General features: G+C 44.4%; 2 protein-coding genes, 3 long non-coding RNA genes and 1 pseudogene across 8 annotated transcripts in view; 4 read left to right on the top strand and 2 right to left on the bottom strand.

Moving 5' to 3' along the window:
• Window positions 1-21,452, top strand: part of LOC106972671 (uncharacterized) — a 25,362-nt gene extending 3,910 nt beyond the window's left edge. For all 3 annotated transcript variants that reach the window (XR_008295293.1, XR_008295294.1, XR_008295292.1), the window contains 3 exons: window positions 508-683; window positions 7,271-7,449; window positions 18,267-21,452. This is a non-coding gene — a long non-coding RNA (uncharacterized LOC106972671). The remainder of the gene's footprint in view (window positions 1-507; window positions 684-7,270; window positions 7,450-18,266) is intronic.
• CA1H13orf42 (chromosome A1 C13orf42 homolog) lies at window positions 17,915-42,935 on the bottom strand. Its single transcript, XM_027064776.2, has 4 exons — window positions 42,519-42,935; window positions 23,487-23,634; window positions 20,998-21,238; window positions 17,915-19,838 (listed from the first exon to the last, which is right to left on the bottom strand). The coding sequence occupies exons 1-4, from the start codon at window positions 42,933-42,935 to the stop codon at window positions 19,664-19,666; spliced, it is 981 nt and encodes a 326-aa protein (XP_026920577.1). The 3' UTR covers window positions 17,915-19,663.
• A 22,119-nt stretch (window positions 42,936-65,054) lies between these two features.
• LOC128314010 (uncharacterized) lies at window positions 65,055-103,302 on the top strand. Its single transcript, XR_008295291.1, has 5 exons — window positions 65,055-65,308; window positions 67,159-67,292; window positions 70,292-70,421; window positions 72,254-72,345; window positions 102,854-103,302. It is a non-coding gene; the product is annotated as an uncharacterized LOC128314010 (long non-coding RNA).
• LOC113601177 (uncharacterized) lies at window positions 76,863-76,943 on the top strand (annotated as a pseudogene).
• Window positions 103,303-113,418: 10,116 nt separating the features above from the next.
• On the top strand, window positions 113,419-210,477 carry FAM124A (family with sequence similarity 124 member A). 2 transcript variants are annotated; one of them, XM_027064774.2, is made up of 4 exons: window positions 113,419-113,695; window positions 122,949-122,980; window positions 141,961-142,694; window positions 209,661-210,477. In XM_027064774.2, the coding sequence occupies exons 1-4, from the start codon at window positions 113,631-113,633 to the stop codon at window positions 210,456-210,458; spliced, it is 1,629 nt and encodes a 542-aa protein (XP_026920575.2). In that variant the 5' UTR covers window positions 113,419-113,630; the 3' UTR covers window positions 210,459-210,477. The 2 variants fall into 2 exon arrangements, with proteins under 2 accessions (XP_026920575.2, XP_026920576.2); XM_027064775.2 differs by lacking the exon at window positions 122,949-122,980 and having other exon boundaries at window positions 113,420-113,695.
• LOC106972668 (uncharacterized) lies at window positions 198,886-219,940 on the bottom strand. Its single transcript, XR_003422090.2, has 5 exons — window positions 219,293-219,940; window positions 217,344-217,648; window positions 215,750-215,856; window positions 209,346-212,389; window positions 198,886-208,525 (listed from the first exon to the last, which is right to left on the bottom strand). It is a non-coding gene; the product is annotated as an uncharacterized LOC106972668 (long non-coding RNA).
• Window positions 219,941-220,665: the final 725 nt, after the last annotated feature.

The following is a 220,665-nucleotide window of genomic DNA, read 5'->3' as shown; positions in this document are numbered from 1 at the left end:
AAAATTTTACAGATTGCTTCATAATCTTTGCAAGCGTCACATATAATGATGCATATTTCTTGCCATTCCATTTGTCTGTTGGTTGTTTTTTTAATGCTAAAGATAATTTTTTCTTTTATTATTTATAAATATAGGGCTATGTTACACCTGTGTGTGTGTGTGTGTGTGTGTGTGTGTGTGTGTGTGTGTGTGGATATGTTTGTTTCTAAGGGACTAGATTCCCAAGAATAAATTCTCAAGAATTAAATTACTGCTTTAAAGGATTTTATCATTTTCCCAGCTTCTGGTACATATTGTCAAATTGTTTTCCTAAAGGGCTGCACTGACTCACATTGCCATCAGCAATTACCCATTTTGCTGCATCTTAACCAGAATTGCTTATTATCGCTTCAATGTTTTGTAGATTTAATAGACAAAGCAGCACCAAATTGTTTCGATTTGCATGCCATTGATTAATCAAGGATGCCAATCATTTTTCCATATTTTTTTACTCTTCTCTCTTGAAAGAACCAGGAGACCTAGGAGACCCTTTAGCCCAGTCCTCTAACACTTAGAGGCTGGGAGCCTCCAAGAAGCAGAAGGACAGTACAAGGTTACAGGAATCAGACAGGAGACCACAAGGAGATGTAATTAACCGCGTTCAGCCTTTGCTGGGTGGCAGCCGAGAGGAAAAACCGTAACAGGTAACTAAAGAATACGTATACAGGGATTCTGGCTAAACTCAAAAGGGTTACCCATCTTCTGTGGGATCTCAACAGCTCCATTTATGTGCGATGGAAATAATGTAGTTGCTTTCTCTTCCGTGATCAAAAGGAGGAAATAAGAATTCATTCATGAAATTAAAGGTAGAATAATCATTCACATAGGGACCCTGTTTTAAAGCTGCTTAGTAATTAAGACGGATACCTTCCTTAATGACAGATATGGGAGAGCAGATTTTTCCTGTATCTAGTTGGTATGTTTAAGGTACTTAAATTGATGTCCCTAGTAATAGCCGTCTTCATCAAAAGGTTAGTAAAAACCCATGACCTTCAAAACACTGGAGGCTTGTCCCCAGGGATTCTCCATCTTTCCTTTAATATACTTACTTCAGTTTTTCCCAGGTCTCTTCACCAAATTTCTCTATCACAAGAGACTGAAGACAGGTGTTGATAAATCCATACTAGAACACAAAACGAGAGGGAAAATAGGGATAATGAAGCATGAAATCCCCAGTCGTAGACATCTGAATGGTGTCTTTTAGAAGAATTGCAAAGTCATCTTCTGGAAGAAATGAATTACACCTTTTCCCTGTTTCTCCTGAGTTTACTTCGTTGATAGTTATGCTTTTTCTCCCAACTTAAAGGGAAGCCATTTCCATAGAGAAAACCTAAGGAGCTAAATTTGAAATCAGACTAGAATTAGAAGAGGTTCCTTGTAGATGTTAACTAACTTGGGTTTAAATTAAAAAAAAAAAAAAGAGGTTCTATGTAATCGTCTCCAAAAAAGGAAATCCTCTGGTTAGAACAAAGAGTTCAAAAACACAACAGGTGCATGGGGTTGGGGGTTAGAGCTGGGGATGAGGAAGGGCACTCGTGTCATATCATGTCACAAAGGCAGTGAAAGGACAATTTTCTTTATAAAAGTAAGTCAGGGATGGGCATGTTTGTGGAAGAAGGTATAAAATGTGCAGGAAAATAAAGAGAGGATAAAAACAATAATAAAGAACAATGGGCTTAACAGTTTTCTACCTGGTGTGCCCCTTAATCTGTTATCTTCCTTTTTCCCTTCTTCAGATAAAAAAAAACTTTTTAAATAAAAAAAGGGCTTATAAATACCTCTGCCTGGTGAAAGGCAGTGCAGCCCATGTAGGCCACCCGTCTCCACAGCATGGGGACACCTAAACTAAGGGCTGTGGTGACTGGATTATATTTGAAAACATCAAGGGAATTCCATTTTTTAAAAAATCTTCATAAAATAAAGAATCCTCTCACAAATATTTGTGAGAATCTCTCTCACAAATATCAGGCCCAAGACTTATAAGTTTGGAGGTTTATATATGGGGGTTTCTTAAAGGAAAAGAGGCCAGTGCCAACAGGAAGGAGAGGGGTCTGAGCTCTAACAGTTCTTTCCGGAAACGGAATGGACGCCATGCTTGGCTGTGTGTTCAGTTCCACAGAAAACTGTAGTCTTTTCCCTTCACTCCACCTCTTCTTGGCTCTACCTGTCCACCCCATGTGTGTGACTCATTTACAAGACCACTCTGTAGTCTGCCATTCAAAGCACTCTCTAGAAGCCTCTGAATTCATGTTTCCATTATCCCTACCACTGCTGCCTTAGGCTTACCCAAAATGCCTTTCTCTTCTCCCCAAAGACGGAGGGCACTTCTCTGATGGTGTTTCCTGCCCTTTTGCTCAGTCACTCTGTGGCAAGCCTTGGCTCGGTTGTTGCCTTGTCTCTAGAACCCATCCCTGTTCCTCTGTCAGATACTGGCTGGCGTTCCCTGTGTCCCAGATTCACCGCTGGACTCTCCTTGTCGTCATCACCATAGGGTTATTATATTATGTTATGGATGTTATATTATGTCATATCGCATGTGCACATACATATTTCCTATTTATCTACCTACGTATCTATCAACCCCCCCACACACACACGCACATCATTTTTACATATATTTTCCCCTCTCCTTTGCTAAATTATAAGTTCCTCGGGGTGTAGGTGTAATTGATCTGTATTTCAACTAAAGTACCAAGATGGTACCTGACACTGAGTAGATATTTGATACATTCTTATAGAAAAAATAAGTACTGAACGAAAGCCTCGAGTTTGAAAGCCATGAAAGTTTTTAAATACCTCCAGGCGTTTAAAATCAATTCAATGTTAACAAAGATAGCAACTGTTTATCCTAGCAATGTTTGCAGAAGAGTGCGGAGGCCAATGAAAATATCTTGCCTGCTGCCTAAGCCTCTTAGTGTATGACAAAGAAAACCAAGGCACAAGGGAACCCAGAGGTCTGCTGGTGGGTTATAACCGTGTGGGATAATGGATCTCAAAATTCAATGAATTTAGGGTCAGTGGGACATGCACTTCAGCACTTGGTCTTAGGCGTTCAATGGTCTCTGAAGCCAGTGGCATAGATAAGCATTTGGGGGCTCTGAGCATTTAGGTCTGAGAGCAGCCCTCTCACCCTCTGCTAGTTATAAATATGCCTTTCCCTTAAATGCTACCATCGGAGGACTGTCTCTGCCCCTGGAGAGCCCAAAAAGAGACAAACAACAGGCTGGTCCTGCCCTGCACATGTCAGAGGTCTTTTGTATTTGCTTCTCACACACCAGCTCACAGATAGTCTCGCTAAGACATACTCTTTATACTTTGGAGGGCCCAATTCGAATGGGGGAGAATGACAAATAGCACCCAAATTCTCTAACACTCAGGAACTACCACCATTAAACTAGTTAGATCGTCAAGCAGGTCGGGACGCTCATTGGCTGGCGGCATCCGAATCTTTTGAGGGCCGCTTGGATAGTAGCTATGGTACCTTTAAGAAACATCAGTGTTCAAAAGAAGTAATCGTTTCCTTTTTTAAAAAAGTCAGAAAATGTTAAGTTTAGCTAAGTGTTTCTCCTGTAAAGATCTCTGCATGTTCCATATCCAATCCAGCTCCCCGGGCCTGCCATCTGTTGGCTGGGGGAGGGAGCCCCATCATGTAATACAGCCTCAGCCCAGAGAGGGGGTGCGGCTTAGAGGAAATAGCTTGCACTCTGGAGCCAGATGGCTTTCAGTCTCTGGGCCTTACAGCTTCGTGGCTTTGGGTAAATTACCTAACCTCTCTGAGCCCTGTCTGCTTAAGAGCTAAAGTGAAATAATAGTGCTTACTCTCTTGTAGCACTGTTCTTAGGATTATAGAGTGATGATTCCAGCTACCCAGGTGGATAGCCACCCCCACATTTTAGCAGCTGCTTGACCCTGGACCTTCAGCAAATCTCATTCATCCGCAGTTGTTTCCTCTGGAAAATGGCGTAACAGTGGCCCCTTCCTCAATGGGTTGTAGCAAGGATTCAATGAGAGCATGGGGTGAGGCACTTAACACGTAGCGAATGCTCAGGAAATGATAGCCGTTTTTCTTAGATAACAATCGGTGTTCAACAAATGGAAGCCGAGGGGAAGTGAGGACAGAGGGTGCTGAGAGGGCCTTACCATGTTGCTGCAGCAGCTGCCTTCAGGCAAAAGCAGTCGTGGGCGAGCACCAAGCTCCTGACTGTCAGGCAGCCCCCAGTCATTCACAAGAACCCCTGGCAACCCCAGAAGCCTGTCTTGTAGCGTCTGGGCATCCACAGGGAAATCAGGAGCTGTTCACTGGCCTTCAGGCAAGGAGCTAACTGTTGAGTTCGTAGTCACCAAGGGAGCAAAAAGTAAGGCTGCCCCCGCCAGCTGCTGCATGGGACCCGCAGCCAGGTTCCCCACGGGGTGCATAACCCCATTACTAATTCCTTGGGGATTCGGCCTGAAACTTGAACTTCTCCCAGAGAGAGGTACCAACACAAAACAGCACCATGCTGGCAGCAGAGCCCCGCAGGGCCCCCGGGGGAGGTGACAGCCCTCACCGGTCTGCCCCCCTCATGTGGGAGAAGGCTCCGAGGATGAGCACATCCTCGTCATGCTGGGCTCTGGGACTAATTTTTGCTTCCCACCTCATCTTGCTGCAAACTCAAAACCTTACTTGGCTCCCTCTCCCACTCGAAGTTGGCATCTAATTCTCTCTGACGCATCCTTTCCTAGCTTGGCCTAAGTGGGAGGCCAGGATTCCGGAAGCCCAGGAGGCTATTGCTAAGTCATTCATCCTTTCAGGTGACAGATCACAGTCATCTATCTGTGTGGTGTCACCACGGTGAGCACCTCCGGAGTACAGAGCCTGAGATGGGGATGTGTTCTCAGGTGGCCGGTCAGGGGGCCCTATGACCCCAGACCACTCTTAGAACCCTGAACCCGACTTTCAGGATGCCCCTGGGATCCTGCTGGAAGACTGCCTTGCAGATGGCATTACCTTTTGAGAGTTCTTTTTAGTTCTTCTTTAATTAAACCCCCTTGGACCTGGTCCAAAAATGGCCCTGCCTTGACCAGAACTTGACTCTATAATATAACATGAGATTCCCTGGTGTCTTAGAGCCTTACTTGCCTCCCCATCCCCACTCCGTTCAGGCTCTGGTAACCTATTTCCTAGGGCATCTATTTCCTCAGGGTTGTGATCAGAGGTGAGAAACACAGTCACCAACCACGTCCAGGGTGAACTGCCTACGGCAGTGCCCACAGACACGCCAGCTTTGGTGTAAAAACAAGAGTAGAAATAAATACAACAGGATCAAGGGGTTGGGTAAGCCCTTGAGGTTGCACTGCTCCGCTGTACGGAGGGTGTAGGACAGCCACATGGATGTGACACATGTCATGGCAGCATCTCATGAGCCTACCATGCCAGGCGCAGAGGCGTTCCTCTGAAACGAATGCCCAGACATCTGGCATGCCCTCCTTAAAGCACAAGGCATCTTTATCTTTGTATCCCCAACACCCAACACATACAGTCAAATTCCAAACGATGTTGAAAGATCTCTCCCCTCTCAGCAGGCTCTCCTTCCCCACCCCCACTCAGCTCCATCTCCCGTCTTGCCTCCCCCTCTTTCTGCAGGCCCCTTAGAAAGCTCTCCTTGCCTCCCCACCCAGTAGGCCTTTCGGGCTCCCTTGTCTGTCACCCTCCTCCTGTCTTGCTCACACTATCCCCTCCATGGAAAGACCTAATAGACAGACGGGTACTTATTTAAGACCCTTCTTCTTCCTTTCTGCAATGGAGACTGCTTGTTCTCAAAAGCTGCCCTTTCTCTGTGCTATTCCTGTGTGGAAGGAACATGTGCTCAGGAGGAGAAAAAAAGGCTCTGGAAGAGGTGATTTCCATAATTATGCTTCCCAAGCCTCTGCCACCATTCAGCTGACAGTCTTCTTTCTCCCCTGCCAAGTGGGCTTGCTCTGGCTCTCTCTTTTGCACCCCCAGCCCTCAACCCTCCTTTTTCAAACACGCCAGCACTCTTACATTTCACAATAAGTAAATGGTTAAAAAAAAAAAATCTCCATTTTCTTTCTCACGCAGCAGATGGCAGGTCTCAGGAACTTGGTGGAAATTAGGCTTTCTGATTTTCTAATAAATTTCAGTATCTCACACAAAAAGCACAAGCTCATTCCGATTCTGATGTTAAGTGCCATATGGCATATCATTCGTGGGCTGTGGCAGCTTCGTCCTCAAGGGTAACAAGGAAGGGGCGATCTTTCCTAGAACAACGAGATTGAGCTCGTATGGACCAATTGGATTCCTTGGCGAATACCATTTGATAATAATATTGTATATGGCAGAGAAGCGATTATCTCTCTTGTATGGTATGTGTTAATTTTCACTGCCAGTTTTCCTAATTACAACCGCCACCCAAAGGACTACTTTTTGTAAATACTCTGTAAACATTTGAAAAGACATAGGCAGTGTATGCGTGGAGAAAAACGTCCCTGGATGTTGAAACTGCCTGGAAAGTTGGCTGACGTTTTATATGTTTTTCAATTGCATCGACAGCCCAGTGAGGGACTTCCCTCCTCTCTTCCATGACAAAAGCGGCTCCTACCCTGTCATTGTTGTTCGGGGGCCACTTCTCACTGCTATTTCTTTTGGTCTTCAGGGTGCAGTTCTGTGAGCTTTGGCAAGTGTCTACACCTGTGTAGTTCACAGAATCCCACCGACATAAAAAGACAAACCTTCTCCAGCATCACATACCTCATACCTTCCCAATCAGCCCCACCACCTGCAATTACTGTTCTGATGATCCTCATAGATTAGTTTTGCTGGCTCTTGAACTTCAGAACTTCATATAAATTAACTCATGCAGCATGTTCTCTTCTGCATCTGGCTTCTTAACTTTTAGCCCATTTGGTGCATTGAAGAAACTCATTCCCCAAGTTAGACGTCCGTCTGTAAATGCATGCTTCTTTACACATCTTCTGTGATACACAATGAGGCCCTGTAAGACACTCTCATCTCTTGTGGTCTACAGTCTGTGACTTATGTGTAATGAGAAGCACAAGTTTTCATTTTGCACATGACAAGGGGGAAGGTGAGATACCATAGGGAGTTTACTAGACCAATCTGTACAGTTTGAGGAAAGAGCTGCAAGAAGCAAAGGAAAGAGGATGTGGGAGGACGATTTTCTCTGATAAAATATCACCATTATCTGGTTTGTGTTTGTTTTTGCATTTCTAGGGGTGTAGCTGCCTTACTTTTGGTGAGCCCAAGAGGGAGAAACTGGCATTAGCTAGTATTCACCCGGCTTGCTAAGAGGCACTGGAACATAGAAGAGATAAACTTTGATGTGAGTGCATCAGAGAGACCGAGGAGGAATTTCAGTATCAGCCCAAGGTACAGGGTGCTCTCTCGGAGGGGTGAGTTCTGCATCGCTTTCCTTTACTCACACCATGGGTGCCGCGACGTTGGCCTTGATTTCCTCCCAGTGGGACTAATATCTCATTGACAGCCTGAGGTAGAGATTACTTGGCTACAGGTAGGGCTGTGAAACAGAGCCAGATTTCTTTCAGGCATATTTTCATAGTTGGAATTTTAGCATACGGCAGCTGAATAGGGTACTTAGCAATAAGAATCTTCAGGAAAATATTTCCAGAAGACAGGGTGATGGCTTTTTTTTTTTTTGGCAGTTTTATTGAGGAATAATTGGCATACATCACAAGAGAAGTTTAAGGTATACAGCGTGATGGGATGATTTATATATCATCTGAAATGATCACCACAACAGGGTCAGCTAACAGCCACTTCTCATAGAGATACAATAAAAAGAAGAAAATAAAACAGGAAAACAATTTTCTTCTTGTGATGATAACTCACAGGATATACTCCTTGAACAATTTTCCTATATGCTGTCTAGCAGTGTTAGTTACCATCATCATGTTGTAACTTACACCCCTAGTGCTTATTTATCTTATAGCTGAAATTTGTACCTTTGGACCACCTTCTTCTTCCAGTTTCGCCTCCCTCCATCCTCCACTTTTGGTAATCATTAAGTCTGATCTCTTTTTCTAGGAGGTTTTGTTGTTGTTGTTGTTGTTGTTGTTGTTGTTGTTAAGATTTTACATATATGTGAGATCATACAGTATTTGTCTTTCTTTGTCTGGCTTATTTCACATAGCTTAATGTCATATTAGGACGATCCATGTTTTTGCAAATGTTAGGATTTCCTTGTTTTTAATGTTTGAGTAATATTCCAGGGTGTGTGTGTGTGTGTGTGTATACACACCACAACTTCTTTACCCACTCATCCATTGATGGACACTTAGGTTGTTTCCATGAGTTGGCCATTGTAAATAATGCTGCTATGAACAGCAGGGTTCAGTTATCTTTTCAAGTTATTGTTTTCATATCCATTGGATATATTCCCAGAAATGGAATTGCTGGATGATTTGGTAGTACCATTTTTAATTTTTTGAGGATTCTCCATACTGTTTTCCACTGCAGCTGTACAGGTTCCCATTAGCCTCATCCTCACCAGCATTTATCACCCCCTGTCTTTTTGATAATAGCCATTCTAACAGACATGAGGTGCTACCTCACTGTGGTTTTAATTTGCATTTCCCTGCTGCTTAGTGGTGTTCAGCATCTTTCCAGGTACCTGTTGGCCTTTTATACATCTTCTTTGGCAAAGTGTCTCTTCAGATCCTTTGCCCATTTTTTAACTGGATTGTTTGGGTTTTTTCCTATTGAGTTGTATGAATTCTTTATATATTTTGGATATTAACCCTTTATCAGATGTATAGTTTGCAAATATTTTTTCCCATGCTGCAGGCTGTCTTTTCACTTGGTTGATGACTTCTTTTGCTGTGCTTTTTAGTTTGATGTAGTTTCTCTTGTTCATTTTTTATTTTGTTGTTTGTGTTTAAGGGTTTTAAATGTCACATCTAAAAACATTATCACCAAGACCCATGTCAAGGTGCTTTGTTCCTATGTTTTCTTCTAGGAGTTTCACGATTTCAGGTCTTACATAGAAGTCTTCAATCCATTTGAGTAAATTTTGTGGGTGGTGTGGAATGTAGATCCATTTTCATCCCTGTACATGTGAATATCCAGTTATCCCAGCACCATTTATAGAAAAGACTGTCTTTTCTCCATTAAGTACTCTTGGCTCCCTTGTCAAATATCAGTTGACTATACATGCTTGGGTTTATTTCTGGGCTCTTGATTCTGTTTCACAGGCTTATTTGTCTGTTTTTATGCCAATACCATACTGTTTTGATGAGTATAGCTTTATAGTAGAGCTTGAAGTCAGGAAATGGGATGCCTCCTGTTCTGCTCATCTTTCTTGGGATTTCTTTAGCAATTTGGGGTTTTTGGTGGTTCCATGTAAGTTTTAGGAGTGTTTTTCTCCTTTTGTAAAAAATGCCATTGGAATCTTGACAAGGATTTCATTGAATCTATAGATGGGTTTTGGTAGTATTCATATTTTAACAGTATTATTTCTTCAAATCCATGAACATAGTCAATCTTTCCATTTATTTGTGTTTTTTTTTATTTCATTAGTGTCTTGTAGTTTTCAAAGTAGAGATCTTTCATTTCTTTCAATTTATTCCTATATATTTTATTATTTTTGGTGCTATTGTAAATGAAATGAATTTATTTCTTTTTCAGAAAATTTATTGTTAGCATATAGAAATGCTACTGATTTTTGTATGCTAGTTTTATATCCTACAACTTTACTGAATTCATTGATTAAGTCTAATAGATTTTTAGTTGAGTCTTTCAAATTTTCTCTATATAAAATATCATCTGCAAATAGACACAATTTTACTTCTGCCTTTTCAGTTTGAGTCCCTTTTATTTCCTTTTATTCTTTATAATTTCCCAAGTGTTATTATTATTATTATTATTATTATTATTATTTTATTTACATATTTTTACCTGTCATTTCTTTTTCTTGCCTGGTTGCTATGGCTAGGACTTTCAGTACTATGTTGAAGAAGAGTGTTGAGAGTGGATAGCCTTGTCCTGTTCCTGATATTAAAAGAAGTTTTTAGCCTTTAACCATTGGACATGATGTTAGCTGTGGTCTTTCATATATGCCTTTATTATGTTGAAATATATTCCTTCTGTCCTAATTTGTTAAGAGATTTTATCATGAATGAATGTTGAATTTTTCAAATGCTTCTTCTGTGTCTCTTGAGATGATTATATAATTCTTTTGTTTCAATCTGTTAATTTGATGTGTCATATTGATTTGCATATTTTGAACCATACTTGCATGCCAGGAATCAATCCCTCTTAATCATGGTGTATGATCCTTTTAATGTGCTGCTAAATTCAATTTGCCAATATTTTATTGATAATTTTTACATCTATATATATCAAGGATATTGACCTGTAGTATGTGTGTATGTATGTATGTATGTATGTATGTATTTTTTCTGATAGTGTCCTTCTCTGGTTTGGGTATCAGGATGGTGCTGGCCTCATAAAATGAGTTTGAATGTGTTCCCTCCTCTTCAATATGTTAGGAGAGTTTGAAAAATGTTGTTGTTAATTTTTATTTAAATGTTTGGTAGAATTAACCAGTGAAGCCATTGGGCCCTGGGCTTTTCTCCATTAGGAGAATTTTTATTACTGATTTAATCTCCTTACTAGTAATTGGTCTATTCAGATTTTCTATTTCTTCATTTCTTTCTATTCTATTCCTTTCTTTCTTCAGTCTCAGTTAAGTTGTATATTTCTAAGAATTTGTCCATTTCTTCTAGGTTGTCTAGTTTGTTAGTATACAGTTATTTGTGTCATCTCTTATGACCCTTTGAATTTCTGTGGTATTGATTGCAATGTCTCTTGTTTCATTTAGAATTTTGTTGATTTGAGCCCTTTCGTTTTTCCCCCTTGGTTAGTCTAGTTAAGGCTTTGTCAATTTTGTTTATCTTTTCAAAGAACCAATTTACAGTTTGGTTAATCTTTCTATTTTGTTTTCCATTTTCTATTTCATTTATTTCTGCTCTAATCTTTATTATTTCCTTTTTTCTGCTAACTTTCAGCTCAGTTGTTCTTCTTTTTCTAGATCCTTAAGTCATAGAGTTATGTTGTTTACTGGGGATCTTTCTTGCCTCTTGATGTAGGTATTTATTGCTATGAACTTCCCTCTTAGTACTGCTTTTGCTGCATCCCACAAGAACTTGTATGCTATGCTTCCATTTTCATTTGTCATGGTTTATTTCTAAATGTTCACAATAAGTGCTTGTTGACTTCTTGTCATGCAAGCTGTGATAGTAATAGCTCACTCTACCAAGCCTCACTATGTGCCCAAGCATGAACTACATGAAATTGCTGTTCCTGTGGGCCAAAGACTTGAATACTGGCAATCTCATTTGATTCCACTTAATATTATTTCATTCTTACCACAATCGTATAAAGTAGGTCCTATTATCATGAACTCCCTTAAAAGTGACAACAATGAGGTACAGAGAAAGTTAAGTAGCTTCCTTGAGGCTCCAAAACTAGTTAATGTCAGAGCTGGTATTCAAACTCAGGCCCAAGTCTCTATAACCTCCAAGAAAATCATTAAAATAGTGGGTAATAATCCCTTTCGGTTTTTATTTATTTATTTTATTTATTATTATTTTTTTTTAGATCCTTAAGTCATAGAATTGAAATGGTCGTAATAATCCCATTCCTTTTTTCAGCAGCTGAGGGCTGTCTTGAAGTCAGGTGGTATCTTCAGAAAAATCTTTTTCCAAGAAAGTCAAACTCTGGCCCATGGGGGCCCCCTTTCTTTCATCTGCTACACTGGTAGATGACATTTTACTTTGGACCTGGAATTGGTGCAGTGTTGTGGGGGCAAAAAACGAAAACAAAATCAAAACAACCTGGAAAATGGGCTCTTGCGTGTAGAACTCTTGGTCTTTCCATTTGGGACCAGAGCCTTCCCCTTAGAACTGAGGAAAACCGCAAAAGCTGAGCCTTTTCCTCAGTGAACCCTGTGCTTTCTGGCAATGGTGCCTGTGCCATTCTAAGAGGGCATGCTTCTTTCTCTTTCTGTTTGAATTTCAAACCTTCAGGGATAGGGAAAGAGGACCAGCAGAATTACTAGGCGTGAAGTGCCACCATGTGGCCAAATGATCACATACCAACAGCCTGCTGTATCCTTGTTCTGCTGTAGGGAGGCCATGGTATGTGGCTTTGAATGGCCACAAATCCAGATCAAGTGGAGGAACACAGCTCCGAAGACTGGACTCAGCTCTCAGTCCTCCCTCTGGGACTGGTTCCCAAGGCATGGATTAATCATGAAAATGTCGTTTGTCTTCCCCAAACATCAGTTCCCCTCAATGTAATACGGAGCTGTGATTTTCAGGGGGTGGAACTCCAGGAACTGCAAAGTGAAGACAAGTTTACCTTTACAAATCACACACAGAAGCCAGGCAAGCCTGGAGATGAGGAGTCAAACCAAACGATAGCTCTGACCCTCCTTTGAAGGCTCCTTTAAGACCAAATTCAGCAGACTTCAAATGTAACCTGATCTATGCTTCCATTTAATCTGGGGGAAAGCTGCAAATAAATGGGATGATCTGGAGGCCATATGTAAAGGGAGCATGACAATAAAGGATTGTCACATGGTAATAACTTATATATGGATATTTTCCAAGGGCCCATAGTAATTTTTTCTAGCGTTTCTTTGTTTTTGAGAGAGAAAGAGCACAAGTGGGGAGAGGCAGGGAGAGGTGGAGACAGAGGATCTGAAGCAGGCTCTGTGCTGACGGCAGAGAGAAAGCCGGACGCAGGGCTCAAACTCATGAACCGCGAGATCACGACCGAAGCCCAAGTTGCATGTTTAACTGACTGAGCTGCACAGGCACCCCTTAACTGCAGTATTTATGGTGTGCTTGCTGTGTGCGGGACACTGTGCGGAGTACTCTATGTGCATTGTCGTATTAGGTGCTCATATACCCCGTGAGGGAGTCACGCGTGCTGTGATACTTTACAACCAGGACACTGAGGCGGAAAGCAGTCAAGCGTCACGTCCAAGGCCAACCATCTGCTGGGTGGGGGAGCTGAGAGTCCGGCTAGACCTCTGACTCAAGAGCACATTTCCATCCTCATGTTGATTCAGTGCTGCCTTCTTCCAAAAGGTTATCTCAGGAGGCTAGACGACCTCTAATCCAGTCTTCAAAATTTTTAGAATTTCTCTTTTATAGCTATTTTCAGGGTGTGTGGCAGAATTTTTGACTCTGCGAAGGGATGGCAAATCATCACCCTTTAATATGCCCGTAGTTAACAATTGCTGTCTGGCAGGCCCTTTAACCCTCATCACGACACTGCAAGTTACGAGCTAGTATTATCATGCCCAGTTCACGTTTGAGAAAAATGAGGCCCAGGGAGCCCAAGTCGCTGGCCTGCTTTTCCAACCCTGGTCTGCATGGTCTGCAGAGGGCCACGGGGTGAGAGCGGGTCTTGCTCGTTGGAGGAGGAGGTGTGAGGGCCTGATGCCACCCCCGCCCACTCACCCATCACCACCACCCACCCACCCCCGCCCCCGACACTGGCTGCCGGCGAGATCCTTGAAGCTCTAGTCTGTTACCCTCCACTGCCTCTCAGGACCACTGGAGTTTTAGAAAGAGCCAGAAAGAATCTGGAGCTGGGCTTTACGAGTAGGGTCAGTGAGCTCTCTGGATGTAGACGGTACCATTTTGAATCAAGGTCAAGACTATTCTTCTCACCTGGCTTTGGCGCATGCCCTGCTGGCCCTGCACCACCCCCCTCCGCTGTCTATGCTCCGTCCCCCCAAACGTGGAGCATTTTCTTCACCTCATGAGCTTGCTTTCCCTCACACCACACGGGCTCCTTCTCTTCTGGGCCTCTAAATATTGGGGTCTCCAGCGGATCCTTCACCTCACCTCCTTTCAGATCTCCACGGGGTATCTTGGTGACTGCAGCTCCTCGTGGCTTCAGATTCTGTCTCTATGGCACCACTTCCCAGTTTTGCACCCCTAGATCCAGCCGCTCCCCTGAGCTCCACCCAAAGTGTCTGATTCCCCAGCTGGAAGTGCACAGAAGGCTCTAAGATAATACATCCAAGAGATGACTTTTGGTTACTGCCCCCCAAAACCCCCCTGCTAACCAGCCCCTCTGTCAATCAGCTTAATAAAGGGTATCTGTGGTCACTTGCACCTCAAGAGAGAGCCCCGTGTCTCTATATCCGGTTCGAGGCAAGCCTAAATACCCACCTGTCCTGCTTCAGAGTCTCTCTAACCCAGTCCTCTGTAGCAGCCCACTCCCCCCATCCAGGCAGCCAGCGACGTCTCTTGTCCGGCCCACTGCAGAGTGACCCGGCTGCTGTCCCAAGTTGTCCCTCTGAGCCCTTAAGGAAGATCCCCACCCAACAGCCACAATCCTCTTTTAAAAACGAAATCAGAAGTTGCTACTCTCCCGTTCAGAACTACCCAGTACATTTCTTCCTGCCTCCTCAAGATCCCCTCCCTGATGCCATCCTGCCCCTGGGCCTTTGTGCGGACTCCCTCCTTGGCCTGACCAGTCCTTCCCCTGGTCTCACTTAATCCGTCTCTCATTCAGGGCCCTGTTCAAGCATCACCACCCACCACCTCTGAGAGGCTTTCTCTGACTAAAAACCCCCCACCTTCTGCTCATCTACTCTCTAGCCCATTCTCTATTCTACTTCATATCATTTATCATTACCTGACACGTTATTACATTTGAATATATGCATATAATGTATGCTGGCTTATTGCCTGCACACCTCTCCCACCAAATTTCTAAGCTCTGAAGGTAGGGATCTAGTCTTAGTGTTCTACTCTCAGGGTCTGGGAGAGTTGTGAGCATATATGGGTACTCAGTATAACTTGTGAATAAATCAGTGATGTCTTTGAACTCCCTCCAGTGCCATACTCCCTCCAGCACAGATCCTTTGCCCATGACATTCCCTCAGCCTGAATCCCTCTCTACAGCCCCCAACCCTTTATATTCTGATGCCTCCTATCCCCCTAAAGATCTCAACTCACTTCATTTCAATTCATTTATGCAGTCTGTCAATCAGTCACTCAGTCAACAAACAGTTGTTGGTGTAGGCACTCTTCTTGACGCAGGGGACAGAGCATGAACAGAATAGACTATGCTACTGCCCTCATGGAGCTCACAATTTAATGGGGGCAAGCGTGCGTATGTGAATGTATATGAGTGAGTATGTGTGAGTGTGTATATGTGTGCGTGTGTGTATAATCACGTGTTAGATCATAGTAAACACAGCGCAGCCAGCTGATCCATGGTAGAGATTAAGAGCAGTGATAGTTGAGGGGCACCTGCATGGCCCAGTCAGTTAAACATCCAACTTTGGCTCCAGTTCATGGGTTTGAGTCCCATGTCAGGCTCCACGCTAACAGTGCAGAGCCTGCTTGGGATTCTCTCTCCCTCCCTCCCTCCCTCCCTCCCCCTCCTCTCTCCTGCTTTCTCTCTCTCTCAAAATAAATAAATAAGCTTTAAATTTTTTTAAAAAAATAGCAGCGATAGTTGAGATAGGGTGGTCAAGAAGACCTCTCTGAGGAGGTGACATTTGAGTATTTGAGTAGGACAAGTGAAGCCATATGGGATCTAGAAAGCCCTCCCCAAGCCACTCAGATGCCCCAACCAGCTCACACGCCCCCCCTTACAAGTTCCCTGTGACACCACGGGCCTCCCCCCTGGCCCTTACCACAATTCTGATCCATGGTACTGCTGTAATCCTTTGATTAAGGTCTGTCTCTCCCACCAAACTGAAAGCTCCGTGAGACACTGTTTATGTTCTGTCCCCAGACATAGGGTGGGACATAGTACATGCTCAACATTCTTTGTCAAATGACAAATAAATGGATACATGAACATGGGAATTCCCCCGAGAGAATGGCCGGCAGGCTTTGACATCCTCCATGGCCTGGGAGGTCAACCAAAATGGCTTCATACATTTATTTACACCCTGTGTCTGCCCAAACCCTCCCCTCACCACCACCATGCTCCTCCTGCCCCTTTCAAGGAGAGCTGCCCTGACCCAGGGTGTTGATGAGGAACAGGGGGGTCTAGGGCACCCTGTGTTTGATTGGGGGGTGGGTGCCTACCACAGCTGGAAACAGATACCACCTGAGAACGCATGTGAACCGCACAGGGACCGTGGGCAAGATCTACCACAGAAGTCAGATCTGGGGCCTGAGATCCTCTCTTCCTGAAGCTATGGGAAGTTTGGATTGGTTTAATCCCACAGCCTTTCAGGGGCCATTCTCAAGGCTCACCACCACCCCCACCCCCATAACTGTATTGCATCATCTGAGGCTTCTGCTCTCTATGCTTCAGCTCAAGACAAGGTAACACTCAATTCTTTACCCCCACCTGATCAATTCTACTTGACATCTATCAATGTAGCCTTCCATGGATGCTCAGTAAAAACCTTGCCCTTCAGTCAAGGGCATCCCCTTGCCACTACCATGTCTGTGACTTTCCTAATACCTGTCCTTTTGCATCAAATGACAGCCTTTAGCAATCTTCTGCCAGAGACTAAAGCTGTCTTTCAAGAGAACCTCTCCTGTGAAGTTCTCCCTGACGTCTTGAGCTAAATGGGCTTCTGCTTTTGCAGAGCTATTCTTATGGGGGCGCAGAGGTGCTCCATGAAGCAGTAAGTGCTCAGCACCATTTTATCCGTGTTTGTCCTAACTTCCCCCGTTGAGTTGCCGATTACCAAAGGAGAGAAAGTGTGTCTTATACTATTTTGCTCAATATACAGCTTAATAAGGACTTGATAGATTCATCTAGCCTTGAAGGACTAGAATACGCTGTGGTTCCATGTGTGGTGGACTGAATGATGGCCTCCCCATGATGGCTGCATCCTAACCCCCAGAAACTGTGAATGTTACCTTATATGGCAAGAGGGACTGTGTAGATTTGATTCAATTAAGGTTTTTGAGACGGGGAGACGATCCTGGGTCATCCAGGTGGGACTGATGTAATCACAAAGGTCCTTAAGAGGGACAAGCAAGAGATCAGAGTGAGTAGCTGGAGATGTGAAGACAGAAGCAGAAGGTGCAGGTGATGTCAAGCAGGGCCCACAAGCCAGGGTATGTGGGCATCCTCTGGAAGCCGGAAAGGCAAGGGGACGGATGATCCCCTCAAAGCCTCCAGAAGGAATCAACTCTGCTCACACCTTGATTTATCCCAGTCGGCCTGATTATAGTTCTCCAGACTCTAAGAGAATAAAGCCCCTGCATTTGTGGTCATTGTTACGACAGCAGGAGGAAATGAATTCACCATGAAAGGGCCATCCGTGATGACACGAATGTGCCTCCTGTTAGAACCACCTGGAAGCCATGTTCTCTGTGGCAGAGCTACCCTTCAGAGTTGGGTATACACCATTCAAACTAAACTCCCATGTATCTTCCTGCATGAAGAAGACATTTTGTGGTGGGAGCTAGAAAACAAAGCCTGAAGTATAAGTCCATTGCCAGGAGGTCACATCCTCTTTTTTGGACAGAGGTCTAGAGATAGGTAGATTTCCATAAATCAAAACTGAGACAATCCTGGAAAAGCTGTAGCCACTACCATTGTTTCTCAAGGAGCAGCTGATTGAATAACTGCTCAATTCGTGGGGGAAGAGAATCAATCACATCAGCTGATTTTACTGAATTGACTTTTATTGCCATGAATTTTATTTCTCTTAAGACCTCAGTAGACACTATCTCAGGATTCCCTAGACAAAGCCCAGATCCTGCAGTTTATCGCCAATTTCAAATACCTAAAATCATCCCAAAGACACGCCAGCCTTCTGTTTCTGAATCATGGCATTTTTCAGGCAGTCTGTGTATAGTCTCATTAAAGACAAAAATATACAAAATGGGAAGCAAGAGAGGAAAGCATGGCTTCGTGTCCCATAAGCAATAAATGCTAAAAGAAAAAAAAAATCAAGACTCCAAACATCCTTTCTGTCCTGTTTACTTTTTTTCTTATCTGTAAAAGCAAAATGTACACAAAGTCTTCACCACATAATGTCAGGGTCGAATCTATGACAAACTGTAGTTTGATAAGAGGCAGGGTAAAGAGACCTTCATTCTGAACTTATCCTTAGCAGTGAACTTTTATTTGTGGGGCTTCAAAACAAGGCCACATTTGGGGGAAAGGAAGATACGTGGCAATATTAACTTGGTGTGCTTTAATGCAGTTTATAAAACAAATCTCCCAAACATTTATTTTTCAGCCAAGCTTCTGGCTAGAGTGGGCTTAGGATAAGCAACAAAATGAAAGAGATCTCCCAAACATTGACCTTGGCACTCAAAAGGAAAATAATAATAAAGACAAGTATTAAACCATTTCCAGTGTATTTTCATCCGAAACGTGTTGATATAAAATGGCTAAGAATGCCACATAATTTTTAGTTTTTTTTTTTCTCATAGGAGTTTTAAATACTTAGATTCAGATAGTCAAGTTCACATAAATAAAACATTCTTTATAAAAAACTGAACAATACAACCATCATTACATGGGCCTGGCAGAAAGAAAGCTCTATTCAGTTCTCAGAGTGACCTTAGCCTAGAGCGTCTTGGGCTTAATTTAGATTATTGGTTTGTCCTAGTCTGTCTCCCTCCTTTACCCCCAAGAGCACTCTGGCATTTCATGAGCATGTACCAACTGGACGATTTCTTTCTTTGTAAGAAAACACCAGAAGAAGTAATAGGAATGAACAGAATGCAATGTGTTCTCCAGACCAGTGGTTCTCAAACCCGAGCAGGAAAAAGTATGTGAGAAGTGCAAAGAATATATTTAAGATGCAATTCTAATTCAGATAGTTACTAAAATCACAAATCCTTCCTAGTCCAAAAGAACTCAGGGATGCTGATTTTCCTCTTAAGTGGGGAGGGGAGAGGCACAGCCGGCCATAAGCTGGTCATATGGGTGTCTATCAGGATATTCTGGATGATAATTAGAAGAAAGCCCACCACCTGTGGGAAGGAGAGCTGGGTTTCAGGGCTGGAGAGATAGTGTGGTCCCAAGGCAGGGCCCTGGCACACTCTTTCCCAATGCCAGGGCACTGGCCCCATCTTCCGTGTAATCCAGCAGATGTTTCTAGAAATGTCTAGAACCATGAAAGTGTTCGTGCAGAAGGAGGTGCTTCCTGGACCGTGTTCTGCACAAAGGAAGGCAACCTCTGTGATCAGGGTATTCCTGAGCCCCGCAGAGACAGGAGCCGCCTTTCTGAAAACTTTGGCCAGAGATCCAGGGGTGGGCTCATTTCCTGTCCTGAGCACAGTGTTAGAAGCCACTCGGACAGATGCACAGAGAACTGAAACAGGCCAGGGGAGACCAGGGAGTGAGCCTGGATACTCCCACTCCCTGCTGGGAGACCCGCCGAGCTGTAACTACCTGCCAACCTGCCATGCCGGGAAAGCCCGGCTCCAGAGTCTCCTAGGGCAGGTCCTCTGGGAGACCGCGCGTGTGTTTGGCACTAACCGGGCACCGGCGGGCAGTGCTGATGGGCTCGTGGGCTTGACTTTGTTCCGACTTCCATTTTTGATTCTGCCAAATACCTGTGCTGCCCTGAAAGTAGCCACCTTCTCAGGGACCCAGCCTGAGCCAAGCTGAATGGCCGGAAGGGCCTCAGGGCACTGTCCGCTCCCACAGCTTCTCTCGAAGCAGCCACTGCCCTTTGGGGTTCTCTGTCTCGTGGTAGTCCTCCCCCGGAGACACCAGGGACTCCAGGCCAAAGAGCTCCGCATCCCATTCCGTGTCTTCTCCTGAGAAGTTGAGGAGGATCTGTCTGGGGCTCCCCAGGCTGGAAGGGAGGAATGAGGCAGAGGGTTTAAGTCTGGCTTGGCCGGCTGCACAGAGAAGGCATGCTCTGATCCACTATTCCAACGGAGACCATCAGACGCCCCCCAGGGCTGGGCCTTGTGGCGGACAAAGCGGTATCATCATGGGGGCTGGACCCCAGACTGGCCTTGAAGGGGAAGGACGGATGATTGGATGATGAGCCCTGGTTTCAGTACGTCCGTTACATAGTCCATTGTTATGGGCAGAAAGTGCTATTTAGAAAAGCTCTGAATCCATCAGAGTTGAATGGCTCTTGTACAAACCCGAACCCAGATAGACCCCCTTCTGCTGTGAAAGGTGAGGTCCCTGCAGCATGGGCGGCAGTGGCCAGAGCAAGAGAGCACTGACCGCTCCAAATGAGTAGGTCACAGGAATTTGGAGGCTAAACATGGGAACTCGTCTCGGGAGAGTTGGATCTGGAGGGAAAGAGGCCGAGAGATGGTGGCGAAGCAGCCAGGGGGAGCCGGCCTGCAAGAAGTTCTCCAGCTAAGTCAGGTCAATGCCTTTCCAAGGCAGGGGCGTCCGGTTAGTCTGGTGTTGGTTCCCTCTTGGCGCTTTGCCCTTCTCAACCCCAAACTCCCATAAAAAATTCGTAGCACACAGGGTGTCCATGGCCCTGGGGGGCGACAGTGAAAGAGGGTGGCACAAAGCATGGGCCAGGTAGGCCAGAGGCAAGGCCGGCAGATCCAGAGCTGAAGTCACAGGGAGGAGACAGCAGTGAACCAGGCTGGAGTTTACGTATAGACTAGGGGAAAATATCTTTTAATACTCTTAACGTTTATTTATTTTTGAGTGAGAGAGAGCGCACGAGTGGAGAAAGGGTAGAGAGAGAAGGGGACAGAGAACACGAAGCGGGCTCTATGCTGACAACATAATGCGGGGCTCGAACTCACGAACCGTGAGATCATGACCCGAGCTGAAGTTGGACGCTCAACCGACTGAGCCACCCAGGCAGCCCTAGCGGGGAAAAAAAAGATCTTTAGCCAAGATCTCCTTCCCCCAAAATCTGTAAGAATAATTTTTGGTATATAGGACAGGGACTCAAGGCACCTGAAGCACCACCCCAGGAGTCTGGAGGACATGAAAACGTCTTAGTTATACCATTTGGTCCAAGCACTTACTCTTTTTTGCAGGCTTTGGGCTTAAATTTCAAGGTGTTGAATGCCCCTTCCACAGCCTTGGGCAAGTAAATGGGGTGCCTCTCGAGCCTCCTCTGAGTGCCGAAGGTCCTGCGCTCCACGCTCCTTCGAAACTGGCTATCTGTCACGTGCACGGTGTGCCCAGCAATGTCCTCAGAGTGCCGGCGTGGCGCCCGCAGGATCCAGTTGGAATGCAAGCTGTGCTCCCGGGAGCTGGTGGCCACTGGAAGAGACAAGCAGGGGCCCGGGAAGGAGCAAGAGAGGGTGAACCAGGCTGAGAACCCACAACAAATGCCTATATTACAACAGCAGATTCTTAGAAAGGCTGGGAAAGGCAAGTGAGAGGGGGATGATCTGACCCTGTAATGATAGGGTAGGGATATGGTGGGATATTTATGTGTCCATTAAAAATAAAGACATACATCTATGTTTACTGACATGGAAAGACAACCCCTGATGTATTATAAATGGTTAAGTGAAAAGAACAGATGACAAAATGGCAGAGGTCCTATCGTTTTTAATTAAGTGAGCGTGTGTGTGTGTGTGTGTGCGTGTGTGCATGTTTAAAACCTTTTGGAAAGGAAAGACATAGACCGAAGTTTAACAGTGGTTATTATCTCTGGGTGGTAGTATTACAGACCATATTCTTTACTTTCTTTGTATTTTGGTGTATCATTTGATTCATTAGATTAACAATGAACGTATAGGGCTATTGTTATGAGAGAAAACCATAATGTCCTTTTCATTCAAAAATCGTGGAAGGTAACACTTGCATCCTCAGTGGATTTTGCTGTTCTTTCGCCAGCGTCCTGGGTTTCCAGGTCCAACTCCCAAGAGGAGGGCTGGCCTCCGTCAGGGACCGAGGGGCTGCAGTCCAGGAGGAGGGCGGGCAGATTAGCCTGCAGGGCACAGTGAGCCTGCGGGGGAGGTGGGGGTAACCTTCTGTGAAATCCCACCAAACCCAATGAGAACCTGAATTTCACAGATATAGGTCTTTTGGGCCCGGAGCAATGGCAAACCACAAGAATACGGTCTTTTGAGCATTAGATAAAAAGCTCAAGCATTGCTTAGTATGGGCACCAAAAGCTAGCACCTCAGTAACGGGGGCCAGGAACCCCTGAAAAAAATTGCCATCAGTTATACTAGGGAGAGCAAGTCAAAGATTAAAGAAGCTGACAGGGCGCCTGGGTGGCTCAGTTGATTAAGCGTCTGACTCTTGGTTCCAGCTCAGGTCATGATCTCGCGGTTCATGAGCTGGAGCCCTGCATCAGGCTCCGCACCATCAGTGCAGATTCTCTCTCCCTCTCTCTCTGCCCCTCCTCTGCGTGTGCTATCTCTCAAAATACAATAAACTTAAAAAGAAACGGACCGTTAAGTAATGGAATTTAAAAGCGGGCTGAACTCATGAATGTGATTGAATCGTTTGCTTTCCACCAGGAGACAGCCAGTGAGTGACACACGTTGGCAAGGAGAGAAGCATCACCCCCGGCCCTCACCTCACTCTCTCTCCAAAGACCCAGGCTGGCCTAGGCGGGCTCCCTGGCCCTGTCCTGCCCTGCGCGTCCTCAGAGTGCTGACCCCGAGGGCGTCAGAGGGGGTGCTGGGCGAAGCGGGGACAAACCAGATGAAGGATCAGTCAGCCCAGTGTGGACACTGCCAAACTCGCTCAGGCAGAGTCGACAGTTTTTTAAACAGTTTCTCCGTTTCTTTTTCTTCTCTTAAAACAAAAACTGTAGTGAAATACACATAACATAAAATTTGCCATCTGAGCCGTCTTTCAGCGTGCAGTGCAGGGACGTGGAATATACTCATTTTTGAGGGACAGCTGCCCAGTCCTTCTTCGCCTTACAACGCTGAAACTCTGTCTTCACACCCATATAACACCAGCTCCCCCTCCAATCCCCTTCCTTTAAAGATTTTACTTTTTATGTTTAAAAAAAAATTTTTTTTTAATGTTTATTCACTTTTGAGAGAGAGAGAGGGAGACAGAGTGCTGGTGGGGGAGGGGCGGAGAGAGAGGGAGACACAGAATCCGAAGCAGGCTCCAGGCTCTGAGCTGTCGGCACAGAGCCCCACGCGGAGCTCGAACCCACAAACCGCGAGATCATGACCTGAGCCGAAGTCGGGCACTTAACTGACTGAGCCACCCAGGCGCCCCTCCAATCCCTTTCTTGACTCATTTGTCGCAGTTGGGGCCAGTGGACTGCCAGGGGTTTTTGTCCAAATATGGCTGCGAATGTTGTAGGGGTAGGCTGGGTGCTGGCCGCTGGCACAACTAAAGCAAAGGGCCCCGAGGAGAAGACCGAGCCCCAGGCTGGGCTACAGAGTGCAGGTGCGAGTTTCCCTCTAGTGGGAGGTGAGATTCCTGGTAGCTCATCTTCTAGCCACACCAGAGACCCACCCCCCCGTCACACCCCCCCAGTCCATCCTCCCCCCCTCACCTCCCCCCCCCACCCCCGGCCAGCACTCACCGTCAACGTCCACATCCTCGTTGGGAGGGTCCGCCTCGGCAGCCCGCGGCCACTTCTCTGTATCCAGCTCTGCAATGATGGAATCAAAGAAGGCCATGGCCTCCGCCACATCCGCGCTGAACTGGGAGTATTTCTTTGCGGTCGCTTTCTGCTAGAGGTGAAGGGCAGGAGAGAGCAGCCTGAGCCAGCCTCTGAGCACCCACACGCAAGCAAACCACAACCGCTGAAAAGAATTCCGTGCTGCTGAAACTAAATGTATGTGAAGTTATGAATTTGCAGAACTTAAAAGGTAAATTTGAGTAAGTGCGCTGTGAGGGGAAGGTGGATGTCCCTGCTCCACGATTGCCGTAGGTCAGTGGATGTCCAGTTACCTCAACGAGAGACAAATAATAAGATCTACCTCTTTCTTGCTCAGGGACTGTTACTGACCTGGAGGCAAAATACTTAGTCTTCCTTTGGCCTTTTCCCCTGCTGATAAACAGGGGATCGTGAAGCTCCTTCGGAAGGCGATGAGACATTCGCAGTAGGAAAGAAAAGGCGAGATGTACTGGAAATGCTCTAAAAGAGTTGTCAGTACCTAAGCTGGCCAAATTTGGACTCAAGTCATGGAATAAATTGAAAGAAATTAGCATGATTCTTTGGAAAGTATATGGAATAGAGGTGCCTGGGGGGCTCAGTCGATTAAGCCTCCAACTTCGGCTCAGGTCATGATCTCACAGTTCCTGAGTTTGAGCCCTGCATGGGGCTCTTGTGCTGACAGCTCAGAGCCTGGAGCCTGCTTCAGATTCTGTCTGTCTGTCTGTCTGTCTCTCTCTCTCTGCCCCTCCCCCACTTATGCTCTCCCTCTCTTTAAAAAATAAACAGTAAAAAAAAGTGTAAGACATAATAAAATACAGAGTTTAAAAGAAGTCTACTGAGGGGCGCCTGGATGGCTCAGTCAGTTAAGTGTCTGACTTTGACTCAGGTCATGATCTCGTGGTTCGTGGGTTCACGCCCCACATGGGGTTCTGTGACGACAGCTCAGAGCCTGGAATCTGCTCTGACCCTAACCTTGACCCTAACCCTAACCCTAACCCTGCTCTGTGTCTCCCTCTCTCTCTGCCTCTCCCCCACTTGTGTTATGTCTCTCTCTCTCTCTCTCTCTCCTAAAAATAAATAAAATGTAAAAAATATTTTAAAAAAAGAAAAGAAGTCTACTGAATGCCCCACTGGGTTCCAGGCTCTGTCCTGATTTGTTCTTCTTCGTGATCTGGTTCATCACCATCATCTTCACAACCTCCAAGGACCAACATGGAAATTCAAGCACCATGGCGGACCTCCATGGAGAACTCACAATGAAAGGCACAGAATCAGCATGTGAACTAATAAGCTGTCTGAGGAATTTAGGAAATAAGAAAACTCAGAGAGGGGGACAAAAGGGACAATGTGTGTTAACCTGAGCTGTTTTCACCATGTGTAGAGTTATTTTAGGTGAACGTTTTTATTTATTTTTGTTTTATTTGAGTATAGTCAACACACAATGTTACATTAGTTTCAGGTGTACAACATAGTGATTTGACAAGTTTATACATTATGTTATGCTCACACAAGTGTACCTACCATCTGTCCCCCCTACGTCACTATTACACTATTATCATTGACTGTGTTCCTGTGCTGTGCCTTTTATTGCCATGACTTACTCATTCCAGAACTGGAAGCCTGTGTCCCCCCACTCTCTTTCATCCGTTTTGCCCACCAGCCCCATCCTTTTCCTCTGCCAACCTTCAGTTTTTTTCTCTGTATTTCTAGGTCTCAGTCTGCTTTTTGTTTGGTCATTTGTTTTCTTTTTTTTTTTTTTAATTCTACATATTAGTGGAATCGTATAGTATCTGTCTCTTTCAGTCTGACTTATTCACTTAGCATAATACCCTCTCGGTCCATCCATGTTGTCTCAAGTGACACAATCTCATCTTTTTATGGCCATTTAATATTCCAGTGTGTGTGTGTGCGTGTGTGTGCATGCACGTGAGCGTGTGCACACACATACCACATCTTCCTTATCCATTCATCTATTGATGGATACTTGGATTGCTTCCATAATTTGTCTATTGTAAATAACGCTGCAATAAACACCAGGGTGCATATATCTTTTCAAATTAGTGTTTTCATTTTCTTTGGGTAAATACCCAGTGGCGGAATTGTTGGGCCGTATAGTACTTCTATTTTTAATTTTTTAAGGAACCTCCATACTGTTTTCCATATTGGCTATTCTAATTTACCTTTCTAGCAGCAGGGTCCAAGAGTTTCTTTTTCTTTACATCGTGGCCAACCCTTGTTGTTTCTTGTCCTTTTGATTCTAGCCATTCTGACAAGTGTAAGGTGGTATCTCATTGTAGTTTTGATTTGCATTTCCCTGATGATGAGTGATGCTGGACATCTTTTCATGTGTCTGTTGACCATCTGGATGTCTTCTTTGGTAAAATATCTATTTGTGTCCTCTGCCCATTTTTTAATTGGATTGTTTGGGGGGTTTTTTTGGTATTGAGTTGTATAATTTCTTTGTACATTTTGAATATTAACAATTTATTAGTCATATCACTTGCAAATACCTTCTCCCATTCAGTAGGTTGTCTTTTTGTTTTGTTGATGGTTTCCTTTGCTGTGCAAAGGTTTTTTTTTTCTTTTTTTAAATGTTTATTTATGTTGAGGGAGAGAGAGAGAGAGCAGGAACAGGCAGGGGAGGGGCAGAGAGAGAGAGGGAGACACAGAATCCCAAGCAGGCTCCAGGCTCCAAGCTGTTAGCACAGAGCCCAATGCGGGGCTTGAACCCACGAACCCTGAGATCGTGATCTGAGCCAAAGTTGGATGCTTAACCCTTGAGCCAGCCAGGTGCCCCCAGACTAGTCTTTCTTTAAATTCATGACTGCAAAAAGTTTTTATCTTAAAGTTGATTTTTGCTTTTGTTTCCATTGCCTTAGGACATATATCTAGAAAAATGTTGTTACAGCCAATGTCAGAGAAATTACTATCTGTGCTCTCTTCTAGGGTTTTTGTGCTTTCAGGTCTCACATTTTGGTCTTTAATCCATTTTGAGCTCATTTTTGTGTACAGTGTTAGAAAGTGGTCCAGTTTTGTCCTTTTCATGTTGCTGTCCAGTTTTCCCAGCACCATTTATTGAAGAGACTGTCTTTTCTCCATTGTGTGGTCTTGCCTCCTTCATCGTAGATTAATTGACCATATGACCATTGGTTTATTTTTGGAGTCTCTATTCTGTGCCATTGATATATGCATCTGTTATTGTGCTATACGTGGGCATTTTTAAAGAGGGGATGGTATTAAAAGTGAATAGGATTAAATTACAGACTGGAATGTTGGGAACTAAAATGATGACACCTGTATGTACAAATACAAGATGTTGGTAAAATGTATGCATTTTGTAGTACTAGAAAACATTTTTAAATAGCAGGAGTTTTTCCTTTTATATTTGTAAGGTGCTTTCTTTGGGAAAATTTTGAAGAAGCACAACATAGAGCTGAATCTTCTCTGTTAAAAGTGGACAACTATCCACATGTCCTTATTCCTCCCCCTTCAACAAGCCCACTGAAGTGAAAGAAGGGAGAGCGGGAAGAAGAAACCCCTAATGACAGAAGAAGAGAGGGGCCATCGGGGAAAGAGAGATTTCCAAAAGCTTCTGGCAGTTGCTAAGCAACTGAAGGGGAGAGCTGATGTAAAAGAGCAAAGGGACCAGCCCCCCAAAACATCTTGGGTCAGGCAAGCACCTAAAAAGGGTACAATTTGACCCTTGGGAATGGGAAATGCACCAGACTTGGCAACACCAGGTTCACCAAGGCTTGGGGGTGGAGCGCAGGACTAAAATTTGACGGGCTGGTTGGCAGTCTGTATGAGCCCAGCAGGTCACATCACTGTTCACCCTTCCTGCAGGCCGGTGATAGGAGGGCTCATCTCTGATGGCAAGTCAATATTCTTGTCCTGTCTGTGTTTCTTCTTACTGGTCTCTCGTCCTTGAATATTTCACCGAGCTGGTTCCTATTCATCCATCAGGACTGGCCGGGTCAGCTCATTCTCCAGGTAGACCGCCCCTCTCCTGGATGGTTCTCTCCTCTAGGCTCTATGGTCCTCATCCCGAACCTAATTCTTCTACGACACATATCATTTTAGAGATTTTTTTTGTGAACTGAAAGAGTGAGAAACGATGAATGGAGAAAGCCACACAATCTGAACCAAACCCCAAAAGGAAGGATAAATAGTATTTAATAGGAGTGCAAGGTCTGTAGGTCTTTGTATCTCAGAACCCACGGAGAGGGCGCCTCTGAATCTCTGGCAGCAACTTCCATCAGTGTTTGGCTTAATGCAAGTGTCTCAGCCTTACATGTGAACATTGCATTCTTTTTTCGTGGGGGGTCACCCTGCAATATGATCTAAACTCTTCATTCCGCAGTGTCTCCAGGAAGTAGACTTTGGCCAGCAGCTCAGAGCCACCTGGATCAGCTGCTTTCATTTACTAAAGAGTTTAGAAAAGAGTCAGCTTTGGTGTCTTAACTAACAAGGGCTCAGCAACCAATGAGATCACCACCGTTAGTTACGTTGATATGTGTCCTTGACTGTGGCCTCTTGGACATCCCCAGAATCTTGTCACGTACTGTCCTTCGAGGATCACATTTACAAATTAAGAAATAAATCACTACTCTATGTATTACCACCTTAGCCACCGTGCTTTCTGTCCATCAAAACTAGTGGACGGGGGCCCTTTTACCTCCACACGTGTGGTTCATTCCCAATATTCAACTCTATTGCCTGTTTCCAAAGCCTCAAGCTTTAGGATTTGAGACTGAGGTCTCCTTCCCATGCCTTGCCCTTTCTACCAGGCTGAGGAGTGATTGCCTTCCGGGGGCAAATATGCCTAGCAAATATGCCTAACAAATACACTCTTCGGCCAGCCCTGGAGGGTCTGCTCTTTCAGGTCCCCCTTCTGGGGTCTCTGCTGGGCCATCCAATGCGCTGCCGGTATAAAACTTGCTTCTGTTCAAAGAGTTTCTGGATCCTGCAGTGTCCGGAGAATGAGACATTGGTGACATTATCTGTGGCTGACGCGTACAGACCTGTGTGACCAAGTCTCATGCTAAAGGACAGCTTTTCCCACTTGCCCCAACTGCCTTCAGCAGTTACCCCCAAACCCTTCATGGAATAAAGTAGGAGCATAAAATAAAGACAAATGAATAAATAATTGATTTCCTTCCTTCCTTCCTTAGCCCTGTCTTCCGTCCCTGCAAGTGAGAGCAGCATCCCTGGAATGGGTCTGAGAGACTGGCCTGGGAGATGGTGATGGTACACTTCTCCCTCACCCCTGTCGTGGTGGTTCCATAACAGGTGAGCCCAATTCCAGTTGGACATTGGAATCTCCTGGGTGCTCTTAAAGAATGCCTATACCTGGCCCTTTCCCAGACCAGTTAGTTCAGACAATCAAGTGATTCTAATACACAGCAGTTGAGACCCACCACTCGATGGCAGTCCCGGCATCAGGGACGGAACAAGAGTACCCATGAATCCCCACCCCAGGGTCTTATTTAGGATAGAAATCTTACGTGCCAGTCTTGCACCCTGGCTCTGCAAGAGCCGGCAGGAATGTCTCTATCGAGACAAGGACACGAGGGACAGGACTCCAAGGGATAGAGCACAGGTCATCGAAGAAAGAGGACAGAAGCCCTGGATTTCAGGGCCCAGGTTCATCTGTGTCCTCCGCACACAGAGGGCCAAGTAGAGGAACTCCATCCGCCCTCTGCTCCCGTGCCAACAGGGAGTATACAGCATCCCCCACAGGGGTCTACCCAACATCAACCTTTCCCCCCCAGTCCCCAAACTTGACCTAAAATCACCTCCTGGGGAGGCATTCCCTCTCCTTGTAGTCATGCAACTTTGTTTGCTTCCTGGGTTTAATGTTTGCCATTCACCCTCCGCTACACTTCATGTTGCATCTTTGCCAAGTTTCTTGTTTCTCCCTCCATTGTTTCTGAAAATGTGAATTTATACTTGTGTTTACCCACTTTTTTCAAAAAAACAAAAGGTAGCCCACACCATACCTCTGTAAACATCGCTTTCTTCACTCACCGTGTCCTGAGGATGCCTTCCCAGCAGTAGACAGAGACCCTCCTCATCCCTGGTAGACTACCTAGGGCTCCAGTGTGCAGACCCACCATCAAAAGAAACCACGGTCTCCTGTTGTCAGATCCTTGGCTTCTTCGTAATCTTTTGCTGTTCAAGGTAGCGCCATATGCATACGTCATTTTGCGTTTTGCCAATAATACCCCAGCTTGGGGTAGGCTTCTAACTGCAAGCACTCAGCTCTCTGTGTCTGTGCCTTCTGGAGAGCATGGTAAGCAGCAAGTGACCTGGCAAGCCAGTTACACAGGATTTGGTCCACAGAGTTCCTGGTGTACCTTGGAAAGTACACTTGTACATGTCTCCAAATGAATGCTGCCGTGAGTTTTCTGAGTACCAAGGCTAAGCTCCAAGTCTGGACTCCCTGGGCCTTTTCAAGTCCTGGTTTAAGCCCAGACCAATTCTGGCTGTTCGTTTTTGCCTTCCCACAGCTTCCATGGGCCTCTACTAGAGGCCTCTAAAGAGGCCTCTTTCTACCTCTACTATCACATTCTCTGTGATAGCACAAGAATGGCAACAACTGAGGTGCAGGGTTCAAGCTGCAGACTAATATTGCAGCAAAATCTACTTTACGAGGAGGTAGTTGTACAAAATGGGCCATGAATCGTCAGCACCCCTGGGTGAGATGCAATACAGTTACTGTTCCCTCTCTGTACTTGAAAGGCCAGGTACAAAAGGATTGCTTCGCTCCCAGTCTTGACTTTTTTTCTAGCCCAGTATTTTTTTTAATGTTTATCTATTTTTGAGAGAGAAAGAGAGACACAGAGTGGGAGTGGGGGAGGGGCAGAGACAGAGGGAGACACAGAATCCAAAGAAGGCTCCAGGCCCCGAGCTGTCAGCACACAGCCCGACGCGGGGCTCACACCCATGAACGGTGAGATCAGACCTGAGCCAAAGTCAGACACTCAACCGACTGAACCACCCAGGCACCCCTCTAGCCCAGAATTTCTTAACTACCTCTTTGGAACGGTTTCCTATTGCACCTGCTTAGGCCCCAGTTCGCAGGGCTCATGTTCCTTCGCTCTCGGCCCCACAGCAGCCCCAGGGAGAAGGAACCCGGTGTGAAAGCATCCGGATTGCATTGCCGACTCCATTCCCATTTGCCTTTCACCTTCCACCTCCGGCGGCCTTGGGGTTATCATTTTCCAAGCCTCCCTGAACCACGGCCCCCTCACACCAGGCCTGGGTCTCAGATAACTTTTCCCAGATAGAGCCCTTGGCATTTTCCCAAACGAAACTCCACGGCAGGTCTCGTTTAACTTCTGAGTCCCCCAGTGCAGTTTATGATATTTTTTCTGCATTTCATATCAGCTGCCACCCTGCCTGGATTCATCTGCCATCTGGGTACCTGGGTTTCTCCGATTTGTTATTTTTCTTCTGGGACCTCTCAGTTCTTGTCTACAAGAGGTCTGGATTCTACTAATTGACCTTCCAGTTGTAAACAGCAATCGTTTGTCAGGGTTAGAGTCGGGGGACATTCTAAACCCACCCAAAGCCAAGAGGGCCTCCACTAAACATCTACCTTCCTCTCACTTGTTTGCGTGTCCCCCTCACATCCTCAGGAGGGCCAGCTCCCTTTGGCAGACGGACCTAGGCATAGCCTGTCTATGCACATGTCCCGTCTGGAGTGGATAGTCCACTGCAGCACGTTGGGTTATGTCCTCGGTAGCACGCTAGGCCAGTGATCTTTAACCTCTTCTTTGGCAATGCTTTGGCAATTAACACTCACAGATAAGACTCTTGGGACAGATGCTCTCCACCAGCCACTGCCCACATGAGATAGGTTGCGGGATATACACAACTCCCACCACTCCGACTGAAATTCTACCTGTTTCTCTGCCAAGGAACGTCAACACACCAGTGTGGTTCAGACAATGATGGTGAGGACCGCAGCCTGAGACCCTGGGCTGTGTCCGGGCAGACAGACTGCCTTTTCACCTGTGAATGCTGAGTACGTATTTCAGTGCTTGGCACAGGGTAGTAATTATTCACTGAGTGAACGAATATATGCTGCCACATACATGCCATTACCTAATGTTTGCATTCTTGAATCAGTTTGCATGTTACTAATGTGTCCTTTAGGATTCAACTGGCAAATTTTAAGAACTCCGTACTCCTTATTTTTGTGGAGTACTGATAATACTCTCTTGAGCATATAATACCTGGGAATACGGATGTCAGTATATCACAGTGAAATTTCCAGGATCAAATGGGGAACTAGTCTGGATTGGAGAGATCATTTTTCCTCGGGCCATTCAGCTGGGTGAAATTAAATACAAAACAGCTCAAGTTTATCCACAAACAACTTAACATTACCAATAATAATAATAATAATAATAATAAGCTTTTGATGCCAAACCCTAAAATCTCTTACACATCTTCTCTGCCTTCTGTAATCCTTGGAATGGATATTTAAGACCAAGTCCAAAGTGATACTTACCTTATCCCTTTTATATTCCACCAACACCTAAGGAAGTGTGTACCCATAATCGAGGCAGGTTGTAAAGAAAGAATGGGTGTTTATGATACATAACTGAAGCTTTGAGAAGCAAAGAAAAAGCAACATGAAAAAGTATAATCATTGAAATGTAATTACATACATACATATACCCACATACCTGTTTTCAACAGATAAGCTAAATGGCACACTTGCCTGAGCTGGAGAAAAAAAAATGGCAAAGCAGACAAGAGAGCTGAGAAAGTCAGCACAAAGGGATAAAAAGCAGGAAAAAGTTCGTCACCAAGTCTAGTGTAACTCAGCTTTGGCATTACCTGTCATAACCACACATTGCAATCGTTTTGGAAGCGTAGCCTCACATCTTCTGCCTTTGACATTGGAGATTGTAGACTCACGAGCTCATAGGCTTAGTCTTTTTCCTCACTGCTTTTTCATCTTTAGACCATTGTTTCTTTTGCCAATACCTGGTAGCCGCTCACCTTACGTGTCATCTAAGTGACCATTCCACTTGAACAAAACACGGAGCGAAAAAATTGGCTCACAATTATAAAACAGTTAGACGCCTGATTAAACTGAACTAATAACCTTGATGCATAGTACAAAGCATACACGTGCAGCCAGTGAGCCATTACAATCCAGTGGGAGAAGGGATGGACTTGTCAATAGACGGTGTTGGGCAACTTTGCCATTTGGGGAAAATTCAGGGTGGATTCTCGCTTCCCCCTTCATGGCAAAATACATTGCTGATTGACAGAAGGGTTGGGTTTTTAAAAATGGAACTACCAGGGCGCCTGGGTGGCTCAGTCGGTTAAGCATCTGACTCTTGGTTCCGGTTCAGGTCATGATCTCTCGTCTTCGTGGGTTCAAGCCCCGCCTTGGGCTCTGTGCTGACAGCACAGAGCCTGCTTGGGATCCTCTCTCCTTCTCTCTCGGCCCCTCCCCCACTCATGCTGTCTCTGTCTCTCTCAAATAAATGAAATAATCAGAAACGCTCAATGAGAGGGAAAGAATCCACAAAATGCAATGTTAACTAAAAGGAGATTATTAAGAAGTATATGGCATAATCAAATTTAGTACATTCATACATACACATACATTAGGGTTGTCACATTTAGCAAATAAAAATATAGAGCAGCAGGGCAGCCTGGGTGGCCAAGTCAGTTAAGTGGTCAACTCTTGGTTGCGGCTCAGTTCATGATCTCACAGTTTGTGGGTTCGAGCCCCACATCAGGCTCCTCACTGACAGCATGGAGCCTGCTTGGGATTCTCTCTCTCTCCCTCTTCCTCTCTGCCCGTCTCCCACTCACACTCTTGCTCTCTCTCAAAAAAACAAAAACAAAAACAAAACAAAACTATAGGACAGCAATTAAATTTCAATTTCACTTATAAATAATGAATAATTTTTTAGTATAAATACGTACCAAATATTGCATGGACATAATTATACTAAAAAAAAACTCCATCACTTATCTTAAATTCAAATTTAAATAAGCATCCTTTGTTTTAGCAGACAGCCCTAATATACATATGGGCAAATATACAGGAAATAAATGATTGGGAGAAAATCTACCTAAACATTGTATAGTGACTAACTCTAAATAAGATTCCAAGTTGTTTTTATTTTATTTCTTACACTCTTCTGCATTTTATAAATTTCATCTAATGAGCAAATATAATCTTATCATCCAAACATTTTTTTTTTAAGTTTGCCCAAAGTGTCCTTTTGATGGTGAACTCTGACCCATTACACACTGGATGTTTTCGTTATTAGGATGTGATTCCACATGAATATGTTCAAACTATATTCTACGCCTCTAAAAATAAGAGATACATTTGCACTCGGCGAAAGCAACAGAACTACTACTTTTCTAGATCCGCCACCGAATTTTGTAACAACTTTCTTCTTAAACCTTCTTAAACTACAGTCAGAGTTTCTCAGGTTGTTGCTTTATTGAATGTCTGCTACGTGCTTCGAGCCGTGCAGGAGGTTGGAGATAAAAAGGTAAACAAGACACAGTGGCCCCACTCAGTGAGCTCATGGCCAGTAGCAGAAGTAGCCAATGAACAGACAATTACAGTGCTGGGTACTGAGTGCTGAGTGCTGGGGGCTGAGTGCTATGTGTTGACATGCGGGTCAGACACAGGAGGAGGGGAAATGCACTGTCTTAGATGATGGATGTGAGAAATGGCTTCCTGGGGATGTGCTTTCTCTGCTGTTGAAAGACAAGAAGGTAGCCAGGTGTACAGGGTGTGGTTGGAGAGGAAAAAAGGAGGAGGAAGTTATTATTTCTGGGCTGAGCAAACAGCACGTGCCTGGAAAATAGATTGGGGAATGTAATTACCCGTCTTGTGGCCTGACTGAGAGGGGCTACAGGAATTATATGCTTTGTTATCAATCATTATTATACTGTTTGTCATCTTGTGGAGAGCTCTGCCAAGCAAAATAGAATATTCTTTGCAGCTCATATCGAATTAATAGTGCCTTTCAAATCTGCAAACCAGACTTAGGCCAAGTGATAGAGACTTTCCCAGTAACTGATGCTCACAGAAAACCTGCGTTTTAATATCACCGTTTGCGTAAAGTCTTCCCCACAGATCTGAAAAATAATCCCTAGAGGTGTGAGAACCGATCTAGAACCTGCTTTCTATCCCATATGAAATTATACAGACATATTATACACGGGTGACTTGGAGTCTTTTTAGATGAATTGGATTCAGCTCCTCCTGCCATAGAGGAGAAAAAAATCTTCTATTTGACGTGGTCAAAAGTTGACATGGTCTTATTCGATGAGGCAGGATTGTATGGCCTCAATAGAAAATTGATTCTGAAAACAAACTATTGCCAGAATAAAACTACTTTAAATAAACATCAATCACTTTGGGCAGTCGTTCTCTAGAATTCCATTGGCTCTTTTCAAACCATTGTAGCAGACGAATTTTTTTGGCTGGGGTGAGGTAGGGAGGGTGAGGTAGGGTGCAGGGACGGGTGTGCATTTGCAGCCAGTTCGTCGAGGCAGACACATCAGGAATCCAAGCTGCTCAGAACTAAATGATCCACAGGAGAATTAGTAACATTTCTTCTGGCCGTGGTGGGGGACTGACATTCCTGGCCTCAGAAAATGTCCAGCCCAAATCATCTGGGCAGTGTTCCATGGGGCACTGCAACCTACCCCCAATGGCCTCCTTGGGCCAGCCTAGAGTGTGTGGCCAGCCTCCCTGAGCTCTTCTCTGTGCTCCACCTAGACTGGGACCCATTTACATGGCCCAATTCTCATACAGGGAAGGATGCCTGCTGTTTCCCTGTTTATCTGGCCCTAATGGTGTGGGGAGCTGTCCTCAGTGAGGACCCCAAATGCTAACAAGCACTCTGGTCAGAGTTAGCCTACTCTCAAACTGTCCCTCTTCACCACCCATCAAAACCCAGGCTCCTCCACTGTCCAAAAGGAAGGCAGTTCTGACACATGCAGCAACATGGATGAAACTTGGAAACATGCTGAACGACAGAAGCCGGGCACAGGAGGACAGATACTGTATGATTCCGTTTATACGGGATGTTTAGAGTAGGAGTAGCCAGAGAGACAGAAAGTAGAATAGGGCTTACCAGGAGTGGGAGTAGCAGAAAAATGGAGAGTTATCATTTCTTGGGTAGAGACTTTCTGTTTGGATGACAGAAAAGTTCTGGAGATAGATAGTTGTGGGCTACACAACACTGTGAATGTGCTTCATTGCCAGTGAATTCTACACTGAAAACATGGCTAATGTGGTAAAGCTTTCTAAAGTTTATTCTACGAGAAAAGGCTTTTATCTTTTAAGAAATAAAGAAATAATTGTCAGACCTTGTATAAAAGCATTCTCCTGATTCCTAAATGAAGTCTTTTTAGAGCCTCCCTGACCTCTTAATGGATTCATTTTCTGGTGTACTACTGATATATTTCATAAAGTGTTCTAAGAAATATATTAACTCAGGCTTAATAGTCTTCTGGGTGAATTATTATGGGCTTATATAAACAATCATTTGGAGAAATTCATGAAAAACTAGTGTGAAGAACTCTGGTTATTGTCTGACAATTAGCAATTTGAAAGGTGCCCACATTTCTCTTTAAAAGAAATTTACATAAAATCATCCAAAGAGAAACAGTCAATTTCTTAAGAATTCATTAATTGCAATACACTTCGTTACTCATAATCAGGACACTAAAAAGCACTCACTTAAGGTGCCAAGAAGTGCCATGTTGAAAATGGTAAATATTATGTTTATTTTGCCGCCCACACACACAAAAAGCCGGAATGAGTGATGAAATGTTCTAGAATTAGTGGCGATGGGTTGCACAACTCCGAATGTACTAACAGCCACTCAGTAGTGCACTTTAAAGGGTGAGTTTCATGGTATGTAAATTAAGGCTATTATTTCAAAAAATAAATCCAAGCTGAGAGAAGTGGTTTTTATGAGGAGTGGAAAGAGAGAAGTCAAATAACCCAGAGCCCCTCCCAGCAGCTGGAAGAAATTTCCTAGAGAACCAGGGAAGGGGAGAAACACAGAGGCAGAGGCCAGTCATGTCCCAGGCAAGACCCCAAAACAGAGTGCGAGGGGAGCAACTCACTTTCAGGGATGCGGATATGAGAGGGAAAAATAGCAAGAAACACAACAGGACAGCTTTTTACTTTTTGCAAACCTTCTTCTCTTGTGAGTGTTCCACGTCTTCAGAGGATTTGGACAAAGATCTTTGGGAGGGCGTGGGGTTCACCCACACCTCTGGCATCTGAATTCTCTGCTGGGTCCAAAAGGGACGGGCAGAACTTAGGTACCCAGGCGCCATTCTCTGGACCCTCACTAAGATGCAGCACAGGGCTGTCACAGCAGGGGCTCCGAGGAGTCACCACCAGAAACAGGTGCACTGGTTTAGTGCCTTAGCTTTCCCACAAGAGTGACCACCCATGAGGACAGGGACTTTGACTTGCTCGCCTGTATTTACAACAGTTCCTGGCACACACCCTGTTCCTGACAACAATATGTATTGATGGAGAATGGAAGGAAGGAAGGAAGGAAGGAAGGAAGGAAGGAAGGAAGGAAGGAAGGAAGGAAGGAAGGAAGGAGAGAGAGAGAAGGAAGGAAGGAAGGAAGGAAGGAAGGAAGGAAGGAAGGAAGGAAAAGAGAAAAGGGAGGAAGGAGGAAAGAAGGAAGGAAGGAAGGAAGGACGGACACGTCTGTTGATGAGTTGTTACGTAAATATGATTGAGGGTATTACAAACCACATCACACATGGTTTTCTCATCAGGTCCCATATGAGCAATTTGGGGACTTAAAGCTGGGGAAAATCTCCTTTCCACTAACCAAAGGGTACAATTGTTCCTCTCAGAATTGTTCAGTGAGTCCAGCTCTCTTTTCTTTGTAGCGTCCAAGAGGTGCAGAGCCAGATCTAAAGCTCATCTGTAGTCGCTGAGTTAGCTGTACGATCTGCGTAGTCTTTGCGTTTTTATGTTGATTTTCTGTTGGTGTTTTAGTCTCTCCCAACTTGTCAGTTTCTGCTGCTACTCTTTCTGCTGGTATGGGGCTCACCTGAGATACTTTGTAGAATGAGTTAGAAAGAATGAAAATCTATTTCTATTGAAATGATTTGAGGGCACATCCGTCCCATCGTGAAGTTCCCATTGTAGCTGTGCTCACGCTGTTTCCCCAGCCTTCTTCCTCGTACGAGAGTAGGCACTACAAACTCAGGATTTCAATGCTACAGAGGCCAAGAATAAAAATGGACTCAGAAGTAGCCATGTGTAGGGAAGGGGAAGGGAGATGGAGAGGAATTTGACTCATGGATTGTGGGGAGGAGAGAACTTGATACATGCCTTCTGGGCGTGCTTCTGGCCGAGGTTTCTCCTGGACAAGGGAATACTAAACCATCCAGCTCCCATGAGAGAGCTTTACCCTAGCACAAAATCCAGGCTGAGTAGGATGCGGGTTCCTCTCTGATGACTCCCCTTGACCCAGGTGTGCAGGATAGAGAAACCTGCTTACCTCATCCTGAGGTGCACACTCCCCCATCGATGTATATTATACAAGCTCAAAATACGTTTTCTGATTGAGAGGCGCTGTGGCTACATTGACCAGAGTGTGAGCTCAGACACACACACACTGGGTCTAAATCCTGGCTCTCTCTTCATCAGGTGCACGACCTCACATAAATCGCTTACTGTCTCTGAGCCCATTTTCTCACCTGTAGAATGGGCTAATACTCCACATATTGGGTTTAGAGGATGATTAGAAGTCAGGAATAGTTGCAGATTGTTCCTAATGGTGCCTGGGCTGTGGCAGAGGAGCAGCAGTGGTGGGAGAGGAGGGCAGTGTGAGGAGGAGATCGGCACTACTCGTCTTCACTGGCAGGAACCCCCAAGGTGCCCAGGGCAGGGGGTTGAGTGACTTTACCTTACTGGTTCAGAAACTCTATGTTCCAGGACAGGACCCATTTCAAATAGGCTCTCCTTCTGCCACATGAATTTTGCACTGTGTTGGAAATTCTTCTTTTTTTAATGTTATATTTATTTTTGAGAGAGAGAGAGAAAGAGAACGTGAGTGGGGGTGGAGCAGAGAGGGAGGGAGACACAGAATCCAAAGCAGGGTCCAGGCTCTGAGCTGTCAGCACAGAGCCCAAAGCAGGACTTGAACTCATGAGCTGTGAGATCATGACCTGAGCCGAAGTTGGACACTCAACCAACTGAGCCACCCAGGTGCCCCAGGAAGAACATCTATTTTCTTTTTTTTTTTTTTTTTAATGTTTATTTATTTTTGAGAGAGACAGAGACAGAATGTGAGTGGGTTAGGGGCAGAGAGAGAGGGAGTCACAGAATCGGAAGCAGGCTCCAGGCTCTGAGCCATCAGCACAGAGCCCGTTGTGGGGCTCGAACTCACAAACCATGAGATCATGACCTGAGCTGAAGCTGGACGCTCAACCAGCTGAGCCACCCAGGTGCCCATGTGTCAGAAATTCTAACACTTGGACATTTACACAGTGAGTCTCAAACTATAGCTCATACCCAAGACTGACACAAAAGCCCTCAGATGTGGGGTTTTTGTTCTGATTTCAAAATGTTGCAAAATGTGTGTTTTGCTCACTTTTGTAATCCTCTATTCTGAGGGAGGAGCAGATTGTCACAGAGCCTGGCCACGACCTCCCCCATGCAGGGACCCAGGAGGGGCTTCCACACCCACCCCAGGCGCGCCTCACTTCTGGCCTGTGCTCACTTCCTCCTCCCATCTATCTACGTGGGTACATCCAGTCTCTCTTATCTCCAAGGCGCTGGGACCACAGACCATTTGGCACCCTGCTGCCTCACGCCTTAGAGACTGTTGACATTTCCACAGGCCCTCCTGGAATGCCTTGACTCTGGGGTGTCCGAAACTGTGGGTCTTGACCCTGTAGTAGCCTGAGAAATAAAGTGACTGTGTCATGACCAATGTCAAAAACAGACAAGAAGACTATGGAAGGTTTTGAAAAAAATCAGAGGACCAAACAGAGAACAGGAATGCGTACGTTTCATGAAATGTTTGTTTTGGTTGTTATTGAGTCAACTGGGTCAATACCTAAACGATATTTCTTGCTGGGAGTTTTAAATGGAACAGCCTAAAAGCCGTTATCTTTCCGGAAAAGAGAGACAGACAGGGGACCTTAAGTTCTGTGGCCAAGGCCAGGGGCTGGTGTCTGTGGGGAGGGAGAGGAGTCTGCGTGGTGCCGTGATGCCCAGAGAGCACTGCCCGCTCCCTACGTGGGGGCCAGCCCCTCCAGGATCTACGCACGGAAGACCAGACTTAAAGTTTACAAAGCATCCCTAAGTGACCAAGAAGCATTCCTTGTTGCGCCCTGCGGACAGAAAAACGACGAAGAACCCGTGTCTGCTTCCTCAAGCTCCCCAAGGTCGCCGCCGTCCCCCAGAGGAGACGCACATGCTAACCCGCCACAGAAGGAGGGGATAAATGCCAGAACACAGATGTGTTTAGACTAATGGAGAAGAAGAGAAACGGCTAGTTCTATGGAGGGCTGGCCTCTTTTCCTAGGGCTGTCAGAACAAAGTACCACTAGCTGGGCAGCTTAGAGCGACAGAAACTTACTGTCTCAGTCCAGAGGCCAGAAGTCTGAGGCCACGATCTTGTCAGCGCAAGGCTCTCTTTGAAAGCACTCCCAGGTCCCACCCAGCTTCTGGGGGGTCCTCGGCTTGTGGCAGCCAACTCCAGACCTCGCCTGGGGGTCTCCGTGTGCACGTGTGGGTCCCAACTTCCCCTTCTTATAGGGACCCCAGTGGTGTCACATTAGGGGCCCACCCTAATGCCTGCAATCAATCTAACTAACTAATTACATCTGTAACCAGCCTATTTCGAAATAAGTTTACTTTCTGAGGTCCAGGGCGGGGGGGGGGGGGGTCAGGACTTCAACACACGATTTTGGGGAGACACAAGTCCACCCACAGCAGGGAGTCAGGGAAGCGAACGGTGTTCGCCCTGAATCTGAGCATCGGCAGGCGTTTTCTACCGACGCAGGAGGTCCTATCAGATGAAGTTCTCGAAGAAAGGAGCTCTCTGGGCCCCTGCCCCTGCCACGCACAGAGCCAGGCAGCCACGGGCCACACTTGCTAGCCACGGAGATGGCACCATTATTCCCCCGGCGCACCCAGCATATAGCTCTTTCTTGAGGAGCCACAAAGGAGACCACTTGTCTGCAGGTGGCTCAAAAGCCCCCCACACCTTGCATTTCAGAGTTGGTAAACACTGGACCACCTACGTCTGTCACAGGCAGGCTCTTGCTTTTTCCCCACAAGGTATATTCTCATTTCCATTTGTACGCTGCAGAAACCGAGGCCCAGAGGGGCCAACTGAGCTTGACCCAGGCCCACAGCCGGTACATTCAGAACTAACGTTCAGTTTTAGCTGACTGCCTTCAGAGCCAGTTTAAGACTTGTTTTTTTTTTTTTTTCTGGTTCCACCATGGCAAGAGGTACCTCCAGAGGAAGTCCACGCTTCGTGTCATTCCCTTGACAGCCGTTCCCGTTCGGCCAGAGCTGGTTGCTCTGCCCCTCAGCCCTTCTTGTATCTTCAGACAGCTGAACTAGAAGAGGAGTGCGTGGACGTAGGGAACGAGGCTTTATGAAGACAGAACCCCATCCCTTCAGGAAAATGCAGTGCTTGGAGGGAATCTAACCAGGGCCTAGACCCCTCAGGGTATCGAAGCTGGAAGGGAGTCCAGAACGCGCTGCAGCCCTTTCTGTCATGGGAGGTGACCCGGAAGGAGGGGTGTCTGGCTCCCAAATCTGCAGCTGGCTGGCCACAGGGTCAGTCCTGGAACGGAAGGCTAGGTTCTGGGACACTGACCTACTTTGGGAGTTGAAGTGATTATTTCAACTGCCCACCCCGGGGGCAAAATACAGACAGTTGAAACCAGTCGGGTGAGGCCAAGCCCTAGGGATTTGGAAGCAGGCCGATCAGTCATTCAGCGTTAATGAGGCTTGCTCAGCTCACAGGACCCACTGGGGGGAAACCGGACATGGGAAAGACAGGTCCGCTCTGAGCACCTTAGAGTGCAGTCGTCAGGGAAGCGATTGATGGGAACGTAAAACAGCCTGAAACCTCAGGCATTTGAAAAAAAAAAAAAAGAAAAAAATTGAGGAACGAAGGAATGAGTCCCCTAATGAATTGGAGGCCCTATCAGAGCAGGTCACCGAGTCTCAGCTTGCTCTGCTGTGACATGGGAGTTTCTCCCACCTGACCTTCCAGAATTACTAGATGGCTCCAAGAAAGATGATGTGTACAAAGACCACAATAGGTACGAACAAGATAACTGCCAGTTACTTCTTGCACTAATTTCCCGCATGGGGTGCCCGGGCCTGAAGCCTCCAGGGCCCAGCAAGGCAGTCTCCTGGATGTCACGGGCCCTCGAGGCTGTGCCTGAGTCCCCAGCACACCCGGGGCCCAAGGTGGAGGTGGAACAAGTCCCCCAGTTGCTTGGCTCCCCTGCAGCCAAACGCCTGGTTATTGGAAACCATCTAGGTCTCATGAAGATGTCACTTTTCCCCAGGGATTTTTGGAGGCCACGCGAGCGCTCTCTCGTCCATAAAGCGGGCGGTAAATGACAGAGGTACGATGCAAACGCGGGACCCCCTGGCACCGAGGCCCAAGCCCTCCCCGCAGGCTGCTCTGTCCATACCGCTAACTGCTCCTCCCCTTCACCTCCTCCCGGAAAAGAATCAGCTTGGGACCAGCCACCCTTCCCCAGTTGGGGGAGGTGGCGGCAAAGCCTCTCAGGATGACTGAGGCACTGCTCCGAATGTGCAGACTCGTTAGGCTGTGTGTGGATGGGGGCGGAGAGACCAGGTTCCAACTCACGTCCGAGGCTCTTGGATGAATTCTCATCCAGAGTGTACATCTCAACAGCACTTACCTTTCTTTCTTGGGAGGTGGACTGGCCAGGGGCCTTTTCCCCCCTCTTGGAAGACTTGGAGGAGGTAGAGGAGACGCCCTGGGCGCCGTGCGGCTTCAGGTCCTGGAGGCTGCAGAGGTACTTCTTCCGCAAGGCCAGCAACTCCTGCAGGTACTGCAAACAGTCCTGGGTGCGGGAGTACATCCACGCCCGGTCCCCTTCCTGCTGCAGGTAGTACAGGCTGGTGTCCATGCTGCCGGTGCTTTTGTATTTCTTTAAGGACTCGCTGAACGTCTCCCCGTGGTCCCCCACCACGTACACGGAGCTGCTGAGGGTCAGCCTCACCGCGGGGCCGGCTCGGTCGTAGAAGGCACTCTCGGCCACCTCCGCCTTCCTCTGCGGGCCGGGGTTAAAGAGGGAGTGCAGCTTTCTGAGCATGGTGCTCGATTTCCCCCTGCGGGTGCCTTCCAGCCGCCTGCGCCCTGCCACTCGATCTAGCTGGGGGCAGGGGTGCCAACGCACGGGCCTCCCGCCATCCGCCTTCCAGGAGGCTTCGGGTCTCTGCAATCCCGGAGAGTGTGGGCTCGGTCAGGTGGGCAGCCGGGGCATCTCTCGTGGGGGGGACGTTTACATCCAATGACCAAGATGCCATCAACCACCCGGGAATACGAGGACGTGCCCTGGGAGTTTAAAAGCAAGGGCCCCGGCTGCCTTCAAGCACCACCGGATGCAAATACCTTCCGTGCTCTTCCATCGAAGGCTCCAGCTGGATGCGGAAAGCGTGGCAAGGTTGCTTCTGCTCAGCTGTTTTCCTTCCTGTTCGTTTTCCACTTCTGGACGCGGTCTTACTCCGTTCGATTTGATCTTGGCGCGGACCTTCACATCTCCACCTTGACCGAGCTGGCTCTGGTCCCGAACGCCTCGCATCCAAAATGAAATCCTCCTTTGCAGAAACACCACGAAGCCAAAAATCGTGTGTTGCTTGAGGTAAAATCCAGTCCCCTGAGAGAGGCCAGGGTGGACGCGGCCAGGGCCGTTGGCAGGAGGCTCTCAGATCTTCGATAAGCTGGGCCCTGAGCAGGCATGCGGGCGTCCTGGAGGCGCCTCGCCCTGCCGTAACGAGACCTCGCCACGGTTACCGGATAGCAGCCCATTGTGGAGACAGGAGGATTCAGATATCGGGACAACTTTCTGCACAAAAGCCTTAGTGAGCCGAGGGTGGCCGTGTACACGGGGCAGTCCCCCGTCCTTCAGCTTGAACACATTTTCATTTCAATAGACTAGTCATGATCAGGCATCAACTGCTTTTCCAAGAGCATCATTTGAATACATTAGAATCTCAGGGATGTCCCCGCTAGGATCTTTCTCCGGCAAATGGCAAACGTCATTATTACGTTCGTTTCTCCATAGTCTATTTCTCTCCCTTCTTTACTCAGAGGACTGACGCCTCTAAATCTCTAGCACAGGCATTTGCTGAAGCTGGGACAGTTCTTAGAGGAAGATGATGAGACCCCAGACACCGAATGGGAAGTGTTCCTGGATGTGTGTATCAGCACGATTTATTTTTGCCGGACTTTTGTTCTGTTTGTTGGTTGGTTTGAGAGAGAGACAGAAAGCGTCAGGCATTTTGTCAGACACTTGGAGAGGTCTGTGACACAAAAAAAAAACTAAAATAATGTTTATATCCTGCTTCAGAGCGATGACTATGCTTTTTGAAATGCAGCTAGCAGAAGACATCGTAAGTATCTTCGTACTGAGCACGGGTTCCGTGCGTGGCATTCCAGACACGATGTTGACCCTGTGACCCCATGCCCCTGAACGTGCAGGAGCACTTAACGTTGTACAGTAGCAGAGGGCATCAGGGCTGATCAAGTGCCTCCACACACATTAATTTATCGAACTGTCATGGCTTCCTTGGGACAGAAGTGTCCTTTCCATTGTCATTATTCGTCCTCAATTCACAGGCGAAGAAAGTGAGCCTGGAGCAGTTGGGAGACTTACCTAAGATCTAAATCGGTGAGTGAGAAACTTGTCCTCAGACCCAACCCTCCTTCTTCAAGCCCCACTGCCCCCTCGGTGCCATGGACTCATGACGTCACACGCTCTGAGGTCTCTGTCCTGCCCATTTCTCTGGCTCCGCACAAGCACAATATCGAAGCACTGAGGATAGACAAGAACTGACAGAACTTTTCCTAGAGGAATCCAGGGACTGTGACCTTTCTCAGTCGCTTCTGTGCCAGTGGGCTTACGATGAGATTAATTCAACATAAATTTAGAAAAGGTTTAAATAGATAAAAAATGAAGTGTAGGGGTGACTTGGTGGCTCAGTCAGTTAAGCATCCGACTTCAGCTCAGGTCATGATCTCAGGGTTCGTGAGTTCAAGCCCCACGTCGGGCTCTGTGCTGACATCTTGGGGCCTGGAGCCTGCTTCAGATTCGTGTCTCCCTCTCTCTCTGCCCCTCATCTGCTCATGCTCTGTCTCTCTCTGTCTCTCAAAAATAAATAAATGTTAAAAAAATTTTTTTAAATGCAGTCTAATCTATATCACATCCGGAACGTCCCAAGAACCTAACCTCTTGAGCCCAAAGAGAATGAAAGTATCTTCTATATTTTTCTCCTCTCTGCTCCTACTTCCTGGCTAGATTCTTCCTAAGGACCAACCTTATGAAAAAAAATTGATGGACAATTCTAGTGACATCACTTGCAGAGCATCTCGTGAATACAAAAGAACAGGACATTGGCAGTAGGCAGTGCCCAGCTAGCTGACTCTCACCTCCTTACCAAAGCAGCCTCGAAGCCACCCCTCTCTCCAGAGCTCCTGCTCAGGCAGTTGAAGGGAGAGAATACTTTCTCTCTACAAAAATATTTTTTGTCTCTGTTCAAGAAAGTTCATCTCAAGTAGCAACTGCCTTTATACCTCATTTAGATTTTCTCATGGCCTCACCAGAAGATATGGGTGTGAAATCACCTTGTGGTCTTAAAAAGTATATTTCTAGGACCCTACAAATGCCCATCAAATCCCAAATCAGGCCAGGTCTGGCTCTTCCCTTGCATCACGGAGAATGCCGGGCAAGCACATAGGTGGGGAGGGCCCTTCGACTGCATCCTCGCCCCCAGCCCAGCCCCTCCACGCCAGCCAGCCCTGCTGTGCACAAGAAAGAGCCAGCTGGTCCTGGAGCTGTGTTCCTCACTCAGCACAGAGCACACCTGTTCTTTGTATAGATATCAAGAGACTTGAGGCTTGACTAGAGCCCCCAGAGAATTGGCATAAGGTGACTCAGTGTATCCAACCTTGCTTTATTCCAGAATTTCTCAAACTGCAAGGGCAGAATCCCAAGGCAGCAGCAGAATGGTCCTGAGGGACCCAGGGGGTTTGTTCCACGGCAATGCCAATGCCAGGTGGTGGTGGCCACGGGTGGGAGGTGCGGACGAGGGTGTTGGAGCTCCTGTCTGCTCCCACACCAGCCTAGTCCGTGCCTCCATGCTCGCGGCCCAGGGGGCAGGGCCGTTGGCAGGAGAGAATGCCAGCATGAGCCTCCCTCGAATCAGGTCTGGGTCCCAGGTCTGCCACCTCCCAGCATAGGAACGCTTTTTCAACTCTGAGTTTTGGTGTTCTCGCCTGCAAAAGCCACTATTACCCATTTCATCGAGTTGTTATAATGATTACAGAAGGCAATAGAGAGGGAACACTTAACATGTCCTATCCGCTCAGTCAAAAGCGTCAATTAACTCATACAATAATATCAAGATACTATTACTGCTTGTACTACTTTTGCGGCTTCCAGCACAAGGCTGCCAAACCATCGTTGCAGGCAAATACTCTGCACCCAGGCCCCTCAACCTTCAGCATTCGCAGCTGTCACAGGCTGAGGCCCGCCTTAGGAAAGGTGGGCACGGAAATCTCTAGTTGAGCCCGCTGCCCTGGACAGTGCTGTGTTTCCCCGGGGACGCTGACTGTCCTGAGCAGCCCACTGCTTCGAGGGCACGTGGCCAGGCACTCCTTCCCTTCCAGCACAAAGCCAGTGAGCACCTGACCCCTTCAGAGTTGGGAATGTTGACCATGACTGCGCTGTTACCTGGGTAGTCCTGGCGGGGGGCACGCATCCTGAGGGAGCTGCTTCTCCCCTCCCACCAGGCTGCAGCCACTCTTCCTACAGGGTCCTGGGTCAAAGCAGATGGTCTGTCCGCTTGCCCTGGGTCTAGACACCCCCTTGGCTGTGCCCCTGACACGAAAGAGACCCTGAGTCAGCACTTCCCAGAAGGCAGGTAAATAGAGAGGAGGAATGAAGGGGGGAACGCAGAGGAAGAGGGGGGGAGCTGAGAAAAGGAAGAGATCAAATCATCCACGCTGAATATTTAATGAAGGGTAAGATTACAAAGTTTGACAACGCGTATCCCGTGTCGCTCTGGTCCACTTGCACGGCGTATTGGAACATTTCGCCTTCGGGCTGTGCTATGAATTGAAAGGAAAAGAATTTCCCCTGGAGACAGGCTCCCGTGGCTCAGACACAGGACCCTGTGCCTTTGGACCTCTGTCCAATGAAGCACCGCCCTTCTGGAAGCAGAGAAACTCAGCCCCACAGCGCCCCACCCCCACCCCCGTGCTTGGCCCTCTGCGTGTAGAGTCTGAAAATGGAATAACGTGTGTTTTCACAGTGCCTTTGTGCTTTAACAGGCTTGGAAATCTCTTAAGATGTGCCTGGAAGCAAACATCAGGTCCTCTGAGGTTCACAAGACCAAAACTGTCCAGGCACCTGAGTGCACAGAGCGCCAGGGGCTGCACTTGTAGACGCCCCTAGAAGGCACAACCCCAGTTTGGGAACTGCCACCAACTGGAAGGCAGGATGGGAGGTAGGCTAACTCGGCTGGGCCAAGATTCAGGAGCAGAGTGAGAGGGAAAGTTAGAGGGGTGAGCAAAGGTGGCATTAGGCAGTGAAAGGAAGCTCAGGGGCCAGATCGACAACTTTGAATTTGATTCAGCTGAATACCATTTGTCAGAGCTCTGGGAGTCGGTAAGACATATTCATGCAATTTAGAAAAAGTGCCCTCTTGAGGTAAGGGCCAGGCACGCAGTCCCCATTGGCTCTCTTGGTGGGGTACCCTGGTGCAGTGCACAACCCATATAACTGTACATGACAAGACTGACCGGTTAAGAACTTAGAGCAGAAGATGGTGTGGCAAATGGGATTGTGAGAAAATTCCATGTAGAAACCTTAAGTGGGAGCCCCATAGGATTTAAGAAAAGTTAGTGCTTCGTTGATCTATTATCACGTACAAACCAACCCAAAACTCAATGGCTTCAAACAACAATCATTTTATTTGCTCACAGTTCTATAATTTAGCGGGGCTTTGGTGGGGGTGTCAGTGGCACCCCTGTGCCCGCACTCAAGGTAGGCTGGGGCTGGGGTCAGCTGGGGACCTGGGACAGTGGGCCTCTCTTCTCCACAGAGACCTTCCAGCAGGGTAGCCAAAATTCTCGCCTGGCTGCTCAGGGCTTCCAACAGTGCAAAGGTAGAATCTGTCAGTCTTAAGGCCTAAGCTGCGAATGAACTTCATGTTCTTCCGCTGCCTTCTGTGAAGAAGCCAGATCACAGGACTAGCTCAGAGGAGGGGGCTGGGGGGCGGGGGGGGACGACCCAAGGATGTGAGTACTAGAAGACAGGCTCACTGGGGCTACCAGGGCAGTCTCCTGCCACTGTCTGTTAGGGAGTTGTGGTGGCCAGCCGGGGAGGGGTGAGGACCTCACTGGAGGGCAGCCTATTTAAGGATGATCTCCTATCTTCCTTTTTAAGGATAATCTCTGAATTATTTATGCTTGACTTGAGGTGTACTATATACCCCAATCAGTTTATCTTTCTAAGCACATTCAGCTAAGATTAATGGCAAAATAGTTTACATTATCCAAAATCAAGTGTCAAAGGTACTATAGGAATAGTCCTCAGGACACCTGGGTGGCTCAAGTCGGTAAAACGTCTGATTCTTGATTTTGGCTCAGGTTCATGAGATCGAGCCCCACATCAGGCTCTGGGCGGACAGTGCAGCGCCTCTTTTGGATTCTCTCTCTCTTTCTCTCTCTGCCCCTCCCCTGCATGCGCACCCTCTCCCTCTCTCTCAAATTAAACTTTAAAAGCAAGGAATAGGTCTCATTCTTACATATTTGTATGAAGAATACACATATATCAGAAATATGCATATATGTATGGCCAGAATATATGATCAGAAAATGAAAGCACTTACAAACTTAAAAAAAATGTCTTAACTGTTATCATCTTGTCATAAAGTGCCAGTTCTGCGTTTTGTGCTTTAGTTAATTCGCGCCCACTACAAATGGGCTTTACTGATACGCTAAGCCCCCCGAATAATCTGTGATGCATCTCGCTTGAATGTACATCCTTGGGACCCTGCGGGTCTCTATTCTTATCACTTCTTTTTTTCACTTCTGCTCTTGTTCCTGATCCTTATTTTAAAATAATCTTTTAAAGCACTCTCTTTCTCATTGGATCCTCACCAGTCTTGTATGGATCAATTCGCTGTCATCGGAAGTCAGAGCAGCGGGAGGGGGCCGTGCGGCTGAGGACAGCGGGAGAGAGGAGGGTTGTTCTGAACCTGTCTTGTTCACTGCTCTACCCCCTTCAGTAATCGGCTCTCTTTGGTCTTCTCAGAGAGAGAGCCAAATCAAAGCCACATGTGGTGAATGATCAATCAGCATATTGATCCAGAAGCAACCAACCCTCCGTCTATCCCAGCCACCCTCACAATATATCATGCTCACTCTGTGTTATGTGTCGGTAGCATGGGCGAGTTTTGCTGTGGTCATAAATAACCCCCCAAACTCTTATTGGCTTGTTACACAGACTTGCCTCTTAGTCACGTTCCACGTCCTTTGAGGTTGGCTGGGGGCTCTGTTCTTAGTTTCTCAGGAGCCTCAGGCTGACAGAAACTCCATCCAGAAGAGTTTACCATGGCAGGTGGAAGATGGCATGGTGGAGGGTGTGTTATTCCTAGACCTTCCAGTGCAAGTTACACATTCTCTTCCTCCCACACTCCGTTGACAAAAGCAAGTCACACGCCCTCTCCCAGCTTCCAAGCAAGTGGGGAAAGGCAATCCTAGCATGTGCCTGGGCGACAGCCGGACTATTTGTGAACAGCCTTAATAACTTCTGTGCGTTCTAATGCTTTGTTTGTAGCTTCAGTCTTCCCTCTTAGTGTGATGTGAGCTGGTGCAGGGCGAGACTCAATTCTACAGAGTTAATCTGCCTCCACCACCTAGCCCGGTGCCTGGCACCCAGAAAGTACTTAAGGTTTATTGAATCAATTAATTAATAACTTGTCTCACATGATGAGGAAGTCAACATAAGAACGTAGGGGCTTGGGGCTTGTGTTGTGTCGTCAGCGGTCAACTTTGCTGGACTACCATCCACTTGTTAGCGGACCTTCCTTTCCCGCAATCCCTTCCTTGGAACATTGGAGCTCACTCTTTCAAGGAGAGGAACTTGCCCGAGCTTTGGAAGGTGGAAATGAAGAGAGGTGATTATCCTCAGGAGGTCACAGGGGTCAGGCCAGACACAAGGCTCTCGGGCTTCCTGGCGAGCACCAGATTTGGCAGATCTCCCAGGGATTCTTAAGAGTTGTAGCAGTTTCTCACCAAACTTTAGAGAAGCACCCACCTTGGTGTTTGAGGCTGTTCTCCCTGCTGTCTCTGTGACCTTCCAGCTGCTCTCACCCCCTCAGCTCTTCTCACTTCAGGTAAGCCCTAATTCCTATATTAAATCTCTATTCCCATAACATGTAGAATCATCCTTCATTTTTCCTAAGAGTTAAGTAAGACATTTTTTTTTTTGGTCACACCCCCAAAGAAACATGTTACCATGACCCTGGAGGAAAACCCTCTCTGTGAGATTTGCTATTCTTCTCCTCCCCCAGTCTGAGCTGAAAAGGGGGCCTGAAGAATTGTTTCAGACTCTGTCAGAGGACCTGCCAGCACCCTGCCTCGTCTCTCCACGCAGTGACAGCCTCTGTCCTGGGCAGAGGCGCCACTCTTATTTGTGACAAGTAAATTAGGAACAGGTGCAGCTAGAAGCACTGAATCTCCCAAGGTTTGCAAGCAGATGGGCAAACGTGCCAGAGACCTGTCCATCCTGACCTATAATTGCATTGTCTTCTGACTAAATTCTCAGCCCCCTGGCTTGCCCCTTCCGGCAAAGCATGTTATTTCCTCCTTCTTGGAATCAGAGGGAAACTGCTCCTGTACCCTGCATATTGATGCCCGGGTGAATTGCGGTTTCCGGGGCAGAGATCGCACTGTTCAAGAATGCATATTTTCTCTCTAAAGCCTTTCCTTCCTTTCGAGGGGAAAATGGGCAGCTACCTCTATGCCGTAGCTCCAAGAGCTGATGGAGAGAAGCCTCACACCTCTGCAGCAATGGCAGGTGGATTAAGCAACTCCTGGAAGTGAATATTGACAAATTTCAAAGAAACGCGGCACAATTCTCAGTGCTTGTGCAGGATTAGGTCACCTGGGTTGCTGCCATCAAAGCCCAGCCCCGTCTATGAATCAGAATCTACAGCCCCCAGGCTTAGCCTTTTATTTATTTATTTATTTATTTATTATTATCTTAATGTTTATTTATTTTTGAGAGAGAGAGTGTGAGACAGGGAGGGGCAGAAAGAGAGGGAGACACAGAATCCGAAGCAGGTTCCAGGTTCGGAGCTGTCAGCACAGAGCCAGACGCGGGGCTCAAACCCACGAACCGTGAGATCATGACCTGGGCAGAAGTCGGAAGTTTAAATGACTGAGCCACCTAGGCGCCCACCCCCCAGCCCCAGGCTTAGCTTTTTAATCTAGCAACAAATATTTCCTGGAGGTCACTCTGTGCTCGTCCCTGTCCCAGGCTCTTCTGGGGGTTTTCCTGTGGCTGCTCTTTCTCTGTCTTCTTCGACTTTCCCCTTCCCCTTCCTCTGTCAGTCATCAAATAAACACAACCACAACGTGATCCACTAATATTTACTGGGCTCTTACGGTGGTGACTGCCATTTCTCTCATTTGGCTAAACATGCAAGTCGTCTAACTTCCACCAGAGGACAGCACCTTCACACAAATAGCCCAGCTCTGGTCCACGCAGAGAGTAAAGCAAGAACCATCCACGCCTCTGGTCTAAAGGTGAACGGGAACTGGGATGAGAGGAACCTGCCCAGATCTGTGTGTCCAAATTTCCCGTGTGTGCCTGCGTGAGTACGTGTATGAATGGACGGAGCTAAACATGTATAGTCACGGCTTGGAGGTTTGCAGAAAGGTCGAGGTACTATTGAGCAACAACCACATACCAGAAATTGTGCTTCTTATTTTTTTTTTTACTAAAAAAATGTTTTTTCAACATTTATTTATTTTTGAGAGACCGAGACAGAGCTCAACCGGGGGGGAGGGACAGAGAGAGAGGGAGACACAGAATCCCAAGCAGGTTCCAGGCTCTGAGCTGTCAGCACAGAGCCCGACCTGGAGCTCCCAACTCACAAACCGTGGGATCATGACCCGAGCCGAAGTCGAACACTTAACCGACTGAGCCACCCAGGCGCCCCTAATTGTTCTTTTAACAAGGGATTATTTGTAACCAGTGCCATGAAGACTGGTGCCAATGAAATGCATTTGTCTTAATGCTTAAACAAAATAGGCATTTCACTCTAATTTTGTTGGCCCCATTTAGTTGGCTGATAAAGCATCTTTTTGTTAATAGTAATATAAAAAGAAAAAATAGAGGAACTGCATCCAGGCAAATTCTATTTTAATGGTCTGATGATGAGGAAGGGATGTAGGGGAGAATATTCAAATTATTTTCTTGCAGTTAAGACATTCTGGAATTGAGCTGCAAATTTAAAAAGCATTAGCTTCTGATCCGTTTGTTAAATTGCCCACATGCACCCCGGGGTTCTGGGACACTTTATTTGCAAACAGTAACAGATTCGAAAATAGGAGGTATTGTGCAAAAAAGGGAGCCCTTCATGTGGTCCAAAATAGAGATGTGTGAGAGTGTTGACTTCACTTTCCTAGCCTGGGACGTGGCCTCCCAGGGGACAGACGGCCAGGGAGACAGACGGCCAGAGACGAGAGGACTGGATTGCCAAGGAGGTTCTGGCACAAGATCAGGGTTGCTACTTTCTCCCTTTTTTTTTTTTTTTTTTTTTTTGACGGACAAAGACCAAGACCAGACCTGACTGCTGTGACAAATGAGGAATTCAGTAGGGGTCAAGTGCTAGGTGTGTGAGGAATTTTAAAAGATGAGAGGGGAGGCAAAGGAAAGGCACTGCAGGGAAATTGTAGATGCATCGTGAAGGAATACGAACCAACAGTTACGAATTCTACCAAGTTCCAGGCATCAGTCTAGGCAATTTATTGACTCATTCAATGCTGACAGTAGTGGTGAGGTACATAGGGGTTCGAGGGCTCCACATCTGCCTCCACCTGTTTTCCTGTCTCCCACAGGAAGTCACCAGGCCTTCCCTCTCTCCCGCCCCCCAGGGCAGTGAGAGCGAGGGCAGAAATGGGGAGCGGGTAGGTGGGGAGCAGACATTGGCCACGTGTCCCATGCCGGCCACTGCTCCACAGCAGACCACAATAAAGCGTGTCCCTACGGGCCACCGAGGGAGGAAGGGTGAATGCGAGGTTAGCGCCTCCCATGGTCACAGTGGGCCCCACGCGACCCCCTGGCACCCCTGGGCAGCCGGGCCTCAGTGCTGTGCCCACACAGCGTCTGGGAGGGAAGAGGTGTGGGGACAGAGGCCACCCTGCGAGGGGCCACTCGGCCTGGGGATGGCGTGGGCGGGACACGGTTGGAGGAGGGCAGCCAGGGACCAGGAGAGGAGGCCCTGAGACCCATCCCATCCTCCCTCAGCGGCCTCAGCATCCGCCCCGTGTGCAAACCCCCAAGGCCGCCTCCTTCTGAGACTCCTGCCCACCCCTCTGCTTGGCAGGCCTGGGGAGTCTGCCCACACCTCCCTGCCACTCGGAAAGAAGAGGCAAGGTGAAACCCGGATGGATTTGGATCTAAAACCCAAGCTGGCCGTGTCCTCCAGAGAACCCCAGCTGCTCCTCCCCCTCCTCTGTACTCCCCGACCCAGAACCGGAGTCTCCGTACCTAGTCATTGAGTCCAATCCTGAGCCGTTGAGCGCTGGGAACGAAGAGTTCGGTCAGTTTTCTTCCTGACGGCTGTCAAAGGAAGGGCCACCGTAAAATGCCACCTCCCAGAAAGGCCACTTGCCACAGACGTGCCTGATCGCAGGGTGGGTTCCAGGGCTTCAGCCTCGGTGTCCAAAGGAGCTCCCCAAATGATGCGCAGGCGTTCCAGAGTTGGTACCCACTAGGCAAGAGCACCATCCAGGGGATGAGGGCATACAGACACAGACCTCTTCACCAGCCCTGGGGGAAGGATGGTGATGCCAGGAGGGTAACCTGCCCAAGGCCAGGCCCCTAGAGGCCAAGAGCGAGCCAGAAGTGCTGAGAATGCGTTCATGTCGTCATTCGTTCACCCAGAAAACACGCACCAAGCACCCAATGTGCTAGGTGCTGGGAAGACCATGGTGAGAGAGACCATGTGGCCCTGGCCTGTGTCAGTTCCTGGCTGCCTCTGCTCCTCAGGGACACGGTGAGGTAGCTGGAGGGAGGGGGAAGGGAGGGAGGAGGGTGAGAGCAGCAAAAGTCAGGCACCTGGCCCCATAAGAGAGGAGAGCTGTGTGTGTGTGTGTGTGTGTGTGTGTGTGTGTCTATCTGTGTGTGTGTGTGTGTGTGTGTGTGTGTGTGTGTGTGTCTGTGGGTGTAGTATAGCCACATCCATGTGCAGCTTTTGGTTATCCTAAAAACCAAAGAGAGTGCATGTGGCAATTAAACAAACCCATTATGCAATTTATTTGTGTTGATAAACAGTGTATGTGTTTGTACCGACTAATTAACCAAAATTATGCCCTGTGCTAAACTTCTAAGCAATGCTCCATAACTAATAACTGAGGTTTTAGGTACTCGACAACGGAATCAAAGCCTGAACGGCCCTCTGGGATGTGCAGCCGAGCAGCCCTCGGCACACAGCAGGTCTCTGGCAGGCTGCAGGCTGAGTCTGTGGGTTCCAGGATCCTGCCTGCCTGAACGGGGCTGTGACTGGTACCACCTAGCAACCCAGACCAAGTCTGTGCCTCCCCTCACTAGGGGGAGGGAACGAGGGACAGGACAATCCTGAGGACTATATGTACCCTCTGTCCCCTAAGCTGGCATCTCTGTCCTTTCCTGTCTCCCCCTTCTTGTAGCCCCTGGACAGAGGGATAGTCAACCAATGAAGCACAAAAGGAGGGATGGGCTCCTTCCCTCCCTTCCTTCCTCCCTCTCTTCCCTCTTCCTTCCTTCCTTCTTCCTTCTTCTTCCTTTCTTTCATATTAGTATTTTCAAACAACATATATATGTTTTATCTGACTACAAAAGCAATATTCATGAGTATTCCATAATATTCTTTATGGAAACCAGAAATTTGGGAAAAGCACAACAAAGAAACTAGAAGTCTCACATCATTTCATGATGGCTACACTATCAGCCTCCATTTCCAAGCTCTGGCATGTAAGCCTCCCACAGCCCACACCGTGCATATAGTTTGGAAGCTTGCTTTTTTACTTAACAGTATTTCACGGACTGTATGTTTCCTCAGGTCATTGAATATTTCTCTTCAATTTCACTTCTACTGGTTGCCCAGCGTTCTATGGTACAGAAGTATCAACATCTGTGTGATCACCAGTGTCCAGACCCCCTCACACCCCAGCTCCCTTTCTCCTTTCCTACTTTCTGTCCTCCATTCTTGTGAAACATAAGTAAGCTGGGGCAGGCTCTGGAGAGGAGGGGCGGGGGCACTTTGACTCAAGCTTCACATTCACAAAGGGTCTCAAATAAAGACAGTTGATGGGATTCCCAAATGCTATGCTTCGGATTGAATTGCGCCCTGCCCCCCCAATTCGTATGTTGAAGCCCTAGTCCCCATTGTTGAAGGTGGGGCCTTTGGAAGGTGACTAGGTCGTGAGGGCGGGGCCCCCGTGATACGAATAGCGTCCTTATAAGAAGAGACACCAGATCTCTCTCTTTCTCTCTCTCCTGTGTGAAGACAGAGCAAAATGGCTCCCATCTGTAACCCAGGAAGAGGGCTTTCACCAGGAACCAAGTCAGTCAGCACCTTGATCTGAGATTTGTAGCCTTCAAAACTGTAAGAAATAAATGTCTGTTGCTTAAGCCGCTTGGTCTGTGCTCTGTCGTTAGAGTAGCCCGCACTAAGACAGCCAGCCATGCAGCTACACCCGCAAAACAAAAATTCTCACTACTGGACCTTAAACTTGCTGCCTGTTTTCAGACCACACCCCTAACGTGTATTATGATTCCAAACTTTTATAAACCCTATTATTATCTTGTAAGCAGTACAATTATTTTGCATTGCACACTTGGGATTCAGTTAGAGGCACTTCTTTGTTAAACATAAACATACAAAACGCACCCTGATTTGTCCATACGTTTCGGAGTTTCTACATTGTTTGTGTAGTAGGTATTTCAACAAATAGAAGTGGCCTGTTCCTCCTTTGACTCTCCAGAGCTTCTAATAAGTGTCTGCAGAATCAGGACCTTTCAGAACCCTGCCACAGGCTGAGATAACACCGGACACTGACTTGAGCACCAGAGGATTCCTCGCCCTTTGTCTATCCACGAGCTATGTTCTACCTGGAACAACACAGGTCTCCTGTGCCCCTCAAATGTAAACCAAGTTGCTCTTTGCCAAGAGCTCTGGTTTCTCCTCAATCTCAGTGTGTGTTTCCGGCCTCTACCTGTCATCTGGCCAGATTTCTCAGCCTGACGCGGCCCACGTGGATGGTCCGCCCACTGTGAAATCTCACACGCGGCCTTTGCCCGGCTTACATCAACCTCAGGATGCCCTTCCTGGAAGCAGGAAACAGCGGCAACGGGCGGGGGCGCTCGGGAGCTTTGGCAACACTCCCAGGGGCCGGGAGGGGGCTCCGTCCCAAGAAGTTCCAGGTGAGGACCACCTGCCCCACCCCGGGGGGCTCTGCCCAGAGCTGCTCTCCGACCTTGGGCTAGACGTGGTGGGGACACCGTTCTTCACCTAAATGCAAGGGACCGGCCTCTCAGATGAGTCCTGTGTGGAACAAATCGCACTGGGGTGTCTGTGGCGGCTCCCTTCCCGGGCACGGTGAGAGGGGGACGGGCTGGGAGGCAGGTGCCCTGGGAAATGTTTCCACTGTCATCCTCCTTGTCTCTGCTTACCCGTCTGTAAGCACAGGGTGGTTCCCGTCAGGGCTGTGTGCCGTGGGTGCACATTAGAATCACCTTGGAGAGCTGTTTCACGCCTGTGTCTGCACCTCCTCGCAGGCCAATTAAATCAGAACCTCTGGGGTGCAGCCCGCGGCTGCAAATTGCTCATGCCGACAGGCTTGGGGAGCCCTGGATGGGGGATCTCCGAGGGCCCCCCTATGTCTGACGTTCGCCATCCCTGTATGGCCCTGGGTGACGGTGGGCCCTCCCCCACCTCACGCCTCGTCTCCCCTAATAAAGGGATCTGGGAAAGCAGATGCATTTACAGTAAATGGAACCGAGCAAATGGAAATGAAACAGCACTTGATAACACTTTGCATCTGCAGAGCACTTTGGACCCGTGTGATTTCCTTAACAACCCATGGTAAATTGTGCCGCTATTATTACTCCTAGTAGAGAGGCCGGAAACACCCGGGGCTGGCAGAGAGGGGGTCTTGGGGGGCCTTTTCCACCACCCTGCCTCCCAGCCCTTGGGCTGCCGTCTCTCCATCCCTTCAGACAAACACTGGAGCACCTAACTCCACGGCAGGCACTGCACCAGACATGGTCCCCGCCCTGGTGGGGAGACAGCGACAGACATTGAAACCTACTCAACACAGCAGGTTGTGATAAGCACCGCATTGGAAACCCACAGGGTGCCGTGCAGAGAGCACTGGTTGTTGACAGTGGGAGGTGTAAGTCCCTGGAGTCACAGCAGAAGTGCCCACGGGGAGGTGGCATTTAAGTGGAGAGCCATAAACTAAAAGGGAGGAGGCGCTGGGAGGAGCCAGGAGACTCACAAGTGGACAGCAGCCTGCACGGGCCCACCAGGGGCCCCACGAGGGTGTGAGATGGCCCCCTAGGGATCAGATCTGTGGCGTGGAGAAGGAAGGAGACAACTTCCCTCCACCACAAGGCGGGGCTTCCAGCTGATGGACAGGCATCTACTACCACCGGTAAGACCTGCCTTAGGAAAGAGAAGAGTAAAACCCCTTCACCTGCAGAGGGTGCAAATTCCCTTGGGCCTCAGGCACCAGGACCCAGGAAGTATGCTCCTCCCCCTGGGTTCTAGCCAGACCGGCCCTGACTGACCCTGGCTGGTCCCGCCTCAGCGCTGAGGCTGCCTGGGGTTCCAGAATCTTCCAGTGGCCCAGACTTCTCTGCAGGCTGACGGCTCCTGACTCCAGATCAGGCTTCCCTTTACTCTGGAGAGGGGCACAGGGAGCATCTCCCTGCAACATAAAGGAAGCCTCTTTTCCTTCCCTTGCCAAAGCATTGCCTGGACTGCCCACTGCTGCCCTACTCGCTTTTAGAGAAAGGCTGGTCTCTTTAAGATTTGGAACTGAAGCTTCTACAGGGGCCTCCTTGGGCTCCACAGGAAGAGCTGGCCAGCAATTTCCAGGGTCCTGCTAATTTCACTCCATAACTGCAGTAGCAGCTTCATATTTTCCCACTAGATGGGGTCCTTCATCTGTGCAGCTCACAGTTCCAATCATTTAATTTGGTTCTGAAGGCTGCTCAGAAATTTTTTTCCAAAGCAGAGAGAGATCTTCTTCTACAGGAAGTGGCCATAGGCTGAAATCAGAGAAGCCCTTGGAAATCTGGCTTCATCTATACCTTCCTTGATTAGCAAATGTGATAGGGTGAAGATGTTTGCAAAACAAACATGGCAGGTCTGAACTACGGGTGCAAATGTAGTCCACTAGAAAATGATCCCTTATGGAGGGGGAAAAAAAAAAAAAAAGAGGTTAGAGTGGGAGAGAGCCAAAGCATAAGAGACTTAAAAACTGAGAACAAACTGAGGGTTGATGGGGGGTGGGAGGGAGGGGAGGGTGGGTGATGGGTATGGAGGAGGGCACCTTTTGGGATGAGCACTGGGTGTTGAATGGAAACCAATTTGACGATAAATTTCATATATTGAAAAAAAAAAGAAAAAAAAAAAGAAAATGATCCCTTACATAAAGAGCCATTTGGAAAAGTCTCCAACTGGCTCTGCCTCTTAAAACAGGCCAGAGGCATTAACTCTGGACAATCAGGCTGAAAAAAATCCTTCAGCCTGGTCATTGTCATCGTTCTGCTTGATCAACAGCAGCCTGGTTCCAGTGGATCAGCCCCAGACCCCAGACGCACAAACCAGGAGGACTGGGTAAGAATGAGAGTACGTGACGACACCTTCTTTGACGTGTGGGAGCAGAGCTGAGACAGTGCAGGTGTAACCAGAACAGAAAGACACCAACTCTCTTCAGAGTCCACATTTAGCCCAAGGAAGAGACCTCTCCAGAAAACAGACACAAGATACACGTTTTCACATCTTTGCATGTATATAAACTTTGCATGTATAAACAGAATCTCTGACAAGCAAACTCCAACTTTGGAAGCGTGAGGTTTTCATAGACACGAAACCAGTTTAAAGGACCTTCCCTGTCTGAAATAAGGTCATAGGACTCTACAAAAGGTGTCATCAGCATGCTTCAAAGATGCTCGTGAGGCAAAACACAGGATAAACTTTTACTGTTCACATCGTTACTTACAGGAAACCTGTTTCGAGGAACCCCCACATTTGCCCAGAATCAGGGATGTTTTTAACAGGTAGTCTTTGGGGATTTGGTCATCGTCGTGCAGACAAACATGTTTGGGTACTTGGTTACTGTACTTCGTAATTTTCATTCAAATTTACAGCCTCAGGCATCACCTACTGAGAAAGTTGAGGGGCATAGCTATTGGGGTTTTTTGTTTGGGTTATTTTTTTAAGATTTTATTTTTAAGTAATCTCTGCACCCAGTGTAGGACTCAATCTTATATAACCCCTGGATCAAGAGTTGCATGTTCCACCGACTGAGCCAGCCAGACACCCCTGGGCTTTGTTTTCATAACGTGCTGGGAACGAGTTCAGGATGGTCCCATAGAAGGTAAAGTTAGAAAGTCATTCACTTGGAAAGGTGGCCTTTAAGAAATGGGCTTCCCTGAGAGTTCTGGAGATTGGTTGAAAATATGAATGTACTTAACACTACTGAACTATATATTTTAAAATGATTAAGACAGTAAATTTTATATGTATGTATTTTACCACAACTAAACATTTTAAAATTGAATCAAAAAAAATTTTTTTTTAATTTTTTTAAGTGCTTCCCTTAATACACTTCTCTGTCCTGGTCACCAGCTAAAACATGTATCGGGTCAACGTTGGCATAAGTTCTGTGTAAATTGCATACACTCTCAGCAGTACTATAAACATCTTCAAAGACTATCTAATGGAAACTCTGGTTCTCCAGATAGCTGGTTTGGCTACCCTAATAAACGAAATGGACTGACCCAGATGAACCCAGTGATTGCCTAGAGATCGCTCCTAGTGACACCAGAAAGATAGTCACAGTGAGTCCCGTGACAGTAATCATCTTTCCATCCCTAGTTTTTGGCCCAGAATGGAAACCAAAACTCAATCCTTGCTGAAGTGAACTGAATTCTTTGTGTTGACCTTGTCTCTAGGTATATGCCTAGAGTCAAGGGGCTACCAATGTCTTCTGAGATGTCAGGAGTCAGACATAACTCTGGCTGAATAAAAAATACCAAAAATCCCATAAAAGGGGCCACAGAAAGTCTAGAGCTGTCAAATCCTCAGCTTTCCAGAACCCCTCGGCTCTGAGCTGATCCCAAAGAGTCATGCATTGTGGTAGATGGGATAATGACACCCCTACCCACCACCAGAAAAAAGCATCCATGTCCTAATCTCCAGGTCCTAGAGATGGATGGATTTAAGATTGCTAATCAGTATGAGTTGGGGAAATTATCTTGAATCATCTCGATGGACGCTGTAATGACAGGCATTCTTAAAAGTGGAAGAAGGGTCAAGAGAAGAGGTCAGAGTGATGTGATGTGAGATGGGGAAAAGGACCACAAGCCAAGGAAGGTGGGCAGACGCTAGAAGCTGGAAAAGGAAACGGATTCTCGGATCCATATTAGCCTTCCAACCTACAGAAATCTAAGGAATAAATTTGTATGGATTTAAGCCACTAAATTTGTGGGAATTTATTGCAGCAGCAACAGATAGCCAACACTTCTATGAGCCAGGCACTGAGCCAGCTATGATAGGGATGCAAAGATGTCCCAGTATTCCAGGGACACATAGCCCAAGAAGGACAGAAAAATGCATACATGTAGTCAGACAACACACTATGCACTGAAGTCCTGCACCAAGCTCCGAGGGAGCAGTGAACAGAACATGCTCTCTCCTTTGCGTGGGTGAGTCAAGGAAGGCTTCCTGGAGGAGGAGAGGCATTTCAGCTGAGCCCAGAAAGCCAATTGGAGAAGTCTATAAAGCTCTAGGTCCATATGGTCCCAGAGCCTTTCAGTCACCCGCCTGTGGACATATGCATATTGAACTGGGAAACATTTTATTGCCCAGACTGGGCGAGACCCTTGATCCTCAGAGTGTGGTCTAGGGACCCGGACATCACCACTAATGCAGAGTCTCGGGCACAGCCCAGCCTTACTGAGTGAGAATCTTTATTCTAATGAGATTCCTCAGATGGTTCGAATGTGCACTGCACTTTGAGAATCACTGCCCTTGCTCACCACACAGTGGAGGCAACAGAGACAAGGTTCCAGAAATCGCTCACACGTATAGACTTGATGCAAGGGACTGCATGTAGGGGTGCTTGGAGTGGTGCAGCCCCACCCCGTGTGGTTCTCTGCACTCACATAGACACCACGTTCACAGTGGGATCACATGCCTCCCGCGGGCACACTGGGCAGGCTTCGTTTCACAAAAGCTTGGTTACAAACGTCACCCTTTTGTTTCCCAGAAAATGTGACTTCAGTTGTAACGGAGCAAATTTTTCTCCTGCTCACCGACCTCCATCCCGTAATAATCACTCTCATAGCTAAGTCTTCAGATTAACTGAGTTTCCATTTATTTCTCCCGCCATTAGTGAAAACAGGTCAGGGTGGCTCTGGCAAACCCGAGGACTGATGATCAGGGCCCGGGTTCCCGGAAATCCACGGCTGGGCCTTCCAGGCTCCGAGGCTTGCGTGGTCGAGCCACGTCCATGGTTGGCCATGGTTCTGACACACGCGAGAGCTGCATTGTGTCCCCCGGGCGCCCTGGAGACACTTCTGCTGCAGGAGAGAGGGTTGAAGGAAAGCTAACTCAAGGGTCCGCTCCCCACGGGTTTGCCAGTGCCCGGTGTTTAGAGTGGTCTCTCCCCTGGGTGTGCCGCCACGTTTTGTCCGGTTGCTTTAGGTAAGGGCAATACATGCTGTCAACACTGCCCCGTAAGCCGTGTATCCTGTGGGTCAGTCCTAGTCTGAGAGCTGTGTCTCTCCTCCACGGTTACCAAGCTGGGGTCCCCTCTATTTGTAACTGCTGGGGGTCCTTCCCATCCTTACCCCACGCGGGCACGATGCCGATATTGGGTTTCCATACTGCAGAGGTTTTGTTATGTTCCTGCAGTATGAGGAGGGCTGGCTTCCTGGGGGTGAATGCAGTGTTCCCGACTGGGGTCCACACCCAGAAGGGGTTGACAGTTAATGTTCTCTGGCTGCAATCTTAAAATCCTTAATGATCTTGGCGCACCTGGACGGCTTGGTCGGTTAAGCATCCGACTCTTGATTTCAGCTCAGGTCATGACCTCAACGGTTCGTGAGTTTGAGCCCCGCGTCGGGCTCTACCCTGATACTGCTTGGGATTCCCTCTCTCCTCTCTACTCCCCGCCCCCCCCCACACACACATATGTGCACTCTCTCTGTCTCTAAAATAAATAAATAAACTTAAAATTTTTCTTTAAAAAATCCTTAATGATCTCGTCTTTGACTGGATGTTTTATAAGTGAAGACGGGTGGGTAATAAAACAGGTGCGGTGAACTTGGTTTCTGCACTCACACAGCCCCCCTCCTAGCACCTCCCCAGCACCAGTTCTCTGACACCCACCCCTGGCCCTGCCCAGCGACCATTGCTACCTTCTGCACCCCCCTAGGCATCTGGGCATGGGCTCAGGAGGCATCGGGGTCAGACACACATTTCCTGCACACTGGGTTGCAGGATATGATTCTGGGCACCCATCACAATCCACCACCTATCCATGCATCTTCGTGGCCGAGGGAGGGCAACATTAAATACCAAATAGAAAATCATGACAGGCCGAGAAAGAGACCACAAAGGAAAGGAGGAAGCTTTTCTCCTGCCTTTTTAAAAAAAATTGTGATAGAATACACATAACATAAAATTTACCACTTTAACCTTTTTAAGTGCACAGTTCCACAGTGTTACGTACGTTCACATGATTGGTAACCATCCATCACCGCCATCCATCTCCAGAACTCATTTCGTCCTGCGGAACTGCAACTCTCCCCATGAAATGGTCTGTCCCTCATTTCCCCTCCCCCAGCCCCTGACAACCACCGTTCTACTTGCTGTCTCCTTGAATTTGACGACTTTAGGTACCATATGTAAGTGGAATCATACTATATCTGTCCTTTAGTGATTGCCTTATTTTACCTAGCATAATCTTGTCCTCAAGATCATCCATATTGTGGCATGTGTGACAATTCCCTTCCTCCGTAAGGCTATTCCATCATACTGATATGCCACATTTTATTTATCCAGTTATCCACCAATGAACACTTGGGTTGTTTCCACCTCTTGGCTATTGTGAATAATCCCTCTTTGAACACGGGCATGCAAATATCTCTCCTGAGACCCTGCTTTCAATTCCTTTGGATATATGCCCAGCGGTGGGATTGCTGGATTATACAGTTTCCTGCTTTTTGAACAAACATTTTCATTTCAAACTGGGCTGTGAAAACCATGTAGATGCTCTGTGCGCAACCAGCCAGGATGTGAATCGTCAGCATCAGAGAACTGCCTCCAATCTGCCATCAAAACTGAAGACTGAAGCTTGTAAATTGGGGACCTGCTTGTGTGACCATCCACGTAGAGCAGGGGAGAAAAGCAAGGCACTGAATGGGGGTGTTTTCCCCCAAGTGTCACCACCAGTCAAGAGCAGCATGTATTGGCGTCTGTGGCTGCAGAACATTCCAGTGGTTTTCACTTATCAATGTATGCTTTCATTTAATACATCTATATTAAACATCAGCCCGGAGCCAGACCTACTTGAGGATACTGAGGACAGAGCCGTAAATGATGCAGACAAGGGTCCTACAGGCAGTAACCTAACTGTACATATGACAGTTTATTATGCCAAGTTTTGTAACAGAGAAACGTAGAGCCCTAGGGCCAGGGGTGGGCGGGTTGATCATGCATGTGTCATCATCCCTGCCTTCAATGGGCTTAGAGGCTAGGTCGGAAATTTCCAAGGTGGTGCACGAGATGATTTCAGGCAATCCATAAATACCTCTTATTTTAAATAGGTGCAAATTCACTTTAACGTATGTTTAAAAACGTCTATCTAATACATTAAACCTTTGATTTTAAATATTTCTTAGGATGACGCTCAGTTAAAAAAAAGCCATGTAAACATAAATAAATATAAACCAAATCCAAAATTTTTTTTAAAAAGCCATGTAAACATAAATAAATATAAGCTCAATCTAAATTAAATATAAGCAAATAATGCAAAAACTACATGGATGAGACAAAAATCTAGACATTGCAAATCTAATATGACTCTGGGAAACTCTTTAAGGATTTTACAGACAAATGCATTTTTAAGGCAGGCGGTTTAAACTTTAAAAGGGCTGTGGCTAGGGCTAACCCAAGCTAAACCTGTGGTGTCAGGAAAGTGTCAGGTATTGGGGGGGGGGGCGTGGAGTCAGGAAAGCCTTCCTAGAAAAACTCACAGAGCGAATTTCATTCCTCTTAATTATTCTCCCAGGTGTATTTGTTTGGATTCCTCAGCTACCGATGGTAGAGCTTCCGGGCGGCTTGGGAAGGAGGGTAATTTACAGAGGAACACGCACCGTGGTCTCAGGTCTCAGGGCTCAGAGTGACAAGTCTTTCTCCGTGTCTGTGCCTTGTCTCTGCTCTCATCTGAGCATCTGCCCCACCTCTCCCTCGTGCTGCACGTTGCCTTTCTCAGTATAGTTTCAAGAAGACAAGGTGGGAAGTGGCTGCCTACACTTTTCAGCTCCAATCGCTTCCATTAAGAAAAACCCAGCTAGGTTGACATTAACATTGCTTCGAAATCTTGACTTCTGGGAGAGTGGCTCTAATTAGGCCAGTAACAAGTGACCTTGCCAGTCACCACGGATCTGGGAGGGGGCAATCTGGGAGGGGACAATTCCCAGAATCAGGGTGGGAACAGGGTTAGAGGTCCGGGCAGACAACCTGATGACACACACTGGAGAAGCCCTTGTGCCATCAGCTTCTTGACTCCTTTGTGTCCAACAGGACATAGGGACTACCCACAAGCCTGGAACATTTTCTCTTAGGTCACCTTGAGGATAATCACAGTGTAATCAGAAAGCTGAAGCGACAAGAGACCTCAACCGCACTACCTGGCCGATAACACAGGAGCTGTCTCAGGAAGAAAGAGGTAAGCAGATGAGCCCAGCAGGCACTTCGGATTTTTTGCTACTGAACCTATAGGAGGGGAGACAGAGGGCAAACATGGTTTAGGTGACCTGAACATTTTACTTTATATCTCAGACCACCACTGGATCTGGCCCTTCCACTTTTGGGAGATTGCATCACGAAACAGAATAACTGCTGGTGCATTTCCAGCTCTCACGGTCTGCCAAGTGCATACTACATTCTAAGTCTTTGCCTACATTAACTCATAGATAACCCTGTGATACACAGCTGCCATTATTTCCCCCCTTTCTGCAGATGAGGAAATGCAGGCACAGAGAGGTCAAGGAACTCGCCCAAGGTTACACAGCTAGGGAATGCAGAGCTTGGACTCAAAACCCCGGCACTCTGCTCCGGAGCCTGTGCTCCGAACCAAAAGGCAGACAGACCAGGGTTAAAGTCTTGCTTCACTACTTACTTATGATAAGGTCTCTCTAAACTATAAATTCAGTTGTGAAATGGAACAGAAGACACCTTACCTTATAAGGTGGTTGTAAAGACTAGAGAAGAAATCTATGTATCTGTACTTGGCTCAAAATAGGTACTGGACGGGAGGTAGTTTTTATTGTTGTTAGCACTGGTGACATCTAGTGACATTTGACTCCCCAGCGTGGCTGCTGCTAGGGTGTGTCCCATTTTCCACAGTGTAATTACTGCCTAGACCCCCATTAATTGGGCTGGCCCTCTCCATTGTAAGGGAGCAATCAGTCCAACTGCTACCCCCTGCCATAGGTCCATGAGTACAATTTGGTCATCACATTCGGCTTACTAACAGCACAGGTGGGGCTTTTTGCACAGTTACGTTGTAAATTCTCCTCAATTGAGGAAGAGCGCACACACACACACACACACACACACACACAGCAAAGGACACAATCCCAAGTGAAAACTGAAATGTGATGCACACATATGTATATCTAGGTCCAGCTATAGAACATTTCCATCACCCCCAAAGGCCCCCCTGCCTCTTCCCCACCAACCCCCACCCCCAACCCCAGAGGTAGTCACAGGGCTGACATCTACTGCCTTAGGTTAGTTTGGCCTGTTGTTGACAGGGATTTGGGGATTTTTACTGCCAGCATTTTCATGGCACTCCTTGCTTTCCCCCAGGCAGGTGACGGAGCAGCCAACTGGCATTTTTAAAATGTTGAAGGAATAAAGCAGGCTTAGTAGAAGCTTCAGTGAGTCATGGGCTAATCAATGCTCACTCAAATTCGGAGATAGGCAATTAAATATTGACACCTGTGTTATGCCTCCCGAAGCCCTTGCCGAGGATTTGCAGGTGGCAAGGATGAGGAAAGAGGAAGGCTTGTAGCCATAAGAGGAACTCAAGACAACCTCATGTCACTACCTTTATTGATATTACTAAGAATAATGGCTAAGAAAAAAAAAGCTTTTCCACATCTATAATGACCCAGTCCCTATACGACGGACTTTATATACATACTTTCAACAAACAGGTATTATACCCATTTTGCAGATGGGAAAAACTGAAATTCAGAAAAGTTAAGTACATTGCCCAAGGTCCCACAGCAAGGAGTGCCAGGATTTGAACCCGTGTCCGTCGGCTATCAGAACCTATGTTCTTGGGCACTATGCTATGCAAAGACGCAGGTGGTATCCTGAAAAGAACTTTGGCTTTCGCCCTGGGCAGAGGTGGGTTCAAATCGTGCCTCTGCCTCTCACTGCTGGCTAACCAAGTCAATGTCTTCTCTAAAATCTTCAAGCAAGAAAAGAGCAGGGAGAGATGATAATCCCCACTCGGCTGCTTTATTAAAGGTAAGTAATAATGTTTGTAACGCGTCTCTTTCCCAGAAGGCACGCAGCAAGTGGTGACGGTTAAGAGGATCCGCCACAGTGCTCGCTACAGGCAAGCTGCCCACGATGATGACGGCGGCTACACAGAGCAGCAAGGTCATTCCCAGCCAAGGAAACACCCATTGGCCACGGTGAGCCCGTTGCTCTGTCCCCTGGCACTTTCCACGCCTTCCAGCAGCGTCTGCCATGGCCTGAAGTTCCCCTAGGACTCTTTGCAGACATGGCAGCAGCTGAACACACAAGCCAACAGATGGATCTGAACAACTTGAAGTAACCCATCAATTCAATGAAACAACTGTTATTGATTTCTGGGGGTTTTCCTCCCCCTGGTTGTTTAACGGAATTGATGGGTACTCTCTGGAATTGATTGCACCAGCCAGTTCTTCTCTTGTGATAGAGACGAAATGATAGTGTTCCCCAGAAAATGAATAAATCTGCTCGTTAAAGAGAATATTCGGGCAAATAATTTTTTCCTGTGACAGTGGCTTTCCTGCTCAGTTCCCTCTGCACAGGGAACTGGGAAATACTTAAGGGGGCTTTCATTGCAAGTCAATATGCTGATAAGCTGGCTCCCTTTTCATTTTCTTACTGTTCTCAGGGACTGATTAGATGCCAAAATGAATCCACCAATCTCTCTCTCCCCGCACACAGACTTTTGCCAGTTCTGAGTCACTGAAGCCATTGTGTCTTATATATCTACCCTCCCCACCACCAATCACACACACAAAAGCTGATTTTCGGCATTAAATGACAATGCAGTCTCTGGGGCAGGTCGACGGTATGCTAACTCTCCGGGAAGATGATTTATCCACCTATGATTTATATTTTCTTCCCTGGAGGTTGCTTTTCATGGGTTTCAGACAGCACCACACTTGTTTTCACTGACAGTGATGAAAAAAACAGATGTCAGGACAAGGACTGAAAGGGTAGGGGAAGTAGGGGTGGCCGTGTAGAATGACAAGAAATGAAAGGGAGCGGAGTCCAGAGAATTCTGAAACCCTGCTTTGACTTGCTGAGCTCTTAAGCTTCCTCCAGCCACAGGGAGTGGCTGGTTTGCTAACCCCCTTTCAGGAAACAGATTACAGTTGAATTTTTATTGGCTTTCAAAAAAAAAACTCAATCTCTCTCTCTCTCTCTCTCTCTCTCTCTCTCCCTGAGCCTCTGCTGCTGTCATTGTTATCCCATTGTTGTGCTGAGATCTCAAGGCTATGGTAATTAGCAATGCAACACATTCACACATACAATAAAAGAGTAAAGATCCTAAAGACAGAGGGTCTCACTCACCACGCAGCTCCATAAGCCAGCTGACTTGTAACATGCGATGTATATTCCACATTTTTATGCATTTTGTTCAGCATGAATGTCTCATTCCTGGCAGCTCATCCTCAAAGCAGTGTGACCTTAAGACTAGGTTGACACAATGCCAATATTTAAAACTTTGATTTGCTCCTCCATATTGACATACTTTACGGGGCCCCAAAGATAAAGTGGGAAATGAGCCTCCTTCATTGAAAACTAATGAAAAATTGTTTGTTTTCCAGTGCCTCACAAATTCACAATCTCTTAATGGGATTAGAAGAATATTACTCAAGATGGCAGGTGTAAAATGAGTGAGAACATATATTAATAATAATGATGACGATAATAATAATAATAATAACTCTTGGCAAACCAGAAATAGGAAATTCCTTAACTTGATTTTTTTTAAGTATTTACCAAAAGCCCACAGAGTGCCATTCTTAATGGTAATCACTAGAGGCATTCTCTCTGAAGTACGAAATAGGGCAAGGAAGCCTATGGCCAGCACTTCTAGGCAACGTTGTATTAGAGACCCTGTCAGCATAGTAAGAAAAATAAATAAAATCTGCAAGGATTTGGAACAACAAAACAAAACGTCCTTTTTCACGGTCACACAAAGAAAACTCAAGGGATAATTCATAAATACGTAGAATTAATAAGTGGGTTCCACCCTGCTGTTCAGTATCATAATCAATGTGCCAGTATGAGTTGGCTTGCTGTATCTAATTCATTTGGCCAATAGGCATTTATTTAGCCCTTGCTATGTGCCACAGTTCTAGGTGCTTCTAGTATTTCCATGAATAAAATGGGAAAGAGCCCCGCCTTCTTGAGCTTACTAGCCAGAGTCCGTTAAAGAATGTAATTGATACTATATGTTAACTAACTTGGATTTAAATAAAATTTAAAAATTAATAAAAAAAGTAATTGAAATGAGTGGGAACAGGAAAACTAGATGATCAGCAAAGGGTTGGAGCCTCGTAAACATTAGGGCTCTGATCCTGGTAGTTGGTGGCATTATATTATCTATCAAAACGTGTACCTGCTCTTATATCATCAAAGACAAGTGGGGTGGAAAGAACCCAGACAAGCACAAGAGTCAAGGTTGGCCTGTGTTTAGCAGACAAAAAGGTTTTGGTTTTTTTTTAAGAAATCACACCCCTAAAATTTAATATTGTTTCAATATCAACTATTAGGCAATCTATATTCAAATTTCACTAATTACCTTAAGGAAAGTCTTTAGAGCTGACTTTTAAAAATCCAGGATCCTGGGCATCTGAGTGGCTTAGTTGGTTAAACTTCCGACTTTGGCTCAGGTCAAGATCTCACACTTTGTGAGTTCGAGTCCCGTGTCGGGCTCTGTGCTGACACCTCAGAGCCTGGAGCCCACTTCAGATTGTATGTTTCCCTCTCTCTCTCTCTCTCTTTCTCTCTGCCTCTACCCACCTCCCCCACCAAAATAAATAAACATTAGAATTTTTTTTTAAATCCAGGATCTCATTAGTGCTCACATATTCCATTCATTCGATTGTATGTGCTATTGTCTTAGTCTCCTTTAATCTAGAGCAATCCTTCTACCTGTTCCCCTACCCATGCCCCACCTGTCCCCCCAACATGTATCAAAGGCCATAGCTCCTATCAGTCAGCCCGCTTATTCAGCTGCCCTTTCTAGATTCTGGTAACTGCTCCTGCCTCTAGCCCCTCAGGTTCCCCACTGTTTCTAACTCCAGAAGAGTGGATTTTTAATCACTGATGTTCCTAAACTGTGTTCACATCTTCATCAAAATTCCCAACAGTAAGATCTCCTGAAATGACCTAGATTTTTCCTGTCCAGGCCTTGACCAACGCAGGGAAGGAATATAGAGAGCCTTGGATCCCAAACACTGGTTCCTGGGACAGTCAATGTAATAGGTGGGGAAGGACAGGAACAAGCAAAGAACACCAAGAAGGAGCAACCCAAGGAGGTAGGAGAAAACTCACGAAAGTGGGGTATCCAGAACACCAGGTGAAGAAAGCATTTGGGGAAGGATGCTTTCAATGGTGTTGATAAGTCATGGAGGGTAAGGACTGACTGAGAATGTGCCCTTGGTTTGGCAACATGGAAGTCATTGCTTTGACAAGAGCAGTTTCATTGATAATGCTGATGGAATGCGTCCATGTATAGTGGTCACAGATACAGAGTGAGGGCAGATTCTGCTGATACCTTCCTGGTGGCAATAAGTAATCACAGTTTCTGAAAAGTGAGATATAAAACTGCATTTAAGCTATGTTTTTAATCAACACAGCGTTATACTCCCAAATAATAATGGCAGTCATCATTAAGCACTAACTAAGCCATACTCAGGACCAGGTGCTTTGGGTACATACATTTTTTAACCTTAATAATAATCCCATGAGACAGAATGATTATTTCCGTTTATTACTATCAGGGTACGTCACTAGTCAAAAGAGGGATACTTTAATGTGTACTTTCATTCTGCTGGCAGGGTTTGAATGCAGGACTGTGACACAGAGAAGCATTTGGACATCATTTGTCCAAGTTTAGAAAGCTAGAAAGTAGAGGAGCTGGAATGTAAATAAAACACTGTTCTTTCCAGCCTTATTTGACTTCAGAATAGCAAACAAATGAATTTACATTTAAAAAGGTTGTTCAAAAAAATCAAGCATGACTTTATCTGTATGATAAAGCCAGACCAGGAGTTTGCTTCATTCGAACTCCGAAGGCATTGCAAACACACACACACACACACACACACACACACACACACTCACACACACATACACACACGTGTTCACATACACTTCTCTGGGAGGGCCGGGGAGGGTGACCTGGGCATTGTGTGTCTTTGGGCAAGTCAAAGAAAGGAGTGGATTTCTAGAAGAAATATACAACAGCACCTTCTAAAGCTGAAAAGCCCTGTTTTGATATGTGTCTAGAGGCAATAGTTATAAAACCCATGACTCTAGGATTTCCCCAATCCCTCCTTGAAACAAAGCCTAAGGAGTGAGCCACTGAAGATGCAGGTAAGAGGATGGCCCATCTGCTGCACAGGGTGGAGGCATTGGCTTGCTCATGGGGACTACAAAATAACAGGGAAATGACAAATGACCTTTAAATTCCATTTTCATGGTGTAGAAAGTCTCAATGCTCCCTTTATTTATTTTTAATCTTCTGGGTAGATATCTCTGTTGTATAGGCATTAATGCCTGATTGAGCCTCAACTAATCAACTCTAGGGGTTTCTGATTCCAACCCAGTATGTTAGAAGAAACATACTTTTCTAGCTCGATTACCAGCCTTTGGATATACTATACATCCTGCTGCCTTATGGCTTTTACTTTTAATCTCTGAGCTCTGTATGCTCAGAGAGAAGCTTTCAAAATCATTTATTGTAAGCTTTCCAGCTGCTGCCTCTCAGTGTGTATGTCCAGCCAGAAGATGAAATTCCCATGAATAAATCTGGGTTCTAAGCCTTCAGCTAGCTGTACAATACAGTGTCCTCATAGAATTTTGAGAGTTATGTACTTCGTCGAAAGGGGAGAAGAAAGAGACCCTTCATTGTTGACCGCTTCTATGTACCAGATGCTGTAACAGACATCTCATAAATACTAATCACCATTTATTTCCTGGACAAGGAAACACACCTATGGGAGGTGCAGTTAGAAGAATCAAAGATACGATTTGTTTAGAATATCAGTTACTTAAATCAGATATTTTCCCATTATCTGATGGTCTTATAAGCCAGAGATTGCTAGTTTTACCCTAGTAACCATTCTCTCTTTCCTCTCGATTTTAGCTGAACGAATGGCTTCCCAAAATCAAGGTCACATTTTCCAGCGTTCATGACAACCTGGTGTACTCATGTAACAAAGTTCTGATGACTGGGAGGTAAGTGGAACTGGCGTGAGCTTCTTCTAGCTGACTCCATTAACAGAAAATGGCTTTCCATTGGTCGATATGTCCATATTCATGACAGTACCACACTATATTGATGACTATAGCTTCATAATATACTTTGAAATCAGGAGTGTGATGTCTCCAGCTTTGTTCTTCTTTCATCCCTAAGAAAGAAGGCTATTTGCGGTCTTTTGTGGTTCCATATAAATCATAAAATTGTTTTTCTATTTCTGTAAAAGATGTCTTTGAATTTTGATAGGGATTGCATTGAATCTGTGGATAGCTTTGGGTGGTAAGGACACATTAACAGTACTAACTGTTCCAGTCCATGAACACAAGATGGTTTTCCATTTGTCTCTCCCTCATTTAATTTCTTTCATCAGTAATTTCTACTCTTTAGTATGTAAATATTTCCCCTTCTTAGTTAACATTATTCCTATGCAACAGAATAGAGAGCCCAGAAATAAACCCATACATATGGTCAAGTAATTTTCAACAATGGTGCCAAAAATACGCAATGGGGAAGAATTCTCTCTTCAACAAACAAAGGTGTTGGAAAAACAGAAGGAAGTTGGACCTGTATCTTACACCATGCACAAAAGTCAACTCAAATGGATTAAAGACTTCAACATGAAATCTGAAACTATAAAACTCTTGAAAGAAAACATGGGGGAAAGCTTCATGACATTGGTCTTGGCAGTGATTTCATGAATATGGCACCAAAGGTACAGGCAACAAAAAAATAAACAAATGGGACTACATCAAACTAAGAAGCTTCTGCACAGCAAAGGAAGCAACCAACAAAGTGAAAAGATAACCTACAGAATGGGAAAATAGTTGCAAACCATATATCTGATAAGGGATTAATTTCCAAATTATAAAAAGAGCTTATCAACTGTAGCAAAAAACAAGAAATCCTATTTTTAAATTATGCCCATCACTCATTAGCCCATCCCTCTCTTCTGCTCTTATCCTGAACTTTGACCAGGCTCCGTATACCCTGTGGCACCCTCAAAATTCCAGAATGCCCACAAAATGGCACCCATTTGCCTGGACTTCTTAGTTAACTTCCAGGTGATGAGCTAAGTTAACAGTGATTTCTCCCAGTGCACGGCTTGCTATCTTCCTGAACAGCAAACAATGGAAAGGTAGGCATAAGGATCAGAGTTCTTTCAGTGCTTGTTGGAAAAGAGGTCATACATTTAGGAAAATGTCTTCCTTTCACAAAGTTGCTTCTGCTCTGAAGGATCTATTTTACCCTCCCTTTATCCTGACCGTTTCTCTGTGGTGTAATCAGAATGCCACAAGTTATTCCCAGACAGAAATAACTGTCTTTGGGAGAGAAGTCGGGCTTCTGATGCAGACAGAGTGCCCACACCTGGTCAAGCAGCAAACCCAAAGACCACCCTACAATTTCACTGAAATGCAATGAGCTCATATCAGGAATACAGGACACGATACAGGATTTCAACATCTTGAAATCACACAGCTACCTGATGTTTCTGAAAGTCAGTTGACTTCTCCATCACTCCTCCAAATGTTCACAAACTGTGAAATTTTGCTCCTAGAATTGACTTCCCATGCCTTGAATGATGCTGGGCTTTCAAAATTCCCTGCACTCTCTGACTCCACAAGGCCAACCATCTGTCTTGGCTGATAAATTCTGCACTCACAAGGGATACATTAAGCCCAAGTCTTTCTATTTCCAAGGACATATGCTACACTTTTTTCTTTCTTTCCTTCTTTTTTTTTTTGTATAAATTTTCCTAGATAAATAAAGTTGACATTTAATTCCAGCTCCATCTGGAAGATCAGGGAAATGCTGCCCTCACTCAGCACGCTTCTCTTCATACCCAGGAAAGTTCTTGGCCCCAGAAGTCAGTGTGGCTTGGTGGGAAATGTATGACTCTGAGAGCCTACAGACCTGGGGTTGAATTCAAATCCTCCAAATTACTAGCTGTGTGACTTTGGGCAAACGATTAATCCTTTCTGAGCCTTTATTTCACCATCTGTAAAGTGGGGATCTAGCTAATTCTACTTTGCGCAATCAGCAATGCTCATATGTGAGGTAATTGATATTAATTCAGCAAGTAGAGGCCAGTATTTTTTTAAGGACCTGAGCAGTTAAGAACGTGAGTTTTCATGCCAGAAACACTTGGCTTAGCATCCCCATCAGCACTCTGATTTTGGAAAATTTGTTTAACCTCCTGAGTTTGTTTCTGTGTCTAGAAAGTATTAATGAAAACTAATGTACTTCTTGTTGGGAGTATTAGAGATGGTTTCTGTAAAGCACCCAGCACCTGGAATGTGCTTAATAAATGGTAACTTAGTATCCTTGATGTTGCTATTATTATTTTTGGACATCTTCCCAAACACTGGCTCAGAATGACTATTCTCTCAGCAAAATTATCTACTGATTCATTTTTGGAGACCACGCCATACTTGGGGGTCCGTGGGTTTTTGTTTGTTGTTGTTGTTGTTGTTGTTGTTGTTGTTGTTTTGGCCCAGCCTGCGGCTAAATCCTGGGTATGAGGACAAGAAAGGGTTCTCACTTCCTGATTCTTTTACTTCATCGAAGACCTCTGTGGCCTTTCTGAAAAATGTTTTGGGTACCACACCCAGTCTTTCAGAGTAACCAAAAATGTGTGAGCCATGATGGAGATTTCGGATTTCCTCTTCACAGGGGAGAGAATGACTCGGGAGAACTATGTGCCTGAGGTTATGGAGACTTATAGGGCTGAAAGCCCAGTATAATTCAGTGCTATCTGCTTGTAAGGGAACCAATAAAAACTATTACTATTACTCAGGCATTGAGGTCTCTGCCATACAGGGCCGGCTTCTTTCAAAGCCTCTCTAAATTTTCATTTATGATCTTTATTTTAAGCCCAAATAATGTTCCGATTATTGTGTAAAGATTGTATCAAACCCATCCATCTAAGTCCTTGTTATTGAACTATTCATCTTCTTGCCCAAAGGCAGTCAACTCCTCAATCAGTCCCTCTGTCATTCTTACCGAAACAATAGTTGATGGGGTTTGAATGCTTAAGACGTAAGCACAATGAGGAGGGGAAGAGTTACCCATGAAAGCACATCCAATCGACTGGCTTTACTTCACTTGAACTATGGGAGATTCTAAAAGGCATCTTTTATGAATAAGAGATTGGAAAAGGGCTATACTCCTTTACGTTTCCATGACCACTCATGGCAAAAGCCAACCCTATGTCCAGCTGAAATGAGTATAACTAAGGAAAAACTACACCAAAAGGACTGAAAATTAAATTAGTGTGTAGAAAGCATGCATCTTGCATTGCAAGAGGATTTTGTGACTGTGCTATATTTGTCCATTATAAATACAATTTTATTTTATCCTATTTCTTAAATTTTATTTTATCTTGGGGCACCTGGGTGGCTCAGTTGGTTGAGCGTCTGACTTCGGCCCAGATCATGATCTCACAGTTTGTGAGTTCAAGCCCCGCGTCAGGCTCTGTGCTGACAGCTGGGAGCCTGGAGCCTGCTTCAGATTCTGTGACTCCCTCTCTCTCTGCTCCTCCCTTGCTCGACTGTGTCTCTCTCAAAGCTAAATAAACATTAAAAAAAATTGTTTTTTCAATAAAATAAATAAATTTTATTTTATCTTAAATTCCAGCATAGTTAACATGCGGTGTTGCATTAGTTTAAGGTGTACAATATAGTGATTCAACAGTTCCCATCACCTATTTTACCCCTCCCCACCCACCTCCCCTTTGGTGAACAACAGTTTGTTCTTTGTCAGCACAATTTTAAATGTTATCTGTAACCATGTCTCGAGAACCTTCTGTGTTGGGGTTTCCACAGCAGAGTACTCATATAAGAAAGAGATAGAAACATGGGGTGCCTGGGTGGCTCAGACGGTTAAACGTCTGACTATGGCTCAGGTCATGATCTTGCGGTCTGTGGGTTCGAGGCCCACGTCAGGCTCTACTGACAGCTCAGAGCCTGGAGCCTGCTTTAGATTCTGTGTCTCCCTCTCTCTGCCCCTCCCCTGCTCATTCTCTGTCTTTCTCTGTCTCTCAACAATAAACACATGTTAAAAAAAATTTAATAAAGAGATAGAAACAAAAATAAACAAGAGGATGGCTCCCTCGCATGGCCGTCTATATGGTAATAATAAGGAAGGGGAACCTTCCAAAAGGTGTCCAGAGCTCGAGGGTGATTGAGGGTGATTGTAAGACTGTGTCTGTGATAACTAGTTCACAACATCTGTATTTGGGCATGATGACTAACCAGAATAATATGACGATCATATATACATATACACAATAATCCAGATTGCAAAACACACATATATACTTATAACACATATTATGTAATTTACATATATACATAATAATCATATCTGCATATCTATATCTGTATCTGCATCTGTAGCTGGCTGTCACGTGCAATAGTAAGTCCAAGGCAAATCTTTCTTGGCACTGACACCCTTGGCAACCTAATCAATAATCAGTATTTTATTAGGCAGTTGTGTGATCGCTTCTCGGCCTTTTGGCTAAGATCAAGTGTAGTATTAGGCAGTTGTGATTTCACAGGCAGCATTTATTTCACTCCCCAAACCTGAACATCCATTAAAGTACATTGAAAAGAAAGCCAATACTGGGAACATTTGTTATCAATTTTTAATTTAACACACAATACACTGAATTTATCTGTCTATATGTAGAGAGAGAGATCTATATAATATATCTATTATATATCTCCTTCTTTTTCAATTGTCTTATTTGAACCATTAACCTTTGCTTGCTTTAATTACCAGAGAGCGGGGGCGCCTGGGTGGCTCGGTCGGTTAAGCGTCTGACTTCGGCTCAGGTCATGATCTCACAGTCTGTGAGTTCGAGCCCCGCGTCGGGCTCTGTGCTGACAGCTCAGAGCCTGGAGCCTGTTTCAGATTCTGTGTCTCCCTCTCTCTCTGCCCCTCCCCTGTTCACGCTCTGTCTCTCTCTGTCTCAAAAATAAATAAACGTTAAAAAAAAAAAATTAAAAAAAAAAAATTACCAGAGAGCGAATGTGGTATCCAACAATCTCTCTAACTCCGGCCTCCCATCCCTAGCCACCCCACCCCTCTCCCAGCAGCCAAGACAAATCTACTCTGGAACTTGTTTCCAGGATTCTCAATCAGGCTTCATGGAAAAAAATCAATCTGACCAAATAATCCTGTAATGGCAGTTGTTAAACATGCTTACAACAAATTAACAGAAGAATCTTGAGAAATAAATTATCACTCCAAATATCTCTAGAGTACACAGGAAACATTTTTGAAAATTGATCATATATCGCAGGCCACATAGCAAATCACAAGAATCTCCTCAGTGTTTTCTGGTGGAATTGAGTTCCAGTTTCCCATGGGGTGAGCAAGAAGAAGAGACATCCTTACATTGCATTTCCCTCTTTCACATCATCAGGGCCACCCTCCTGGTCCCTGGATCCCAGCCTAAATAAGCCATCTGCTCACAAGCCCTTATTCCAGGCTTTGTTTTCAGGGGGAACCAGATCTAGAATAAGCTCTTTCTTTGGCACTGATTGTTCCCATCCTGCTCGGTTTAGATTTTGCTCCTAGTGGTTTCTCCTCGGTCCATAACTTTGTTCTGCAAGGGAGTGTGGTTTGTTAGTTTTGAGGGTTCCCAGGGTCCCGTCCACTTTAGCACTCACCTGTAAACTGAAGGTTACAAAATGCTGTCCAAGTTTTTCTGTTCTCAGACCAGTCAGTTACACTTTCCTGTGAAAATGTGTTGGGAATTTTGAGGGGTTTGGCTCCCAGGTCTGCCAGAAATCCCTTTGCTTTCCCTCCATTTCCATGTAGTTGCTGATCTCGAGAAGGTTTGGTGACTCTGTGTAATTCGTGCCAACCCACTTGTATGTGGGCATTCATGTCCATACTTTCTCACCTGACCTTCTCTCTAGATGGTGTCTGTTCTTTGGTTTTGCTCTCCTAAATGGCATTCCGTGTCGTTCCTTTCAATGCCACAGTCACACAGTCTGGGGAGGATGTATTTAGTAAATGGCCTGCAAAAACAGGTGATTGCAAACAAATAATGGCCAAAACTTTACAAGGCACACCAAAATGAGTTGTAGACGAAACAGGATAAATGTTAAAATGTGAAAATAATGACAAGAAAGGGTAGGTAAATATGTATCCTATTTGTAAAGAGGAAATTTTTTTTTCTAAGCTTAAAACCCTGTGATACAAAGAAAAAAAAATGATGGATTCATCGTATAAAAATTTCAAAACCTGATGTAAACGAATGACAAATTAAACAATAATCAACAAGGAAGAAAAATACTGGCAGTTAATATGGCGGGCAAAGGATTAATATTATTAATATACAAATGCTATGAAATAAATCAGCACGGGTTATACTAAAGCCTATACAGAAAGACAGGCATAAAGCATAAACATGTAATTTGCAGTAAAGAAAATAAAAATGGCTATAAACACAGGAGTAATTTTCAAAATTACTGTTTAGCAAAAACAAATGCAAATTAAAATAATAGGGTATCTTTTCTCCCCAAATTGCCAATATCTTAAAACCAGGTAATAATGTCTTCTTAGCAAGGATGCTTGCTAAGAACTGTCATTTTCAAGGACTGTTATTGAGAATTAAATTGATACAATATTTCTGGAAGGCAATTTGGAAATATGCAATAAAGAGTTAAAAAATATTAATGTCCTTTGGCCAAGTACTTAAGCTTTTATTAAGTATTAAGTAAACAACCTCAAAAGCAGACAAATATTTGTGGCACGAATGCTCATTATCAATGTCATTTACAATGACAGATTGTTGAAATTATCTAAATATCCAAAAGAGAATATTTTGCAGTCACTAACATATATTATCTGAAGGATAATTTTATATGTATATGCAAATATCATTAAGTATATTATCCAAACACTCAAAAGTAATATATTACCATTTTATTTGGGTTATGTGCTACATGGTGTTTTGTTTTCTTTTCCCTATACTTTTTCCTATTTTTCAAGTTCTCTAGCATGAGAAAATGTTGCCTTTTTTTTTTTTTAAGTATTTACTTATTTATTTATTTTTGAAGGAGGCAGGACAAAGAGAGCCCCTGTCAGTGCAGAGCCTGATGCAGGGCTCAAACTCATGAACCCGTGAGATTGTGACCTGAGCCAAAGTGAAGATTTGGATGCTTAACTGACTGAGCTACCCAGGTGCCCCAATGTTGCTTTAATTATAAAAAAGTAAATTAAACCGTTAGAATATTACTTGGTAGGGGCACCTGGGTGGCGCAGTCGGTTAAGCGTCCGACTTCAGTCAGGTCACGATCTCGCAGTCCGTGAGTTGGAGCCCCGCGTCAGGCTCTGGGCTGATGGCTCGGAGCCTGGAGCCTGTTTCCGATTCTGTGTCTCCCTCTCTCTCTGCCCCTCCCCCGTTCATGCTCTGTCTCTCTCTGTCCCCAAAATAAATAAAAAACGTTGAAAAAAAAACTTAAAAAAGGAATATTACTTGGTAAACGTAGAATACAAGCAAAAGTGTGTAGTATATGAAAGTATATGATAGTTGCAAATTATCGGTGCCCAATACATCATCCTTCTCATCACAGGGATGATCCTGCCTTCACAGAATAGATCCGTCCACTTATCATGATTTCCTTCCTCTACCCAGGAAAAATATTAGAAAACACTTACTCTTCAATTTACCTGTTTCTAAAGTTTGAGCACCATAGCCCTTCTCTGTGTTCTTGTCAGACCACTCTTTTTTATTTAAATCTATTTTTTGAATTTTGGTAAAAGGCATCGCCGTCTACTTGGTCAATGTAGCTGGATCCTAGGGTATCCTTAACTTCTTCCTGTATCTGGTTTTTACTCCCTGCCAAGCCAACCTTGGAATGCTGACTCAGATATAACATCAGGAAACCTGAATCGGCCTCAGATAGGGGACTCACTTGTGGTGGGGATAGCAAGAGGTGGTCCAAGAAATAGTAAACCAAATGTCTGGGCAGACTCCAAAGGAGAGATCATGTGCAAAGGCTAGAGCAGTGGCTCTCATGCCATCTGTGAAATGTGTTAAACTCTAGATGCTGGAGTCTCCCCACAAGACAGGTTCATTCAACCAAAGCTGCCAGTGATCTTACTGCTAAATATAGTGGACACTTTTTCATTCTCATCTTGACTGAACTCAGCAGAATTTGACACTCACCGGGAAAATTCTCTCCACCGGGCTTCTATGGTGCTCTGCTCTCCTCTTCCCTCCTCTCAGGCTAAGACTTTTAGTCTTCTTTGTCAGTTCCTCCTACACTGCTCCTTTTCAAAGTGTTGATGTCTTTGAAGCTCGCATCCCTTCTCTTATTGATCTAGAAACTCTCTCTGAACACTGTTATATCTTCAATTACTTTGTACATGCCAGGGACCTCATAGATATATTTTCAGGATTAGTACTCTCTCCCGAGCCGTTGGCACACAGTAGGTGGCTAATAAATGCCCATTGAATTAATGAATGAATAAAGGACAAACATTTCTGAAGTGTGTAATTACGTTTGTTTTGATTTCATTTTAAATGGGTAGCTTCTTGGTGACATGGAAGTAATCTTCAGCTCATAATCACCATCTCCAGTTCATCCTTTATATATTCAGTGAATCCAACAGAGGTTGGAAATTGATATAAACTTTAACAGAAAGGAGTTCTCTTGGATGATCTGTCTTCATTTTGACTTGTAAGTTGGTTATCTCGTGCATCATAGTTTATCCCACAGTACCTAGATTACGGTCGTAAGAAAGAACCTAGAATTTGTTGGGGGGAAATGGCTGATTCTAGGTCTAGGGTAGGGAATGAAAACAAGATGCACCTAGAATACCAGATAGCAAGGAAGCTATCAAAGACCACAAGGGCCATGTCAAAAATACTTAGAGACCAACCTGAAGAGGCTCTTGCCAGCCAAAGAGAAACAGTTTGAGTTTTAAATGGATCACTGCAATTGATTAAGTCCATTAAACCAACAGGCTCATAATGATATTTTAAAAATCTAATTGTTTACCTTCAAAGAATGATAGGAAACCAATTTATCATCTTCAAAGCCAATAGACGAAAGGAAATAAAAAACATTCATCCTTTCTACATGAATTATCACTCAATAAGCAAATAGTAAATGAGCAAAATGTCCCTTTATGAAGAGTTCTACAATAAATAATTTGCAAAGAGTGATAGAAAGAACACTGTCTCCAAATCCCAGTAAATTAATGGATCTGTGCATTGGGCATCATCAACTCGTACCATCCCAAAAAAGAAATGACTGCACATAATATGCCTCCTCATGATAGAACACAATAACACAATGCCACCCAAAGACTGCAGTTATAATATGAAAATTTTCTTGGGATCTTTTGTAGAGGATAATTATTACAGTTAATGCAACCTATAATATACTTAAAAGTTGCTACCAAAGTAGATCTTAAGTATTCTCACCACACACACACACACACACACACACACACGCAAATAGTAATTATGGGACACGAAGCAGGTATTAGTTAAAGCTATGGTGATAATTATTTTGCAACTTATAAGTGTATCCAAGTAACACATTGTGCACCTTATGACAGATGGTAGCTACACTTAAGGTGAGCACAGCATAACGTACAGAGAAGTCGAATCACTATGTTGTACACCGAAAACTAATATAACATTTTGTGTCAATTATACTCAAATAAAAAATGTTTTTAATTTATGGGGAAAAACGTATTGTACACCTGACACTTATACAATGTTATGTGTCAATTATATCTCAAGCTGGAAGGAAAAACAAACACACCACAACTTATGGTCTTGCCAGAAGGATTAAACATGAGCCTGATCAAGACTTTAGATCTAACCACCAACTGGCAGGAAATACAAAGGGCAAAGGAGCACGTTAAATTGTACCATGATCGTGCTGTAAAAAATTCCACACTGTAGGTGACTCTTCAGGTCAAATGCAACAGGTAACTTTTAAGAGAAGTAAAGAGATGCGGGTTGGAGGTGGGAGAACTAGAGATTAAGAGAGACTTAGTCATAACTTCTTTAAATGGGAAAACAATAGTGTCTACTGATGTATCTGTATATTGAAAATATTTATATTTTTTTATTTTTTTTAACGTTTTATTTATTTTTGAGACAGAGAGAGACAGAGCATGAACGGGGGAGGGGCAGAGAGAGAGGGAGACACAGAATCGGAAGCAGGCTCCAGGCTCTGAGCCGTCAGCCCAGAGCCTGACGCGGGGCTCGAACTCACAGACCGCGAGATCGTGACCCGAGCTGAAGTGGCCGCTTAACCAACTGAGCCACCCAGGCGCCCCTATTGAAAATATTTAAATGACACAAAAAATTACGAGATTCATTTGTATTACCATATTTATATAGTCATATCTGATTAGGGGAGACAGGTGTTGAGACTTGAATCAGCCGCATTAGAGGGGCTTCTGGCGTGACTGGCAAAGTTCTACTTTTTGACCTGATTGTTTCCCTTATAACTCATTGAGCAAACATTTGCTTTGCAGCTTCTTTTGCATCAGGTTTATTTTAAAATATATAGATTTTTTTTTAAAGAATCTATGTGTTAGCCATTATTCTTTACTGCTTGTTTACTGTGCTGTTAAGACAGAGGGATCATATTATAAATGTCAAATTGAGAAATATATTAGGTTGCATTTTTTGCACTAAAAAATTGAGTCCCAAAGCAACTGAACAAGTAGAAATAAAGGAGATGTAAACTTTGCATGAAACAACTTGGAAGTTTTCTCGCAAGTTCAATGTGTGTTAACAGGGTGATAGAACAATTCCTAAGAGGGACCTTGGTCTTTGGCTACATTAATAGAACTACCAAACCTAAAACAAGAGAGATAGGGGCTGTTCTCTATGCTGTTTGAATGGTTGTAGGCACTATAACGGTTCTATAGGAACCCCAGGCAGGCAAGGTTGCTCAGAGGAGATGGGCAGAGAGAAGGCTCTCAAAACCATATCATACAAGGATGATGAAGTGATGAAGGATGTTTGCTCTGGAAAGACTAGTCTGGAAGATAGGTGACCATTATCTCCAAACATCTGAAGAATAGCCTGTTGAAAAAGAGAACATAGTTGGTCCACAGGATCCCAAGATCAGTGGGTGAAGAGCCAGACAAATTTGTCTCATAAAGAATTTTCTGGCCATCAAAGTCTGAGGAAATGTTATGATTTACCTTAAAAATACAAGATTCTTGGGGCACCTGGTTAGCTCAGTTAAGCATCTGACTCTTGACTTTGGCTCAAGTCATGATCTCACGGTTCATGGGATCAAGCCCCATGTGGGGCTCTGTGCTGTGAGCAGAGAGCCTGCTTGGGACTCTCTCTCTCCTCTCTCTCTGCCCCTCCCCTTGATTGTACATGCTGGTGCTCTCTAAATAGACAAATAAACATCTTTTTAAAGTACAAGATTCTTGTCACTGGAATGTAATCATAGGCAGGATGACCACTTGGGGATGAATAATGGATAAGTATCAAAAGTTAGTGTAAAATGAAATCTATAGGTCCTTTTAATCCTGCAGGTCTTTGAATTCTTGTTATTCTGTGGAGCACAAACCCCCCCCTGGGACCAGGAGCTATAGAAATAACAATGCCCCATTTATTGTCAATTCCTACTTTATTTCCCTACCATGATAAGAATGAGCCACGGGAAAAAATACATCTTTTATGTTGTGTCATCTTATGTTAAAATGCTACCAAAACTCTACCCTTGATATGAGCTAATAGAAACAGATTTGAGGAGTTGGGCTCCTGGCTAAACACCTATATGTGACTGGGGCTCCTGGGTGGCTCAGTAGGTGAAGCATCCAACTCTTGATTTCAGCTCCGGTCATGATTTCAGCTCAGGTTGGTGACATTGAGCCCCTTGTCAGGCTCCATGCTGACACTGCAGAGCCTGTTTGGGATACTCTCTCTTTCCCCACTCTCTCTCTCTGCCCCTCCCCTGCTTGTGCATGCGCGTGCGCGTGCACACACACACACACACACACACACTTTTTTTTTCAATATATGAAATTTATTGTCAAATTGGTTTCCATACAACACCCAGTGCTCATCCCAAAAGGTGCGCTCCTCAATGCCATCACCCACCCTCCCCTCCCTCCCACCCCCCATCAACCCTCAGTTTGTTCTCAGTTTTTAACAGTCTCCTATGCTTTGGCTCTCTCCCACTCTAACCGCTTTTTTTTTTTCCTTCCCCTCCCCCATGGGTTTCTGTTAAGTTTCTCAGGATCCACATAAGAGTGAAAACATATGGTATCTGTCTTTCTCTGTATGGCTTATTTCACTTAGCATCACGCTCTCCAGTTCCATCCACGTTGCTACAAAGGGCCATATTTCATCCCTTCTCATTGCTACGTAGTACTCCATTGACACACACGCTCTTCAAACAAACAAACTTTAAAAAAAGTTTAAAAGCTTTGTGTGATTTTTCAGGCCCAGCCACAAGCAGTTACAAAGGCTTTACCTGGCAGGCCTCTTGGAAGGAAGTGCCTCGCCCACACAGCGCATTGCCAGCTGTCCTGAAAGCTACAGTTAAGGCTGACCACACTCTTTAACAAACCTATATTCCTAGCCCTGGCACCTTGATTTGGAGGTCTCCTTATTGGAAACCTTGAAGACATCTTTCCACTTCTAGCCCTCCCTCCTTCCCTCCTTCCAGCCCCTAGATTAAACATGAGACAGGTCACGTAAAACCATAGGAGCCATTAAACTGCAAGAGCCTTGCACGTCATGATCTCGAAGTTTGTGAGTTCAAGCCCCGCGTCGGGCTCTGTGCTGACAGCTCGGAGCCTGGAGCCTGCTCCAGATTCTGCGTCTCCCTCTCTCTCTCTCTGCCCCTCTCCTGTTCGTGCTGTGTCTCTCTCTCTCTCTGTCAAAAATAAATAAACATTAAAAAAAAATTTTTTTTTCACTGCAAGAGCCTGTGTTCCCTCCCTCAACAGTGAGACGATCCCCATGTCTGCTCGATCCACTTGAACCTTGCCAGGAGCATCACTCCATGGGAAAGCGGAACAAAGGGAGCTGGAGTTTTCCTGAGTTAGGCCTCTTGCTCACGCTGTCACAATAAGCGATTAAAGGCTTCCCTGTTGCTTTTGTGTTCGTGGCTTTAGTCGGCTACTCTGACACCCTTCAGCTCAGCTGAGCTCCGGACAAAACACACAATCATGATAATATGCTTTAAAGATATCAGAGGTTAGTTTTAGATCTCATAACACACATCATTGTGAACTATTCCTGCATTCACTGATACATGCTTTTAGGGGCGCCTGGGTGGCTCAGTTCGTTAAGCATCTGACTCTTGATTTTGGTTCTAGTCATGATCTCACGGTTCATGAGATCGAGCCCTCCTCTGCAGGGGGGCCTGCTTAGGATTCTCTCTCTCCCTCTCTCTCTGCCCCTCCTCAACTCTCTCTCTCTCCCTGTAAATAAGTAAACAAAGATTTAAAAAAATAATAATACATGCTTTTATGCTTATTAGGTCTCCTAAGAAGGCCCACTGTAGCCAGACAACCTTTTTCTTCTATTACGGTCATTACAGCCTTGATAGCTTTTCCGAAGTCTGCTGTCAATACACAGAAATCTTACTATGACTAATAGTTAATTTGAGACTCCTCTGTTATTTCTATGTCTTGTCCTTTAACCTTCCCTGAGCCCTTTCCAGGTACTTGTCTTCCTGTTCTTGGCAGCCCCCGCATGAGTCTCAGCTTACCTACCGTTCAAGCAAGGCTTATAATGGTGTAGAAATACATCATCAACCTGCCTATCACTCCTTCCTTCAGGAGAAACGTTCTCCTTACAATCAAAGTTGTCAAGGTGGGGACCATGCTGACCACACTTTAGTGCCAGGGATGGGCATATGACTCAAGCGAGGACAATCAGAAGGCTCGGCTCTATGGCCATCATGATGGTCTCAGAGACAAGACGTGTAAGCCAGGCTGAAGCACAGTCTTCCCAAGATTTTTCTGCTGCGGATATGGAAAAAGTTTCTTTTTCTTGTTCTGGGAACTTGAGTCCTAAAATCTATAAATTCAAGCTGCTTTGAGACAGCTTCCTTGATTGGAAAAAGCTGTCTGCTATGGGAAGAATAAGGCCAACACTGAAAGGAAACGGAAGAAGAAGACAGAGAAAAAAGATTGAATAATCAACTCTTTGGGTCCAAATGTCCCTCAAGTGCACTTCAGTTCTACAGTTACATGAACCAATACATTCATTTTCCTTTGATCTGAATCAGTATGAGTTGAGTTTGTCGCTTGCAAACCAAGAATTCTGATTAATATATACAGTACATCACAGTTGTGTGTTCGTTTGACATAATGCTCTCCTAGATAATTGTGTTAATGAGACAAGATCTGAAATTAAAACTCTAAAGTGAAGATAATAGCATTCAATTAATTCTGTCACATATTCATTTATTCAATTGTCATCATGAAGGGTAAGATTTGGGAAAGAGGATAAGACATCATTTATAGCTAAAGCCCTGATGTCTCCATTGCAAAATTCTAATCTCTATAAGATGACTAGAATATAGCTATTTCTGCTTGAGAAATGAGTGGTTTCTGCCTAATTTTGAATTTTTGCCTTATTGTGTGTTCTGAATTAGTACTTCTATGAATGGAAAATATTAATTCTCATCAGAACCCATTTGAATTCTGACAATAGTTGTGATTTATATTTGCATCTAATTACATTTTACTAAAAGGAACAAAATGGGAGGTAACAGAGACTGAATCCCATTCAGTCCTGAAGAGGAAAGGGAGTCTACAGAAATTATAAGAGTCTGGTAAAGTTGGACGAGAGTAGATGTGTGAAGAGCATTATATTTTCAACACCTGAATGTAACACGAGGCATAGCACTCATGCAGGATGTCAGTATTTCTTGGCTCTGGGTTCCCAGTGAAAGTAGGGCTTCTCTGACTAAATGCGCACACACACACACACACACACACACACACACACACACACTTTCACTACATGCATGCTCATACACACATCAGCTCCGATACTCTCTCTCTCTCCTTCTCTGTCTCCATTCCTGGCTCTTTAAACACAAGGAGTTACCGGCCACGTTTATTATCCAAAAGATTAAAAGTATAATTAAAGACTTTCAAAAGTGTAAACGTGTCTACAGATTCACTCATTCCATCTCTCCTTTTTTATCCACTCCAGGCCTTTAACATCTTCCAAACAGACACTGTATGGTTTACTAAAAACATACCAGCCCCTCTCCAAATTTCTGATGGCTGCCTTAGATATTTTATACAATCACCTACAATATTTTTTCTATATGCTGCTAGGGAAAAAATAATAATTTTCTTTGAAGAGGCTTTATGATTCTCCTTCCTGATTCCTCCTGTTCCTGTATTAATTAATCTCCAAGGTTTTCAATCGGTTTAGTTCCAAACTCCCGCTGCATATCAGTACTACCTGGAGAGCTTTCTTTGGAATCCAGGTGTGCAAGCCTCTACTCTACAGCCTGTCACTCACAGTGTGGTCCAGGGACAAGCTGCACTAGCATCACCGGAGAGCTTTTTAGAAATGTAGAATCTCTGGCTCCACGACAGCCATGCTGAATCAGAATCTGCAACAAAAATCCCCATGTGATTCTTTGCACATCAGTGTCAAATAGCGTCTACAGATCATGGTCAACAGAACTGCTCCCTCACCGCTCCACTCCTATTATCAAAAATTCTGACTTCTACTTAATTAAGAATATTATGTAGTGCCCTTCAATTTGATTTATTCTTCATCTGTACCTGGCTCCAACAAAATTTAAATCCGATCTTAGACCACAGGAAGAATAGGCTTTAAACTTTGTAAAGGTCCTCTTTAATGTCTCATTCCATCTATTCTCAGAAGTATATTCCCTGTAGGCCTGGACCACGAAAGCGTCCCGAGCTTTATCTTCTTGTATTTCTTGACCTTTGCTTCCCATGTAGGTTTTACTTCCAAGGCTGTTTTATCTTCTTCGTGACATTGTCTTTCATCTTCTGCTACTAAATTTTCAAAATCGTTCCTTTGACAGACTTCCCAGGCTCTTGCCTTTCATCTTACTGACCAACTTTAATTTTGGGTAATATGGAGACCCCATTTTCTGTAGGCTCTCAGGCTAGATGCAACGACCTATTCCAAGTACTCAATTTCATCTCTAGGAAATTGTCAATATCCATTTTCTGGCTGTTCCTACTTGACTTCAAAATGTCTGGATAAAGGTGATTCATCAATCACTGTGACATTTTATCTTCCCACTGCTGCATGCTTGGTGTTACTCAAACCACCTTCTGAGTGGTCCTCAACTTTTCACTTTTCATCTGGATATTTTGATGTCATATAGAGGAAGTAGATTGAAAACATACACCCAAAAGTGATTGGCTCGTTATAATGAAAGCCATATGGAGTAAGCAATGATAATCAAAATATGAGGGTTGTTATGAATGAATTCTGCCTCTGTGTCTTTGCTTCCTCACTTCCAGAAACTTCTGCCACACCCTTTCAATAACCTCTCCCATGACTAGACCCTGGACGAGGCCATCAACAGGCATTGTCCACCTCTGACACCCTGAAGGCCAACTTCCCACTTTCTTATCAAAAATCGTTTACCGGTCAGACTTGTATTGCTTCGTCCATGCCTATTGACCCTGAATCAGGTGAAATCAGTCAGAACATGAACTCAGCCTTACTGCGGTTTCCATAGGAAATCGAATGACCTAAGAATGTCAGGATTTCTGAGGTCATTGCTAAAGATTTTGTGAAATCACGCAGAAAGGTCACATCCCATATGGTATAATAATTACTGTTCTCCCAAGTCCAGACCTTCCCAAAGAGGCCTCCACCCTCCTCACCCAACGAAAATAGTATGTAAATCAGAAAGGGTGTGAATGTACTTAAAGTATTCCAATGTCCTTATATTAGCCAAAAGGAGACGAAAAGTATTTAACATTAGACCTTGGTAAGGTAACAATGCATGCTGTAATTTCTAGTGTAACCACTAAAAGAAAACAGGTATAATATGGTTGACCCTTGAGCAACATGGATTTGAACTGTGTGAGCCCACTTACACACAGATTTTTTTTCCAATAAATACAGCACAGCATTGTAAATGTATTTTTGCCTCATGATTTTCTTAGTAAAAAGAAAATTATCTTTTCTCTATCTCACTTTATTGTAAGAATACAGCATATAATACATATAACATACAAAATATGTATTAATCTACTGTTTATGTTATCTGTAAGGCTGATAGTAAAAAACTCATTTGTGTGTGTGTGTTTGATTATATCTTTATTGAGACTCCTACTTTATGGGTATTTTAGCTAGATACAGACATCTAGACTTTCTTAATTCATTGAGGAAGTAAGTTCACTGCTTTCTGACTTCTTTTATTGCTCACGAAAAGTATTGCCATCAATTCTTTAAAAGCAATATGTCTTTATTCTTTAATCGCTTTTAAGATAGCCTCTTCGTCTTTAGTTTTCTGTCAGTATTTCTTGGCTCTGGGTCCCCAGTGAAAGAGGGCTGTATTAGGTGTGGCATCCTTTTAACTTTCCTTCTTGGGAGTCATACAATCCTTAAATATGTGATTGGCGTCCTTCCATAGAAAATAGTCACTGTCTCAAGAAGTAGAGCTTCTTCCTCATTCTCTCCACTCTTTTTTGGTCTGATTTAATGTAGGTTGAGATTTTATTACTGTATACTTCTTCTGCTACTTTCTAAAGTTTTCTCTTTTTTTTCTGGGTAACGACTATATTTTAGGTTAACATAACCAGCCCCTGGGTACAGTAGTCAGAACCCTAAAGACTATTTCACTCCAAAAATATCATTTAAATACCAAACCAAAACACTGTGGGTTTTAATGGTGGTTTATAGGAGAACAGGTATTTTATACAAATTAATAACATGCCTTTAAAACCATGTAAGTGAAGGAGGGTCCGCAGGAAAGTACAGATCTCAGCTTGCCCTGCTGCGTGTGACCCATAGAGGGCACTGTTGTGCTCACTGCTGCTTCACAAGTCTGTCCTAACAGGCGGGAATAAAGGTTTACCATGCAACCCTTCGTAGGGCAATAATGGACCAGCCCAAGGGGGAACAGGTGGATAAACTTCAACTCCATTACGGATTCAGGATTTTGGTGGTAGAAACTAACCATCGTGTTTAACATGGTTTATACAGGAAATTCCTTTCTGGGTTCTGGACACGTGAAATTTGTAAATTTCTCTATGCACTCATTTTTTTAATTAACATAGTTATGATTATGCTTTCTAAGAGTATCTGGAGCTGTTAACTAAAAGCCAAGTAAAGCATACTCTTTAAAAACAGGAAGAAAAAACAATAATTTTAAGAAAGTATAGTAGATGTTATCAGGAGGTTAGGATAAATTGGTTACTGTGGTTGAGAACAAGAGTCACTGCCAAAGACTCCTGGGAGGTCTGTATGGTGAAGAAACATCTCCTAGCATGTCCCCACTGGGCATGACCCGAGGACTGGCTGGGCGGAGAGATTGCTGCTGAGGAGCCCAGGACATCAGCAGATTCTTTAACATCTCTGGGACTGTGTTCTCCTCTGTAAAAGTAGTGGGATTGACAAGGTTAACTTCAGGTCATTTTTAGATCTACAATGCTGTGATTCATCCTTGACTCACAGATCGGTATTTTTAACTGCCCCAGTTCATCCAGAGAAGCAATTTATTTTTCCTCGTATTGATTTGTAGAGGAAATTTGTCACAAAGTTCTTTATATAAGGCACATTGACTAACTTAACTGATAATGTGCTTACTATCGTTTTGCAAAGGATAAAGAAATGCACATTTAGCGAATTAGAGAGAGACAAATATCATCTGACTTCACTCATATGAGGACTTTAAGATACAAAACAGGGGCGCCTGGGTGGCTCAGTTGGTTAAGCATCCGACTTCAGCTCAGGTCATGATCTCACGGTCCAGGAGTTCGAACCCCGCGTCGGGCTCTGTGCTGACCGCTCAGAGCCTGGAGCCTGTTTCAGATTCTGTGTCTCCCTCTCTCTCTGACCCTCCCCCGTTCATGCTCTGTCTCTCTCTGTCTCAAAAATAAATAAACGTTAAAAAAAAAAGATATAAGACAGATGAACCTAAGGGAAGGGAAGCAAAAATAATATAAAAACAGGGAGGGGGACAAAACATAAGAGACTCCTATATACAGAGAATAAACAGAGGATTGCTGGAGGGGTTGTGGGAGGGGGGAATGGGCTAAATGGGTAAGGGGCTTAAGGAATCTACTCCTGAAATCATTGTTGCACTATATGCTAACCAACTTGGATATAAATTAAAACAAACGAACAAACATGGTTAAAATTTTAAAAAGTAAGAAAAAAAGAAAATAGTAAAAAAAAAAAAAAAAAGAAATGCACGTTTAGTAAGCTTTTCTCATGACCTCCTCGCATAAAACTTGAGGACAAAAAGTAAAAGTCAACTCAGTATTTCCTAAAGCTTGTTCCATTAGTCTTGGTTGCAAAATACAATTAAGGTTAAAATTTTAAATAAAAAAAGAAAGAAAGAAATGTTAATTAAAATGTAATTACAATTCTTGAAAAGAGAAATTAAAAGATTTTAAAGATAAAGAAAGCTTTCTGTGATCAAACAAGGAGGAAAAGTCATAATGCACATTAGCTTGCCAAGGCTCTATAAGGATAGGTCGTAAAGACTTGTTTTTAGAGCTACGTTTCTCAACACTTTTCGTTTGCGGGGCACCTGGGTGGCTCAGTCAGTTAAGCATCAGGTCACGACCTCCCGGTTATGGGATGGAGCCCCACATCAGGCTCTGTGCTGACAGCGCAGAGAGCCCTCTTCCGGGTTGCAGACTGCCATCTTCTCACGGTATTCCCATGTGGTGGGGAAAGTGGGAAAGAGCTCTCTAGGGTCCCTTGTAGGAGGGTACCAATCTCACTCATGAGGGCTCCACCCTTCTGACCTCATCATCCCTCAACGATCCCGCCTCCCACTACCATCACAGTGGGGGTTAGGATTTCAACATGTGAATTTGGGGGGACACATTTAGTAATAATTGGTTTCATGTAAATGTAAAGCTTTAAAAAATGTTTATTTTGAGAGAGGGTGCGTGCGCACACTAGTGGGGGAGGGGCGGAGAGCGAGGGATTCAGCAGATGGCGGCTCTCGCATTCTGGAAGCATTCCCTTCGGTAGCATTTGTGTCGTTGTGGTTTCTAGTTCCCCTCTTCCATCACTGCCCTCTCCCTCCCTCTTCTTTCCCCTTCATACTTCCAAACAGGGTGTTCCTCTGTGCACCAGGTCTCCCCATCCCTGCCACCCGTCCGCTCTCTCTGGGTCACCTTTTACTTCCCCCACAGTGTCAATGTCATCTTTGGGTTGATGGCTTCACAGTGTTATCTCCACCCAACCCCTTGGTCATATCTGACTCCCCCTTTCTCACTGTGCCTCTGAAACACACTTCCCTCCTTCCTACCTCGGGGACTTTAGACTTGCGTTATCCAGCATAAGCAAGGGCCCTGCCAGTCATTCTCAATCACATACCCTATTTATTGTCCTTGTAGTATTTGCTGCAAGTTATCAACATTTTGCGTATTTATTTGTTACTTTGTTGTTTGCCTCCTTCAGTAGGAGGCAATCACCTGGAGTGCAGGACCATATCTTCCGTTCTCCCAAGTATCCAGCATGGTGCCAGGCACATAGCAGGTGCCACTACATTTTTGTTGGATAGATGAATATGATTCTTTTGGCTTCTTAAGCTAAGAGTCCCCTCACACTCTTCTCTGGTGATTGAGTCTAGAGCATAGAGTCTGGAATACCTCAAAAAAATGGATAGTTAACAGAGCTTTTGATGTCTCCCTGAAGGATCAAAGCTTCAAGGGAATTTGGGAGAACTGGGTGGGAGTAATTCCCAGTCTACTTCTCTGAAGAGTTCCCTAAATGCCAATTCTGACCCATTGTATTTTTCCAAAAATAGCCATTAAAACACCTCCCATTCCACATACTCTTCTTGAAATGTGGCTTTGATACTCCTCCTATTGAGAGGTAGCATCTCTATTCCCTCCCCTTGAACCCTGATGGGCTTATAATTTTAGCAATGACATTGTGTCTTAAAAACTCCCTTGAAGAAATAAGCAAATATGAAACAAGGCTACATCATAAAAGGCACTACAGCTTTGGGGCAGCTGGGTGGCTGAGTCAGTTAAGCGCCCAACTCTTGATATTGGCTCAGGTCATGATCTCAAAGTTTTGTGAGTTCAAGCCCTGCATCACACTCTGCACTGGCAGCATGAAGCCTGCTTGGGATTCTCTCTCTCTCTCTCTCTCTCTCTCTCTCTCTCTGCCCCTCCCCCACTTGAGCTGCCTCTCAAAATAAATAAACTTTTTTTTTTAGTCTTTTCATGCTTATTTATTTTTGAGAGAGAGACAGAGGGCAAGTAGGGGGGGAGCAGAGAGAGAGGGAGACACAGAATTTGAAGCAGGCTCCAGGCTCCAGGGTCAGAGTTGTTAGCACAGAGCCTGTTGTGGGGCTTGCACTCACGAACTGAGAGATCATACCCTGAGCTGAAGTCAGCTGTTCAAACGACTGAGCCACCCAGGTGCCCCTAAATAAACTTTAAAAAAAAAAAAAGCAATACATCTTTCATCTAGTTCTCTGGGAATGCTTGCTCTTAAAACGTAGCTGCCAATCTACAAGAATGCTCAAGCAGCCACATGGAGAGGCCGTTAATAGATGCTCTGGCCAACAGCCTCAGATGCAGTAGCAGAGGAAAGCCAATGTCGGCCACCAGATGTGTGAGGAAGCCTGACAGATGATCCCATTCCCCCAGTTATCATACCCAGCCTTGGAGTCTTCCTAATTGAGGTCCCAATAATATAACAGAGGTAAGCCATCCCCAAATCTCCCCTGTCCAAATTCCTGATCTACAAAAATCTGTGAGCATTATAAAACAGGTATTTTTGTTTGTTTGTTTCTTTGTTTGTTTATTATTTAAGTCCACGTTAGTTGACATATATTGCAATAATGGTTTCAGGAGTAGAACCCAGTGATTCATCACTTACATACAACACCCAGTGCTCATCACAAAAAGTGCCCTCCTTAATGCCCTTCCCATCTAGCCCATCCCCCCACTCAACACCCCACCAGCAACCCTCAGTTTGTTCTCTGTATGTCTCTTACGGTTTGCCTTTGTCTCTGTTTTTATCTTATTTTTCCTTCCCTTCACCTGTGTTCGTCTGTTTTGTTTCTTAAATTCCACATATGAGCGAAATCATATGATGTTTGTCTTTCTCTGACTGACTTATTTCGCTTAGCATAATACACTCTAGTTCCATCCACGTTGTTGCAAATGGGCGAAATTTCCTTCTTTTTGATTGCCGAGTACTATTGCATTGTATAAATATACCACATTTGCTTTATCCGTGTGTCAGTCAATGGACATTTGGGCTCTTTCCATACTTTGGCTACTGTTGATAGTGCTGCTATAAATATGGGGGGGGGGCAGTGTGCCCCTTCAAATCAGCATTCCTGTATCCTCTGGATAAATACCTAGTAGTGCCATTGCTGGTCGTAGGGTAGTTCTATTTTTAATTTTTTGAGGAACCTCCAATCTGTTTTCCAGAGTTTCTGCACCAGTTTGCATTCCCAGCAACAATGCAAAAGGGTTCCTCTTTCTCCACGTCCTGACCAGTATCTGTTGGTTCCTGAGTTGTTACTTTTAGCCATTCTGACAGGTGGGAGGTGGTGTCTCATTGTGGCTTTGATTTGTATTTCCCTGATGATGAGTGATGTCGAGCATCCTTTCGTGTGTCTGGATGTATTCTTTGAAAAATTGTTTGTTCATGTCTTTTGCCTATTTCTTCACCTGATTTGTTTTTTGGAGGTTAAGTTTGGTAAGTTCTTTATAGCTTTTGGATACTAACCCTTTATTTTTATTCATATGAAATTTACTGTCCAGTTGGTTTCCATACAACACCCAGTGCTCATCCCAACAGGTGCCCTCCTCAATACCCATCACCCACCCTCCCCTCCCTCCCACCCCCCATCAACCCTCAGTTTATTCTCAGTTTTTAAGAGTCTATTATGGTTTGGCTCCCTCCCTCTCTGACCATTTTTTTTCCTTCCCCTCCCCCATGGTCTTCTGGTAAGTTTCTTAGGATCCACATAAGAGTGAAACCATGTGGTATCTGTCTTTATCCGGCATGTATTTGCAAATCTCTTCTCCCATTCCTTGAGTTGCCTTTTAGTCTTGTTGACTGAATAAAACAGTTTTTGGACTTTATTTCTTTTTCAATGTTTATTTACTTTTGAGAGAGAGAGAGACAGAGTACAAGTCGGGGAGGGGCAGAGAGAGGCACAGAATCTGAAGCGCCTCCAGGCTCTGAGCTGTCAGCACCAAGCCCAACGCAGGGCTCCAACTCACCAACTGCGAGATCATGACCTGAGCCAAAGTCGGCCGCTTAACCGACTGAGCCACCCAGGAGCCCCTGAATGAAACAGGTTTTCGAGGCCATTATGTTTTAGGGTTTTGTTAGCAGCGATGGCCACTGGAACACTGATATTCTTTGTTGTTAGTTATAAAATGATCCCTAACCTCTGTCAATTGGACAAGTGGCAATATTGATACAGTTGTGAAAATCTGCACACAAGGGTTCTTTCTGTCTGGCGACGTGAACCGTTCTTTCACTTCCGTGTAAAGGCAATGTGCTGTGGTGTGCCAGGGGCAGTTCATACTGGCTTATGAGCCTGTGCTACCTTCCAGACTGGCCACAGTGGAAATGCTTACGCCATAGGAATTGGCAAGCACTACAAATTAGGGCTTTTTGCTCCCCCTCCGGAGCAATGGCTTAGCAGCACACCATTAGAAATGTGCTGCTGCATTTTTTTTTTGATAATAATATTTCCACCTGATTGCAAGAAATAATAATAATAATAATAAGTTTGACTTCATCGGCACTTTTTCTCCCAAGGCTGCTCTTATAAGCCTGTGATGTTCTAAGAGCTGCTCGTGAGACTGAAACTTGTAGTTCGGCTCCCCGACTCTAATATTCTCTGCAAGGACTTCCACAAGGGCTGTTCCATCCCTACGGTGTACCTGACACGTGGTTACAGACAGAGGCGGAGCGAGCCCAGAGGTTCTGGGAGGGGCTGGATGCCCCGTGATGCCCTAGGACGCAGGGGTTTTCCTCCGCCCACTCAATGTGTTCATAGAAAGCTCTCCTGCTAACCACAGCCAAGCCACTCAAAGCGTGGCCACTGCTGCAGGTTCAGATGGTAAGGCACAACAGGGGCCTTCCATCCCACCTCTGTGGTGGCTAAGGACCACACACGGGACCGAGACGCGCACAAAAGGATGAATCAGGCCCGTGAATTGAGCCTTTGATAAAGGCTTGTGGAATTGCATTATTAAGTCAAATCTCCCAGTGCGTAAGTGGTACTTTCTGGTGCCACTTTAATAAATTACATCTCTGATATGTTATTTGCATAGCTGTTAACTATCTTCGTCATCAGGATAGGAAACTGGGCCGGAGGAATGAAGCGTCAATCCCTGCGTATGACTAACACAGTGGGAATGTTAGAAGTAAAACCAAGTTTTAATTCATTCAAACAAGAGTTTGAGAAGGAAAAACTTTCAACTCTTGTGTCGTGTGCCCTTCTACACTCATATCGGCAATTCTGTTTCTTATAGCTGACCCTACAGGTATATTTATACCGGACAAAATAACAAAGAGGTGCTCATCGAGGTATTGTTTGGGCTCATCAATAGGTTACTCCTTTAAAATGTGGCAACCCATGTAATGCTCTATTGAAAGAAAAGCTTTTCTAGAAGTAGGTATGCCTGTATGTATTTATATAGGAGCATCTCTAAAATACCTTCAGTGACAAAAATCAAGGCAGTGCAGTCTGTAATAATGTTGCAAATTACCTAAAAAATATATTCTTGTATGTGAGCATGTGCATGAAAAATGTCCGAAAGGAAGCAGAAAAACTGGTGGAGGGAGTTAGGTCAAAAGGACAAGATGTTTGGGGTGGAAAAAACCCGACTTTGCATTTATATGGTTTTGTTCTATTTGAATTTTTTTTTTTTTTACCATATGCATCTATCCTAAAGCTTAAGAAATCACATCAATGTCTCAGTAATAGCTTAATATAACTTAATAAAATCATGTAAGATGCTTGAAGTCCTTCTAGACAATTTTGTCCTGTTCATTTTTATTGTGCCTTCAGTTAGTATCCGTTACTCAGCTGTGCCTGTTTAGATTCACTCCAACCCCAAGCAGTAAACCAGAACCATTCTTCCAAAAAGGGCAAGTCTGTTTTGCCTGCTTATCATGGTATCTCACAGCACTTAGAACAGTACCTCGTGCACAGCGAAGGCAAATAAATAATGAAAATATATAGTATGGCAGACGGTGGCTAGTGCTGTGAAGAAAATTGAGCGGAGGTTGGGAGGAATAAAGTATAAGTTTTTAAAAGGTGATTGGAGGAAGTTTTATCGATAAGTTGATATTTGAGTAAAGACAGTGGATTGAGTAAAGCAAGGCATGAGACTATTGGAAGTAAGAGATTTCTAAACAGAAGAGTGGCAAGTGCAAGGGTCTGAGGTAGGAGAGGTTGATCAAATAATATGCTGAACTTCTTTCAAATTTTACATTCATGTGTACGAGATGACTTTAAAACTTAATGAATGAATATGAATACAATAGATTTTATGTATTTCATCATTTCTTTAATTCTCAGAGTTAAACACACTAACCAAGTAAATAGTTTTGTTATTTCAAGCACATGGAGATTACTGTTCTCAGGGGATTAGAGCTGAGGTTACTATCTCAAGAGAATTGGGGTGACTCGAGAAATCCTGGGTGATTCCTGAGAACCAAAGCTGCCTATTAACAAGTTGCAGCTATGCAGGGCAGTTTTGCAAACGACCCTGAGCCACAAGATTTGAGCACCCTTTTATGGACATTATCCCAGTAAGGACACCCGGTCCACACTGGTGTAATGGAGTAATCTCTTAGCTCCTACCTGGATTCAGGTTCACATTGCCTAATTCTCAAGTCTGATTTGGGTCTGCAGCCCCATGGACTGGGATCAGTAAACTGTATTTCACCTTCCATAAGATGGTTTCCCAACTCATCTAGATCTTTGTGAGTCTCCTCCTTCTTGTGCTCCTCGCTTCAACAGTGATGTTCCCGGCGTCTCTTGGACTCTTTTCCTTCTCTCCCTGGCAACGGCTCTCGATTAAATGCTCATAGCATTCTTCCTATATTAATCCACTGGGAGAAGTGAGACAATTTCCACCCCATCCCCACCACCACTGTCAACATAACTCATGAGTAATGTCACCTGCTCAGCGTTAAACAGAAAAGTCAGTAACGCAGAGAATAATATTAACCATATATAGAAGAAAATAGAGAGATGGCGCATAAATACAAAACTAAAGCTGTTTGTGTCTGTCCAAGCCCAATCAACTGGCTTGGGAGTACCTTCCCCTCCCAAAAGCACAACTGGAGATTTTTAACTAAGAAAGCCAAAATCTGAACTATCGCACTTTGTTCTTGCTGAAGAACGACTTGAATAGAAGGGTGTGGCTAGCAGGTGGCCTAAAGAAAGAGTAACAAGACAATGCCAATCTGTCCACGTGTCCAACACACAGACCAGAGGAGAGGGAACCCTTGTGGCCAGATCTGAGAGCTCTCTGCTGTGGTTCATACCCTGTTTTCCCACCCCCTTATCCCATAATCTGCCTGGAGTAAGCAGCCCAGAGCCCAGGTACTTAAGAAAAGAATCTCATCTTTTGCTATGTGGGCAAGAAAGAAAAAAATCGAAAAGGCACCAATGTCCCAGCCCCTACCTCAGCGCCTTCCTTATCTTGGCCCTCCAGTGGAACCCCTCCATGGGTGCAGGCATATGTCCCCTCAAACTGATCGTGGCTTCCTGCAAGCAGATGTAACGGGCTCTTCCAGGACCATAAATCATCAACTTGAGATTCTGTCACTTCCAAGGAGAGCAAAAGGAAGAGGCTGGGATCTCGAGACTGTTAACTCAAGAATCAAACCTCCTACGCTCAAATCCCAGCTCATCCACTGACTGGTTATATGCCTTCAGCAAATTACCTGCCTCACGGTACCTCATTTTTCTGGTCTGTCAACTGGGGATAAGTAGAGCATCTAACTCACAGGGTTTTAAGCATCCAATGAGTTAATATATTTGAAGCGTGTCGAACAGTGCCTGGCTCGGAGTTAAAGTCTCACTATCCTCCTAATGGGCAGGGAGGAGCAGGAGAAATACTACAAATCTCAGCAGTCCTGGGCTCAGAACATTCATTGTGCCTCTCCTAATTTCTGCTCATTAGAGCAGAGCTTGCCTCCTCACTGATTCTTTTCCCCCCACGGCAATTACATCAGAAGCATGGTGCTTCTCTCTCTGGTTATTTTTTTCTAAGACCCAAGCAGAAGAAAGGAATCAAAGAACGACTCGCTCAACTGCTTTATCTTCCTCAGGGTAAAAAGTTTAATAAATTAGAACATTCTTCCAGCTGGTTCCTGTGGAGAGTACAAAGTTACCTTTTGAATGATGATCTATTTTGAGCTAAATATTTCTATCTAAATGCTGAACATTTCTGCAGCCTGGTGTCTTCTAGGTTGGTTGTTTGCTATTTCGTTTTTATAAGGGAGCAAAAACCATCTGTAGAAAATAATTCTCATGTATAGACAGAAACTGCTTCATTATTTTCACCCCAACCTCAAGTTTAGCTAAAAGCACAAACAACACTTTAAGACACAGCCTCAAACAGTGCCTAGAAACTTGTATGTGATTGTTCTGGACCAACAGTTCAAAAAGAATCATTAACCTCACTTCTCTGTCATGGGTTTTATACTCACCAAACAGCCCTCTGATTATAATGTGTCTTACACTGATTTGTCCTCAGACAGAGAACATACTGAGCAGTGAACTTAAGTCTTTGGGAGAACTTAGTGGTCCTATTTCTCACTCTAAATTAATGAACTGACGTGTTGGTCATACATCAATCACTTGTGAGTTAGATGTATACAAAACAGCCCCTAAAACACCGGTTAGTTCTGCGGGGCCCGGCAAAGTAGAGTTCTTCATCCTCTGAAGCTTCTAGAATGCCATGGCCACGTTCAATTTTGATTGTCATTTTGTAAGCCCTAATGGAGATCCACCTGGTTTACCTTTATAACATCTCCATTTGGTTCTTAGTTCCTGTAGCGACTACCATAGCTACATCTCCTGCTGTGGCCTCTATCTGCCAGGGAACCCTAACTGAATCCCACAGACATGTCAAGGCTCAACATTCTTAAGATATAGTATGTAGTCTTGTCCTGCAATCCCACTCTTCCTTCTGCCCCTAAGGGTGCTGGGAGATTATGGAAGGGCTTTAAGCAGAGAAGTAGCATGATTTGGTTTGCATTTCTATAAAATTTCTTTACCTGGTGTAGAGAATATATTGTTAGAGGGCAGGAGTGGGTACAGGGATGCCAGTTGAGAGCCATTTCTATCATCTAATTAGCAACAATGTTGACTGAGTTCTTTCCATCGGAGATGAAGAAAAGGGGACAATTCAAGAAACATTTACAAGGTGTACTTATGATGATTGGATGTGAAAGGTGGGACAGATGGAAGTACCAGAGATGACTCCCTGGTTTCTGGTGGATGGTGGGATTGTATACTAAGAAAAGCAGCAGGTCTGTGGAGAAGGATCATAATTTCTGTTTTGGACATGTTGCATTTGACATATCTCTGAGGTATCTGAAGGAAAAATACCAGGTAGGGAATTGAACTTCAGGTTGGAGCTCAGCTGGGAGAAATGGGTCAAAGATGCAAATTTAGGGGGCACCTGGGTGGCTCAATCTGTTGAGTGTCAGACTCTTGATTTTGGCTCAGGTCATGATCTCACAGTTCCTGAGTTTGAGCCCCACATCGGGCTCCAAGCCGACAGGGCGGAGCCTGCTTAAGAGTTTCTCTCTCCCTCTCCCTCTGCTGCTCCCCTGCTCTCTCTCTCAAAATAAGTCAACAAACTTTCTTTTTAAAGATGCATATTTAGAAGTCATCAGCATATTGATAGTGCTCGTATTTGTGAGCTTGCATAGGGTCACCAAGGTAATGAGTGGAGAATGAGAAGAGAGAGAGAGAGAGAGAAATTAGGACGGATTCTAATACAAGAAGTCAGATTGATCTGTAGGATTTGGCAGAGGAATCTGAGAAGCAATTTTCAGAGATGTGGGAAGAGAACCAACAGGGGACGATATCAAGTAAAGGGAGTGCTCCAGGGAGGAGGGTGTGGCTGCCTGTGTGGGCTGCTGCTGAGAGGTCAAAAAGTTTCTATAGTCTTTCTGTTGGGAAAAGTTCTATGATAGGATTGGAAAACACTTATTAAAAGAAACAACAACAATAACAAAAACCTCTCTGGACAGCCCTAGGTTATGTTTTGAAATGCAATGTAAATCCTAGTTACATATAATAAAGCAACTTTTCAAAAATGATTTCTGCAGCACCAAAATAAGGAATTGAAAAAAACAAAAAACAAAAAAAACAACCCTCACATAATTGTTCATCCAGAAAGTTGGTCACTGCGATGTCACACATTTCAATGTTTCCAAATATCTCAGTGTTTGGCATCATATAAACGAAATGGGCAGATGTTTGACAGTCTTTTTTTTTTTTTCCATGAAACATCCCGATATTTAGCATCATGTGCAAAACAACCCAAAACTTTCCACAGCACGCTGACCCACATTCCCTTCCTTTTAGCATAAAACCAGAGGGTTGCGCCTTGATCTTTTGGGTTAACGCACTGTTGGTTTCTTAAATCACTTAGAACACCATTTGTCAATGTTCCCAGACTCACAGATGAACCATCACATGTGTTTCCTCCCACCGTGAAGCCAAATCCAGATCAATTTTGAGTCAGCCACACACGCCCTCTGAGGTCGCCATATCAGGCCTCGCTTGTTTCCAAGGTGATGAAGCTGTGCAGTTAGTTACTATTCCAAAGCACACGGCTAGATTCCCATCACTATGATATATTCCATTTTCTATTCAATTTCATCCCCAGGAGAAAACTCAAGGGTTATATGGAATTGCACACTTAGACTTGCCCTTCTGTCAAACATTAATAGGATCATGGAATCATAATGCAGAGGGAGGCCTGGGGAACTCACAGGGTCAATACACTCCCCTTCAGCGGGAGAACATCTCACCTGACCCTGAGGAACTAAGGAATCCTTGTATTTAACGTTTATTTTTGAGACAGAGAGAGACAGAGCATGAACGGGGGAGGGTCAGAGAGAGGGAGACACAGAATCTGAAACAGGCTCCAGGCTCTGAGCTGTCAGCACAGAGCCCGACGCGGGGCTTGAACTCACGGACCGCGAGATCATGACCTGAGCTGAAGTCGGCCGCTTAACCGACGGAGCCACCCAGGCGCCCCCGGAATCCTTGTATTTAAAAGAGCTGTTTTCCCTTTCAGAAGAGAAGATTCTACAACCTCTGGCAAACAGTTCTCTGTGCTTAGCAACCTCTACCCTGTGAGAATCCTAGGTGCCATGTCAAAGCGACCATTGCAGTTGAAGACTGCTAACCAAAGATAGAATGGGAAGAAAATGACCTAATTTACCTCGAGATGACTCCGTATAATACTTTGAATTCTGGAAAACATCATGGAACAGTGAAGGCATCAAAGCACAGCCAGTTCACCATGTAATGTTTTCCACATTATATTACTCACGCCTGGAAGAGTCCAGAGGTCACTTGGGTCAACTCTTGAGAGGCTGTGGGAATTAACCACTGTCACTCATGGTACCCTTTTTCCAGACTTCTTCCAGTAAGTAAATCTCCCAGTGGGATGAAACTTAATTATTTGGACCATGTCTGCTCTGTTACGTATTCTGCCTTGCCCATGATGAATGCTTTAATAAAACTGTAAGTCTCTTTTTTTAAAACAAGGTGAACATCTTTGAGAATTTTCTGGTTTCCTCCAAGGGCTTAGAACACTCACAGCCCCTGTGTTCGGTCACCCTTTCAGCAACATTTGCTGAATGCCTGCTGTGTGCCAGACTCAGTATCCAATGCTAGGCACAGAAGTATCTGTTGTAGTAACGCTCACCACATGTGAAGCCCTGTTTTAGACCGTGAAGGTTCAGGGGTGAGCAGAATAGCCTAGCCTTCGTGGAGCTCGTAATTTACAGGTGGAAAAAGGGAATGATCAAGGAACCACCAAACCAAATGCAAAATCACCTCTTCATTAAGACCCTCTGAAGGCATAAATAGGGAGATCCATCTAGTCAGGAAGGAAATAATTATTGACAGGTGATATGATGATGACCAAGTAGGTAAAGATGGGCCAGGAAGAGTATTCCAGATAGAGAAACCAGCATATGCAAATGCTCTAGGCTGGGAGAGGAAGCACAGTTGGTCATCTGAGGAGGTAACGAAGGCCGGTGCGGTTGGAGCACAGAGAGTGGAGAGAGAATGGGGTAGGGGTGGCTGTGATGACACGTGACTGGAGGTTTGGTACCATTCTGGTCTCTGTCCTAAGAGCAACAGGAAGCTATTACAATCCTTTAGGCTGTGGAGGCGGTGACACCACCAGGCTTGTCCTTCAGGAAGAGTACGGTGACTCGATGGGACAGAGGGAAATGGATGTGCAGAGCCATTTGGAGGCTAGCCTAGAGAGGAGGAAGAAAGGACTGACGTGATGGCAGTGGAGTTGGAGACAAGTCGAAGATTTCAGGGCACCTCTAACAAGCAGAAACGACAGGACTTGGTGAGGCATTGATAAGCAGTTAAGGGAGAGAGAGTTTTCAAGGAGGACCCCTAGATCTCTGGGTGGCGAGTAGGATACATGCTGGTACTCTTCACCGGGATGAGGGATGGGAGCATCATGGCAGGGGTGAGGGTGGGGGAGGTGATCATGAGCTAAGTTTTGTATACCTTTAATTGGAAGTGCTTTTGAAACATTCAAAGAAAGATGCCAAAGAGATAGTAAGGTGGTCAGGCGTGAGGCACGGAGGAGGTGTCAGAGCTGGAGATTCATGTTAGAAGTCCCAGCTGAAACCATAGGCCAAGGGAGAGAATGCAACGGAAGAGGAGAAGGGGGCCTAGGGACACAGCTGAGACCTTCGGTGAAGACCGAGGGGGAAGCCCGCGTGGGAGACAAAGCAGATGTGATTAGAGGGATGGGAAGAAAATTAGGGAGTGTGATACCAAGGGAAGAGCCTGTCCAAGAAGACATGACAAGTTAACAGTGTCTAGGGAAACGAAAACCTACCCAGAGTAGAAAGGAAACAGAGGTTGTAAACAGAGATAATGCTTTCCGAAAATGTGCTGTGTGAGGAGTGGCAGTTGATAAGAGAAAACATGGCGGTAAACAGGCTAAACAGGATGGGGATTTTCTCTTTCCTTTTCTTTCTTTCTTTCTTTCTTTCTTTCTTTCTTTCTTTCTTTCTTTCTTTCTTTTCCTTCCTTCCTTCCTTCCTTCCTTCCTTCCTTCCTTCCTTCCTTCCTTCCTTCCTTCCTTCCTTTTTTTAAGTAGGCTTCACACCCAGGATGGGACCCAACATAAGCTTTAACTCATAACCCTAAGATCAAGACCTGAGCTGAGATTGAGTCAGCCACATAGCTGCCTGAGCCACCCAGGTGCCCTGGTCTTTCTCTTTTTCAACATGAGAGAGATGAGTGTATTTCAATGTCAGTGGAGAGACCCATGAGAGGTTGAAGAGACCACAGATAGAAGGAGCAAGCAATAGAGAACAATTTCTGAGACGGCTAGAGGGGATAGAAGCCTTAAGTGGAAAGACTATATTTTGAAGGTAGTCATTGTGGGTGTTGACAAGGTCAGGTTCTTAGACTATAAAAAAAACAATGACCACATTACCAGAGCAAGTAGCATTGTTGCCAGCGTCAGGGAATCCCAAAGATACTGTCAGTTGATCTTGTCCTTGCCATGCTGAGGACAGCCGGTCTGGTCAGGGCATTGTCTACTGGTCTACCCAGGACGGTGGTTGCCTGAGCCTGAGCTTTGCTCAACAACCCCAGGCAGCCCAAAAAATAGAGCAATCTTCTCATTCTGTGGTTCATGATACTTGTAAACATATCTCACAGAAGTCTCCAGGGATCCAGACATAGTTCTGGAAAAAAAAATAATAAATAAAATAAAATAAAATAAAATAAGGGAACAAGGTAAGTACACCAATAGGTGTTACATAAAAGGTCTGGGAGGTCAAAGAGGTAAGGAGAACTCCCTCAGCCTGGCTTTGGATTTGAGAAAGGTTATCGCATGGTTTCCAAACTGTCTAGTTCCTTTTTAATTCTTGGATACGGCTGGTAGCTGCTTAAAGGCATGGGTTGTGCCCCATGTGTGTGTTCACAATGCCCAGTGCTGTACCTGATACAGAGCAGTTGATGGACCAGGACAGATTCATCACAGGGAGTAGAAAGAAGGTAGAGACAGAAATGAGGCTGGAAAGACAAGTGTCACGTCGACGTGTTTGCCTGTATTCCATGAGTCAGGCGGTAGTGATGAAAGTTAAGTGCCGTGCTGTCGGGCGATAGCAGCAGATCTATCCAGACCCATTTCAGGGTGGTTTCACTTAAAGATGTGCAAATAGAAGTCTTTGTGAGGCTAAGGAACAGACCAGGAGACAGAAACGAGAGTGGGAAGGTTGGAACTGGCAGTCATAGATTTGCATCTGGGAATTGCCGATTGCATTTGGAGCAGGTGGAAAATGAAGGCAGGGTTGGGGTAGAAAGGATGAATGTGGGCAAATACTAGGGTCCTTGTTGGACCAGGGGAGGAGCCAAGATGTCTGTAATGTCCACTCCTCAGAAGTGGGGTCCAGGGAGTGGGAAGGGAGCCTCCGAGAAGCAAGGTTTCTGCCCTTCCCCTGTCTGTCTGTGAACTCTATTCCTTCCTTCAATCTCAACAAATGTCTTTTTCTTTTTGTTTTTTTACGGAAGAAAGTTTATTCTATTTTAAAGTTTTTATTTTAATTCCAGTTAGTTAATAAATTAATCATCAACATTAATATATATAAACTAATAAACAGTGTTATATTAGTTTCAGGGGTACAATATAGTGATTCACACTTCCATACATCACCTGGTGCTGATCACAACAAGAGCACTCCTGAACCCACACCATCTACTTAATCAACCTACATCTTCTAGTCTGTGAACCCTTTCCCTGTCACTTCACCCTCCTTCCCCCGCCCCTCCCACGCTGCTCAGGTTGTATTGTTCACTCACGTCCACTGGCTCTAACAGCATTTTGTACTGCAAACAGCATTTGTTTCTAGACCGAACCGCACACACGTCTGTCATAACGTTCATTACATCGTGTTGAGGATTAGGGTTTACTTGCCTGGGTCTCCCACTAATGACTGTCAGGATTCAAAGGCAGGATCTCTCTCTCTCTTATGTGGACCAGATCCCACAGGATCCCCAAGTCAGTATCATTTTGAGGAGTGAGTGAGTGCATGGCATTTGCGTGGAGAGAGTCAAGAGCATTTGGACGGTCATACATGGAACCCAAGAGAGCTCACAAAGAGAGATATGGACTTGGAAGCTGACTGCAGAGCAAGATGATAACGCCCAACGCTTCTCACACACCAGGCACAAGCTCTGCAAGGTAGCTTCTCCATCCTCCCAAAGCCCGAAGTATGCCCGAGATACAAGCAAGGGATCTGTCCCTTAGAGAGTTTACTTGCCCCAGATCACAAACCTAGAAAGTGATGGAGGGACAGTTTAAACTTGGGCAGTCTGGCCAGCATCAGTCTTACCCATTATACAGACTATCCTGCGTCCTACATGAGACTCCTTCAAAGGCAGTGTGATGGGCTCAATTGTGTGCCTTCTAATCCATAGACCGAAGCCTAACCCCCAGCACCCCAGAATGTGACTATATTTAGAGATAAGGTCTTTAGAGAAATAATTCAGTTAAAATGAGGCCATTAGGGTAGACCTTAATCCAATCAGACAGGTGTCCTTATAAAAAGAGGAAATTTGGACACAGAAAGAGACACCAGGAATGTGCGTGCACAGAATGACCATGTGAGGGCACAGAGAGAAGGTGGCCATGTGCAAGCCAACGAGAGAGACCTCTGGAAAAACCAAACTCAACACCACTGTGATCCGGGTCTTGTAGCCTCCAGAACTGTAAGAAATTCCTGTTCTTTAAGCCACTTGGTCTGTGGTACATTATTATAACAGTTCTAGCAGATTTTTTTAATGTTTTTATTTCTTTTTGAGAGAGAGTGTGTGAGCAGGGGAGGGGCAGAGAGAGAGGGGGACAGAGGATCCGAATCGGGCTCTGTGCTGACTGCAGAGAGGCTGATGTGGGGCTTTAACTCATGAACCGTGAGATCATGACCTGAGCCAAAGTCAGACGCTCAACAGAATGAGCCACTCAGGTGACCCTGACAAGTCTAGCATATTAATGCAGGCGGTCAGAGCTGTGGAAGATTGGGTCACTGAAGGAAAGTGTCAAAATGTGAAGAGGACAGACAGCCAGCCTTTCCAAGTCTAGATCATTAGTATGATGACGAATGGGTGACCTGGCCATAATTCCTAGGAGGTGTGGCTATCCTCAGTGTCCTGAGTCCCGGGTTTCATTGTACTTTTGAATTTCCACAGCACTTTTCCAGAGGTCTTTCCCCACCCTGTCTCACTTTTCGGCCACCCCTGGCGATTGGAGGGGTAACCGTGGGTATACCGTGGGGTGTCTGATCTTAAACTCCAGAGCTCACACCGGGAACTGTAGGCTCAGAGTCTTAAGAAGCCTCCCAGGCCAGACCACTGTCTCTGCTGTCCCTTATCCAAGCCGATGTCGTTTATACTTTAATGAGATTATTTTCCAACTCAACCGTTTATCTTTAGTTTCCTTTATCTCTTGGCCATCTGGTCCCCTTATGCTTGCTCGTAAGGCTAGTGGCTTTCTTTGTCCAAGTAGATTTGTCAATAGTTGATAATTTTTCTTGTCATGATCATAATATTTATTTTTCATATCAGACAAACTCTTCTGGAGACTTGGAAGGAAGAGATTTCCACCCCACCCCATATCTCTCTTTAACCTGAAATTTTTGCTTCTGGAACACGTGGTTTATAAATAAGGTATTAAATAAAAGTGAATAGGGTGCCTGCGTGGTTCAGTCAGTTGAGCATCTGACTCTTGACCTTGACTCAGGTCGTGATGCCAGGGTCGTGGGATTGAGCTCCACTTCAGTCTCCATGCTGATCATGGATCCTGCTTGAGATTCTCTCTCTCTCTCCCTCAGCCCCTTTCACTTTCTTTCTCTTTAAATAACTCACTCTTTCTCTTTTACTAAATAACTAAATAAATAAATAAGAATGAGCAAAACTTCCCAGACCAACATATCTTCCCATTCTATTTGCTTCTGGATAACCTAAACTAGTATTTCATTTCAAGAGCTTATCTTAGATCTGGGCTGGCCTCACAGCAAAAGGTCCAGAAGGTTTACACTCACAGAAAGTGTGGCCCAGCTTCCCTCCAAACTGAAACTCAAACCCAGGCAAATCCCATGCCCGGGAGATTTAAATGTTTGTCTTTCTCAATCTGTATTGCTTCAAGTTCTTATTCTTAAAGCTACTTATCTTCTGGTTGTTCCAAACCCTCAGCCCCTCCCAATTACTTGTGACCTTGTTAATTACTAATCTGTGTCTTCCATCAGTAAAATTGATGCTCTTACTTACCATCAGATTAGTTTGAGGTCCCCCCCCCCCCCCCCCGGTTAAGGGCTTTGATATTCCTGTCCCACTCTAGTGACAACAGCACCGTGCACCTGTCGGGAGCACTGTGGGGCTCTGAGGGGCCCTCTAAAGGAGGCTAGGCTTGGTAGGAAACCAGCTCTGCCCTGGGGGCCCGGAACCTGATAAACTGCCCTCTCCTGACCTCGAAAGCTTCATTAGGCCAGGCCCCGCCTCTGGCTCGTTCTCCATCCTGTCCCTGGCATCCAGCCACTGCCTGGCACACCGTGAGTGCCCAATAAATAAATGGATCAGTGGCCTTATTTTCTAACACACCGACACAGGCAACAATATCAACAGCGACTGAAATGGGCATTATAGGTGAAATACAACATGAGAATGCTGTTCAATTCGTCTGAGAGAGAGAGATTAAAAAATCAGGGATATCTTGTGTTGGTATGCTTTGCAATTTCTAGAGGGCTTCAAGTCTCCTGCGAGATTGACACCAACAGACGAAGGAAGCCTCGCGAGAATTTTGTGAGGATTAAAGAGATCGTGTATGTAAAGCCCCCTGGCACAATGCCCGGGACGCCGGAAGAGCTTTTAAAAGAGTTGCGAGGCACCCTCTCTTCTAGTGACATGACGTTCAGGTCCAGAACCCAGGGTTTACATTTCCTGGCTTATGACACCATCCTCAGACAGACTTGATGTCTTTGGGGCAGCAGGAGCACCACCTTCAGAAGACCACGGATACTCCCCTGCCCCCATCTTACAGGGGGGAGGGAGGAGGGCGTTGCGCCCCAGGACCAAAGCCATCGATGCTCAGTGACTGGAAGTGGAGCCCGGGAACCAGGTACAGGTGACGGGCAAGACACCCCCTGTGTGGTTGCCACAAGGTCCTCATGCTGATTACCTGCTGGCGACTCTTGTACCAAATAAACCAAATGAGGCTCCTAAGACCCGAGGACTGACGTGGGAGCCCTCCTGTAACGGAGACACGGCTGCTCAGAGGGACCACGATTACCGTTCAAACCTCTCTTCCCGATAACAAACGCATCACTGAGTTACCATGAGCCCTTGTGCCAATGATAAGCAGCACTTGCGGCCCCCGTGGTTGAGGGGGCCTGAATCAGTGCATCATGTTGAGGTGCAGCCCGGGTTTTTGGCCTGCTCTGACCTTTTTCGAGATATCGGAGGAAAACGGAAGTAATTCAAGGAGCACCCATTTTCCATGGCCTTCCTTCTTGGGGCCATACTTAGTTCACCCTTTCTCCTCCGAGCTTGTCTCCTGCCATCCTTCGAGGCCGTGCCTGGCCCACCGGTCGGCCTTCCAGTTAGGTGATGTAGGTTCCGTCCACATTAAATGCGCACCCTGCTCCTCTGGTACCCACGGGTGGCCTGGGGCAAGGCGCCTGGGCTTGCTGAGGCTTAGTTTCCTCGACTGTAGGATGAAAAACTGAACGTACCTCACCGACCTTTACTGACGACTAAATGAGGTGGCATATGGGGACAAAAATGAATCGTCCCCACACAGAACTGACCAAGTAGGTTTCCTCACAGCTCTAAGGATAATAACATGGTAGAATGTCTGTTACTTACACATTCCGTCCGTTTTATCAATTTTTTAGATCTGGTTGCGTTGACACAATTTGTCCTTCTACTTTGCACATAGGCTATAATGGTCTGTTGACCTCCCGGAGATGTCGCGTTTACGTTGAAATGCCTCCCTGCCTTTGCCATTTGGTGTTCTTCTCATCACCCAGCTTTCCTCCACTCTAACTGAATGCTTAGCGCCCCCTCCTGCCTCACACCCCCGGGTCTCTCTACCTGGAAAGCTCTCCTCACTCCTGTCTCCACCCTGGGGCTGTTTCCCTTTCATTCACTGACACATATTCATTGCTCCAGATATTGGGGATGTGGCAGTGAACTAAACAGAGTCCCTGCTCTCATGGAGCTGGCATTCAGGGGGTAGGGGAGGGAAGAGCAGCTAATTAGTAAATAAATCTCTCATACGCCCATGGCTGGTAGAGCTTTAAGAAAGACTAGCAGGATAAGGGGATACTGTGATTCAGGTTTAGCTAGGAAGTGTTCTCCAAGGAAAGGGCCATCTGAACATAGTCCTGAAGGACACGTGGCAGGAATCTTGCAGAAAATCTGGGAAAAAGTATTCCAGGGAGAAGGAACAGCAAGTGCAAAGGGCCTGAGGCAGAGGAGGGCTAAAATATCCCTTCCTGAGAGAGCTTTCCTTGACACCCCAACTTAAATTGTCTCTCTCTCAGGACACACCATTTTCCTTGGAGTGTTTTTCTCCATTTGTGTGTTTTATATTAACATATGGAATTTAATTAGTCTCCCCCTCTGGATTATAAACCCCGTGATGGCAGGTGTCCTATCTGTTCCCATTTTCTTTTATTTGTGTATCCAGAATTCACCCTCTTGTCTGATATTTAAATAGTTTTTGAATGAATTGATACATTGAAAATGGTTATTAATGGCATTGGGCAGATCACTTACACAGTGTAATTTTTTTAAGTTTATTTATTTTGCGAGAGAGAGAGAGAGAGAGAGAGAGAGAGAGAGAACAAGTGGAGGAGGGGCAGAGAGAGGGAGAGAGAGGATCCCAAGCAGGCTCCATGCTGGCGGCACAGAGCCCAACGCAGCGCTCAGTCTCACGAACCAAGAGATCCTGACCTGGGCTGAAAACTGAGCCACTCAGGTACTCCTCACACAATGTAATTTTGCCTGGTGTGAGAATTTTCTTTTAGAAGTCAGTACATAGGGTGGGGTGAGGGGAGTTTCCCCTAAAGTACTGGCACTCTTCTTTCTTCCAGCTAATGAGCACAAATTGAGTATAATACACCCATTTCTGTTTTCCATGCAAGGAATTTTATGTTCAGTAAAGATAATTCAGTTCAGATTTGGCGTTGGCATATTTACCTGTGCTCGTTTTCTTGATGAGGTTGCACTTGTATTCTTTTATTAATTGGATTTCTCTTTTGTGTAATTTAATTAAGATACAAATTAAAAAGAGTGATATTTAGGTAGGGAAGGAAGGAAGAACAGAAGAGAGGGGAGAAGGAGAGAGGAAAGAAAGTATATTCCTCTTCAAGATATAGCTTGTCACTGCTTTGCAAGTTAGGATTGGAAATGTAGCTAGCTCATGCTTTCCATGTAACAATAGCTGCCGGTGAGTAGTACTTGACATTATCAGGATGGATGCTAAGTATTTTTACATGCATGTTCTCATTAAACTCACAACAGGCTCTAAAATAGATATCAATAGCCCCATCTTTTAGATGAGTAAATTAAGGCTCAGAGAAGTTAAATAACTTGGCCTTAACACAGAAGAAAGTAGAAATGAGCGCCTTCCAAAGGCTTGGAGAGGGCTGTCAGAATGAAATCCGAATTGTTTTCATCCCCGCCTCCCCTCGAGTTTCCTTTCAGCCTCACACTACCTACTAGGGAGAGGTGTGCCCCTCCAAGAGTGATCATTACCTCCCCCAAGGCGCTGAGGGGGGTCCTTTACAAACATCCATTATCATACCCTTACTGCAACAACCCCTGCAGGTACATCCAATGGTCTTTATTTTTAAAGGCATTTTTTAAAAATAGCAAAAGAATGCATGACACAGATTGTAAGTGTCGTGGGGTGGCGGGAAGCCACTCAGACCTGCGCTACGAAAGGCGATAATGAATTCAGTGTTGGCAATTCTCAGGAAACTATACGAAAACACCTAGGTGTTCCAATTGGTCCCAGTAGTGAACCAGATCCCCCTCCTTGCTTTCACGGTGCGGTCGGGGTCGGGTTATTCCTCGGTGCTGCTCCCAGCTACGGGGCTCAGGCACCTTCGGGCAACCCCGGGGACGCAGAATTCTGGGGCTGTGGGCCCCAGCGAGAGGGGCGGCTCCTACGCGCGCGCACACACACACACACACACACACTCACACACCACCCGCGGTCGCAAGCGCGCACCGACAAACATCTACCTCGCCCAACCACCCACATCATACAACAAGGGGCACGCGACTTCACACGCCTCGCCCGCTCCTGCACTGAAACCACACACGGAAGCGCAAAACACGAGCTGGCACAGGCTCGCGCACACGCTCACACCCCGGGCACACACCCTCTCGCGCGCGCGCGTCCACCCCCTCGCTCGCCGGCACGCGCGCGCGCACACGCGCACACGCCCCGTGCACCCACCCTCTTGCGCGCGCACGTGCCCTCGCTCACCCGCACACACGCGGGCGCACCCCCGCGCGCACATGCACACGCTCACACGGCCGAGCGACGAGGGGCGGGGCCGGGCGGGGAGCGGCAACCAGTGCGCGGCCGGGCGCCGCCAGGAGAGGGCGCGGCGCGGCGCTGCGGAGCGCGGCTGGCGCCCGAGTTGTTTCCCGGAGCCCGGAGCCGCGAGACGCTCGCAGTGAGCCCAGCCAGCTCGGGCCGGGCTGGGCTAGGCGGGGCCGGGCGGGGCGGCCCACAGGGAGCTCGCCCCGGGTCACGCCGGCGCCCGCCAGCCGAGCGCGGCGGGGAGCGCGCCATGGACCCCAAAACGGGCGGTGGCGAGGAGGATGACTGCGTGGACTCGGGCGCCGAGACCGGAGGGTGAGCCGGGCCGGGCCGTGGGCGGGGGACGCTCTCCGAGTTGCGCTGCGGCTGCTCCCTGCCCGGGACCTTCCCGGACCCCGCGGCAGAACCGGAGCCGCTGGGGCCGGACGGGGCCGCGCGGGCTGCCCCTCCTGCCGGACCCCCGGTGGAAGGCAGACGGGCTGTGGCGGGCCGGCTTCCTCCTGGGCGGTCCCCGAGGGCAGCGCAGCGTGGTCCGTAGCTGCCCCCGGGCAGGGCGGGCCCCACCCCCCGGGGGAGGAAAGTGGAAGGACTCAAGGTTCAGAGTAACCCCCCCCCCCACCCCCCGCACACCACCACATCCCGCTCCTCCTTGCCCCCCCGTTATCGCGGAGATGATGTCGAGTACCCGGCAAATGCGGTGCCCCCTTGAGATCATCGTTAGGAGATGCGCTTGCACTTGTCTCCACCTTCTGCGAGGACTTTATTCTAGCCCCGCAGCTCTCTGGAGTCCGGGCTGGGGGCTGGGAACGGGAAGAGGATAGGACACCCGGCACCTAAAATTCTTTCAGAATCCTATAAGAGGGTGACATTTTTCATTCCCGGCTTTATTGTGCTTGCTGAGACCCGCTGCTCGACTCCTATTTCTCCGCCGAACTTCTCTCTGCGCACCTGTCCCAGCCTTGGGGACAGGTGGGATGAAAATGGTGCTATGATCCAGCCCTGCTTAAAGAAACAGCTCCATCGGACTCAAACATGTAGCCCAGACCTTTATCTCTGGGGACTAATTAGCCTTCTCCCAACGACACGGTTTTCCTGAGTGGGACAAAAGACCGAGTATCTTTAAGGAGATGAATGTCATTGTAAATGCTTCCACCCAGCTCCTATCGCCAGAGGATTTCCCTGTGCAGAGTCAGCAAACATCCAGGATGCGAATTCTGACCCAGGAGGAAAGGATGTCCTTTCCTCTCTGGAGTAACCCTGGGGGTGGGCTGGAGCTGCCCAGATTACAGAAAGCCTCATTCCTGGAAAGTTGAGGACATTTAGACTATAATCTCGGGGCTTGGCAGCCCTGTGAGGACAGGAAGAGAGTCCAGTCCCAGAATGGGCACAAGGGGTTAGGCTTCCTAGGCAGTCACTCCTGCGGACCCAGCCCCAGCCTTCCCTGCAGGCTCCACCCATTCCTAGCCCAAATCTGGGACCTTACACCCTACAGCAATGGGCTTTCCCTGTCATCCCAACTTGCAATCATTTATGGCTCACTGTGGAGCCCAGTTACATTCTGGTGAAGTAACCTGATTCCAAACACTGCACTCCCTTGTTTTTGACCCCCACACGTAGTGTATACGGCATTTATCAACTTTAATTGAAGATCCTTGGCTTTTTTTTTTTTTCTTCTGCCCCTAGTTAGCTAGGCCATGAATAGAAGAAGAAAACAAAGCAAAACAAACTAGCTCGTTTTCAGCTGGGTTAAATAAGGCACTAACAGGTTCATCCATTTTCAGTTTGCAGAGCTCACCTAAGACAGGTGTTTTCCCCAAAGATTCTGTCCCGGAAAAGTGGAGGGGAGGCCCTGACCCATCCTGGGATCCCCGCAAACAACATGACAGCTGCCAGGGTTCCTGGGAGGGGCTTGCTGAACATACGGACACCAGAACTTCTGTTCACTGCTTCTGTCACTGAAGTGTGTAGTTGTAACAGAATAGAATTGTTTACTTATGGCCTTAGTAGCATCCTTAAGCGAAAGATCAGAGTAAAATGGCATGCACTGAAATAAAAGAGTTTTGATGTAGAGTTAATAATCTTGCATTGGCCACATAGTCCTATATTTCCTGAAATTTGGTTTGGTTACGAAAAAGCCGCTCGCAGTTTCCTGGCTTTTGCAGAGTTTGCCCCCTCTAGCCCTCTCTCGCTTTCCTAAAGCTACCTGTCGAGACTATCTACCAAGCATGTAGAAAGCACTTAATACGTGTTTGCTATCATGACTATTTTTAAAATACAAACCTGATTCTCTCCCTCTCCCTTCCAAACTTTTAGCGGCTCTGGCATCTATAACAAAGAGCTTGGACTGGCCTATGAGTCCCCCTGGGGTTACGGGGTCCTCCTCTGTCTCTCTGGCCTTATTTTTCGGCAGGACCGCCCTCGTACCCAGCATCAAGCCACATGAGCAAGGTGTTTCTGATTCCTTGCCTTTGTCGGGCCGCTTTCGCCAGCTATGCCCTTCTTCACCTGGCATGCCTGTCCACCGGGTGAAACTCTACCTTCATTCCAGACTCAGCTCAAGTGACACAGATGCTCGGGCAGGGATCGTTAATTTGAGGTCCATGAATTGTTTGAAGTTTTATGCAAAATGATGTTCTTTGTGGCTTTTTGTGAGAAGAGACTGGTTTTTCATCAGATGCTCGAAGTAGCCTGTGATCCCCTCCAAAGGAAGTTGGGTAGCGTAGGAGAAGTTTCATTTTCAACGTGTTGTGTCTGAGGTATTGGGAGACGTCTGAAAGGTGATGAGCCAGCCGTTGAGTGTATCTGTCTTAGAGAGGAGGTCAGCCTGATGACACTGCATCGGGGAACCGTCGGCCTAAAAATGGCAGTTGCAGTCCTGGGAGCAGATTTAAATCAACTAAAGGCAGTAAATAGCAAACCCTTACGAGCATTTACTCCATGCTGGGTACTGCGCTGAGCCTTTTATGTCATCCTTCAACAACGCTGTGAAGCAGGAACTATGTAAGACCAGCCTTGAGAAGTGGGTGAAGGAGGAGGAGCTCAAAAAGGGGCCTAAGGAAAAGTAGGCATGGGGAAGAAAAGGAGGAATGTGGTTTCCTAGAGGCCAAGGGGAAGAAGGGAAAGGCGTCAGCTGTGCCACTGAGAAGTGCATTAAGATGCAGGAACGCAAGGGGCTCTTTTTCTCAAACGGAGGTAATGAAGGAAGGGTGGAGTAGAGGAGTGGTGGAGGCAGAAGCCGTGTCCTCTCCTCCTGACTCCAGGAGGGAGCAGAACGTGCTGCAGAGGAGGTCGCTAGAGTGCTGTGTCCGAGAAAGGGAGGGGTGAGGAGAGGCCGTAGCAGGAGGAGGGTAAAGGCGGTGCAGGAAGGATTCCCGAAACGTAGGCAGTAATCGGTCTCCCCTAAATACGTGTTTATAGAAAAGACTCTGTGAAAGGGAAAGAATAGAGATACAGAAAAACCGATGGTTTGTGACGTCCACTTTCTGAAAAGGTGGAGATATGTTGGACTTCAGACCCCTCGGTTAGATGGGCCTTGCATAGAAGGGGAGGCCCGTCTCTTCTTACAACCTGGCGGGGAAGATGGCTTTCCGTTCCAGGCAGGGGCGGCCCCCTCCCTCAGGAAAATGGAGGTTTGAAATAGTTTGGGCACCGCTGAGTGAGAACCCATCTGGGATCACTGGGATCAGTGATTGTGACTGGATGAAGGGACCGCCCCACCTTGCTATTTACTTTCCTGAAGCAGTGCTCAGCTCCTTAGGGACAGGCAGTAAGGGAGACGGTGAGTGGTTGAGATCATCAAGGTTTGGGGGGAGAAGGCCTATTGCCAGGCCAGTGTGAACAAAACATAGGAGCAAGGGATTTGGAGGTATCGACGGAGCTATCAATCCTTTCGGCAGCACGATCAAAGAGAAGGCTCTAAGACTTTTTGTGCGTCCCAACTGCCGGTGGGCACACTGTGCTGCTCACTTTGACATTGACAATCGGGTCCCTGCGTGGCTCAGTCAGTTAAGCTTCCAGCGTCAGTTCAGGTCATGATCCCACAGCTCATGAGTTCAGGCTCTGCATCGGGCTCTCTGATCCTCTGTCCCCTTCTCTCTCTCTCTCTGCCCCTCCCTGACTCACAGGCTCTCTCTCACTCACTCAAAAACAAATAAAAATATTTTTAAAAAGTGACAGTCAAAAAGTCGGGTTACGGGGGTTCAACTCTGTGCCTTTAGTTTTCTCTGCTGTAAAACGGGGATGACAATAAAAGTACCCACCTGACAGGGTGCTTGTGAGAATTAGCCTCTACATTTAAAGCCCCTAGAACAGTGCTTGGTGTAAGTGAACCCTCAGTACGTTATTTCTCATCATGCTATTACTGCTGTTACGAACAACACACCAAATGACAAACTTACAGTTGTATTTAATAAAAATGTATATTTCCAGGTGCCCTCAAGATCATATGTTCTTTATACTCATCGCAGTGGATGCTCTGATGTTTTTCAATGCCCCAAGAAATTTGATCATCGTTCAGAACATCTGCGAGAGGATAGGACAAATGTTATGATTTTACAGAGGAGGAAATGGAGGTTCAGAGGGTGCACGACTAGTTAGTGGCCTAAAATGGAAGCCTGGGTCTCCAGCATGCTTCCCACCTCGTGCCTCTCAAAGAGCCATCGATCTGCAGTTAATTCTCGTTTCCTGCTCAGGCATTGTCTTTTGCTCGAAATGCTATCTCTGCTGTCTGACCCACCTAGTACAGGCCAAGATTAAAGGCAAACTAGTATTCTTCTGTGGCAATTGATGTCATTTTGAAGCTCTCCTTTTCCAAATGCACGTGAAAGCAAGCTTTGTGCTTCTGTGTACTTTTCGTTAGAAAAAAAAACTGGCAAGCCAGTTACTATCTTAAGAAACTATCTTAAGAAACAGAATCCCTTAACAGAGGGATAGGCAGTGTTGTTGTAAACCAAAATAAAAGACACAGAGTGAGACGAATGCTTTACAACAGGTGTTTCATTAGTGGTGTCTCCCAGATTTGGCTTCTGAGACACTCTTTCAAATATGACCGTTATCTGATGAATTATGTTTTTAATACTGTATAAACGTTTGTGTACTTATTTTGAGAGAGAGAGAGAGAGAGAGAGGTGAGCGGGGGCGGGGCAGAGAGAGAGAGAGAGGATTCGAAGCAGGCTCTGCACTGTCAGCACAGAGCCCGACATGGGGCTCAAACTCATGAGCCATGAGATCATGACCTAGGGTGAAGTTGGATGCTTAACCAACTGAGCCACCCAGGCGCCCTGGATTATTTTCATTCAGAAGGTTGATCTGGCACTAATGAACCTCCACTTCCATGTCACCTGTCACTGAGCTTCTGAAAACATAGGGTCATACCATACCCTTTGGGTGACCTCCACCTGACATTTCAGTGTGATTTAAGAGATAGCAAACAATTCACAGGTCTACTGTTTATAAAGCAGGTGAATGGGAAAGGTTAGGGGGAATAAATTTGAAGATGGGACAGGTTTAGAGAACAGTAAAAGGTGAAATCTTGCAGAGAAGACAGGATGATCTATTAGGCACTCTATTATCTTTGTGTTCAAGGTGGGGCTCGTTAGCTCTAAATTACCATGGCATCTAATTCAATGGACTGAGAGCTAACAGATGAGATCCATAATGCAGTGAGCTGATGTTTTAGAGAAACGTCAAGATCAATATTACTAAAATGCCAAGATCAATTCTTCTGCCAAGATTTTCCTGGAAAAGAGAATTTAAGAAGGTATATGTGGCTGCTGACAGTGATAACCTGTCTTAAGTGCAGGCCCTTTTATATATAACCCCTATATGTAGAATTGTAAGTAAACTACAGTGAAGGAACTGCATCTAACTTTCTGGTTATTATTGGCACAGGTACCAAATAAATGTAATATTTGCAAATGTGTCTCCTATATGTGTCAGATGTGTGAAGATCTACAATCCTTGCATTATTCTACTTATCTGTGTCATGTGCCCATACATTTTCTTCCTAAAATTCATGGATTCACCTTTCATGCTTTATTCTCGTAGAGTTGAATGTCTTGTGCAGAACCAAGTGGATCAATTCTTAGGATGTGAGACCAATAAACAGGATTCACTACTGTTCCCTCCTACCTTAAAAAAGCTGGGGAGGGGCTCCTGGGGGCTCAGTCATTTGAGGTTGAGCGTCTGACTTCAGCTCAGGTCATGATCTCGCGGTCCGTGAGTTCAAGCCCCGCGTCGGGCTCTGTGCTGACAGCTCAGAGCCTGGAGCGTGCTTCAGATTCTGTGTCCTGCTCTCTCTCTGCCCCTCCCCCGCTCATGCTCTGTCTCTCTCTGTCAAAAATAAATAAACATTAAGAAAAAATTTTTTAAAAACTGGAGATTATCTGCCCCTCCAGAGAACTGTAGTCATTAGCTGAAACTTTTTGAACCTCTTTAAGGACAAAATTGTTTTAAGCTTTACAGTTTGTCTTTCACCAGCAATATAATAATTGCAGTAAATAATCTTTTGGAGTTATTTGGAATGTATTTTATGAGCTATAAAAGTGCCCATAGCTTGACTCAGTTCCTGTTTCCCCTCATGATAATTTTTGTAAAGAAAAGAAAGTAAATCTCAAGCTATATTTATGAGTATCTCATTTCTGTGTGCTTTCAGAAGTGAACAATCAGAAACAATCATATAGCAAACAACAGGCAAATGCTTGAATAAATTATAGTACATCACTTTACAATTATAATTACAGGAACTATAGCAACATGTTGGGACGGTATTTGGTGAAAAGAGCAGTTTAGAATTGTATCTCCATCATTATGGCAACTGTGTACAAATTACATAAACAGGATCAGCGGGTGGAGAGCACTGTGAGTCTTGAGGTGACTTTTCTTCCTGTTTGATTTCCGTTTTGATGGTGGACAGGGATGGAGGTTGGGGTGATGGATGAGACTGCAGAGCTGGGCAGAGGCAATCATTCATGGAAAGAGGGGTTTAGGTGGTACACTGTTGAGCTGGGGCTTCATCCAGAGAGTGACAGGATCAGATTTGTGCTTCGCAAAGACTGGCTGCTGTTTGGGGAAGGAACTGGAGCGAGACGAGAGTGACAGTCGGGAGACTGACCAGCTGTCAGGCCTGACCCAGGCGGTGCCTTTAGTCACAAGAACTGCATACAGAGAGATGCACGGCCGGGACCTTTGTTACACAAGCACCTAGCCTAAAAATACTGCCGTTATACCTTAAGATTCTCGATAGAGGTGTCGCATGTAAATTCCATTCTACGTTCACATCCATCTGCATGCGTTTGTGCCTGTATGCATTTGTGAAACGCATCTGCCTCAGGAGTATTTGGAAAATCCTAGCTGAAAATACACGTTTTTAATACATAGTCCAATCACACATTGCCATTGAATGTTTCCTTTGAATTGTCATGAAATTTCTTTAAAGCCTGACCATCCTAAGATGATCATATTGGATTGGGATTGTTTGGTCGTTGCAAAATGCTTGTTGACCATTTGTTGCATTCATATACAATTACATTTCTTGTTTGTTTGTTTTTTTAAGTTTATTTATTTTGGTAGCGAGAGACAGGGAGGGAGGAAGAGAGAGAATCCCAAGCAGGCTCTGCTCTGTCAGTGCCAAGCCCGACATGGGGCTCAATCTCACAAACTGGGAGATCAGGACCTGAGCTGAAATCAAGAGTCAGGTGCTTAACTGACTGAGCCATCCAGGCGGCCCTACAGTTAGATTTCTAAGTTTTGTCCTAACGTTAATTTAGTCCCGCCTGGTTCCAGAAAGAATTTAACGCCCCAACACTGGGGTTAATGATCCTGACTGTCCTCTCTTGCATTTTCCTTAGCCAGCGTGTCACCATGCCCCAGCCAATCCTTCCACCTTTCAGCTCCTGTCTTGCCATCACCCTGCCCTCGTACTTCAAGTCCCTATCATTGCTCACCTCCTGATCTCCTCGCCAATAGTATCAGTTTAGTTTCCTAACCAGGAATGTAAAAAATTGGATTAGGTGTAGGCGGATGCAGTTTGCAATACATAAAGGGATTTGCAAATGTTAGTAGTTGCTATTCTCTCCAGCTTTAAAATTCAGTGATTCTGTAACTGCTAAAGCATTTCATTTGAAAAGGGGAAACTACATGCTGTTTTCCTTCCATTTTGTTCCTCTACCAATAAATCAGTGCATCATTTGGCATGAGAGATGTAGGTTATTTCAACGGGTAAGAGGTGTGCTTTTTTGTGATGTTTTTTGAAGCTTTGTATATGCTTTGTTGATGTGGTAACAAAGTCAGTGGAGTGAAAACTGGATAATTTAAGAAAGGCAACATGAGACTAAGTAAATAAAAGGAGGGTGTATGTGGAAAATTAAACATAATTAACTACTTTATTTGCATAACCATATCCCCTAACTACCACTTGCATAATAAATCCCTACGTGCTTGAGAGATTAATTTCCCACTGAGAATGACTTTGGGACACTGGGGGGAGAAAACCAAGAGCTTCTATAGCATATACGTTGCCAGAGAGGGAAGGCTTCCCAGCCACACAAGTAGAGCAGAAACTTCATAGAGATTAAGCAGGCAGATCCTTGGCCAGATTCCCATTCTCACAGAGGCTGAGTGCCAGGAGCTGGTCTTTCAGCCTAGAAACTGATGGGTAATTTCACCCTGGCCCTTACCCTGCCTTTTTCCCTTTCCCTATCACAGCCCACATCCTGTTACTCTAATATGCAGCAGGATTTCTTCTCAGCTGGAACTGAAATCAGCCAAGCATCGTTGTGCCTTTGTGTTTCCTGAGGGCCAGCCACACCCTGATTGTGGAAGCCCTCACAAGCCAGGGTCCCTTCACGCTGCCGCCAGGTTCCATCATCGCTCTGCTGATGGCAGCCAAGAAACATTTCCCCGTGTTGTGGAGCTAACTTGAAGGGTGCTCATTTGTGGAGGTTTAACCTTCTGGAGAATCACGAATCCGCTTGAGAATCTGTTGAAAACTTTGAGCCTTCTCCCCAGAAAAATAAGCTTCCATTCAAAAATTTGCCAGTGAATTTAGATGGTTCAGGACCCAGCTGGTCTGCCATCTTGGAGATCCAGAGAGCCCACATGAAGGAACCCCGCTTTCTAAAGTGCCTTTAGGGGTGCCGACTGAGTGGCTCAGTCGGTTGAGTGTCCAACTGCGGCTCCGGTCATGATCTCACAGTTCATGGGTTCTAGCCCCATTTTGTGCTCTCTGCTCTCATCATGGAGCCCGCTTTGGATCCTCTGTCCCCACCCCATCTTTGCCCCTACCCCACTCGCACGCATGCTCTCGCTGTCTCTCACTCAGTTTCTGAAAAATAAACATTTTAAAAAAATTTTTTAAAAAATGCCTTTAAAATTTTGCCTTCACATTCAGACATAACTTTATTTTACACAAAATCCCTCTGCACTACAATTTTTGATGTGTGCCATTTCCTCACATTTAAATAGTTACTTACCACTGTAAGACTGTTTTTTAAAATTCTGGCATGAAGAAATCATTTGGATAAAGAAAAATAATGTCTAATCCTACTAACACCAAGGTTTTGTGTTTCAGGTCTGACTACAGCCACATGTCCTCCACCAGCAGTAAGTATGGTTTAAATGTCCTTCAGCACTGGCCTCTCAGCCTCACCTACGTGTGTAACCCATGCTTTAACAGAAGAATCACCCAAGGTATCCTTGCCAAAGAGCATGATGCAGGATCCTCTGACTCTGAAAGTTGGGGCTTTTCCTGGAGAATTTAATTGTACCTTGATTTCAGAACTAACTAGCTCTAAGAACTAACTAGTTCTTAAATTCTCCAGGAAAAGCCCCAACTTTCAGAGTCAGAGGATCCTGCATCATGCTCTTTGGCAAGGATACCTTGGGTGATTCTTCTGTTAAGGCCACTACTTTCCCTTTGGAAACTGAGTCTAGAGGAACTAGCCTAGGCTCCGTTAGGACGGATGCTTCTAAAACAGCCTCTCTGAATAATCTGAGGTTACTCATTCATTCAACAAACATTTATCAAAAACCTACAGCCCAAAGGCTAACAGCTCAGAGCATGCATGGGGTGGCCTCGGTTCATCTGTTGGGTCAATGTCCTCCCTTGTAGTTTTGTATCTGCAGACAGATGTCATAGGTGATTGTCCTATGTGGTTAAAAAAAAGTGATTGGGGCGCCTGGGTGGCGCAGTCGGTTAAGCGTCCGACTTCAGCCAGGTCACGATCTCGCGCTCCGTGAGTTCGAGCCCCGCGTCAGGCTCTGGGCTGATGGCTCAGAGCCTGGAGCCTGTTTCCGATTCTGTGTCTCCCTCTCTCTCTGCCCCTCCCCCATTCATGCTCTGTCTCTCTCTGTCCCAAAAATAAATAAACGTTGAAAAAAAAAATTTAAAAAAAAAAAGTGATTGGGAATATGTTTATAAACACACTGTAAGCATAGAAAAATATGCCTGTATTAAATGCTAATTTACAAGTAAATCTACTCATGGGAAATTAGGCCTTATATCTAGGAACAATTTGCAGTGATTAGGATCACTACATAAATGACCAAAGCCATTCAGATTAATTAAACACCTATTTTAAAATAACAAAAAATTGTCTTACAGTAAAAGCCCTGATTATTTGAATCAGTAAATACTGAATTGTTTTTCCTATCTTACTTCCCTGTTAAGCCTCAATTCTAAGTAGTACTCAAATGGAAGGCCACTTAATTGGATTATTCTATTTATTGATGTTCTTGCTTAGTTTTCCTTTGCAATAAGAGACTGTGCAGAAAGCTGTATTTCTGGAATTGTAATTTAGTGTCAAATTGTATTTAGTTATTAGTATAACTGCAGCGAATAATCTGTGATCATTTCAGTCAACTGGAGACTCAACATTGCCCCTTAGTTATTAAGAACCATTAGTAATAATGAGAATAATGCTCCAGTGATTTGCATTCCCTCCCAGAAGCTTCTGGATTCCTACAAATCAGGGAAGCCTGTCTTGAACTCTCTCTCTCTATGCTGCCATTCTCATTCCACTCAGTTTTGCCCAGAAGCTACATTTCTTTAAGAATGATTTTTATGAAATACTTGCCTAAAGCCTTTGCTCAATTCGTAGCTCTCAAATCAGTCCTCTGGGTCACAACAAAGCACCTCTCTTGTCAGCGAAACCGGTAATTTGGTTTGGGACGCTTTCCTCTCCATTATTTTAATTGCGATCTCTGAGTTGGAATTTCTCTCAGTGCAACTGGGATCAATAGCCATTTATTGCTCTTCCTTTCCTCTTTAAATGTTTGGTGATTCCTGCCTCAGTCTTCAGTGTTGGGACCTCTAGGTAAGTGAGGATGTATATGCATTTCATATTTTAGTTAGGACGTGTATTTGGCTATAAATAATAGAGAAAAAAATAAGGACTTAAGTAGGGGTTTGTTTTCCTCTAACATTAAAAAAAAAAAAAAAAAAGAGGAGACAATGCAGGTCTGATAGGGAAGCTTCTTTTATCGTTTTGCTTGGCTTTTGGCTTCTGTCCTTAGGGTTGCCTCAGAGTTACAAGATGGCTGCCTCTACCACAAGCATCACATCCTTGTTCTGGGCAGGAAGAAGGGGTGAGTGGATACTGCTGGGTCCCTGGCTGTCTTTGCCTAGTGTTTGCCTGGCCTGTCTTTCCTCCCAGCCAGGAGCACAAATCCTGGCCACACCCAGATGTAGGAGAAGGCCCCTTTAGCAGTCAGTGAAAGGTAACAGAGTGGGCCCTTTCTGAAAAGAAAAAAAAATTAAGTCTGAAGCCTTAAATCTGTCCTCTAAAAACATAAGTTTGACAGTGCTCTAATCATAAAAAGTATTTTCCAGGTAGATGTTAAAAACCTCATTTCCCCAAGAACGAGATAATCACATTCAGAGGACTGAGTAGAGAGATGTTTACTGTCCATCCTGAAGGATTCAGTTCCAGGGTCGCTCCTTGTCACAGCCCCACCTGTGCCAACACCCTCTATGTGACTGGCAGGACCCACAGGGCTGACTGGTCCCAGTTCCCACTTGTCGTCCTGACCCTGCATCTCATCGTCATTCCCCTGCCCTTGGGCAGTCTCTCTGAATGACTCAGTTCTGATTTCTGGTTGGGATCTGAGCCTCGGTTCTAACCATTCACTGTTAGGAAATGGATTTTTCTGTCTTCTAGTGGTTCCCGTTCAACATTCACGCGATGCTCTTTTACCCATTCATTCCTGAGTTCACAGGGACATAAGAACTTGCGTGGGTTGAGCTAGGGTTAGAGTCCGTTTGTCCACGGTCGGGTTTCATCATTGCTAGAATTGGCAGGAAAGCTTCCTCCGAGGGCACTGGTTGCTATTTAGGTGTCCTCTTTTCCCTCAGAATGCAGGGGCTGTTTCCTCATGCTGCCTGCCCCTGATGGCAGAAGAAGAAAGGTCATCACCAAGAGAAAGTAGTCAAGCAGTGGTATGGGACTTAGGTCTCCTAGATCCTACTTCCGGAATGGAGTCAGGGAGGGCATGTGGCTCAGTGGGCATTCTGTTTTCCCTTGACCTCAAGGATCACAGAATCACATTTCCATTGAATGTGTTTGGTGTCACTTTCAGTTCTCGGGGAAGTGGCTGAGGAGGCTTCTTTAATGGATAGTTTTGTAAATGGGGTAAATGTCAGTTTGGGTAAGTTTTTTTTCTACTTGCAATGGGTCCCTTTGCCTTTTTTAGATTGACAGAGCTGACAAGCTTTTCCTTCGTGCTTTCTACAAAGCGAAATACACTGTTAACACTCAGATCTCAATAAATCACAATACTTCCTAGGAAAGATGAATTTGATTTATACTCCCAGAATTTTAGGTGGTTTCTCCTGAAACCTGGTTAGAAGATCATCAAGCCAGTATGTACAATTTGCATTCTTAAGTGATTTAAATAAAAAAAATTTATAAACAGGATAAAATAAAAACAATAATTATGCTGGGAGAAGAAAATCAACTGTGCCAGGTAATGCTAATGAAATTCCCATCATGTATGATTGAATATTTTCATTCAAATAAAGATTATAATCATACTTGGAGAATTATTCTTAGAATACGTTGGGAGCTTAAAAATGGTATCTTTAGGACAATGTGACATTTCTTGAGGATCTCTAGCCCCAGGATAATGCCAGGAGAAGGGGGTCAAAGAATTAACTAGTTCTCTTTATTGGAGACTGTTCTCCAACAGCCTCCTCTGTTTGCCCTCCCAATCTGTGCCTTAAAACTGCTCCTTCTCACAATTCAGGTATAGTCATTAACTCTTTACCGTATAAACTGCCAGTGGCAGCAGAAATGCCTCACAATTTTGTGCCACTTCATACCTTTCAAAATGCAAATGGTAGATGATCCTTTGAAGTGATACCGAGGCCCTTGGCAATGCCCTGAGGAATTCCCCATATCTGAAATTATGGAGAAAGGGTCATGAACAGCGTGTTCTGCTGATTTGAGCCCAGGACCGCATACCAAGGTATGCAGAGAAGGGACACATCATGGGGTGGGCAGGAGTCGCGGAATCTGTTCTTCAACCCACCCAGGCCTCAGATTCCTGCTCTCCTGTTGTTTCCCCAGCTTTCTTTTCCTAGCTCCCTGCTCTGTCCTTCCAGTGACTCATGCAGCTTCCCGGTTTCCTGCCTGCATTCTCCCTGCTGGTCCACAGCTACCACAGGCTGTAAGTCCGGTGGAGTTCTGTCCTCTTAGCTTTCCTGGGTCCGCCATATCTGTGACCTGATGCCGCGGGCCTCTGGACACAATCTCTTCTTGAGGAAAAAGGGTCAAGTGATCCCAGGCATTTTTCGAATAGGAAAGTCAGGCGTCTTCAGTTCATCACAAGGCCTTGTGGCTGGTTTAGAGCTTCTACAGGGGCTTGTGGTCCTGCCTTCCTGCTGTCTGCGAGGACATCTTATCCCTTCCCAAGGCTGCCTCGTCTCACAGGCACATCTTTCCACATAAATACCATCTTCTTCCTTTCATGTCTTCATAGTCTCATCATTTCCTTGAAGTTTTAAGGTATTAAAATACCCCACGTTTTAATTTTGTCTTTGGCCACATCTGTGCCTCCCCTCAGCACAGAGGGAAAGGTCAGCCTCATTGCGATTTAATCAGTAAAAGTAAGGAGCCTTGAAGGCAATACACTGAAAGGATATGGGGTGCTCTGTGGAACTTGTTGCCGGTGGGGAAGGTTGAAATAAAAATGATCTGTGTCTCTGTATCCAAGAGCTAACTTCAGACTTGGGATAATGAAATATTCATTGTTTTCTTTCTGGGTTTGTTAGACAAGTTATTGACAGATGGATGTTTTAAAGAAGCCAGTTGTGCAAATAAGGACGGTCAGTATCTTAGAAAAGGTGATGGTAGCCAATTTAACTTTGATCCATGGGTACATTTCATAGTTTTCATTTTTTTCTTCTGTGTACAATACTTTCTCCATTATGATTTTCAGAATAAATGTTTGCTCCTGTAGGCTCTTATTTCCTAAGATCCAGGAAAAACCCAGATCTATTCATTAATCCTTATGAAGAACAATTTTAGCCATTGCATGTGCATAATTTTGTGGCCAGCATGAAGTTGGCAATGTACACAGTTTTGCAAAGAGACTAAAACATCCACCTGTCCATCCCCAGCTAAACACTCCTATTGCAGTGAAACCATCAGAAGAAAAGGCACGAATTTTCTCTAGATCAGAATGTGGCCTTGTAGGCAAAGTTGGTTATGGATGGTAATATGGTCTGTGGGGCTAATCTGACAAGTGTCTTAAGTAGCTTCATTCAAGACTATTACGACTGTCATCCTTTTCCCACATCTTCAGTGTCCTCGGGGCTCATTAGTGATACTAATGATGTTTGATACACTGTCATAAAGCCAACAGGTGACATAAAACAAAGCATGGGAGAAACACTATACTTATTTCCAAGTAGAGGAAAGTCAGGGTTTTGAACTCCTACTTGGTCATTCCATTGAGCCGGGAGCTCTTAATTTTGCAGCATCCAGAAATGAACCCTAAATAAGAGCGATTTCCATCTTCAGTGTGCATTAAAAGCATGCTTGCGTCCAGAACTGCTCTCGAAGGAGATTCCGGGTGACCTGCCACATAGCTGGAATGAATCTGCAACCCTAGGCAGGGTCTCTGTGAGCGGCCGTGTGTTGGACGCTGGTGGCCCTGATAACACAGCCCTCCTAGACATGTGGCCATGGCTGCAGAGACCAATCGGAAATCATGAAGATGTTTTGCATGTGGACAGATAGTCTGCTTGCTTTGTCCATTCTGTCCTCCTCTGTGGCTCTGCCTTCCATGGTGACTGTAGGATTAAAGCTTGGACTCAGAAGTCTCTATTGTATCCCCTGGCAGCGGGCACCTGGTACACTTACAGCCATTGCTCCTGTCACTACGTGAGAAAGAGCCCTTAAGGCTTCTTCCCTCCTCCTGGGAATGCTCTGGCCTCCCTCCAGACTGCCCTGACTTTTAGAGATAGGGCCCTGCTGTTGGTGGCTCTTCTCATGCTTCCAAGCGTCGAGGCTTCCTGTGACAAGCATGGCTCCTGGTTTGAGACGCTCATTATGTTCCTGGACCTTCCTCTTAGATCTGGAGCCACTTAGCATGTAGCTTGCAGGAAGCTCTAATGAAAAGGCCACTTGCGTCATTTTTGGCAAGTCTGGGTCTCGAAGCCACTCAGGTGGAGGCTTAGCCGCAGCCTGAGAGCCACAGAATGCCAGCTGGTGCAGGTTGGGGTCCACTCACTCAGCATTTTGTCAGCTGCCCAGAGAAGGTATTCTTGGTCTGGCAGAGCACATAAATCTCCAAACTGGAAAACTTGCTACTCAGAGTATGGTCCACAGACCACTGCTTCAACATTGCCCCGGAGACTATTAGAAATGCAGAATTCCAGGCCCCGCTCCAGACCCCCTGAGCCATGTGAGTTGTTTGTACTGAAGCTTTAAGGGGCACTAATCTAGCTCATCTCCCCAGTGAGCAAGGTAGGTATGGTCCATCCAGATTTCTTTTAGATTCTGATTTTTAATGGCATAATCTGTATACTCTAGGACTTGTATAATATCTACATGAGAAAAAAATTCACTTGACAAATATTTAAATTATAGATTATTGATAATTTAAAAGAAGAAAACTGCGTTCCTCTCCTGAGTAGTTCATTTTAAAACATAGAATTTTGTCCTTATCTCCTGAGTAGTTTGTTTTACAACATCGAGTTTGTCCTTATCAAGCAAGCTAGAGGTGTGTGTTTGGGGTTTTTTGGTTTGTTTTGTTTGTTCGTTTTTGAGAAGCAGGCGCCAGCCTTATCTGTAAGATCACAGACTAGCGAATGAAGCCTGAGATGAACGAGGGTACTGGAACTGAAAAACAGTGCACTTAGACGTTGTTGGACAGTGTGGGTTCTGTATGGCCAAAGTCCTCTGCATGGGAATCCGGAAGGCTGTGAAACACTGGTATTTGGCAGTTGGTAAGAAAAAAGCAACAAACAAAGGTACACATTAGGAAATCAAGCGGTGAAGACCATCTACCACCTAAACAACTCCTTTGATGCTCTGTTACGCTGGCATCCGCTTCCCCCCAAATAGGGTGCAGTCCTATGGGTCCAAAGATAAGTTTTAATTGTGTGACTTCAGCTCCTAGAGGTGGTGTCAGTTTCTGTCCAGGATAGGAAGGAAAAATGGGGGCCGACTTCTCACAACCACATTCTCCTTTAGAAGCTGAAGTAACCCTTCAGGGACAGCTGGTCTACCGGGGTCGTCCAGACTACCCACCCCAGAGAGGGAGGGAACACAGTCTGCAGTGAGTAGTTTCCATCCCACCTTCCGGACATGCTTGGCGCTTTTCTCAATTTTAAGTAATTATCATTACTCAAATAATACATAGTCATTGTAGACAATTCAGAAAATACATATTAGCAAAAAGAAGAAAACTCAGATTGCTACCATCTAGAAATAACCAACAGCCGTAATTTGCCTTTATAGATTTTTTTCTGATCATCTATATTGCTAGAGTTATATATTATTAGCAAAAATAGTATAGTTTTATAGTCTAATTTTCTCAATAAGTATATGTGAACTTCTTTGTTGTCAGTAAACTTCTACAATAGTTTGTGCAGTATTCCATTATATTTCTATACATTCACCAGTGCCCAGTTGTTGGCACCATAGGTTATATTCACTTTTTTATTATTATAAACAGCATTGCCAGGAGTATTTTTATACTAAATCCTTGTGTGTATCCTTCATTATTTCCTTAGGAGAAATTCCTACAAGTGAAATTGCTATAAACATGTAAAGCTTTTGATGCTTACTGTCAGCTCATTCTCCAGGGGTACCATTTCACTCGCCCCCCCCCTGGCATGGATGAGGGTGCTAGGGCCTCATAAAAACTGTGATTTTTGTGAATGAAAAACAATATTGACGGATACACACACAATAACAATGGTCAAAAGTGCTCTGAAGAGTTGGTGATAAATGGGGAGACTCTCGGGTTTTGGAGACCTGCAACCTGAAGTCTTTTCTGTGTTTCTCCTGAAAAGTACAGTATTGATTACACTCCCACTGTGACATTAGCAGCAGGAACAGCCAGCAAATCCATCAGTACTCTGCACAGACATTATGACAAGTTGGAAGTGTTTGGGGACTGTTGTGCAAAAAGCCAGGTCGTACCCACTAAAGCTTATGATATTCAGAATTGATTAGGAAGGAAAAGAGGATCCTGCCCATCTTCCTTCGTTTCTTCTTTGTAAACTTTCTCTCCTTCCTCCACGTCGATCAAACGTCTATTTTGTACGACCCGCTGGTTACGGGAGGGAAGGAATATTCCATCTGCTCTCCCTCCCCCTTTTGTTTTTATCTCACCTGGCATCTCCTGCCACTATTGTTAGCACAGAAAGGCAGTGCAGCCTGTGACTGGAAGGCTTCTCTGTCCTTTGTAACAAGAGCAGTTGTGAGAAGTCCTTCATTTGTCTGTTGCAGAGAGAGCTGGGCTTCCTCTGTGATTCATCTTTATTTCACAGCCTCAGGCTTGAGCACAGCGAGGCTAAAATGTGTGTAGGTCACGGATAACCTGGACTCAAGCTTGGACACATCTTTCTATGAGATGGCATGCTTCAGGAGTCACATTCTAGCATTTTCTACTCTCTGTTGAGAACTCTATTTGAACCTCCTGTTATAGTGACTATGAATTTTTATAGTCACATGCTCAGGCGTAAGACTAGAACCACTGCACTTACACTGAAGCTGAACTTCACTCTGAGCTGCCCTCACGCCTAACAGCTGAAGGCACGGTGCTCTCTGCTGTGGGACCTCCACCCCTGCAGGCCTCGGCCCAGAAGTTTCGGTACATGATCCTTTCTCGGAAACCCTCTGCCATCCAGACGTCGGTCAGGTCCCTTCCAGTCTTCTTCCTTCCACCGGAAGCCCAAACCTGACAATCTCTGAGCTGAAAAGGCCACTCTGGCAACATGGCACGGGTGATGCAGGGGGAAAACCCTCTCTGCTCTAGGTTTTTAGCTTTTCTTAGCTCAGAAAGCCTCTTCTGTCTCCAGAGCCCCAGCCCTTGCAATAGAGAGCCTTTGCCCTTCAAGACTGTTTTCTCTGCTGTGATCTGGAAACTATATATGAGTTCAGGAACTTGACTCATGGGCCTATCTGCCCCCACCCTCCTGGAAGCCATGAACAGCCCCGAATGTGCAGGTGGAGGGCCACAAGGCAAGAAGAAAATTGTGGTAAATGGGAACTTTGGTTATTCTCTCTAAAATTCATCTGCTGTGTTGTTTAGAACACATCTCCCACTTTGTTTTCCTTCTCTTTGTCATGTGTGAATACCTTGCTTCCTCAGTTAGGTTGTGAGCTCCAGAAGGGACATGCATGTGTCCTCCTGCCGTGCAGTCGTTGGGGCTATTTACAGGAGAGCTGAAGCAGAGCCCCGAACTGGGAGTCTGGGAGATGTCTGCTCCTTTCTAGACCTGCCATTAAGTGGCCGGTCAACTTGGGCAAGTCGCTGGACCTCGTCTATGACATGAGGAGGCTAGACTAAATGCCTCCTCCATCTTTAATTTTCTAGTCATGTCCAGTAGGCTTGTTCTTCAGGGGGTTGGAAGGTACATATTTTCTAAGGAAATGGAAACAAGGACCAGGAACGTGTCAGTATCATGTTGAGATTGGTCAAGCAGTGGAACATTTGATCGAATTTTAAACCAGAAAAAAAAAAAAAAAGTCCGCAGCCTCCCTTCCCTGCATTGCTAGTTTGATCATGAGCAAAGCCAGCACCAGATCTCATCACTGGTCTTCCTCCTGTGGCGGTCAGGATATATTTTATGAGCACCTATGTAGTGCTTTTTCCTAAAACAGTTGTAATAGCTAAACGTTTGATTTTTCAACATCCTGCCAGAATAAATCCCTTTGTAAAATAAGTCTTAATTACTGTAATTGTGAGGACTTCTCCCACCAGCTCCAGTTATTAGAGGTCTGGGGTTGGTTGATGAACAAATCATTGGGGTAGGTTTTGGTCACCGTCCTCCTCTTTTGTCTGTTCCGTTGTGATAGATGTAACTTACCTCTCAAAACACAATGAATATCCTAACCCCGTTGTTTGCGAGCCCTGCTGCCTCATCTCCCAGTCTGTAGAATTTTCTTGAGGTCCTGGCTCTCAGGATGACTTTGCTACTGCTGAAAATGACAAGGTATATATGAAGCGGTTGAAAACGAGTGCACATTCCTGAGTAGAAGAAAGGATTCTGTGTAAAATACTAGCATCGCTTCTGTCATGTCGAGCCCTTTACCTTTGATGCTCCGAGGGTCTTTGTCCAGTATTAAGCATCAGACTTCGGTGGGCAACAGACCTGTGTTACCTTCTCATAAACTTTCAAAATCACTACAGTCGTAAGGACTTAGATAACAACTCTGCCATCAAGAGATGGCCCTCGTTCCTACCGCTTGTATACCTTCTCACACTAATGACCTAGCAACCTCCTAGTCCCCTTTCAGAATTTATGCCAGGCTGTGTTGGAATTTAAAGGGTCTTTGTCGTTGCTCTCTGGTGAGTGGCTGGCCTTTGCTTCCCCCTCTTCTTCCTATCTGGAGGTTTATTTCAGAATGAAACTTAGAAGTACGTACAAAATAAAATGCGTATTTCATTTTCAAGGGGAAAAAATATGCAGGGTGTCTAAAGACCCTGTCTTACTTTCTCTATTATTTCGTCCTTAACAGTGTCCTTAATAGGGTCTCAATAGTGTAGCAGGACACTGGCACGCGAGTGCCACACTTCCAGATCCCTGACGTCGTTCCTGCAGCAGATGGTGAGAATAGAGAAGGCAGGCAGCTATCGTTACAGCTGGAAAAGGCCTAAGGATCAGAAAGATTCCACATTGTTTTCCTCTGCCAAGTGAAAATATAGGTTTCGGCTTAACCACCTCAGCCTATATTCCATTTTTCAATTACAAGAAAGTACTGTGAACTCAGGCTGAGAGAGGAGAACTTTTTTTTTTTTAATCTTTCTTTATTTTTGAGAGAGAGAGAGCACAAGCAGGGGAGGAAGAGAGAGAAAGGGAGACCCAGAATCTGAAGCAGGCTCCAGGCTCTGAGCTGTCAGCACAGAACCCCATGCGGGACTTGAACTCACGAACCGTGATATCATGACCTGAGCCAAAGTTGGAGGCTCAACCGACTGAGCCATCCAGGTGCCCCAAGGAGAACTTTTTTTTTTTTAATGTTTGTTTATCTTTGAGCCAGCGAGCGAGAAAATGTGGGCAAGGGGCAGAGAGAGGGAGAGACAGAGGACCCCAAGTGGTTTCTGCGCTGACCACAGAAAGCTTGACGTGGGGTTTGAACTCATGAACCGTGGGATCATGACCTGAGCCAAAGTCAGACGCTCAACCGACCGAGCCACCCAGGTGCCCCGAGAGGAGCACAATTTTATCTGCATTATTCGGATCCCCAATGTTAAAAAACCTTGCGTGTCACGTTGTTGCCACCAGATTCTCGCTATTCCCACCCTGCCTCTAATTTTGGCTTCGGCCGGGGCTGGCACTGGGGTCAGCCTTGCCACTTTCACAGCCCAGCATTGGAGGTCAACCAAAAGCCTTGTCAAAATCCTAAAACTACTAAGGATTGAGAAAGCCTGAGATTTTATCTTAGCTATTGGCAGGGGCAAAGGGAATTGCTTCAGTTTGTTCATTAGTTCAGAGGTCTGAGGAACTAGCTTTAAAGGAAAACTGTTAAGAAAGAAAGAAAAAAAAACGATGAAGGCAGGTTATTCATTACATTCGGGATGAATAGACTCTCTGGAGAAGGAATTTGGAAGCCCCTTTCTGAGAGCCTTCACTTCAGGCAGGCATTCCCGGGAAGACCGGGCAGCTTAGTGGGGGGAGGCTGGCTCTTTTGTGGCACTTGACAATGGAGTCGGTTTTGTGTTCGTCACCCTGGAGCCTCTTTTCCTCCCGCTTCCTGACCTAATTTTTCTTCCCAGCGTCCGCCTGCGCCCGGCCTGCCTTTGTTGCACACCCGATCCGCCGTCTCACCTGGGTTTTCTGCCACTCAGTCATGAGGGTCTGGTTGACCAGACCAAGGATCCAAGTCCCTGAACGGCTCAGTGCCACAGAGAGGGGCTTTAGAAATGCAAATAAGGAGTTTATTCAGCCTCCTGCATATGCAGTTCGAGAAATGTCCAGGCAAGCTCCAGGGCCAAATTCCCTAAACCGGCAGCAGCTGGAGGTGCCCTTGGTCTGATTCTTTTAGCCTCTTGTGACACTAGAATGGCACATGGCAGTTTATTCAGGTGATGCTAACTGGTTATGGCTGTTGCCTTGGAAACCTGTTAGGGTACCACATTCAGGATAGGTTGCTCAGTGAAGTGTCTGTCCCTTGCACTTAGCTGCCTGACTTCATCTTCTATATTTCCTTGCTCTGACTCCCCCACTAGATTATAAGTTCCAGGAAGGCAGAAAGTCTTTCGTTCCCCACTGTATCCTGCGGTGCCCAGCACAGAGTAGGTGTTCAACCAGCATTGCCTGGTTCGGTAAATGATTTGTATTGTAAGTCATCAGCGATAAATGGTGGATAAAATGGCAGAGACGTCAGCCATCGTCCAAAACTTCTAGAAGGAGGCATCTGAACTTGTATCCTGAGAGTTGGCTGGGCCTTGCCTTTGAAATGAGAGATCTGGACTTTGAACTAGACATACCTGCTGCTGGGAAGGAAATACTTTGGGGACACACAGTAGTTTGCCAGTTCTGGGAGGAGGGCCAGCCTGGCAGGCCCCAGGCAGTGGGAGACAGCACAAGCAAGAATGGGGTGAAGCCCCCCGGGTACGAAGGATGGCAGGAGTCCCAGTGCAGGCAGCACTGAGACAGCTGAGTGGGAGGTCCAGCATCAGGCAGGCCCGGGATTGCCAGAAACTGCCCAGGCATAATGGGCCTCCTCCATTCACGGCAGAATCTCCTGCCGCATTGCCTGAAGGAGCTGAGCCACACTTTCAGGGCCCAGCCAAGCAAAGCAAGGACGGTGAGCTAGAGAGCGAGAAAGCACACAGGTGCAGAGCACGGAGACCCTGTTCTGGGTGGGCCCTTGTCAGATCCATGAATATTTCACCTGCGGCGTGGGGAGAATACACCTTTATCATGGTATTGTTTTAAACTAAGTGAGATAATATATGTAAAGCTTTTAGGACAGTGTCTGGCAAATAAGAGCTTCATATATGGTTATTACTGTCTAAATTGTTATCTTTTGAACTTCAGAGACCCGGGGCACCTGGGCGGCTCAATCGGTTAAGCGTCTGACTCGGTATCGGCTCAAGTCGTGATCTCACGGTTCATGAGTTAGAGCCTGGCATCAGGCTCTGTGCTGACAGCACGGAGCCTGCTCTGAATTCTCTCTCCCTCTCTCTGCCCCTACCCTAGTCATGCTTGCTTGCGCGCTCTCTCTCTCTCTCTCAAGAGAAATTTCTATTTAAAAAAAACATTTTTTCTTAATACCTAAATAAGAGACAAGGGATATACAAGAGAGGTGAAATATTGGGGGAAATGTAACAAATACACAGAGTCATAGTACACCTTCTGCCTCATAGAAGGCCTGACTCTGACAGTGCTTTACTTAGAGCTGCTTTTTGTTTTACATTATCAAAAAAAAAAAAAAAAAACCTAACTGTGTATGATCACACGGGAAGGAATCTGACAGCTTTGGTAATACCTGTAAATTTATGAACAGCTCCCATCCTCTAACCGGCCCTGGGGAAGTCTGTCTGTTGCCCAGTTCATGTCTGGTCTGTGTCTCACCCTAAGTGAACAGGTGCGGTCTGAGGCCCTCCGAGAAGACGTGTAATAGATACGATAAAGGCAGAGCATCTCCCACAGTCGCAACATCCCTGCTTCTCCAGGGAGGCAGAGAGGCTTTCCATGACAATTAATTATTCACATTTCCTCTCCTTCCCCTCAAATACTTGGTTTCCTATCCAGCTCCAGGAGGCATGTTTTCTTTGGGGTGTGGATACCCCTAGCACCCAGTGACGGTTTGGAGCTGCACACTGTGGCTCCTGGGGCCCGTTTATTTTAAGGCCTCGTGCAGTGGGCACGTGCTGGTGATGGCTGGAGCCTATTAATGCCACCGCTCACTCTCATTCTTCTCAGGGTAGGATTTTATCGACTTACATCGCCCTGATGCACGCAGTGCAAAGGGAGCTCGGGGGTCGGGTCTCCATCTTCCTTCCCTGCTTGCTCTTGGCTGCATCCCAGGCTGCCCAGGCGAACCGGTGCTCGGTCAGATGCCTCTCGCCGTGCCCCCACCCTGCTCGAAGGCTGGGCATCTTGCCTTTCCGCAAAGCTGTCAACATGCACTCATCCGCGGGGGCTTCAGCATGGCCTTTGTTACTGCTCTCTCTGGGAAACCTTTGTGTGGCGGATGGAGGTGTCCTGACGCCAGGCGCCCTGACAACTCTGTCTCAGGGACTCAGAAGCCACCTTCCCCGCGACCTCTCCACACCCAGGCCTCATGCTCGCCTGCAAGCATGAGAGGGCAGCACTCAGATGTAAAGACCTGGGTGTGTGCCATCGGGGAGGTGGTTTCTGGATCCTTCTTCTTCACACACCCAGGGCCAGAAGAAAGAGATGTAAATGAGTGACCAGGACATGGAGCTGGTGGCCGGTGGCTGAGAAGCCAGCTGGCCAGAAGGAGGCAGGAAAGCAGTGGAGAGTGGTGACTAGTAGTGTGACCAGAAATGATGGGGCGGGGCCGCTCTCCTCCTGCTATGAAACAAATACAGCGCTGGAGGGTAAGCACACTTCCCTGCAGAACCGTCGGTGACTGTGCAGACGCGCCTCGGATGCTGTGCAACCTTGGCAGATTACTTCACCTCTCTGTGCCTCGATTTTCTGCTCTCTAAAATGGAGACAATGATAGTCCCCCCCCCCCCCCCGGGTTGTTTAAAGGATTAAATGAGTTTATATACATAGAACACTGAGAAAGTGCTGGCCCACAGAGAACATCATATGTGTCTTAGCTAACGTCTCTCCACATACGTGGCTAGGCACACACCCTGAGAGTGGGCTCAGTATCTCAGCGGGACTGCCTCACTGTTCTGACAGCTCCTTTTCTCAAATATTTTTTTCTACTCCATATGTCCTTTTCTCCTCTCACAGAAATCATCTGTAGTTTTCTCAAGTACATTTCTTCATCCCTAAATCTTTCCAAGCCTTTCTACCTCTTTCTGTTCATACTGAACATTCATAAATGTTCAGCAAAGTCGCGTGTCCCCACTGTTGGGAGATCAAGTGACCGCGGAAAAGTGAAATACGCCTTTTACTTGGCTGTGGTACCTTCTCCTACCTTTGCTGGAGTTGCTGACCAGTGGGAAATTTCATTGGTTTGCCTTGTGCTGCACTTCTGCTGATAGTGGTTGTTCAGCGAAACAGAAAGTAGCCAGGTGAGCAGAAGAGCAAACAAAGAGAAAAACCACAAGAGCCCATGAATTCTGATTTGTTTCTTAAGCCACCATGATGATTTCCCCTGATTCAGATCTATATGGGGGCACACATGTATCAGATAACTGCATGAAAGCAAGAATACAGTCGAAAGGTAACTTGATCCATCCTTCAGTTCAGCCCATGACCTCAACAGCGCATAGGTCCCATTGCTAGCAGGACATCCCTCCTGACAGTCGTTCCAGCTGTCCGTCTCACCAACATGGCCAAAGTGGAACTCCTTATCTTTACCCACAAATCTGCCCTTCTTCCTCTTATGTGTGTCTTAGTTAAGCATCGATAACTGACCAGTTACTCAAGCCAGAAACATCATGGTACACTCCTCTCCTGCTTTCCCTGCCTCCCATCCCAGGCCTGTGGGCTCTGAAGCTAGTCCCCTGTGCCTCCTCAAGAGCCTGTGAATCTGTGCCTTTTCTGTATATCCACTGAACCTGGAAATATTGCTGTGTAACAACCACCCCCCCCAAACACTGGCTTGAAACAACAGTCAATTCTTATTTCTCACATGTCTTAGGTGCTCCAGACCAGGCCCAGCTAGGTGGCTCTTCCCATGTTTCTTCTGTGGGTGTATGAGATTGGCTGATACAGGCCGGACTCAGCTAGGGCTGCTGTGATCCATGTGTCTCCTATCCTGCTTTCTGGCACTAATGTGCTAGCCTGAGCACATTCTTCTCAGGGAAATGTCAGAAGCACAAGAAGGCGGGCCCCAACACGCGTCACCATTGTGTCTTTCTGTTGAGCAGAGTTAGACATATGGTCGAACCCGAAGTCAAAGGGAAGGGAAAGCACTTCACCCATTAGTGGGAGGGACTATAAAGTCCCATGGCAGAGAGCAAGGATACAAGGCAGGAAAAGAACGAGGACCAGTAACACCATCTCCTCCAAGGCCAAGTCTTGTTATCTGTTGTCTAGGCTGTTTACTCATTTTATGACTTCTCACTTGGCTTCCCCCTGACTGGATTCCAGCATCCCTTTATTAAAACTTTCCACTGCCCCTTATCACTACCAAATTGAGCTGAAGCCCTGTACAACTTGGCTCCAGTCCACTTTTCCCCGCTGCGTCTGTTACCACGTTTCAGAATTACTCACCACCCCCTTCCAAATGTGCTTGTTTTTTTGCACCATTCTGTGCCTTCATAAACAGTCTTCCCTCTTCCCGCAGTGATCTCCCCCACATTGGAGGCTATTATGAGTGAGATGTTGTTTACCCTTCAAGGCCCAGTTCAGAAAACTCCAGAAAACCTTCCCAGAAGCAGTCTGGAAGAAAAGTTGCTCCGTCCTTTGTCACACAGTAGTAAATTGGAAGGATATCACGCTCATATTTAACTGGTACAAGTTCAAGAATACATGCTCAGCCGTAAGGGGCTGGAGTTATATAATTTCACCCACCATTCTAGTCCATGATCATGGAAGTGCTGAGACTTGACTTTGCTGTTACCTTGGCCATCCTTATGTTCCAGAAGCCTCTCGCAGGGGGAAAGGCAGAGCCTGCTGAGTAGGGATCTGGTGCTTACTGACACAAGACTATTCTTTTATAACATAAGCCGTGCAGCAAGCCTGTTATTTCATCTGGGGTTCAGCCAGAGGAACACCTGTCTGACTATGCTGTCTTGTTACAAGCAGGACCTTCAGTGCCATATTGGAAATTTAAGGGACTTTTCAATAGTAATATTGTCTATAGGTAATTTTTAGCTCAGGGTAACCTTAGACTCTAACCCCTGCCTAAAATGCTACTCTGTTGTGTTTCCTATAGGCATATATCAGATTGAATTTTAATTTTTTATGACTGTATTTACGACGTTCTCATTTGTGACTTAATGGTTCTTTAGAGGGCTGCTGTTGTGGTTGTCTGGGTTATATCCTGCACAATTCTAGGGGAGCAGCAGTATTCACACCGGGGTCTACGTCGACAGACTCCCAGAGTACTCGATGACACCAGCTTCCTCGTCTCTCAAGGGTCTGCTACATACTGATTGCCCGACAACTGCGTAAATAAATGAGTAAATAAGAAAGGCCACAACAGACTGAATTAACTGTTCCCAAGTGAAATAATCTAACAACCGGAGTTGGGATGGAAATTCAGACAGGTTTTGATCCAACAGAGTTAAAACCATGTTATTACAGGTGAATATAATGAAATATACCTGCAAGCCCATTTGGCATGTCTTGTGAACCTAGAAAAAAAAAACTGACTTTTCATCCTGTGAATTGATCGAGTTTATTGTTCCTAAAAGCACAAAAGCACATCACGCTTCTCAAACGTTATTGACTGCATGATTGACTTCGGTCTAATACCCTAGTGGACATTGTGAGGCATGTGTGTGATGACAGATCTACATTCTAGATGAATCTAGCCGCTCCCCCCAAGTCGCAGTGGACTTAAAGATTTCTTGATTTCCCTTGGATGAGTCATAAAGCCTGTAAAAATGCAAATAGAGTTACCTTTTAAAAGAACAAGTCTCTTTTTTTAAATTTTTTTAATGTTTATTTATAAGAGAAAGAGATAGAGTGTGAGCAGGGAGGGGCAGAGAGAGAGAGGGCAACCCAGAATCCGAAGCAGGCTCCAGGCTCTCAGCTGTCAGCACAGAGCCCAACACGGGGCTCACAAACCGTAAGATCACGACCTGAGCCAAAGTCAGACGCCCAACCAACTGAGCCACCCAGGCGCCCCAAGAACAAGTCTTATATCAGGCTGAGAAAATGTGCTCAATATTTCCGAATTAGAAATACACCAGTGTGGCCAGCAAACTTTTCACCCTGTGGGGTAGCATTGCCAAGTTAAATGGCCAACCTCACACTTGAATTCAATGCTCTCAGATGTTCTTTCTGCCAGAGACATCGGGAAGGTACACAACCCGTTGAGGATGTGTGGGCCCCTGAGTGGACGTTGCCGAAGGAGAAGCCCATAAGATAGCATTAAGCAGGCAGCAATGGCCCCATCACGCGCCCCCCCCCCCATCCCTAACGACAGCCCCAGTAAGCAGCCTCAGCAAGAACACTGTGAGAACACTGTGCTCCCCGTGCACAGTCCCCTCCCCAACCCCCATGGTTGCTCCAGCAGCAAGGTGGTCACGACCAGGCCACCCCACCTGATCAGCCTACTCAAAGGACACAGCAAGCCTCCCCTGCCAGGGCTTTATCTGTCAGAGTACCTGGCTCAGCACCTAGCAGGAAGTGTAAAGAAAGGATTCCATAAATGTTTGTTAAATGAGTGAACAACATAAACCAGCAAAACAAGCCAATCAGAGGAGTGCAGTGTTACAGGGACCTTTCGTGGGGCGAGGCCCTGCAGCTCCTTCGGGAAATACTAAATGGCCTACGTGCACTTAATGTGGCCGCGTCTCTTCTAATGGGCGTGCTGTCCCTTCCACATCCGTGGAGATTGGACTTTCTGCCGCCTAATACAAAGTAACACTGGACCTGATGAAGTCCGGCACCGGGGACCTACTAGCACCGGCCGGCGTGGGAACTTCCCAGCAGTAGTCAGGTCTCTGCTTCTCGGCTTCGAACGATCACGGAGCTGGCGCAGTGACGATTTAGCCTCTCCTCCCGTGAAAGCCTTGCATGTCTTCATGGGACGCCTTTAATGACACGGCCTTTTCGTTTCTCTCTCTGCGCCCCCCAGGTGAGCTCTCCGTGGAGGAGGCGCAGGACCCTTTCCTGGTTAGCATCCACATAATCGCAGACCCAGGGGAATCCCAGCCCCTGCAGGAGGCCATCGACAAGGTCTTGGCCTGGATCCACCCGGACCTGCAGCTCTTCCGGGTCTCGGAGAGGCGGGCGCCCCGGCGGCGGAGGAAGCCGCCGAAGGTGGCGCAGCCGGCGCTGGCCGTGGTGCTGTTCCTTCAGGAGGAGTACGGCGAGGAGCCCATCCTGCAGCTGCACCGCACGCTGCAGCGGCCGCCCTGGCGCCACCACCACACAGAGCGCGTGCCGCGCAGGCTCCTGCCCTACCTGCCCTGCAGCCAGGACTTCTTCACGCTGGCCCCCGGGACGCCGCTGTGGGCCATCCGGCCCGTGCACTATGGCAAGGAAATCGTGCGCTTCACCATCTACTGTCGCCACGACAACTACGCCGACATCCTCAAGTTCTACGAGCTGATCCTCCGGCGCAGCCCCAGCCAGAAGAAGACGGACTTCTGCATCTTCCCCATTTTCTCCAATCTGGATGTGGACATCCAGTTCTCCCTGAAGAGACTGCCCTGTGACCAGACCCCCGTCCCCACCGACTCCTCGGTGCTGGAGTTCCGGGTCAAGGACATCGGCGAGCTCGTGCCTCTCTTGCCCAACCCCTGCAGCCCCATCAGTGAGGGGCGCTGGCAGACGGAGGACCTCGACGGGAACAAGATCCTCCTGCAGGTACCTGGGGCGGAGGGGTGTGTGTGGGGGGGGGGGGGGTCTCTGTCTGTGTCTACCTCCCTGTCTGTTTGGGGGAACAGAGAAACCAGGGGGTTGGCTCTGCCAGAAACTCTGGTTAGTACCTGGTAAAGAGCAATGAGTTAAGAAACAAAAAGGAGGGATCAGTGGCCCCCTGTCTGGCTCTTAGACGAAATCGAGGCGTCCATACTGTGCCGGAACACAAGAGGAGGCATCAAGGGCTCTTTGCATGGGTTGTTTTCACTTCACCGCCTTGGCTCTGTGCCTCGGCAAGCAACTTCCAGGTCCTCTGCGCCCCTCTTCGCCCACTGTTTGAGCATCCGCTAAATGCCAGTGACTCCTGGGGATTTCAGATGAGCTTATATCCCAGGGACCTTGCTTGTTATGGAAGGTTCCTGAATCTACTCCCTCACACTTAGGGAGTTTTTACCAGTGCATTCTTCCCTTCCACAAAGGACTTCCAGGAAAACCCAGCTCTTTGAAAATTGTAAACTATATTGACATTCCGTAGAGAGGATGTGCTTGTTTTCTTCTTCCCTTTAGTGCCTCCCCACCTTCCATCCCTTCTACCACTAGGCAGTAAGTAGGTTGTTAGAATCCAGTGATCGCTTGAAAAATTACTTTCTCATAAATACTGTAAGGAGTAAGTGATGCCTTTGGAGTTTTTGGTTTCATTAAGTCTGGGAGGAGGTGAGTGAATTCATTTTAAGGAAATGGATGCAGTAGAAAGTCCCGTTCTGTGGTTAATCCTTCACTCAATTGCTGGATCCCTTTCTCCTCCCATCCTTCCAGTGGCTGTCTGACACCCTTTCAGGATCATTAATCATACTCTAGAATTCAAAATTCAGCAAGTAAATTTAAGAATGTCCTGCACTTGGCCCTACCTGATAAGTGCTTTCCAAACCCAGGCTTTCTGGAATTAACATGTAAATCAGTTCCAAGCACATAGGACTTTGTTTCTCTCTCTTTTTTTAATTTTTATTTATTTTTGAGAGAGAGAGAGAGCGAGCGAGCACGTGCACGAGTGGGGGAGGGGCAGAGACAGAGGGAGACACAGAATGGGAAGCAGGCTCCAGGCCCTGAACTGTCAGCAGAGCCGGATGCAGGGTTCCAACTCCAACTGTGAGATCATGACCTGAGCCTAAGTTGGACACTTAACTGACTGAGCCACCCAGGTGCCCCAGGACTTTGTTTTTCTGAAAAACCCCTGGCCTGGGCATCTCAGTTTTCACATTTGACTACCTAGAAGGAGAAAGTTGATAGCAAATTAGGGGCCATTATCTTGAAATCACCTCCTGAAGATGCTGATTGTAGTTACTCCAATCACAGGTACAGTTTCATAGTTGTTCTTGATTTTGACATTAAGCATCAGAACTGTAATCCACACATCCTAAAATGAAGTGAGAATTTGGCACATGTCAGATAGCTGGTTAAAACTTTAGGCGGGCCACACTGCTCAAGTCAGAAAGATCACCTTGAGATATTTACTGTTTATGGGACACAGATACTTTTCAGTTTTTTCTTTGAACTATACAGATAAGAAACTAAATAATATTGCTTTATTATTCAGTGAACTGAATGCTAGCTAGCATTTGCTCCATTGTCTGTTTTGAAATGTGAGAAAAAACTTGTGTTTGAAGATTGCTGATGCTTGTATGCAAAATATAATGCAGTTGAATAAGTAAAAGTAAATGGAAGAGTTTTGTTTATGCTGAAAGGCCAAAATGAATATGATTGTTTTGAAGGGACTTCTTCCTTTTTTGCAGTAATTAGAATACTTTTTCTCTTGATGCCTATAATAACGGAAGTGAAAGAACAAAGTATAAAAACTTGGCCTGGACTGTGCTCAGAGGAACCATTGAAAGAATATTTCAAAGATTCACACATTTAAATGCTTATAAAATCTGTACAGGTGTAGGCTTTTGAAGTTAGAGCATCAAAGTGTGAAAAAGGTAAGAAAAAAGATTTGTATCTTGGGTCTCAGGAATGCAGGCCTTTGTTCCATATAGTAATATGTCGAGGAGGCAAATTCTGTCCATTTCTGTGGACAGAAATGACTAATATTCGCCCCCCATAATTCTTGATTATGGCCATTTGTACAGGTTACTGTGACAGAATCAGTGCAGAAAGCAACCTTCTGCTCTAGCATGAAATATGCACCCGCCCATCTCTTTAAGTTACTTTTAAAATAAAAATTTATGTGTCAGTCTTTAGCAACATTAAGATAGTTAAGTCATGGAGAGAGGGACCTGCCTGGAAGGGTACCTTTTAGCCACATCATCCTTAGCAGTGTATGTCTCCCAAGTTATATTTTCAATTATAATTTCTAATATAAATGCTTTTGTTCAGTTGGGTGGAGTTACCGTACACTGAAGCAAATCTTGGGTAGTTTTTAGTTGCTTTCTTAAAATACAGATTGCATTTTATTTCCTCATCCTGCCCTATTAACATTCCGTATTCCAGAGAACTCTTCCTTTGATTTAATTCCCCTGGAAGAGACGGAAGGTTTTTTCTGGGAGTTACCCAGCCTTTTATAAGAATTTGGAAATGTTTTGGTTTTTATTTGTTTTTTAATTAAGTAGGCGCCACGCCCAACATGGGGCTTGAACTCATGACCCTGATACCAAGAGCCACCTTCTCTACCCACAGAGTCAGCCAGGCACTCCTGGAAATGTTTTTTACTAAAATACGATAAGATGGAAAGAAAGACCTCCTCCTCCTGAAACTCCTCTCTCCTTTCTTGGCACTGCTTGATTCGGCGGGGGAAGGCAGGGAAGAGGAGGGTGGGGAGTTGCTAGCACAAGTTGCCCGAGATCCCTCTGGAAAATGCATCCTAGAAATTTCCATTCGTGCTCAGTGACACTAAACTGCAGTTTTCTGGAGTCACGATTCGAGTTGTCTGAATCTTTCCGCATCCCCTAGAGCTAAACTAACATTGTATGTTGGACACAGCAGGTTCTCTTTATAGGTTTCCCTTTACTTTTTATTGAAGAATAAATGATACAGTAAAAGTGCATATATCCTAAGTGCACAGCTCAGTGAGTTTTCACGAATTGAACATTTGTGTAAGCAGCATCCAGATGAAGAAACGGTAGAGAAGGCTTCTTCCCCACTCCTGCAATGCCCTTCCCGCAAACGAACATATTAATTACTCCGTTTTGCAGCAAGTGGGGAAGAAGTATCTAGTCCAAGAAATTGGGAATGTGGGTATGTTATCTTTTTTTTTTTGTACTTATAAGAAGATCTCAAATTTTAAAAAGATTTAAGGTAGCTGACAATGATATATACCACACAAGAAGATTATTATAAATAATTAGACAGCAAAGGGATTTGAAGTAGATAGAATATATTGCTAGGAAAATCACATAAGCCAAAGGTGATATCAGGATGCATGCATTTCCCATATAGTATCTAGAGCTAATTGGTAGCCACTAGCCACATGTGGCCATTTAAATTTAAAATCAGAATTAATTAAAATGCAAACTCCAATTTCTCAATCTCAACACACTTCAAGGACTCGGTAACCACACGTGGCTAGTGGCTACACTATTGACTAGCACAGATACATAAAACTGCCATCATCACAGAAAGTTCTGTTGGACAGCATCCTTCCAGAAGTAGTCCTCATATTTGATTTAGAGTTCTCTAGCAGCAGAAACACAGGGGACACTCATCAGTGACAGGATTTAGAGTCCGTGGGGAAAAATAAGCCATGCCTAAGATGTGCAGGTTTGCCTCGTTCTGAGTCGTGGGAGCAGTGCCACCCACACCTTCTCATGTCCACGGTAGGATCAACAGCCCGCCCTCACCTGTACCCCTAGAATAACTGCACCGAGGCCTTACAGACCTCTTTCTTATACGGTGTCCTCAGAGTGGGCCAGGGTACCTTGCCAAGCATAGTGTGGAAAAGCCACCACACAGAGGGTGGGCAAAACAAGGCAGTCTCTGCCAGCAGCTCCTGGGCACTTGGCTTAATCCTAAAAGGAGGGATACATCTTCAAGCAGTCTCCTCAAGTTTGTTTCTCCAAGGCCTGAATGGAGGGCCACCTGCCTCCTTTGGAGGCCCTGCCATGGGCAGGGCCAGAGCTGTCCTTAAGGAATGATCTGGGATGCACCCAAACTCACACGCAAAGCACAGTTGAGGGCGCAAGGCTCGGTTCCTCAAGAGCAAGTGACTGCAGCTTCAGGCTGGGGAATGTTGACAGCATCTTCAAAGAAGCAAGGTAATTGAACAATGCTGTCGAAGGCTTTGGGAGTCTTATTCCATAGGGGATGGTCACCAGCTGTTCTTTGTGTCTGCAAAAGGCAAAAGAGGAAATCTGTTTGAACAAAATGGGTCAGGTAAGATTTGAAGGGCAAGAAATCAGGAGCACCCGGGTGGCTCGGTCGGTTGGGCGTCCACCTCTTGATTTCGGCTCAGGTCAGGATCTCATGGTTTCTGAGTTCGAGCCCCACATCAAGCGCCGTGCCGACAGTGTGGAGCCTGCTTGGGATTCTCTCTCCCTCTCTTTCTGCCCCTTCTCTGCTCATGAGTGCGCACGCTCTCTTTCTCTCAAAAGAAAATAAACTTTTAAAAATGGGCAAGAAATCAGACACATAATTGTTGAGATGCCAGGCTCAACCTCTGAGACTCTCTTCACTGGAGAGCTTTTAAGGCCTCATCCGTGCCAGCTACTTTACTTGTCTTCTTACATAGTGAGGGGATTGAGTGGTCCACCAGTCTCGGGACACGGGGGACACCGGTGCTGTGAGGTCATGGGGACAGAGGCTGATGAGGATGCATTTGAGGGACTGAGGGGGCTCCAGAGACTTCTTAAAAGTGCTGAATTGTGGTAAAAGACAGATAACAATAAAATTTACCATCCTAAACATTTTTTCTGTCTTTATTTTTTAAATTTATTTTGAGAGAGAGAGGAAAATTGGGGGAGGGGCAGAGAGAGAGAGAGGGAGAGTGAATCCCAAGCAGGCTCCACACTGTCGGCACGGAGCCCAGTGCAGGGCTCGAACTCTCAGACTGTGAGGTCGTGAACCTGAGCCAAAGTTGGAGGCTTAACCAACTGAGCCACCCAGGCGCCCCCATCCTCACCATTTTTAAATGTGTGGTTCAGTAGTGTGAAGTTCATCCACGTCGTGCCCACACCACCACCATGCATCTCTAGGTCAGTCTTCATCTTGCAAAACTGAAACTTTACCCATCACACAACAACCCCCGTGCCGCCTCCCCCAGCCCCCGGCAACCACCACTCTACTTTCTGTCCCCGTGAATTCGGCTACTTTAAGGACCTCACATAAGGGGAATCATACAGTATTTGCCTTTCCATGACCGGCTTGTTTCACTCAGCATAACGTCCTCAAGGGTCATCCACGTGGTAGCACATGTCAGGATTTCTTCCTTTTCTAAGTCTGACCGATATTCCCTCGTGAACATGCCGCCTTTTTGTTTATCCACTCATCTGATGGGTACTGGGGTCGCTTCCACCTTTGGGCTTTTGCGAATGATGCTGCTGTGAACGTGAGTGTACAAATATCTGTTTGAGTTCCTACTTCTGCTTCTTCCAGGCATATACCCAGAAGTGCAGTTGCTGGATCGTATGGTAATTTGTGTTCATTTTTTTATAGGGAAGAACCACCATACTGTTTTCTGTAGCAACTGTACTATTTTCTATTTCCACCAACAATGCACAGGGTAAGACTTATTTTTTGCCAAAGAAGAGAAAGCCTTGCTCTTTGTTTGTGAGGCCACAGCATGTCATTTTCAGCTCTAGGAGGTTGGAAAGAATAGAGCAAACATTGAGGTGAGACTTGTCTTATTATGATGCGCCCCATGTACTCTAGAACTAGACTCTACAGCAGAAATTCTTGACTTGCCATCCTTGGACCCCACACACAGGTTGTATGTATGTGTTTATGTGCATCATTGGAAAAGGTGCATCAGATCTGTCTCTTTCAAGATTAAGACTCTGCAGAGGCATCTCATGGCCCTTGCAGGCCCTTTCCAGACCTTCACCAAGGCCTAAGGCTTTACATCAGCTGGTCACTACCTACCTCTCCAGCTTTATCTCCCACTTCTCTCTCCTCTTGCTCCCTCACGCCTTCCATATTGGCCTGCTTTCTGTTCCTCCGATGTGGCAAGCTCACTCCTGCCTCAGGGCCTTTGCACCCAGTGTTCTCTCCACCTGGAATCATCTCCTCCAAGATCTTCTCATCATTTGGGTTTCAGAGATGCCTTCCCGGCTGCCTCACTTAAAGTACCTCTGTTTGCCTGACCCCAGCACTATTACATTATCTTTTTTTTTTCACATACTTACTACCATCTAAAATTATTTTGTATATTTGTTTACCTCTATATTATCTATCTCTATTACTAGACTGTCAAATGAATAAGTATATGAATGAATGTGATGTTAGGCAAGAGGGCGTAGAGCCATTACTGGAATCTCAAATGGGTCCATGACCGCCCTATAGCTTCTTACGTCTGGGTTGTGATCCCCTGTTGTAAACAAACTTTGGCAAACGTTTATTAGATAACCCCTCTGTGCCAACAGTATCCCCGTCACCACCACCGCACCCCACCCCCCCCTTCGGTAGCTCACAGCCCAGTGGAGGCAGCAGTCATGCAAACCAAAATATCCAGCAAAATGTTCCGGATGCTGTGATTTGAAATACTCACACAGGGCAGTATACGACACAGGCGTTGTAGTCAGACGTATTGGGATCGGACCCTAACTCTTTTACTTGCGAGTTGAGTAACTCCAGGCACGTGACATTACGTTGCTAAAACTCTATTTTCCAATCTGCAAATACAGAATTATAATTCTTAACCGTGCAAGGTTGGACATTTGGAAAGAATGCCTTTGAGCTACCTCTCAGTCAGCACCCATGAATCAGTGAACAGGGGCTATTGTTACACAAAGGGTGGATTGGTTGATGCTGGCCAGGGGTCAGATGGTCACGAGAGTCTTCTTAGAAGAACTGATGCCTGAGCTGAGCTGACTGAGGGTGGCCGTGGGTCCGGGGGTTTCAGGGGAGCCCCAGGGCAGCAGCAGATACAGAGACCCAGGCAGGGCTGCTGGGCCCAGGGCTGCCGTCCTGAGGGTAGGGAGGCAGCTAGTGAGAAACCAGCTACTGGAAACGCAAACCACTCTTCAGATGCTCAGGACAGAAACGCCAGAGTCATTCTGGGGCCTTCTCTTTCAGGAGGTCCCTGTTTATTCCACTTCCAGAATCCCCGCAGACTCTACCTACCTCTCACCACTGCCACCTCAGGCCGGCTCAGCCGCTGGTGTTTCCCCGGGAGCCCCTGAGTAGTGTCCTGATTTCTGCAGCTGACTCTCCGCTGCACAGCTAGAGGGCTCTCTCAGACATAAGTGACACCGTGGGAGTCCTCTGCTCAGAGCCCCTGGGGGCTGCCCATCCTGCCCCACGTGGAACACAAGCCTGCTTCTCCAAGGTCCACTGTTCTTGCCTCGCCTGCCACACTCCACCCGGCCACCTGCCTTGCTGTCTGTCCCGTGGAACACACTGTTCCGCTCTGTCCCCTCTGCCTGGAGCCACACAAGGGCCCTGTGGCTGCCCCCTCAGCCCCCTCGGGTCTCCGCTCAGCGTGTCCTCATGAGCAACGCCTCCCCAGCCACCCAATGAAAAACACCCGTTTCCTGTTCTCTCGCACACAGACGCTCCAGCTCCCTGCCCTGCCTTCTTTGTCTCCACTGCACTGTCGCCTTTTAACCTGCTCTCTAGTGACTGAGCATAAGCACCTTGAGGGCGGCGACTTTCTCTGATTTGCCCACTGGTGAATCTGTAGCGTCCAGAATAGTGTCTGCCCTATACTCGACGCTCAGTGTTTGAATGAATAAAAGAAGGAAAGACAGAAGGGGAGAGAGGTGGGAGACTGGGCTGTTTCGGACCTGCCCAGTGCAGGCAGACTGAGTGGTGGAAAGCCCGCACGTGGCTGTTAGGAGGAGGTTGGGGGCGAGGGGGATGTAGAGAGACAAGGACCCGGAGGAGGAGACTGAGACAGGAGTGTCCTAGCTGACTGTGGTGGGACTCAGGCCACTGGACACTGGGCAGAGGGCAAAGAGGAGGGGTGGGCGGCCTCCCCTGGCCTCTCCCTGCCCGTCCCCCTGGGACGTTATCACCAACAGCAACTGGGGGGACTAGCAGTGGCCCTCGGCACCTTTGACTCACCAGCACACATTGGTCGTGCTAGTCCGTGTCCTTGTCCAAGGGACCCGGTGGGGGCCTGGGCATTCCCTCTAGCAGTGCTTCTCTGAGTTCAGCAGGCGTGAAAATCACAGATTGTCGGGGCGTGCCTGCAGAGACTGTGGTCCAGGAGGTCCGGGGTGAGGCCTGAGATCCTGCGTTTCTGACCAGCTCCCAGGTGCTGCGGCTGGTAACACCCTCTCTGTTCACCATACGCGGGATATTATAAGGCAGGACTACCCAGTGGCCGCTTTGTGTTCGATTATTGCTGCCTGGGGCATGTCCACTTTCTAAAGTATATTGTACTTAATAGCAGGCTTGGGACAGAATGCCAAGAACACAAGTCACAGTTTTGTGGTGATCATTTCCCAATACATACACGTATTGAATCATTGTGTTGTATGACTGGAATGAACATAATGTTACGTATCAGTTATGTATCATTCTTTTTTTAAAGGAAAAAAAGTCAAATCGCAGGAAGTATCTGGAGAGTGGGCAGAACTTCCTCACACTGTTTTTGTTTTGTTTTGTTTTGTTTTCATCAGAATGAAATTGCTACTGTGCTTTTTTCCTCTTAAAAAAAATATATTGTCTACCTCCCCTCAGTGACAAGAAACCCACTGGAGCCAATTTGTTTGTTGAGGGTATTTTTTATTTTATTTTATTGAATGTGATTGACATATTAGCTTCAGGTATACAACAGCAATCCAATGTTTATGTGCGTTATGAAGTGATCCCCACGAGAAATCTGGCTGCCATCTATCACCATACAAAGTTGTTACAGTTTTATTGACTACATTCCCCATGCATCCCCATGTTTTATTTATTTTGTAATTGGAAGTTTGTACCTTTTAATCCTCTTCCCCTATTTCGACCATCCCCTACTTCCCTCCCTTCTGGCAATCACCAGATTGTTCTCTGTGTCTATGAGTTCATTTCTGTTTTGCTTTTCCTTTGTTTGTTTGGTTTTGTTTTTTTTCCTAACATTTTTTTTTTTAATGTTTAATTTTGAGAGAGAGAGATGAGCAGGGGAGGGGCAGAGAGAGAGGAAGACAGAGGATCTGAAGCGGGTGGGCTCTGTGCTGACAGCCGAGAGCCCCCTGCGGGTCTCCGACCCACAAACCATGAGAGATCATGCATGACCTGAGCTGAAGTCGGACACTTAACCAACTGAGCCACCCAGGTGCCCCTCTGTTTTGTTTAGTTTGTTTTCTTTTTTCACATGTCTCATAGAAGAGAAATCATATAGTATTTGCCTCTGTCCATCCATGTTGTTGCACATGGCAAGGTTGCATTCTGTTTTGTAACTGAGTAATATTTCTCTGTGTGTATGCGTGCACAATGCGTGCACACGCGCATACTTACGTTGACCACATCTTTACCCGTTCGTCTACTAATGCACACTTAGGTTGCTTCCACATCTATTGTAAAAACTGCTGCAATAAACATAGGGATACATATATTTTTTAGAATTAATGTTTTTGTTTTCTTCATACGCACACCCATGAAGCAGAATTGCTGGGTCATAAGGTAGTTCTAATTTTTTGAGGAACCTCTATACTGTTTTCCCCAGTGGCCGCACCAATTTACATTCTTACCAACAACGCATGAGGGTTCCCTTTTCTCTACATCCTCATTAACACTTGTTATTTCTTGTCTTTTTGAAAATAGCCCTCTGATGGGTGTGAAGTGATAGCTCATTGTGGTTTTGATTTGCATGTCCCTGATGATCAGCGATGTTGAGCATCTTGTCATGTGTCTGTTGGCCATCTGGACGCCTTTTTAGGAGAAATGTCTATTCAGGTCCTTTGCCCATTTTTTAATTGGATTGTTTATTGTTTTGATATTGAGTTGTATGAGTTATTTATATATTTTGGGTATTAATCCCTTGTCAGACATATGATTTGAGAGATCTCCCACGTAGTAGGTTGCCTTTTTGTTTTGCGGATGGTTTCCTTTGCTGTGCAAAACCTAAAACTGTTTTCATCCTGTTCCCAGTGCTAAGCCTGATGTCCAGTGCACGGCAGCTACTCAGTAAACACCAGCTCCTCCCCCTTGGTCTCTAGTATTCTCAGGGTAGGGGTGCAGTGACCCAAGGGGCAAGGTATCTACTCACACCACGTGAACCAGAGGCCATCGGGCATGCCACTTGGCTCTACTCACAAGGTTTGTGGCTCCCAGTCCAGACTCTGAAGAAAATTACTGTTTTCAACCAACTACAGTGCCGATACTGGGCTATTTTATCTGTGGAGACTACCCAGGGTGGTTGAAAGTCGCCCCCTGAAAATCATTTCCCAGAGCATCGTCTGGCTTTGGTATTTCTGCAGAATGTGTAAGTGACATCATAGCTCTTTCAGGCTTGGAAGGAAGAGTAATTTTCTCCTTGGGGGGGGGGGTGGGGGGGAAGAAGCAAACTGTGATTCGAAGCCTTGGCAAGACTCAGAATCAGCTCTCTGAGGCAGAGGGAGGAGAATGAGGAATTTTAAGCATGTTTTCTGCTCTTAGTCTTAGAGCACCTTTCCTTTTGGCCTGCCTGTCTCACTTAGTTTATTTAGTTTGGTCTGTCCAGGGCTGTGCTCCCAAAGGAGTCAGGTTTGGTGGTAGATCTGGAAGAAAGTGCTGCTGTTTCTGCACCTGGCAAACGGCTCCCGGCCAGCTGGGCCAGTCCCCTCCAGGCCAACCTCACTGTGTCTGTAAGTAAACTGCAACAGAAACGGATGGTCTGGCACTCTGGGGAGCCGTCTGAGTCAGCAAACACCTTGAATGTCTCCTCTCAAGACCAGGAGAGTCCCTGGGCTCCAAGTGCACAGCCAGTCCAGACCATTCCATGGAGCAGGATGTGTGCAAGTGTGGTGCGGCCAAGTGGGGTGTGGTGTGTATGCTCCGGAGTTGGGGCGCCTCCCTCTGGGGCCAGGGGCAACAGGATCTCGGCCGATGCCTTCTGGGAGCCAGCCGTTGGGAGTTTGGGCTGCAGATCTCACAGATCCAGACCGAATCCTGTTGTCTGGTAACCTGCCAGCCCTGTCAGCTTGGCCAAACCGTGAAATGCCACACCAAACACCTACTTTAGTCTCCAGTGACTTTTCCTCCTGTGTTAATAGACTTTTTTGTCACCTTCCAATTAGGCATTCTTTGATGTGTTCATTGCTTTCTAAGTTTCCTTAGAAAGTAATGAAACCAAATTCCCCAAATTTACTTTTGGAAGTGAGAGTTTTTCTCAACGACGCTGTTGCTACCACCATAACGGAACGTTTTTGTGCATTTTCTTTCAGCTTTCGGTTTTTGTTTTATTTTGTTTGGGGTTTTGGTCACGTAAAACGTATACATCCATTTTCTTTAAAAACCTATTTTGTTCGCTTTCTCTTTCTCACCTGTCCTCAAAAAAAAAAAATGTCAGCAAAGACATTTTGCTAAAGGGCTTCAGATCTTTTGGTTGATTTTCTCTCTCTCACCTCCAACCTTCTACCCAATGAAATGGAAATTCAGATGTTACTTTGAGTTTAAGGAGCTTTCTGCCTGATTCTTGGCTTCACGCCGGGAGAATGAGCCCCTGGACCCTCTGAAACTTTATGCTGAGGGAATTTCTATCTCCCTCTTTGTATTCACATACAGCTTTGCCACCTGAGAAGCCTAGGTTCCACTAGTTTGGATTTTTGTCACCTAAGAGGAATCACTTTCTTCCCAAGGTGGTCTGGAAGGGGACATCTGGGAGGATCCGGTTAACATGTACCAGAGTGGCTGTCACAGAGCCCGCTCACAGCAGGCTCCAGTAAACACCTGCTTTTAAATAATAGCCCCACACTGCCAGTACCAACTGGCCTCCGAAGTTTAGAATCACTGCCCCCCCCCCCAGGGCCATGGTGAAGTAGAGAGGGCTCCTGGACCCAGTATAGCCCCTGCTGATGTCCATGGGAGCCAGAAGGTCTGCAGACCCTCGGGTGGGAGCCCTAACCTTTCCCACTGAGTGACCTTGGGCTGTGACCTTTCCTTCTGCTGTGTGGACCAAGGGTGGGGCAGGGTAATCAGTAGGTCCTGAAGGGAGGCAGGAAGGAGTGGAGGGTTTCAGTCATGGGGAGGGGCAGTGGCAGCAGGAGGAAGAGCCTGAACAACCCCCAGCCTGGCTCACAGGGCTCTCTCTCCACCTGCTGCTGAAAGCTGGTGGCCTGCGTGCCCCAATGCCAGCTCTGCTCCCAGGAGACCAAGTGTGACTCCAGATCGGGTAGAGCGCCTTCTCTGTGAGCACTCTGCAAGTGCAGGAGGAAGATGCCTGGATTCGACTGTCCTGCTCTGTCCAAAAGGGATCTGAGTGGTTCCTGACCTCTTTGCCCACCTCCCTGGCCCCTGGATCTCACTGTATCCCTGAAGATGCCTCTTCACCGAGTCCTTCCCTGTTAAATAAAAGGCCATCAGGCATCCCCTGGCTGAAGAGCCACTGTGATTAACAAGTGACAGAGACACATCTCTACTGGGTCTCACAGTAAGGCTCTTGCTCAGCCAAGTGAGCCTTTTCTAAATGGGCTTTAGACTCAGTGACTTGTAGGTAGGGGGGATGTGGTTAAAACTAGTGTAATATTCCACTTGGGCACACAAATATCTCCAATCACTTTGGGAAGGAGGCAAGCAAGCAGTATCCCTCATTTTACTTCTACTTACTGATAATATTACATAATCCTGCTTGGTTTTAGTTTTTATTTCATTAATACTTCTTAATGTCTGTATTTGGTATATATAAATTATGTACTGCCTTACTTCTGCAAGTGTTTTAAGTAAGTGTGTATATCGCAGAATAGTTGTCTTGAGAGATCAGAAAACATAGAGAAGGGCAGAGAAAAAGGAATTGGGGATTCATTGTTGCGCTTCCTGAAAGCCAAAGCAGAAAGAGAAGTACAATTTTCATTGTTTGATTTAAAAAAAATCCAGATCTGAAAACACAAATGTTTCTGGATGCTGAGTTTCAGCAGGTTCCTTTTATAACAATCAGTCAAGATAACAGTGGATGGTCTTCAGCTATGACTTTTAGAAGATGCAGAAATGTTTTTTGTGTGGCCAGGGATAAAGTCGAGGATGACTGATGACTTTAGTCGCTGTAACCATTGCTGTGTTTAGGTGAAAGATGCTGTCCTGTTTGCTCTGGAAGTGTTTTAATGCTTGTTATTTGTCAAAGACTTGGGAAGAGGAAATAAATTATAGATGGCGTACATAAAACCTTATAGTGACAGGATGGGAGCGACCATTCAGGTGGACCCATGAGGCACCTTCTTTCCCTGCCGCTTGTCCTTGTTCCTGTTCTCATAGGGTCCCTCAAAACCCAAGTCACCTTCTGCTGGTACATCCTTCGGGACTCAATCCTCACTCCTACCCAACACCCCCTGCCCCCACATATCAGTCCCCTTCTGTCACTGGGTTTGGTGGCTCATGCTTTAAGATGTCTCTCTGCTGAAACCAATGGCTTCCACTTAATAAGCATATATCTGCCTCTCTTGTGGGTATATATCACCTTTAATCTCCAAAAGCTGAGAATCATTTTTTTTTTTACCATTTTCCATATTAGAAAAATGATTATCCCAGGTTTGGCCTCTGAGCCACAGTTTGCATTTGTATCCCATGTCTTCCAGAAACTTAACTCTATGACCCCAGGCAAGTTACATTCTCTCTGCCTCAGTTTCTAGATCTGTCAAGGAGGGTAATAAAAATAAGCACCTCGTAGGACAGCTATATCAACCAGGGCTCACTCAGGCTTATGAGTGACCTACCATAAGGACTGTACATAATCATGGGAACTGGCAGAGAAGGCTGTGCCCCTGGTGTTGGACCTGAGATTTCCCCAGATCTGATCAACAGTTAGGAGAAAAAGCTGAGGGGAAGTCAAGGTCAAAGGTGTGCTGGAATGGACCTGAAATGCACCTGACACCTGACCAGGGCCAGGAGCAGCTGACAATGGAGGTCCAGTGGGAGCCACATGCCCACCAGGCAAGCAAGCAGACCAGCACTGCATGTACAAGGCGCCACGGTGCCTAGCACCCTGCTCCAACCTGTAGAGCGTGAAAAATGGCCACTCCTTCATTTCCACCTCACGTCCCAAGCACATTTCTCTTGTGACCAACCTTACACAGAATCATACAGAGAAGGGAATTCCAGGAAACATAGTTTCCACATAGCTAAGTTGACCCAATGCAAAGCTGTGATGATTATGGGATGGAGTCACTGAAATACAGGGAAGGATCTTATTTTTATTCTTTTCTAGTTTTATTGAGATATATTTGACATATAGCACTGTATATAAGTATACAGCGTGATTTGACCTACATGTATTGTGAGATGATCACCCTGAGACGTTTAGTGAACACCAGGCATTTCATATAGTTACCAAAAGAAAAAGTTTATTCCTTGTGATGAGAATTCTTCGGATTTGCTCTTAATGACTTTCAAACATGCCATATAGCGTTGTGAATAGCCATCGTTTTGTACGTGACATCTTAGTACTTATTTTTCTTATCACTCCAGGTTGGTACTTTTTGACCAGTTTCATCCAGGTCCCACACACATCCCCCTACCCAACCCCTGGAACCACAAATCTGATCTCTTTTTCTATGAGCTTGCTTTTTCTTAGATTCTGCTTATAGGTGAGATCACATATTTGTCTTTCTCTGTCTGGTTTATTTCACATAGCATAATGCCCTCAAAATCTTTCCATGTTGTCGCAAATAGCAGGATTTCCTCCTTTTTAATAGCTCAGTAACATTCCAATGTGAATATATACCACAACCTCTTTACTCAAAGAAGTGTCCGTCACTATGGACACTTAGGTTGTTTCCATGTTTCAGCTGTTGTGTATAATACAGCTGTGAACACGGTGTTTCAGATATTTTTTGACATCATGATTTTTTGTTTCCTTTGGATATGTACCCAGAAGTAGAGTTGCTGGGTCATAGGGTAATTACATTTGTAATTTTTTGAGGAACCACCAGATTGTTTCCCATAGTGGCCCACCACTTCACAATCCCACCAACAGTACACAAAAGAATTTTCCACACACTTGCCAGCATTTGTTATCTCTTGTCTTTTTGGGCATGGCCATTCTAACAGGCATGAGGCATTGTCTCATTGTGGTTTTGATTTGCATCTCCCTGATAACTAGTGATGTTGAGCACCTTTCCATGTACCTGTTAGCCATATGTGTACCATTTTGGAAAAATTACCATTCAGATTCTTTGCCCATTTTTAAATTGGGTTATTTGGTGTCTTGTTATTGAGTGATTTTATATATATAAATATAATATATGTATAAATATATACATAAGTGTATTTTTATATATATTATATTTATATAAATATATCTTTATATCATATTTATATAAATTTATATTTATATAAATGTAAATTTATATGTAAATATTTGTAATGTTTTATATTTATATGTAAATTATAATGTAAAATTGTATATATGTATATATGTAAAATGTAAATTTTTAATATTATATAAATATGACATATAAATATAAATTTATATAAATATATATAAATATATATAATTACTATATATTTATATAAATATGTTATATTTATATATATTATATTTATATATATAAATGTGTGTATACACATATACATACACGCACACATATATTTATATTTTATGTACAAATAGTATACAAAAATAACCAGATATGTAGTTTTCAATTTTTTTCCTATTCCATAGGTGTTCCTTTCACTTTTTAATTTTTTTTCTGTGAAGAACCTTTTTAGTTTGATGTAATCTCACTTCTTTTTTATTTTGCTGCTGTGCCTTAGGGATCATATCCAAAAGTTCATTGCCAAAACCCATATCATGGAGCTTTTTTTCCTATGTTTTCTTCTAGGAGTTTTATGGTTTCTAATTTTACATTTAAGTCTTTGATCCATTTTGAGTTACTTCATGAGTGGTAAGATAGGGGTCTAATTTCTTTCTTCTACATGTGAATATCCAGTTTCTCAACAGCATTAATTGAAGAAACTATCTTTTCTCCATTGAGTATTCTTGGCCCCCTTGTCATATATTAGTTGACTACTTATGGGTTTATTCCTGGTCTCTCAGATGTGTTCTGTTGGTCTCTGTGTCTGGTTTTATGCCAGTGCCATACTGTTTTGATTATCATAGCTTTATAAAATAGCTTCAAATCTAGAAGTGTGATACCTCTAGCTTTGTTCCTCTTTTTCAAGAATGCTTTGGATATTCAGGGTCTTTTGTGGTTCCATGTAAACCTTAGGATTGTTTTTTCTACTTCTATAACAAATGGCATTAGAACCTTGATAGGGATTGCATTGAATCTATACAAGTCTTTGGGTGATGTGGACACTTTTAATATTAGTTCTTCTAATCCATGTACATTGAACCCCTTTATGTTTGTGTAATCTTCAGTTTCTTTCATCATTATCTTGTAGTTTTCAGTGTAGAGAACTTTCATTTCCTTGGTTAAATTTATCCCTAAGTATTTTGCTGGTTTTGATGCTATTATAAAATGTCATCGTTTTCTCTATTTCTTTTTCAGATAATTTGCTTTTATATAAATGCTACTGATTTTTGCATATGATTTTGTATCCTGCAACTTTACTGAATTCATTGATTAGATCCAACAGTTTTTTTGGTGGCATAATTAGGATTTTCTATATGTAAAATCATGGCACCTGAAACTAGAGACCATTTTACTTCTTTCTTTCCAGTGCTGATTCCTTTTATCTTTTTTTTTTTAATGTCTTATTTATCTTCATTTTATTTAATTAATTAATTTATTTGCCTGATTGTTCTGACTAGGATTTCCAGTAAAGTGTTGAATAGGAGTAATGAGAGTGGGCACCATGGTCTAATTCCTGATTATAGAGGAAACGCTTTCAACCTTTCACCACTGAGTGTGATGTTAGCTGTGGGTTTGTCATATGTGACCTTTATTATGTTGAGGTAGTTCCTTCTATACCTAATTTGTTAAGAATTTGTATTGAAGAAAAAAGAATTTTTATCATAAATGGATGTTAAGTTTTGTCAAATGCTTCTTCTGCCTCTATTGAGATGATCATATGATATTTTTCTTTCATTCTATTAATGTATCATATTTGTTGATTTGCATATGTTGAAACATCTTGCACTCCAAGGATAAATCTCACTTGATCATGGTGACTGATCCTTATAACATGCCACTAAATTTCGTTTGCTACTATTTTATTGAGCATTTTTTGGATATATATTCATCAGAAATAGGTCTATAGTTTTCTTGTGGTGTCATTTTCTGGCTTTGGTATCAGGGTAATACTACTGGCCTTGTAAAATGAGTTTGGGAGTGTCCCCTGATCTTCAGTGTTTTGGAAGCATTTGAGAAGGATTGGTGTTAATTCTTTTGTAAATGTTTGGTAAAATTCACCTGTGAAGCCAAATGGTCCTGGGTTTTTTTTTTTTTGGGGGGGGGGCGGTTATTACATATTCAATGTACATATTCAATTGGTGTTTTTAGATTTTCTATTTCTTAACGATTCAGCCTTGGTAGGTTGTATGTTTGTAAGAATTTTTCCATTTCTTCTAGATTGTTCAGTTTGTCATGTTCATAGCAGCTTCTCATGATCTTTTAAATTTCTGTAATATCTGTTGTAATGTCTCCTCTTTCCTTTATACTTTTGTTTATTTGGGTCCTCCCTCTTTTTTTCCTTGGTGTCTAGCTAAAGTTTTGTCAAGTTTGTTTATATTTTAAAGAGCCAACATTAATTTCATTAATCTTTTCAGTTGTTTTCCTTCTCTCTGTTTCATATATTTGTGCTCTTTACTAGTGCCTTCCTCCAGCTGAAGGACTTAGTTTTCTCTTCTTTGAGGCATAGACTTAAGTTTGTTATCTTGTTGCTTATGTAGGTATTTATTGTTAAGAACTTTCCTCTTACCGATGCTTCTGTTGCATCCTGTAAGTTTTGATATATTGTGTTTTCATTTTCATTTGTCTAAAGATACTTAGAAATTTCTCTTTTAATTTATTCTTTGATCCATTGGTTGCTCAAGAGAGCATTAATTTCCACGTATTTGTGAGTTTTGCAGCTTTCTCATGTTACTGATTTTTTAGTTTTATACCATTGTGTTCAGAGAAGATACTTGGTATAATTTCATCTTGAATTTGCTAAGACTTGTTTAGTGATGCGACATATGGTCTGTCCTAGAAAATGTTTCATGTGTGCTTGAGAAGAATGTGTATCGTGCTTTGTTAGATAAGCTGTTCTGTACATGACTGTTAGGTCCATTTGGTCTATAGTCTTGCTCAAATCTTCTGTTTCCTTATTAATGTAATGTATGAATGACCAAACCATTGTTGAGAGGGTTTTACAAAGACCCAAACTATTATTTATTGGTGTTTATTTATGTTAGTTTTTGCTTTATATATTGAGGTGGACCAATGTTGGGAGTATAAATACTCAAAATTGTTATATTTTCTTGAAGGATTGACCTCTTTATCATTTTATAATGGCCATTTTTGTATCGTCTTTCCATTATTTGTTTAAGGTCTGTTTTGTCTGACATAAATATGGGTATCCTTGCTTTTTTTAATTAACATTTGCTTGAATATCTTTTTCCATTCTTTTACTCTCAGTCTACATGTATCTTTAAGTCAATCTCTTGTAGCTAACATATCCTTAGATCTTGTGGGGTTATATATACATGTATATATACATTCAGCCATTCTCTACCTTTGGATTGGAGAAATTAATCCATTTACATTTATAATAATTATTGATAGATCCTTAATACTGCCATTTTGTTCATTGTTTTCTGACTGTTTTGTATATCCATTTTTCCTTATTTCTTTTGCTTTTATGTATATTCATATATAGTATATATATTTTACATATATTTTTATGTACATATTTTATAAATTTTTATATGTATATATACATACGTATTTAAATATATCGATGTCTTTCAGGATCAGCATGCCTTGACTTCTGTATCATGCTCCTTTGTGTAATTACTACAGATTTTTCCCTTACGGTTACCATGAGGCATACATAAAATATGTTAAAATTATAGCACCCTATTTTATTTAAAAAAAAATTTTTTTTCAACGTTTTTTATTTATTTTTGGGACAGAGAGAGAGACAGAGCATGAATGGGGGAGGGGCAGAGAAAGAGGGAGACACAGAATCGGAAACAGGCTCCAGGCTCCGAGCCATCAGCCCAGAGCCTGACGCGGGGCTCGAACTCACGGACCGCGAGATCGTGACCTGGCTGAAGTCGGATGCTTAACCGACTGCGCCACCCAGGCGCCCCTATAGCACCCTATTTTAAACTGATAACAACTGTATACTTTTACTTCTCCCACTCACATTTTAGTTTTTTTGTACTTTGCGTTCCATAACAGATTATTGCAGTTGTGACTATTTGTATTTTGTTTGTATTTTTAACTTTTAAACTAAAGTTGTAAGTTTATTACACACCACCTTTAATTACCCTATTACAGAATCTAACTTTGACTATATATTTACCATTACTAGTGAATTTCACTCTATCTTCGTATGGTTTTATGCTGTTAAATAGTGTCCTTTTTCTTTCCTTCAAATAACTCCCTTTAGCTTCCTGTAAAACAGGTCTAGTCATGATGAACTTCCTCAGCTTTTGCTTGTTTGGGAAAGTCTGTCTCTCCATTTCTGAAGGACAGCTTTGGTGGGTATACAGTTCTTGGTTGAGAGTTTTTTCTTTCATTATTTTGTATATATCATCCCATTCACTTCTGGTCTGAAAAGTTTCGGTTGAGAAACCTGATGATAATGTGATGGGAGTTACTTTGCATGAAACTTGTCTCTTCTCTCTTGCTACTTTCAGAATTCTTTGTCTTTGACTTTTGAAATTTTAATTATAATATGGGGTGGTGGTAGTCCTATTTAGGTTCAACCTGTCTGGGGTCCTTTGGGCTTCATGGTTCTGAATGTCCATTTCTCTCTACAGGTTTGGGAAGTTTTCAGCCATTATTGTTTTTAAATCTACTTTCTGTCCTTTTTCTTTTCTTCTTCAGGAATTCCCATAATGTGGGTGTTTTTTCTTTTGATTGTGTTGCACACATCCTGTAGGCTTTTTTTTGCTATTTTTCACTCTTTTTTCTTTTTCTCCTCTGACTGGATAATTTCCAATGTCCTGTGCCAGGTCATTGATTCTTTTTTCTACATGGTCAAGTCTGCTTTTGAAACTCTCTATTGAATTCTCTAGATCGGTCATTGTATTTTTTTAGCTTTAGGATTTCTGGGGTGTTTTTTTAAATGGTTTCCATCTCTTTATTGAACTTATTTTTGTTCATGCATTGTTTTCCTAATTTCATTTAGTTGTGTGTGCGTTGCTTTAGTTGATTAAATATCTTTAAGAGGATTATTCTGAATTCATTGTCTGACAGTTCATAGATTTCATGGATTTCCATTTCTTTAAGTCAGTTATTGGAGCTTTATAAATTTCCCATGATGGTTTCATGTTTACCCAATTTTTCACAATCCTTGATTCCTTACATTAGTGTCTGTGCGTTTGAATAAGCTATTTCCTTTATCAGACTTTGCACATTCACTCTGTCAGACAGTCCTTCACCATTCTGCTTGGTGATCTGGCCATGTCAGCTGATAACATACTCAAGCAGGTGGAGGTTGCTATCAGAGTCTATCTTTGGATGAGGCCATTGACAAGGCTCTGAGGTCATGGGTGGGTGGGAGTGCTAACTGCTGATAACACTGGATAGGACTGCTCCCTGTTCAAGCAAGGCTGTAGGATAGGCTCCATGATTCCTGGAGTTTTCTGGTCAGGCTTCCCAGGTGATTGGGACTGGCGTACTATACTCTGTAGTAGGCATGGCTATGAATTAGCTTCCCTGTCCTGGTGGGGTAGCAGAATAGGCTTCAAGGCCCATGCTGCTCATTATCTGAGGACTGGATATCCTGGTCAGACAAGGCTACCAATTTTGCCATGCAGATGGGCAAAGCCCAGTGTTGTGCTCTCCATTCATTTGTCACTGTAAGCAGGGCTGTAGGGTGGACTGCACAGCTTCTCATGTGCCCTGTTTAGGTCTCCTAGTTGGGTGGGCTGACAGCTGTATTCAGTAGTGGATGGGGCTACAAATTAGTTTCTCTGCCCAGGCAGGGCCCCATACAGGCTCCAAGACTAGCAAGGCTCTTGTTTAGGGATCACATTAGTCAGAACTATGCACCAAGTTCTGTGGCCTGACAGAGCACTGTCCCAGCTCTTGAGATGAGTGGGCCCACTGGCTGGGCTCTCCACTCAGTGCTTCTATAATAGGAGTTATAAATTGGGCTATACAGATTCTTGGGAGCTCTGATTAGGTTTCCAGAGCTGGAGGCTCTTCTGCTTTGGGTGTGGCAATAAATTTTCTTCCCTGCACAGTTGCAGAGCAGTCCCCAGGTCTGGCAAGGCTCTTTGGGAATCAAATCACACAGACCTACACATTAAGCTCCCTGTACAGATGAGGTTACAATATTGGCTGTGTGGATACAGAGCTACTAGTTGGATTTTCTGCTCAAATGCCACAGTAATCAGGGCTGCAGGGTGGGCTACTGAGATTCCCAGGAGCTCTTGTTAGGTTTCCTGGTTAGCAGGGATGGAGGCTGTATTCAGCACGGGACAGGGCTACAGGTTAGCTTCCCTGTCCCAGAGGGGTAAGGGGCCAGGGGACATGGCACACAGAGTATACCCGAAAGCTGACAAGACTCTTGCCTGGGGAGCTAATCAGGCAGACTTGTACACCAAACTCTCTGCCTAGACTGGGTCACCAGCTTGCCTCTGAAGACAGGCTGGGCTGCTCATTGGGCTTACTTCTCTAGCGCTGCTGGACCAAGCTGTTACCCAGGTGCTCAGGCCAGGCTTCCCTGTTGGGCAGGGCTCAAAGCTACCCTCAGTAGAGTGAAGCTATGAATTAGCTACCTTTTCCAGACAGAGTAGGAGAGCTGACTTCATGTAATTTCCCAGCTGTTCTGATGGAACTCTGAATTAACCCCCTTACCTGGGTGGAACAGAGAACTGGCTCCAAGCCTGACAAGGCTCTGTGTGGTCTTGACTCAAGTCAACACATACCTCAGGTACCCTGGCTGAATGGTGCCACTGGCTTTCTTCTGTGTCTCTTCTGCCTGTTGGACTCCACTCAAGTGTGGCTGGACTGTGCAGCTTTCAGGTGTTCCAGTGTGGCTTCCTGGTTAGGCGGGACCAGGAGCTATACTCAGCAGTGGATGGGACTGTGACTCAGCTCCCCTGCCTGGGTGAGAGGACAGACCAGGCTCCAGAACTGTGAAGGCGTGAGTCCTGAATCAGGCAGACCTGTGTTTTAGTTCCCTGGTCAGACTGTGCCACCATCTTGGCTCTGCAGATGAGCAAGGTCGGTTGGGACTACTGCTTGGGTGCTGCAGGTAGAAACTCAGCCAAGATCCGACTACTGGTGGTTGCAAGCCCCTCCCACCTTCTCCATCATGATCAGATTTCCAGTTGTCAAGCTCTGCAGATGCCCTCATGATCCTCATGAGGTGAGACAGGAGTGGGAGCTCCCAAGGAGCAACGCACAATGCTGGCAGAGCGGGATGTCTACCCTGGGCTCTCTCTTCCCACTGGAGGCTCAAGGGAGACCTCTCTGCATGGTGCTGTGCTGTCCTGGGGATGGGGCAATGCGGTCAAGGTGTAGTTGCTTCTCTTACCCTTCTAATGAATCTGTCTTGTTTTCTGTGGTGCAGGGGGTGCATCAGCCTTGCCCCCAAGGTCTATGATTTTCTCAGTGGTGTCTCATTCACAAATAGTTGTTAGTTGTGCTTATTCTTGTGAAGGGGAGTAAAGGTAGCAATTACCTATGTTACCATCTTGGAGATGTCCCTCCTAGGGAGAAGATCTAGAATAGTAAATCCTGGCACATAGTAAGCTAGTAGGTGTTTGCTGCTGTTATCGCTATCATCATCTTCAGAGCTAGTGAGCCACTTGCCCCAGGCCACAGAGCTAATAAGTGGCTCACTAAGGTTTCACATGCACACAGGTGGCTCTGCCATTAGCTGAACTGGTGGCTGCCAGGACCTCCCAACCTCTGGGGCCTCTCTCCAGAATATAACAATTCTGGCACCTTTCTGCCTGAAACAAGAATTCAAGATACTTGACTGATACATATGAACATGTGCTCACCTCTACCACATAAATGGGATATGCCTACATTATTCTTGGGAGATGCAGGCTGCAATATGTAAGAATAAAATGTTATGAGAGCCACACATTGCTTTCAGGGGGTTCAGCAAAAAGCTATATATTGATCCTACTACATATACATATTCTCATAAATAGGTGTATACATATAGACAAATTGAAGGGTAAAATATACACACGTATAAAATCTTTCTGTACATATGTAAATAAAGAAAATGAGACAAAATAACTGTGGTATGTGGGGCATTCCTAGTACTATTCTTTCAACATTTTTTCTATACTTGAAAAGTTAAATAATAAACATTGGCAAAAAATACACATATTTTCAGTCATTTTTAGGGATAGTTTGGAGGGCCTTTCATTAAAGTCTACTGCATAGACATTGTAGGGTTTGTATTTAGAATATATAAAAACTATAATATACTAGGTAAAATATAAAACAAATACAGTGCTCCTTTACTCTTGAATTGGATGTCTAAAGCAGCATCTTAACGTGCGTTAGTAACCAGGAATCCTCTTATCTGACTCCAAAGCCAGTTGAGCGAGTGGGGCTCAGTAATGCTTAGTAAGCACGTGCAGTTTGCCTATCGCAGCACTTGGCAGCTTGACTCTAAAGAAGGGGATGAGGCCCATTATGGGCGATATAGGTTAATGATTTACAATACCATAAGTTTATAGCCATTGTAAAAATGTCTATAAGGAATGGAGGTTGCAAGAGCAGAAACTTGAGTATTCTCCCAGTAAAAGACAAGGCCACCCACCTAGGGAAAGTATGGCCTGCCTCCTGTGTGGCCATGTTCCTTGGTCTCTGCCCACACAAGGCCCTGTGGCTTCCACCGGGCGCTGCTGCTCTCGTGCTGGCCCTTGGGAATAAGATCAGTCCCGCAACGCCATCCGCTCCCATAATTAATCCTTACGGCAGTTTGTGGCGTCAACACAGACCTGTAATGTGTAGGTCACAGGGAATTTACATCATGCCTAAATTTAACCAGTTGTTCATTCACCCAAGTTACAGAGTACCTACTCTGTGCCAGGCACTGTGAGCTCAGAACACAGCAGTAAACAAGGCAGAAATCCCCACCCTCATGAAATTTCTATACGAGCAGGAGGAGACAGATAATAAATTCTGTAGTATATTAGGAGATACTTTGGGGGGATAAATGGATTCACACTTTGTAAGACTTGCAGTGCAAGGCTGATTCTGTTTATCAAAACACTGCTAATTAAACCTTCAAAGCCTAAGAATTTTTATTTACTTTAGTCAAGCAGTATTTGTCCTCATAGATGCTAAGATTCACTGTCACCCAGAGCAAAAACTTCTAGAAACATCTGGATAAACTTCCTTTGGGAGAAGTGACCATATTAGCTTTCAAATGCCCTCTTCCGCTTTTGCAGAATATATTATACAAAATATATATATAGAATTTATTTTTCTGAACACTTGCATCAACATCTCCTAGAGTATTTGATAAAAATGCATATACCATCATACCTACCGATTCATGTTCTTTTGACTGAAGCTAATGAATCTGGACCAACATGTTTTGTTCTATACTTCAGGAACCTTGGTGATGATTTGTTTCTCTGGCGTTTGCTGATTGAGGTACAATTAACAAAAATAATAGTAGTTTCAGATGTACAACATCATGATTTGTATGTGTCGCAAAATGGTCACAGTAAGTCTAGTTAACATCCATCACCAGAACCTTTTTTTAAGTTTATTTATTTATTTTGAGAGAGAGAGAAAGAGATCACAGACATGGGAGGGACAGAGAGGGAGGGAAAGAGAATCCCAAGCCGGCTCAGTTCTGTCAGTGTAGATCCCAATGCAGGGCTCAAACTCACAAGCCATGAAATCAAGGCCTGAGCTGAAATCAAAAGTTGAATGCTTCACTGAACCACCCAGGCGCTCCTCCATTACCTGAACTTTTAAGATCTACCCTTAGAAACTTCCAGTAGGTAACTGAGTATTCTGTAGCTGTAGTCACCATGCTGTATGTTATATCCCCGTGACTGACTTATTTCCTGACTGGAAGTTTGTACCTTTTGACCAGTTTCATCCATTTCGCCCACCCTCACCCCCTCCCACTGGCAATCACCAGTGTGTTCTCTGTATCTATTAGACACCACAGAGAAGAGAAATAACACAGCCCTTGTCTTTCCCTGACGTGGTTTCACTTAGCATAATGTCTTCAGGGTCCATCCATGTTGTTGCATGTTCTCTTTTTTATGGCCAAGTAATATTCTTGTGTGTGTGTGTGTGTGTGTATTACTTTTCTTTATCTGTTCATCCACCAGTGGACACTTAAGGTGTGTCCGTGTCTTGACTAGTATAAACAGTGCTACAAAGAACATGGTGCAGGTATTTTTTCAAGTTAGTGTTTTTGTTTCCTTCAGATAAATACCCAGAAGGAATTGCCAGATAGTAGGGTAGTTCTATTTTTAACTTCTGGGGAATCTTCATACTGTTTTTCACAGTGGCTGCACCAATTTACATTCCCACCAACAGTGCACAAGGGTTTCCTTGTCTCCACGTCCTCCCTCGCCAACACTTGTTATTCCTTTTCTTTTTGAAAATAACCATTCTGACAGGTGTAAGGTAATATTTCATTATTGTTTTGATTTGCATTTCCCTGATGACTAGTGATGTTGAGCATCTTTTCGTGTGTCTATTGGCACATCTATATGTCTTTGGGAAAAATGTCTTTTCAGATCTCTGCCCATTTTTCAATCAGATTGGGTTTTTTGTTTGTTTCTTTGATATTGAGTTGTAGAGTTCTTCATAGATTTTGGATACTAACCGTTTATCAGATAAATGATTTACAAATATTTTCTCCCATTCGGTAGGTTGCCTTTTCATTTTGTTGATGATTTCCTTTGCTGTGCAGAAGCTTTTTAGTTCGATTTAGTCCTACTTATTTTTGCTTTTGTCACCTTGGCATTTGGTGTCAAATCCAAAAAGTCATCACCGAGACCAATGTCAAGAGCTTACCGTCTGTGTTTTCTTCTCAGAGCTTTAGGTTTCAGGTCTTACGTTCAAGTTTTCCATCCATTTTGAGTTTTTATGTATGCCCATTTGTTTGTTTTAGCTTTTGTTGCCTTTACTTTGGGTGACTACCCAAGAAATTATTGCCAAAACAGTGTCAAAGATCTAGGAGTTCTATGGTTTCAAATCTTACATTTTAATCTTTGATCCATTTCAGGTTAATTTTTGTGAGTGGTGTAGGATGGTCGTCCAGTTTCCTTCTTTTGCATGTAGCTGTGCAGTTTTCCCAACTCTATTTATTAAAGACATTGTCTTCCTCGTTGTATTTTTTTGCTCCTTTGTCATAAATTAATTGACTGTACATACATGTGACATGTGTTTATTTCTGGGCTCTCTGTTCTGTTTCAGTTGATCCATTTGTCTGTTTCTATGGCAATACCAGTGTTTTGATTACTCTAGCCTTGTAATATAGTTTAAAATCAGGAAGTGTGATGCCTCCAGCTTTATTCTTTCTCAAGATTGCTTTGGCTATTTGGGGTCTTTTGTGATTCCATCCAAATTTTAGGACCGTTTCTTCTATTCCTATGAAAAATACCATTGGAATGTTGATAGGGATTGTATTAAATCTGTAGGTTGCCATGGATAGTCTGGACATTTTAACAGTATTAATTCTTCCAACCCATTAGCATGGAATACTTTTCCATTGACTTGTGTCATCTTCAGTTTCTTTCATCCAACGCCTTACAGTTTTCAGCATACAAATTTGTTATCTTCTTGCTTAAATTGAATCCTAGCTATTTTATTTCATTTCATTTCATTTCATTTCATTTCATTTTTGATGCAACTGTAAATGGGATTTTTAAAATTTCTCTTTCTGGTAGTTCATTATTTGTGTATATAAATGCAACAGATTTTTGTGTATTGATTTTGTATCTTGCAGCTTTACTGAATTTATTAGTTCTAACTGGTTTTTGGTGAAGTCTTTAAGGCTTTCTATATACAATATAGTGTCATCTGCAAATAAGAGACAGTTTTCATTCTTCCTTTTTATTTGGATGCTTTTTATCTCTTTTTCTTGTCTAATGACTCTGGCTAGGACTTCCAATACTATATTGAATTAAAGTGGTGACAGTGGCCATCTTGCCTTGTTCTTGATCTTAGAGGAAAAGCTTTCAGTTTTCACCATTGGGTAAGATGTTAGCTGTTCACTTGTCCCATATGGCCTTTATTATGTTGAAGTATGGTCCCTCCATACCTAGTATGTTGAGAGTGTTTATCGTAACTGGGAGTTGAATTTTGTCAAATGCTTTTTCTGCATCTATTGAGATGATCATGTATGTTTTATCCTCATTTTGTTGATGTGGTATATTGCATTGATTAATGCTTAACCATTGTAATCCTGGAATAAATCCCACTTGAACATGGTGTATGATGTTTTTAACATCTTGTGAATTCAGTTTGCTAATATTTTGTTAAGGAATTTTATATCTACATTCATCAGGAATATTAGCCTGTAATTTCTTTTTCTTGTCATACCCTTGTCTGGTTCTGGTATCAGGGCAGTGCTGACCTCATAAAATGAAAGTGTTCCCTCCAATTCTATTTTTTTGGAAGAGTTTGAGAAGGAATTAGCATAAATTCTTTAAATGTTTGGTAGATTTCACCACTGAAGCCATCTGGTCCTGGACTTTTTTGTTGATTGGGAGGTTTTGATTACTGATTCACTTTCCTTACTAATAATTGATCTGTTTAGATTTTCTGTTTCTTCATGATTTAGTCTTGGTAGGTTGTATGTTTCCAGGAATTTATCCATTTCTTGTGGGCTGTTTAATTTATTGCCATATAATTGTTCACAGTAGTATCTTTGATCCTTTGTATTTCTGTGGTATCAGTTGTAACACCACTTTCATGTCTAATTTTATTTGAGTCCTCTCTGTTTTTATTGGTGGGTCTGTCTAAGGTTGTCAATTTTGTTTATCTCTAAAAAATCACCTCTTCATTGTTGAAATGCTATAGTGTGCACCTGGAATGAATATAACACTATGTTAACTTCACCGGAATTAAAATTAAAAAAAAAAAAAAAAAAAAAAACCTCTTAGTTTCATTGATCTTCTTTATTGTCTTTTTAATCTCTCTTTAACGTATTTCTGCTCTGATCTTTGTTATTTCCTTCCTCTACTACCTTTGGGTTTTGTTTGCTGTTTTTCTACTTCGTTGAGGTGTTGAGTGAGGCTATTTGAGATCTTTCTTGTTTCTTGATATAGGAATTGATTGTTGCAAAATTCTCTGTCAGAACTGCTTTTGCTACATCTCACACGTTTGGTATGTTGTATTTACATTTGTGTGTTTCTCAAGGTAATTTTTGAATTCTCGTTTGACTTCTTCTTTGACCCTTTGGCTGCTCAGTACTGTGTTGTTCAATCTCCATGTATTTGTGAATTTTCCAGTCTTCTTCTTGTAATTGATTTTTAGTTTCATATCATTGTGGTAAAAAAAAAAAAAAGGTTGATAGGATAGGATTCAAAACTCTTAAATTTATCAAGACTTGCCTGTGGTTTAACACGTGATCTATCCTAGAGAATCTTCCATGTGCGCTTGACAATATATGTATATAACTTTGAAAATTACAAAATACATGTCATCTTAGTCTGATCCCAATATATCGCTTATCTGTAATATTTGCTGTCAGAAACTACAAATGGATTTTTCTCCCTTGGACCTCAAAAGAGAAGGGTATCTTCCTTGAAAAGAGAAGTAAAGAAAATGCCTAATACAGCCAGGCTGAAATCACACCTGTCATTAAGTTATTGACTACACTCCCTACACATTTCCAGGAAATTAGGTTTTGCAATTTATTTGTCACCTAACTTTCATATAAGTAAGATTCTTTTTTATGTTCTACCTTTTCAGATTCTAAAGACATCCAATGTAAATGAGAAAGGTAGTTTATTTAAGACAAAGCCTGATGTTGAACCATCTAAGTTACGATATGAAGTATAAGGGTTAAGACGTTCTTCTGTTCACGTTTAGCACTGGTCGTCTCTGTATCGTGGCCAAGTAAGGTATTCCCTTCCTAGTACTTGGTTGTCAAGTCTCCCCCATTCACACAGGTACATGCGGAGCACCAGGGTAGGATAACCCAGTCCTGCCTCCCAGCTCTAGTTGAACTATTTAGACCGTGCATTGATGTCATTTTGGCATTGGGGAACTGGTATTGGCTGGGAAAGAAAAGTTAGTCTCCCTCCAGGTGGCTGAAGCTCTAACAGGTAAAGCTATGGAGCAGTTAGCAGCTGTGTTTTCCACCACATAGAGAAAGCCACACCGCTGTGAGAGAGAAGAATGGTGCTGACCAACAAGAAAAAGCCAGAGAAGAGAAAAGAATGGACCGCGCTGCATGTGAATCCTTAGTTCCACTTATTCCTGTGGCTCACTGCACTTCTGCAGCTATGAGTGTTTCTTCAGTATTACATTTTCCTTTATTAAAAAGCATGAGACGAGTTTCTGTCCTCGACAACTGAAAGGGTAGTACGTTCAGTCTTACAGGACAAAATTCAGTTTGGATCACCGTCTTTTGAGAAGGCTGTAGAAAGGATCAATGAAAACAGTTAAATAATAAACACGATCATGGAGGAAGCTTCCAGAGCTTGGGCATTGTTGAATAAAGAAACAACTTTATAACCTATTCCAATACTATAAAAAGGCCTTTCATCTCCTGTTCATCAGAATAAATGCGGTAAGGTCGGAACTAATAACTTTTTCTGTTACACATAACTTCAGACTCCTGCTATGCTGTTTGTGTGACCACCCTAGGCTGTGTGTATTTGTTCAGGAGTGAATCCAGTTACTCACCCCATTGTTTCGCTTCCTTTCCCTTAGGGAGGGGGTTCTTTCTTGGCTCTGTAACCGAGGTAATGGGAGCAGGACCATGTGGCATGAACAAGCCCAAGCGGGACCTCAGGAGGAGGCAGAGACTCTAGAAGCCTGTGCGCCCACAAATGGCCACAAGAAGATGCCAAGTTTTTAGGGCCCTGGAAGCCAGGGCATCAAATTGCTTTTCCATGATCCCATTAAGTTTTATGGGGTTGCTAGTTGAGTCCCAAGCAGCTTAGCACCTTTCTTTCCTGACCCTTCCTCTCTCCTCAGTTCCCACCTGCTTTGGGGTCATTCCATTAACACCAGATTCACATGGGATATTTCAAATAGCTGGACCTTACAGGCTCCTCTGCTTCATGAACCCAAGAATATCTGGTTATCAGGGGACTGTAGAGTCAGCAAAGCCTTAAAAGGTAGGAATCCAATAGGGTAACATGTAAATATCTTCAGAGAAACAGACATGGAGACCTAATGAAGCAGTGATGGAAGTTTGCCACAGTCTGAGAGCAGGTTGCAGAGGCTGTTAGTAGAGAGAAACTACATAATGAGCGAACTTATCCAGGGAGATGGGCCCTTTAAATCCTGGATCCCTGGTATAGCAACCATAGAAGAGGGTCCTACTTCTCTTTCCCTGTTGGGACATCTCCTGGCCAAACAGCTATCCATGTGTAACCTCAGTCCACTAGAAAAGCAACCCCAAATTATTTGGAATAACATAGTTATCCCCTTAGTGGATATTTATGTTTTAATCCAAGAAAAAAATTAAAATTAAGTACAGAAATAATAAAGTACATAAAATCTATAATATTAAAATTTCTGCTTTAGGTTCAGAAATAATTTGTTCATGTTTGATATTTTAGGAATTTGTTGGGGCACCTGGTCGGTTAAGTGTCCGACTTCAACTGAGGTCACGATCTCACAGTTCGTGGGCTCAAACCCCGCGTTGGGCTCTGTGCTGACAGCTCAGAGCCTGGAGCCTGCTTCGGATTCTGTGTCTTTGTCTCTCTCTTCCCCTCCCCTGCTGGCACTCTGTCTCTCTCAAAGATAAATTAAAAAAAAAAAAGAATTTGTTGTGTTTTAGAGAATTTGGTCTATTAGAGCAAGAGATCAACTTTGTGATTCCAATTTAAAATGTAGTTTATAATTGATTTATATTTGCAGTATTAAGTTGAGGGGTATAGGGTAAAGTTTTAGTAAATTTGTAAAATTGAAACGTTTAAGAGGATTTAATATTCACCATGTTTATATGTTTAATCAGCTTTACACGAATATTTAAAGTATTTTAAAGGTTTTTCTTGTTAAATCAGCAGTCACTGAACTAACTACTTAGAAAATCAGTACATTAAATATATAAGTGTATTTTAAGATGTTAAAGGAAATTAGTTAATTAGGCTGCAAAAGCCCTTTTAAAAATAAGTGTTAATTGTTAACATTTGATAGATTAGGAGAATAATAAGATTTGGGAGTTGAGCTCAAATCAGTAAGTTTAAGAAGAAATTGGACTTGAAATTGGTAACTTTAATTAATGGGATATTAATTTTTCGAAAGTAGTTTTGGATATTTTTCTGTACACAAAAGCAGATCAGAAAACTTCTAGAATTTTAAGTGAGTAACTAATGGAAGATGAGTTTAATCCCAGCCAGAACGAGTCCATGTACAGCTGGAGTCGTCCCCAAGACTGGAGAAAGTCCAAGGACCCAGCTACTGAACTGGGTGAGTTTAGGACCAGTGAGACAGTTCTGGGGACCCACTCCCACTCATGGCATTCTGGGAGAGGTTCTGTTTACTTAGGGCTCTCCAAGATCCCATGGGAATTGGGATCCAGCCCATCCCTTTGATGATCCTCTGCAACCCCAGGGTGGGCCCAACCCCAAGCAGTGACCCTGGACCCGTATTTGTCCTCCAGGCCTGATATCTGGTTAAGTGGCTAATATTTCTTCAGGCAAACAGCCAACTGAACATATGTCAGGTTGTCGCCATATCTGAAAATACAAGCCTGAAATGACTCATCCTTTGCAACATATGAAGATACTTGCATCCCATCTTATTTTCAGTAAAAGTGGTTATTTCATTGACGTATTTGTTGCACATCTATCAAGTTGTTCCATCTTTAGGTCCTTCTGTTTCTGCATCTGTGTCTTGAATAGTAAGCTCTTCAAAGACGGGATTTTTTTTTTTTTTTTTTTTTTTTTTACTTACTTTTCATCACCCAGGAAAGCCCACACACAGTTCTAGCCAGGAGAGCACCTAAGGACATAGTACTGCTGCACTGCAAATAATAGCAATAGAGAGTTCTTGACATGTTACTAACCCACGAAACTTTCAGGTGCTGTCCTAAATTTTGTTCGCTGAGTGGAGGCATTGTTATTACAAGACTAATCTCAGCAATCAGTGTTTTTCCCCAGCGAGGCAGATTCACGGAAAAGATTAGATCCATCTTTGCTCTTTAGAATGTACAATGCCAATGACGTCTGCGTGTTCTGGGGAAGGCTGGATGGGGCTTTTGTTCAGCCTGGGTCTTTGTTCTGTAGGGCAGTTAGTTGATCTCTTCTGACGGAGGCAGCCTCGTGTTTCTGGCGTAAGCATTATGAACGCATTCAATAGTTGTGTCTGTTCTAAGTGAGTTAACAGATAATACTGCAAGAAGAAACTTACGTAAGCCACAGCAGTGGTTGGGACTGATGAGGATTCAAGGCTAAAAGGCACATTTTGTGATTAAAACAGATTTTGAGATAAGAACAGAGTAAAAACTTACTGAGAGGGGAAGGTGGCAGTGGAAACTTTTTCTTCGGAATTTCCATCATCTGTATCATTTTCCAGACAGAGGTTAATTGAGAGAACAAGTTCAGTATACTTAAGCCAAAATAATTGTATAACGTGAGGAAAAAGTGAATGCTGTTCTGATTGATATGAGAGAGGTAAAAAAGAGAAAAGAATATTCCTGTGTGCTGGCTGCACCTCTCCCACTAGCTTTCTCAGTGCAAATTATACCAGGCTCAATTTTCTGGGTCTTGGTTTTCGTGGTGTTTTAGAATCACAAATTTTGGGGGCTGGAAGGTTGTAAGAGTTCGTTTCACAAAAAGTAAGAAAGAGGGTTTGTTGTGGTTTTTTTTTTTTTAATTCCAGTATCGTTAACGTACTGTGTTATATTGTTTTCAGAGGTACACTATAGAGAATCAACAGTTCTCTGCATTACTCAATGCTCATCATGATACGTGTACTCTTAAATAAACTTTTTAATTAAGTTTATTTATTTAGAGAGAGAGAGGGAGGGCGAGAGGGAGAGAGAGAATCCCAAGCAGGCTCCATGCTGCTAGTGCAGAACCCGATGCAGGGCACGAACTGTGAGATCCTGACCTGAGCTGATACTAAGAGGCAGACACTTAACTGACTGAGCCCCCCGGGCACCCCAAGCTTAGTGTACTCTTAATCCCCTTCACCTGTTTCACCCATCCTCCCACCCACCTCCCCTCTGTCAACCATTAGTTCTCTATAGTTAGTCTATTTTTTGGTTTGTTTTCCTTTGTTATGTTTCTTAAATTCCACATAGCAATGAAATTGTATGGTATCTGACTTATTTTGCTTAGCATTATAACCTCTAGATCCATTACTATTGTTACAAATGGCAAGACTTCGTTCTTTGTTATGGCTGAATAATCTTCCACTGTATATATATGCCACCTCTCCTCTATTCATTTATGTATCAGTGGATACTTGGGCTACTTCCATAATTTGGCTATGGTAAATCATGCTGCAATAACCATAGGGTGCATATACCCTTTTGAGTTAGTGTTTTCATACTGAGTGAATACCCAGAAGTATGAATCCCGAATCATATGGTTGTACTATTTTTAACTTTTTGAGGAACCTCCATACTGTTTTGCTCAATGGTGCACCAGTTTACTTTCCCATCAACGGGTGTATGAAGGTTCCTTTTTCTCTACATCCTCACCAACACTTGTTTCTTCTGTTGTCGATTTTAGCCATTCTGACAGGTGTGAGGTGATAGCTCATTGTGAGTCTGATTTGCATTTCCCTGATGATGAGTAATGCTGAGCATCTTTTCATGTGTGTGTTGGCCATCTGGATATCTTCTTTGGAGAAATGTCTGTTCATGTCTTTTGCCTAATCTTTAATTGGATTATTTGGTTTTTAGGTGTTGAGTTAAGTTCTTGTATATATTTTGAATACTAACCCTTCATCAGATATGTCATTTGCAAATATCTTCTCCCATGCACTAGGATGCCTGATAGTTTTATTGCTAGTTTCCTTTGCTGTGCAGAAGCTTTTTATTTGATGTTTTTTACTTTTTATTTTTCTCACACACTCTCTTATTTTTGCTTTGTCTCCCTTGCCTCAAAAGACATATCTAGAAATAAGTTGCTTTGGCTGATGTCAAAGAAATCATTGCCTGTTTTCTCTTCTAGGATTTTATGGTTTCAGGTATGACATTTAGGTCCTTAATTCATTTTCAATTTCTTTTTTGTATATGGTGTAAGAAAGTGGTCCAGTTTCATTCTTTTGCATGTAGCAATCCAGTTTTCCCAGTACCATTTTTGAAGAGATTGTCGTTTTCCCATTGCATATTCTTGCCTCCTTTGTCAAAGAGTAATTGGCCATATAATCATGGGATTATGTCTGGACTTTCTGTTTTGTTCCATTGATCTATGTATCTGTTTTTGTGCCTCTATCATACTGTTTTGATTACTACGATAGATCTGCAAATCGGGAATTGTGAAGCTTTGTGTTTCTTTTTCAAGATTGCTTTGGCTATTCAGGGTCTTTGTGGTTCCACATGGATTTTAGGATTGTTTATTCTAGTTCTATATAAAATGCTGCTGATATTTTGATAGGGATTGCATTAAAATATGTAGATTTCTTTGGGTAGTATGGACATTTTAACAATATTTGTTCTTCTAATCCATAAGCATGGAATTATCTTTCCATTTGTTTGTGTCATCTTCAATTTCTTTCATCAGTGTTTTATAGTTTTCAGAGGACAACAGGTCTTTCACCTCCTGGTTAAGTTTCTTTCTAGGTATTTTGTTATTTTTGGTCCAAGAAAACATGGGATTGTTTTCTTAATTTCTCTTTCTGCTCTTTCATTATTATTGTATACAAATGCAACAGATTTCTGTACATTGATTTTGTATCCTGTGACCTTACTAACCTTAGGGCTCTGTGTATATGGTATCATGTCATCTGAAAATAGTGAAATTTTTACTTCTTTCTTACCATTTGGATGTCTTTTATTCCTTTTTCTTGTCTTATTGTTGTGCCTAGGACTTCTAGTACCATGCTTAATAAAGGTGGTGAGAGTAAACATCTTTATCTTGTTCCTGACTTGGGAAAGTTCTCAGTTTTCCACCATTGAATATAATTTTAGCTGTGGGTCTTTCATATATGGCCTTTATTATGTTGAGGTTGGTTCCCTCTAAACCTACTTTGTTGACGGTTTTTATCATGAATGGATGTTGTGCTTTGTCAAATGCTTTTTTGTGTGTCTGTTGAAATGATCATATGGTTTTTACTTTTCTTTTGTTGATGTGATGTATCACACATTGATTGATTTGCAAATACTGATCCACCCTTGCAACCTAGGAAGGTTGTGAATGATTGTTTTAATGTATTGTTGGATTCAGTTTGCTGGTATTTTATTCAGTATTTTTGCATCTATGTTCATCAGAAGTATTGGCCTGTAGTTCTCCTTTTTTGTAGTGTCTTTATCTGGTTTTGTTATAAGGGTAATTCTGGCCTTTTAGAATGAATTTGGTAGTTTTCTTTCCTCTTCTGTTTTTGGAATAGTTTGAACTCTTCTTTAAATATGTGGTGAAATTCACCTGTGAATCCATCTGGTCCTGGACTTTTGTTAGTTGGGAGTTTTTTGATTAATGATTCAATTTCATTGCTGTTAATCAGTTCAGATTTTCTCTTTCTTCCTGATTTTTTGGAAGGTTATATGTTTCTAGGAGTTCATCCATTTTTTTCTAGGTTGTCCAGTATGCTGGCATATAGCTTCTCATAATATTCTCTTACAATCCTTTGTATTTCTGTGCTGTTGGTTGCCATGTGTCCTTTCTCATATCTGATTTTGTTTGAGCACTCTCATATGCACGTTCTCACACTCTCTCTTTCGGACGAGTCTGGCTAAAGGTTTATCAATTGTTTTTTATCTTTTCAAAGATAAAAGGTTTATCTTTTCAATTGATAAAAGGTTTATCAATTGTTTTTATCCTGGTTTCATTGGTCTGTTCTATTGTTTTTTTAGTTCTGTTTCATTTATTTCTTCTCTAGTTTTTATTATTTCCTTTTTTCTACTGGTTTGGGGTTTTGTTCTCTTTCTAGCTTCTTTAGGTGTAAGTTTAGGTTGTTAATTTGAGATTTTTCTTGCTCCTTGAGGTAGGCCTGTACTGTATAAACTTCCCTTTTAGTAAAGCTTTTGTGCATCCCATACATTTTGGACCATTGTGTTTACATTCTCATTTGTTTCTATGTATTCTTTTTATTTCTTCTTTGAGTACTTAGTTGACCCATTCTTTATAGCATGTTATTTTTTTTAAGTTTACTTATTTTGAGAGAGAGTATACACGAGTGAGCAGGGAAGGGGCAGAGAGAGAGAATCCCAAGTAGGCTCTGTACTGTCAGCCTGATGTGGGGCTCCATCTCATGAACCGTGAGATCATGAGCTGAGCTGAAATCAAGAGACGCGCAACTGACTGAGCCACCCAGGTGCCCCAGTAGCATGTTATTTAACCTCCATGCATTTGTGCTCTTTGCAGATTTTTTCTTGTGGCTGATTCTTAGTTTCATAGCATTGTGGTCAGAAGAGATGCATGGTATGACTTCAGTCTTTTTTAATTTGTTGAGACTTGTTTTGTGGCCTAATATGTAATCTATTCTGGACAGTGTTCCATGTGCACTTGAAAAGAACATGTCTTCTGTTTCAGGATGGAATGTTTTGAATATATCTATTAAATCCATGTGGTCCAATGTGTCATTGAAAGCCACTATTTCCTTGTTGATGTTCTGTTTGGATGATCTGTCCATGTAAGTGGGGTGTTAAAGTCCCCTACTATTATTGTATTATTATTGATTACTTTATGTTTGTTATTGACTGCTTTATGTATTTGGGTGCTTTCATGTTGGGAACATAAATATTTACAATTGTTATATCTTGTTGGATTGTTCCCTTCATGATTATACAATACCTTCTTTGTCTCTTGTTACAGTCTTTGTTTTATAGTCTGTTTTGTCCAATATAAGTATTGATACCCTGGCTTTCGTTTCACATACATTTGCATAAATGCTTCTCCATCCACTCACTTTCAATCTGCATGTGTCTTTAGGCCTGAAATGAGTCTCTTGCAGGCAGCTTATAGATGAGTTGTTGTTGTTGTTTATCCATTCTGTCACCCTATGTCTTTTGATTGGAGTGTTTAGTCCATTTGCATTCAAACTAATTATCAATAGGTATGTATTTATTGCTATTTTGTTACTTGTTTTACGGTTGATTTTGTAGTTCTTTGTTTCTTCCTTTTTTCTTTTCTCCCACAATTAGTTGGCTTTTTTGTGATATATTTCTCTGGATTCCTGTCTCTTTATTTTTTGCATACCTATTACTTTTGATTTGTGGTTACCATTAGGTTTGTATATAACATCTTCTGCATACAGCAGTCTATCTTAAGTTAATGGTTGCTTAAATTTCAACCCATTCTTTACTCCTCTCCCCCACCCCAGTGTTTTAGGCATATGGTATCATACTTTACATCTTTTTATTTTGTAAGTCCCTTGACTCATTTTTACAGATATACTTGTATGACTGTATACTTTGCTTCCTCCTTTTCTTACTTTTATTTATGGTCTTTCCTTTCCACTCAGAGAGTCCCCTCTAACATTTTATGTGGGGCTGGTTTAGTGATCATGAATTTCTTTAACTTTTGTTTGGGAAACTCTCTCTCTCGCCTTCTGTTCTGAATTATACCCTTGCTGAATAGAGTATTCTTCACTGCACATTTTTTCCTCCCTGTACTTCGATTATATCATGCCCCTCCCTTCTGGCCTGCAAAGTTTCTGCTGAAAACTCCACTTATAGCCTTACAGGGTTTCCCTTGTGTGTAATTGTCTTTTCTCTTGCTGCTTCTAAAATTATCATGACTTTTTGCCATTTTAATTACTATGTGTCTTGGTGTGGACATCCTGGGGTTGATTTTGTTGGAGGAGCTCTGTGCCTCCTGAATCTGGATTTCTATTTCCTTCTCAGATTTGGGGGGTTGTCAGCTATGATTTCTCTCTCTTCTCCTTCTGAGATCCCTATAATGTCAACGTTAATTACACATGATGCAGTAGCTGAGTTCCCTAAGTCTACTCTCATTTTGTGTAATTTTTTTTTCCTGTCATCTGCTTAGCTTGATGACCTTCCAGTACTCTGTCCTCAGGTCACTGATTCGTTCTTCTGCTTCCTCCAGTCTATTTATTCCATCTAGTGTGTTTTTCATTTCATTTGTGTTCTTCATCTCTGGTTGGTTCTTTTTTTATGTCTTTGTTAAGGGTCTTACTTGTGTCCTCCACTATTTCCTCAAGTAATGATCATTACTTTAAATTTTCTGTCAGGCATATTACTTATCTTCATTCTGCTTAGGTATCTTGCTGTGATTTTGTTCTTTTCTTTCATGTGGGACATATTCCTGTGTCTCCTCATTTGTTTAACTCTCTGTGTCTATTTCTCTGAGTTAGTAAAGTCAGCTACGTCTCCTGCTCTTGAAAGTAGTGGCCCTGTGAAAAAGAGGTTCTATAGTGCCCTACAGTGCAGTGTCCCCTGTTCACCAGAACCTGGTGCTTCAGGGGTGTCTCCTATGTGTTGTTGCTTGTGCCCTGCTGTTGTGGCTGAGCCACTTTTGCCTTCAGTCATTTGCAATGGTTTTTGCCTGTTTGGGGCAGGGTTTGGTCTCTGTGTTGTTAATGGGCCAGTCTGGGGCCACCCTGGCCTTGAGTTGAGGCTGACCAGCCATCTGCAGTAGCACCAAACGGCAGGGCACTTTCCTTCTGTTGTACCTTGAGAAGCTTTAGTTGGTGGGCGGTACCTGCAGTCAGACCAGCTATCTGCCCTCAGCCCACTGCTGGGGCCATAGTCTGACTGGTGTCCGTGGTAATCTTTTCCTCTCCCTGGGGTAATAGTCACTTTGAGGTGGTGCTGGCCCCTGTCAAAGCTGCTTGCCAACAGCATCGCTTTGGATGGGCTTTAGCCAGGAATAAATGGAAAGAGGCAGATCCCCAACTTGTGCAAGGGCAGGACACAGTGTTAGCAAGGTTTGAGCTGGTCTTCTGGGGAAGGGGGACCTGCAGGGCCAGGATTGAGGCAGGCCTGGCTGGAGGAGATGGATCCACTGAAGTGTGGGGGGGTGGGTAAAGCAGGATTTGCGGTGTTAGCAGGTTAGGTAGCAAGAGTCAGTGCCTGCTGGTTCATGCAGGTGGCTCTGTGTTTCTGCCAGGCTTGGGGGGGGGGGGGGCTGAGGAGGGAAATGGCACCAGCCAGCTCCTTTGTTCCTGGAAGAGTCTCCCAATGATCTCTGGCCCTCTAGGACAGGCTCTGAAATTAGTAAACACTTCTCCCTCCCATATGCCCCAGGCATTTCTCAAACTGCTGCTAATGTGATCTCCCCAGTCTGTTTTTTATGCTGTCTCTTTAAAGGCAGGGACTCAGTTTCCTCTTGCCCTACCAGCTCTCCCAGAGCTGAGCTTGCTGATTTTTTTTAATTCCAGTTTTTAAGTCCTGCTGATTGTAAGAACTCATGAAATTCAGCCCTTCTGGTTTTCAAAGCCAAATGTTATGGGTATTTATCCTCCCAGCATGAGCTCACTGGTGTGACAGTTTCACCCACAGGCCCCTCCTTCCCACAGACTGTTGTCCAGATCCTTTAGCTCCCCACCGCCTGTCCTGCCCTTCCTACCCTCTTCCCTAAGTTTAGTTGTGGACTTTGTTCTGCCGGTCTTTGGGTCATTTTCCGGGTTACTTACACTGATGTGAGTGCTACGTAATTGTGTACGTGGACAAGATGAGCTTAGGGTCCATCTTCCCAGCAATAGAAGAAGGGTTTTTAAAGTTTTGAAAAGTATACAGCCCTGAAAATATACACTTTCAGTAGCCATAAAAATAGGTGTGGGACCAGGCCCAAGAGAAATAAAGCCAGGGCTAAGGGTAAATCAGGAAGTTGAACTAAAACAGCGGTCCCTGGGGGCGCCTAGGTGGCTGTCCGTTAAGCGTCTGACTCTTGATTTCCACTTGGGTCATCATCTCACAGTTTGTGAGTTTGAGCCCCACTTTGGGCTCTGCGCTCACAGTGCAGAGCCTGCCTAGGATTCTCCCTCTCCCTCTCTCTCCGCCTCCCCCATTCAGATACACATGCTGATACACAGTCTCTCTCTCTCCCTCAAAATAAACAAACTTAAAAAAAATAAAACAGCGGTTCCTGTCCTGGCTTCACATTACAATCACCTAGGGAGTTTTTCAACTGATGCCCACCCCAGAGATTGTTTCAGTTAGAGTGGAATATTGTTTAAAAGCTTCCCCGGTGTGTACAGCCAGGATTGTAAACCACCGACCTATGCAATATGATACATTCTGCTTTCAGACAACTTGGGTTTTAAGGACTCTGTTCTGGAAAATTAATGCATTAAATTTGTTCTGCTAAACACGTATTCAGTGATCCTGATGACGGTGTCGGGGGCCAAATCTGAAGACAGCCAGGAGGGGACCATCATGACCAGCAGTAGTCTAGCAGTCATGTACATTGGCCAAGCCCACTTCAGGTTTTCGAAGGTGGTTAGTAGATGTGCCTCTGTCTTGCCTTATTTTAGGTGCAGTTCCTTGTCAGATATGGACAGCTAACTCAGCCTTGAAATACCACTGCCTTTGAGTTTTGATAACCCATTTTTATTGGTTTATGTTAGAACGTGGTAAGGAACACACACTTATCCATAAATTAGTAATTGGAGTCCAGGCCAAAAAACAAAGAAGGTGATAAGTACCCCACACTTGAAGTTCACAGAAGCTCCAACTGTGAAACCAGCCATTTCCCTCTTCAAAGCATGCTGGGGGGCCCAATTCAGCAGAACCAGAGCTCCTTCCACCCCCGTCTCCATATAGGAGTGCTGGGGGCATGTCAGGTCAATAGGTTATCTTTGGGAGAACACATCCCCTCTGCTCCCTACAGGATCAAGGGTCCCCAAACCACATGCCCTACCTCCCCCCACAAACTATCATTCCGACCCACTGAATGCCCCAGATTGGATGGCCCAGGCCCAGTGTCGCCAGGACCCTGAGGAAGGAGGATGACCAAGGTAAATGGGCCGGAGTACACGCACAGTATTTCTGGCCTAGGTGAGGGGGTGGTAAAATTGTTCAAAAGTTGGTATAAAAAGCTTTGCTGACAGAATTCAACAAAGCAGAACCATGGGCCACGTCTGGCCTGTTGCCTCTTCCTGTAAACACAGCAATTGAACCCCAAATCAGCCGCCTCTTCCTGATTCCATCAGAATACTGAAGTTTATTCTCTGGAAAGGGGGGACACCAAACCTAATGGAGGGTAGCAGTGCTGTACTGAACCCAGAAAAAAACAAGTGGAATTCTGTGGCCTTGACAGCCATGCACCAGCCAAACGTCCTTCCTGACTGGATTCAAGAATATAAGCTACCAGATTTCTAAAATGCCAAAGCAAAAGATGGAGAGAGACTAGGGAAAACGGACAGGTGAGTGCCTAACATACCAGAGAGTTCAGATCTAGAATGTTTCCCTCATTGCATAAAGTTCTATTGAACAGTGCTGCTCTAAGAAATGAGACTCAGGGGTCAGAGCAGAACATTTTTTTCCATTATAAGCTTTGTAGAACTTTTTTTCCCAATGTTTATTTTTGAGAGAGTGCACGCACGCCGGCAGGGGAGGGGCATAGAGAGGGAGACAGAGGTTCCCAAGCAAGCTCCACACTGAGGGCAGAGAGCCCAAAGTGGGGCTTGAACTCAAAAACCTCAAGATCGTGACCTGAGCCAAAGTCAGACTCATAACCAACTGAACAACCCAGGTGCTCCAGCACTACTTGGTTTTTAAAAGTCTGCCCACATTTCAGTTGATAAAAATAAAAATTTAGTTTAGAAAAAAATGGAGAGACATTCCCATAGAATTTTGATCCCTGAGCTAATAAAAGGGCATTATGTTTCCATAATACAAAAGACTAGCCGTGCTTCTCAACTGAGGGAATCTTTCCACCCCTGCCATGTCTGGGAACATTTGGCAAAGTCCTGAGACAGTTTTGGTTGTAACACGTTTGGGGGGGCGGGGGGGGGGGCGGGGGCAGTGAGTAGGATGCTTCTGGCATCCTACAGTGTATAGAACACCTCCCCCCACCCGAAGCAAAGAACTATCGAGCCCAAGATGTTAGTTGTGCTGAAGGAGAGAAACCTTGAATTAAACTAATCCCTGTGATCCAGTCAGGCCCCCAAATGTTTTTTGGTTTTTTTTTTTTTACTTTAATGAATAATCCCATAGCCTGCAGTATATTAATTGGCCAGGGTTGAGTCCCCCAGTCTAGTATTAGTGCACTAGAAAATTAAAAGGAAGAACGGCAGCAATTACTTGGATAATTCAAACCAAAAACAACAAAAGCTGAGTTCTTTCCATATTTTTGAGATATGATTGACATATTGTGTAAGTTTCAGGTGCACGATGTGTTGCTTTGAAAACATTGCAGTATGATTACTACAATAGCATTAGCTAACACTTTTATCACATGACATAATTTTTGCTGAGAATAGTTAAGATCTAGTTTCTTAGCAACGTGGAGGGTTATAATATAGTATTGTTGACCATAATCATTTTGTTGTATATAAGATCTTCAGAACTTGCCTATTATAAGTTTGTAATCCTAAATAATGTCTCCCCAGTTCCCCCAGCCCCTGGTAACCATCACTGTATTCTGTTTTTACAAGTTCATTATTTTTAGACCCCATATCTAAGTGATATTTATCTTTGTCCAACTTATCTTAGCATCATGCCCTCAAAGGCCTCCCGTGTTGTCACAAATAGCAGGATTTCCTTCTTTTTCATGGCTGAATAATATTCTTGTGTATATGTACCAATTTTCTTTATCCATGCATCCATTGATGGTTACTTAGCTGAGATATGGAAGTAACCTGCTGCAGTGAATATGGGTATGCAGCTCTCTCTCCAAGATACTGATCTCAATTCCTTTGGGTATATATATCCAAGAATGGGAATACTGGATGATATGGTAATTAAATCTCTTGTACTTTGAGGAACCACAATACTGTGTTCCATAATGGCTATACCAGTTTACATTCCACCAACAGTGTATAAAGTTTTCCTTTTCTACACATCCTCACCAAAATTTGTTATCTCTGGTCTTTTTTCTGTAAATCATTCTAATGGATGTGAGGTCATACCTCATTGTGGTTTTGATTTGCATTTCCCTGATGATTCCTGAGGTTGAGCATTTTATCATATACCTGCTAGCCATCTGTGGGTCTTCTTTAGAAACATGTCTATTCAGATCCTCTGCCCCTTTTTTACTCAGATTGTTTTGTTTTTCTTTTCTTATTGAGTTAGGACTTCTTTATTTTTTTGGATATTAACCCTTTATCAGATATATGATGTGCAAATTTTTACAAGTATTTTCTCTCATTTTATAGGTAACCTTTTCCTTTTGTTGATGGTTTCCTTTGCTGTGTAGAAGCCTTTTAGTTTGATGTGTTCCCACTGGTCTATTTTGCTTTTGGTGTCAAATTCAAAGATCATCACCAAGACCAATGTTAAGGAGCTTACCTCCTATGTTTTCTCTAGAAGTCTTTAACCCATTTTTATCTCTTCATGATTCGGTCATGGTATGTTGTATATTTATAGGAATGTATCCACTTCTTCTAGGTTGTCCAGTTTGTTGGCATATAATTGTTCATAGTAGTCTCTTATGTTTCTTTATATTTCTGTGGTATCCATTTTAACAACTCTTTCATTTCTGATTTTGAGTCCTTTTTGTGGTGAGTGTAGCTAAAGGTTTGTCAATTTTGTTTATCTTACAAAAAAACCACACTTGGTTTCACTGATTTTTTTTAATGTATATTTTTGAGAGAGCACAAGCAGGGGAGGGGCAGATAGAGAGGGACACACATCCAAAGCAGGCTCCACGCTCTGAGCTGTCAGCACAGAGCCCAGCATGGGGCTCGAACCCACAAACTGAGATCAAGACCTGAGCTGAAGTTGGATGCTTAACCGACTGAGCCACCCAGGTGCCCTTTCACTGATCTTTTCTATTAACTTTTCAGTTACTGTTCCATTTATTTCTGCCCTGATCTTTATTTCCTTCCACTAACTTTGGTGTTAGCTTATTGTTTCTCAAGTTCCTTGAGGTTAAAGGGAGGTTGTTTGAGATCTTTGTGTCTAGATGTGGACATTTATTGCTCTGAACTTTTAGTACTGCTTTTGCTGCATCCCATAAGTCTTGATATATATTTTTTACTTCCCTTTTGATTTCTTTCTTCACCCATTGCTTTTTCATGACTATGTTGTTTCATCTCCACAATTGTGAATTGTGAATCTTGCCTCCTATTACTGTTTTCTGATTTCATGGCATTAGCATCAGAAAAGATACTTGGTATTATTTACTCCTAAATTTGCTAAGACATGTTTTGTGTGCACTTCAGAACGTATATTCTGCTGTTGGATGGAATGTTCTGTATCTGTCTCATATCCGTTTTGTCTGAAGTGTCATCAAATCCATTTCCTTAGTGATTTTCTGTCTGGATAATCTGCCCATTGTTACAAGTGGCATACTGACGTCTACTATTATTTGTATTGCTGTCTGTTGCTCTCTGTTAACAATTGTTTAGTATTTCTAAGTGCTCTCATATTCGGTGCATGGATGTTTAAAATTATTATATCCTTCCAATGAATTGACCGCCTCACCATTAGTTACAATTTTTGACTTACTGTTTGTTTTATCTCATATAACTACCTCTGCTCTTTTGGTTTTCATTTACTTGAAATATTTGTTCATCCCTTCCCACTCAGCCTGTGTGTCTTTCAATGCTTAAGTGAGTCCTGTGTAGACAGCATATAGATGGGTCATTTTTTTTTTTAACCCATTCAGCTAGTCTGTGTCCTCTAATTGGAGAATTTAGCCTAATTATTGATAAGTAAGTACTTACTGTAGCCATTTTGTTAATTGCTTCCTGATCGCCTTACAGTTCCTTCCTTGCTGTCATTTTTTGTAGTGGTTTGCTTCCTTTCTCTATCATTTGTTTATCTGTCATAGACTTTTGCTCTGCAGTTACCATAAGCTTTCATAAGGTATAACCTTCTATTTTAGGCTGGTAAAAACTTCAATTGCATGAGAAAGTTCTACCCCTTGACTTCATGTCTCAATTTACATCTTTTTATATTGTGTCCATTAACATAATATTGTAGCCATGGTTATTTTCAACCCTTTTGTCTCTTGTATGCTAGATTTCAAAGTGATTTATGTACCGCCATTGTACTATTTTGAATTTCAATATATATTCACAGTAAATTTTATACTTTAATATATTTTTATGTTACTAATTAGCATCCTCCTATTCCAGTTTGAAGACTCAATTAGCATTACTTGTAGAGCAGGTCTAGTGGTGATAAATTTCCTCACCTTTTGTTTGTATGAGAAAGTCTTCACCCAGTAAGAAATGAAGGATAGGGGCGCCTGGGTGGCGCAGTCGGCTAAGCGTCCGACTTCAGCCAGGTCACGATCTTGCAGTCCGTGAGTTCGAGCCCCGCGTCAGGCATCTGGGCTGATGGCTCGGAGCCTGGAGCCTGTTTCCGATTCTGTGTCTCCCTCTCTCTCTGCCCCTCCCCCGCCCCCTGTCTCTCTCTGTCCCCCCCGAAAAAAAAAAAAAAGAAATGAAGGATAAAGCGTTCTTGGATGAGTTTTTTTTTCTTTAAACACTTTGAATATATCACCCCACTCTCCTGCAAGGTTTCTGTTGAGACATCTACTGAAAGCCTTATTGGGAGTTCTTTGTATGTAATGATGGTTCTTTTTCCTCTTGCTGGTTTCAAGTTTCGTCTTTGACTTTTCAGAAGTTGATTGTAATGTGTCTTGGTGAAGACTTCTCTTTGGCTTAAATCTTTTTGGGGATCTTCGAGCTTCCTGTGCCTGGATGACCATATTCCTCCCCAGATTTGGGGGGGTTTTCAGCCATTAAGATTTCTTTTCCTTTCTCCCTCTCTTATCCTTGTTTTAGAAGTCCCAGAAGGAGTTGGTTTCTTTGATCGTGCCCCATAGTTCAAATAGGATTTCTTCATTTTCTTTGAATTTCAAAAAATGGGATTTTTGTTTAAGTTGTTGGTAATCACTTCAGCCAGCTACTTCTAAGATCTCTTTATTTGAACTATGACAGGGGATGTTTCTCTTTTGAAAATCCTTAAATCAAATTCTTAACGTTCCTTTGTTAATACAAAACTCAGCTCTGGCTGCCCCTTTACTTTACAGCCAATAGTAAGGTAATACATAAAGCATTCAGGGAAAATTGTAGGACTTAGACCAAGCTTAACTTTTGGGCATGATATGCTCCTCTAATGAATCATATTTTAGATACAGATTCTGTCATTAAATGTATCAGCCTCAGCTCCCAATCCTCAGATCTGTTTTTCTCAGATTTTCTCTATTGTTCCTCAAATGGATAGCTTTTTAATATATATCCAATAGCCTGGTAGGTTCCTAGCAGTGCCAGCGGTTTATAGTCCCTTTCTATGTAGTATCTTCTATGATACTTGCCAGATATTCCCAAGAGCTGCCACTGATATTAAACAAAGCTGGTCCCTGAGGCATTCCTTGACTTGAAAAATTTACTTTTATCATAGATGCTGCTGCCACTTTACCATCATCCCAGAGTTCTCATGATTTCTTTTCCTACAAAAACCATTTATGAATATTAGTGTGTGTGTGTATATATATACGCATACATATATATATATATATATATATGTATAAGCACTTTAAAATTCCCTTGATAATCACTTTTAGAATATCTGTATTTTTACCTCCCATGTATTTTTGTATTCATTCAGTAGGAATTTATTAAGTGACTGTTATGTGCAAATATGAACATTTATACCAATATTAGAAGTCATTCAACCCCGTTGCTAAAAGCCTTGCAGCACTGGGATTTTACAGTTAACCCAGTCCCTCTAACTACATATAAATGTACATTTCTGCCGAATGGCTCTGTTTCGGCGATTTGCAAGGTCAGGCTTATGAAAGGACAAATAGTGGCTTTATTAGATACATGCTGCTTTCTCTGTCTTATGTGTGGCAGTCGTCAGGGTTCCAAGCTTTTTTTGTGTTAGGTTCTCCACCCTGTGACTTAGCATAGCTGGTAGATGGGTAGCAACAATTTCTTAAAACACAGCATAGTAAGTACCAGCCTTAAATGATGAATGATGATATTTACATCTGAATGTATACATCTGAAAAGAGAATTGAATCCAGAATATACACAAAGAACAAACACTTCACTAAAGAGGATATCCAAAAGGCCAATAAAAATATAAAAAGATACTCAATATCATCAGTCATCTGGAAAATGCCAAACCCACCAGGATGGCAAAAATTTTAAAGAACAGTAACACCAAATGTTGGTGAGTATGTGAGGCAACTGAAACAAATTCTTAGTAGAAGTATATATTGATACAGTCAGTTTGGACATTTGTTTTCCAGTACCTTCTAATGCTAAAAAATTAAGCTCACCTTTAGATATACACCCAAGAGAAGTGAGTGCACATTGTTCACAAAAGAGGGAAGGTGGCGATAGGAGGCTTCCCACCATCACCTTGAGTTTGGTTTCTGAAGATGGGCAAGTGTTCTCTAAGCAGACAAGCATGAAGTCATGGAGATATAAGCCTACCTGGTGTGTTGGGGAACGATATCATTTCCAAATAGGTGCAAAACACAAAGATTACTCCTTCGGTCTTGTGTCTTTCTGGAACTGTACGGTGTTGCAGAGCTTGCTACTGGGTCTGTTCCGCCAAGGGACACGTTCAGATTTGTCCTTCTCCACATCACGCAGATTGGTGTGTGCAGTGAAATTAGGGAGGCTGTGTGACTGTTAGCAGGAAGCCAGGCAGTGTGGATGGTTATCACTTGGCTGCCATTTGGCCAATTCTGGAGAAAAAGTACTTTTCTTCTATTATAGAATGACACACAGGATAAAATGACCATCTAGCAAAGATTTATATGGCCTAGAAACATCTCTTTGACACTATTCAAATGTCCTATCTAGAAATGTCACTGATTTCACCAAATGCACACAGGTTTTGTGTACCTTTACAGTGCGATTTTCCTCTAAACCGTCCTCATTTCTTTCCAATGACCACTCTAAAAAACAACACAGGGTTTCAGGTTGAGATGGTGACAGGAGGGTCCCAAATTCACCTCCTTCCCTGGACACACTAGCTTTCTTCTGAAGGAAACCCAAAAACCAGGTAAGCAGATCCCCCAGATCAGGCAAACAAGAAGCACACCCACATTAAAGTGGGTAAGAGCGGGAGTTCTGATCCAAGATGACAATGTAGGAAGACCTTGAACTCACCCTCCTCCATGGGCACATCAAATCTGTACCTGTTTATGGAGTAGTTCCCCCCGAGGGCTGAATGAACAGCTTCTGCATAACAGAAGACCGAGAAGTCACAAATCAAGAGAGTTGGGGGCATGAAGGGAACCCCCCAACCCTTGACATTATGAACTGAAGTGGGAAGAGTTAGTACAAAGGAGCTGTGAGCTGATTCATCTGTCCTAGGGCACAGAAAAAAAAGGCTGCAGTTTAAAACAGCAACTACAATACAAAGGAACTAGCACTATAACCCAGCCGCAAGGCAAGAGAGCTGCTGGACCTCTCCCTGGGTCTAAGGGGCAGGCTTCCCCACCCCTAAGCTTGGCAGTACGGGTGGGAGCAGGGTCCATGTGCCCGAGCCAGCCTAACTCAGTGACCTCCAGGCCCCTAGCCCACAGCACACCAGCTGTCCCCCTGAGGTGGCCTCAACACAGTGCTGCACACACCAGGACAGCCCTGCTCAGCACTTACTACATTTTCAGCTATTGCACGAAGGTGACACAGGCACAAGCACCCTGAAGTACTCCAGGCTCATACCACTTCAACTTCAGCTGGGTACCCCCAGTACAGAGTGCTCTGGAGCAGCTCATGCCTGCCTCAGCTCTTAGTTACACTGCCAGAACATCCCAGGACCCCCCAGCGGCACCATGCCTTAGTTCCAGGTGCCCTACCAGAGTGCCCTCTGCTGGAGAGCCCCAGGACACCCTGGCTTGCACCCACAGTCTACAAAGGGGATGACTATACCCAAGACCGTTCCTTTGAGTTTAGAAGTAGCTATTCTACCTAACTCATGGATCCACAGAAAGTCAAGCAATAGGAGGAGACAGAAGAATAGGTTTCAGAAAAAGACCCAAATTAAATGGAGATAAGCAACATGCCTCATAATGGGTGTAAAGTGATGGTACATGAAGGTACTAACTGGACTGGAGAGAAAAGTAGAAGGACCCAATGAGAACTTCAACCAAGAAAAAAAATGTAAAAAAGAATCAGAGTTGGAAAATACAGTAACTGAAATGACAAATATATTAGAGGGAGTCAGCAGTAGATTACCAGATGCAGAAGAACGGATCAGTGATCTGGAAAACAATAGAACAGCTAAAGGAGAAAATAATTTTGAAAAGTGAAGCAGGTTAAGGGATTTCTTGGACATCAAACAGACAAAAACTTGAATTATGGGGGGGGGGGTCCCAAAAGAATAAGAAAGAAAGGTATAGAAAACTTATTTGAAGAAATAATTTAAAACATCCCTAACCTAAGGAGATAAATAGACATCCAAGTTGAAGAAAGAGTTCCAAACAAGATAAACCCATGGAGTTCTACACCATAACACATAATAATTAAAATACCACAGGTTTAAAGGTCAAGAGAATTTTAAAAGTTGCAAGAAGCAAAAAGTTACCTATAAAGGACACCCCATAAGGCTATTAACTGATTTTCCAGCAGAAATGGAATGTATCATGCTACTCCCTTCTGGAATGCAAAAAGCTGGGAGAGAAAAAAATCTTACAACCAAAAATATTCTACCCGGCATGGTTATCGTTCATAAGTGAAGGAGAGATCACAAGTTTCCCAGATAAAAGTTAAAGGAGTACATCACCACTAAACCAGCCTTAAAAGTAATGATAAAGGGACATGTTGATGTGGAAAAGGCCATAATTAGAAGGAAATTATGAATAAAAAGATATAAAACTGACAGCATTTTTATATGTGGAGGGGCAGTAGAAAAGTTCTTTGGACACATTCTAAAACTTAAGTGACCATCCACTTGATATAGACATGATGCTATATATAAAGCTCATAGTAATGATAAACCAAAAACCTGTAATAGATAAAAGGACAGAGAAAGCCAAGCATAACACTACAGAAAGTCATCAATCACAAGGAAAGAGACCAAGAGAAAAAAATGAGCAGAGAAGAACTACAAAAACAACCAGAAACCAATTAACAAAATGGCAATAAGGACATACATGTCAAGAACTCTGGTTTCTCTTCAGATCGCATAAATCTTCCCCCTTTAAAAAAATTTTTTAACGTGGTATTTATTTTTTGAGAGAGAGAGAGACAAAGCATGAGTGGCGGAGGGGCAGAGAGAAAAGGAGTCACAGTCCAAAGCAGGCTCTGAGCTGTCAGCACAGAGCCTGCCGCGGGGTTCGAACTCATGAACCACAAGATCATGACCTGACCCAAAGTCAGATGCTTAACCAACTGAGCCACCCAGGTGTCCCAATATTACTTTAAATGTAAATAATCTGAATGCTCCAATCAAAAAACATAGGGTGGCAGAACAGATTTAAAAAAAAAAAAAAAAAACACCCATCTTTATGCTGCCTACAAGAGACTTCAGATCTAAAGATGCCTAAAGACTGAAAGTGAAAGGATGGAAAAACATATTCCATGCAAAAACAAAAACAAAAACAAAACAAAGCATAGGATAGCAGTGCTTTATCAGATGAAATAGACTTTCTCTTTTGTTACAGTCTATATCTTTTGTTTTAAAGAAGGGCATTACATAAGAGGATATAACAATTGTAAATATCTATGTACCTAATATTGGAGCATCTAAATACATAAAGCAACTATTAACAGACATAAAGAGAAAAATTGACAGAAATACAAGAATAGTAGGGAATTTTACCACCCTACATATATCAATGAATAGATCCTGCAGGCAGAAAATAGGGAAACAGTGTCTTTGAATGACTCATTAGACCAGATGGAGTTAACAGATGTAAACAGAACACTGCACCTAAAAACAACAGAATAACATTCTTTTCAAGTACACATGGAATATTTTCCAGACTAGATCACATATAGGCCAAAAACAAGTTTTAATAAATCAGCATCTTTTTTCTCCATAACAGTATGAAAAGTAGAAATCAATCACAAGAAAAAAAAAACTGGAAAAAAACCCCAGAAATATATGGAAGCTAAACAGCATGCTACTGAACAACCAGTGAATGGGTCAGTGAAGAAATCAAAGAGGAAATCGAAAAATACATGGAAACAAATGAATACACAATGGTCCAAAATCTTTGAGACACAACGATGACAGTTCTAAGAGAGGAATTTATAGTGAAACAGGCCCATCTCAAGAAATAAAAAAAATCCCAAATAAACTAACCCTACAAATAAAGGAACTAGAAAAAGAACAAAGCCCAAGGTTAAGTAGAAGGAAGGAAATAATAAAGACCAGAGCAGAAATAAATGAAATAGGGACTGGAAAAAGAAAGAAAAAGAAAAAGAAAAACAGAAAAGATCAATGGAACCAAGAGCTGGTTCCTTAAAATATAAACAAAATTGATAAGCCTTTGGCCAGACTCAAAAAAAGAGAGGCCCCAAATAAAATCAGAAACAGAAGTAAAAACCAACACCACAGAAATACGAAACACCACAGAATGTGTGGTTCTAAGAGACCACCACAAAAAAAATTATATGCCAACAAATAGGACAACCCAGGAGAAGTAGGAAAAAATATAAAATCTGAACAGACCAATGACTAGTAACAAAATTGAGTTGGTAATCAAAACACTCCCAACAAACAAAAGTCCAGTACCAGATGGATTCACAGGTGAATCTACTAAACACTTAAAGAAGAGTCAATACCTATTCACTAGCTATTCCAAAAAAAAAAAAAAAAAGAAGAGGAAGGAAAGCTTCCAAACATGTTCTTCAGGGCCAGTATTGTCCTGATACCAAAACCAGACAGGGACACTATGAAAAAAATAAAGCTATAGGCCAGTATCCCTGATAAGCACAGATGTAAAAATCCTCAACAAAATGCTAGCACACTGCATTCAGTAGTACATTAGAAGGATCGATCATTCACCTTAAGTGGGATTCATTCCAGGATGCATGCATGCTTTGATATTAGCATATCAATCAACACGATACCCACATTAACAAAACTAAGAATAAAAATCATATGATCATCTCAATAGATGCAGAAAAGACATCTGACAAAATTCAACATTCATTCATAATAAAACTCAACAGTGTGGGGAGTTTAGAGGAAACATACCTCAACATAATAAAAGCCGTATATGACAAGCTCACAGTTAACCTGCTACTCATGAAAACCTGAGAGCTTTTCCTCTGAGATCAGGAGCAAGACAAGGATGTCCAGTCTTGCCACTTTCATTTAAAATAGAACTGAAAGTCCTAGCCACAGCAATAAGAAAAAGAAATAAAGGTTATCCAGATTGGGGAGGAAGAAGTTAAACTGTCACTACTTGCTTGCCGATGACATGATACTATATATGTGGAAAACCCTAAAGATTCCACCCAAGGAACTATTAGAAGTGATAAATGAATTAAGTGAGGTTGTAGGATACAAAATGAATACACAGAAACTGGTTGTGTTTCTATACACTAATAACAAAGTAGCAGAAAAACTAAGAAAACAATTCTAACTTCATTAAAAAAGAATACATACGGGGGCGCCTGGGTGGCTCAGTCGGTGAAGCGTCCGACTTCAGCTCAGGTCACGATCTTGCGGTCCGCGAGTTCGAGCCCCGCGTCGGGCTCTGGGCTGGTGGCTCAGAGCCTGGAGCCTGCTTCTGATTCTGTGTCTCCCTCTCTCTCTGCCCCTCCCGCATTCATGCTCTGTCTCTCTCTGTCTCAAAAATAAATAAACGTTAAAAAAAAATTAAAAAAAAAAAAAAGAATACATACGTACCAGTAAACTAATCCAAGGGGCTGAAAGACCTACACTCTGAAAACTACAAAACATTGGTGAAAGAAAAACTGAAGACAAACAAATGGAAAGCTATTCCATGCTCATGGATTAGAAAAATATTGTTAAAATGTCCATACTACCCAAAGCAATCTGCAAATACAGTGCAACCCCGGTCAAAATACCAATAGGATTTTTCACAGAACCAGAAAAAATGATCCCAATATTTGTATGGGATCACAAAGACCCTGAATGACCAAAGCAATCTTGGGAAAGAACAAAGCTGGAGGTATCACAATCCTTGATGTCAAGCTATACTACAAAGCTATTGTGATCAAAACAGGATGGTACTGGCACAAAAATGACAGATCAATGGAACAGAATAGAGAGCCCAGAAATAAGCCCACATTTATATGGTCAATTAATCTCAACAAGAGAGGCAAGCATATACAACAAAGACAGTCTCTTCAACAGATGGTGCTGGGAAAACTGGACAGCTACATGCAAAAGAATAAAACTAGACAGTTTCTTACACCACTCACAAAAATAAACTCCAAATGGATTAAGAACTTAGATGTGAGACCTGAAACCATAAAGCTTCTGGAAGAAACATAGGCAGTAATCTACTGAACATGAGCCTTGGCAACATTTTTCTAGATATGTCTCCTAAAAGCAAAAATAAACTACTGGGACTACACCAAAAATTAAAAGCTTTTCCACAGCAAAGGAAACTGTCAACAAAATGAAAAGGCAACCTACTGAGTGAGAAAAGATATTTTCAAATGATGTATCTGATAAGCAGTTAATATCCAAAATATACAAAGAACTTACACAACTCAACATCAGAAAAATAATCCGATTAAAAAATGGGCAGAGGATCGGAATAGACATTTCTCCAAAGAAAACATAAAGATGGCCAACGGACACATGAAAGGATGCTCAGCATCACTAATCATCAGGGAAATGCAAATCAAAACCACGAAGAAATATCAACACCTATCAGAAGAGCTAGTTTCAAAACGATAAGAAAGAACTGTTGGCAGGAATATGGAGAAAAGGGAACCTTGATGCACTGCTGTTGGGAATATAAATTGGTACAGCCACTGTGGAAAACAGTATGGAAGTGCCTCAAAAAATTAAAAGCCAATACCCTATGATCCAGTAATTCCACTACTAGGTATTTAGCCAAAGGAAACAAAAATACTAATTCAAAAAGATATATGCACCCCTATGTTTAGTGTAGCATTAGCCAAGATATGGAAGCAACCCAGTGTCCACTGATAGATGAATGGATAAAGAAGATATGTGTGTGTATGCGTGCATATACACAAATGCATACATAGACAATGGAATATTAGCTATAAGAAAGGATAAGATTGCCATTTGTAACAACATGGATGGACCTAGAAGGTATTATGCTAAGTGAACTAAAATGAAAGAAAAAACAGAAACAGACCCATTAATACAGAGAACTGATGGTTGCCAGAGGGGGGGGGGGGGGGGGAGTGGGAGATACAGGCTTCCTGTTAGTGAATGAGTAGGTCCTGTGGATGAAAGGTGCAGCATAGGGAACACAGTCAATGTTATTGTCATAGTGTCTTATGGTGACAGTTGGTAGCTACAATTGAGGTGAGCATAGTGTAACATACAGACTTGTTGAATCACTGTGTTGTGTACCTGCAAGTACATAATGTGGTGTGCCAACTCTACTTCAATTAAAAAAAAAAATTGGTCAGAGAGACTGAGACACAGTCTCACAATGAATCTCAGCCCTGGCAAGGTAACCCACCATCAAGAGGGATCTCACAACTCGTAATCTCTCCCTGTGGAGTAAAGGCTTTGAACTCCTCTTACGGTACTACAGCTTCTAAGACCTGAACCTGGGAGATAAATCCCCAAAACATCTAGCTTTGAAAACCATGGGCCTCATGTCCATGAGACCCACAAGGCTATAGTGATCTGGGAAATAGTTCTTTTTTATTTTTTTTTAATTTTTTATTAAAAAAAATTAAGTTTACTTATTTTGAGAAAGGCAGAGACAGTGTGAGTAGGGGAGGGGCAGAGAGAGGTAGAATCCCAAGCAGGCTCTGCACTATCAATGCAGAGCCTGACTCGGGGCTTGAACTCACAAAACCATGAGATCATGACCTAAGGCAAAACCGAGAGTCAGATGCTTAACTGACCGAGCCCCAGGCGCCCTGAGAAATAGTTCTTAAAGGGCTAGACAGTGCCCTGATTTTTGCAGCTGTCATCCAGGAGACACTCCTTGGCTGCTTGCTCTAGTGTCCAGGGGGGTCTTACTTTCATGGGTTCTACAGGATTTTAACAAACTGAAAAAGAGTTCTTAACCAGCTATACGTCAGGGCACAGCAAAGAAGCATCAGACTGAAATACTCTTTAAAAGAAGCTTATTAGCATATCTTTATAGCTATGGCCTGTGGGGCATGCTTTTATTTAAACACTTGTATAGGAGCTGACTACCGTCCTCTCCAGAGACCGGGAGGGCTGGTGGGCACCATCCTTGTGCTCTCCATCTTCACACTTTTCCTCTTCCTGGCCCAAGTTTGCCAGTGTCTCCACGAAAGGAGCTTTTATATTTTTTGGTGCCCTAGGTTTTGTGGCTTGGCTCTGGTGTCCGGCAGGGCTTGTGTTCCCAGATTCAGTGGGATGGTAGCAAACAAAGAAATGGTTCTTAACTGGCTGTCATCCCAGAGCTCAGTGCAGAGGGAGCAGACAATAATGCCTGTCACCCAGTCTTCTGCTGAAAGAGGTATATTTGCATACTTTCAAATGTGCTGCTTGAGGTTCTTGCTTTCCATCAGCCTGGATCTAGGTGCTGACCAAGATCCTCCCTCTGGGATACTCACAGGTCTTAGAGCGCCCTCAATTGTTTGGAGCAATTAGGAATAAAATGGGCTGCTTGGACAAACACAAAGTTTTTGAGATAAAGAGCTAGAGCAAGGATGAATAATAGTTTCATCTTGTACATGATCCCAGTCCTTCAGACTGGGAAGTGTGGCTCTTTTCTCTAACACAACCAACACAGAAAATCAAAGAAAATGAACAAAAGAACATGTCCCAAACGAAATAACAAGATGAAATCTCAGAAAAAGACCTTAATGAAACAGAAATAAGTTATTTACCTGATGAAGATGCTCACTGAGCTCAGGAGAAAATGAATGAACAAAGGGAGAAGTTCAACAAAAAGAAAATATAAGAAAGTACCACATAAGAAGTCATAGAGCTGAAGAATAATTATTGAACTGAAAAATGCACTGGATGGGTTCAACAACAGACTAGATGAAGCAGAAGAAAGGATCAGTAAACTTCAACACAGGGCTTTGGAATTCCTCCAATTAGACCAGCAAACAGAAAAAAATAAGAACAAGAGTGAAGATAGCTTAAGGAACTTATGGGACACTATGAAGCTAACTAACATTCATATTATAAGGGTCCCCAGATGGAGAAGTGAAAAAGGAGCAGAAAATCTGACAAAATAATGGATGAAAACATTCCTGATCTGGGGAAGGAAACAGACATCCATATCCAAGAAGTCCAGAGAGTTTCAAAGAAGATGAACCCAAAGAGACCCATGTAAGACACATTATAATTAAAGTGTTGAAAGTTAAAGACAAGAAGAGAATCTTAAAAGCAGAAAAACAACTTCTTACATACAAGGGAACCCCTGTAAGACCATCACTGGATTTTTCAGCAGCAACTTTGCAGGCCAGAAGTGTGTGGAATGATACACTCAAAGTGCTGAGAGGAAAAGAAAAAAACTGGCAACCAAGAATACTGGGTGAAGCTGTCCTTCAGTTGAAGAAGAGAAAGTTTTTCACACAATCAAAAGCTAGAGTTCATTACCACTAAAGCAGTCTTACAAGAAATGTTGAGGGGACTACTTTTAGTTGAAACAAAAGGATGTTAATGAGTAACAGGAAAACAAAAAAGTATAAATCTCACTGCTGAAAGTAAATATATGTAAAATTCAGAAAAATCTAATTTTGTAAAGGTGATGGGTTCATCATTTATGATGCTAGTATGGAGGTTAAAAGACAAAAGTTGTAGGAATAACTATAACTACAGTAATTTGTTATTGGATATACAGGATAAAATGATATAAATTATGGCATCAAAACAAAAATGTTGGGGTGGAGCATAAATATTTAGAGCTTTAGGATGTGTTCAAACTTAAGTTGTTTTACATTAAAATAAACTACAGTATATAAGTTGTTTTTTTGTAAGCCTCATGGTACCCCAAAGCAAAAGCCTGTAGTATATACACACAAGATAAAGGAATCTAAACACACCACTGCAGAAAATCATTAAGTCATAAAGGAAGAGATCAAGAAAAGAAAGGGATTATAAAACAGAAAACAGTTTTAACAAAATGGCAATAAGTACATACCTGGCCATAATGGCCTTAAATGTAAATGGGGGAACTTGGGTGATTCAGTTGGTTAAGTATCTGACTCTTGATTTCAGCTCAGGTCATGATCTCATGGGGTTCATGAGTTCAAGCCCTGCATTGGTCTCCATGCTGACAGTATGGAACCTGCTTGGGATTCTTTGTCTCCCTCTATCTCTGCCCCTCCCCTCCTTGCTCTCTGTCTCTATCAAAATAAATAAATAAGCAAATAAATAAGCAAGTGTGAATGGACTAAATTCTCCCCTCAAAGACAGAATGGCTGAATGGATTTTAAAAAACATATCTCTATGCAAGATGTATCTATATACTACCTACCAGATGCTTCCGGACAGAAAGTAAAGGGATAAAGATTTTCCATACAAATAGAAATGGAAAGAAAGCAGGGGTAAGCTATACTTCTAGCAGACAAAATAGACTTTAAGAAAGACTGTAGTAAGAGACAAAGGTTATTTTATAATGATTTTATAGTGTCTCATTTGTCAATGAGACAAATTAAAATGGAAATTCCACATGCTAAAATGTGCGACACAGCTAAAGCATTTCTGTGACAGAAGTTCATAGAGATAAATGCCTACATCAAGAGATCACAATGAGCTCAAATAAACAACCTAACTTTACACCTCAAGAAATTAGAAAAAGAAAAAAGAAAACCCAGATTTAGTAGAAAGGAGATAATAAAAAGATCAATGAACCTAAGAAAAGCTAAAACAGAACTGACAAACCATTAGTTCAACTCATAACAAAAAAAACCAAGGACATCCTTCAAAAAAAAAAAAATCAGAAATGAAAGAGATGTTAAACTGAGTACCACAGGAAAAAAAGGATCATAGGAGACTACTATGAGAAATTATATGCCAGGGCACCTGGGTGGCTCAGTTAAGCATTGAACTTTGGCTCAGGTCATGACCTCACAGTTCATAACTTTGAGCCCAGCACTGGGCTTTCTCTCTGCTGTCAGCACAGAGTCTGCTTCAGATCCTGTGTCTCCCTCTCTCTCCATCCCTCCCCTGCACACTCTATCAAAAATAAACATTTTTTTTTAATTTTAAGAAAAGAAAGAATGGATAAATTGTCAGAAACATAAAATCTACCAAGACTAAATCATGAAGAAATAGATAATCTGAACAAACCAATTACTAATAAGGAGACTGAATGAATAATCAAAAACTTCCCAATAGAAGTCCAGGACCAGATGTCTTCACTGGTGAATTCTACCAAACATTTAAAGAAGAAATAGCAATCCTTCTCAAACTCGTCCAAAAAATAGGAGAGAAGGGAACATTCCAAACTCATTTTACGAGGCCAGCATTGCCTTGATACCAAAACCAGACAAAGATGCCACAAGAAAATTACAAATCATTGTCCCTTATCAACATACATGGAAAAATCCTCAACAAAATAATATTAGCAGACTGTATTGAACAATACATTAAAAGGATTATACACCATGATCAAGGGGGGATTTATTCCAGGGATGCAAGGATAGTTCAAAATCTGCATATCAGTGTTATATACCACATTAACAAAATGAAAGATAAAAATTGTATGGTCATTACAATAGACGCAGAAAAAGCATTTGACAGAATTCCACATTTACAAAAAAAAAAAAAAACTGGGGTTGGGTATAGAAGAAACACACCTTAACATCATAAAGGTGTATATATATAACAGTTAAGCCCACTGCTAACATCATACATAGTGGTAAAACGCTGAAAACTTTTCTTCTAAGGCCAGAAACAAAAGATTCCCACTCTCCCCACATTTATTCAGTATAATATTGCAAGTCTTACATCAGTTAACAAAGACAGAGAAATAAAAGGCACCCAAATTGCAAAGAAAAAAGTAAAACCGTCACTATTGACGGATGATATACTATAAATAGAAAACCCTTAAGCCTATACTAAAAAACACAAAAACAAAAAAACAAAAGCCCTGTTAAAACTAATGAATTCAGTAATACTTCAGGATACAATATCAATATATACAAATTTGTGGCATTTCTATACACTAATGAACTATCAGAAAGAGAAATTAAGACAATACCATTTATAATTTCATCAGAAGAATAAAGTACAGAAAATGAATTTAACCAAGTTGAGAGACCTATACATTGAAAACCAAAGACATTGATGAAATTGAAGAAGACACAGATTATGGAAAGGTATTTCATGCTCATGGTTTGGAAGGAAATGATCAGTATTGCCAAAAAAAAAAAAAAAAAAATGTCCATACAGCCTAAAGCAATCTACGTATTCAGTGCAATCCTTATCAAAATCTCAATGGTATTTTTCGTACACCTAGAACAAATAATCCTAAAATGTGTGTGGAACCACAGAGGATCCTGAATAGCCAAAGCAATCATAAGAAAACAACAAATCTAGGGACTTCACACTTCCTGATTCCAAACTATATTACAAAGCTATAACAATAAAAACAGTATGGTATTGGCATGAAAACAGACACAAAGAGTCATGGAACAGAATAAGGAGCCCAGAAATAAACTCACACTTATGTGATTGGTTAATTTACAACAGTGGAGCCAAGAATATACAATGCAGAAAGGACAGTTTCTTCAGCAACTGGGACTGGGAAAATTGGACAGCCAGCCACATGCAGAAGAATGAAACTGGACCACTGTTTTATACCACACACACAAACAAACTCGAAATGGATTAAATGCTTGAACTTAAGAACTGAAATAAGATCCCTAGAAGAAAACAGGTGGTAAGCTGCTTGACATTGGTCTTGGTGATGATTTTTTGGATTTGACACCAAAAGGAAAGGCAGCAGAAGCAAAAATAAACAGTGAGGCTGCACGCTGGAAGGCCTCTGCACAGCAGAGTAAAAGCAACCGTCAACAAAATGAAAAGGCAACCTACTGAGTGGAAGAAAATATGTGCAAATATGTATCTGGCAAGGGGTTGATATCCAGATAAAGAATTCACGTGACTCAGTAGCAAATAAACAAAAAATCTTATTAAAAAATGGGCAGAGATGCTGAATGGAGATTTTTCTATAGGGGGCTTTCAGATGGCCAGCAGGTACATAATACGGTGCTCAACGTCGCTAATCATCAGGGACATGCAAATCTAAACCACAAACGCTATCTACCACCTCACCCCAATCAGAACGGCTATTACCAAACAGACAAGAAACAACGTGTTCTCAAGGATGAGGAGTAAAGGCTGTGGAATGTAAATTGTTGCAGCCGCTGTGGAAAACTTCATGGAGATTCCTCAAAAACTAAAAATAGAACTACCATGTGATCCAGCAGTTGAACTCGTAAGCGCTCATCCAAAGAAAATGAAAACAGTAACGCAAAAAGATATTTGCGCGCACCCTCCCACGTACACTGCAGCATTATTTAAAATAGCCAAGGTACGAAAGCCACCTCTGTGCCCACCAGCAGATGAATGTGTAAAGAAAACTATTTTTTTTAGCCATAGAAAAAGAAGGAAATTCCACCAGTTATGACAACATAGGGTCTATCTATGCTAAGGCAGTATGCTAAGCAGGATAAGTCAGAGAAGGAGAGGTACCATATGATCTTATATGTGGATTAAAAAAAAAATCATAGATACAAGGAACTGACTGGTGATTGTCACAATTGGGAGATGGGGAGCGAAGCTGTTCAAAAGATGTAAACGTTTGTAAAATTATCAAATAAGCCCTGGGGATGTAACACAGCTTGATGACTGTAGTTAACAACACTGGGCTGTACACTCAAAGTTGCTAAGAGAGCAAATTAAAAGTTCTCATTACAGGAAAAAACAGTCTATCTGCGGTGATGGATTAACTAGGCTTATTTCACAATATACATAAACATCGAAAAATTATGTTGTACACCTGGAACTGATGTTATATATCAACTATATTTCAATAAGAATTGTTTTGGTAAAATAATTTTATTCAAAAATTTTTAAAGAATTTCACAAACAACATAGGCTTTGCCTGTGGGTATCCCTCTTAGTGGTTATATGGAAACTTCCCAAAGGACAGTGAAAGGAGAAGGAAGATGTGTTTTTCTTTAGAACAAAAATCTGATTTCTCATGTGAACCCATTGCCCAATTTCCTTGAATTGCCCCTATTTTTTTTTTTTTTATTAGTCCCTGGGTTAAAAGCTCTATTGCTGGCTCATTACATAGCAGAGAATGCCACAGTCCTTGTGTTCATGCCAAGGACACAACAAGAAATGACCTTTCTCAGAAAGAGGAAGTGTGAGGATGAACGTGAACTCCGGTATGACACTGCCCAGGGTCACTGGGTCAGGGGCAGAATCCCCTTCACTGGGGAGTCTACCCATGTGCCAGGGAATGAACCTACTGACACCCAGATCATTGAAAAAGATGCTTCGGCTCAGACTCCTCTACCTCCCTAACTGCAAACTGTCTATGCTCAAAGTTGCATGAGAAGCTTCTGGGTTGATTACTGCAATTTCAGGTTTTTGATGATTTCAGAGACATAATCAGATCTCCTGGCTAGCTGCCTTAAGCAGACTCATTTATCTAATGCCATTCCGTTCCATAAATAGCAAAGGGGGGAACCACTGGCTTCCAGTGAGTCAGCTAGCCTGCACTGCTTCAAAGAGAAAGGAAGGTGACCCCGAGGTACATTGCTGCTGTCACAGAAGGCAGAGAGAGGCTTCCAAGGAAAGGAGGGCACATAGGGTATTGTTTCAACTCTGGAAAGATCACCTGGGGAGGGCTTTCCTGAAACATCTCCAACCATTCATTCTCAGCCTCTAGTGTTCCTGGTCAAGTTAGACGAGCAGACGAGAGAGGCCGGAAACAGCTACCGCAGCCAGGAGGACACAAGAAAGCAGCTCCGTGTTTGGTCTACGCTACTTGTCTTTCAGACAGACAAGACCCTGCTTCTTCTGTACAGAGCTGGGGAATACCAGATGTGCTGCAAACACATCCCACGTGTGCTCAGCCCGAGAGCTGGGGTGTGGAGGCTCGCAGCCACCCTCCTGCAGCTCCCTGCCCCCAGACCCTGTCATTACCACCAGCCAACACCGGTCCAGTTGGAGCCCCACCTGCCCAGCTGGCACTTCCACGGCGCACCTGGGCCCCCCTCTGGTGACAAACACCAGGTGCCTCCTCCTCTCTTCAAAGCAGCATAATTTAGGGTTTATCTGAATTCCTGCCTTCATAAGGGAGTAAAAATAAGAGAGCACAGGTAGGTTTGTTAAACAAGCACAGCGATGACAATACCTGCCATCAAGTGTTCCTCCTCTGCCAGTTGTTCCTGGTTTTAAGTCAAAGTTAACACCACTCTGTCCCTGAGAGCGGAAAGATTGAGATGTCTCCTAGCACTTTCTTTCTTGGGAACCTTGGCCTTTGGCTTCTCAGGAAGTAATATTCAGAGGCTCCCTTTTTCAAGCAGATTGAGAATGCAAACATGCTCGCCAAGAGCATGCTCCTCGAATAAGTCTCCAAAGATGGAAGTGATAGGGTAATGTGTAAGAAGATTCCCAAATAAGAAAATACCCTGGGGCACCCCGGGGAATTGGCCCTGATAGACATTTTAATTAATAAACATTGCCTCTCCCCTCCCAAAGCATCCTCCATCCCCGAGGACTTCCTTCTGTAAAGAGCTTCATGATTTATCTTCTCTTGTTTGGCCAAACTCCAGCGAGTAAGAAGATCAGTTTGCCTCCCCGACAGCCACCTCGCTGTGATACCTCTTGGGCACAGCTGTGCCTTCAGAGGCTGCTCCTGTCCCCATCCCAAAGGTGGGACTCTTCATGCTTACCCTTCCAGAGTCAGAAGGGCTGGGTGGGAGTCCGGGAGATGCCGGAGCACGGAGCAGCAAGCCCTACTGAGTGGATCATGCCTCCAGCAGGAACCAGCTCGGCTCCAAGTCTTCTTGCCATGTTCAGCAAGGTCCCTCGTGCACATAAAAGCTGGGGCTGTTGCAAACTGAAGTGTCATGGTGAGGACGGCCTTGTGGAGCGCTATCTTTAGAAGACTGACACCGAACCCACTTACCACCTGCGCTAAAAGCACTCTGCGTCACGTTCTTCAAGCGTCAATAATTTCAGACCGTCCGAGATCTCAGTTGCCGCTTTCACCTTTAGCTCCTTAAGCCACCCTTGGCAGAATGATTTGGGAATTTCAGGATGCTCTCCAGAGCCTGGAGGGCAGGACTAGAAGCAGCAGGACAAGGGTACACATCCACGCTACAGAATGTAGAGACTGAGAATTAAGGAGAGGATCAGGAAGGGTGGACAGCAAAGCCATACAAAATCCTGAATATCTGAACTGATGTTTAAGAAACTCATGCGAGCAACTGAAAATACAGCTTACTTGAAATGAATCTTCAAAAGTGAAAGACTACAGCAGTCTCTCCCAAATGCTCTTTCTGCCACCAGTCTTGCCCCCCCATCCAGTCCTTTCTCCTTTACCCTGCTGCCACAGATTTGGCCATGCCACCATCTTGCTTTCAAGCCTTTGGGTTTTGAAATGCAGGTGCCTTATACGTACACATGATTTGGGGCCCACCACGACAAGACTCCTCTTGCCTCTCAGAGCTCACCTCTTGGCTTTGGTTCCTGCCTCCAGCCTCTGATCAGGCTGCTTTTGTGCCTGAGTGTGCTTCTATGCTTCACCTATTGCCCTCCACGTGGCAAACACTTCTTCCACTTCTAAGATTGCATCCAAGTGTGACTTACCAAGGCAAGCTTTCTCTACCTTTCCCCATGCTGCCTCACCCCTATTCAACCTCTCCCTCCTTTGTGCCTTAACATGGCTTGTATATTGCCATTCACTTTATCATCAGAGCTCACTTTATTATACTTGAACATTGTATTGGTAATTGTTTGCTAAGACCATGTCTTACGCAAAATTATCTGGCCTGGCCCTCCAGACATTTCTCACACCAAAGAGCACATAGAAAATGATAATAATAATATGTATATAGTGCAACAGGCTGCTGGTGAAAGAGATCCAGATCTCAGCTCGCCTTTGATAACCCATTCAAAGCGTAAACACACCAGTGAGGAAGCCCTGCATAAAAGACCCTCGTTGATGTTGATTGAAAGAATGAGTCAAGGAGTCTGTTTATAAGATTAAGAGATATCAGGGCCCCTGGGCGACTCAGCCATTAAGCATCTAACTCTTGATTTGGGCTCAGGTCACGATCTCATGGCCGTGGTATCAAGCCCCACATCAGCGCAGATCCTGTTTGGGATTCTTTGTCTCCCTCTGTGCCCCTCCCCCACATGCGCATGCTCTCTCTCAAAATAAATTTTAAAACTTTAAAAAAAGATTGCAATATCTGCAATTAGGCAAAGATCTTAGAAATCGATGAAAGGAATGGTCATATATTCATATATTTGTTGGTCAAAAAAACTCCAACAATTAAGACTTCAACATAAAGAGAAGTATGTAGATTTCTTACCCAGTTAGTCAAGGTCTCCTTGACCACTATGGCACTAGACTCCATTTGCAACTTATCTTCCATCACTGCTTTTCATGCACCTGCACTGTAATCAAGGCAAACTACTCAGTGCCCCCTGCAAGTTCCTTGCTTACCTGCCAACAGTCAGCCTCTGTTTGAGTTGGCCTCTCTCCAGAACAGCCTCCTCTCCACTCATGCCATCCACCAGGAGAACAGCTGCCCATCTCAAAGGCTCACCTTGAGGGCCACCTCCCCTGAAGACTCCTCTGCTTCTACCGGGCAGGCATGGTCTCGCCCTCATAGCCCTATTGTTGTGCCCGTCATCACAGTCTCGTTCTTGTCTGACCAATTTCTTTTTTGTCTCCTATCCTTTCAATGAAATGTAAGTTTCATGTGGTCAAAGACTGAGTCTCATCGCAGTCCTTCCTCCTTTGCCTGTAACAGATGCACGATAAATGTATATTACATTCAACTGTATTTCCCAAGTGGCTGTGGGAAGACGCAGTTCCCATTTAATAGGGAGGTAAGGGTGCTTGTTGTGTAGGAAAGGGCCGGTGTCTCATAGCCTGGTGGGTGCCAGGAAATATCTCTGATAGTAAACCATCCTCCTAATCCTTATCTCAAGGATTCATAAATCAGATGATCCTGTACTTAATAGAGCCAGACCTGCTATTCCCAAAACCATTATTTCATGGAAACTTTGCATAGTAAGGTTGGCCCGTAAGCTTGGGCACTGAGCGAGGCCAGGCGGAGAATCTCAGAGAAGCAGACCCAAGTGGGAATGTGCAGTGGAAAGAGAAGTCCCCAGTTCTGTGCAATGGAAGCAGGTTCCTGGTGCGCCACAGGGAGGGTGGGGGAATAGCACAACAGGGCGAGGTGTTAAAGGCAGAGAGATGGCTTATCCAAGGTCTGTGGGGCATCCAAGGTGTCAGGCAGTAGTCAGCAGCCCCCCTTCCTGTCCAGGTCCTGGAAGGCAAGGTCTGTAGAGGATCAGTGGCCCCAGACGGCAGGTAAATAAATGCTAATTTCCTGATAGCCCCTCACTCGTCACAGATATACTGCCCTGAGCCACGGGCCACCCCTAGGATATGTCCTGGCAATCACACATGTACTGGAATCAAGTCCCGTGTTTTCTGAGCCGAGATGCTCTGTGCTACCCCACCCTGATCGCCCGCATCTTCCCATGAGTTACATGCAAATAGTGGTGCTCTGGTTGGAGAGAAACACACCCTCCCAGCATCCTGTTTGCACTTACTGGTAATTCTTATCTCCCTCCTCCGTGCGCAGCCCAACCCTCATTCTTGTGGCTAATCCGCTGAGCGAGCAGTTACTCCCTGCAAGGCGAGGGCCTGCATCTCCTCGCAGGTTCAGAGAGGGCTCCTCAGGCTGAGAAGTGTGAGCCACACTCCCCAGAGCTCTGCCGCCTCTGTCTTCGCGTTAGAGTTCGGAGAAGGAAATTCCTGGTTTTGTTTGATGGCCTTGACCCTGCTGGAAGTTTCCAGTGACCAGGAAGTGTGTCTCGTGACAGTCCCGTCCACCGCTAACCTGATGCGCCCTCTTCCCCCTACAGGCGCAAAGGGTGCACAGGAAGTGTCCGAAACCCGGCAGAACTCAGCCCCCGTCTGAGCAGAGACCTCATCCCGCGCCTCCGCCGAGCACCGCGGCCCCGGCCCCGAGCAGCACACCTGGCGGCAGCCAGCAGCCCCTGCCGGAAGGGTCACACCTGGGTCCCGGCCCCGCGGGCCTGCCTCCTGGGCCCCAACGAGCCAGCGGCCCTCCCAGCCTCCCCTGGTCTTTCCAGAGAAGCAAGTCCTTGTTTTGTTTGCCCACGGGAGACCCCTCCCCCGGCTCCTCGGCCCTACCACAGTGGTTCTCAAACACAGGTGACGCGGGGCACAGGGCATCGGAGTGGAGGCATGGCTGCCTCCTCTCCATCGATGACTTGGAGGGGGCCCAGGAGACGGACGTGGACACGGGCCTCCGCCTGTCCTCCTCGGACCTCTCTGTGGTCTCTGCGTATTCCGCACCCAGTAGGTTCTGCGGCACCGGGGAAGCAGCCCTCCCCTCTGCAAGATGCGGCGGCCACTGGTCCAAGCCCAGGGGTTCCAGAGACGGACCACTGCCCGCTGGGGGCGGGGTGACCACAGACACCTCCTGGGCTTCCCTCCCTTTCTTCACCAAAGGGCCCGCCAGCTCCTCCGCGACAGCTGCTGCTGCTCCCACTGCTTCCGGCCCCTCCTCGCTCACAGAGTCCGCGCCGGAGCCTCCCTGTGCTGCTCCCAGCGCCGAGCAGACCGGCGGGGATGCCCCACCGCCGCCAGCGTTGCCCGGACCTGTGGACAATGCCATGGAGGAATTCTACATCTGAACACCCTCTGCCCTTGTTTTTCAGACACACTGGCTCAGGTCCTGCTGGCCCCGCTGGGCCCGAACCCCGCCCGCATTCTCAGCCCCGCTCCCCCGTCTGTCTGGGATCCGGCTCATCACACGTTGGCCGCACGGCCCATGCTTACCTGAGAGGGGGCAGGTTTCTAGACACTCGGTGGAAAAATACCAGCGTTTTTATGCAAATAATTCTCAAGCTTCTGTTGTAAAAATTTTTTGAATCCTCCGTTCCCTTTGAGATACGGTCTAGTGCACTTAATACAATTTAAATGCTTCCTATAATTATTTGAAATGAAAAGAAAACCTAGTCAGCCGGAGCTGATTTGGCAATTTTTCATGCTGTGAAGGAAAAACAATTAAAGCCAAAACGTTGAATGTGGGAAAGATACTAAGTGACCTGTAGGAGAGATTAGTGCACAATAACGTAACGTACAGCTTACTGGATTCTGCGTACATATTTGCATTACCAGGGACCAGTGGCCCTGAGAATTTCCAGGGAGTGCTTAATAGTGAAAAACCTCAGCTTGATAAAACAGTAAACATATATCAGACTACGGTAGCGTCTCACTTGGATGCCGTGCGACATCGGGAAATCTGGATTTATGCGAAGGTAGCTAATATATTTTAGAAGGATTTATCCTGAGTGACAGACTCTGTGATTTGAGTTCCCAAAACCAGACTGGCATCCACCTTTCAGTGACACCTTCACCGCAACAAGGAGAGTCTGCAGAGGACCACTCCACTACCCGGATTGATTTGGATCACTGAAGAATTGCTCATTGGAGTAGGTAGTGTTAAGATTCTTCAACTTTAAAACCCACAGTCCAAGGGCTACGTATATACGTCTCTATATAAATGACAGGAGCCACATTTTATACCACTTTCTCCAATAAACGTGCATTGTCACACACCCTGATCTTTTCGTCCTTAAATAATTTGTAACATTTTTTAAGCGGCATTGCGATTGCACAGATTAATAAATGCCCCCGTCTTCTCCAAATGGGAAGCTTTATAGGAAATGCCACCCTGGACGAACACTGTTTCATTGCTAGCCTCCCATGAGTACATAGAAGCCTTAACTGAAGCAGGAGCTCTAGCCCAACCTTAGCCTTTTCTGCCTGTTGTCTGCCTCTGTCAAGCTTGAATGGTAGTTCAGTGTCACCTTTCTCACTCCAGTGAGGGTATGTTTACAGTGCCAAACTCAGCAGTGCCAAGTGCTTTCACCTTTGGGAAAGAAGGGCATGGATTTATTTGCCTTGCTCATTTCCTCATCTGGTGCTCCTCGCCTACATGACTCGTAGCCCAGCTCTCACCTCTCTGGAAGTGCCCAGACCCATCCAGACACCGCCTCAGAATCCTCATCGACACTGTCCTCCAAGCTGCCGTTAAGCCTTTGCCTTCCCTGTAACGAGAAGCTCAGATCCTGTCCCAAACATCCTGGATATTCCCGGCCTCCCAAATCATAATATGTTCCATTTTACGTAAATAAAAACACGATCTCTTATAATTCTGGGCCAGGAGAGAGCAAACTTTTTTCTAGAAAGGGCTAGGTAAGGAACATGTTAGGTTTTGCCAGCCATTGGGTTTCTGTTGCAACTACTCAACTCTGTCATCACAGTGCGAAAGCAGCCATGGAAGATGTGTACGTGAATGGGCGTGGCTGAGTTCCAGTAAAGCTTTCTTCACGAGAACCGGCCTAAGCCTCGTGCTGGACTGAGGAGGATTTACGATCTCGGGCACAGTCCACAGTAAAGCTTCTCAGTCTGCAGCCCTCTGCTGCTGTGGGGTCCTCACGTCATGCCAGTGACTACAGAACCACAGGGCTCAGAGCAGTGAGGGACTTCTTTCTGCTGAGATGGTTCCTAGAAAGCCACTAGCTGTGTACCTCCCCTCCGGAAATGTGACTCACGGCAGCTGAGGATGAAAAACAACATGTTAACGTTAGGGAAGAGAAAACTCCGAGGTGTCGATGCAGCCTCTGAGGAATAGGAGGCAAGCTCATGAGTAGCAAAGGTCCATCAGACATAAACAAGTGGACCAACTGCCAAGTTTGGCTCCTCCTGGCTTCCCCCCTACCAGTACCCTTATTATACTTGCATGCACCCCCAGGATTGCTTCGGAGCCCAACCCTGATGCTGTCTGGTCCGATCCCTTCTTTGTGACCCACCCTCAGCACAGTCCAGTCTACCCAGTTCAGCGACCCCAAAGGATGTCAGTGATTCCATTTAAAAGCAGGAAACGCAAGATGCCCCTGTAACACAAGGGGAGCACTGAGGGAAGCCCACCACACACATTCATGCATCCCCCCCCCCCTTCCCTCCCAGGCTGTGGTCAGAAGTGGCCATACACTCTGTGCAGAAGAATGTCACAGAGAGATATTGACAAAGCCCCAGCTTCAACTTCTGGCTGTGCACCAGCATTTTCCTCATCCAGGAAGTCTCCTGACACCCACTGGGGGAGCCGCATTACTTTTGTTGTGATAGATGCTGACATACTGTAAGTGCTCAATAAATTTGTTCAGTTGAAACACACGAGGCAGTCTCAAATTATTTCCCTCCTGGATTAGGCTCCATGGTGTAGGAAATCTAGATTTTAGCCCTAGTTTTTTGTCATTTAATGGAACCCAATCTCTTGTTGACCTTCTATCTCCCCCCAGCATTGCACAGGGGGTGGGGCATGGTGCCACATGTCCTGGTCTAGGACAACCCATGTCTTGTCTCTTTTCCAAAAAGACTCCTCAAATTACTGCTTATGGTCCCACCGTGGTCTACTCTAAATACCACCCAGTATGGGCTAGAAAGATCAAATGCTTCTTAGGTAGTTCCTAACTGACCTGCCAGCCCCTACAGAAATCATCTTGGGTCACCCATGGGGGGTGGGTTGGTGAGCTACCAAAGATAATTTTGTGATCGGAGGGCTGACGTGTGTACAAGATGGAATATAGTCCTGGGTGTTCTTTGAGCCCTGTGACCCAAAAACAGGGGAACGGTCACATGGAAGTCAGTGGGACCGTGCTGTAAAGTACGTTCCAAATAAGACCAAATGTTTACTTTTATTGGGAAAACCATGTACATCAGGAGAAATACAGGAGTCTTTCTTTCCCCCTGCTGGAGTCTGTGTAGATGAATGAATTCTCCAATTCATCAGGTAAGAAACACCTAAGTAGATTCAGAATTCCTGAAAGAGATTCTTAAGGACAAATAAAAGTAATCACGAAGAGCTCCTCCCTCCCAAACCCCCAGAATGCTATCAACGAGCCATTGTGGTCAATGATCTCAAATCTGGATTTCAGGAGAGCAGTGGAGAGAGCTGAATAGTCCTCTTTCCCCCTCCCTGCCCACCGCATCTCTCCGTGTTTCTGGTCTCAACACAAATGCCTCTTATGATTTATAGGGTTCTGTTTCTCTTTAATTCCTTGGAAATATAATTGATCAGATACAGTAGAGGCTTGAGAAAAATAACATGAGAAATTGACTTTACATTATAAAAATGGATTCAGGAGGGGTCAGGAACCTGAATTTAAAGATTTTTATATAATTAAACTCTTCCAACTTTTACTGAAGGCTGTTTTCTAATCCTGGGCATAGAAGTCTAGATACAAAATGTCTTTACATCACATAATTTGAGTGAATAATGGAAGAAATATCAATGGTAATGCTGGCACACTTTGGTCTTTTTTTAATAATTTTTCTAGAGATGTGATAACTATTGTCCAATTATGTACCCAAAATTAGGATCAACATATCCATTTCAGACAGAAGTCTCCAGAGTTATTTGGTGAGACTGAAAAGGCCCCTTCTCTGGGTCCCTATGACATGCTCTCTGAACTCTCCATCTGTGATGAGGGTCCCACTTCCAGCTGCCTAAGATGGTATAGAAAAAATGCTTAGATAGATGAGGCACAGGCCCCAACTGGCCTAGTCCAGTTGGAGATTGCTGCAACCACCCCATTATTTGAAACACTGGTCTTAGAAGTTGAGCATCTGGAAGAAGCCAGCCAGAAGAGCATCTGAGGTCAGCCTTGCCCAATCTCTAGAACAAAACCCAGAGCATTGTGGAACAGGAGCAACTCCACATTGTGTGGCACAGTCCAAGAAAGGGCCTGATGAACGAAATCCTTCAGGCCAACTCACCTTGCTAGCTAGCTGGCCGTGGGAAAGCTTTGGTGCCACCTGCTGGCCGCCATGCCCAGGAGGGCCAGCAACCACCCTTTTCGTTGAAGACGGCTCCACCCAGATGAACAAGAAAGCATTTCGTTTCCACTTATTATTCTGCATTTTACTCCTACAAGGTATCACAGCAACTGAAATCACAACTGAAGACAATGCAAATAGAAGTAGAAAAGCAGGGCTAAGGGCTAAAGGGTCCATAAATATGCCAACCATAAAGAAAGAAAAACCTAACTGTTGTGGATGACTCTCCCAGAAGCCAAAGCAAAAAGGGAAACATGAATAGCCTGGTTCTCACATAGGATTTGAAAATCTAGTGACATTGCCTTATATTCATTATAATTTAAGTTGCCTTGATGGTATTCCTCAATGGGAACCAAGTTTTCCTTAGCACAGATTTCTAAAAATCACTTAGAAAGGGATTTCCAGGAGTGATTTTCTCTCAAGGGATACTAGCTTGGTCCAAGTTGATAGCTTTCTTGAAGGATGGAATTTACAAGATCTGGAGGAGCAGACACAACCATGGGTTGACTGAGCCTTGCTAGACATCTCCAGCCACACTGTGGGGAGAGGGCAGAAAGCCTGAAGGCTGGCTTCCTCCACTCTGGAGACCAAATCTATAGTTTGGCACGTGGAGGCAGGTGATGAGGCCAACATCCCACTGAGAAAGCAGAGGCTTCTACCCATGGTTTTCGCCTACACGCATAGAGAGTCTACATCTTCTGGAGGCCCTTCTGCATCCTCACCCGTGCTCTGTGGTTCCAAAGTCTACTCCACTCTCTACCCCTCTCCCTGGCATTTGGAAGCCCTTCCTGATAAGTTACAAATCCCCTCAGCATCCCTCCCCGAGCTTCCTGAGAATTGATACGAATTCAGGTCCCCGTACCTCTTTCTTCATTGCTCTGAAGAGATTCACTTATTCATCCAACAAGCATTTACTGAGCTCCACTACGTGTCAGGCTGAGTGCTCGGGACCCGGGACTGAACAGAAGAGACGTCGTCTCTCCCTCAGAGAACCAGCCGCCCCTACTACCATCATTAATGTTTAGATTTTATAGTCCCGCTGATCGCTCTGATGGAATTAACCTCTGGTGCAAGTACTTACGTGTTCAGATTTTGGCATCAAGCAGGCCTGGCTTCCAATTCTGACCATCACCCACTGTGTGAGCTGAGGGCAAGTTATTTCACTCTCCTGGGCCTCAGTTTCACCATCTGTAAGATACGGACAACAATACCTACTTTGGGGGATAATTAGGAGACTTAAATTGTGTAATCTGCATAAAAGCCCTGCGATGCCTACAGCACAGCCATACTGAGTGAAGGCTGAGGTTCTTTCCTTCTACACTGGGGCTGCAGGATGGCACGTGTTCTGACCCCGGGGCTCCAGGCTCCTCACATTCCCTAGTGCAGGGAGCACGGTGAGGGCTGGCTTCCCAGCGCTTTTTACAACACAAGTTCCGCTGTCCCCTCGCCACTGTCTCTCTGGACGATTCCCCCCGACAGGAAAGTGCCTGTCCGTCATCACATCCTCAGCTTCCCGGCTTCTGTCTCTCCTCCATCTCAAGCGGCTGCCGGCAAAGCCAGACCTTGTGCTTGTGCCCACCTGCCGCCGCTGCTGCTCCCAGATCTCCAGCTGAGCTTCCCTTCACCAACCCCCAACGCCTCAAGCCTGTGCAAACCGTTGTGCCTTCCCGCCTCTTCTCTCCTTCGGGCGCCGTGGGCCGTGTGGCACCTGCAACGCTCCCCTCTGTCCTGCCCCCTGCACGCGCTGGCCCGGCCTCACTGCCCGGCCTCCCCGGGGGGGGGAGGGGGGCGGGCTCACCGTCCACCCCACCTTCATCGCTGCTTGGCCAACTTCCACGCAACTCACAAGCTCCAACCGTCCACACCTGCTCCGACTTGCCAACCGCCCCTCAACTGTCTGGGTTTGCACTGCCCTCAGCAGTGAGCCTGCCCCCCATCCGGCCACGACCAGAACTGCCTACCGTCCCCTTGGCCTCCCTCCTCATCACCTGCCGTGTGTCTGACTCTCATCAGAGAGGACACAACACTAATGGGTGGAACGGATTGACCACCAGGTCCTCTGCCCTTGGACGTGGTTTAAAGACCGGAAATGCAGCCCAGCTCAACAGAGGAAGCTGATCTGTTGAGCAAGGAGAGTCCTGGTCCTATTTCCACTCCAACAGTTATGTTCCACTTCCTGCAAAATGAGCCTCCTGTGTCCTATACAAGTAAATCACCCCATGCCAGCAGCTCTGGAATTCTCCTTAGCCATAAAGCTCAGTGGCAGTCTGGGTCTATGACCCAGACTGGCTGTGCGGACCGACAGGGACCCCTTTGCTTCTTTGGTCAGTGTCCGAGCTCACGGCCCTGCCCCGTACTTCCCAGGAGTGATTCCCTGTCCAGCTTCGCCTTTGTGCCTTTGCTGGATCCAGGGAACCGGCGGCAGCTGTGGAGGCAGGCTCAGGATCGTGACCCAACCACATGTGACCACCCCCAGGAATTCTGCCTGGTCACGGTCCTGCTCTGGGTCTAGCTGGGCCCTAGGTCTGCCAAACCCTGCCTCTCTCACACATCTGGTCACACTCTTTCCTGTGGGCCAGCCCGGAACTCTCAGCTTCCTGCTACATACCCCACATGGACACATCCGGTTCCCAAATCAGTGTGACCCACACCCAACTAGCACCACACTCACATACCAGGCAAGACCAGCTCCTTCCGCCATATGAGTCCTCAGTTCTGTTCATGGTTTCTTCTCTCTTCAGCATTCACATCCAAAAAAACAGATTTGAATGTCATCACTGAGACATACTGGCCGTGTGACCCGAATCAAAATACTTCATTTCTCGGGGCACTAGGGTGGCTCAGGTGGTTGAGTGTCCAACTCTTGATTTCAGCTCAAGTCATGATCTCAGGGTCGTGGGATCAAGCCCCACGTCGGGCTCTGGGCTGAGCGTGGGGCCTGCTTAAGAGTCTCTCTCTTCCTCTCCCCTGCTCACTCTCTCTAAAAAAATTTTAAAAAGAGACAAAAACAAACCACCTTCATTTCTCACCTTTGGTTTCTTCATTTATAAAGTGGAGGAAATCAGAGCTGGGTGTAGGGCACTCGCCTCAGGAGCAAACTGAGGCAGCAAGGTTAATAATATTTTAAGAAACGAGGCCTTCTTCATAGGGTCATTCTAAGGAACAAACGAGATCAAGTGGCCAAGTCCGGCACAGCAAGAGGTCGTTTTCACTTTTCAAGTTAGCAAAAGTTCTCAATACTCAATCTATGTTTATACGTGGCTCTTAGCAGTAATTGGTGCAACCTTTTTGGAGAGAAGCGTGGTAATAGATCTCAGTAGCCTTACAAATGCTCATGCCTTGTAACTCAATTTCCAGGCCTCTATCCCTGGATGGATAAAGAAATTATCCAAGACGGAAGTAAAGCCTTATGCATCTGTTGGTCATAGTACAATTTGTAATAGCAAACCACTAGGAAACAACCTGAACACGTGTGTATAGATTGCCCTTGACCATGTAAAAACAGTGCAGAGAAACACAGACTGCAAAGGAGTATGTCAAAGCAGAACAGCTTTTGCTTCCAGATAGTATTATCTGGAAGTAATATCTGGATAGTAATATCATGGGGGGTATTTTTTCTGTTTCATTTTCTTTTTTGCACTTGACACATTTTCCATGATAAACATTTATTAATTTTATAATGAACAAATAAGGATTGTAAAACTAGAGAAACCCAGCCACTTTGAGGGTGCTCAATTTTCACATCACGTCTGTCCCCATTCCTGCTTCTTCGCCCTCTCCAGGTTTTACGTGCCTTCTGTTCCTTCCCCCCAACCCTAGCCACACAGGTGTTGTAGACTAGTGATTAGAGCAAGGGTCTTCTAATCCTGGCTCCTTCCTTACTAGCTGTGAAGCCCTAGACAAGTTCTGTAACCTTGCATGACTCCATTTCCTCATCTGTAAAGTGAGGGCGGTCAGATACTTCGCCTCTCAAGAAATTTGTCTACACCATACAGAAACCGGCTTCAAGAACGCCTCTGGGGCTGAACGGCAAGGATGACAAGGTTGTCAGTAAGACCACAAGAGACCAGAGACCCTTCCCCAGTTCACCTACCATTAATCCTCCTGGACTCCTGTATGTCCCCATTCGGGGGAGGGCAGCACTCAATTGTAACTACAGTGGAACTTCCCTACGACGCACAGGATGATGGCTCCACGTCCGAATCAGTTTGATTTACAAAAGTATTTCTGCACCCCTGATGTTGCTGCCTGAGAGCCACGCCCACTATCCAGTGTCTTTATAAACCGTGTTACCACTGCCCTCGTCTACGGCCACAGACTCCCAACTAGTTTCATGGCCCCCACATCTCCCCACTCCTGCCAATTTTTTTTGAGAAGTGCTTTGCACACCCTCCTGCCATGGCCGCTTCTTGCCAACCAAGCAAAAGTATCTGCTCCCCAGATACACCCTCAACGTTCTCACCACCTGGCGCCCGTCACCTTGTACATACTAGCACTAACTATTCTATGCTCTGGCCAAACAGGCTCTTAACTCTCCACTAAATATACCCTGTGCTTCCCCGCCCACATGCCAAAGCTCAGCTTATTCCTCCAACTCTCCGCCCATGCAACACCCAAACCCTACCTTCCACCAAGGCCAGTGCGAACAGCGCCTCCCTCAGGAAGTCTGACCGGTTCTTGCTGCCAGAGCACTTTCTGGTGCCATTCTGTGTAAGCACTCGGTCGCCCGTAACTCAGGACAAATCACAGGTGGTCTTGCTGTTGTTTAGGTACAAGGCTGATCTACCCAGGCAAATTATAAACTAGTCCTTGGTCCAAAGCAGTACCTGAATAAGCAAGATTCAAATGAGCACATGAGGGAGGCATTCACGTTTGTCACAGCTCTTCAGCAGCCTCGGTGGTGTGCCATTCAGGATTAATCCCCATTTTCACATTCCCAAGTCGAGGCCCCTGACCCACCTCAGGCTGTTCACTTCATGGTTATTCAACCCAAATGTCCTGCAGGGGGTGCGGAGAGGAAGGAATTGTAGGCAAGGAGGAAGACTCACGAGGCCATGCTGAGCAAGTCTGGATGTACACAGAACCTCCGCCATTTTTAACTTTGTTTTCTGTTTTCAATCCCATCTGCCTTTATGCTTCCAGACTGAAAAACCCTGACTTTTCTGATCTGTTTGTATGGAATTTTCTCTGTTCCTCCCTCCTCACCTCTGTTTAAATTTCAGTTATTATTTCTGGGCCCTTCGTTCTCCCCATTACGTATTTCTGAGTCACTCTATCCACACCCACATTTGGATCCAGACACACCCTGGTTTGGACCAAGAGTAACACAGACTTGTTACTCTGACCTCTAAAACGTTTCTCGTCTTTACAAACATTCGGGGCTAAACATTGAGGGCACTTGCTCACGGAACCTTTTTCCAGCCTAGAATTTGCCCATATTTCCCTACAGACATCCTATGTGTACATAGCTATTTTTAAACTCTACACCCACAAAACTCTTGGCAAAAACACCAACTGAATGGATTTCAAACCCAGCTGGCTTAAATCCACATGTTTGAAGAACACTGAAATGGCATAAACGCACTTACTTGCTCTCTTTAATGTTCCTCAGGTTAGAATCCCAGCCTTTCAAGGAAGATCTGAGGGCTCAGGTATTCGACCTGTTTCTTAGCCTCAGACTGAAAATCATTTCCATCATCACCTTCCAAGATTTCCCTCAGGGTAGACCAACCCAAGCCCTTGGAGATTTTGTACCCTCCAATGCCACATGTGTAACACAAAACAGCCCGGGGTCCCCTCGGATGGGGCTGTGCATGGAGAATCTCATTCACAGCCACAGCTGCGCCCTGGAGCTGTGGGTCCCATTCTCACCATGCCCGTGCACTTACCATGCAATTATTCATATACTTTAAAAAATCTAACAGATGGGGCATCTGGGTAGCTCAGTCGGTTAAGCATCCAACGTCAGCTCAGGTCATAATCTCACAGTTCATGAGT

Source organism: Acinonyx jubatus, chromosome A1 (assembly GCF_027475565.1).
Source record: "Acinonyx jubatus isolate Ajub_Pintada_27869175 chromosome A1, VMU_Ajub_asm_v1.0, whole genome shotgun sequence".
Taxonomy (NCBI): domain Eukaryota; kingdom Metazoa; phylum Chordata; class Mammalia; order Carnivora; family Felidae; genus Acinonyx; species Acinonyx jubatus.
The sequence above is the reverse complement of the archived record's forward strand: the minus strand, read 5'-3'. Positions and strand labels throughout refer to the sequence as shown.

Bases quoted from the DNA above. Each gene is read 5' to 3' on its own strand.
- CA1H13orf42 (XM_027064776.2), bottom strand. From the start codon at position 42,935: ATGCTCAGAAAGCTGCACTCCCTCTTTAACCCCGGCCCGCAGAGGAAG. The intron at 21,239-23,486 runs GTGAGTGCTGGC...TGTCTCTTCCAG, and splicing joins CGAGGATGTGGACGTTGACG to TGGCCACCAGCTCCCGGGAG. The intron at 19,839-20,997 runs GTAAGTGCTTGG...CCTCCCTTCCAG, and splicing joins CCCAAAGCCTGCAAAAAAGA to CCTGGGGAGCCCCAGACAGA.
- FAM124A (XM_027064774.2), top strand. From the start codon at position 113,631: ATGGACCCCAAAACGGGCGGTGGCGAGGAGGATGACTGCGTGGACTCG. The intron at 113,696-122,948 runs GTGAGCCGGGCC...TTTGTGTTTCAG, and splicing joins TCGGGCGCCGAGACCGGAGG to GTCTGACTACAGCCACATGT. The intron at 142,695-209,660 runs GTACCTGGGGCG...TTCCCCCTACAG, and splicing joins GGAACAAGATCCTCCTGCAG to GCGCAAAGGGTGCACAGGAA.